Raw genomic sequence first — 288,358 nt, 5'->3', positions numbered from 1 at the left:
TCGCCTATGCAAGCAGAACGCTCTCACGCGCAGAAGAAAATTACTCTACAACCGAGAAAGAATGCCTCGCCGTGGTATGGGCAGTTACAAAATTTCGCCCTTATTTGTATGGTCGCCACTTCAAAGTTATCAGCGACCATCATTCACTCTGCTGGCTCACAAATCTGAAAGATCCTTCCGGGCGATTAGCACGTTGGAGCCTGAGACTGCAAGAGTTTGATATGACGGTCCTGCACAAGTCGGGGAAACGGCATACCGACGCTGACTGCCTGTCTCGGTCACCCATAGAATCAGCTCCTTCGACCAATGAAGAGGAAACAGCATTCCTCGGCCTTCTCGACACGTCTACCATTGCACAACAACAACGTGACGACCCTGAGTTGCTTGGTCCTGATTAATTTCTTGGACGGACGAACTCAGACAGCACCTAAAGCTTTCGCAAGGGGATTACCATCGTTTTGTTTAAGGAACAAAGTTCTATACAAAATGAACTTTCATCGAGCGGATCAAGCTATTTGCTCGTCGTTCCTACTGCTCTTCGTAGGGAAGTACTGGAAGCATGCCACAACGAGGTCACTTCTGGGCATCTAGGATACACGCGAACACTGAACAGAGTGCGACAAAGATATTATTGGCCAGGACTACCCGTTGCCGTGAAACATCACGTTCGGACCTGCTTAGATTGTCAGCGGCGCAAGTCACCTCCAACGAAACCAGCCGGTTTGCTACAACCCGTCCAAGTACCGCAAACGCCATTTAACCAGATCGGAATGGACCTCTTGGGTCCACTTCCTACCTCTACTACTGGTAACCGCTGGGTTATTGTAGCAACTGACTATCTACTCGCTACGCCGAAACAAAAGCTATCCAGAGAGGCACAGCAGCAGAGGTGGCCCGATTTTTCATAGAGAATGTTGTGCTGAGACATGGCGCACCAACCATCGTCATAACAGACCGAGGCACCGCATTCACAGCCGCGCTTTTAGATCACGTCCTGATGCTCAGTGGCACAACTCATCGAAAGACAACAGCCTACCATCCACAAACAAATGGACTAACAGAGCGTCTGAACAAAACACTCGAAGACATGCTTTCCATGTACGTGAATATAGAGCACAAAGATTGGGACGAGATTCTGCCTTATATCACGTTTGCTTATAACACGGCTAAACAAGAAACTACACGGATGACTCCATTCAGCCTTGTCCACGGACACGAAGTAAGGACGATGCTCGACGCCATGCTACCACACGAACCTGACGACATTGACATGGATGCCGAAGCGTTTACGCAACGTGCAGAAGAAGCCAGGCAGCTCGCACGCGTGCGAATACACCTGCAGCAAGAATACGATGCAGGTCGCTATAATGCCCGTCATAGGCCTGTAACGTACGACACCGGTGACAGAGTATGGGTCTGGACGCCTATACGAAAACGGGGACTATCCGAGAAGCTGCTGAGGCGATATTTCGGACCCTATAAAGTGCTCCGTCGGCTAAGTGACGTCACATACGAGGTCGTTCCAGATAGCCCTTACTGCACAAGGCGCCGCCAACACCGTTCTGAACTTGTGCACGTAGTGCGCATGAAGCCCTACGTCAGCGAGTGACTGTACGAGGGACTTTCGTTTTCACCAAGCGAACTTTATTGTCTAGCATCGAGGCGATGCTCTTTTGGAGAGAGAGAGCAAATGACGCGTACTCTATCTATAGACGTTTAAACGACGATGACAGTATATGCATTAACTGACTCTGAGTAGTAGGACAGGGTGTTCGAAGACGAAGATCTCTTTGTGCTGGTGATTCTGTACCTGCTCCGCCGTCTTGTTCAACGTGTGGTCTCTTGTTCGCGTTGACCCGTGACAATATTGTCGCGATTCAACGCGAACAAGAGACAACAACGGCGGAGCAAGACGGCAGCAGAACAGCTTGTTCAAAAAGACCACCAGAACAACAGACGTCTTCTTTGTCTTCAAGTTCCCCCTGTCCCACTACACGGTGCACGTTAAAGCACATATCGTCATCGTAGTCTAAATTTCTACATAGAGCACGCGTCATTTGCTCTCCCTCGAAAAGAGCATCGCCCCGATGCTAAACAATAAGTTCGCTTGGTGAGAACTAAAGTCCCTCGTACAGTCACTCGCTGACGTAGGGCTTCATGCGCACTACGTGCACAAGTTCAGAACGGTGTTGGCGGCGCCTTGTGCAGTGAGGGCTATCTGGAACGACCTCGTATGTGACGTCACTTAGCCGACGCAGCACTTTATAGGGTCCGAAATATCGCCTCAGAAGCTTCTCGGATAGTCCCCGTTTTCGTATAGGCGTCCAGACCCATACTCTTTCATCGGTTTCATAAGTTACAGGCCTATGATGGGCATTATAGCGACCTGCATCGTATGCTTGCTGCTGGTGTATTCGCACGCGTGCGAGCTGCCTGGCTTCTTCTGCACGTTGCGTAAACGCATCGGCATCCGTGTCAATGTCGTCAGGTTCGTGTGGTAGCATGGCGTCGAGCATCGTCCTTACTTCACGTCCGTGTACAAGGCTGAATGGAGTCATCCGTGTAGTTTCTTGTTTAGCCGTGTTATAAGCAAACGTGATATAAGGCAGAATCTCGTCCCAATCGTTGTGCTCTATATTCACGTACATGGAAAGCATGTCTTCGAGTGTTTTGTTCAGGCGCTCTGTTAGTCCGTTTGTTTGTGGATGGTAGGCTGTTGTCTTTCGGTGACTTGTGCCACTGAGCATCAGGACGTTATCTAAAAGCGCGGCTGTGAATGCGGTGCCTCGGTCTGTTATGACGATGGTTGGTGCGCCATGTCTTAGCACAACATTCTCTATGAAAAATCGGGCCACCTCTGCTGCTGTGCCTCTCTGGATAGCTTTTGTTTCGGCGTAGCGAGTGAGATAGTCAGTTGCTACAATAACCCAGCGGTTACCACTAGTAGAGGTAGGAAGCGGACCCAAGAGGTCCATTCCGATCTGGTCAAATGGTGTTTGCGGTACCTGAACGGGTTGTAGCAAACCGGCTGGTTTCGTTGGAGGTGACTTGCGCCGCTGGCACTCTAGGCAGGTCCGAACGTGATGTTTCACGGCAACAGGCAGTCCTGGCCAATAATATCTTTGTAGCACTCTGTTCAGTGTCCGCGTATATCCTAGATGCCCAGAAGTGACCTCGTTGTGGCATGCTTCCAGTACTTCACTACGAAGAGCAGTAGGAACGACGAGCAAATAGCTTGATCCGCTCGATGAGAAGTTCATTTTGTATAGGACTTTGTTCCTTAAGCAAAATGATGACAATCCTCTTGCGAAAGCTTTAGGTGCTGTCCTAGTTCGTCCGTCCAAGAAATTAATCAGGTCAAGCAACTCAGGGTCGTCACGTTGTTGTTGTGCGATGGTAGACGTGTCGAGAAGACCAAGGAATGCTGTTTCCTCTTCATCGGTCAAAGGAGCTGACTCAATGGGTGACCGAGACAGGCAGTCAGCGTCGGTATGCCGTTTCCCTGACTTGTGCAGGACCGTCATATCAAACTCTTGCAGTCTCAGGCTCCAACGTGCTAATCGCCCGGAAGGATCTTTCAGATTTGTGAGCCAGCAAAGCGAATGATGGTCGCTGATAACGTCGAAGTGGCGACCGTACAAATAAGGGCGAAATTTTGTAACCGCCCATACCACTGCGAGGCACTCTTTCTCAGTTGTAGAGTAATTTACTTCCGCGCGTGACAGCGTTCTGCTTGCATAAGCGATCACTCTTTCTGTGTCCTCCTGGCACTGCACAAGCACAGCTCCGAGACCAACATTGCTGGCATCAGTGTGAAGCATTGTCGGAGCTGTCTCGTCAAAGTGGGCAAGCACAGGGGGCGTTTGTAACCGGTTCCGCAAATCATGAAATGCAGCTTGCTGTTCGTCACCCCATACAAACGCAACGTCATCTCTCGTGAGGCGAGTTAACGGCGACGCAATGCGAGCAAAGTCTGCAATAAACCGCCGATAATATGCGCAGAGGCCGAGGAAGCGCCTGACAGCCTTTTTATCTGAAGGAACAGGGAACTGTGCGACAGCGGCAATTTTTTTAGGATCCGGGCGGACTCCCGCGTGGCTGACGACATGGCCAAGGAACTCTAGCTCCTCAAAGCAAAAGTGGCATTTCTCAGGCTTTAGGGTGAGGCCGGCGGACCGTATAGACTGCAGAACGGCTTCGAGCCGTTCAAGGTGCTCTTTAAACGTTGCGGAAAACACTATGACGTCGTCAAGATAGACTAAGCAGGTTTTCCACTTCATCCCCGAAAGCACGGTATCCATAAGCCGTTGAAAAGTAGCAGGTGCAGAGCACAAGCCGAAAGGCAAGACCTTAAATTCGTATAGTCCATCTGGCGTGACAAAAGCGGTTTTCTCACGGTCTCTCGGGTCTACTTCAATTTGCCAATACCCGCTTTTTAAGTCCATGGAGGAGAAATAACGAGCGTTTCGAAGCCTATCAAGTGAATCGTCTATGCGGGGAAGCGGATACACGTCTTTTTTTGTCACCTGATTTAGCTTTCGATAATCCACACAAAAACGTAGGCTGCCGTCCTTCTTCTTTACCAAAACTACAGGTGATGCCCAGGGGCTCTTGGAAGGCTGAATCACATCGTCTTCAAGCATTTGGTTTACCTGCTGCTGTATCGCTTCACGTTCTTTTGGGGCCACACGATAAGGGTTTTGGTGAATCGGTCTCGCTTCGTCCTCTGTGATTATGCGGTGCTTGGTTAGGGGCGTTCGACCGACTCTTGACGTCGTCGCAAAGCAGTCGTGGAACTCGGCCAGTAGCGCAAGAAGTCGTTCTCGCTCACGTTGCGGTGAGCGAGAACGTGAGCGAGAAGTAGTGTTAACGTCAAGCACAGGTGCTGGGTCTTGCGCATGCGCTTCTTCTAGTACTGAAAAGCACCCACGAACATCAGCGACATCGTCAAAATAGGCGACAGCCGTGCCCTTTGGTAGGTGCCGTCGCTCTGTGCTAAAATTGGTCAACAACAGGTTCGTGCGCCCATCGGTGACATTTACGATTCCTCGTGCAACGGCGATACCGTGAGTAAATAACAAGGGGGTTACTTGGTCTGCAACTCCTTCACAATCAAACGGTACGTCACATGCGACCGAAACAAGGACACATGACCGAGGTGGGACGATCACGTCGTTTTCGATTAGACGACAGGCGTTGCGTTTCGGCGATAAGCAGTGAATTAAATCCGGTGTCCTGTGAAACGTAACCAAGCGGTCCGGGATGTTGATTATGGCGTCGTATTCCCGTAGAAAATCCATGCCTATGATTAAATCTTTACAGCATGGTGCAAGAACGACGAAAGTTGCCACGAAGGACGAACCTCCTATGGTGACTCGCGCCGTGCAGCTACCAGCAGGCGTGAGCAGTTGGCCGCCCGCAGTCCTTATATGAGGTCCGGTCCAGGGAGTTTTTACTTTCTTAAGGCGAACGGCTAGAGCTTGACTCATTATCGAATAATCGGCACCAGTGTCGACTAGCGCTGTCACTTGCAGTCCGTCAACTGAAACAATAATATCGGCGCTCACAATTTCGTCGGTGTTAGAGTTTGTCGGCTTCACGGCGTCCTGCGGCGGGATTATTGGGGGTTTTTCATCGTCTTGTTGGCCCGCAACCATACCCCCAGAGGTCGCCGCCGTTAGTTTCCCCGGCGTGGACTGGGCGACCTTCGTCCCCGGAGGTCAGCAAAAGTACGTCCATTCGGTGCAGATGAATGAGCTGGGGACGGAGAGCGTGACCGCCGGCCAAAATCGGTCTGGTGGTTGGACTGAGAGTCGTCGTTCAGAGTGCGCGTCGCGGGTGCACCTTGAAAAGCAGCGTCGTCGCGGCGTAGCATGTGGTCGTCACTGGTGCGTCGACCGTCAGACCAGGATTGATAAGGTCGAAATGAGGCATCGCGGTACCAGCAATGACGTGAGACATGGCCGATGCCTCCGCAGTGATAGCAGAGGGGGCGCCTAGTGACAGTGCGCCATACGTCCGTTCTTCGAATTTGCGGCCGCCTCGAAGGCTCGTCTTGTGGCGGTGACCAAAATGCAGCTGACGGCGGCTGGCGGTAGGACGGGATCGGCACAACGGGCGGATGTCTCAAAGGTTCCTCTGTCGGTGATGACCATGGTGTGGCCCTCGGTGGCTGATGGTGCGACCGCATGGGCGTCATAGCTGGTTGACGTCGGACAACGTCGGCGTAACTTAGGGGGCGCTGCTCATGAACAGGATCGCCTGCCGAGAATGTGTAACTTAGGGGGCGCTGCTCGTGAACAGGATCGCTTGCCGAAAACGCTTGTCTAACTTCATCACGGACGATTTCAGCGACTGATGCCATGGGTGGGCCCACTGCCGGTGTCCAGAGCTTCTGAAGTTCTTCGCGAAGAATCTCCCGAATTAGATCACGGAGGGAGTTCTGACTGGTAACGGTCATTGCGGCGGAGTGGATAGGAGTGCTGGTGGGCAAGCGATCGTACTGCCTGCCTCTTAGATGGAGTGCGCGTTCAATACCAGTGGCTTCCTTTATAAAATCAGCCACGGTACTCGGTGCATTGCGCACAAGTCCGGCGAATAGTTCTTCTTTTACGCCACGCATAAGGTAGCGCAACTTCTTTTCCTCAGTCATGTGAGGGTCAGCTCTACGACACAGGCGGGCCATGTCCTCGGCAAACATTGCCACAGTTTCATTTGGTTTCTGGAACCGCAACTCAATTAGTTGCTGGGCACGATCCCGTCGATCAACACTCGCAAATGTCTCAGTGAGCTGATGTTGGAAATCATTCCACGTGGTGATGTTGGCTTCACGGTTCTCAAACCACGTGCGAGCACTACCGTCGAGGGAGAAATAGGCGTGGGAGAGCTTTTGTTGAACAGTCCACCCATTGACCTTGGCAACACGTTCGTACTGGTCAAGCCAGTCTTCAACGTCTTCATGCGCGCCACCATGAAAGCGATCGGGAACCAGTGGTTGCAGAAGGGTTACCTGGGACGGACTGTGAGTAGAGCTGTCTTCCGGAACTCGTGGAACCTGTGGCGGGCTGGTGGTCGCCATTGACAGAGGTAGACAGGGCTCGGAAGAGCGTTCTTGCAGGGGGTTGAGCTCGGGAGCAAGGCCTAGCAACCGCCGACTGAAGCGATGCACAGGAGTTATTGGAGATGGGCTAGATGAACGGCTTCCGGGAGGAGTCTGGATCATAAGGCGGGGTTGTGTACCCAGCACTTCCACCAGTGTCACGGGTCAACGCGAACAAGAGACCACACGTTGAACAAGACGGCGGAGCAGGTACAGAATCACCAGCACAAAGAGATCTTCGTCTTCGAACACCCTGTCCTACTACTCAGAGTCAGTTAATGCATATACTGTCATCGTCGTTTAAACGTCTATAGATAGAGTACGCGTCAATATAGTGTTTTTGCATTAGGTCGACTTTTATTCGAGCTGTTTTCCCAGTTGTTGCACAGTGAATGACAGTATCAAAGGTCCTGGTAGGATTTCACAGCTTGGCAGCTGCTGAGATGCTGTTCGGTACTGACATATAGTGGCACATATATTGTTTTTGCATTAAGTCCACTTTTAATCGAGCTGTTTTCCCACTTGTTGCACAGTGAATGACAATATCAAAGGTCCTGGTAGGCTTTCACAGCATGGCAGCTGCTGAGATGCTGTTTGGTACCGACATATAGTGGCACATAAAGTGTTTTTGCATTACGTCCACTTTTATGCGAGCTGTTTTCAAAGTTGTTGCACAGTGAATGACAATATCAAAGGTCCTGGTAGGCTTTCACAGCATGGCAGCTGCTGAAATGCTGTTCGGTACTGACATATAGTGGCACATATATTGTTTTTGCTTTATGTCCACTTTTAATCGAGCTGTTTTCCCAGTTGTTGCACAGTGAATGACAATGTCAAAAGTCCTGGTAGGCTTTCACCGCATGGCAGCTGCTGAGATGCTGTTCAGTACCGACATATAGTGGCACATATAGTGTTTTTGCATTAAGTCCACTTTTAATCGAGCTGTTTTCCCAGTTGTTGCACAGTGCATGACAATATCAAAGGTCCTGGTAGGCTTTCACAGCATGGCAGCTGCTGAGATGCTGTTCGGTACCGACATATAGTGGCACATATAGTGTTTTTGGATTAAGTCCACTTTTAATCGAGCTGTTTTCCCAGTTGTTGCACAGTGAATGACAATATCAAAGGTCCTGGTAGGCTTTCACAGCATGGCTGCTGCTGAGATGCTGTTTGGTACCGACATATAGTGGCACATATAGTGTTTTTGAATTAAGTCCACTTTTATTCGAGCTGTTTTCCCAGTTGTTGCACAGTGAATGACAATATCAAAGGTCCTGGTAGGCTTTCACTGCATGGCAGCTGCTGAGATGCTGTTCGGTACTGATATATAGTGGCACATATAGTGTTTTTGAATTAAGTCCACTTTGAATCGAGCTGTTTTCCCAGTTGTTGCACAGTGAATGACAATATCAAAGGTCCTGGTAGGCTTTCACAGCATGGCAGCTGCTGAGATGCTGTTTGGTACCGACATATAGTGGCACATATAGTGTTTTTGAATTAAGTCCACTTTTATTCGAGCTGTTTTCCCAGTTGTTGCACAGTGAATGACAATATCAAAGGTCCTGGTAGGCTTTCACTACATGGCAGCTGCTGAGATGCTGTTCGGTACCGATATATAGTGGCACATATAGTGTTTTTGCATTAAGTCCACTTTTAATCGAGCTGTTTTCCCAGTTGTCGCACAGTGAATGACAATATAAATGGTCCTGGTAGGCTTTCACTGCATGGCAGCTGCTGAGATGCTGTTCGCTACTGACATATAGTGGCACATATAGTGTTTTTGCATTAAGTCCACTTTTAATCGAGCTGTTTTCCAGTTGTCACACAGTGAATGACAATATCAAAGGTCCTGGTAGGCTTTCACTGAATGGCAGCTGCTGAGATGCTGTTCGGTACTGACATATAGTGGCACATATAGTGGCACATATAGTGTTTTTGCATTAAGTCCACTTTTAATCGAGCTGTTTTCCCAGTTGTCGAAAAGTGAATGACAATATCAAAGGTCCTGGTAGGCTTTCACTGCATGGCATCTGCTGAGATGCTGTTCGGTACTGACATATAGCGGCACATATCGTGTTTTTGCATTAAGTCCACTTTTAATCGAGCTGTTTTCCCAGTTGTTGCACAGTGAATGACAATATCAAAGGTCCTGGTACGCTTTCACAGCATGGCAGCTGCTGAGATGCTGTTTGGTACCGACATATAGTCGCACATATAGTGTTTTTGCATTAGGTCGACTTTTATTCGAGCTGTTTTCCCAGTTGTTGCACAGTGAATGACAGTATCAAAGGTCCTGGTAGGATTTCACAGCTTGGCAGCTGCTGAGATGCTGTTCGGTACTGACATATAGTGGCACATATATTGTTTTTGCATTAAGTCCACTTTTAATCGAGCTGTTTTCCCACTTGTTGCACAGTGAATGACAATATCAAAGGTCCTGGTAGGCTTTCACAGCATGGCAGCTGCTGAGATGCTGTTTGGTACCGACATATAGTGGCACATATAGTGTTTTTGCATTACGTCCACTTTTAATCGAGCTGTTTTCAAAGTTGTTGCACAGTGAATGACAATATCAAAGGTCCTGGTAGGCTTTCACAGCATGGCAGCTGCTGAAATGCTGTTCGGTACTGACATATAGTGGCACATATATTGTTTTTGCTTTATGTCCACTTTTAATCGAGCTGTTTTCCCAGTTGTTGCACAGTGAATGACAATATCAAAGGTCCTGGTAGGCTTTCACAGCATGGCAGCTGCTGAGATGCTGTTTGGTACCGACATATAGTGGAGCATATAGTGTTTTTGAATTAAGTCCATTTTTAATCGAGCTGTTTTCCCAGTTGTTGCACAGTGAATGACAATATCAAAGGTCCTGGTAGGCTTTCACTGCATGGCAGCTGCTGAGATGCTGTTCGGTACCGATATATAGTGGCACATATTGTCACGACTTCGCAGGAGACGTGGAAGCAGGCGTACAGCCCGTATACAAGTACTTTATATGAGCAGCAAACGCAACGTCGTTGTCGTCTCTGTTTTTCTACCCGCGCGCTACTTCAGCGTCGTTTCCATGGCCGGGCACATACCCGCGGCGACGATATAGCATATGGCATTTGCCCCTCCTTTGAAAGAAGCATCGTCCCAAAGCGCCAAGCGCCCAAGAAAGTGCAGTGATGGTGCAAAAGTGAGGTCATGATGCAAAATATGGCTTCATACGAAGCACGTGCACAACCTCGGGCAGATGCTGCCGGCGTTTGGAGCAGTAAGGACTGTTGGGCACAACTTCATAATTCACGTCACTGATGCAGTGTAGAACTGTGTACGGCCCGAAGTATCTTCGCAGGAGCTTCTCAGATAGCCCCCGCCGACGAATAGGAGTCCAAACCCACACCTGGTCGCCGACGTTGTACGTGACGGGTCTGTGTCAAAGATTGTAGTGTCTGGCATCGTAGTTCCGTTGCGCTTGGATGCGCAAGCGTGCAAGCTCCCTTGCTTCCTCGGCGCGTTGCGTAAACTCCTCGGCACCAGTCTCGTGATCACCACACTCGTGTGGCAGCATCGCGTCCAACAGTGTTGTTACTTCCCGGCCTTAGACGAGGCTGAAAGGTGTCACGCGTGTTGTCTCCTGGCGAGCCGTGTTGTACGCAAATGTAACATATGGTAAAATCTCGTCCCAGTTCTTGTGGTCGACGTCGATGTACATACTCATCATGTCTGCCAGAGTCTTATTCAAACGTTCTGTCAGCCCATTGGTTTGTGGGTGATAAGCGGTTGTCTTGCGGTGAGTTGTACCACTTAATCGCAACACGGTATCCAGAAGTGCGGCTGTGAAAGCAGAACCTGTGTCGGTAATGACCACTGCGGGGGCGCCATGCCTTAGGACGACGGCTTCGATGAAAAATCGTGCTGCTTCGGCTGCTGTTCCCCGCTGGAGAGCACCTGTTTCGGCGTATCGGGTAAGATAATCAGTGACGACGATTATCCATCTATTGCCGGCAGAAGACACTGGAAATGGACTTAAAAGGTCCATGCCAACTTGTGCGAATGGCGCTTGTGGTATCTGAACAGAATGCAGCAGTCCAGCAGGCTTGACGGGTGGGGATTTGCGGCGCTGGCAATCCAGGCATGTCTGGACATAACGTTTCACGACCGGCGCAAGTCTTGGCCAGTAATACTTTAGCCTAATTCTGGATAATGTGCGGGAGTAGCCCAAGTGACCAGCGGTCGGCTCGTTGTGACAGGTGTGTAGGACTTCGTTCCGTAGAGATGCGGGAACGACAAGTAGGTAGCTGCTGCCACTGGGTGAAAAGTTCTTTTTGTAGAGAACGTCGTGACGCAAGCAAAATGAAGGCAGCGCTCTGGCGAATAACCTCGGCACGCAGCTTGTTTTTCCCTCTAAGTAATCAATAAGAGGAACCAGTTCTGCATCCTCGCGTTGCAGGCGTGAAACGGCGACAGCGTCTATCATGCCTAGAAAAGCCGCGTCGTCATCGTCGTGCAATGCAGTCTCAACAGGCGACCGAGACAGGCAGTCGGCGTCGGCGTGCCGCTTCCCCGATTTGTAGACAACAGTGAAGTCGAACTCCTGGAGCCGAAGGCTCCAGCGTGCTAGCCGACCAGCTGGATCGTTTAAATTAGTCAGCCAGAAAGTGCATGGTGATCACTGACGACGGTGAAACAGCGACCGTATAGATATGGGCGAAATTTGAGGATGGCCCAGACTACCGCGAGGCACTCTTTTTCTGTAGTGGAGTAGTTAGTCTTCGTTCTGGATAGGGTCCTGCTGGCGTACGCAAGCACTTTTTCGGTGCCGTCCTGCCGCTGAAGAAGCACTGCGCCAAGGCCGACATTGCTAGCATTGGTATAGGCTCCGTACAGTCGAGTTTGCGGCTGCTCTGGCGCCATCTGGCGCAGCGACGCAACAGTGTTGGGAAGTGGGCGCCGCAGCTCGGCCGGCTCGATGAGTGTTCTTTCCCGCGCGCTACATTTAGTCTCGGCCACGGTTGAAGCCGTTTTGCTTTGTTCACCAGCCTCCTTATTTTTTTATACGTCTTGTGACGGTGCAATGGCATGCGCTTCATTGGCAAGCGTCGGAGGTGAAAAAAAAAGGCAAGTGGAACCGGTGATACTGCTGCGTAAAGGGCTGTCACAACCACGAAGGCCAGCCCAGGATAAAGTTGTACAGGTTTCCTGGCAAATCTTATGAGATCCAACGGCGAAAGAAATGGGTCGCAGCTGTGAGGAGAGTAAAGTAAGTCAGCTTCTTTGATATTTGTGACAAAGTTTTGTTCTGTAAAGCGTGCTACACATGTGCGTTTCACAGCTCGTTGTGTGATGCCAGCGGCCATGGCCAGCTGCTGAACATTTAAAAGAAATTTGTCACGACTTTGCTGATTTGACGACTGCTTGCCGTTGTCTTAGCATTCGGTATGATCAGCATAGCACTGGCATGTGCGATGAGCAATATTTTATGCCAAGGAAGCCTATTTTGAGCTGGCGAGCACTAACTCGACGATCCTCGTTTCGGCCGCTGGCGCTTGAGAGGCGCGGTTTCACATGGTGCGATTTTTCTTGTGATATACATTTGCGATGTATCATTGTAAAAGCAAAGCGCGTATGCAAGGAAAGGAATTCGCATGCGATATCGTATCTCGTGAAAGGGGCCTAATGAGCCTTGATCATTGTACATGATGAAGAACGAACATTCGCGTCATGTAAATTAAGATCGCCTAGTTAATAAATCTCGTTTATCAGCGCAGCAGGTGGCTCCGACTGGGTCCCAAACGAGTCAACGAGGATAGCATGGTCACTGCCACACGATCCAACAATCCGAATCGTTTAGCTCACTCGACATGACTGTGCTGACGTAGCAGTTTTCCCAGTTGTTGCACAGTGAATGACAATATCAAAGCTCCTGGTAGGCTTTCACTGCATGGCAGCTGATGAGATGCTGTTCCGTACCGATATATAGTGGCACATATCGTGTTTTTGCATTAAGTCCACTTTTAATCGAGCTGTTTTCCCAGTTGTTGCACAGTGAATGAAAATATCAAAGGTCCTGGTAGGCTTTCACTGCATGGCAGCTGCTGAGATGCTGTTTGGTACCGACATATAGTGGCACATATAGTGTTTTTGAATTAAGTCCAGTTTTAATCGAGCTGTTTTCCCAGTTGTTGCACAGTGAATGACAATATCAAAGGTCCTGGTAGGCTTTCACTGCATGGCAGCTGCTGAGATGCTGTTTGGTACCGATATATAGTGGCACATATAGTGTTTTTGAATTAAGTCCACTTTTAATCGAGCTGTTTTCCCAGTTGTTGCACAGTGAATGACAATATCAAAGGTCCTGGTAGGCTTTCACTGCATGGCAGCTGCTGAGATGCTGTTCGGTACCGACATAGAGTGGCACATATAGTGTTTTTGCATTAAGTCCACTTTTAATCAAGCTGTTTTCCCAGTTGTTGCACAGTGAATGAAAATATTAAAGGCCCTGGTAGGCTTTCACTGCATGGCAGCTGCTGAGATGCTGTTCGGTACCGACATAGAGTGGCACATATAGTGTTTTTGCATTAAGTGCACTTTTAATCGAGCTGTTTTCCTAGTTGTCGCACAGTGAATGACAATATTGTTACGGGGAGTATTTAATTAGCCGTGAACGGCTAGCACTTGCCTAGTCAAGACTGCACAGAGCGCACAGGTTCCAGCAGGTTTTCAGTCCGAGAAGAGAGCCTCTGACCCAGCCCCACTACAAAGTCTTTGTCTTTGCATTGCTCGTAACATTATCCCCGGCCGATGAAGCACCGTCCCGGTGCCTGTTGTGATCAAAATGGATTATCACAGTTGTAAAGTTTGAGCAGAAACATGTATGATGTCACTTTGCGGTGCGGCAGTCGATGAGGTGGATGCCATGGGAGATATCTCATAGGTGACAGGAGTCACCTGGCGCAGCACGCGGTAGGGTCCAACGTACCGCGACATTAACTTTTCGCACAGGCCGACACGACGAGATGGGAGCCAGAGAAGGACGAGAGAGCCCGGTGGAAAATCAGTATCCCGGTGTCGACGATCGTAGATGGCCTTTTGTGCGGTCTGCGATGACGTGAGCAGAGCGCGGGCTACTGTGCGCGCGACGAGCGCACGCGTGATGACATCTTGCGCATAGGAAGTCGTGGACGTGGAGGCCGGATCAGAAGGTAGCAAGGTGTCAAAGGGTAGTAAGGGATGGCGTCCAAAGAGAAGATAGAAGGGTGAGTAGCCGGCAGTTTCATGACGCGATGAGTTGTATGCAAATGTGACGAACGGGAGCGCAACGTCCCAATCATGGTGGTCATCGGAAACGTACATGGAAAGCATGTCGGTCAGTGTACGGTTTGAGCGTTTGGTGAGTCCATTAGTTTGAGGGTGATATGAGGTCGTGAAGTTGTGATGAGTAGCACATGATCGAAGTAGATCGTCAACCACACGAGACAGGAAGCAGCAACCGCGATCTGTGAGTAGGTGACGTGGAGCACCATGTTGGAGGATGACGTCGTACAGTAGGAAGTCGGCTACGTCTGTGGCGCAGCTGGTTGGCAACGCTCGAGTAATTGCAAATCGAGTGGCATAATCCGTAGCGACTGCAATCCATTTGTTGCCTTTCGTGGAAATTGGAAAGGGACCCAGCAAGTCCAGGCCCACTCGATAAAATGGCTCAGCTGGAACGTCAATTGGCTGAAGGAGACCAGCGGGTAGAGTCGCAGGTTTCTTCCGACGCTGACACAGGTCACAAGATGTTACGTAGCGGCGAACGGACCGATAAAGGCCCTTCCAGAAAAAGCGTCGTCGTATGCGATCATAAGTTCTGGAGACGCCTAAGTGCCCGGAAGTGGGGGCGTCATGAAACTGGATGAGGACGTCCCTGCGCAGATGATGCGGGACAACGAGCAGGAGTTCTGCGCCGTCGGGGTGCATGTTGCGGCGGTAAAGAACGTTATCCTGAAGCAAGAACATGTTGAGGGAAGGGTCGAGGGTGCCGGATTGCAGACGGTCAATAAGAGAGAGCAAAGATGGATCTCGACGTTGTTCGGCGGCCACATGGGTGAAGTCTGTTATCGCCAAGACATAGGTTGGTTCAACGGGATGGCGGGAGAGGCAATCGGCGTCATTGTGTAACTTGCCAGATTTGTACACTACCGAGAACGTGTACTCCTGTAATCGTAATGCCCAACGGCCGAGCCTCCTTGTGGGGTCTTTGTGAGTGTTGAAAGCCAGCAGAGCGCATGATGATCTGTTATGACCACGAACGGCCGTCCATATAGGTACGGACGGAACTTCGCGACAGCCCAGACGAGAGCTAAGCACTCCCGCTCAGTAATGGTGTAATTCTTCTCCGACTGTGACAGAAGACGACTAGCATACGTTATCACACGGTTGGCTCCGTTCTGTGTTTGGGCGAGGATAGCACCAATGCCATGGCCACTTGCGTCAGTGCGAAGTTCTGTTCTAGCAGCCGGGTCGAAATGAGCCAGCACAGGTGGTGTAGTGAGGGCAGAAATCAACGACGCAAAGGAAGACGCTTGGTTCGCGCCCCAAGAAAAGGCCGCATCCTTTTTGAGTAGGTCCATGAGGGGTCGAGCAATGCCCGCGATGTTGAGAACAAAGCGGCGAAAGTAGGAGCAGAGCCCAAGAAAGCTGCATACTTCTTGAGTGGACCGTGGAACTGGGAACTCGCGGACGGCACGGACCTTGTCAGGGTCTGGTTGGACACCAGTAGCATCGACTAAGTGTCCAAGTAATTTGATCTGGCGGCGCCCAAAGGTACACTTAGACGAATTGAGCTGGAGGCCAGCCCGGCGAAAGATGTCGAGAATGGCCGACAGACGAGAGAAGTGGCTGTCAAAGCTGGGCGAGAAAACGATGACGTCGTCCAGATAACAAAGACAGGTCGACCATTTCAGACCGCATAGAAGAGTGTCCATCATGCGTTCAAAAGTTGCAGGAGCATTACACAATCCAAAAGGCATAACCTTAAATTGGTAGAGGCCGTCGGGTGTGATGAATGCGGTCTTCTCGCGGTCGCGGTCATCGACGGCAATTTGCCAGTATCCCGAGCGGAGATCTAGCGACGAGAAATATTTGGCACCATGGAGGCAGTCGAGCGCATCATCAATTCGTGGGAGAGGATACACATCCTTCTTCGTGACCCGATTAAGATGGTGATAATCGACGCAGAACCGCCAGCTGTTGTCCTTCTTTTTCACAAGCACTACAGGGGATGCCCAAGGGCTAGAGGAAGGCTCTATAACATCTTTATCAAGCATTTTCTCTACCTCCTTTTGGATGACTTCACGCTCAGAGTGAGATACTCGGTAAGGGTGCTTGTGAATGGGGCTGGCGTCTCCAGCATCGATGCGGTGGGCCACTACATGTGTACGTCCTAGTGGACTGTTCGCAACATTAAATACGTCAAGGTATGAAAATAGGACGCCACGGAGTGCTGCACTTTGGGAAGGTAGGAGGTCGGGGGATATCATTTTGTCCAGAAGTGCTTGGGTTGGCGCCGGTATGGCAGGTTGCGTCGCGGTCTCAGCGTCAGCAGCGAATGCAGAAACAATACATTCTTCCAAAGGTGACAGTTCGGCTAGTGAAATTCCTTGCGGAAGAACATGGGTCGAAGTAGAAAAGTTGAGGACTGGAAGCAACGTTTTGTTGTTGGCAATAAGCACTACGGTATGGGGAAGTGCGATGTTGCGCGAAAGGATCAGATCTGTGAGGGGAGCGACCACATATTCACCATCAGGGACTGGGGGAAACGGTGACATAAGGACGTAGGTAGCAGCCTGCGCGGGTAGTCGTAGAAACTCCAGGGAACGTAGGCGAGCGTTACTTGATGCGGTGTCATCAGGACACAATGGCAGTTCGAGCAGCAAAATGCCAGAAGAACAATCGATGAGGGCAGAGTGGGCGCTCAAGAAGTCAATGCCAAGAATGAAATCATGTGGGCAAGCGTCGAGAACGGCGAAGAGAACTGAAGTGTGGTGGCCGGCAACAGTAATGCGGGCAGTGTACATACCAAGAACAGGTGTTCAGGTGCCGTCAGCTACTCGCACAGTAGGAGAGACGGCAGGTGTCAGCACTTTGTGTACGCGGCGTCGGAGCGTAGAACTCGTAACAGATACGTGGGCGCCAGTATCAATGAGAGCAGTAATGGGCACGCCGTCGACGAGAACACCGAGCAAATTGCTTCTTGAAGTAGGGGTCGATAGAGGTTTTGCGGTCCTTGTCGTCAATGCAGCCTCACCTCCTGGAGCTGCACTGGCTAGTTTCCCGGGTGGTGTCCAGAGGAAGCCGGAGAAGGAGAGCGACGGCGTTGAGGGGAGCGCGACTGACGACTCTGAGGTGACGGCGATCGGCTGGACCAGTGTCCTTGTGCGGCAATATCGGCGTAGGTCGATTCTGAGCGCGAAGAAAGACGGTGAGGATCACGGGCTGGGAGTTGGTCGTCAAGAAAAGAAGTGCTGTAGTATGGGCCACGATCTTGGCGGCGGTCACCGGGGAAACTTGGTCGGTAATTCCGACGATTGCGGCAGTGGCGTGAAATGTGGCCGATGCGAGAGCAAGAAAAACAGATTGGTCGATTGTCAGGCGTCCTCCACTCAGAAGGGTTGCGGTAGCGGGGTGTGAACCGGGGAGCGGAAGCGGCAGCAGCAACAATTGGGGCGGTGTGGTGTTCAGTGGGAGGACCGGAAGCGCACATGGGTGGAGGGGAGTAACTGGGGGCTTGTGGAAATACGACGCCCATATTGGCAACCTCCTGACGTACGACGGCCTGAATGAGAGATATTGTTGCCAAATGGTCGTGAGCAGGTGCCTGATAAGCGGCTGGAGCCATGGCTTCGAGCTCCTGGCTAACAATCCTGGCCAAGTTGTTAGGCGGCGAGAATGGAGGGGGCGTCACGGGATCATCGCACGAGGAGGTCGCAGCTGTATTCGGGAGTATGTGAAAGCGCTGAGTAATCACCCTGCTTTTAGCCTGTTAAAACCGCCGGCATTCAGTGATAATAAAGTCAACCGTGGTGCAGTTCTTACACATGAGGATGTTGAAGGCATTGTCAGCTATGCCTTTCAACACGTGGCCAACCTTGTCCGTCTCTGGCATGTCTTTGTCAATTGTACGGCACAAGGCTAGTACGTCTTGAATGTATGCGACGTACGACTCCCTGGACGTCTGAGCTCTGGCCGCCAGCTCGTGCTGGGCTGTCATTTGGCGCGCGGCCGATCGGCCAAACAATGCACGCATCTTCTCCTTGCATAGGTCTCAACTTGTAGGTTCTTCTTCTTGCGTGTTAAACCACACCCGAGTCGTGCCCCATAGGTAGAAAATGATGTTGGCAAGCATTAGAGTCTCATCCCACCTGTGGTGCCTGCTGACGCACTCGTACAACAGGAGCCGATCGTCGACGTCTTTGTTGTCCGTGCCGCAAAACGTGCCGGGGTCGAGGGGCTGCGAAAGGACAACGGTTGCCAGCGCCGCGGGCGCGGGCTGCGATGACTGCGTACTGTCTTCGGCCATGGAGGCGGGAGAAACGTGGCGTCCGCACCGAGGATCCAGGGCTGGGTGGAATAGAGCCCGCAACCTCCACCAAAAAGATGTTACGGAGAGTATTTAATTAGCCGTGAACGGCTAGCACTTGCCTAGTCAAGACTGCACAGAGCGCACAGGTTCCAGCAGGTTTTCAGTCTGACAAGAGAGCCTCTGACCCAGCCCCACTACAATGTCTTTGTCTTTGCCATTGCTCGTGACAATATTAAAGGTCCTGGTAGGCTTTCACTGCATGGCAGCTGCTGAGATGCTGTTTGGTACCGACATATAGTGGCACATATATTGTTTTTGCACTTTTAATCGAGCTGTTTTCCCAGTTGTTGCACAGTGAATGACAATATCAAAGGTCCTGGTAGGCTTTCACAGCATGGCAGCTGCTGAGATGCTGTTTGGTACTGACATATAGTGGCACATATATTGTTTTTGCACTTTTAATCCAGCTATTTTCCCAGTTGTTGCACAGTGAATAACAATATCAAAGGTCCTGGTAGGCTTTCACTGCATGGCAGCTGCTGAAATGCTGTTCGGTAGCGATATATAGTGGCACATATAGTGTTTTTGCATTAAGTCCACTTTTAATCAAGCTATTTCCCCAGTTGTTGCACAGTGAATGACAATATCAAAAGTCCGGTAGGCTTTCACTGCATGGCAGCTGCTGAGATGCTGTTCGGTAGCGATATATAGTGGCACATATAGTGTGTTTGCATTAAGTCCACTTTTAATCGAGCTGTTTTCCCAGTTGTTGCACAATGAATGACAATATCAAAGGTCCTGGTAGGCTTTCACAGCATGGCAGCTGCTGAGATGCTGTTCGGTACCGATATATAGTGGCACATATAGTGTTTTTGAATTAAGTCCACTTTTTTCGAGCTGTTTTCCCAGTTGTTGCACAATGAATGACAATATCAAAGGTCCTGGTAGGCTTTCACAGCATGGCAGCTGCTGAGATGCTGTTCGGTACTAACATATAGTGGCACATATATTGTTTTTGTTTTAAGTCCATTTTTAATTGCGCTGTTTTCCCAGTTGTTGCACAGTGAATGACAATATCAAAGGTCCTGGTAGGCTTTCACTGCATGGCAGCTGCTGAGATGCTGTTCGGTACCGATATATAGTGGCACATATAGTGTTTTTGAATTAAGTCCACTTTTATTCTAGCTGTTTTCCCAGTTGTTGCACAGTGAATGACAATATCAAAGGTCCTGGTAGGCTTTCACAGCATGGCAGCTGCTGAGATGCTGTTCGGTACCGATATATAGTGGTACATATAGTGTTTTTGAATTAAGTCCACTTTTTTCGAGCTGTTTTCCCAGTTGTTGCACAGTGAATGACAATATCAAAGGTCCTGGTAGGCTTTCACTGCATGGCAGCTGCTGAGATGCTGTTCGGTACCGATATATAGTGGCACATATTGTCACGACCTCGCAGGAGACGTGGAAGCAGGCGTACAGCCCATATACAAGTACTTTATATGAGCAGCAAACGCAACGTCGTTGTCGTCTCTGTTTTTCTACCCGCGCGCTACTTCAGCGTTGTTTCCATGGCCGGGCACATACCCGCGGCGATGATATAGCATATGGCATTTGCCCCTCCTTTGAAAGAAGCATCGTCCCAAAGCGCCAAGCGCCCAAGAAAGTGCAGTGATGGTGCAAAAGTGAGGTCATGATGCAAAATATGGCTTCATACGAAGCACGTGCACAACCTCGGGCAGATGCTGCCGGCGTTTGGAGCAGTAAGGACTGTCGGGCACAACTTCATAATTCACGTCACTGATGCAGTGTAGAACTGTGTACGGCCCGAAGTATCTTCGCAGGAGCTTCTCAGATAGCCCCCGCCGACGAATAGGAGTCCAAACCCACACCTGGTCGCCGACGTTGTACGTGACGGGTCTGTGTCAAAGATTGTAGTGTCTGGCATCGTAGTTCCGTTGCGCTTGGATGCGCAAGCGTGCAAGCTCCCTTGCTTCCTCGGCGCGTTGCGTAAACTCCTCGGCACCAGTCTCGTGATCACCACACTCGTGTGGCAGCATCGCGTCCAACAGTGTTGTTACTTCCCGGCCTTAGACGAGGCTGAAAGGTGTCACGCGTGTTGTCTCCTGGCGAGCCGTGTTGTACGCAAATGTAACATATGGTAAAATCTCGTCCCAGTTCTTGTGGTCGACGTCGATGTACATACTCATCATGTCTGCCAGAGTCTTATTCAAACGTTCTGTCAGCCCATTGGTTTGGGGGTGATAAGCGGTTGTCTTGCGGTGAGTTGTACCACTTAATCGCAACACGCTATCCAGAAGTGCGGCTGTGAAAGCAGAACCTGTGTCGGTAATGACCACTGCGGGGGCGCCATGCCTTAGGACGACGGCTTCGATGAAAAATCGTGCTGCTTCGGCTGCTGTTCCCCGCTGGAGAGCACCTGTTTCGGCGTATCGGGTAAGATAATCAGTGACGACGATTAACCATCTATTGCCGGCAGAAGACACTTGTGCGAATGGCGCTTGTGGTATCTGAACAGAATGCAGCAGTCCAGCAGGCTTGACGGGTGGGGTTTTGCGGCGCTGGCAATCCAGGCATGTCTGGACATAACGTTTCACGACCGGCGCAAGTCTTGGCCAGTAATACTTTAGCCTAATTCTGGATAATGTGCGGGAGTAGCCCAAGTGACCAGCGGTCGGCTCATTGTGACAGGTGTGTAGGACTTCGTTCCGTAGAGATGCGGGAACGACAAGTAGGTAGCTGCTGCCACTGGGTGAAAAGTTCTTTTTGTAGAGAACGTCGTGACGCAAGCAAAATGAAGGCAGCGCTCTGGCGAATAACCTCGGCACGCAGCTTGTTTTTCCCTCTAAGTAATCAATAAGAGGAACCAGTTCTGCATCCTCGCGTTGCAGGCGTGAAACGGTGACAGCGTCTATCATGCCTAGAAAAGCCGCGTCGTCATCGTCGTGCAATGCAGTCTCAACAGGCGACCGAGACAGGTAGTCGGCGTCGGCGTGCCGCTTCCCCGATTTGTAGACAACAGTGAAGTCGAACTCCTGGAGCCGAAGGCTCCAGCGTGCTAGCCGACCAGCTGGATCTTTTAAATTAGTCAGCCAGCAAAGTGCATGGTGATCACTGACGACGGTGAAACAGCGACCGTATAGATATGGGCGAAATTTGAGGATGGCCCAGACTACCGCGAGGCACTCTTTTTCTGTAGTGGAGTAGTTAGTCTCCGTTCTGGATAGGGTCCTGCTGGCGTACGCAAGCACTCTTTTGGTGCCGTCCTGCCGCTGAAGAAGCACTGCGCCAAAGCCGACATTGCTAGCATTGGTATTGGCTCCGTACAGTCGAGTTTGCGGCTGCTCTGGCGCCATCTGGCGCAGCGACGCAACAGTGTTGGGAAGTGGGCGCCGCAGCTCGGCCGGCTCGATGAGTGTTCTTTCCCGCGCGCTACATTTAGTCTCGGCCACGGTTGAAGCCGTTTTGCTTTGTTCACCAGCCTCCTTATTTTTTTTATACGTCTTGCGACGGTGCAATGGCATGCGCTTCATTGGCAAGCGTCGGAGGTGAAAAAAAAAGGCAAGTGGAACCGGTGATACTGCTGCGTAAAGGGATGTCACAACCACGAAGGCCAGCCCAGGATAAAGTTGTACAGGTTTCCTGGCAAATCTTATGAGATCCAACGGCGAAAGAAATGGGTCGCAGCTGTGAGGAGAGTAAAGTAAGTCAGCTTCTTTGATATTTGTGACAAAGTTTTGTTCTGTAAAGCGTGCTACACATGTGCGTTTCACAGCTCGTTGTGTGATGCAAGCGGCCATGGCCAGCTGCTGAACATTTAAAAGAAATTTGTCACGACTTTGCTGATTTGACGACTGCTTGCCGTTGTCTTAGCATTCGGTATGATCAGCATAGCACTGGCATGTGCGATGAGCAATATTTTATGCCAAGGAAGCCTATTTTGAGCTGGCGAGCACTAACTCGACGATCCTCGTTTCGGCCGCTGGCGCTTGAGAGGCGCGGTTTCACATGGTGCGATTTTTCTTGTGATATACATTTGCTATGTATCATTGTAAAAGCAAAGCGCGTATGCAAGGAAAGGAATTCGCATGCGATATCGTATCTCGTGAAAGGGGCCTAATGAGCCTTGATCATTGTACATGATGAAGAACGAACATTCGCGTCATGTAAATTAAGATCGCCTAGTTAATAAATCTCGTTTATCAGCGCAGCAGGTGGCTCCGACTGGGTCCCAAACGAGTCAACGAGGATAGCATGGTCACTGCCACACGATCCAACAATCCGAATCGTTTAGCTCACTCGACATGACTGTGCTGACGACAGCCTACGAGTGAGCGTGTAGCTGCACGCGGTCCAGATCGAGCTGTATGACAATCTAAAGTAACAGTGTGACAGGGGCATCAAACGATAGGCCGCGGCGTACAATGCGCCGGAGCGAAATGAGGCATGCATTGCCAACAGTGAGGCGTCGATTAAAAATCGGTTTCAGGGTGTCACGTTTTCAGGGTGCCAGTTTAGTGACTTCAATTTTAGTATAACAGTAAGCTTTACTCACGTGAAGGATGACGTCGTATACTTGCTTTCCCTGTTGCGAACGGCACTTCGCGTGAACGTCCACGCCGTCTTTCACACAAGCAACATGCGAAGCAGCGTAGAGCTTGTCTCTGCTGGTTAACGCTGCACCGTGAAAGTAATCGTCTATTCCTTTAATAGGCCTGATCCCCGCAAAAACTATTTGTGCCATCACAGAGGGCCACGCTTGTACTTTCACGTACACACACGCACAAAAAAAGAAAGCGGATCGCGGATATACGTGCGGCTTTCGGAGGCGTGTATACGTAGTTCCGAAATCTCGCTGTCTTCCCCCCTTCCCAGGTTCGCGCCGGCCGCCACATGCGACTCTGAGCATCGCGCCACCGCTGCTGCGCAGCAGCGCCGCCTGTTCACTGTACGGAGCCTATGAAGAATCGTCGGGGCGTCTTCATCAAAGTGTGCGAGCACAGGAGGAGTCTGCAGCCGCTGCCGTAGCTCGTCAAATGCCCGTTGCTGCTCTTCGCCCCACACGAAGGGGACATCTTCGCGGGTGATATGTGTTAATGTACACGCGATGCGCGAAAAGTCTGCAATAAACCGCCGGTAGTAGGCGCAAAGGCCCAGAAAACGTCGCACGGCCTTTTTATCAGATGGCGTCGGGAAATTAGCGACGGCAGCGATTTTATCAGGGTCAGGTCGAACACCCTCATGACTAACCACGTGACCGAGGAATTGAAGTTCCTCAAAACCAAAATGGCACTTTTCCGGTTTCAAAGTTGGGCCTGCTGAGCGTATTGCCTCAAAGACCGTCTTCAGTCTCCGTAAGTGTTCGTCGAACGTGGCGGAGAAAACAATCCCGTCGTCGAGGTACACTAGGCAGGTTTGCCATTTGAGGCCTGAGAGTACCGTGTCCATGAGTCATTGAAACGTTGCTGGCGCAGAACACAAACCGAAGGGAAGCACCTGAAATTCATAAAGTCCATCGGGTGTCACAAAAGCGGTCTTTTCACGGTCTCTGTCATCAACTTTGATTTGCCAGTAGCCGCTTTTCAAGTCCATCGACGAAAAGTAACGTGCGTTTCGTAGCCGGTCCAGTGAATCATCGATACGCGGTAGCGGATAAACGTCTTTCTTTGTGATCTGGTTGAGTTTTCGATAGTCGACGCAGAAGCGCAGACTACCGTCCTTCTTTTTCACCAATACGACAGGCGATGCCCACGGACTCTTAGATGGCCGAATAACTCCGTCCTCAAGCATCGTCTTCACTTGTTTTTGGATTGCCTCCCGCTCTTTTGGTGCTACACGATAAGGATTCTGCCGGATGGGTCTTGCGTCGTCTTCGGTGATAATACGGTGCTTGGTGAGCGGCGTCTGGCTAACTCTTGACGTTGATGCGAAGCAGCTGTTAAACTCATTGATGAGCTCAAGCAGGCTCTTGCGTTCGATGGGCGATAAAGTTCGACTGACATCAACCACAGGTGCAGGCATAGGCGCGGTGGACGCCGCGTGCTGCACTGAGAGGCAGTCTTGTATTGGGGCAATTTCGTCGAAGTAAGCAACAGCAGTGCCTTTAACAATCTGTCGACGTTCCCTGCTAAAATTCGTCAGCAGGAGTTCAGCATGTCCGTCGAGTACATTAATTACGGCCCTGGCGACGGAAACGCCGACTCAGTACTAGTGCGTTGATGTGTTCAGCGACGCCAGGCCCGGAGTGCAAGTTATCGCAGATGACAGGCACGAGGGAACAACTTCGCGGCGGCCCCGCAGGGGCGTCTGCGTAAGCAGGCGTTTGGTGTGTTGCGACACCACGGACCCGAGCACATGAGGGTTGGACCCTCCCGCGTGTAGCCGTGCGTGGCTTAGCCGTGTCTGGGGAAAGGGGGATCCTGGGGGTTGAGCTGATGCCGGGTGTTCGGACCTTTAAGGCCCCCCGGCGGAGGCAACACACCCCTTCGGCCTCTGCTTCACATAGACGGCACCCCTGGGCTGACCCACCCAGGGGAAATCGGCAGTTGCCTTTTCCTGTCCTCCTCTTAAATCTTCGTCTTTCTCTCTCACTTTCAATCTATCCTGTCTTCTTTTCACTTCCCTTTTACTTCCGTTTTCCCAGGCAGCTAGGGTTAACCTTGTGTGGATAGCCAGCCTTGGATACTCCATATTTGGTTATAGTAGTGGCGTACAGCTGGCGTTTGCAGGACCTGGCTTTTCCAGTTTCTGCAGCGTCCCCTCGTTGGGCTCCATGGTGGGTGGCTGGCGTCGCTGCCGAAAAATGCACCAATACTTATGGCTGAACCATTCCCCCCACTCCATGATCGCCGTCAGAAAAGAGGGCGCACCGAAGATGTTTTCCAATTTTTTGGACGCCAAACGCATAACTTCCCCCGCTTTCATGTTATTCATGCTCAAAAGTCGGATACATCAGTACGAACAATTTCACCTTTCCTTGTCTCAAAGTCTTTGACGGATATTTTTGGACCAGGCTATAAAGCATCCAGGATGGCAAGCGGGGATCTCCTCTTGGAGCTCCGTGATCTCAAACAGTACGAGAAACTTCCAAACCTAGTATCATTTGGAGATGCTCAAGTAACCGTAACCCAGCACCGTACCATGAATACCACCCGTGGCGTTGTATCAGATGATGACCTGTTGCAGCTGAGTGAGGCTGAACTCCTAGAGGGTTTCAGTGAGCAGAATGTAATCAATGTTAAACGAATTAAGATGAGGCGCGACGGCAAGGAAATCCAGACCAGGCACCTGATACTTACCTTTAACTCAAGTGTTCTGCCCGAATCCATCGAGGCCGGATACATCAAGCTACGGGTCAGACCCTATGTACCAAATCCTCTTCGTTGCTTCAAGTGCCAGCGTTTCGGCCACAGTTCTCAGAACTGCCGAGGCCGACAAACATGTGCTAAATGTAGTTCCGGTGACCATGCCTCTGAAACGTGCGAAAACACTCCACACTGTGTCAACTGTGATGGCGAGCATGCCGCATACTCGCGGTCATGCCCGTCTTGGAAGAAAGAGAAAGAAATAGTCACGATCAAAGTAAAAGAAAACATAACTTTCAAGGAGGCACGCAGGCGGGTATCGTACCTGCCAAAAACCAGCTTTGCCGAAGTGGCGCGTCAGGGGGCAGCGCCACATCGGCCCCCGGCGGCTGTCTGGCACACGCGCAGTGGGCCGGCGGCGACGCCATCCGCTCCCTCGGCGGGTGCAGCTAGCGCTGCTCTGCCAACTCACAAGAAGGGGCCATCGACCTCCGGGCTGGTGGCCTCGAGGGCCTCGTCTCTCGAGGCGAGGCCTTCTCGTCAAACCAACCGCTCGCAAGAGCGCGTGTCCAGCGCCTCGCAAGAGGCTATGGACACAACAACCAGCCAGACGGCGCCACTTGCGCCTAAGGAGCCGCGAGAGTCTCGCGATCGCTCCAAACAAGAAAAACACCGCATCACGGCGCCCGGAAAGGGCTCTGTGAAGTAATTCCTCTTTCTTAACACACAGCACAAAACCCACATTCAACATGGATACACAAATATTACAGTGGAATGTCCGAGGACTCCTCCACAATCTCGATGACATCAAAGAACTCCTACATAAGTATAATCCAAAGGTGCTGTGTGTCCAAGAAACACACCTCAAACACACGCAAACAGATTTTCTCCGACAATACGCCATTTTTCGTAAGGACCGCGATGACACAGTCGTGTCTTCCGGTGGTGTGGCTATTGTAGTCGACAGAGGTATTGCCTGCCGGGAACTAAAACTTCGTACGCCCCTAGAGGCAGTTGCTGTCCGAGGGGTGTTGTTCGACAAGCTGGTCACTGTCAGCTCTATATACATCCCTCCCAATTATCAACTACATAAAACCGAATTCCAAAACTACATAAATGAACTTCCGGAGCCATACATAGTTGTCGGAGATTTCAACGCACATAACACTTTGTGGGGAGACTCACGTTGCGATGCGAGAGGTCGCCTGATTGAAAATTTTCTGTTTTCTTCAGGCGCATCATTACTTAACAAGAAAGAGCCTACGTATTACAGCATTACACATAACACATATTCATCCATTGACTTAAGTATAGCATCGAGTACACTAATGCCATACCTGGAGTGGTCTGTTCTCAAGAACCCCTTTGGGAGCGACCACTTCCCAATTATGCTAGGCTTAACAGAACATGATAGATGCTCGCCACACGTTCCCCGATGGAAGGTTGACTCGGCTAACTGGGAACTTTTCCGACAAATAACATATTTAAGCCGTGATGACATTGCCCTCTTTTAACATAGACGATGCTGTGGCATATATAACAGGTTTTATCATTGACGCTGCTGAAAGGTGCATACAACAAACTAATGGACTAGCTAATAAACGTCGCCTGCCTTGGTGGAATGATGAATGCCAGAAAGCATGTAAAAAGCAAAACAAAGCCTGGGGATTGTTTCGCAACTCCCCAACAGCTGAAAACCTGATAAATTTTAAACAAGCAAAGTCACAGGGCAGAAGAACGCGTCGACGTGCAAAGAGAGAGAGTTGGGAAAGGTACATTTCCAGTATAAATTCATACACCGACGAAACAAAAGTCTGGAATAGGGTAAATAAACTAATAGGCCGGGAGTCACATCCTCTACCCTTAGTAAGTAGCCAAGGTGATAGCCTGGAAGACCAGGCGGATTGTCTAGGTGAACACTTTCAATATGTATCAAGTGAATCGCATTATACAGACACTTTCCTGAAGTTTAAAGAACGCGAAGAGCGCAGCCTCTTAACCGCAGGGGTTCTTCGAGTGAGGCTTACAATCAACCATTTAGCTTAGCCGAACTTAAAGCATCTCTCGCTTGTTGTAACAACTCGGCGCCAGGTGGCGATCGTGTCATGTACGAAATGATTAGGTACTTACACCCCGAAACACTGACAACACTCCTGTCTCTTTTTAATGCCATGTGGGCGGCTGGCTGTATTCCGTCCTCATGGAAAGAAGCCATAGTCATACCGGTTCTTAACAAGGCAAAGACCCGTCCTTAGCCAGCAGCTACAGGCCAATAGCTCTAACAAGCTGCCTGTGCAAGCTGTATGAAAAAATGATAAACCGGCGTTTAATCAGTTTCCTAGAAAATAACAAAATACTAGACCCCTTCCAGTGTGGATTCCGAGAAGGTAGGTCGACAATAGACCACCTTGTTCGCATCGAGGCAAACATCAGAGATGCGTTTATTCATAAACAGTTTTTACTTTCTGTATTTATAGATTTAGAGAAAGCGTACGACACGACATGGCGCTTCGGGATTCTGCGAGATCTCTCTGCGATGGGGGTCCGCGGTAATATGTTTAACACAGTCGAAAGCTACTTGTCTAACCGCACGTTTCGCGTAAGAGTGGGCAATGTGTTATCTAGAACGTTCACCCAGGAGGCTGGCGTGCCGCAAGGGGGTGTGCTTAGTTGCACACTCTTCATTGTAAAAATGAACTCCCTGCATACAGTGATTCCACGCAGCATGTTTTATTCTGTGTATGTCGATGACGTACAGATAGGTTTCAAATCATGTAACATCGCTATCTGTGAACGACAGGTGCAGCTTGGATTACATAAATTGTCGAAATGGGCGGATGTAAATGGGTTCAAAATAAAAGCACAGAAAAGTACATGCATACTCTTCTCAAACAAAAGAGGCGTGACACCGGTGACAAATCTCACGATCAATCGAGAGGAACTATCCATGAGCAGTGAACATAAATTTCTGGGCATAATTCTGGACTCTAAGCTTACCTTCATCCCCCATCTTAAATATCTGAAGACAAAGTGTCTGAAGACTATGAACCTTTTAAAAATTCTCTCGCACACAACATGGGGTAGTGATCGAAAATGCCTCCTAAACTTGTACAACAGTCCTTGTCCGCTCACGCCTTGATTACGGAGCTATAATTATAACTCTGCAACGCCAAGTGCATTAAAAATACTAGACCCCGTTCACCATTTAGGTATCCGCCTCGCAACCGGTGCTTTCCGAACAAGCCCGATCCAGAGCCTCTATGTAGAGTCGAACCAGTGGTCACTCCATCTGCAGCGATCATATAGCAGTTTCACGTATTTTCTGACAGTACAAGCAAACAATGAACATCCTTCTTATTCCACCATAAACGATATGACCACTGCTACACTCTTCCATAACCGACCTGCAGCGAGAAAACCGTTCTCATTACGTGTAAGGAATCTTAGTGAGCAAATGGGTGTTCCATTGCTTGAACATCGACCTATGCCTCCTGCTAAACTATTACCGCCGTGGCAGTGGCAGATCATAGAGTGTGACACATCGTTCGTAGAGGTCACGAAATACGCTCCAGAGGCACAGATTAAAATGCATTTCCTAGAGCTTCAATCCAAGTACTCGTGTACAGAGTTTTACACTGACGCTTCTAGATCACATGCCGGGGTTTCTTATGCAGCCGTCGGCCTATCTTTCTCTGAATGCGGTGTACTCCACCACAAACAAGTATCTTTACGGCTGAGGCCTATGCACTATTGTCGGCTGTGAATCATATAACGAAAACAAAACTTCAAAAAAACAGTTATATTTACAGACTCTCTAGCGTTGTGAAAGGCCCTGATGTCACTTTGCAAGCACAAAAATCCTGTACTCATTGAGCTCTATTCCGCCCTATGCAGAGCGTATGTAGCAAACCAGCATGTAATAATATGCTGGGTGCCGGGCCATAGAGGCATTGAGGGTAATGTGCAAGCAGACCAAATGGCCACATCAGCGACATCACACACTAGTAATCATACAGTAGCTGTTCCTGCAACAGACTTGAAACCTTTCTTGCGAAAGAAATTGCGAAGCCACTGGCAACGCTTGTGGGACGCTGAAACAGTAATAAACTTCACATGATTAAACCACAGTTAGGTTTCCGGCCCTCAGCAACGAAAACACGACGAATTGACGTCATATTCTGCCGTCTTAGAATAGGACACACGTACGGCACCCACAATTTTTGCTTACTGGTGATGAACCACCAACCTGTGGTAGATGTGGTGAGAGGCTGACCGTCCTCCACGTCCTGCTGGAATGTCGGGAAGCCGAACCGGAGAGAAGAAAACATTTTCCTGTGGCATACCGCTATCATATCCCTCTTCATCCCATGATGTTTATTGGTGAAGAACCACTTTTTAATGCAATGCAATCCTTGGCTTTTTGAGCGATGTTGTGCTACATGTTATTAGTCCAATAAGTTCGTAGCGCATCCTCTCTCTAGAGGATGCCGCTGTGATAGTTTTTTTATAGCACATGCCTCCAGGCCCTTGTGGTTCAAGGGCTCTGTCTAGGCAGTTGTGCTTCTTGCCAATTAGTGCATCTTAAATATTTTAAATATCGTGTCATTCTTCTCAATGCATTCTTCATTGCATAGTACACCTCATTTAGTCATTGCCATGATTTTAGTACATGTATATTTTACGCACTTTACAGCGATTATTTTTAGGCCCCTTTACAGCCACGCCTCATCTATTTCTCAGAATCATCACTCCACTGCAAACTCACAAACACTGGCATGGCGCTCTTTGGCCATACTTGGCCCTTGCGCCATTAAACACCATACATCAACTTCGCGGCGGAAGCGTGATGTCGTCGTCGGCGATACGTAAACGCGGTCGCTGGTCATCCGTGGGGTCGACGTCTTCGGAGCTCGTAGCAAATGTCACCATGCGGTCGCGGACATTAATAACTGCACCGTACTCCCTCAAGAAATCCATTCCCAAAATAAGTTCTTTACAGCACTCAAAGAGAATGACGAGGGTGGCAACGAAGGCTGAACCGGCGATTATGATTCTGGCTGTGCATTTTCCAATCGGCGTCATCAACTGGCCCCCGGCAGTTCTGATGTTGGGCCCGGTCCAGGGCGTCTTCACTTTCTTAGTCTGTCGGCTAGCTTTAGACTCATTATCGAAAAATGCGAACCAGTGTCAACGAGAGCGGCCACTTGGTGGCCGTCAATGCTAACGACAAGATCGGCGCTGACGGCGTCTGTTACATGTGGTGTGGTTGGAATCGTCGGAGTCGTAGAGTCGTCGATCGTCGGTGATGGGGGTTCTTGGGAAGCTGGACGGTTTGCAACCTCACCCCGGAGGTCACTGCCTCTAGTTTCCCCGGCGCGGGCTAGGAGACCTGCCCCTAGAGGCGTCAGGAAAATCGCGACGGGTTGGTTGGGTGTAACGAGCCGGTGATGAGGAACGCGATCGAGGCGTCGTTGAACCTTCCGGTCGAAAGTTGGAAGGATTGTCGTCGCATGTACGTGGAGCGTCAAACCGAGGGTAACTATAGTTGGTGGGAAATCTGGGAAACCCAGCTGCGGTAGTGGCAAGCTCGATAAACATGTCCTGCTTCACCGCAATGAAAGCATAGCGGCCGGCGGTCAGCGGTGCGCCACAAATCGGTTTTTCGTAGCGGATAGCCGGCAGGGAATTCTCCGTAAGACCGTGGCGCAGCGATTGGCTGTCGGCGATACGGCATTGATGGCGGCGGCTGTGACTGTCGAAGATAGGGCATTGGGGATGGCGGCGGTGGCTGCGTCGGAGTGGTCGACGGTGTCAGCAGCATCGAAGTGGCGGGAGGTGGACGACAAAGAGCTTCCGCGTATGTGCATCGTCGCGGCGCCGCTTGCCAGTCGGGCGAAGAAAAGGCCTGTCTAACTTCCTCCCGGACGACATCAGTGACAGAAGCCACCGCTGGTGCCATGGGAGCAATTCCGAGCTGCCGGATCTCCTCTCGCACAATCTCTCGGATAACTTCACGCAGAGATGTGCCGCCGCCCTCAGGTAGCAGTGAAGCAATTGTTGGCGAGTTCGCACGATCGTATTGGTGGTACCGCTGCTGTAGTGCCCGTTCGATAGCGGTAGCCTCCTTGGTAAATTCAGCCACTGTCGTCGGTGGATTCCTCACGAGTCCGGCAAACAGCTGCTCATTCACTCCCCGCAAGAGATAGCGCAACTTCTTTTCTTCGGCCATCTCAGGATCTGCTCTGTAGAAAAGGCGGGCCATATCTTCTGCAAACATGGCAACGCTCTCATTTGGCTTCTGAACACGAGATTCGAGAAGGCGCTGCGCATTGTCTTTTCTGTCACTGCTAGTGAATGTGCCTAGCAGCTGGGTGCGGAAGGCATCCCATGTGGTCAGGCTCCTCTCCCGGTTCACAACCATGTCCACGCACTGTCTCGAAGAGCAAAATAGACATAAGACAGCTTTTGCCGGGAGCTCCACTCATTATGACTGGCAACACGCTCGAACTGGTTCAGCCAATCTTGGACATCTTCAATGGCGTCACCATGGAAACTTTCTGGGACCACAGGATGCTGTAGCGTCACCTGCGATGGAGTTGCAGTGGCCATGGTGGTAGTACTTAGACGCGGTCCGGCACGATCCTGCAAGGGGTTGAACTCGGGCGTCAGGCCTAGCAGGCGGCGGCTGTACCGGTGAACCGGAGTTTCGACGAGCGAAGGCGATTCCGCGTTCGATGGATGGCTCTGCGAAGGGGTGCTAAGCATGAGGCAATCCTACCCCGCACCTCCACCAGTGTCACGAGCTCGCAGGAGACGTGGGAAGCAGGCGTACAGCCCGTATACAAGTACTTTATATGAGCAGCAAACGCAACGTCATTGTCGTCTGTTTTTCTACCCGCGCGCTACTTCAGCGTCGTTTCCATGGAGGGGCACATATCCGCGGCGACGATATAGCATGTGGCAATATAGTGTTTTGAATTAAGTCCACTTTTAATCGAGCTGTTTTCCCAGTTGTTGCACAGTGAATGACAATATCAAAGGTCCTGGTAGGCTTTCACTGCATGGTAGCTGCTGAGATGCTGTTCGGTACTGACATATAGTGGCACATATAGTGTTTTTGCATTAAGTCCACTTTTAATCGAGCTGTTTTCGCAGTTGTTGCACAGTGAATGAAAATATTAAAGGTCCTGGTAGGCTTTCACTGCATGGCAGCTGCTGAGATGCTGTTCGGTACCGATATATAGTGGCACATATAGTGTTTTTGCATTAAGTCCACTTTTAATCGAGCTGTTTTCCCAGTTGTTGCACAGTGAATGACAATATCAAAGGTCCTGGTAGGCTTTCACAGCATGGCAGCTGCTGAGATGCTGTTTGGTACCGACATATAGTGGAACATATAGTGTTTTTGAATTAAGTCCATTTTTAATCGAGCTGTTTTCCCAGTTGTTGCACAGTGAATGACAATATCAAAGGTCCTGGTAGGCTTTCACTGCATGGCAGCTGCTGAGATGCTGTTCGGTACCGATATATAGTGGCACATATTGTCCGACTTCGCAGGAGACGTGGAAGCAGGCGTACAGCCCGTATACAAGTACTTTATATGAGCAGCAAATGCAACGTCGTTGTCGTCTCTGTTTTTCTACCCGCGCGCTACTTCAGCGTCGTTTCCATGGCCGGGCACATACCCGCGGCGACGATATAGCATATGGCATTTGCCCCTCCTTTGAAAGAAGCATCGTCCCAAAGCGCCAAGCGCCCAAGAAAGTGCAGTGATGGTGCAAAAGTGAGGTCATGATGCAAAATATGGCTTCATACGAAGCACGTGCACAACCTCGGGCAGATGCTGCCGGCGTTTGGAGCAGTAAGGACTGTTGGGCACAACTTCATAATTCACGTCACTGATGCAGTGTAGAACTGTGTACGGCCCGAAGTATCTTCGCAGGAGCTTCTCAGATAGCCCCCGCCGACGAATAGGAGTCCAAACCCACACCTGGTCGCCGACGTTGTACGTGACGGGTCTGTGTCAAAGATTGTAGTGTCTGGCATCGTAGTTCCGTTGCGCTTGGATGCGCAAGCGTGCAAGCTCCCTTGCTTCCTCGGCGCGTTGCGTAAACTCCTCGGCACCAGTCTCGTGATCACCACACTCGTGTGGCAGCATCGCGTCCAACAGTGTTGTTACTTCCCGGCCTTAGACGAGGCTGAAAGGTGTCACGCGTGTTGTCTCCTGGCGAGCCGTGTTGTACGCAAATGTAACATATGGTAAAATCTCGTCCCAGTTCTTGTGGTCGACGTCGATGTACATACTCATCATGTCTGCCAGAGTCTTCAAACGTTCTGTCAGCCCATTGGTTTGGGGTGATAAGCGGTTGTCTTGCGGTGAGTTGTACCACTTAATCGCAACACGGTATCCAGAAGTGCGGCTGTGAAAGCAGAACCTCTGTCGGTAATGACCACTGCGGGGGCGCCATGCCTTAGGACGACGGCTTCGATGAAAAATCGTGCTGCTTCGGCTGCTGTTCCCGTGGAGAGCACCTGTTTCGGCGTATCGGGTAAGATAATCAGTGACGACGATTATCCATCTATTGCCGGCAGAAGACACTGGAAATGGACTTAAAAGGTCCATGCCAACTTGTGCGAATGGCGCTTGTGGTATCTGAACAGAATGCAGCAGTCCAGCAGGCTTGACGGGTGGGGATTTGCGGCGCTGGCAATCCAGGCATGTCTGGACATAACGTTTCACGACCGGCGCAAGTCTTGGCCAGTAATACTTTAGCCTAATTCTGGATAATGTGCGGGAGTAGCCCAAGTGACCAGCGGTCGGCTCGTTGTGACAGGTGTGTAGGACTTCGTTCCGTAGAGATGCGGGAACGACAAGTAGGTAGCTGCTGCCACTGGGTGAAAAGTTCTTTTGTAGAGAACGTCGTGACGCAAGCAAAATGAAGGCAGCGCTCTGGCGAATAACCTCGGCACGCAGCTTGTTTTTCCCTCTAAGTAATCAATAAGAGGAACCAGTTCTGCATCCTCGCGTTGCAGGCGTGAAACGGCGACAGCGTCTATCATGCCTAGAAAAGCCGCGTCGTCATCGTCGTGCAATGCAGTCTCAACAGGCGACCGAGACAGGCAGTCGGCGTCGGCGTGCCGCTTCCCCGATTTGTAGACAACAGTGAAGTCGAACCTGGAGCCGAAGGCTCCAGCGTGCTAGCCGACCAGCTGGATCGTTTAAATTAGTCAGCCAGAAAGTGCATGGTGATCACTGACGACGGTGAAACAGCGACCGTATAGATATGGGCGAAATTTGAGGATGGCCCAGACTACGCGAGGCACTCTTTTTCTGTAGTGGAGTAGTTAGTCTTCGTTCTGGATAGGGTCCTGCTGGCGTACGCAAGCACTCTTTCGGTGCCGTCCTGCCGCTGAAGAAGCACTGCGCCAAGGCGACATTGCTAGCATTGGTATAGGCTCCGTACAGTCGAGTTTGCGGCTGCTCTGGCGCCATCTGGCGCAGCGACGCAACAGTGTTGGGAAGTGGGCGCCGCAGCTCGGCCGGCTCGATGAGTGTTCTTTCCCGCGCGCTACATTTAGTCTCGGCCACGGTTGAAGGTTTTGCTTTGTTCACCAGCCTCCTTATTTTTTTATACGTCTTGCGACGGTGCAATGGCATGCGCTTCATTGGCAAGCGTCGGAGGTGAAAAAAAGGCAAGTGGAACCGGTGATACTGCTGCGTAAAGGGCTGTCACAACCACGAAGGCCAGCCCAGGATAAAGTTGTACAGGTTTCCTGGCAAATCTTATGAGATCCAACGGCGAAAGAAATGGGTCGCAGCTGTGAGGAGAGTAAAGTAAGTCAGCTTCTTTGATATTTGTGACAAAGTTTGTTCTGTAAAGCGTGCTACACATGTGCGTTTCACAGCTCGTTGTGTGATGCCAGCGGCCATGGCCAGCTGCTGAACATTTAAAAGAAATTGTCACGACTTTGCTGATTTGACGACTGCTTGCCGTTGTCTTAGCATTCGGTATGATCAGCATAGCACTGGCATGTGCGATGAGCATATTTTATGCCAAGGAAGCCTATTTTGAGCTGGCGAGCACTAACTCGACGATCCTCGTTTCGGCCGCTGGCGCTTGAGAGGCGGTTTCACATGGTGCGATTTTTCTTGTGATATACATTTGCTATGTCTTGTAAAAGCAAAGCGCGTATGCAAGGAAAGGAATTCGCATGCGATATCGTATCTCGTGAAAGGGGCCTAATGAGCCTTGATCATTGTACATGATGAAGAACGAACATTCGCGTCATGTAAATAAGATCGCCTAGTTAATAAATCTCGTTTATCAGCGCAGCAGGTGGCTCCGACTGGGTCCCAAACGAGTCAACGAGGATAGCATGGTCACTGCCACACGATCCAACATCCGAATCGTTAGCTCACTCGACATGACTGTGCTGACGTAGCAGTTTTCAGGTTGCACAGTGAATGACAATATCAAAGGTCCTGGTAGGTTCACTGCATGGCAGCTGATGAGAGCTGTCCGTACCGATATAGTGGCACTATCGTGTTTTTTGCAAGTCACTTTTAATCGAGCTGTTTTCCCAGTTGTTGCACAGTGAATGAAAATATCAAAGGTCCTGGTAGGCTTTCACAGCATGGCAGCTGCTGAGATGCTGTTGGTCCGACATATAGTGGCAATATAGTGTTTTGCATTAAGTCCAGTTTTAATCGAGCTGTTTTCCCAGTTGTTGCACAGTGAATGACAATATCAAAGGTCCTGGTAGGCTTTCACTGCATGGCAGCTGCTGAGATGCTGTTTGGTACCGATATATAGTGGCACATATAGTGTTTTTGAATTAAGTCCACTTTTAATCGAGCTGTTTTCCCAGTTGTTGCACAGTGAATGACAATATCAAAGGTCCTGGTAGGCTTTCACTGCATGGCAGCTGCTGAGATGCTGTTCGGTACCGACATAGGTGGCACATATAGTGTTTTTGCATTAAGTCCACTTTAATCAGCTGTTTTCCCAGGTTTGCACAGTGAATGACAATATAAAGGCCCTGGTAGGCTTTCACTGCATGGCAGCGGCTGAGATGCTGTTCGGTACCGACATAGAGTGGCACATATAGTGTTTTTGCATTAAGTGCACTTTTAATCGAGCTGTTTTCCTAGTTGTCGCACAGTGAATGACAATATTGTTACGGGGAGTATTTAATTAGCCGTGAACGGCTAGCACTTGCCTAGTCAAGACTGCACAGAGCGCACAGGTTCCAGCAGGTTTTCAGTCCGAGAAGAGAGCCTCTGACCCAGCCCCACTACAAAGTCTTTGTCTTTGCATTGCTCGTAACATTATCCCCGGCCGATGAAGCACCGTCCCGGTGCCTGTTGTGATCAAAATGGATTATCACAGTTGTAAAGTTTGAGCAGAAACATGTATGATGTCACTTTGCGGTGCGGCAGTCGATGAGGTGGATGCCATGGGAGATATCTCATAGGTGACAGGAGTCACCTGGCGCAGCACGCGGTAGGGTCCAACGTACCGCGACATTAACTTTTCGCACAGGCCGACACGACGAGATGGGAGCCAGAGAAGGACGAGAGAGCCCGGTGGAAAATCAGTATCCCGGTGTCGACGATCGTAGATGGCCTTTTGTGCGGTCTGCGATGACGTGAGCAGAGCGCGGGCTACTGTGCGCGCGACGAGCGCACGCGTGATGACATCTTGCGCATAGGAAGTCGTGGACGTGGAGGCCGGATCAGAAGGTAGCAAGGTGTCAAAGGGTAGTAAGGGATGGCGTCCAAAGAGAAGATAGAAGGGTGAGTAGCCGGCAGTTTCATGACGCGATGAGTTGTATGCAAATGTGACGAACGGGAGCGCAACGTCCCAATCATGGTGGTCATCGGAAACGTACATGGAAAGCATGTCGGTCAGTGTACGGTTTGAGCGTTTGGTGAGTCCATTAGTTTGAGGGTGATATGAGGTCGTGAAGTTGTGATGAGTAGCACATGATCGAAGTAGATCGTCAACCACACGAGACAGGAAGCAGCAACCGCGATCTGTGAGTAGGTGACGTGGAGCACCATGTTGGAGGATGACGTCGTACAGTAGGAAGTCGGCTACGTCTGTGGCGCAGCTGGTTGGCAACGCTCGAGTAATTGCAAATCGAGTGGCATAATCCGTAGCGACTGCAATCCATTTGTTGCCTTTCGTGGAAATTGGAAAGGGACCCAGCAAGTCCAGGCCCACTCGATAAAATGGCTCAGCTGGAACGTCAATTGGCTGAAGGAGACCAGCGGGTAGAGTCGCAGGTTTCTTCCGACGCTGACACAGGTCACAAGATGTTACGTAGCGGCGAACGGACCGATAAAGGCCCTTCCAGAAAAAGCGTCGTCGTATGCGATCATAAGTTCTGGAGACGCCTAAGTGCCCGGAAGTGGGGGCGTCATGAAACTGGATGAGGACGTCCCTGCGCAGATGATGCGGGACAACGAGCAGGAGTTCTGCGCCGTCGGGGTGCATGTTGCGGCGGTAAAGAACGTTATCCTGAAGCAAGAACATGTTGAGGGAAGGGTCGAGGGTGCCGGATTGCAGACGGTCAATAAGAGAGAGCAAAGATGGATCTCGACGTTGTTCGGCGGCCACATGGGTGAAGTCTGTTATCGCCAAGACATAGGTTGGTTCAACGGGATGGCGGGAGAGGCAATCGGCGTCATTGTGTAACTTGCCAGATTTGTACACTACCGAGAACGTGTACTCCTGTAATCGTAATGCCCAACGGCCGAGCCTCCTTGTGGGGTCTTTGTGAGTGTTGAAAGCCAGCAGAGCGCATGATGATCTGTTATGACCACGAACGGCCGTCCATATAGGTACGGACGGAACTTCGCGACAGCCCAGACGAGAGCTAAGCACTCCCGCTCAGTAATGGTGTAATTCTTCTCCGACTGTGACAGAAGACGACTAGCATACGTTATCACACGGTTGGCTCCGTTCTGTGTTTGGGCGAGGATAGCACCAATGCCATGGCCACTTGCGTCAGTGCGAAGTTCTGTTCTAGCAGCCGGGTCGAAATGAGCCAGCACAGGTGGTGTAGTGAGGGCAGAAATCAACGACGCAAAGGAAGACGCTTGGTTCGCGCCCCAAGAAAAGGCCGCATCCTTTTTGAGTAGGTCCATGAGGGGTCGAGCAATGCCCGCGATGTTGAGAACAAAGCGGCGAAAGTAGGAGCAGAGCCCAAGAAAGCTGCATACTTCTTGAGTGGACCGTGGAACTGGGAACTCGCGGACGGCACGGACCTTGTCAGGGTCTGGTTGGACACCAGTAGCGTCGACTAAGTGTCCAAGTAATTTGATCTGGCGGCGCCCAAAGGTACACTTAGACGAATTGAGCTGGAGGCCAGCCCGGCGAAAGATGTCGAGAATGGCCGACAGACGAGAGAAGTGGCTGTCAAAGCTGGGCGAGAAAACGATGACGTCGTCCAGATAACAAAGACAGGTCGACCATTTCAGACCGCATAGAAGAGTGTCCATCATGCGTTCAAAAGTTGCAGGAGCATTACACAATCCAAAAGGCATAACCTTAAATTGGTAGAGGCCGTCGGTGTGATGAATGCGGTCTTCTCGCGGTCGCGGTCATCGACGGCAATTTGCCAGTATCCCGAGCGGAGATCTAGCGACGAGAAATATTTGGCACCATGACGGCAGTCGAGCGCATCATCAATTCGTGGGAGAGGATACACATCCTTCTTCGTGACCCGATTAAGATGGTGATAATCGACGCAGAACCGCCAGCTGTTGTCCTTCTTTTTCACAAGCACTACAGGGGATGCCCAAGGGCTAGAGGAAGGCTCTATAACATCTTTATCAAGCATTTTCTCTACCTCCTTTTGGATGACTTCACGCTCAGAGTGAGATACTCGGTAAGGGTGCTTGTGAATGGGGCTGGCGTCTCCAGCATCGATGCGGTGGGCCACTACATGTGTACGTCCTAGTGGACTGTTCGCAACATTAAATACGTCAAGGTATGAAAATAGGACGCCACGGAGTGCTGCACTTTGGGAAGGTAGGAGGTCGGGGGATATCATTTTGTCCAGAAGTGCTTGGGTTGGCGCCGGTATGGCAGGTTGCGTCGCGGTCTCAGCGTCAGCAGCGAATGCAGAAACAATACATTCTTCCAAAGGTGACAGTTCGGCTAGTGAAATTCCTTGCGGAAGAACATGGGTCGAAGTAGAAAAGTTGAGGACTGGAAGCAACGTTTTGTTGTTGGCAATAAGCACTACGGTATGGGGAAGTGCGATGTTGCGCGAAAGGATCAGATCTGTGAGGGGAGCGACCACATATTCACCATCAGGGACTGGGGGAAACGGTGACATAAGGACGTAGGTAGCAGCCTGCGCGGGTAGTCGTAGAAACTCCAGGGAACGTAGGCGAGCGTTACTTGATGCGGTGTCATCAGGACACAATGGCAGTTCGAGCAGCAAAATGCCAGAAGAACAATCGATGAGGGCAGAGTGGGCGCTCAAGAAGTCAATGCCAAGAATGAAATCATGTGGGCAAGCGTCGAGAACGGCGAAGAGAACTGAAGTGTGGTGGCCGGCAACAGTAATGCGGGCAGTGTACATACCAAGAACAGGTGTTCAGGTGCCGTCAGCTACTCGCACAGTAGGAGAGACGGCAGGTGTCAGCACTTTGTGTACGCGGCGTCGGAGCGTAGAACTCGTAACAGATACGTGGGCGCCAGTATCAATGAGAGCAGTAATGGGCACGCCGTCGACGAGAACACCGAGCAAATTGCTTCTTGAAGTAGGGGTCGATAGAGGTTTTGCGGTCCTTGTCGTCAATGCAGCCTCACCTCCTGGAGCTGCACTGGCTAGTTTCCCGGGTGGTGTCCAGAGGAAGCCGGAGAAGGAGAGCGACGGCGTTGAGGGAGCGCGACTGACGACTCTGAGGTGACGGCGATCGGCTGGACCAGTGTTTGTGCGGCAATATCGGCGTAGGTCGATTCTGAGCGCGAAGAAAGACGGTGAGGATCACGGGCTGGGAGTTGGTCGTCAAGAAAAGAAGTGCTGTAGTATGGGCCACGATCTTGGCGGCGGTCACCGGGGAAACTTGGTCGGTAATTCCGACGATTGCGGCAGTGGCGTGAAATGTGGCCGATGCGAGAGCAAGAAAAACAGATTGGTCGATTGTCAGGCGTCCTCCACTCAGAAGGGTTGCGGTAGCGGGGTGTGAACCGGGGAGCGGAAGCGGCAGCAGCAACAATTGGGGCGGTGTGGTGTTCAGTGGGAGGACCGGAAGCGCACATGGGTGGAGGGAAGTAACTGGGGGCTTGTGGAAATACGACGCCCTATTGGCAACCTCCTGACGTACGACGGCCTGAATGAGAGATATTGTTGCCAAATGGTCGTGAGCAGGTGCCTGATAAGCGGCTGGAGCCATGGCTTCGAGCTCCTGGCTAACAATCCTGGCCAAGTTGTTAGGCGGCGAGAATGGAGGGGGCGTCACGGGATCATCGCACGAGGAGGTCGCAGCTGTATTCGGGAGTATGTGAAAGCGCTGAGTAATCCGCCTGCTTTTAGCCTGTTAAAACCGCCGGCATTCAGTGATAATAAAGTCAACCGTGGTGCAGTTCTTACACATGAGGATGTTGAAGGCATTGTCAGCTATGCCTTTCAACACGTGGCCAACCTTGTCCGTCTCTGGCATGTCTTTGTCAATTGTACAGCACAAGGCTAGTACGTCTTGAATGTATGCGACGTACGACTCCCTGGACGTCTGAGCTCTGGCCGCCAGCTCGTGCTGGGCTGTCATTTGGCGCGCGGCCGATCGGCCAAACAATGCACGCATCTTCTCCTTGCATAGGTCCCAACTTGTAGGTTCTTCTTCTTGCGTGTTAAACCACACCCGAGCCGTGCCCCATAGGTAGAAAATGATGTTGGCAAGCATTAGAGTCTCATCCCACCTGTGGTGCCTGCTGACGCACTCGTACAATAGGAGCCGATCGTCGACGTCTTTGTTGTCCGTGCCGCAAAACGTGCCGGGGTCGAGGGGCTGCGAAAGGACAACGGTTGCCAGCGCCGCGGGCGCGGGCTGCGATGACTGCGTACTGTCTTCGGCCATGGAGGCGGGAGAAACGTGGCGTCCGCACCGAGGATCCAGGGCTGGGTGGAATAGAGCCCGCAACCTCCACCAAAAAGATGTTACGGAGAGTATTTAATTAGCCGTGAACGGCTAGCACTTGCCTAGTCAAGACTGCACAGAGCGCACAGGTTCCAGCAGGTTTTCAGTCTGACAAGAGAGCCTCTGACCCAGCCCCACTACAATGTCTTTGTCTTTGCCATTGCTCGTGACAATTAAAGGTCCTGGTAGGCTTTCACTGCATGGCAGCTGCTGAGATGCTGTTTGGTACCGACATATAGTGGCACAAATAGTTTTTTGCATTAAGTCCGCTTTTAATCGAGCTGTTTTCCCAGTTGTCGCACAGTGAATGACATATCAAAGGTCCTGGTAGGCTTTCACTCATGGCAGCTGCTAAGATGCTGTTCGGTACCGATATATAGTGGCACATATAATGTTTTTGAATTAGTCCACTTTTAATCGAGCTGTTTTCCCAGTTGTTGCACAGTGAATGACAATATCAAAGGTCCTGGTAGGCTTTCACAGCATGGCAGCTGCTGAGATGCTGTTTGGTACGACATATAGTGGCACATATAGTGTTTTTGCATTAAGTCCACTTTTAATCGAGCTGTTTTCCCAGTTGTTGCACAGTGAATGACAATACAAAGTCCTGGTAGGCTTTCACAGCATGGCAGCTGCTGACATGCCGTTCGTACGATATATTGGCACATATAGTGTTTTGCATTAAGTCCACTTTTAATCGAGCTGTTTTCCCAGTTGTTGCACAGTGAATGACAATATCAAAGGTCCTGGTAGGCTTTCACTGCATGGCAGCTGCTGAGATGCTGTTCGGTACCGACATATAGTGGCACATATAGTGTTTTCGCATTAAGTCCACTTTTAATCTAGCTGTTTTCCCATTGTTGCACAGTGAATGAAATATTAAAGGTCCTGGTAGGCTTTCACTGCATGGCAGCTGCTGAGATGCTGTTCGGTACCGACATATAGTGGCACATATAGTGTTTTTTGCATTAGGTCCACTTTTTAATCGAGCTGTTTTCCCAGTTGTTGCACAGTGAATGACCATATTAAAGGTCCTGGTAGGCTTTCACTGCATGGCAGCTGCTGAGATGCTGTTCGGTACCGATATATAGTGGCACATATAGTGTTTTGAATTAAGTCCACTTTTATTCTAGCTGTTTTCCCAGTTGTTGCACAGTGAATGACAATATCAAAGGTCCTGGTAGGCTTTCACAGCATGGCAGCTGCTGAGATGCTGTTCGGTACCGATATATAGTGGTACATATAGTGTTTTTGAATTAAGTCCACTTTTTCGAGCTGTTTTCCCAGTTGTTGCACAGTGAATGACAATATCAAAGGTCCTGGTAGCTTTCACTGCATGGCAGCTGCTGAGATGCTGTTCGGTACCGATATATAGTGGCACATATTGTCACGACCTCGCAGGAGACGTGGAAGCAGGCGTACAGCCCATATACAAGTACTTATATGAGCAGCAAACGCAACGTCGTTGTCGTCTCTGTTTTTCTACCCGCGCGCTACTTCAGCGTTGTTTCCATGGCCGGGCACATACCCGCGGCGATGATATAGCATATGGCATTTGCCCCTCCTTTGAAAGAAGCATCGTCCCAAAGCGCCAAGCGCCCAAGAAAGTGCAGTGATGGTGCAAAAGTGAGGTCATGATGCAAAATATGGCTTCATACGAAGCACGTGCACAACCTCGGGCAGATGCTGCCGGCGTTTGGAGCAGTAAGGACTGTCGGGCACAACTTCATAATTCACGTCACTGATGCAGTGTAGAACTGTGACGGCCCGAAGTATCTTCGCAGGAGCTTCTCAGATAGCCCCCGCCGACGAATAGGAGTCCAAACCCACACCTGGTCGCCGACGTTGTACGGACGGGTCTGTGTTCAAAGATTGTAGTGTCCTGGCATCGTAGTTCCGTTGCGCTTGGATGCGCAAGCGTGCAAGCTCCCTTGCTTCCTCGGCGCGTTGCGTAAACTCCTCGGCACCAGTCTCGTGATCACCACACTCGTGTGGCAGCATCGCGTCCAACAGTGTTGTTACTTCCCGGCCTTAGACGAGGCTGAAAGGTGTCACGCGTGTTGTCTCCTGGCGAGCCGTGTTGTACGCAAATGTAACATATGGTAAAATCTCGTCCCAGTTCTTGTGGTCGACGTCGATGTACATACTCATCATGTCTGCCAGAGTCTTATTCAAACGTTCTGTCAGCCCATTGGTTTGTGGGTGATAAGCGGTTGTCTTGCGGTGAGTTGTACCACTTAATCGCAACACGGTATCCAGAAGTGCGGCTGTGAAAGCAGAACCTGTGTCGGTAATGACCACTGCGGGGGCGCCATGCCTTAGGACGACGGCTTCGATGAAAATCGTGCTGCTTCGGCTGCTGTTCCCCGCTGGAGAGCACCTGTTTCGGCGTATCGGGTAGATAATCAGTGACGACGATTAACCATCTATTGCCGGCAGAAGACACTGTGCGAATGGCGCTTGTGGTATCTGAACAGAATGCAGCAGTCCAGCAGGCTTGACGGGTGGGGTTTTGCGGCGCTGGCAATCCAGGCATGTCTGGACATAACGTTTCACGACGGCGCAAGTCTTGGCCAGTAATACTTTAGCCTAATTCTGGATAATGTGCGGGAGTAGCCCAAGTGACCAGCGGTCGGCTCATGTGACAGGTGTGTAGGACTTCGTTCCGTAGAGATGCGGGAACGACAAGTAGGTAGCTGCTGCCACTGGGTGAAAAGTTCTTTTTGTAGAGAACGTCGTGACGCAAGCAAAATGAAGGCAGCGCTCTGGCGAATAACCTCGGCACGCAGCTTGTTTTTCCCTCTAAGTAATCAATAAGAGGAACCAGTTCTGCATCCTCGCGTTGCAGGCGTGAAACGGTGACAGCGTCTATCATGCCTAGAAAGCCGCGTCGTCATCGTCGTGCAATGCAGTCTCAACAGGCGACCGAGACAGGTAGTCGGCGTCGGCGTGCCGCTTCCCCGATTTGTAGACAACAGTGAAGTCGAACTCCTGGAGCCGAAGGCTCCAGCGTGCTAGCCGACCAGCTGGATCTTTTAAATTAGTCAGCCAGCAAAGTGCATGGTGATCACTGACGACGGTTGAAACAGCGACCGTATAGATATGGGCGAAATTTGAGGATGGCCCAGACTACCGCGAGGCACTCTTTTTCTGTAGTGGAGTAGTTAGTCTCCGTTCTGGATAGGGTCCTGCTGGCGTACGCAAGCACTCTTTTGGTGCCGTCCTGCCGCTGAAGAAGCACTGCGCCAAAGCCGACATTGCTAGCATTGGTATTGGCTCCGTACAGTCGAGTTTGCGGCTGCTCTGGCGCCATCTGGCGCAGCGACGCAACAGTGTTGGGAAGTGGGCGCCGCAGCTCGGCCGGCTCGATGAGTGTTCTTTCCCGCGCGCTACATTTAGTCTCGGCCACGGTTGAAGCCGTTTTGCTTTGTTCACCAGCCTCCTTATTTTTTTTATACGTCTTGCGACGGTGCAATGGCATGCGCTTCATTGGCAAGCGTCGGAGGTGAAAAAAAAAGGCAAGTGGAACCGGTGATACTGCTGCGTAAAGGGATGTCACAACCACGAAGGCCAGCCCAGGATAAAGTTGTACAGGTTTCCTGGCAAATCTTATGAGATCCAACGGCGAAAGAAATGGGTCGCAGCTGTGAGGAGAGTAAAGTAAGTCAGCTTCTTTGATATTTGTGACAAAGTTTTGTTCTGTAAAGCGTGCTACACATGTGCGTTTCACAGCTCGTTGTGTGATGCAAGCGGCCATGGCCAGCTGCTGAACATTTAAAAGAAATTTGTCACGACTTTGCTGATTTGACGACTGCTTGCCGTTGTCTTAGCATTCGGTATGATCAGCATAGCACTGGCATGTGCGATGAGCAATATTTTATGCCAAGGAAGCCTATTTTGAGCTGGCGAGCACTAACTCGACGATCCTCGTTTCGGCCGCTGGCGCTTGAGAGGCGCGGTTTCACATGGTGCGATTTTTCTTGTGATATACATTTGCTATGTATCATTGTAAAAGCAAAGCGCGTATGCAAGGAAAGGAATTCGCATGCGATATCGTATCTCGTGAAAGGGGCCTAATGAGCCTTGATCATTGTACATGATGAAGAACGAACATTCGCGTCATGTAAATTAAGATCGCCTAGTTAATAAATCTCGTTTATCAGCGCAGCAGGTGGCTCCGACTGGGTCCCAAACGAGTCAACGAGGATAGCATGGTCACTGCCACACGATCCAACAATCCGAATCGTTTAGCTCACTCGACATGACTGTGCTGACGACAGCCTACGAGTGAGCGTGTAGCTGCACGCGGTCCAGATCGAGCTGTATGACAATCTAAAGTAACAGTGTGACAGGGGCATCAAACGATAGGCCGCGGCGTACAATGCGCCGGAGCGAAATGAGGCATGCATTGCCAACAGTGAGGCGTCGATTAAAAATCGGTTTCAGGGTGTCACGTTTTCAGGGTGCCAGTTTAGTGACTTCAATTTTAGTATAACAGTAAGCTTTACTCACGTGAAGGATGACGTCGTATACTTGCTTTCCCTGTTGCGAACGGCACTTCGCGTGAACGTCCACGCCGTCTTTCACACAAGCAACATGCGAAGCAGCGTAGAGCTTGTCTCTGCTGGTTAACGCTGCACCGTGAAAGTAATCGTCTATTCCTTTAATAGGCCTGATCCCCGCAAAAACTATTTGTGCCATCACAGAGGGCCACGCTTGTACTTTCACGTACACACACGCACAAAAAAGAAAGCGGATCGCGGATATACGTGCGGCTTTCGGAGGCGTGTATACGTAGTTCCGAAATCTCGCTGTCTTCCCCCCTTCCCAGGTTCGCGCCGGCCGCCACATGCGACTCTGAGCATCGCGCCACCGCTGCTGCGCAGCAGCGCCGCCTGTTCACTGTACGGAGCCTATGAAGAATCGTCGGGGCGTCTTCATCAAAGTGTGCGAGCACAGGAGGAGTCTGCAGCCGCTGCCGTAGCTCGTCAAATGCCCGTTGCTGCTCTTCGCCCCACACGAAGGGGACATCTTCGCGGGTGATATGTGTTAATGTACACGCGATGCGCGAAAAGTCTGCAATAAACCGCCGGTAGTAGGCGCAAAGGCCCAGAAAACGTCGCACGGCCTTTTTATCAGATGGCGTCGGGAAATTAGCGACGGCAGCGATTTTATCAGGGTCAGGTCGAACACCCTCATGACTAACCACGTGACCGAGGAATTGAAGTTCCTCAAAACCAAAATGGCACTTTTCCGGTTTCAAAGTTGGGCCTGCTGAGCGTATTGCCTCAAAGACCGTCTTCAGTCTCCGTAAGTGTTCGTCGAACGTGGCGGAGAAAACAATCCCGTCGTCGAGGTACACTAGGCAGGTTTGCCATTTGAGGCCTGAGAGTACCGTGTCCATGAGTCATTGAAACGTTGCTGGCGCAGAACACAAACCGAAGGGAAGCACCTGAAATTCATAAAGTCCATCGGGTGTCACAAAAGCGGTCTTTTCACGGTCTCTGTCATCAACTTTGATTTGCCAGTAGCCGCTTTTCAAGTCCATCGACGAAAAGTAACGTGCGTTTCGTAGCCGGTCCAGTGAATCATCGATACGCGGTAGCGGATAAACGTCTTTCTTTGTGATCTGGTTGAGTTTTCGATAGTCGACGCAGAAGCGCAGACTACCGTCCTTCTTTTTCACCAATACGACAGGCGATGCCCACGGACTCTTAGATGGCCGAATAACTCCGTCCTCAAGCATCGTCTTCACTTGTTTTTGGATTGCCTCCCGCTCTTTTGGTGCTACACGATAAGGATTCTGCCGGATGGGTCTTGCGTCGTCTTCGGTGATAATACGGTGCTTGGTGAGCGGCGTCTGGCTAACTCTTGACGTTGATGCGAAGCAGCTGTTAAACTCATTGATGAGCTCAAGCAGGCTCTTGCGTTCGATGGGCGATAAAGTTCGACTGACATCAACCACAGGTGCAGGCATAGGCGCGGTGGACGCCGCGTGCTGCACTGAGAGGCAGTCTTGTATTGGGGCAATTTCGTCGAAGTAAGCAACAGCAGTGCCTTTAACAATCTGTCGACGTTCCCTGCTAAAATTCGTCAGCAGGAGTTCAGCATGTCCGTCGAGTACATTAATTACGGCCCTGGCGACGGAAACGCCGACTCAGTACTAGTGCGTTGATGTGTTCAGCGACGCCAGGCCCGGAGTGCAAGTTATCGCAGATGACAGGCACGAGGGAACAACTTCGCGGCGGCCCCGCAGGGGCGTCTGCGTAAGCAGGCGTTTGGTGTGTTGCGACACCACGGACCCGAGCACATGAGGGTTGGACCCTCCCGCGTGTAGCCGTGCGTGGCTTAGCCGTGTCTGGGGAAAGGGGGATCCTGGGGGTTGAGCTGATGCCGGGTGTTCGGACCTTTAAGGCCCCCCGGCGGAGGCAACACACCCCTTCGGCCTCTGCTTCACATAGACGGCACCCCTGGGCTGACCCACCCAGGGGAAATCGGCAGTTGCCTTTTCCTGTCCTCCTCTTAAATCTTCGTCTTTCTCTCTCACTTTCAATCTATCCTGTCTTCTTTTCACTTCCCTTTTACTTCCGTTTTCCCAGGCAGCTAGGGTTAACCTTGTGTGGATAGCCAGCCTTGGATACTCCATATTTGGTTATAGTAGTGGCGTACAGCTGGCGTTTGCAGGACCTGGCTTTTCCAGTTTCTGCAGCGTCCCCTCGTTGGGCTCCATGGTGGGTGGCTGGCGTCGCTGCCGAAAAATGCACCAATACTTATGGCTGAACCATTCCCCCCACTCCATGATCGCCGTCAGAAAAGAGGGCGCACCGAAGATGTTTTCCAATTTTTTGGACGCCAAACGCATAACTTCCCCCGCTTTCATGTTATTCATGCTCAAAAGTCGGATACATCAGTACGAACAATTTCACCTTTCCTTGTCTCAAAGTCTTTGACGGATATTTTTGGACCAGGCTATAAAGCATCCAGGATGGCAAGCGGGGATCTCCTCTTGGAGCTCCGTGATCTCAAACAGTACGAGAAACTTCCAAACCTAGTATCATTTGGAGATGCTCAAGTAACCGTAACCCAGCACCGTACCATGAATACCACCCGTGGCGTTGTATCAGATGATGACCTGTTGCAGCTGAGTGAGGCTGAACTCCTAGAGGGTTTCAGTGAGCAGAATGTAATCAATGTTAAACGAATTAAGATGAGGCGCGACGGCAAGGAAATCCAGACCAGGCACCTGATACTTACCTTTAACTCAAGTGTTCTGCCCGAATCCATCGAGGCCGGATACATCAAGCTACGGGTCAGACCCTATGTACCAAATCCTCTTCGTTGCTTCAAGTGCCAGCGTTTCGGCCACAGTTCTCAGAACTGCCGAGGCCGACAAACATGTGCTAAATGTAGTTCCGGTGACCATGCCTCTGAAACGTGCGAAAACACTCCACACTGTGTCAACTGTGATGGCGAGCATGCCGCATACTCGCGGTCATGCCCGTCTTGGAAGAAAGAGAAAGAAATAGTCACGATCAAAGTAAAAGAAAACATAACTTTCAAGGAGGCACGCAGGCGGGTATCGTACCTGCCAAAAACCAGCTTTGCCGAAGTGGCGCGTCAGGGGGCAGCGCCACATCGGCCCCCGGCGGCTGTCTGGCACACGCGCAGTGGGCCGGCGGCGACGCCATCCGCTCCCTCGGCGGGTGCAGCTAGCGCTGCTCTGCCAACTCACAAGAAGGGGCCATCGACCTCCGGGCTGGTGGCCTCGAGGGCCTCGTCTCTCGAGGCGAGGCCTTCTCGTCAAACCAACCGCTCGCAAGAGCGCGTGTCCAGCGCCTCGCAAGAGGCTATGGACACAACAACCAGCCAGACGGCGCCACTTGCGCCTAAGGAGCCGCGAGAGTCTCGCGATCGCTCCAAACAAGAAAAACACCGCATCACGGCGCCCGGAAAGGGCTCTGTGAAGTAATTCCTCTTTCTTAACACACAGCACAAAACCCACATTCAACATGGATACACAAATATTACAGTGGAATGTCCGAGGACTCCTCCACAATCTCGATGACATCAAAGAACTCCTACATAAGTATAATCCAAAGGTGCTGTGTGTCCAAGAAACACACCTCAAACACACGCAAACAGATTTTCTCCGACAATACGCCATTTTTCGTAAGGACCGCGATGACACAGTCGTGTCTTCCGGTGGTGTGGCTATTGTAGTCGACAGAGGTATTGCCTGCCGGGAACTAAAACTTCGTACGCCCCTAGAGGCAGTTGCTGTCCGAGGGGTGTTGTTCGACAAGCTGGTCACTGTCAGCTCTATATACATCCCTCCCAATTATCAACTACATAAAACCGAATTCCAAAACTACATAAATGAACTTCCGGAGCCATACATAGTTGTCGGAGATTTCAACGCACATAACACTTTGTGGGGAGACTCACGTTGCGATGCGAGAGGTCGCCTGATTGAAAATTTTCTGTTTTCTTCAGGCGCATCATTACTTAACAAGAAAGAGCCTACGTATTACAGCATTACACATAACACATATTCATCCATTGACTTAAGTATAGCATCGAGTACACTAATGCCATACCTGGAGTGGTCTGTTCTCAAGAACCCCTTTGGGAGCGACCACTTCCCAATTATGCTAGGCTTAACAGAACATGATAGATGCTCGCCACACGTTCCCCGATGGAAGGTTGACTCGGCTAACTGGGAACTTTTCCGACAAATAACATATTTAAGCCGTGATGACATTGCCTCTTTTAACATAGACGATGCTGTGGCATATATAACAGGTTTTATCATTGACGCTGCTGAAAGGTGCATACAACAAACTAATGGACTAGCTAATAAACGTCGCCTGCCTTGGTGGAATGATGAATGCCAGAAAGCATGTAAAAAGCAAAACAAAGCCTGGGGATTGTTTCGCAACTCCCCAACAGCTGAAAACCTGATAAATTTTAAACAAGCAAAGTCACAGGGCAGAAGAACGCGTCGACGTGCAAAGAGAGAGAGTTGGGAAAGGTACATTTCCAGTATAAATTCATACACCGACGAAACAAAAGTCTGGAATAGGGTAAATAAACTAATAGGCCGGGAGTCACATCCTCTACCCTTAGTAAGTAGCCAAGGTGATAGCCTGGAAGACCAGGCGGATTGTCTAGGTGAACACTTTCAATATGTATCAAGTGAATCGCATTATACAGACACTTTCCTGAAGTTTAAAGAACGCGAAGAGCGGCAGCCTCTTAACCGCAGGGGTTCTTCGAGTGAGGCTTACAATCAACCATTTAGCTTAGCCGAACTTAAAGCATCTCTCGCTTGTTGTAACAACTCGGCGCCAGGTGGCGATCGTGTCATGTACGAAATGATTAGGTACTTACACCCCGAAACACTGACAACACTCCTGTCTCTTTTTAATGCCATGTGGGCGGCTGGCTGTATTCCGTCCTCATGGAAAGAAGCCATAGTCATACCGGTTCTTAAACAAGGCAAAGACCCGTCCTTAGCCAGCAGCTACAGGCCAATAGCTCTAACAAGCTGCCTGTGCAAGCTGTATGAAAAAATGATAAACCGGCGTTTAATCAGTTTCCTAGAAAATAACAAAATACTAGACCCCTTCCAGTGTGGATTCCGAGAAGGTAGGTCGACAATAGACCACCTTGTTCGCATCGAGGCAAACATCAGAGATGCGTTTATTCATAAACAGTTTTTACTTTCTGTATTTATAGATTTAGAGAAAGCGTACGACACGACATGGCGCTTCGGGATTCTGCGAGATCTCTCTGCGATGGGGGTCCGCGGTAATATGTTTAACACAGTCGAAAGCTACTTGTCTAACCGCACGTTTCGCGTAAGAGTGGGCAATGTGTTATCTAGAACGTTCACCCAGGAGGCTGGCGTGCCGCAAGGGGGTGTGCTTAGTTGCACACTCTTCATTGTAAAAATGAACTCCCTGCATACAGTGATTCCACGCAGCATGTTTTATTCTGTGTATGTCGATGACGTACAGATAGGTTTCAAATCATGTAACATCGCTATCTGTGAACGACAGGTGCAGCTTGGATTACATAAATTGTCGAAATGGGCGGATGTAAATGGGTTCAAAATAAAAGCACAGAAAAGTACATGCATACTCTTCTCAAACAAAAGAGGCGTGACACCGGTGACAAATCTCACGATCAATCGAGAGGAACTATCCATGAGCAGTGAACATAAATTTCTGGGCATAATTCTGGACTCTAAGCTTACCTTCATCCCCCATCTTAAATATCTGAAGACAAAGTGTCTGAAGACTATGAACCTTTTAAAAATTCTCTCGCACACAACATGGGGTAGTGATCGAAAATGCCTCCTAAACTTGTACAACAGTCTTGTCCGCTCACGCCTTGATTACGGAGCTATAATTTATAACTCTGCAACGCCAAGTGCATTAAAAATACTAGACCCCGTTCACCATTTAGGTATCCGCCTCGCAACCGGTGCTTTCCGAACAAGCCCGATCCAGAGCCTCTATGTAGAGTCGAACCAGTGGTCACTCCATCTGCAGCGATCATATAGCAGTTTCACGTATTTTCTGACAGTACAAGCAAACAATGAACATCCTTCTTATTCCACCATAAACGATATGACCACTGCTACACTCTTCCATAACCGACCTGCAGCGAGAAAACCGTTCTCATTACGTGTAAGGAATCTTAGTGAGCAAATGGGTGTTCCATTGCTTGAACATCGACCTATGCCTCCTGCTAAACTATTACCGCCGTGGCAGTGGCAGATCATAGAGTGTGACACATCGTTCGTAGAGGTCACGAAATACGCTCCAGAGGCACAGATTAAAATGCATTTCCTAGAGCTTCAATCCAAGTACTCGTGTACAGAGTTTTACACTGACGCTTCTAGATCACATGCCGGGGTTTCTTATGCAGCCGTCGGCCTATCTTTCTCTGAATGCGGTGTACTCCACCCACAAACAAGTATCTTTACGGCTGAGGCCTATGCACTATTGTCGGCTGTGAATCATATAACGAAAACAAAACTTCAAAAAACAGTTATATTTACAGACTCTCTAAGCGTTGTGAAAGCCCTGATGTCACTTTGCAAGCACAAAAATCCTGTACTCATTGAGCTCTATTCCGCCCTATGCAGAGCGTATGTAGCAAACCAGCATGTAATAATATGCTGGGTGCCGGGCCATAGAGGCATTGAGGGTAATGTGCAAGCAGACCAAATGGCCACATCAGCGACATCACACACTAGTAATCATACAGTAGCTGTTCCTGCAACAGACTTGAAACCTTTCTTGCGAAAGAAATTGCGAAGCCACTGGCAACGCTTGTGGGACGCTGAAACAAGTAATAAACTTCACATGATTAAACCACAGTTAGGTTTCCGGCCCTCAGCAACGAAAACACGACGAATTGACGTCATATTCTGCCGTCTTAGAATAGGACACACGTACGGCACCCACAATTTTTTGCTTACTGGTGATGAACCACCAACCTGTGGTAGATGTGGTGAGAGGCTGACCGTCCTCCACGTCCTGCTGGAATGTCGGGAAGCCGAACCGGAGAGAAGAAAACATTTTCCTGTGGCATACCGCTATCATATCCCTCTTCATCCCATGATGTTTATTGGTGAAGAACCACTTTTTAATGCCAATGCAATCCTTGGCTTTTTGAGCGATGTTGTGCTACATGTTATTAGTCCAATAAGTTCGTAGCGCATCCTCTCTCTAGAGGATGCCGCTGTGATAGTTTTTTTTATAGCACATGCCTCCAGGCCCTTGTGGTTCAAGGGCTCTGTCTAGGCAGTTGTGCTTCTTGCCAATTAGTGCATCTTAAATATTTTAAATATCGTGTCATTCTTTCTCAATGCATTCTTCATTGCATAGTACACCTCATTTAGTCATTGCCATGATTTTAGTACATGTATATTTTACGCACTTTACAGCGATTATTTTTAGGCCCCTTTACAGCCACGCCTCATCTATTTCTCAGAATTCATCACTCCACTGCAAACTCACAAACACTGGCATGGCGCTCTTTGGCCATACTTGGCCCTTGCGCCATTAAACACCATACATCAACTTCGCGGCGGAAGCGTGATGTCGTCGTCGGCGATACGTAAACGCGGTCGCTGGTCATCCGTGGGGTCGACGTCTTCGGAGCTCGTAGCAAATGTCACCATGCGGTCGCGGACATTAATAACTGCACCGTACTCCCTCAAGAAATCCATTCCCAAAATAAGTTCTTTACAGCACTCAAAGAGAATGACGAGGGTGGCAACGAAGGCTGAACCGGCGATTATGATTCTGGCTGTGCATTTTCCAATCGGCGTCATCAACTGGCCCCCGGCAGTTCTGATGTTGGGCCCGGTCCAGGGCGTCTTCACTTTCTTAGTCTGTCGGCTAGCTTTAGACTCATTATCGAAAAATGCGAACCAGTGTCAACGAGAGCGGCCACTTGGTGGCCGTCAATGCTAACGACAAGATCGGCGCTGACGGCGTCTGTTACATGTGGTGTGGTTGGAATCGTCGGAGTCGTAGAGTCGTCGATCGTCGGTGATGGGGGTTCTTGGGAAGCTGGACGGTTTGCAACCTCACCCCCGGAGGTCACTGCCTCTAGTTTCCCCGGCGCGGGCTAGGAGACCTGCCCCTAGAGGCGTCAGGAAAATCGCGACGGGTTGGTTGGGTGTAACGAGCCGGTGATGAGGAACGCGATCGAGGCGTCGTTGAACCTTCCGGTCGAAAGTTGGAAGGATTGTCGTCGCATGTACGTGGAGCGTCAAACCGAGGGTAACTATAGTTGGTGGGAAATCTGGGAAACCCAGCTGCGCGGTAGTGGCAAGCTCGATAAACATGTCCTGCTTCACCGCAATGAAAGCATAGCGGCCGGCGGTCAGCGGTGCGCCACAAATCGGTTTTTCGTAGCGGATAGCCGGCAGGGAATTCTCCGTAAGACCGTGGCGCAGCGATTGGCTGTCGGCGATACGGCATTGATGGCGGCGGCTGTGACTGTCGAAGATAGGGCATTGGGGATGGCGGCGGTGGCTGCGTCGGAGTGGTCGACGGTGTCAGCAGCATCGAAGTGGCGGGAGGTGGACGACAAAGAGCTTCCGCGTATGTGCATCGTCGCGGCGCCGCTTGCCAGTCGGGCGAAGAAAAGGCCTGTCTAACTTCCTCCCGGACGACATCAGTGACAGAAGCCACCGCTGGTGCCATGGGAGCAATTCCGAGCTGCCGGATCTCCTCTCGCACAATCTCTCGGATAACTTCACGCAGAGATGTGCCGCCGCCCTCAGGTAGCAGTGAAGCAATTGTTGGCGAGTTCGCACGATCGTATTGGTGGTACCGCTGCTGTAGTGCCCGTTCGATAGCGGTAGCCTCCTTGGTAAATTCAGCCACTGTCGTCGGTGGATTCCTCACGAGTCCGGCAAACAGCTGCTCATTCACTCCCCGCAAGAGATAGCGCAACTTCTTTTCTTCGGCCATCTCAGGATCTGCTCTGTAGAAAAGGCGGGCCATATCTTCTGCAAACATGGCAACGCTCTCATTTGGCTTCTGAACACGAGATTCGAGAAGGCGCTGCGCATTGTCTTTTCTGTCACTGCTAGTGAATGTGCCTAGCAGCTGGGTGCGGAAGGCATCCCATGTGGTCAGGCTCCTCTCCCGGTTCACAAACCATGTCCACGCACTGTCTCGAAGAGCAAAATAGACATAAGACAGCTTTTGCCGGGAGCTCCACTCATTATGACTGGCAACACGCTCGAACTGGTTCAGCCAATCTTGGACATCTTCAATGGCGTCACCATGGAAACTTTCTGGGACCACAGGATGCTGTAGCGTCACCTGCGATGGAGTTGCAGTGGCCATGGTGGTAGTACTTAGACGCGGTCCGGCACGATCCTGCAAGGGGTTGAACTCGGGCGTCAGGCCTAGCAGGCGGCGGCTGTACCGGTGAACCGGAGTTTCGACGAGCGAAGGCGATTCCGCGTTCGATGGATGGCTCTGCGAAGGGGTGCTAAGCATGAGGCAATCCTACCCCGCACCTCCACCAGTGTCACGAGCTCGCAGGAGACGTGGAAGCAGGCGTACAGCCCGTATACAAGTACTTTATATGAGCAGCAAACGCAACGTCATTGTCGTCTGTTTTTCTACCCGCGCGCTACTTCAGCGTCGTTTCCATGGAGGGGCACATATCCGCGGCGACGATATAGCATGTGGCAATATAGTGTTTTTGAATTAAGTCCACTTTTAATCGAGCTGTTTTCCCAGTTGTTGCACAGTGAATGACAATATCAAAGGTCCTGGTAGGCTTTCACTGCATGGTAGCTGCTGAGATGCTGTTCGGTACTGACATATAGTGGCACATATAGTGTTTTTGCATTAAGTCCACTTTTAATCGAGCTGTTTTCGCAGTTGTTGCACAGTGAATGAAAATATTAAAGGTCCTGGTAGGCTTTCACTGCATGGCAGCTGCTGAGATGCTGTTCGGTACCGATATATAGTGGCACATATAGTGTTTTTGCATTAAGTCCACTTTTAATCGAGCTGTTTTCCCAGTTGTTGCACAGTGAATGACAATATCAAAGGTCCTGGTAGGCTTTCACAGCATGGCAGCTGCTGAGATGCTGTTTGGTACCGACATATAGTGGAACATATAGTGTTTTTGAATTAAGTCCATTTTTAATCGAGCTGTTTTCCCAGTTGTTGCACAGTGAATGACAATATCAAAGGTCCTGGTAGGCTTTCACTGCATGGCAGCTGCTGAGATGCTGTTCGGTACCGATATATAGTGGCACATATTGTCCCGACTTCGCAGGAGACGTGGAAGCAGGCGTACAGCCCGTATACAAGTACTTTATATGAGCAGCAAATGCAACGTCGTTGTCGTCTCTGTTTTTCTACCCGCGCGCTACTTCAGCGTCGTTTCCATGGCCGGGCACATACCCGCGGCGACGATATAGCATATGGCATTTGCCCCTCCTTTGAAAGAAGCATCGTCCCAAAGCGCCAAGCGCCCAAGAAAGTGCAGTGATGGTGCAAAAGTGAGGTCATGATGCAAAATATGGCTTCATACGAAGCACGTGCACAACCTCGGGCAGATGCTGCCGGCGTTTGGAGCAGTAAGGACTGTTGGGCACAACTTCATAATTCACGTCACTGATGCAGTGTAGAACTGTGTACGGCCCGAAGTATCTTCGCAGGAGCTTCTCAGATAGCCCCCGCCGACGAATAGGAGTCCAAACCCACACCTGGTCGCCGACGTTGTACGTGACGGGTCTGTGTCAAAGATTGTAGTGTCTGGCATCGTAGTTCCGTTGCGCTTGGATGCGCAAGCGTGCAAGCTCCCTTGCTTCCTCGGCGCGTTGCGTAAACTCCTCGGCACCAGTCTCGTGATCACCACACTCGTGTGGCAGCATCGCGTCCAACAGTGTTGTTACTTCCCGGCCTTAGACGAGGCTGAAAGGTGTCACGCGTGTTGTCTCCTGGCGAGCCGTGTTGTACGCAAATGTAACATATGGTAAAATCTCGTCCCAGTTCTTGTGGTCGACGTCGATGTACATACTCATCATGTCTGCCAGAGTCTTCAAACGTTCTGTCAGCCCATTGGTTTGGGGGTGATAAGCGGTTGTCTTGCGGTGAGTTGTACCACTTAATCGCAACACGGTATCCAGAAGTGCGGCTGTGAAAGCAGAACCTCTGTCGGTAATGACCACTGCGGGGGCGCCATGCCTTAGGACGACGGCTTCGATGAAAAATCGTGCTGCTTCGGCTGCTGTTCCCCGCTGGAGAGCACCTGTTTCGGCGTATCGGGTAAGATAATCAGTGACGACGATTATCCATCTATTGCCGGCAGAAGACACTGGAAATGGACTTAAAAGGTCCATGCCAACTTGTGCGAATGGCGCTTGTGGTATCTGAACAGAATGCAGCAGTCCAGCAGGCTTGACGGGTGGGGATTTGCGGCGCTGGCAATCCAGGCATGTCTGGACATAACGTTTCACGACCGGCGCAAGTCTTGGCCAGTAATACTTTAGCCTAATTCTGGATAATGTGCGGGAGTAGCCCAAGTGACCAGCGGTCGGCTCGTTGTGACAGGTGTGTAGGACTTCGTTCCGTAGAGATGCGGGAACGACAAGTAGGTAGCTGCTGCCACTGGGTGAAAAGTTCTTTTTGTAGAGAACGTCGTGACGCAAGCAAAATGAAGGCAGCGCTCTGGCGAATAACCTCGGCACGCAGCTTGTTTTTCCCTCTAAGTAATCAATAAGAGGAACCAGTTCTGCATCCTCGCGTTGCAGGCGTGAAACGGCGACAGCGTCTATCATGCCTAGAAAAGCCGCGTCGTCATCGTCGTGCAATGCAGTCTCAACAGGCGACCGAGACAGGCAGTCGGCGTCGGCGTGCCGCTTCCCCGATTTGTAGACAACAGTGAAGTCGAACTCCTGGAGCCGAAGGCTCCAGCGTGCTAGCCGACCAGCTGGATCGTTTAAATTAGTCAGCCAGAAAGTGCATGGTGATCACTGACGACGGTGAAACAGCGACCGTATAGATATGGGCGAAATTTGAGGATGGCCCAGACTACCGCGAGGCACTCTTTTTCTGTAGTGGAGTAGTTAGTCTTCGTTCTGGATAGGGTCCTGCTGGCGTACGCAAGCACTCTTTCGGTGCCGTCCTGCCGCTGAAGAAGCACTGCGCCAAGGCCGACATTGCTAGCATTGGTATAGGCTCCGTACAGTCGAGTTTGCGGCTGCTCTGGCGCCATCTGGCGCAGCGACGCAACAGTGTTGGGAAGTGGGCGCCGCAGCTCGGCCGGCTCGATGAGTGTTCTTTCCCGCGCGCTACATTTAGTCTCGGCCACGGTTGAAGCCGTTTTGCTTTGTTCACCAGCCTCCTTATTTTTTTATACGTCTTGCGACGGTGCAATGGCATGCGCTTCATTGGCAAGCGTCGGAGGTGAAAAAAAAAGGCAAGTGGAACCGGTGATACTGCTGCGTAAAGGGCTGTCACAACCACGAAGGCCAGCCCAGGATAAAGTTGTACAGGTTTCCTGGCAAATCTTATGAGATCCAACGGCGAAAGAAATGGGTCGCAGCTGTGAGGAGAGTAAAGTAAGTCAGCTTCTTTGATATTTGTGACAAAGTTTTGTTCTGTAAAGCGTGCTACACATGTGCGTTTCACAGCTCGTTGTGTGATGCCAGCGGCCATGGCCAGCTGCTGAACATTTAAAAGAAATTTGTCACGACTTTGCTGATTTGACGACTGCTTGCCGTTGTCTTAGCATTCGGTATGATCAGCATAGCACTGGCATGTGCGATGAGCAATATTTTATGCCAAGGAAGCCTATTTTGAGCTGGCGAGCACTAACTCGACGATCCTCGTTTCGGCCGCTGGCGCTTGAGAGGCGCGGTTTCACATGGTGCGATTTTTCTTGTGATATACATTTGCTATGTATCATTGTAAAAGCAAAGCGCGTATGCAAGGAAAGGAATTCGCATGCGATATCGTATCTCGTGAAAGGGGCCTAATGAGCCTTGATCATTGTACATGATGAAGAACGAACATTCGCGTCATGTAAATTAAGATCGCCTAGTTAATAAATCTCGTTTATCAGCGCAGCAGGTGGCTCCGACTGGGTCCCAAACGAGTCAACGAGGATAGCATGGTCACTGCCACACGATCCAACAATCCGAATCGTTTAGCTCACTCGACATGACTGTGCTGACGTAGCAGTTTTCCCAGTTGTTGCACAGTGAATGACAATATCAAAGGTCCTGGTAGGCTTTCACTGCATGGCAGCTGATGAGATGCTGTTCCGTACCGATATATAGTGGCACATATCGTGTTTTTGCATTAAGTCCACTTTTAATCGAGCTGTTTTCCCAGTTGTTGCACAGTGAATGAAAATATCAAAGGTCCTGGTAGGCTTTCACAGCATGGCAGCTGCTGAGATGCTGTTTGGTACCGACATATAGTGGCACATATAGTGTTTTTGAATTAAGTCCAGTTTTAATCGAGCTGTTTTCCCAGTTGTTGCACAGTGAATGACAATATCAAAGGTCCTGGTAGGCTTTCACTGCATGGCAGCTGCTGAGATGCTGTTTGGTACCGATATATAGTGGCACATATAGTGTTTTTGAATTAAGTCCACTTTTAATCGAGCTGTTTTCCCAGTTGTTGCACAGTGAATGACAATATCAAAGGTCCTGGTAGGCTTTCACTGCATGGCAGCTGCTGAGATGCTGTTCGGTACCGACATAGAGTGGCACATATAGTGTTTTTGCATTAAGTCCACTTTTAATCAAGCTGTTTTCCCAGTTTTTGCACAGTGAATGAAAATATTAAAGGCCCTGGTAGGCTTTCACTGCATGGCAGCTGCTGAGATGCTGTTCGGTACCGACATAGAGTGGCACATATAGTGTTTTTGCATTAAGTGCACTTTTAATCGAGCTGTTTTCCTAGTTGTCGCACAGTGAATGACAATATTGTTACGGGGAGTATTTAATTAGCCGTGAACGGCTAGCACTTGCCTAGTCAAGACTGCACAGAGCGCACAGGTTCCAGCAGGTTTTCAGTCCGAGAAGAGAGCCTCTGACCCAGCCCCACTACAAAGTCTTTGTCTTTGCATTGCTCGTAACATTATCCCCGGCCGATGAAGCACCGTCCCGGTGCCTGTTGTGATCAAAATGGATTATCACAGTTGTAAAGTTTGAGCAGAAACATGTATGATGTCACTTTGCGGTGCGGCAGTCGATGAGGTGGATGCCATGGGAGATATCTCATAGGTGACAGGAGTCACCTGGCGCAGCACGCGGTAGGGTCCAACGTACCGCGACATTAACTTTTCGCACAGGCCGACACGACGAGATGGGAGCCAGAGAAGGACGAGAGAGCCCGGTGGAAAATCAGTATCCCGGTGTCGACGATCGTAGATGGCCTTTTGTGCGGTCTGCGATGACGTGAGCAGAGCGCGGGCTACTGTGCGCGCGACGAGCGCACGCGTGATGACATCTTGCGCATAGGAAGTCGTGGACGTGGAGGCCGGATCAGAAGGTAGCAAGGTGTCAAAGGGTAGTAAGGGATGGCGTCCAAAGAGAAGATAGAAGGGTGAGTAGCCGGCAGTTTCATGACGCGATGAGTTGTATGCAAATGTGACGAACGGGAGCGCAACGTCCCAATCATGGTGGTCATCGGAAACGTACATGGAAAGCATGTCGGTCAGTGTACGGTTTGAGCGTTTGGTGAGTCCATTAGTTTGAGGGTGATATGAGGTCGTGAAGTTGTGATGAGTAGCACATGATCGAAGTAGATCGTCAACCACACGAGACAGGAAGCAGCAACCGCGATCTGTGAGTAGGTGACGTGGAGCACCATGTTGGAGGATGACGTCGTACAGTAGGAAGTCGGCTACGTCTGTGGCGCAGCTGGTTGGCAACGCTCGAGTAATTGCAAATCGAGTGGCATAATCCGTAGCGACTGCAATCCATTTGTTGCCTTTCGTGGAAATTGGAAAGGGACCCAGCAAGTCCAGGCCCACTCGATAAAATGGCTCAGCTGGAACGTCAATTGGCTGAAGGAGACCAGCGGGTAGAGTCGCAGGTTTCTTCCGACGCTGACACAGGTCACAAGATGTTACGTAGCGGCGAACGGACCGATAAAGGCCCTTCCAGAAAAAGCGTCGTCGTATGCGATCATAAGTTCTGGAGACGCCTAAGTGCCCGGAAGTGGGGGCGTCATGAAACTGGATGAGGACGTCCCTGCGCAGATGATGCGGGACAACGAGCAGGAGTTCTGCGCCGTCGGGGTGCATGTTGCGGCGGTAAAGAACGTTATCCTGAAGCAAGAACATGTTGAGGGAAGGGTCGAGGGTGCCGGATTGCAGACGGTCAATAAGAGAGAGCAAAGATGGATCTCGACGTTGTTCGGCGGCCACATGGGTGAAGTCTGTTATCGCCAAGACATAGGTTGGTTCAACGGGATGGCGGGAGAGGCAATCGGCGTCATTGTGTAACTTGCCAGATTTGTACACTACCGAGAACGTGTACTCCTGTAATCGTAATGCCCAACGGCCGAGCCTCCTTGTGGGGTCTTTGTGAGTGTTGAAAGCCAGCAGAGCGCATGATGATCTGTTATGACCACGAACGGCCGTCCATATAGGTACGGACGGAACTTCGCGACAGCCCAGACGAGAGCTAAGCACTCCCGCTCAGTAATGGTGTAATTCTTCTCCGACTGTGACAGAAGACGACTAGCATACGTTATCACACGGTTGGCTCCGTTCTGTGTTTGGGCGAGGATAGCACCAATGCCATGGCCACTTGCGTCAGTGCGAAGTTCTGTTCTAGCAGCCGGGTCGAAATGAGCCAGCACAGGTGGTGTAGTGAGGGCAGAAATCAACGACGCAAAGGAAGACGCTTGGTTCGCGCCCCAAGAAAAGGCCGCATCCTTTTTGAGTAGGTCCATGAGGGGTCGAGCAATGCCCGCGATGTTGAGAACAAAGCGGCGAAAGTAGGAGCAGAGCCCAAGAAAGCTGCATACTTCTTGAGTGGACCGTGGAACTGGGAACTCGCGGACGGCACGGACCTTGTCAGGGTCTGGTTGGACACCAGTAGCGTCGACTAAGTGTCCAAGTAATTTGATCTGGCGGCGCCCAAAGGTACACTTAGACGAATTGAGCTGGAGGCCAGCCCGGCGAAAGATGTCGAGAATGGCCGACAGACGAGAGAAGTGGCTGTCAAAGCTGGGCGAGAAAACGATGACGTCGTCCAGATAACAAAGACAGGTCGACCATTTCAGACCGCATAGAAGAGTGTCCATCATGCGTTCAAAAGTTGCAGGAGCATTACACAATCCAAAAGGCATAACCTTAAATTGGTAGAGGCCGTCGGGTGTGATGAATGCGGTCTTCTCGCGGTCGCGGTCATCGACGGCAATTTGCCAGTATCCCGAGCGGAGATCTAGCGACGAGAAATATTTGGCACCATGGAGGCAGTCGAGCGCATCATCAATTCGTGGGAGAGGATACACATCCTTCTTCGTGACCCGATTAAGATGGTGATAATCGACGCAGAACCGCCAGCTGTTGTCCTTCTTTTTCACAAGCACTACAGGGGATGCCCAAGGGCTAGAGGAAGGCTCTATAACATCTTTATCAAGCATTTTCTCTACCTCCTTTTGGATGACTTCACGCTCAGAGTGAGATACTCGGTAAGGGTGCTTGTGAATGGGGCTGGCGTCTCCAGCATCGATGCGGTGGGCCACTACATGTGTACGTCCTAGTGGACTGTTCGCAACATTAAATACGTCAAGGTATGAAAATAGGACGCCACGGAGTGCTGCACTTTGGGAAGGTAGGAGGTCGGGGGATATCATTTTGTCCAGAAGTGCTTGGGTTGGCGCCGGTATGGCAGGTTGCGTCGCGGTCTCAGCGTCAGCAGCGAATGCAGAAACAATACATTCTTCCAAAGGTGACAGTTCGGCTAGTGAAATTCCTTGCGGAAGAACATGGGTCGAAGTAGAAAAGTTGAGGACTGGAAGCAACGTTTTGTTGTTGGCAATAAGCACTACGGTATGGGGAAGTGCGATGTTGCGCGAAAGGATCAGATCTGTGAGGGGAGCGACCACATATTCACCATCAGGGACTGGGGGAAACGGTGACATAAGGACGTAGGTAGCAGCCTGCGCGGGTAGTCGTAGAAACTCCAGGGAACGTAGGCGAGCGTTACTTGATGCGGTGTCATCAGGACACAATGGCAGTTCGAGCAGCAAAATGCCAGAAGAACAATCGATGAGGGCAGAGTGGGCGCTCAAGAAGTCAATGCCAAGAATGAAATCATGTGGGCAAGCGTCGAGAACGGCGAAGAGAACTGAAGTGTGGTGGCCGGCAACAGTAATGCGGGCAGTGTACATACCAAGAACAGGTGTTCAGGTGCCGTCAGCTACTCGCACAGTAGGAGAGACGGCAGGTGTCAGCACTTTGTGTACGCGGCGTCGGAGCGTAGAACTCGTAACAGATACGTGGGCGCCAGTATCAATGAGAGCAGTAATGGGCACGCCGTCGACGAGAACACCGAGCAAATTGCTTCTTGAAGTAGGGGTCGATAGAGGTTTTGCGGTCCTTGTCGTCAATGCAGCCTCACCTCCTGGAGCTGCACTGGCTAGTTTCCCGGGTGGTGTCCAGAGGAAGCCGGAGAAGGAGAGCGACGGCGTTGAGGGGAGCGCGACTGACGACTCTGAGGTGACGGCGATCGGCTGGACCAGTGTCCTTGTGCGGCAATATCGGCGTAGGTCGATTCTGAGCGCGAAGAAAGACGGTGAGGATCACGGGCTGGGAGTTGGTCGTCAAGAAAAGAAGTGCTGTAGTATGGGCCACGATCTTGGCGGCGGTCACCGGGGAAACTTGGTCGGTAATTCCGACGATTGCGGCAGTGGCGTGAAATGTGGCCGATGCGAGAGCAAGAAAAACAGATTGGTCGATTGTCAGGCGTCCTCCACTCAGAAGGGTTGCGGTAGCGGGGTGTGAACCGGGGAGCGGAAGCGGCAGCAGCAACAATTGGGGCGGTGTGGTGTTCAGTGGGAGGACCGGAAGCGCACATGGGTGGAGGGAAGTAACTGGGGGCTTGTGGAAATACGACGCCCATATTGGCAACCTCCTGACGTACGACGGCCTGAATGAGAGATATTGTTGCCAAATGGTCGTGAGCAGGTGCCTGATAAGCGGCTGGAGCCATGGCTTCGAGCTCCTGGCTAACAATCCTGGCCAAGTTGTTAGGCGGCGAGAATGGAGGGGGCGTCACGGGATCATCGCACGAGGAGGTCGCAGCTGTATTCGGGAGTATGTGAAAGCGCTGAGTAATCCGCCTGCTTTTAGCCTGTTAAAACCGCCGGCATTCAGTGATAATAAAGTCAACCGTGGTGCAGTTCTTACACATGAGGATGTTGAAGGCATTGTCAGCTATGCCTTTCAACACGTGGCCAACCTTGTCCGTCTCTGGCATGTCTTTGTCAATTGTACAGCACAAGGCTAGTACGTCTTGAATGTATGCGACGTACGACTCCCTGGACGTCTGAGCTCTGGCCGCCAGCTCGTGCTGGGCTGTCATTTGGCGCGCGGCCGATCGGCCAAACAATGCACGCATCTTCTCCTTGCATAGGTCCCAACTTGTAGGTTCTTCTTCTTGCGTGTTAAACCACACCCGAGCCGTGCCCCATAGGTAGAAAATGATGTTGGCAAGCATTAGAGTCTCATCCCACCTGTGGTGCCTGCTGACGCACTCGTACAATAGGAGCCGATCGTCGACGTCTTTGTTGTCCGTGCCGCAAAACGTGCCGGGGTCGAGGGGCTGCGAAAGGACAACGGTTGCCAGCGCCGCGGGCGCGGGCTGCGATGACTGCGTACTGTCTTCGGCCATGGAGGCGGGAGAAACGTGGCGTCCGCACCGAGGATCCAGGGCTGGGTGGAATAGAGCCCGCAACCTCCACCAAAAAGATGTTACGGAGAGTATTTAATTAGCCGTGAACGGCTAGCACTTGCCTAGTCAAGACTGCACAGAGCGCACAGGTTCCAGCAGGTTTTCAGTCTGACAAGAGAGCCTCTGACCCAGCCCCACTACAATGTCTTTGTCTTTGCCATTGCTCGTGACAATATTAAAGGTCCTGGTAGGCTTTCACTGCATGGCAGCTGCTGAGATGCTGTTTGGTACCGACATATAGTGGCACAAATAGTGTTTTTGCATTAAGTCCGCTTTTAATCGAGCTGTTTTCCCAGTTGTCGCACAGTGAATGACTATATCAAAGGTCCTGGTAGGCTTTCACTGCATGGCAGCTGCTAAGATGCTGTTCGGTACCGATATATAGTGGCACATATAATGTTTTTGAATTAAGTCCACTTTTAATCGAGCTGTTTTCCCAGTTGTTGCACAGTGAATGACAATATCAAAGCTCCTGGTAGGCTTTCACAGCATGGCAGCTGCTGAGATGCTGTTTGGTACCGACATATAGTGGCACATATAGTGTTTTTGCATTAAGTCCACTTTTAATCGAGCTGTTTTCCCAGTTGTTGCACAGTGAATGACAATACCAAAGGTCCTGGTAGGCTTTCACAGCATGGCAGCTGCTGACATGCCGTTCGGTACCGACATATAGTGGCACATATAGTGTTTTTGCATTAAGTCCACTTTTAATCGAGCTGTTTTCCCAGTTGTTGCACAGTGAATGACAATATCAAAGGTCCTGGTAGGCTTTCACTGCATGGCAGCTGCTGAGATGCTGTTCGGTACCGACATATAGTGGCACATATAGTGTTTTCGCATTAAGTCCACTTTTAATCTAGCTGTTTTCCCAGTTGTTGCACAGTGAATGAAAATATTAAAGGTCCTGGTAGGCTTTCACTGCATGGCAGCTGCTGAGATGCTGTTCGGTACCGACATATAGTGGCACATATAGTGTTTTTGCATTAGGTCCACTTTTAATCGAGCTGTTTTCCCAGTTGTTGCACAGTGAATGACCATATTAAAGGTCCTGGTAGGCTTTCACTGCATGGCAGCTGCTGAGATGCTGTTCGGTACTGACATATAGTGGCACATAGTGTTTTTGCATTAAGTCCACTTTTAATCGAGCTGTTTTCCCGGTTGTTGCACAGTGAATGACAATATCAAAGGTTCTGGTAGGCTTTCACTGCATGGCAGCTGCTGAGATGCTGTTTGGTACCGACATATAGTGGCACATATAGTGTTTTTGCATAAAGTCCACTTTTAATCGAGCTGTTTTCCCAGTTGTTGCACAGTGAATGAGCATATTAAAGTCCTGGTAGGCTTTCACTGCATGGCAGCTGCTGAGATGCTGTTCGGTACTGACATATAGTGGCACATAGTGTTTTTGAATTAAGTCCACTTTTAATCGAGCTGTTTTCCCAGTTGTTGCACAGTGAATGACAATATCAAAGGTCCTGGTAGGCTTTCACTGCATGGCAGCTGCTGAGATGCTGTTCGGTACCGACATATAGTGGCACATATAGTGTTTTTGAATTAAGTCCACTTTTAATCGCGCTGTTTTCCCAGTTGTTGCACAGTGAATGACAATATCAAAGGTCCTGGTAGGCTTTCACTGCATGGCAGCTGCTGAGATGCTGTTCGGTACTAACATATAGTCGTACATATCGTGTTTTTGCGTTAAGTCCACTGTTAATCGAGCTGTTTTCCCAGTTCTCGCACAGTGAATGACAATATCAAAGGTCCTGGTAGGCTTTCACAGCATGGCAGCTGCTGAGATGCTGTTCGGTACCGAGATATAGTGGCACATATACTGTTTTTGCATTAAGTCCACTTTTAATCGAGCTGTTTTCCCAGTTGTCGCACAGTGAATAACAATATTAAAGGTCCTGGTAGGCTTTCACTGCATGGCAGCTGCTGAGATGCTGTTCGGTACCGACATATAGTGGCACATATAGTGTTTTTGCATTAAGTCCACTTTTATTCGAGCTGTTTTCCCAGTTGTCGAGCTGTTTTCCCAGAGGACGCTCAAAGGCGAAGCTTAAGCGTCCCACAACTTGTTGTCCTGGTCATTTGTACTGTTTGTAACAATGAAGAATTTAGGCCTGTTGCAATGTTAACTCAACAGAATTTAGTAGGAAGCACAACAGATTGTAAGGCGCAGAGAATGGATTCTGCACCTCTTTCTGATGGCCCTCACGTAAACAGTTTGTAAAAGAGCTTTAACATAACTACATTGGTATTCCATTTTATGCAGTACTAGGTATATGAGTATCAGGACCCCTCCTTTCTTTAGCTTGTATGATTAAAAGAGCACAAACAGGTGCACTCGCAACCACACACGCACACATGCACGCACACGTCCCCCAAACACGCTGTTTGCTGGCTGTTGGCGCTCTTTTAATTATCCAAGATGTGTTACCAACCATCCCAACAGGAAGTCCTCTTGGAATATAACCTTTTCTGCATGATAGCCACAAACTGCAAAATTGTTTTCGATTGTGAGGGTGTTTGTTAAGCACGGCACAATTTTTAAAGAGTATGCTGAGTACAAAGCGATTTCATAGGAATTTGCAAATTGCAAATGCCTCTCAAATTATGAAAGGAAATGACGTTGACATCACTGTCATGAGATGTTGGCAGTTGCCCATATAAGGGTGAACTGTTACAGCTCAGTGTAACCAATGTCTGGTTCATAATTATTTGTACAGTGACATTCGTTGACTCAACCTAATACTGTACTATACTGAAGAAACTTTCACTGTACTAAATCAAACTTTCACTGTTTCATGTACTAAATCTATGCCATTCATGCAGATATTTGTGTTAAATATAAAAGCGGTATTTTAAGCAAGTGAGTTATCTGAACACATGCTAACAGTTGGCTGCATGTGTTGAGATAAAAGATGGTTGCGCTGCCCTGGGAACTTCTGATGCCCAAACATGGTGTGTTGGGATTTTATCAGCGGGAAAGATTGTGCGCTTAACATGTTCGTCGTTCAATGCAACACCATCAGATTGAACTAAACACGAGTACTGGTTTGCTACACAGGTGCAGCCAGTGCGACACCGCTATGTACTGAAGAGAACCTGCAGATGTTCAACCATACTTATTATAGACAACCAATTTTAAACACTGAATAATTGGTCGTTCTTGTATACAGTCACCAGCCCTCTCCTCACGACTGTGCGCATTCTTCTCCTTGCAGTAACTACGAAAATAAACGATTGAACCACATTATACATCATAGTGGTTACCATTAGCGTTTTCTAATGTCAAACTGCTAAACTAGTAGTGATGGTCTGCCATCAACGCACTGTACCACAAGTCCAGCCGGGCACAGGCCTGTGAGTCCACGTAGTGTGCCAAGTGAAGGCAGCAAAAGAGGCTTAAGCATGGTGTCGCATACTGCTGATTTGCAACCAGTTCCATGGGTCATTACAAGCTGGGTGGCAGGAGGTCATTGCAGTGCACGGACTCAAGTCACCGAGACAGAGGGAGAGGAGCATTGCAAACTTCATGCTGCCTGGCATAATGCGTGAATGACATTTCAGGGTGCCAAGGTGGCTGAATTTAATGGAACAGTCGTCCTGACTCCCGAGTAAATGTCCCATTCCCGATTTGATTCAGTCAGGACGGCCTATTATCGCGACTTTACCACTTGTTTTCCTGCCTGGTAACAAAAAATAGAGTGTAGACCGCTTATAACTTAAGTCGACGGAGTCGTGCATATATCTGCATTATAAGCGGTACCGCACTATAACCAAAACAGCGATTTTCAAGCCCTGCACGTATGCAAAATGTGTAGACCAAGCAGCCGCGCGTATCCGAGAATCGAAGCGCGTGACTGGGAGTTTTGCATCCGTTTAAATTTACGAACATTGAAAGGCTAATGTCCAAGTACCCACGATCTTCGCATGAAGCAAAGTAATAATTTTAAAAAATGTCTGTTTCGCCCGAAAAGCGAAGCATCAATTGCGATAGCAAATTGGTAGAGATCTATAAAGAGTAGGGATAGCAGTTTTATCGGCTGCATAAACTTGACACATTCGCTCACTAACTGAATTAACAAGCGTGGTGTCAACGCGCACAAGCGAACATGAATAGACTCGATGACTGCAGAAAACCACTGTCAAAACAGGGGCGTGGAGAAACGCGGCTGCCGCAGCAAGAGAAGGTGCGTGCGGTGTATTGCTCTATCGCCTCAACGAAAACTGAGTGGCGTAAGCACAGCGCATACAAAGGTAAGAGCCGTGTGGAAATGGCTTTCAAGATACGGTGCGCGACAACACCGACAGCCGGAACAGGCGTGAACGCATTTGTTGGCAGAGTAGAAGCTGCACCCCCCTCTCTCCCTCCCGTGCTATCTTCCCGCTTTGCTCCTTTCACGTGGGAGATTGCGTCGCCAGTTCCCCTTACGCCCGGTTGCAAGATACGCATTTGGTGCCGCAGCGAAGCGTCGCCCCCCCTCCCTTTCTCCCATACTCCCACGGCTTTTCGCGCGATAGAAGTCGCATTTGCCCTCCGCTGTGCGTTCGCTCTCCGTGAAGGCGCGCGTCCCCTGCGCGCTTTCACTCGCACATCGGGCGCGCGGCGACGATTTTATCGCCCTTGGACTCACGCTTCACGTCTCATGCTCCTCCTCGGTATCACCCTCGTTGATCTCCTCTCCCATCGGTGGGCGTACCTCGTTGAGAAGGGTGCTCACTACCACCCTTGTCGGCGAGATTTTCTCGCGGAAGCCGCATTATAACCGGTATTTCGTCTCACGTGGCTGCACTGTAAGCGGTATGCGTATACATGGAGTGCTATGGGAAAATTAACGGGAGTCTGAAAAGACCCTACTATATCCGGTCCTGCACTATAAGCGGTTACGTTATAAGTGGTCTATACTGTAGATACAATTTCCTTTTTATAATGCATGGCAACTTGCTTGCACATCTTTCGTCATAGGCTCTAACCGTTCACAGCACCTCTATCTTTATTGGCAGCCGTGTTAGTCGGGCACCAACTATACTGCACCTTGTTGTAAACTCCAATACGGCAGACTCGAAGGCGACAGGTCAGTCACACTCGTGCTGCACGATGCTGCAGCCCCCCCGAATGTGACTTTCCCTCGTCACTCACACTCATGCCGGGCGTGACCAACTCAGTCAGCTGACAGAGGCCCCCTTTATTCAGCACATCTCACATTTTTCGCAAGGTTGGCAACTGCCAATCTGCAATATGTCAACATACACGGTGGAGCGAAGTTCAAGCACTTCAGCCAGGTGATAGCACAGTGGTGTCATTACCAGGTGGAATGGTGAAAGCACTGTGGCACTTGTGATTTCTTTGGTGCGGAGCGTGTCTTTCCTACAGCAACTTCAGTCATCGAGAAAGCCATGTATGCCCACAGCGTCTTCCTGTAATACCGGTCAGTTGCAGAAGCGAAGAACAGCTCCTTTTGAATGCTTGCATGAAACCAGGCATAGTGCCATAAGTACATTGAAGCTTACCTGACCAACATTAGGCAACTGTGCTTGTAATCTCAATGATCTAGTTTTGTCCTCCCCTCCACGATAAGGTTCGTGCTAAACAATCTAAAAAAACTGTTTCAGTTGGGGGAAAATGATGAAAGCCTTCAATATGCAATCTAGTTTCATTCTATTTATTTCTCACTCTTTACAGGTGGGGGTGCAATGCAAAAGCTGCGCGAAAACATGTGAAGTATGCCATGCTTCACACAGTCATCACCGGCTTCTTGACCTTGGCATCAAGAGTGAGGTTGGTGCTGGAATAGCCAGTGCCGCCCTGTCAAAGTAAATAAGTAATTATTACGGCCAGTCACAAGATATTCCACACACTCTTTGAGAAAGCTCTAATACCTAGTCTGTGAGGACGTGCTTAAAGTAAACATGCCAGTTCAGGCATTAATGTTCATCAAGAAACTTAATGGTCTTAAGAATATTAGGAACTCCCCCTAGTGAACAATGTTCTTCACCTTCACTCAACAAAGGTATGCCAAATTCATAAAGTATGGAAAGGTGTTCCTAGATTTATATGGTATTAAAATGTCTTGTGGCAGTCAAAGAACATTCTCTGCATCCACATTAAACAATAAGTGACAATGCGTCAAAACATGTGCGAGGCAGCAGAGGCAAACTTTTATACATCCATAAGTCTGCAACTTTGTTGCTCACGCAAGTTTGGAATAATAATGTAGCTGTTAGTTTCTTCTCCCCAATTCATTTACCATTTATATTTCCTAATCAGCAAGAAATTATGCTTTTAAAGGCTTGCAATGGAAGATGTGACATCTTGATTTGCTTTAACAGCAAAGCTGTCTGCCTTGTCATTACAGTGGGGAAACAATCCAAAGGCCAAGGCCCTGACAAATCATTTAGACGAAATCGACATTATGTTTGAGAGCCCTGAAAAAAAAACAAAAAACATTAACACTAAACAACATCGTTTCAGAATAAGCTGAAAGTGACCATGTTGGTTCTCTCATCAGTGTTCATTTGCTTCGGGCCAATTGTGGTGAAAAAGAATAATCAATGCCAACCTACAGTTCCCATTCTTGCAATTGTATAAACGATAACTTCTTTGCGTAAAGAGTGTGCATCAAAGTTGATCGCATCATCAGACCGATCGACTTCATTTAATTAGTCGAACCCAGTTATAACGATCCCAGATATAACAATCTATTGGTTATCAGAACCCATTTCACGAAATATACGATTTTCTGACCCTACCAGTTGAAACTGTGCCCACATATAACGCACATTTTCAAAAGTGCCATAGTGTTGTAACGAACACTTAAAGCAACTCGATCACTGTAAAGCACACCAAGTTGCAAAGTGCGACTGAACTGGGCCCGAAAAGCAGTGCACTTCGCACTTTTTCTACCAAAGCGACATAAAAAAACATGACTTTGCGGCTCTTGGCACACGTTTGGTCGATGCTGCAGCCCTAACCTTTGCAATATTGTTACAGTGAGGAAAGCAGACAATGTCGACGGAGAAGAGGACGAAGCGGCAACAGCCTCTCTGTGTTCTCAGCTGCTGTCTGTCTATCTCCTGTAAATACATCTTGTAAATAGTTTATACCCGTGACATTTGGGTGAGAGGTGTGGGGTATGCGTCTTCACCACGGAGCTCCACAGCGGACGTCTTGCCCAGCCTGGGAACATGCATCCAGCGGCAGGCACCGCGTCTGCAGCTGCATTGCCGACTACGCAGACCCACTACGTTGCTCTACCTCAGCCGCAAGACCCCGGCAAGTTGAACGGCCTCAATGGTGTTGACGTTGACCAACTCATTTCCACAATTGCGCTTACTGATACTGGTGCTGCAGTTTCTGTCATGGATGAAAAGCTTTGTCGTAAGCTCCACAAGGTCACCACGCCGTTGTCTGGTTTGCTACTGCGCACCGCGAGTGCGCAGCATATAGCACCGCTTCCTCAATGCACCGCAAGGGTGGTCATTGCCAGCATTGTATATGTTGTTGAATTTTTCGTGCTGCCTTCATGTTCACATGGCATCATTCTCGGCTGGGACTTCTTGTATCACCATCGTGCCATCATCGACTGTGCTCGGGCCGAAGTGGCGCTTTTCCCGCGTTTCGATGCCCCGCTGCCTGACCCTTCTGCAAGTAAAGCCACTAAGCTCCGATACGGACATACCACCCGAAATGGCGGTTCTTGTGCCCGTATCTTGCTCCGTCGTGCCAGACGCTACGGTGCTTTTTACACCGTCACCTATTTTTCTACGTCGCAAGGCTCTACCTCTCCCGTTTGCTGTCCTGAACACTGTATCTGGATTATCCGCTATGTTTGTGTGTAACCAGTTTCAATCCCCTGTGACCTTACTGTGCGGAGAATCACTCGGACCTGTTCAGTCCCTTGACTCGCTTCACATTCTCGATACTTCCGACAACACGGCCTGAATTATGAGCTCAACGCCCTCACTTCTCCCTTGCTGTGCGAATCATCATCATCATCATTGTCGCTGCCGTCGTCGTGAGAAGTTCTTGAATCTGCCTTGGACACCGATCTGGCACCTCCGTACTACCAGCAAGTCCTCACGCTTCATCAGAATTTTCGCTCGCCGTTTGATTGCGACCAACCATCCCTGGGACGTACGGCGACCATCACTCACAGCGTCCACACTGGTTCCCATCCACCATTACGCCAGCGACCATACCGCGTGTCGGCAGCCGAGCGACAGATAATTACCGAGCAAGTCGACGATATGCTGCACCGTGGCGTCATTGGGCCTTCCCACAGTCCTTGGGCATCTCTTGTAGTATTAGCACGCAAGAAGGATGGCTCAATAAGATAACTCGTAAAGATGTCTATCAGCTGCCTCGGATGGATGACTCCCTTGACTCCCTACAAGGCGCTGAGTGCTTCTCATCTTTGGATCTTCGCTCCGGCTATTGGCAAGTGCCGATGGCTGAAGAAGACTGTGAGAAGACAGCTTTCGTCATGCCCGACAGCTTGTACGAATTACCGTAAAGCCGTTCGGGCTCTGCAACGTGCTGGCTACTTTCGAGCGTATGATGGACACCATCCTTTGTAACTACAAGTGGAAAACATGTCTGTGCTACCTTGATGATATCGTCGTGTTTTCGCCCGATTTCCCGACGCACCTCGTTCGCTTTCGTGATATACTTACCTGCCTCACCTCTGCCGGCCTCCAACTCAACATCAGAAAGTGCCGTTTTGCTGCCTGCAAGTTAACAATATTGGGACACGTTTCGAAGGACGGTGTGCTTCCTGACCCAGCCAAGCTTCGTGCAGTCGCAGAGTTTCCGATGCCCATTACTCTTAAAGCACTCCGCGCAGCTTTATAGGGCTCTGCTTTATAGCTTTATAGGGTTTATTGTGCAATTTTGCAACTATCATCGCACAGTGACCAATTTGCTTACCACTAGCAGCGGCAGCTCAGCATGGTCAACTTTGTGTGACGAAGCCTTCAAGTAACTACGTCGCCTACTTACCTTGCTGCCGATTCTTTGACACTACGATCCCACGCGCCCACAGAGCTACACCAAGTCCGATGCCAGTGGCATCGGACTTGGTGTAGTCCTAGCGCAACGGAAAGACGGCTATGACGAGTACGTCGTCCCATATGCGAGCCGCACTTTAAAGAAGGCAGAAGCCAACTACTCTGTGACAGAAAAGGAGTGCTTGGCCATTATTTGGGCTCTCGTCAAATTTCGTCCATACCTTTATGGTCGCCCTTTTGACATTGTTACCGACCACCACGCCCTTTCCTGGCTGTTCTCGTTGAAAGATCCGTCAGGTTGCCTCGGCCGCTGGGCTCTTCGCTTACAAGAATATGACATCCGTGTTGTCTATCGATTGGGCAGAAAGCACTCTGACACCGATGTGCTTTCCCGATCGCCGATACCTTCCGATGTGGCTTCAGTGTCAATGCCTTTCGCATCCATGTCGACCATCAACGTCGCTGATATGCCGGACGAGCAGCGTAAGGATCCCCTGCTTTCAACTATGCTGAATTTCCTCCACGATCCATCCGTCACACCCTCTTCTCGAACACTTCGTCACCAAGCCGCTCACTTTGCTGTCCGTGACAACGTTCTTTACCGTAGAAACTATTTGCCTGATGGTCGCAAATGGCTGCTTGTGATAACACGACACATACGTATTGACATATACGGTTATTTCCATGCTGCTCCTCATAATGGTCACGCCGGTGTTCTGAAAATGTATACTCAGCTGAGGCGGCGTTTCTACTGGCACGGCATGTATCACTTTGTGCGCCAGTGCGTGCACGCTCGCACGGCGTGCCAACGGCGTAAAATTCAACAGCACCCTCCTGGTGAGTTACAGCCGCTTCCCTGCCCGACCCAGCCATTTGATCGCGTCGGCATAGACCTATACGGGCCACTTCCCTGCAGTTCCTCGGGTAACCGATGGATAATCGTAGGTGTCGACCACTTGACGCGCTACGCCGAGACTGCCGCACTCGCGGCGGCCTGTGCACGCGAAGTTGCCTTCTTCATCTTGCGGAACTTCGTTCTTCGACATGGAGCACCACGCGAACTGCTCGGCGACCGGGGGTGTGTGTTCCTGTCCGAAGTAATACAAGCCCTTCTCGATGCATGCAGCATCGTTCACCGAAAGTCTACCGCCTACCATCCGCAAACGAACAGCTTGACAGAGAGGTTCAACCGCACACTCGGTGACATGTTGACTATGTACGTTGCCTCGGATCACAGTAACTGGGACACTGTTTTGCCGTTCGTAACGTAGGCCACACAAGCTACCACTGGCTTTCCGCCATTCTTTCTGCTATATGGCTGCGAGCCCTCGTGCACAATGGTCACGCTGCTCCCATACCGACCCGATGCTTCTGAATGTACGCCAGTGTCTGAAGCCGCCAAATACGCAGAGTACTGTAGGCAGCTCGCTCGTACAGTCACGACCGCCGCTCAAGGCCGCCAAAAGCTGCGGCATGGCAGTAACTTGCCTACACCACATTTTCCGCCTGGTTCCCTTGTTTGGTTGTGGATCCCACCTCACAGCCCTGGCCTTTCAACCAAACTTCTTGGCCCTTACCGCGTCATCGACCGTACCTGCGCTGTCAACTATGTTGTCGAGCCTGTGATGCCATCATACAACCTTAGACATCGCGGGCGTGACACGGTTCATGTCAGCCGACTTAAGCCATACTATGACCCCCTGATCCTACCTACGCCGTAAGTCGCCAGGATGGCTCATCATCTCTCCCGGGGGGCCATTGTAGTGAAGAAGAGGAAGCAGCAATCTTGTATCTGTCGCTGTGCACGCAATCAGCGTTCGTGGACTACCTCGATTGTGTGAGACGTCATTGTTGTCTAATAAATCGTCATACTACACCAGGAACAAAATCGAAGGTACTTTATTTTAGGACAAAAGTGATGTTGTATTGTAAATGCCGACAGTAGCTTAGAGTGAAGTTATTTTTACCCATTTTTAAGGGCGAGTCCATGTATAATGAACTACTGATACTCCAATCACTTTTCGCGGACCTAATTGAGTTAGTTATAAACAGGTCTGACTGTGAATGAAACACAAAATTCCGCCATGGGGTTTTTATATGCACATATGGGATAAAGCTACCCAAACGCTTTTAGAGAATACAGACCATTATGCCAGACCTTACGCTCTAGCACTTACCCTCTGCAGAGGGATAATGTCAGACTCCTTGAGCAGCTTGCCGTTGGTTGGGTCCAGCCAGTCTTTCTTCAGCAGCTTTTCCACACACTCCATCGTGACCACGTTGCCCCTGCCACAACAACAAGAATGCTTATAACCACTTCACAAAGTTGTCTTTGAAATGAACGTTACACAAGTAAAAAAGTGTGAACTGGACATTGATCAAAAAGGCACGTGTATATATTTCATTCACTTATTTCATTCATTATACCCTCAAGGCCTGTCAAGGGTCTACAGAGGGGAGTGGGTTACAGGCCATATGAGAATACACATAGGAAAAAAATGTGACATAAGAACAACGATTTGACATACATAATTCGGTAGAAATACGAGTAGAAAAAAAAGAAGCTATTACAAAACAGTACAAGATATCAAAGTAAATTGACCTGTATACCAGTATGTAATGTTGTCTAACGCATCGAGGAATTATCACTGATGGATGCAATGTTTGCGGGAAGGTGGTTGAACTCCAATGACGTCTGAGGTATGAATGACTTAGAAAATGTATTTGGGCACTGCAAGGGACGTGAACCTTATAAGAATGATCGATGTGATGGGATACGGAGTGTGGAGTGCGAATGAGCACATCATGCAGCGTTGTACGGTGAAACACTCTGTGAAATCATACCTGCCAAGTTCGAAGGAACTAAGTCAGGGAGATCTTCCGGCCTTAGGGGGGGGGGGAGGGGGGGGCATTCGGTTACAAACAACCCCCCTCCCCCTCCCGACGTATATTGTCACGTAGTAGTGACGCTGAAGTAAACAGTCGTAAAACTGTGTATGACAAAACTTATTCTTCATTGGGCGAACCTGTGCCTACAAAAGCAAGCTGCGCTCGAAGCACAACGAAAGCGGCGAACACAGTCGGCGATCGTCGAAATCGGATCAGCGGCGAAACGCGTTGGCTTTCAAATATGAGTCATCGAATGTTCCAGGTTATTCCCTGGTGCCCGCGTGTCTTCCAGAAAGTTCTAGACAATTCGCGTCGGTCATACAATGAGATAACATAAGCGTCGGTGAATACATACAACGGAAAGAAGCATAGATAACGTTCGAGAAACTTCCGATACATGCAGGCGCGTCCTGCGCCGTGCGATAACGGTTAACATTTGTGAGCCGGCGAGGAGCTGTCACCGGTGAAAGACAAAAAAGTACACGTGGCAATACCCTCCCCTTAAAAAAACATCGTCCCGATGCTACTAACGAACACGAATCCGAAAACATAAACCACGCGTAATAAAGACAATAAAAATAACAAAGCAACGAAGTACCTAAGTTCGTCAGCGGGCGTAGAAAGGCTTAAGACGCACCACGTGGATGACTTCGGGTCGTGCGTGGCACCGCTGTGACTGCGAAATGCCGTCTGGCACGACCTCATAGTCCAGTGCATCAATCCGTCGGATAATCTTATAGGGTCCGAAATAGCGCCGTAACAGTTTCTCGCTAAGTCCTCACCGGCGTATCGGAGTCCAGAGCCAAACACGGTCACCGGGCTGGTACTCGACGTAGCGTCGTCGAAGATTGTAAAGTTGGCTGTCGGTCCCCTGCTGGTTCTTGATGCGCAGGCGGGCGAGTTGTCGACCTTCTTCGGCACGCTGCAAATAGGTGGCAACGTCGAGATTTTCTTCATCGGTGACGTCCGGTAGCAAGCGTCGTTGCCGGGTTCCTTCCGTAGACCAGGTTGAACGGCGCCACGTGCGTCGTTTCTTGCACGGCCGTGTTGTATGCGAAGGTCACGTACGGAAGGATGGCATCCCACGTCTTGTGTTCGACGTCGACGTACATTGCCAGCATGTTGGCGATGGTCTTATTTAGGCGCTCGGTGAGGCCATTCGTCTGCGGGTGGTAGGCGGTGGTCCGGCGATGGCTTGTCTGGCTGTATCGCAGGATGGCTTGAGTTAGTTCTGCCGTAAAGGCCGTGCCTCTGTCGGTGATGAGGACTCCTGGAGCACCGTGACGCAGGAGAATGTTCTGAACGAAGAATCGGGCTACCTCGGCGGCACTGCCTTTGGGCAAGGCTTTTGTTTCGGCGTAGCGGGTGAGGTAGTCCGTAGCTACGACGATCCATTTATTCCCAGACGTCGACGTCGGAAAAAGCCCAAGTAAGTCCATCCCGATCTGCTGGAATGGTCGGCAAATTGATTCGATCGGCTGTAGAAGTCTGGCTGGCCTTGTCGGCGGTGTTTTGCGTCGCTGACAGTATCGGCATGTCCTTACGTAATGGGCGACGTCGGCAGAGAGGCGAGGCCAGTAGTATTTTTCTTGTATCCTCGCGAGCGTGCAGGAAAAACCGAGGTGTCCAGCCGTTGGGTCGTCATGGAGAGCTTGCAGAACCTCTGGACGCAATGCTGAGGGTACCACAAGGAGGTAGTTGGCTCGGAGAGGCGAAAAGTTCTTCTTTAGGAGAATGTCGTTTTGCAAGAAAAACGACGCCAATCCTCGCCTGAACACCTTCGGCACAGTGACGGTCTTGCCTTCCAGGTAGTCTACAAGGCTCCTTAGTTCCGGGTCGGCTCGCTGTTGTTCGGCGAATTCGTCGGCACTGATGGGTCCCAAGAAAGTGTCGTCATCCTGGTCGTCCTGTGGCGGCGGTTCGACGGGGGCGCGAGACAAGCAGTCGGCGTCAGAGTACTTTCGGCCGGACTTGTAGACGACGGTGATGTTGAATGCTTGAAGTCTCAGACTCCATCGTGCGAGGCGACCTGAAGGATCCTTCAAGTTAGCTAGCCAACACAAGGCGTGGTGGTCGCTCACAACTTTAAAGGGCCTGCCATAGAGGTAGGGGCGAAACTTTGATGTAGCCCAGATGATGGCGAGGCACTCCTTTTCTGTTGTGGAATAATTTGATGCCGCCTTTGATAGCGACCGGCTAGCGTAACTTACAACCCTTTCTAGTCCGTCAGTCCTCTACGTACACGTGGCAATATATTTTTAAGTACTGACAGGAGAACTTCCTTAGAATTTTATTTACAGATATACAAATGACCACTTGAGCTTTTGCAAGCATTTCGTTGTTGCTAATTCTCTCTTCAAAAATTCCTTAGATTTTAATTAAATTGCCAGGTCTTATGTCCCACAACCACCATCTGATTATGAGGCATGCCGTAGTGGGGAACTCCGAATTAATTTCAACCACCTGGGATTCTTTAACCCAATGGATGGCACAAGGGCGTTTTTGTATTTTGCCCCCAACTAAATGCAGCCGCCGCGGCCGAGATTTGATCCTGCGAACTCATGCTTAGCAGTGCAAAGCCAAAGACACTAAGCAACCACAGCGGGTGTTCAAAAATTTTTCAGATAATGTTCGATTGCAAGAAATTTCATTTCTTTCACCCATTTTGCAAGGATAACGTTTCCCAGCGTCTTAGACAAGCGACACATGGACGACCGGCACTGCGTCCTCGCATTTTTCCCGATGTTAAATTTCCGCTAACACTCTGCACTGTTCTGTGGTATCAACAAAATACCCAACGTTACACTTCGGCTGAGCACTACATTAAAGATACTTGAAGACACTTTTTGCGCTAGCCTGCTTTTAAAGCCATGACTGACTATGGGCCTACGCAATGCCAGAGCGGCTGACGCTGAGGAGAACGATGGAGAGTCTAGTGTTGCTAGTGGCGGAACGTGGCATTCGCTCGCTAGCTTAATGAGGCTAGGGCCACTAGGGCATCCAACAACCCCGTCAGCGTAAGGAGCGGCTCTGCGGTTAACGAAATAGCGCATGTATAGAGTTTCCCTACTACTTTCTTAACAATTTCTTGAGCGCTCAACTTCCAACTGGATTGTATTGGGTTGGATTATTTTTGCCTCTGTGGTCTGACGAAGTGCTGCACGCAGATAGAAACGGGACACAACTGCAATTTCCGGGAGATTTTCTAGTCAAGCGTACAACCGGAAGAAACGGTCCAAATCCGGGAGTCTTCCGGGTAATACGGGAGACTTGGCAGGTATGTGAAATAATAATAAACGGGAAATGTCGAACTGCAAGAGATGGAAGAGAAAGGCTAGTTTTCGTATATGTGTGTGTAGGTGCTTTTTTCGTCCATGTCCAGTTCCTGCTTTTAACATTCTTATGGATTACCGTCATGCTTAAACTGCCACTCTGGTTACAAATAAAGAAGATTTGAACAAAACACAAATAACAAGCTTTTTGGTTTATTTCAAATGCCAGCACAAACCAAAAACCATCTTTTGCAAGACTGGTTACACAGTGACTGCAATGCCAGTGTAATAATTTATGCAGATCCAAGAAATATGTTGAAATCTATATTTGCTTCACGTAAGTACTTAAAGCAATGCAAAATAACAGGACAAGACTAGAAAGCATGAACGCAGTCCCAACAAGGCAGTTCATTAAATGCCATACAAGCAAATCTGGTGCATAGCCGACACCAGGTGTACATGTCAGTTTTATTAGCGCACGGTCAATATGAGACAGCACATGGCCACTTGGATGTTAACTTGAGGAAATTGAAGACGCTGTTGAATACAATGCATCATCATTCCATTATGAGGTGTGAGCGAGCATGCGTGCACTCCACGCAGCAACGCTTGTGTTTGTAGATCTGCCAATAAACATCGTTGTGGCACTAAGCAGTCTCCTGAAGTCACCACAACAATGATGAGACCACCTTTGAACTGAAGCACTGCTGTCGGCACCTTTGTGCAAGACGGCATCGTGGCTGCGAACTATCAGTTCGAACAGTTCACTTAATATGGGGATGAAGACGTCAAGAACTTCGAACACTACTTCCACGAAATGTTTCGGAATCTTTACTGGGCACAGGCCTTACACAAGGCAGGCTTATAGCTATTCTTTCTTCTTGTTTTGGGCAACAGTATGTTTGCTTTGTTTATGTTCTTACTCTGCGTTAAGCAGATATATGTTTGCATAATAATGTATACCTTGTGCTTTTTCATTTGCGTCTTTGTAAAAGAATATTTGTCTGTATGGAAATATGTGATTGTATTTTATGTATTCCTGTAAGAAGATATAAGGTTATTTCCTTTTCTTTTTTTTGTACGGAATTTTTTTTATTTGTGTAATTTTTGTAAATTTTGTATCAATTCTGAAATGTTATAGGCTGATTTTGCTTAAGTCAGTGCTGTGAACGCTAATGGGAGGGGGCCTGCGGCTTTGTCAAGCTGTCGAAATGACAGCTTTTTCTGCACGCTCCTTCATGCCATTACGCTGTACTGATGCGAAAATAAGCATCCTTGTCATTGTCCTCTCAGCACTGTGGAAGCTAAGGATGTCCTCGACCAATTAGAGGAGAGAGAATATATCTCAAAGGTGTCTGCTAGTGGCAACCGCTGCAGTGCAGGCATGTCTACAAATTCATCTTGAAACTGCAGCGCGCACACAAGAAACGAGGACAATAAGGCGAAGGTGACAGACAGGCACTGACTCACAACTCAGTTTATGTTTGGAGGGAAAATACACACACACACACATATATATATATACCCAGTCTGACTAAAGTGAGCATGTGCAAGAGCATGTCTACAAATACTGCGCGCAGCGACATAAGGTGTTGTGATTACAGCGTTAGAACGCTGCTTTAACATACTTCGAAATACAGAGGAAAAAGAGGGTTGTGGAGACGGAGGAAGAGGGAGATGTAGAGGAAACGCTCGGCCAGCGTGTACCATCGCACGGAATGGTGGCACCATCTCGTCTTAATTACAAAGTTCACGATTGCACCACGGCCACATTCCTTCCGCTGTTCTAAGCACGTTATGCCAGCTGCTTCGTTCCTCTCGCCTAAAAGAGCAGCTTGGAACAATACTGCACGGGCAGGTCTGCAGACACCATTCTTGCGAAGGACGTAGCACTATCCAGAAGGGAACCATCCGCGGTGCTGTGGCTGTGTCAACTACACATTTGAATTTAGCCAGTGTCAAAGCAATGAATTGTTTGCACTTGAAATACATGTTCATGTCTATACGGTAGCATTGCATTGATTTCTTTTGTTCTTTGTATGTCTTCACTCGGACAAGTGTAGAACTCGACTTTCAGTATCGGAGAACCTCGATAAATATTTTATTTAAGAGCAAAGCATTATCGCGAAAAGAAAAACACAGCTGCAACCTGCAGAGCAGCTTCCAAGTCAACACCTGCCAACGAGGCCACTAGTCAAGGCAATTTAGTCGAGCAATGGGTTCCAAACTATGGCACTGCATCTCACTGTGCAATAATCTGCGCTCACAGACCACGTAGCTTTGGCTCTGCTTTGAGGAACTACCCAAACCTTACACATGGGTGGACCTTACACTAGTAAATACGATACATGTTGTTTGCCCAGTATACAGTAGAACCCCGCTGATACGTTTCTCACGGGACCGTAAAAAAAAAAAAACAAAACAAAAAAAAAAACGCAAGAGCCGGGAAGCGCAAGAACCACAATACAGAAAAATTTGAGAAATGAGCGTAGTGTTGAACTGCACAGTCTCATTTTAATTCTTACATGTTAAATAAAGTTGTAGTTTTGACCGAAAGCCGAAGCATCGATTGCGATAGAAAATTAGTGGAAAGCTATACATGGTAAGGGTAGTAGTTTTATCATACGTATAAACTTGTAAACATTTGCTTATTCGTTGCAGAAGTGAGCGAAGTGACCTTCGTGCTGTTAATCGCTTCAACACTAACTGAGCGCCGAGAACACACAGCACACACAAAGCTACGAGCCGCCGATGCACCTACACTGCCTAGACTCTGCCCCCAATGCAGATCGCTTGCAAGATACGGCCCGAGCGACTGCGCGCCGCCGCGCTGTGCGCAGTTGATGCCAGAGTACAACGCCGACCGCTATCCCTCCTTCCCCCTCGCTCCCTCGCTGGTGCCTCGAGCGCAACGAAAGAAGGTGTGCTTCCTCCCTGCTTTTCTTTCTTGCGCGCTCGAGATTTAGACGCGGTCGTTGGCTCCCCTCGCACGCTTTCACTCGCACATACAGCATACGGCGTGCGGCAACGGCATTATTGCCCTTGGACTTTAGATGGAACATCTATGCGCCAAAACCAATTATAGGGCCACAACGCATCATAGGCGCCATCTTTAGATAGCAAATACGGATCTCAAAGGCCATGCTTTTGCTGGCAGAAACTGAAAATATGTCATCGGTGTTGCCCCTTGTACTTTGGGCGGCCAATGCCATCATCAAGCCACCAAGCCAAACGACATGAAAAGTCAAAATGGCCGCTCGGGACGGCGCAGGGTGGCAGTTCGCAAAGTATGATGCGGGAATGGTCCCACACTTGCGACGCAACAGCCAGGTTACCAATGCATTGGGTTCTATGGGAGCTGTGCCGAGACCGGCCGAAAACGACGTAACAGCCGGGAAAATGCTGAACCTGGGAACGTAACAGCGGGGGTCTACTGTACTAGTGTGATTGCTGCTTCTTATCTCCCTCCAGATGGTAATGTGCGGGAATTTATAGTTTTCGGATGATACCTTATCACATGTGAATAAAACACCCGGCGAGTAAAACTTACTTATTTAGCTGAGCTGTCATGCGAACCAAGGTGCATTCTGTTGATTTTGATATCTGCAGGGACAGTAGTAACAAAATTGACTTTGAAAGTGCGCTTAGCAGCAATGGTTGCTCTAAGTTGGTCAGAAAAAATAAACGCTCACCAAAAGCAGAAAAAGGTTTTTTAAAAATAACTGACGTTTAGGGAAGCGCAGTCAAGGGCGGCAGAAAACTAGGTGGGTTGATGAAGTTGGGAAATTTGCAGGCCCAAGTTGGAATCAGCTAGCGCAAGACAGGGGTGATGATGATGATCGTTGGAGTTTATTGGCGCAAGGGCCAGATGTGGCCAAAGAGCGCCAAGGCAATGATAATGGCTTGTCAGTGGTATAAATAGTGAATTATAAGGTATGGTAAGTTGGACAACATTGGTCTTGCCTTCTAAGTACTCCACAAGGCTTGCTAACTCTGGGTCTGCTTGTTGCTGTTCAACGAAGTCGTCTGCGGTTATTGTTCCTAGGAAGGCATCAGCGTCCAGTTTGCCTTGTGGCAGCGGGTGAGTAGGTGCATACGACAGGCAGTCGGCATCTGAATGCTTCTGTCCGGATTTACAGACCACGGTAATGTAAAATTCCTGGAGTTCGAGACTCCATTGTGTTAGGCCACCTGAACGATCCTTAAAGTTTGCTAGCCAACACAAGGCATGGTGGTTGTTTACCGCTTTGAAGTGCCTGCCATATACAGTATAGACCACTTATAACGTAACCGCTTATAGTGCAGGACCGGATATAGTGTGGTCTTTTCAGACTCCCGTTAATTTTCTCGTAGTACTCCATGTATACACGTATCACTTATAGTGCAGTTGCGGGAAATTAAATACCGGTTACAGTACGGCTGCCTGGGAGTACGGAAGTCAGCGGAGACGGCGAACGCTCCCCTCAAACGGGCGCCCCAAGGAGTGCTCGAGGAAGAAAGAGAGACGAAGTGGAGGAGAAGGGCACGTGGTGCGAACGAACAGCCAGTGAGGCTGAAACCAGTATCTTGAGTGCGAGTCGTGAAATATCACGGCGCGCATGGCGAGCGAGCGCCATGAAACTGCCAACGCCGGCCAATGCTTGCTTCACAATAACGGCAGTAAACGAAACTTTTAGGCGGCACAGGCACATCACGGCAAAGGGCGCACGCGGAGACCGTGGAATGTGAGGGAGGAGGGCGGCAGCAAAGCTGATTTCGCCTCAGCAACTCCGCCGCTTCGGTGGCACCCCTTGCCCATGCTTGTAGCTCCCTCACTTTCGACTGTCACCGTGCGCGCCCGCCGCCGTGCAGGCGCCACCGCTCCAGCCGGCCCAGCGCCAGCTCCCCGAAGTTTCCTTTTCTGCCGCTATCGGGAAGCAGGCGTTTGCCGGTGTGGGCAGTTTCGTTGGCCGGCCTGGGACAGCGTCGCTGCTTCCCTCTGCGCCGTAGCCGCAGCGTGCAAGGTCAACACGTTACTAGAAAGTAGAGGAAGCATAAAGGAGAAAGAAGGGTTCACTGCCATTTTCTACACGTGGCTACGGTAGCGTGGCTGAGACGTCGGCACGTACAAGCATGTTCCGGCGCAACGCAGAATCGGCGACCTTGCCATTTGAGAGAGGGTGAAATTTCTGCCGAGTTCTTTTTTCTTTTTTCTTTGTTTCGTTTGCACGCGACATTGAGGGGTCTCTCCTAAGCTTGTACTCTATGGTGGTGCCGGAGCCATGCTGGTCGGAGGCGCCGCCGCATGATTTGGTTCGAATTAACGAGATTCGACTGTAAATTGCATGCAAACATTCCAGCAGCATTCCTCGGCTGTCGCATACGTGTGGTGGCTCGGTGCACATGTTTTGCATATGTGCGGGCCTTGAAAATTATTGCTTTGGTTATAGTGCGGTACCACTTATAGTGCGGATATTCGCAACTCCGGCGACTTACGTTATAAGCGGTCTAGACTGTATACATATAGGGCTGAAATTTCGCTGTAGCCCAAATGATCGCAAGGCACTTTTTTTCAGTAATTGAATAATTTGCTTCCACTTTCGACAGTGACCGGCTTGCGTAAGCTATTACGCTTTCAACTCCGTCCTTCCTTTGAACTAGCACGGCACCGAGGCCTATGCTACTCGTGTCGGTGTGCATTTCCATCTCGGCATCTTTGTCGAAGTGTGAAAGTACCAGTGGTGACTGCAGCATTCATTTCAGCTCCTCAAATGCGTCAACCTGTCATGTTTCCCATTTATGACGTTGGATTTCGTGAGATGGGACAATGGCTCAGCAATGCCTGAAATGTCTCTGACAATGATTTAGTGTGGAAGCTTGGCCGTGTTGGCGATTCATGGGAAAAAACACAGCGCAAAAAAGACACGAGAGAGCGCCACACACAGAGCGCAGCGTGCATGTCGCTCTCTCGTGTCCCTGTCTTTTTTGCGCTGTGTTTTTTCCAATGGCTCTGGCAAAGCACACAGGCCAAGGAGTGCGCACTGCCTTCTGCGGGTTGGGACAGACTCCAGACTTGCTGATGGCGTGGCCTAGGAACAGAAGCTCTTTGTAAACAAAATGGCATTTTTATGGCTTCAGGGTGAGTCCAGATGACTTGATCGCCTGTAATACTGTCTGAAGCCACCTCAGGTGATTGTCGAAATTTGTGGCAAAGACTACATCATCATCCAAGTAGATGAGACAAGTCTGCCACTTGAGTTCTGCCAAGACTGTGTCTATCACATGCTGGAACGTTGCAGGCACAGAGTAAAGTACGAATGGCCTGACCTTGAACTCAAAGAGGCCGTCTGGCGTGATAAATGCCGTCTTCTCTTGATCCCTCTCGTCGACTTGAATTTTCCAGTCACCAGTCTTTAGATCCACCGACAAAAAGACTTGGCATTGCAGAGCCGGTCAAATGTGTTGTCTATCCATACGTCCTTTTTGTGATTTTGTTCAAGCGATGATAATCAGCACAGAAGCGCAGTTCCATCCCAGACCACAGGAGACGCACATGAAGTGTTCGATGGCTGGATAATTTCGTCGCGCAGCACTTCATAGACTTTATGGCTTCTCATTCCCACACCGAAACGGGCTGTGACGGAGGGGCACTGCAGCGAGATGTAGCAACCCGATGATGGCAACCCGATGATGGTCGTTCACCAAGCTGTGGTCGCGGCGCATTAACAGCACTCTTATAGTCCCATTTCGTGGTATGGGCACCAGCGGTAGGCATAGCCCGCTTCTCCGCAGTGGTAGCAGAGCAGGCGGTGCTCGGGAGCGCGCCATACGTTTGTCGTCCTTGGGTAGTTGCACTGGGCGACGGGTGGGCGAGCTGGCGGTGGCGGACGACGGAACTGCGGCGTTATGGGGCTCTGGTGTGGGTGGGAAGTACTTTGATGACGGGCAACGGCGGCATAGGTAATTGCTTCCCACAAGAGATGCAGTGATTCGGCCTGCACTTCAGAAACTCCCAGTGACCATTCAAGTTCGTCCTTAACCATGTCAGTGACTACCTGTGGATGCAACGAAGGGAACATCTTGCACAGTTATTCACGCACTATGGTCCCGATGGTCTCTCGCAGGTCATCAGAGCCCAGAGCACATTTCCAGAGTCTTCTCAATCGTCGTCACCTCTGCTAAAAATTCTGCAACAGTCTTCGACGGGTTTCGGGTCAGTCCGGCGAACAGTTCTTGCTTTATGCCCCACCTTAGGAAACGGGCCTTTTTCTCCTCGAATATTACCCAGTGGGCATGACGGTCATCGCTTCTTTGAAGATGGCGACGTTCTCTTTGTGCAGCTGCATTCGGGCTTTATCCGAATGCTACATTCGGGCTTTATTCGGACTTTGCTTCTAGACAGGTTCCATGTTGTTAGAGTGGTCTCCCGATTCTCAAACCAAGCCTTCTTGGTGTCCCCCAAAGAGAAGTACACATGGTGAAGCTTGTCCTCAGAGTTGCAGTTGTTGAAGTTTGAAACCCTTTTGAGTGTCTCGAGCCAGCTTTCTGCATCATCAGACGAAGCTCCACAGAAGATAGGTGGTTCCCTGGGTTCTTGCAGTACAATGACTGCAGGTGATGCTCGGTCTGTCATGGTGGTACTTGACTTAGCTTCACACTTCCTGGTTGTCTCAGGTAGAAGCGTGTGCTCCGGGCGCAAATTTTGTAACCTGCTGCTAGCTTGATGGTCTGGGGCGGCGTTGGTCCCTCTTCACACTTTGGACTAGGCTCGTAGTTGGACGGAGGCGTCCGAGCACCTACACCAGATGTCATGTTGTAGTGACTGTGAAGAATGCAGTAGCAGTGATGTGATTGGCCGAGGCCGTTTTGGAGCAGCTTCTTGGAGCAGCCAAAGTTGCGTTTTGGAGCAGAAAAGCAAGCTTTTGGAGCATCTGAATGCATATCTCTAAGTGGAAAAATTGCCTTTGAGAGATGCAAGAGAGATTGCAGAAGGGGGGAGCCCAATAGGAAACAAGCACATTTTTACAAGAACTATTTACCTCAACATAAAGTTGTGGCGCTAAAACATGCGAATCCCATGCATGACTAAGTTATGAAGACCAAATTATATGAAGCTGTGATGACGATAGTACGACCACTACAGCATCACAATAGTATGACCACAAAACTCTCTAATCTCTACTTTAGCTTTCCAATTTGCAAGAGGCTGGGCGCTAAAATGGCGGGAACTGTAGAAGTGCACATAGAGACATAAATTTGGGGAACTCGACTACGGGTGAGCGTTAGGAGTGCGCAATGCTCGGTCGCTAAGCTACACCAGCCGAAAACAGCAAAACGGTAGCAGTGCAACGAAGAGAAACAAGCTCAGTAGCATGTGCAACAACCTGCCCCCATTTAAGAAAATTTTCTGCCACCATGCATCCCCTTGACCAAACCACAGGAAAGCCACATCGTGAAAAGGCTTTGCTGTACCAGCAGAACGCTTTTCTATATAGCAATTATTATGAAACCTCTTAGTTTTGAAAGTGCCATTTCAGCCCTGGTTGAAGCCATCCCATTTCCAGCACGTAGCAGCCCTACTCTCGCACCCATATTTTACTTCCTCCATGTGCACACATGACGTGTGATGAATGATGTCACTGGTTAGATTAGTTGTTTTTTAAAATAGCAGAAAACACCTTTTGGAGCAGCTTTGGAGCACACTGTCGAAAATGTATCAGGATGTAGCAGGATTGGCCTTTTGGAACAGCAATCACATCACTGCAGTAGCGACCACTGTGAATCAGGTAACTAACTCTTTATTAGAAGAACTTGTGCCCAGTAAAACTATAGTGCCTAGAATATACTGTAAGTATATTCTAGGCACTATAGTAAAACAAGTAACTCTCAGGCGCAACGATAGTGGCGAGCAATGTCAAAAATCTGTTCAGTGGGTCAAGCACGTCGGCTTTTATACATGACTCGTCGAAGATTCTGGCGTAATCACTGGTGCCCGTGTGCCTTCCTGAAAGTGCTACCCAGTTCGCGTTGTGCGTACACTCAGATTACACAAGGTTCGGTGACAACAGACAACGGATAGAACCCTCGATAACATTCGCGAAATTTCCGATACATGCGCAGGTGCGTCCTGCGCTGCACGATAATTTTTAACATCTGTTATCCAGTGAAAAGCGGTTACTGTAGAAAAATAAACAAGTACAGTAAAAGCTCGTTAATTCACAACTCATTAATTCAAAATTTTTGATAATTCGAAGTAGCCACTGCGGTCTGTCCAGCAATGCATTGAAAGCAATATGTAATGCATCCCGCTAATTCACACTGAAATCTGCGCCGCCACTGATAATTCAGACTCCACGCCTTCGTGGACGGAGAGTGCTAGTGCACGGGAGCACGTTGGCCACGTTGGTGTAGCCGCGTGGGTCGCACAGATCTAAAATGCATCGACGCTGCTTTGCTGACAGTCGCAGACAGCCCGTAGAGTAACATGGTAAACGACAAGAGCGGACATTCAAGCCGTTTTGCGGCCGAGCTATGGAGCTTCACCGATTCTGCTAGGTGGCAGAGCACATCAAGAAAAATGTGGCTGCGGCTGTGGCTCGCAGTGCGGCTCAACATCCGTTTGGCCACGGCCATAGAGTTTTTCACTAAACTGTAGCTCTGTGTGTGGCCATGGCAATGGCGTGATCATGCTGGCATGGTTCACGCTGTGCGAACACTCGGTCACCTCCGTAGCTGTGGCTTGCGACCGCATCGCTCCTTGGTTCTGCCAGGTGCTGCTTTGTTGCCGCTGTTTCTTGGTAAGACCCAAGTTCTCTATTCTTTTGAATGTGCATCCTTTTGTATTTCGTTGCGACAGTCGCTATTTTGTGGCCTCCATGAGTGAGCAACGATGGGCTGGATGTACAAGTACAGGGCTTTTTCTGTATGGCCTTTTATTCGTTAATGTCATGTTGACGTTGTTAATTATCGTATTAACAAAGGAAAGGAGCACTTTTGATAGCCGCGAACGTACAGAAGTGCGGGCACTCAGTCAAACGACCGTGAACTTCTAGCTGTGCGTTAGAGCGTTGTTAGTATTGTTTCACTACGGGAATGTGTAGAGATGTGAAATTTGGCGTAAATATTATTTCCGTTTTACACTTGAGAAAATGGTAACGCTTGTTGGGTTGCTTGCGCTTGCGCGAAAGAAGCTTCCGCCGGGCAAGCTTGTCAGCGTGATGTTAAGGTTAAGGAATGTATTTGCAATGTTGAGAAATTTCTTGGGTATTAACAGTGAAAGCAGAGAACCATTGCAACTCCGTTGCTATGTTAACTAATGTAATGACATTCATTCCTTTGAATATGCGTTCTGGCATCAATACTGCAGGCTTGGCATCGCAGTTTGTTTATGTGTGAGTGTCCTTCAGAGAAGTTAATTTTTTGGTTGCTCTAACTGTGCCTGAATGCTTTGGGGAATGGGCAATGTAACATGACTCATCAAAACAAGTGGTCTCAGAGCATTGAGAGAAGCCGCGACCGACAATTTCTCTTTTGTCAGGTCATGCCGTTTGGAGTACTGCTGTGTGGCAACAACCGACAGAGTTCTTCTGGCTGCCACGTGATGGCTTTTTATGCGAGTTGTAACTTGTTCCTGTCATAAGCTAGCTCTTCCTAGCAGCGTTAAGGTTTGTGCACACGTACTCTCTTTTTTCGCCATCATTCAAATCGCTTTTATACTGCATAACAAGCATTCGCGGCAAGCTTCTAACACGGCTACTTTCAAGCTATGCACCTTACAAATCCTGTTATACTTATACAACTTCCAGATTAGATCAGGTACCTTATTTTAGTCCTGTGTACCCTTACAGTTCTGTCAAGAGCTAGAACAGTAAGCGGGCACTTTTTGGTGTGACATTTAAAATAGAATTCTGCTCGGTACTTGTTCTGTCTTCAAATATCATAAATACTAAACTTTCCAGAGATAATGCCCAGGAAGACATGCAAAGCCAGACTCCCTTGCTAATCGAGATTTTTCTTTCCCCAGGGCAACGATACGGTTGCAGTATGCCGGGCGAGAGGACCTTCTTTCAAAGCCAGTTTTAGCAGTGAGCAATAGATATTGCATGTGCAGTGAACACTGCACTGGCAGTGTTCACTGCACACGCCCCACTGGCACACTGCTTCATGCACACTGGCCGAACAAAGCTGACAAAAAGTGCAGTTCCTACTGTCCCCCCCGCTGACACGTTGGCAAGTCATGATAGCCCAGGGTAACAATTGTTTAAGGTTATGAATTCTTTGTTTGCACATATTTCCACAGGAAGTAGTGCCACATGTGCCTCTCTAATAGGTTCACACACCTAACTGATTGGTCCTAAGTTTGACTATGGAACAAGCCACATTCTTCGGGGTGTTAATGCAATTACTTAACTCTCAGTATACTTACTGCTTGTCCCTCTCATGTGTATTTTGTTGTTTGACAAAAGGATGCTGGCCCCAGTGGCCTGATGAGCCACCAACCTCCTTGTCGATGTACTTATTGTCTTTTAATATTTAACCTATTGAAACCCTGTGAACCTATGCACATTGCCATTGAATGCTCTGTGATTTGGTGTACACTGCAGTGGTATTTTGTCTTGTTCAGTCCTGTCTTTGGGTCCACTTGGGATGTGTCGCCAGTGAAACCTTTAACAGCATGACCAACGATTGGCCCTGGACAATCGGGGTTGGTGACTGCAGCGCACCTTTCCTGCCCGTGGACACAGTGATGGATCGTGGCAAGTCAAGTTAACATTTGTTTTCGTATGCAGACCATTGTGCAGCATTGCATGCAGTGTCTTTAGAAAGAGTGCTAAATCATCAGTCTGCAAATGCATGTGTGTGCTTTGCACCAGTTTCATGTGTTTAGCTTTCTAACCGACTGTCCTTGTGCAGACTCCGTGGGCATGAGTAGGGTGAGGCGGTCATAGTGGCCCAGTTTGCTCCTGCATGCTTTTTGGAGGCACTGGACCACTGGAGTTTGGTCACAGTGCATGCAATAGCTTGTCTGGTGTACTTCAGCACTTTCCATTCATTTAAAAAACGTACTCGAGAAGCTCGTGGCGCCTCGTGTTTTCTTCACACTGTCCATTCTGTTCAACTCATATCCTAACTCGCCGCAGAACTTCCGTCCTTATTGACTTGGTGTGGTAATACCAGCTGTTTTGTGATGGCCAGTGATAATGTTGCATAATGGTAGGGCTACCCTAATGCAAAAGTTTTTGCAAGTAAAACCAGCGTCACTTCAAGAAGCAGCTTCAGGCACTCTCAGAATGTGGCTTTGTATCGGAAGTGAAGGTAGGGAGCACCTATCAGTCTTTGCGCTTCACGCAGCAATCGTATGCATGCCTGCCATTGAGGCAGAAAAGTTTTTGATAATGGTAACTTGGGGATTTATGTTGTCTTCAGACAGCCAGGCAGCAAACTGGTGCAGCCTCCACCCACTGCAGAGCCTATGGATTGAGTTGCAGAGCCCGCAGAAAACCTGACACATGGTGAGAAGTCGTTTCAGACCCAATGCAGAGTATTTGACTGGGATAATTGCTGAAAAAGCTGTGCTCAACAACAATAAAAACGAGTCTTGTGGAGTGTGTGGAATCTCTGCAGCATTCTCCAACTGGTTGTGTGCCTAATCTTTTTTTTCTTCTTTTTTGTAATCACTGTTGCAGAACCACATCCAAGTGACAACCACGAGAGCCGGAGTCCTACAAAGACTATGGCAAAGACTCCATGCACTGCACTTCACGGTGAGAGGTGTTTTTTTCCCGCCAGTTGCTCCTTGTCTAACTGTCCCTTCTTTTGTGACGGTATTGCAGAACTAGCTCCAAGTTGCAGCTACAATAGACAAAGTACAGGTCCCTGGGAACCATCTTGTGAGTGTAACTACCTGACTGTGTTTACTTTGAAAAGTAAATTAGAAAACGTCAGGGATATCATTATTTTATGTGCACTGTGAACTGACCTGCAGAATACCAGCTTTTCATGTTGTAAACTGTCATGGAATTCCTGTTGTGAAAGGTTTCATCTTTCTTAACAGTCAATATTTCGTGCGAGGTAACTTGACAGTCAGTGTGCAAGAAAAGAATACACTATAGACAAAGCAGCAGCTGCATCGAGGAAGTTTGAAGGCATGGTGTAATAATAATAATGCCAGTGCCTCATTCTTTTACTTTTTTTCTTTTAATTGATACACACACCCGCCGAGGTAGCTCAGTCAGCTAAGGCGTTGCGCTGCTGAGCACGAGATCGAATCCCGGCCACATTTCGATGGAGGCGAAATGCAAAAACGCCCGTGTGCTTGCGTTGTAGTGCACGTTAAAGAACCCCAGGTGGTAAAAATTAATCCGCAGCCCTCCACTACGACGTGCCTCATAATCAGAACTGGTTTTGGCACGTAAAACCCCAGAAAGAAGAAGAACGCGCAGAACTGGTGTCGACGCCGTCGCCGTTTTGCCAGCGTTCGCACCGAATGCGCACGCTGTTGGTGACTGTTGCCAGGGCCTCTGGGGGCGGCTCAGAGGTTTTCGACGAGATCAGAACGGGAAACTCGTCGAGCAGCGTCGGAAGTCTTTACCACCTTCTTGCCTCGCAACGTTTTTATATAAATACGCATTTGGTGCCGCAGCTAAACGTCACCTCCCCTCCCTCCCTCCCTTCCCCCCACGGCCTTTCGCGCGACGGAGGAAGTCGCGTTTGCTCTATATATATGGTGATTGTAAAAGAAGAAAGAGACGCTTAATTCTGCAGCCCTTCAGGGAGCATGGCACAGAACGCGCATTTGTTCTCCGCCGTGCGTTCGCTCCCCGTGAAAGTGCGCGTCCCTCGCACCTAAACTCGCACATAAAGCATGTAGCGCGCGGCGACGATTTCATCGACGTTGACGTCATACGAACCTCACGGCGACGCCGACGGCAGAAATCCTCTTTGAGTGTCCATATAATTGCTGTCGCAATAAAACATGCTGAGCTTCATTCGCTAGGTTTGCGTCGTGAAGTCGCCTGACCTTACACAAGTTCTACAATTAATTCTACGCTCCTATATTTCATCATCAAGAGCTCAGCGCTTGTCATCATGTATAATCACCGTCAAAAGCTTTTGGACGCAGGAAGCTGAAAAAATGTTTATATTTCCGAGCTTAGACACGCATCGTGGTATTCGAATTTACAGCGTATACTGGTCTGGAGTAAAGAAAAGTTTTCCATAGTTTTACTGGCTGCAGGCGTAGCTGCACTGAAAATGAACTTATTCGCAGAACCTCGGTCGCGTAAACTTTTGACGGTGACTGTACCATTGAACACCTATATTTTCTTTATTCTGCACACAATTTTTTTTTATGAATGGCCTTCCCGCCAACGTCATGCAGTGCTTACACCTGGTTAATTTTCAGGACAGCCATATCAGACATGATGTATTAAGTAGAACTGAACTTTTATGTAGTACGTCATTATTATCACCAATGAGGGGTAATAAATATGTAAACAAATAAGGGATAATAACATTGCCTATGAAATTTCACTTAAATCGTAGGACTACTTCAAAACTTCGCCTGTTCGTCTTGTGTACCTCCCTATGCTTTCTAGGAAACTAAATGGATGAAATTCAAGGTTCAAGGGTGAAATTGACATGTCCTGTGGCACCATGGAGGAACAGGGAAGGTGTGGCTTAGTGGGACCATGTGAACAGTTCAGCTGCGATTGTGCTACTCCCGCACAAAGAACAACACTTTTGTATTTTATTTACAGGCAAAGTGATAAATGGTGTCAGTGGACGCTGGCGTGATCATGACAAAACCACCGTACCGATATGGGTCATAAACGAGTCTAATAAAGGAACATTGCTGCAAACCCTCACGGTCCTTTCTCATGTTTCTTCAATTGTTCAAACACGTTAAATTTAGGGTAGGAGAATATTCTCACAGAATTGCTGAAGAATTGTGCCAGTAATTATATCATGGTGCTGCGACTGATTCAGCAATAGAGTTAGTCAAGAATAGAACAGCAGAATGCTATAGCAACTTTGGTAATTGTAGCCGAAAACAATGTCTTCTAGCACAACTTTGTGGGTATAACTCAGAAAGGGTGTGGTCTGTGATTGGAATCGTTCTCTATTTTTACACAACAGGCTACATTAACAAGTCTGGATGTCTTTTCGCATAATTTCCAATACTCCTCTTTACGAGTTAGCTACGACAGTCAATGTTAACAAACCAGAGATTCACGTAGGCCTGCGACGCATAAAATGCTTAAAGCACGAGTAATGTTGCTTAATTATGCAATTAAGCAATTTAGTCTATTCCTTTGATCCCAACGAGCACAAAACTTATCGGGAAGGAGAACAAATGACAGGCCGGCCGCTTGAGCGCCCGTGCTGTCGCTGGTCTCACTGCATGCAATTTGGCGCCTGTAAAAATCTTCCGATCGTACTTATCTGTACTGCATCGCATGCATAGAAGATGCACCATCTCATCCTTTATGTTAAGGACGATGAAACCTGTCGATTTGAAAAAATATAAACAGCTGAAAGTGAAGCTACATAGCTGAGCTGCTGCTGCCCGAGAGACGCATTAGACCAAATCTTGCAACAACAGTACAGTGTTGCCTGCGCACGCTCCGGCGGTTGTGGTACTTTCCAGATTTCAGTGACCTTAAAGTCGGCTGCAGGGGCCTACGGGAGTGTCCACTCGTCACGCTTACTATGTTACTCTATGGACAGCCGTTCAAAGCGCCGCGCGCATTGGGGGATTGTTATGCGCATGCTCCCAAGAGAACAGCCGATGGTGCGCGCGTCGAAGTATAGAGGGGACGGCATTTTGGCTGGCACAGTGCAAGTGGCGTAGCGTGACTGCCCGCAAGTCAAGGCGCATTTATAGTACGACGCTCTCGGCGCGCGGGCAGGCGTCACTTGCGGCCAGTCACGCTACGCCGCTTGCGCTGCGCCAGCTGAAATGCCGTCCCCTCTATACTTTGATGCATGCGCCATCGGCTGCTCTCTTTGGAGCATGCGCAGAACAATCCCCAACATGCGCGCCACTTTGAACATAAGCCCCTCTACATTTGGAAAAGTACCGCCATCTTCTCCACCGTCTCCTCTCCAAAAGCAGTTGTTTTTAGGGGCGAAGCACCTTAGGGCCGAGCCTTGTCCCCGGCTCGTCGTCCGTAGCTCTGGTTTGCATGGAGTCCGCTAGGGGCGCTGCGGTCGTTCCCGACGCACGCTCTCTTTCTCTCTTCAGCCATGGATGATAACGGTCACTTCTGATAACGGCGCGCCCGCGATGGATGAAAAGGCGAGAGTGGCGGCTCAGCTGCAAGCGGAGTCGAGGGCTCGCAAAGCTGCTGCAGCATGGCGACGCAGACAACAAGTGGACCCGGAGTATAGGGCGCGGGAAGCTGCAGCAAAACGGCAACGCCGGCAAGCGGACCCGGAGCTGAGGGCTCGCGAAGCTCGCGCTTGAACCGAGCATCGGCGCCACCAACCTCAGGTAGAGAACGCTTCCGGCGTTTTGCCGCCGCTTCCCGCACTCTCGCCGCCTCTGGGTCCGCTTGCCGGCGTCGCCGTGCTGCTGCACTGATCACAAGGCAGTCTTAATGAAGGGAAAACGAAGTCCGCACCTCAATACCATATACGACTAATAAAACAACATTGTATATACTGCACACATGTGTTGTTACTCATTTGCATGTTCAAGTGGGCAATGTACGGGGGATTCACTGTTACCCGAACAATGCCCTGGTGCTTTGCCCACTCATCATTCACTTCGTGGATATGCCGTGTTTTTTCTTTACTTTTTGCTTATGAAAACAAGTCGACGATGGCGCCTCCTCGCAAGTTCCCGTTGAATATTTCGGGCCGGGCGCGCACCGCCCCCGCCAGCAGCGACGGTGGCTGCGTAGAGGGACTTTCAACACGGTGCCGAGGTGGAAAAAAACTAAATATAAAGAAGCGAAAGCGCACGCTATCATCATTCAATGGGAGATACAGCAGAGAGAGAAGCAGTGTTGTTCAAAGGATGGCAGTACTATTCTGAAGGTAGAGGAGCTTTACTTTGAATGGCCGTCTGCGATCAATGGCGATGCGGCGTGGGCACCCTTTTTTTTTGCGCAATGCATTGTGGGTCGGCGCAGTCGGGACAAAGATCGCACGAATGGAGCAAGAACCATCTCAACGTTGGGCACATCGGACCGCGTTGGCCGTGTCCAGTTACATTCGCTGCACCAGTGCGTCGAACTATAGACGTCGTTCTTGCCAACGTGACATAGCGTGTGTGCACGCACGCTCACTTTGTCAGCCTACATACGCGCCTTTACCGAGTGAGTTTTTCAGACTTTCATTAGTTTGAATTTTCGTAGCATCCCCAAAGAATTCCAATTAACCAGCTTTTACTGTACATGCATCAAAAGCCACAGGAAAGTGCGTGAAGTGCCCAAATAACGCATCAACTTTTTTCGTACCGCACCCATCGTTAGCGCTCTATCGATGGTTTGAAACGCCACTTTTTGAGACCTTTCACACCGCTCATGGACATACTGCGCTATCAGACGTGAAGGAGGAGAACTATCTTTTAGTTTTCTAAGCAGTTCCTTTTTTTCCCGCGAGCCGCTGATTTTTAAACGCGCTCCGAAGTTTGACGATCGTCAAAGCAGAACGAATAAATGGCCCCCCCGCTATTAATGGTTTGAGACGCCGCTTTCGAGACCATCCGCGTCGCTCACGGACACACTAAGCCATCGCACGTGAAAGAGGAGAAGCTATATTTTTGTTTTCGAAGCAGTTCGCTTTTTTTCTTGCCAGGCGGTGATATTTAAACGCGCTCCGAAGTTTCGCGCTCGTCAAAGGAGAACGCAAAATGTCCGGCTCTGGAAACGGCACGTGCGCTTTGGGAGATCGCAGGTATCGCGATTCCGCTGCCTCTGCGGGCGTTCTCGATACGTCGAATAGCAGCAATCGGAGGAAGCCGACTTTTCGTCTGATTTTGAGTCTGAAAGACGACGACGCAAACCAGCCCGGAACGTCGGCAGCTGCAGCCCGCCCAACTGTAGTGCTTGCCATAAAATTTTTGTAGCGGAGTACCTGTTCCAATGAAAAATTTTCATTTTTTTCGGAGATAGTGCCTAATAGACGGCAATACATTTTGTACATCTCATAATATTTTCTTAGTAGATACAAGCATGCCTTTACAAACTTTGTTAAATTTTATCGCACAATCTTGATTTCAGCAATTTATATCTTTTTTATGACATACATCTCGTTAATAAAACTTTTATGCGTGAAAAGTGCATTCATTTTGCTTTCTGTTTATGCGTTACAATAAATATTGTGTGCAGTAGTTCCTTAGAAAAAAAATCTGCCGTAACATACAAAAGCATCTATCTTCCCCATGGTAGGGAAAGAGTTAAATATTCATTCCAATTATGCTTTTCTTGTTGTTACTGTCTGTTGCCTTAATGCAGTTGCGACTTACATAAAACGAGGTCCTCGGTTCCCTTTGTTCTCTTTCATTACATAATGAGGGTCTTGTCTCCGGCAGCTTTGATGCCTTGAGGTAGCGTACAAGGGTTAATTGACCGAGTTGCCCTCTCCCAAGTTCACATACAACGTGATGCCTTAAGGCAGACAGAATGTTCTAATCAGTCGCCAAGGCTGTGAGTGGTGGTACGGGCTAGCACTCCCAGGTTCAGTGCAAATACATAAATACCCATGAACGGGAAAATGGGGCAGCGGTAGCTCAATTGGCACTGCACGCGTAACGCGACGGCATGGGTTCATATCCCACCTGCAGCTTTTTCGTCTTAATAAAGAGCCCCTCTATGCACTGTCTGTTGGGTTTATGTGACACAAGGAGACCAAAGAAAAAGCACACAATGTACTCACGAGGTTCTCAGTGCTGCAACAGGTACAGAGTTGCCAAGAATGTCATGTGTCACAGCACACATGTATCGAGCCTGAAAAGTAAGCGCAACACAGCATCACAAAGGTGCACAAGAAAGCAGCTACTGTTGTTTGTAAGAACAGTTCCAGACGTCACGTGCTGGATCTTGGATTACGTCAAGGAAAGTTAATTTCTTATTAAAGAATAAAGAAACTCCAAACAAAAAAAGAAGAGCCCGACTGGCTCCTATTTATACTACATATAAACTTGGCATAATGCAGAGTTCTCTCGGGACATTAGCAAATGTAGCTGAGAGCAGCCGTGTGACACTTGGGGCTGTGTTTGATCCACACGCATTTAACATTGCACAGAGGTTTGCCATAATAGTCTGCCCATTTTAATAAGTTTGACCTTTGTGGCATTTGGAGTTAAGCCAGGGTTGTGTGCTAACTTTTGTGCCACTCATAAAACTGAATCGCATATGCTCTAGAGCGCTCAAGTATGTAATTTACTGCACAGGCCCTAATTGCCTCAAACACTGAATGTTGCCTACACATAACCCATTATGTGCCTTATTTTTGCCAAATACAAGCCTTGTGTAATTTAGTGTTCCCTCGGGACACTGGGAAACATAGCGTAAATGGCCATATAATACTTCTGAGCACTAGCTAAAACAAGTTTTTACAAGAGCTGTATTAATTCCACATGCATTTACAGGGTTCGTACAGGCTTTGAAGGCCGAAAGGCAAGGGTTTTTCAGGACTTATAAAGCCCCCCAAAAGTTTTTTCAAAGACTCATTTCAATATTAAATCTAGTACTCTTTAAAATAAAACAACCTTTTGAAACACACTGCAACAAATTTATTGAACACCAAGATAAAGAGGCACTTCCAGACTAGAATAAGGCAAGTTTATGCTAAACTAAGACAGGTGGTAACAAGAATTCATAAAAGCTCCTGAAGTGTTGAGGTTATTCTTTGGTTGATGTTCAGAAGTTCTTCTTTATTGCTATTTGCTGTTTTCCTAAGGCTATTTGACTTCCTAATGTACGCGACATCACCTGTCTCTTCTGCTTTCACAGCCAAGTTATCTGCTGAAGCTGTCGGATCAGCAACTGTTGCTTCAAGTTTTGCTTTCTTTCTCCTAAAGTCATCAATTTAATCATCAACAAGGTGCCTCTTAGACTCGCTTGCTTCAAGTTGCTCCTTCTTCTGGGCTTCCGAATACGCATGATAATGATACCTTGCAGCTGAAACGGAGGTCCTCAACTCCTTTGTTATAGGAATGTTACGGATGCCACCTGCCTTATCAACGGCGTCACATATAACGCATTGTGAGACATATGACAGGCTTTTCAGGTTTTCCACACAGACTTGCCGTTTGACACTAAATCCTCGTTCCACAGTTGCTTGGCCATGGCTGAGCACAAGCAAAACTCTCCAGAGCTCAGCGAAGGACGAATTGAAGTTCAGGAGTTCCAAGAAAGAATTGTCTAGCCTGTCAGAGCTCTTTTCAAACAATTGTGCTTCTCCATCTGCAGCATTTCTGCGTACTCAGCGAGAACTGAGTCTCGGTGATCACTCAACCTTTTTGGAGTGATGAGGGCATTCAAAACAAGTCCTGCTAGACATTGGTCTGGCTTGGTGCACATTTGCCGGGGATCCACTGAGGAGAGGCCTCAAACCAAGGGGAATGTTAAAGGACTCTTCTCAAGAACCTTCTTAGACACACTACCAAGGAACTGCTTGCATTCCATTTTAAATGCAAATGCATCTTTTGCACTGACCTCGGAATTCTTCAGAATTTGTTCAGCTGCATGACCGGTGTCAACTTTCCCAAGTGCAATGTGATTGTTCACGTCCTCAATGTTGATTTTCAACAGGCCTGTAATCCCACTTGATGCAGAGAGAACTGAACACTTGACAAACTTTGTGAGAACCTTCCTGACAAAACAAGTGGTAGGTCCACCTGATATTCCATCAGAAAAGGTTTCACAATTAGTGCAATTCCAAGGGCAAAGTTAAGTTTTGCCGGGACTAGTTGGTCACTTGAGAAATTGAGCAGGTTCTGAAAGGAGGCACATTTCGGCTGGTTCACCCAGTCTTGCAGACTCAACGTACATTTTCACACAAGGCCACAGTGAAAAGGCTCGTTCAATTACTGGAACATTTTCAACTTAGAGATGGGCAATGTACTTGAGAGGAAATGTAGTCTTGCCAGTCACCGCTGGGAAGTCTTCTCGCCTTGCTGGGAAATCTTGAAGCAATGCACTTAGACTAGACAGCAGAATGTCCACGCCCCATTTGCTGGCAGTTACACTTGCCCTGTAGGTGTTGTGAACAACGTGCAGACCGAAAGTGCCTAAATCTAGACATTGCACTTGACCGTTTTCTTGCAGGTGCTCCTGAATGACTCTGAAAAATTTCAAGTTGACATTCGGTCCCCGTCCATGGACACTTGAGGAATCTCTGCAAGTGGTAGTGGCTCCAGTGCCTTCAACAATTGATCCTCGATGTCGTCTGCCGTCGCGTGGCCATTAAAAAGGATGTGAAGTACTTTGTTGATATTTTTTATTCATGAAATACTGAGGACACGTGGTCCAAGCAGGGAGGGCGACATATGGTACATGCAATGAAAATCATATTGACAAAACAAACAGAACCACGAAATTACAAGATTAAGAAGTGGATTCAATTATACAATTCCATTCGGTTACAGTTCGAGGAAAAAAAGAAAACTTATGTGTTTGTTCTTGCAAAGTAAGGGTTAATGCATCATGTCTGTGGTGGCGTGTAGTTCTGGTCGATAACTGCGATAAATGTTCAGATGGGTCAAGGGATAAATTGTTAGTGTGAAGCAGTTTAAGGAATTCAAGTCTCTGTTTCTTCTAAGTTCGAGTGGTTCAATGTTGTTAATTTCCATAAGTTCGGTGGGGGAGTCACATCTGGCAAAATTGTTAAATATAAATCTGACCGCTTTTCTCTGAATTCTCTCAAGACTATTGATATTAGTTTTGTGTACGAATCCCAAACTATGCAAGCATATTCAAGCTTAGGTCTAATTAAGGAGATGTAGCATAGCATTTTAACGTTAGATGGGGCTTTGTGTCTCAGCAGGCATAGTTTTCTGAAGGCTGAAGCGCAAGTGTTAGTTATTTGATCATTCCATGATAGTCAAGGGTCACTCCTAGGTATTTAAAGCTTGTGACTTCATGAAGAGGTGATGGACCTAACTTATATGTGCTATAAAGCAGGGGTGATTTCGTATGAGTCATTCGCAGTAGTACGCTTTTATCTGTGTTTAGTGTCATTACCCAGCACCTGCCCCATTTATACTGCAACATAAACTAGTGTGGTCATGGAGAGAAACAATGTCTTTAAGGAGCACACAATCATCAGCAAATAATCGAATCTGTGCACCACCTTCAACCCTGTTAACAATATCATTATTATATAGAACAAAAAGAAGAGGACCGAGCACACTGCCCTGAGAACACCCGATGCGACCGGAAGGCAGCACAATTTTTCGCCATTTATCTCAATGAATTGTTTCCGGTCAGACAAATAAGCAGAAACCCAAGAGATAAACATCTGAGGAATTCCTGCATTTTCAAGTTTTAGAAGTAATTTATCATGAAGGACCATACCGAATGCCTTACGGAAGTCAAGGAAAATTATGTCTATTTGTCCGTTCTTGTCAAGGGTTGATGCTAAGGAATGAACTACAGTGACCAGCTGTGTGACAGTCGAATACCCTCTTCTGAGCCCGTGCTGAAAGTTAGTTAAAATTGAATGCTTTTCTAGATATTTGGTTATGCTTTTCGCTATATGTTTGATGAGTTTGCAGCATGATGACGTTAAAGAAATAGGACGGTAATTTTCTACAAGTCGACGGTCTCCCTTTTTATGAATTGGTGCTATTTGGGCTGTTCTCCAATCACTCAGTAATTCAGAAGCATGGAATATTATAACAAGAAACTTTGATAAGGTTACAGCAAATCTGCGGAGAAACAAGTTGAGGATATTGTCAGGCCCACTTCGACATTTTGGTTTTAGGTTCAGCACCATAGAGAGTACACCAGCATACGATATAAAATTCACATCAAACGGTTGGTACACTGGGCAGTTACATGAAGAATCACTGGGATTCAAGAAGACACTGTAAAAGAACATATAAAAGTGATGAGCAAGTTCGACCTTCTCCGTAACAATCTGTCCATTTATTTTCATTTGGGATATTGGTTTCTTCTTCTCGGCAATGCAATTCTAAAATTTACTTAAATCGTTCGTAATAAAATTAGGCAGAGATGAGTTAAAATAATAATCCTTTGATCTACGCACAGCAATTGCAAGCCATTCTTGCACTTTAGATATTAGGTTTAGCTGCGTACAGGCCTTTTTTAATCTCTGAATTTTATGTTTCATATGAATGATGTTGCGATTGATTCATGGTGTCTGCTTGTGAACTTGTTTTTTCTTATTTAATATGAATTTATCGAGGCAAAAATGACACATGTCCTTAAAGTGGGTCCGAAGTAAGTTAACATTATTTTCATCAAAATCAGACAATTTTCCAAGTAATTAATCATGCATGCGTCGTTCAAGCTAGAATAACATTTGACCAAATGGACAGATGATTTTTTAGTTTTAGCACAGGAAACAAGCTGTAAGCAAACACAAACAAGATAGTGGTCAGATAGCCCCTGCTTAATCACCACTATGAATTCACCATGAATTCAGCAAATTTCCGAGCTAAAAAACAAGGCTAGTTCTTTGAGATGCACACCAGTACTCGACGTGTAAGTAATCATTTCGGGATCCATCAAACAGAACGACATAGTAGTTGCACTTATCGCCCGATGAATGGATGATAGAAAGAATGGCCCAAAACACGCCAGGTACGTGCTCTTTTTCTCTCCACATGTGAAGGCCTTCGCTACTTTGTTATCAGGAAACATTCTCTTGAACAAATCGCTTGTGTGTGCGGATGAGCTGTACGAGTAATGACACGTGACAACCTTCAAAGCCCACAATATCTCGGCTTCTGTCACTAAATCGTGAGCCTTGCATGCGGCATCCAAGGACTGCGTTTAGACCACACGAATGGATTCGCCACTCTTGCGTGGTGTCACATTATGGAGCTACTTGCTGCGTTCTTCATGCTCCCGCTGTGCTTCCAACTCCTCTCTTCAGCACGAGACGTCAAACACTTTTCCGCATTGTCTGCATCTCACACGAAGAGAACTCGTGGGGTCGGGTGCAACCCAGTCTTTGTATTCAAGGCTAAGCCACGATTGCTCACACTTCCCAGGCATTGCGCCCACACATCCAGCGGACGCCGCAAAGCGTACTCTGAACGAGAGGTGGTTAACAAGCGGTATGAGAATGTCAATCACCAAGAAAACATGCGTGAGCGAAAAGAAAAAAAAACACAACCATACCATAGAATAAAGACCATACCAACCGACAAACGAACCAACCGGATTGCCTTGGCTTGGATCGGAAGTAGAGTGTACTAGAATACGGTCAAGTGGGACGAGCGGCTGGGGCGGCGCATGCTTTGCAGTGAGGCGCCCGACGTGGAAAAATACTGTGGCGGCGCTGCCGTCGAAGTGGATTGGGCCGCATCAAGGTCGCGCCGTTGGAAACTGCTGGCGATACAGCTCAGCAGGGTCATTCGTACTACTTCGCGCGCTGGTATTTGCATTCAGACCGATCAAATGGGGTTCATATTTGCATATGACACGTATTTATGCCTTAACAATAAATTCCTTTCCTTTCTCTTCTTTATTTATTTTTTATTATTTTCTAATGCCGCTCGGTGATTGCGAGTGCATTGCGGCCCCAGTGTCGACTTTAATTCTACTATGTTATTGTACGGTTCCCTTTGGAGAAAAAATATTTTTCTTGTTCTTCAAGCAGTATGTATCTCTCGTGTGTATTGTTGCACATATAGTGTTCTATCAGTAGGTCTTGTGAAATGCAGACAAAGCAAATGTAACATATGTAACCTTCCTGCTTGCCGCTTCAAACAAGTAAAGCATATCTGCCCCATCCGGCGCCTTGTACTTGGATTTACGGGTAGCATTGGTATAGATAAAAAAAAAAAAAAAAAGAGTAAACTGCAGTGCAACATTCCAATCAAATTTCCGCCTTTCTTGTGTAACAGAATGCGGAGTAATTGGTACGGGGTCATTTATTGCAGTCGGACCTCGAGCACCGAAAACGGTTTTAGTTAGCCATTCTATAGGCTAATCTTTGCCCGTAAGCCGTACATGGAAATTGTTTTCCAGTCGATACTTCAAAAAAGAAAAAAAAAAAAGAAGGAAAGCATGCGCGGTAGCCTAATTAGTGCCTATATCGTCGATACGGCGTTGCGCTGCTAATTCTGGAGCTCGCACGTGCAATCCAGGTCGCGGAATTCGATGGGAACGAAATGGAATAAGGCTCGTGTACTTCTATTAGGTGCGCGTTAAAGAACCCCAGGTGGCAAAAACTAAACCGGGTGCTCATAATCATATCGTGGTTTTGCCACGTAAAACCCATAAATTTGCTTGTATTAAAAAAAAGAAAAAGAAAAATGCAGGTGGCTGCGTTCTTCGGCTTATTTCTGGGCGTGTAAACAACATACATTATTCTCGAGTCTGATTTCCGAGAAAAACATGTTACGCTTATCCTATATTTCATGCGTAAATGTAATGCCGTTCCCAAATGTATGACCGCTCAACTTAGCAGCTTGTATACTATAAACGGCTGCGTTCCGTTATCTGGTGCACTATCATAACGACCATAATGCAAAAATTAAAGGAACGGCATGTCTCACATACACGTAGATATGCGCAGATCTGCTGTGTTCGTTGAAGAAGTGTGGTACCACATGGGGCACTCAGTTTTAATGGGTTGAAAACATGGTGAGACTGTCCAAAATTATTGTCTGAATCAAGTTAGCAGGTTTACAGGCTGCCCCAAAATGCAAGACTTATTAAGCATTATTAAGTATTATTAAGCAGGACTTATTAACACCCGTCCGTTAATTCTCTCAGGAACTGCGCCTCTGCGCAACAGCCACGACTCTCCAGCAGCAAAATCATTCGGAATAACAGTCCTCACTTGCATGCAGTCACTCACCTTTGTGATTTCAATAGTGCTATTATGCATTACAATCGAACGGAAGACTATTCGGCATCGTACAGTATATCAATAACACTTGCCTTACACACGCACGCACGCACGCACGCACACACATATATATATATTGTAGCGAAGAGAGACGCTATTGGGTCCATCTCTAGTCTGCCCAGACGCTAGTGGGTCCAGCGCTTTGGCTCGCAATGGCGCTCGTGCTTGAAAGCTTTGGTTTACAGGCTGCCCCAAAATGCAGGACTTATTAAGCATTATTAAGTATTATTATGCAGGACTTATTAACACCCGTCCGTTAATTCTCTCAGGAACTGCGCCTCTGCGTAACAGCCACGACTCTCCGGCACCAAAATCATTCGGAATAACAGTCCTCACTTGCATGCAGTCACTCACCTTTGTGATTTCAATAGTGCCGTTATGCGTTACAATCGAACAGAAAATACTATTCGGCATCGTACAGTATATCAATAACACTTGCCTTACACACGCACGCACACATGCACGCACGCACGCACACACACATATATATTGTAGCGAAGAGAGACGCTAGTGGGTCCATCTCTAGTCTGCCCAGACGCTAGTGGGTCCAGCGCTTTGGCTCGCAACAGCGCTCATGCTTGAAAGCTTTGGCTCGTTTGACTGCCGACGCTGCGCTGCTCCGATCTCTAATAAACCCTTTACAATTGGTGGAGCGTGCTGCGCCCTCAAAACCTGCAACCTGGAACTTCGATCCCGCACCGTACCTTCGACCATGCCTGAAGAAGCCTCCCAAGAAGTGCCTCCCCCTGCACCGGCACCTTGCTCCGGTGTGCCTCGCCACAGGGACCCTGCTATCTTCACAGGCGCAGATGACACCGACGTTGAGGATTGGCTAACGACCTACGAGCAGGTAAGCGCCCACAATAAATGGGATGAGACAGCTAAGCTCAGCAACGTGCTCTTCTACCTCGCCGGTGTGGCCAGCTTATGGTACAACAACCCTGAAACCGATTTTCGGACGTGGTCAAACTTCAAGACATCTTTTGTGGATGTTTTTGGTCGCCCTGCTGTTCGTATGCTGCACGCCGAACAGCGTTTGCGGGAACGAGCTCAGCAAGTCGGTGAATCATTCACAAGTTATATCGAAGACATCCTGGACTTATGCAAGAAAGTGAACGCGACCATGTCGGAGTCTGATAAGATCAGAAATGTTATGAAAGGCATAGAAGATGATGCCTTCAACATGCTGCTTGCCAAAAATCCTCGGACTGTGGCAGAGATCATTACACTGTGTCAAAGTTACGAGGAGCTACGCAGGCAGCGATCGTTGACCCGTCGCCCTCCATCACGCGACGAACACCTCGCTGGCTTGTCGACCATTTCTGAGCAGTCAGCGTTGATGACAGAAATGAAGGCATTCGTGCGCGAGGACATTGCACACCAGCTCTCCTTGATGTCCTTTGCACAACCGCCACCCGTACAAGAGCTGACGTCAAGTTTTGAGCCCCCGCTCCGCCGCGCCATTGCGCACGAACTCAATGAGATTATGCCTGAGCGCCACCAACATGTTCCTGTGGCCGCACCTCTCTGCTACGCTGAAGTCGTCGCCAGGCCCCAACAGATCTCTGCGGCTGCACCACTTGGCTACGCTGAAGTCGTCGCCAGGCCCCACCCCTTCCCTCAAGGTGGGCCTCTCACTTACGCCGACGTCTTCACTGTGCCCCGACCACAGCCCGCCATGCCACCATATCACCAGCCGACCCGCGCCACGCGCCCTCTTACATGGACGGGGCCCAACACAGCGAATAGGTGGCGTACAGCTGACAACCGGCCTATCTGTTTTGCGTGCGGCTACGCAGATCACGTCGCACGCTACTGTAATCGCGTGCAGTCGCCTAGCGCTACAACATACGCGCCAAATCGTATGGTCGGTTCTCCCCGCCCATATTACGACAACCCTTCGGCATTGTCACCTAAGTTCCGCCCAACGTCCAATACCCGCTGCTCACCATCTTCCCGCCGACGCTCGTTATCACCGATGCGGCCTCGTCCCGCAGCTCGGGAAGAGGAAAACTAATCGTCACAGTCCACGAGGCAAGGGCTGCGACGCCGGCGAAATGCGAAAGTCCTCAGGGTAGCCCGACGAATGTGACAGACGTGTTTGTTGATGGTGTTCACACATCTGCACTCGTGGACACCAGAGCCGCCGTATCAGTTATGGACGCCAGACTTTGTCGCTTGATTCGGAAAGTCACGATGCCCCTTACTGGACTGTCCCTCCACACAGCCGGCGCACAGCATATTCACCCGTTAGCGGATGCACAGCTCGTGTTCTCATTGAGGACATTGTATACGTGATCGAATTTATTGTAATTTCGTCATGCTGCCATGACGTTATCCTCGGCTGGGATTTTCTCTCCCGCCACAATGCCGTCATTCATTGCGCACGGGCCGAACTAGAACTGTCGCCGCACTCAGATTTGACGCTCGCCAACAATGCTTCTCTTCCGAACAAACTCCTTGTCAGACAGGACACCACCGTTCCTCCCAACTCGTCAGTGGTTGCCTCTATGTACTGCAGCAGCCTCTCCGACGCCGTCGCACTACTTTCTCCGTCTGACCGCTTTTCCACCCGAAAAGGTCTACTGCTACCTTTTGCGACGGTGAACATCACACAGGGCTCTAGTGCTATATTTATTTGTAACCCGTTCTCGTACCCTGTGTTGCTACTCCAAGGAGAATGTCTGGGCACTGTCGAAGCTATCGCAGACATACAAATTACGGACGTTCCCGAAGACCCATACTGTGCCCGTTACAGTACGCTCGGCTCGATCTCTAAGTCTGGCCCATTGCCTATAGATGTGTTCGATTCTTCTGTTGCCGATGACCTTACACCGGGCCAGCGATCACAGCTTCTGTGCCTGCTACAAGAATTTCGTGGTTCTTTCGACGTCGGGCAACCTTCCCTGGGCCGGACGTCAACTGTTACACACCACATCAATACTGGCTCCCAATCGCCATTGCGGCAACGCCAATATCGTGTGTCGGCTACAGAACGTCGCGTGATTGATGAACAAGTGGCCGATATGCTCCGCCACGAAGTGATCCGACCTTCCCACAGTCCATGGGCATCTCCCGTCATCCTTGTTACGAAGAAAGACGGTTCTGTACTGTTCTGTGTGGACTATCGGCGCCTCAACAAGATCACTCGTAAGGACGTTTACCCGCTTCCGCGAATCGACGATGCTATTGACAGCCTACAAGGAGCAGAATTTTTTACATCTCTCGATCTGCGCTCAGGGTATTGGCAAGTACCTATGGCAGATGACAATCGACCGAAGACAGCCTTTGTCACGCCCGACGGCTTATACGAATTTAACGTCATGCCGTTTGGACTTTGTAATGCGCCATCAACTTTTGAGCGTATGATGGATACCGTTCTGCGCGGCTTGAAATGGCACACGTGCTTGTGCTACCTTGATGACGACGTTGTTTTTGCTCCGGACTTCTCCACGCACCTTCAACGCCTCCAACGTGTTTGAGAAACGCCGGCCTACAACTGAATTTAAAGAAGTGCCGATTTGCAGCGCGGCAGCTGATGATACTGGGTTACGTCATTTCCAAGGATGGAATTCTCCCCGATCCAGCCAAGCTTCGTGCTGTCGCCGAATTCCCTAAACCTACGTCCATCACAGAACTGCGAAGTTTCGTAGGTTTATGTTCTTACTTCGGACGCTTCATTCAAAATTTCGCCGCCATCATATCACCTCTGACGAAGCTCCTTGGATGCACTGGACCCCTTCATTCGTGGTCGTCAGAGTGCGAGGAAGCGCTCGCAAATCTCCGTCGTTTGCTGAAGACTCCCCCAATTCTGCGCCACTACGATCCGACGGCCCCTACAGAGGTACACACAGATGCCAGCGGTGTTGGCCTCGGCGCTGTCCTTGCGCAGCGCAAACATGGCTTTCCTGAATATGTCATGGCCTACGCCAGTCGCACCCTTACGAAAGCCGATACCAATTACACTGTCACGGAAAAAGAATGTCTGGCGATGATCTGGGCTCTTACCAAGTTCCGGCCTTATTTGTATGGCCGCCCATTTGATGTCATCACCGACCACCCAGCACTATGTTGGCTGTCATCATTGAAGGATCCTTCAGGTCGTCTTGCCCGCTGGGCACTTCGACTGCGGGACTACGATATCCACGTGCTGTACCGCAACGGACGCCAACATTCTGATGCCGACGCCCTATCATGCTCTCCCTTGCCTGACGACAATACCTGCTGCTCACTATCCCAGCTAGCTGTTTCTACAATCGACCTTGAGGCTATCGCTTCCGAGCAGTGCCAGGACCCGTGGATTGCCTCGATTATAGACTTGCTTGCTGACCCATCACCACAGTCAACCACTCGTACGTTGCGTCGTCAGGCTCGCCATTTCGCGGTTCGCGACAACCTGCTTCACCGACGCAGTTATGCCGCAGACGGCCGCCAGTGGTTGTTAGTAGTTCCTCGCAGTCTGCGCTCCGAAATCTGTGCATCCTTTCACACCGATCCACAGTGCGCGCACTCGGGAGTTCTCAAAACCTACCAGTGCCTTTAACAGCGCTACTACTGGCGGGGAATGTACAAGTACGTTCAACAGTTTGTTCGCTCCTGCCCCGACTGCCAGCGCCGGAAATCTTCACCACAGCTCTCGCCGGCTGGTCTGCAGCCTCTACCCTGCCCTACCCGGCCGTTCGGGCGCGTTGGAATTGATTTGTATGGGCCACTTCCCTTGACGTTGGCTGTTAACCGCTGGGCTATTGTGGCAGTAGATCACCTCACACGATACGCCGAAACCGCCGCTCTCCCAGCAGCAACAGCGCGCGATGTTGCCTCATTCCTGCTTCGCCGAATCATCCTGCGGCATGGTCCACCCCAGGAATTGCTCAGTGATCGCGGGCGTGTCTTCCTGTCGGAAGTGGTTGAAGCCATTCTTAAAGAGTGCCACGTTATTCATCGCACCAATGGCCTCACAGAACGCTTCAACCGCACGCTCGGCGACATGCTTTCAATGTACGTCGCTTCCGACCACACGAACTGGGACGCCATTCTGCCCTTCGTCACCTACGCGTACAACACCGCTACTCAGAGCACCACTGGCTTTTCGCCCTTTTTCTTACTATACGGTCGGCACCCGTAGCATACCATCGACACAATTTTACCTTACCGGCCGGATGCATCCGAGGGCTCACCTATTTCTGCCACAGCACGGCATGCTGAAGAATGCCGTGACCTCGCACGTGCCTTTACTTCCAACGACCAAGAGTGCCAGAAGAGCACTTGCGGCGACTCCACTTCCGCGGTCACCTTGCTTCCTGGCGCGCTTGTGCGGCTCTCTGTCACGTTCACCGCCCCTGGCCTCTCATCAAAACTACTCCCGAAGTATGAAGGCCCTTACCGCGTCGAACGCGCATCTCATGTGAATTTTGTTATCGAACCAGTTCAACCGTCTTCGGACCAACGCCGTCGTGGGCGAGACATTGTCCACGTCGACCGGCTCAAGCCATACTACGATCCTGTCATCCTGAAGAGCTGTTAGGTCACCGGACGGCTCCCTTATCACTTCCAGGGTAATTGTAGCGAAGAGAGACACTAGTGGGTCCAGCTCTAGTCTGCCCAGACGTTAGTGGGTCCACCGCTTTGACTCGCAACGGTGCTCGTGCTTGAAAGCTTTGGCTCGTTTGACTGTCGACGCTGCACTGCTTCGATCTCTAATAAACACTTTACAATATATATATATATATATATATAAGATGGTTTTGCCTGCTATGAATATTATTTCTGCGAATGAGAGTTCCATTTCCAGTATTCACTAATAAGTGTGTTTGTTACTGCAAACACGTGAGCTTATTCCGGTCGGGAGATCACTTTTTCAATTCTTGCATTTAGAATATTTGTTATTTTTCCCCTGCATAAATATATATATATATCGTAAATAAATATGTGTATGTACTCTTTGATTTAATTACCTAGAAATACATTGGTCATTCTTCGCGCCACGCAGTTAATAAACCTGGTTTATTTCACTTTAATATTGTTTTCTTCGATCATTGTCCCTGATCAATATCCACCAACAAGAAGCGCGTGTAAAATGACACGATATTAATAATAAAATTTTCTTACGTAGCCTACATGGTGCGGAGATACCAGTTACTTTTAGAGGACAATGGTAAAAACAGAAGTTCACCTGGCTAAAGCTACATTTGGAACTGGCCGTCAAGAGTCATGGGCACACCGAAGCAACTAAACCATTAAAAAAATGTACTGCACAGAGGTTCTGCGAGAAAAACTGGGCGTCTGCCAGCGTCCGCGTAGCCATAACACAAATTAACCATAACATGGCCCTTATTTTTTGTTAAATTAAACAAGGTGCCCTATTTACTGCATGATTTGCAGCACGAAACACCAAAGTGCGCAAATAAAACAACAAAGGGTTAGCGAAAGAAGGACAGGCACTAGCGCTGATTAACAACTGGATTCATTGGTCAAGCACACCCAGATATATACACAAGGTGGTAGGCTTATCACACACTGTATCAGAGACACATGTCACATTGGTAGGCCAACGAACTAGTAGTAAAAAGTTGTAAAAACTCATGCATGGGAAGAATTTTAGATGGAGTAAAACCAGACTACATTAGGGTTGACATAGGTTCAAAAGTGCGAACTCCTTTTCATGTAAACCCACTGATCTTTGACTCACGCACCTGTCACCAAATTCATTAATATTGCAAAACGCGTGTTGTATTTGGTTGTTTGAATTAGGCGCGCGGGCTAGAGCACTGCACGGGCTCGGGCTTACCCGAAAGCCCGGGCCCGGCCCGGCCCACGGGCCGGGCCGGGTAGAGCAGTTTTTTCACGGGCTCGGGCCGGGCTCGGGCACGACGTGTGCTTTTTGACCCGGGCCCGGGCCGGGCTCGGGTTTTTTGACGCGGGCCCGGGCCGGGCTCGGGCTTTCTGCGAGTTATTCTCGGGCTTCTCGACTCTGAAAAACATGTATTTTTCGGTCTCGGGCCGGGTTCGGGCCGGTTTCGAGTCGGGCTCGGGCCGGGCTCGAGCTTAAGGTAAAGGGGTGGCGGGCCGGGCCGGGCGGGTAACGTAGATTATTTCCGGGCCCGGGCCGGGCCCGGGTCTCGCCATAAAAGTTTTGATCGGGCTCGGGCGGGCCGCCCAATGTAAAAACGGGCCCGGGCCGGGCCCGGGCCGCAAGAATCGGCCCGTGCAGTGCTCTAGCGCGGGCACCATCACTCGAGCAAAGAGGAGGAAGAGCGAACTGGGCTCGCACTGTGAATCCAACCGGTCAGCGCTGCAACCACTGCTGTAAATATAATCTGTAAATAGTTTCTCGTTTAATTGACTCGTCCTTCGCATAACAATATAATAGGCATCAGAAATTTTGTGTGTTCCCCAATCACGATGCCAATCCAACATTATTGCTTCTTGAAAACAATGCTCACAGCCACAACTGTTGCACTGCAAAAGTAGGTTAGATGTTCACGGCAACTCACGCCATGAACCCAGATAGCTATTCTTATCCAGTGCCTTGTTTAGTTCACCGAGGACAGAACCTCCTATGCCGCATCACAATAAGGAAAAAAGAAAATGAGTGTTCAGTAAATATGTCGAATGCTTTATTAATGAAAAATGTTAGGCGTAACATTCAGAGACGGGAAGAGAGCGGTGTGGATCAGAGAGCAAACGGGAATCGCTGATATTCTAGTTGACATTAAGAGAAACGAATTGTGCCTGGAAGGCCACGTAATGCATAGGGCAGATAACTGGTCTGCCATTAGACTTACAGAATGGGTGCCAAGGAAAAGAAGCACAGTCGAGGATGGCAGAAAATTATGTGGGGTGATGAAATTAGGAAATTTGCAGGTGCAAGTTGGAATCAGCTAGAGCTAGACAGGTGTAATTAGAGATAACTGGGAGAGGCCTTCGTCCTGCAGCAGACAAAAAAAAAAAAAGGTTGATGATGATGAAACGAGAAACATTACAATTTTTTCACACACCTGCTGCGAGTATGAAATACGACGGCCCAGGCATACTGCAACGCCAAACAGCTATCAAGGAGTGATGGTTCTAGCATTGCGGTGTGGATCAGAGAGCAAACGCCATCCACCATATACAGAACCGCACACTACCCCATTCACTCCAACAGGAGGTCGAACGAGCGGTCTCTGCACTGCAGCCTTCCACCGTATTCCTTCGCTGGGTCCCTGGGCATTCAGGGATTGATGGCAGTGAGCTGGCCCATCAGCTCGCTCGTGACGCTTCTAACCGGGCACCGTTGATCCCCTGGCCCAAGCCCTCGAAGGACGGTGGGAGACTCTCCCTGCGCCGCACCCATCAAGGAAGTCTACCTCCAACTCTGTCTCGACAAGCGCCTCTACCCTCCCCCTCATCCATCACTCACTGTGCCTGAGGCTCGCCTTCTGCGGCATGTCCAAATGAATGCATTGGTTACCCCCTTCTGTCTGTTTCTCTATCGTTATCGAGTAGACCCCAGCTGTCCCAACTGCCCCTCTACATATGCGGACCTAGCTCATTGCCTTTTCCACTGCCCCGCTGCTCAGCAATCGCATTCATATCCTCCCCCTTCCCTTTCCATCACCACCTGGCTCGATTGGTTTGGCACTGAAGGGGAAGAAGAGCAGCGTAGACTTGCCGCCCAGGCAGTTGATATACTCGGCCTGTAATATTTGGCTGAATAAATGTCTACTACTACTACTACTACTACTACTACTACTACTACTACTACTACTACTACTACTAGCATTGCGCCTCATTCGATGGACTAAGTACTGGCCTCGGTAAGCAGTAGTATATATACAGGGCAGGCAAACGAAAGTCGACCAACATGTTAAGCTGACAACTGAGGACTTGGCCGACAAATTCGAACAGAAAGCCGTTGAAACATTCTTTCCTCAGCCACTGACAGGCCCAGATCGTAGTATTTGCACCAGATCTGAGGTGCATTCTGAGATTGGTATCCACTCGCCTTTCTCCTTCGCTGAACTGCTAGTTGCACCAGGGAATGATGGTATCACATGGCTCCGGAACTTGGATCGGGATAGGAAATGACTTCAAGAAGTAAATGTGTCATGGCTCTTGGCAAAGAACCAACACTCGGTGGTTAATTCTATTATGAAGCCTGAAAAACCGGTCAATACAATTAGCAACTCGAGGCCAGTATCGCTGACATCTACAATTTGAAAGCTACTCGAACGGCTTGTTCTCACCAGACTCAATCATCAGCTTGAGGAGCGCGGGAACGGGTCACACTCTGGCCCAGACCAGACTGATTTTCACCCATGCCTGTGCACAGCAGACAGTTTGTACTTGCTCCAGTGTCACCAGCACATGACCCCACTGGCAGCAAACTCCAGACATCCTAACGGCCATGGATTCACGTAAGGTGTTCGACACAGTGAAGCACGAAGCAGTCATAGCTGCCGTTGAAGCAAATCCTGGTCAGTGGGTCGTCAAACTCGTGAAGTCATTCTTGCAGGACCGTACATTTAAAATCCGATGCTACAACCGACAAAAAACGTCTTTCACCACCAAGGTGGGCGTCCTGCGGGGTGCTTTTCTGTCGCCAGTCCTCTTCGACCTTGTCATGAGAGGGTTGACCGTCTGGCATATATGGTGTCAGATGCACCATATATGCCGACGATGGAGGACCAGTGCTGGGCAATGTAGGAGGCCTTGGACATATTGACACATTGATGTGGGGCTCCCGCACTGTGGGACGGCGCACGCAAAGGTCGGCGCCATGAAAGATGACGAAGCGCATAGGTTGCATGTTCTTCTGGCCCACCATTAAAGAGAAGCGTCTATTTTTTCGAGACTCCGTCTTCGATCTACGTTACATTTTTCTGGTGGAGGTATGGGGTACATGCTACCACTCCCAGATGGAACCCCGTCTACAAGCCCAGTACGAAGTCCGGTCGAGCTGACTCTTGTTCACGTACGGACAAGCCGTAGACTTCAAGGACTGCCACCTGAGTACGAGCCTCTACCCAACCGAGTCAGAAGGATGAGTACATCAGTTCCATCTTCTTCCTCAACCGCACCGACCGAAGTCGTCCTTAACCAGCCACTAATCCCCAAATCCTTCCATGGGGACCCCTTCGAGGATGTTGAGGAATGGCTCGATCACTCTCAGCGTGTCGCAGAATTGAACGGCTGGACTCAGGAGCGCAAGCTACGCAACGCCTACTTTGCCCTCGAGGACTATGTGTGGACATGGTTTGAGAACCGTGAGGTGGCCTTATCAACATGGGACGAATTCCGACGGCAGCTAATCAGCACATATGCCAGCCTCGATCGCAAGGAGTGAGCTGAATATGCAATTCAGGTGAGAGTACAGCGGCCGAACGAAAGCGTCGCAATGTTTGTTGAAGATATGTGCCGACTTTTCCGACGCGCGGATCTGTCCATGCCGGAAGAACATGCCGGAAGAAAAGAAGCTAAAGCACTTGATGCGCGGTGTCAAGCAAGAGTTATTCGGTGGCCTAATATGCAACTCACCAAAGACCGTTGCAGAGTTTCTCGCGGAAGCCATATCAATGGAAAAGGCACTGCAGCAGCGAACAAGGCTGTACAACTCCGACGTGTCGACCCTATCGCGTGACCCCCTTGCTGTACCGTTTGACAATACCGACGCCTTGCGGGAGCTCATTAGGCTTGTTGTTCGAGAAGAGCTCCAAAAGCTTCTGGTGGCTCCGGCATCGGTACCGCGACTCGCTCTGGCTGAGGTCGTCCGGGAGGAAATCAGGCAGGCAGTCCAAGTCCCAGAGTGAAGCGAGACACCACAGCCCGAGACACTGCAGCCACAGCCTCGCATGTCGCATGCGGAAGTTGCGCGAAGTTCGTTGTCCCCGACTTTTCACGGTATGAGCGATGTCCTGAACTTTCATGGTGTGCGCGCCGTGGAACAAGCAACTGGCAACTTCAGGCCTCACCGCATGCCATTCATGGCTGAAGCACGACCACCCCGCAAGAGCGACGTATGGCGCACTGCAGACTGGAGGCCCTTGTGTTTTCATTGCAGTGAAGCCGATGATCACCTCTACAGGGCGTGTCCTTACCGCCGAGCTGAGTTCCGTGGATTTTCACTGAATGCGCCGTGCCCGCACAATGGCGAACGCCTTCTGGAGATTGATGCCTACTTCGCGGATGCCAGGACCTCGTTTGCCCCACGATTCCGTGATACCCGGTCACCGTCACCCGCCCGACACAGGTCTTCCAGCCCTCTCTTCACGCCGAGTGCAACAAGGCGTCGCTCACCCAGCCCTGCTTCCTGGGAAAACTGAATCCAGCGACCTGCGGAGGTGAGGTTGCTGACATTGCGAACGCTGAAGATCCTCCACTACGACGACCGCAATATGACGCAATTGAGACGTAGAGAAATCAGTGCAGTTCGGTGTCAGTATCTTGCGACATACCAGTTATCATAGATGACCACGAAGTCACAGCGTTGATCGACACAGGTGCGGACACGTCTGTTATGAGCCAGAATCTTGCACGTATACTGAACAAAGTTTGACGCAATGGGCCGGAACTCAGATTCGTACTGCAGGAGGGCACCTCATAACTCCAATGCACGGCACGAGTCAACATTCGCGGTTTCACGTACATCGCCGACTTCGTCATTCTTCCTGAATGTTCAAAGGACCTTATACTCGGCATGGATTTCCTTCAGGCGAACGGTGCCATCATAGACCTGCAAGAGTCTAGAGTCAGCTTCACTACTACACAAGCCATAGCGAACAGTAATGACAACGACCGTGACATCGTGCTTCACATTGCCCACGATCACGTCACATTGCCACCCAAGAGCAGCGTGCTTACTCTTGTCCGATGCGACATGGAGGATGACGCCGAAGGAATTGCCAAGGCAAACATCCCCCTGCTTCTTGAGCGCCACATTTGCATAGCCAGAGGGCTTCTTCAGGTGCGAAAGTTCAGTCGTTTTGCTAACAAAGTTCAGCAATGTGTATCGGCATGATTAAGCGAATCTTCTACGTCGTCGCCGTGGAGGCCGGCAAAGACGGGAGGATCTCGGTGTTTGGTGTTCACCGTCCAGGTAGGCCCACCTGGCTGAGCAGAGGGGGTAGCAGCACTGGTGGATGGGTTGGTTTCTGCCATCACCATGTTAGGCGAGTGCAAATGACGACCGGACCAGAGCTCCAGGGGAATCAGCAAAGTAAGAGGACATGGGAATCCAAGCACACTCCACCACTCAGACGTCGACCGATGCGATGCCTTTATTTCCGAGCAGCCGCCCGAGGCAGAGACAAAGCACCGCACGAGACAAAAGATGATGATGAGTTGTATGTACAAATGACAACGACGATATGCAAAAATAGCGCTCACACAAGATGATGAGTCGTATGTACAGATGATGACGACGATATGCTCAATGTGTGCTCACAATATTCTTTGTGGCTAGCGCTCGGGGCATCAATGTTTATATACCCAATAATTATAACCTGAGTATGGCCACTCGTTAACCGGGTTGAAAGAATGTCCTCAAGTTTGTCAAAAAAAACAGCTGGTGGCTGTGTTTGGTGGCTGATAAATCACGCCAACGACTACAGAGAATTCGATCTGTAGAAAAAGTGATTCAATATACGTTAGGCTGCATGTGAATTCAGGTAGTATAGATAAGGAGAGTTCGTTCTTAACGAAAAAGGCAACGCTACCACCGCGAGAATTAGATGCACGTGGCTGAGATATCATTTTATATCCAGATATGGTAATTGACTTCCTTTCTCAGCCATGCTTCAGTGGCTGCAATAACGCCATAATGTTTATCATGCTGCAAAATATATGAGAGAAGAAGGTTAAGATTTATCTTATGCTGCGGGTGTTGCAGTGGAAAAGCGTTAAATTTTTTGGGGGGTTAGATTCATGAACTTCAGTCATGGTAAGCTTAGTGTACTTTATTAAGGTCCTCGACAGACCACACGTGTAGTACTCGAGAGTTTTCACTTTTACGCATTAGTATCTTTCCACCGGCTACCCATGCAAACTTCCAGTTCTTCTCTCGTTTAGCCTGTATGGCTTTTCCCAGCAAAACCTTGTTCTCAGGACACAAATGTTCATTGACGTATACGGGCGTATCTTCAAAACCAAGCATTAAACTATTGAGTCGATGCTTTTTGGCAGATCTTAAGAAGTTATCTCTGGAGGTCCTTGAGATAAATCTCACGACAATATTAGGGGGCGTGCTGCCTTTTGTGGGAACATGATGTGCAGCGTCAATGTCGTGGTCGGAGTGTTCAATGCGCAAGCATTTGGCAACCTTTTCAAGTGTGTCGCGCATGTTTTCGTTTTCCACAACAGGGACACCCTTCAATTTAACATTGTTCCTCCTAACATACTGTTTTACTTCTGTAAGTTCTTTCCTCATTTCTTTTAGTTCACTGCTTAATTTCTTGTTTTCTTTGTGGTGCTCAAGGTTTTCTTTTTTTACTTCAGTCAGTTCTTGTCAAAGCGACTTGAATTCCTCCTTAAATTCTTCAAAACTCGTATTTATAAAGCCCGTTGACATCATTACTGATGTCAGCTCAGCTTTTATGGCACTGTTCGAGGAATCAAGTTTCTTTAACTCTAACCGGAGGTCATTCATTGCTCCAGTAAATTGGTGGTCATGTCCAGTAAAAGTTTCACCACCTCCTTTATGATGTTTGGGGCTTTATCACTCAAAGCTTTTGTGAAGGTCAGCAACGCGTCAGCGTTTGTCCACGCTGCTCCTATTTCCAGCCATGATAAATGCACAGCATAAAGTTAAAATGATTACAGCAACAAGACAGTCAAAACAGCAGATGGCACCAGAGCAGACCAGCAGCCGTTACCGACAAAAGCTTCAGTTCATATATAAGTAACCATATAAGAAGCCTACCTGCAGCAAAAAGCAGGACAGCGTTAGCGAGCGTGCCCGCACAGCTGCCGGATCTGATCTGATGCCAGTATAACGGTGCTGTCTCCTCTTTTAAGACCAGTGGAAACGCCTCCCTGGCTAGGCTTGATAGGATGAAGACCACGCCATGCGTTGATGTGGTAGAACCAGCCGTCAGCGCGCGCACGTCGCGCGGAAGGCCAGGGGGGTATGGGATGGAGGGAGGGAGGGGGGGGGGGGCGACGTTGTGCTGCGGCACCAAATATGTATCTTGCAACCGTGCACAGGGTAACTGGCGACGCAATCTCCCACGAAAGGAGCAAAGCCGGAAGGCAGCGCGGGAGGGAGGAAGGGAGGGGGGGTGGCTTCTACTCTGCCAACAAATACTTTGCGCCTGTGCCGGCTGTCGGTGTTGTTACGCGCACCATATCTTGAAAGCAATCTCCACATGGCTCTGACCTTTGTACGTGCTGTGCTTACGTCGCTCAGTTTCCGTTGCAGCGATAGATGGCACGAACCTTCGCTCGCTGCGGCGGCCACGTTTCCCCACGCCCACGTTTTGACAGTGGTTAATTGTCTGCAGTCATGTTCGCTTGTGGGAGTTGACACCACGCTTATTGATTCAGTTAGTAAGCGAATGTGTCAAGTTTATGCAGCCGATAAAACTACTATCCCTACTCCTTATAGCTCTCTACTAATTTGCTATCGCAATTGATGCTTCACCTTTCGGGCGAAACTGCGACATTAAAAAAAATGTGGTTGATCCCTCTTATATAGGAATCGGTATAGAACACGAAAGTGAAACGTGTCTTCACAGAAGTAGTGTAATGTTTATTGCACATTGATATATAATGTCTATTGGTGTTTTGTGGCTAAAGCGCCCTTAGGCGTTGATGCACCCACGCTGACGCCTGGTGGCACGTCTCCTCCATCACGACTACCAACGTCGATGACCATGAGCAACCGTCGTGCATATGGAAGCTGCACTACGCTGCACACGCTAGCACAACGCGAAAGACGAAGCACGTAACTGACACACTAATACAACGCGCAAGACAAAGCACGTAACTGAATCGTCACCGAGTCAAATCAGCGCGTACAGCGCGTCGTAATTGCAGCCTCCGCGATCAACTTCAGAAACATTTTCAGAGCTAATTGCGGAGGCCACGCTCCGCTGTGCTGAGTACGGTGAACGCCACCTAGGTGGCGTTGGTAGTGCTTCTTGATGCCAGCGTCCCTTCGAATGCTGGCATCGAGGCGTCGTAGTGCTGAGACCACCGAAGCGTTCACTGTCGGTGCGCGTTAGTGTCATAATGCAGTACTTCTCTTTTCTGCTCGTAGGCGGCGGCACCGCCCCAAGCAAGAGCGCGGGTACACGGAGGAGTGTTAAGCCCAGACCACACGTACGCTTGCGGACGCGCGTAAGCTCGCGTCTACGCGCCTTGCGGTTGCCGCGCCTAGCGAGGAATGGCGGTTTGCATCCACAAATACGCGCGACAGCGCGCGCTCACTGGCCTCACTTGTTTACACCTTGGCAGACGCCACTTCGTATTTGGTTGTTGGCAGTGCTTCAAAATCCTTCGATATTTATAAACGTAATTGTTATCTTTTTGGAGCTGTTAGATCAGCACAAAAAGTGAAGAAGAAGCACTTTCTTGCATGGTATAATTCTGCTTAACTGAGAGTTGAATGTACCGCGCCGTCGCTGCGTAGCCAGGCGCGCCGACGCGAGGCAGCCGAGGCGCGCGATAACTGAGAGGAGCTGATCACCGAGATCGCGCCGGGTTTCGACGCGTACGAGCCGTGCCGCACCCTCTGCGCATGCGTGGGCACGCGGACGCGAGCTCGCGCGCGTTCGCAAGCGTACGTGTGGTCTGGGCTTTAGATATATAAGGCGCGTCTGTGTAGCTCTCTGCAAATGCGTTTGTGGCGCAATGGGTTAAACGCTCGGCGATCTATCGTCGCGGACCGAGAGGTCGTGGGTTCGATTTCCAAATTTTGCATGTTTGTGGAACTTTTTCTTCTGGTTTCTTTCTTTGTATTATGTTCTATGACGTATTTCCGTGACGGAAATACGTCAGTGAAGTCTTGGTGGACCCCGGCATAAAACACTTTCGTGTTAAAAAAATTTACTACTTTGTCTGCTTCATGCGAAGATCGTGGGTGCTTGGACATTAACCTTTCAACTTTCATAAATTTGAACAGATGCAAAACTCCCAGCAGCACGTTTCGATTCTCGAATACGCGCGACTGCTTAGTCTACATGTTTTGCATACGTGCAGGGCTTGAAAATCGTTTGGGCTATAGTGCAGTACCGCTTATAGTGCAGATATTCACGACTCCGGCGACTTACACTATAAGCGGTCTACACTGTTTCAGGTTCCGTGCAATAAATTGCTTCTCAAGCTTAAGATAATTGTAGTTCCTCTAGTCTGGATTGCTGCCTATCTGAAACACCGTACACAATTTGTAGAAGTTGATGGCACTTGTTCCTCACCTCTTCCTGTCTCCTCAGTTGTTCTTCAAGGAAGTGTACTTGGCCCCTTACTTTTTTTAGTGTATGTGAACGATATAGTTTCTGCTATTGATCCCAGTGTTACTATTAGTCTGTTTTCTCATGACTGCATGCTTTATAAACCGATCGACTCGCCTTCTTTGATCAAGCCTGCACTAAACGATGTCATGAACTGGTGCAACAAATGGGGAATGGTGCTTAATACAGAAAAAAATGGTATCCGTGCGAATAACAAGCAAGAAAATGCCACTGAAGTTTGACATTCTCTTAATAACAGGAATATTTCTAATGTTACATGTTACAAGTACTTAGGTGTTATGATTAATTCCCAGCTTAGTTGGACTGATCACATTAATTATATCACGTCATCTGCAAAACGAAACCTAGGCCTCTTGAGGCATAAACTTAAAGGAACACCAAGCAACGTTAAGAAATTGGCATATATCTCTCATCAGGCCAAAACTCGAATATGCAGAAATAGTCTGGAATCCACATACCAAAAAAGACATTTCAGAACTGCAAAAGGTGCAGAGATGTGCAGTGCGTTTCATCTACAACAAATTTTGAAGTACTGACTCTCCACCTGCTCTAATGGTAGCTTACAAAATTCAGCCCCACCACATAATGGGAAAAATTTCTCGATTAAGCTTTCTTCATTCACTTCTTCATAGGAAATTTGGAATCTCGACAGACCCTTATGTCATGCCCTCAGTTACACGGAAAAACTGCCACAAACATAATTTCACCTTAGCGTCCCCCCTACTTTGCTCTGACAAACCCATATAAATATTCATATTGACGCGAGACAGAAGAAGAAGACCGGCACCGAAGCAGAGGTCAGCATTAGACCAGCACCGAAGAAGAGGAAGTAGAGGTTGTTCCTCGCCATCTTGGTTGGTTGCTGCTACGCCTTTGTTACTCGCCTATTTTGTATATATTTGTAAATATACGTTTTTGCGCAACATTTTCTGGTAGAGGTGCCGGGGTACGCTGCCTGTTCATCCCCATCACCCAAGCACGGAACTTCGAAGTGGTCGCCGCGTTGTTCCCTCGGTGATGGCCACTGAAGCACGCACCGCGCCGGAACCTACCATGCAGCAGCCGTCCCCGCCATCTGTCATCTTATCGCTTCCGCAAGATCCGGGCACCTTCTCTGGCACAGATAACGTGGACGTTGAGGACTGGATTGCATGGTATGAGCGGGTCAGAAAACAGAACAGATGGGACGATACGCTTATGCTGGCGAATGTGATAATTTACCTGAAAGGAACCGCGCGCGTCTGGCACGAGACGCACGAACACAATCTGACCAGCTGGGACGTTTGCAAAGAAAAACTGAATGACTTGTTCGGCAAGCCCTTGGGTCGTCAACTAGCCGCTAAAAAAGAACTTGGCTCCCGTGCGCAGTCATCTACTGAATCATACATTTCGTATATTCAGGATATTCTAGCGCTTTGCCGTAAAGCTGACGGTAACATGTCTGAAGCGGACAAGATCGGACACATACTCAAAGGAATCGCCGATGACGCATTCAACCTCTTAGTATTCAGGAACTGCGCCACCGTGGATGCTATTGTGACAGAGTGTCGGCGATTCGAACAAGCTAAATCCCGCCGTATCGCCCAGCAATTCACCAGGCTCCCCAATACTGCTGCATCGTCATCATGTGAAGAACCACTACCTACGTCACAATCGCCGGTTTCTAACACTTTGACACGGATCGTTCGTCGGGAACTAGAAGCAATGTCACCAGCCCCTCTCGTGCCCGATGTCTCGACTGCCTGCCAGCCTATGGTTTCATTGATTCAGGCCGTGGTTCGACAGGAGGTCGCGAATTTGGGACTCTCCTCTGTGTGCTCTGTTCGCGTGCCACCAGTCGCACAAGTCACACCACCAGTTCCACCAGTCGCGCCGCGGAACCAGCCCTTTTACTCGCGATACCGCAATCCCGCTGAGAGGAGGACGCCGGATGATCGCCCTATATGTTTCGCGTGCTCTCGATTTGGGCATATTGCGCGACACTGCTGGAGCCGTCAGACGTCACCGACTGGCTGGAGCACCCGGCAACCTCGTCCTGAAGGCTACTCCCGTACAACATCGTCGCGCTCTCCACCGACTGACACGCCCGACGTCGACACTCGCACCAACGTGTACAGCAGGTCACCATCGCCGCGCGATCGCCGATCTCACTCACCACAAGCCCGCCGATACTCTTCGCCGCAAGCCCGCCGTTTTCCGTCGCCTGACAACTCTGGACGCTACACATCGGAAAACTAACGAGTGCAGCGCCCGGAGGTGACGCTGCATTCTCGACCCGGCCTCGAAATCCTCGTCTGACAGTTCCTACCCGCTCTAACTTGCTCAAAGTCCAACTCAACGGTGTTAGTGTTATGGCCCTTATTGACACTGGTGCACAGATCTCGGTGATGAGCTCTAGTCTTCGTGAGAAGCTGAAGAAAGTCCTGACACCCGCCATGCTACGTACAGTGAGAGTTGCCGATGGAAGCACACCTACTGTTGTTAGAACGTGTACTGCCCGCGTTACTATATCTGGCCATACAACGAGCGCTCAGTTTCTTGTGCTTGAGCAGTGCCCATAAGACGTGATCTTGGGCATTGACTTTTTGTCGACACATTCAGCCCTCGTCGACTGCGGCACCGGTGTCCTGCAACTTGAACTCCCTTCTGCCCCAGAGACTCTTCCTGCTAAACCTACGCAACTGTGTTCTTCAGAGTACGTGCGATTACCGCCCCAATCCACTACTTATGTTCTTTTGACGCCCTCTCCTGCTGTCGCTGACGGGGAATACGTTGCATCCGCTATTACTGACGTTGTCTTGGCGCACAATGTGACCCTACCCCACACGGTTGTCGAAATTGTCAACAACGAAGCTTATCTGCCTGTGCTGAACTTTGGCTTATCCGCCCGTGTTCTACCATCCGGAATTGCGCTCGCAACGCTGGCATTCCTCAGCGACTGTCAAATATCCACGCTAACATCTGAGGCGACTTTGAGTCCGACGTGCTCAGCAGGATCCACCAGCTTGCCTACCAGTGAATTCAACAAAACGATAGCCGCGGACCTTTCACCTGCGCAGGCTGATGAGCTCTGCCGTGTGTTAGCGTCATACCGGGACGTTTTTGAGTTCGACAACCGCCCACTTGGCCAGACAACGGCTGTCATGCATCGAATCGACACAGGCGACGCAAACCCTATTCATCGCCGTCCTTATCGTGTTTTTGCTTCTGAACGGGCGATTATACAAACAGAAGTCGACAAGATGGCTGCAAAAGACATTATAGAACCTTCGTCTAGCCCATGGGCATCCCCAGTTGTGCTTGTCAAGAAAAAAGACGGCACCTGGCGTTTGTGTGTCGATTACAGACACCTGAACAAGATCACTAAGAAGGACGTATATCCGTTGCCACGCATAGATGATGCCCTCGATTGCCTCCACGGAGCGAGTTATTTTTCGTCCATCGACCTGCGGTGTGGCTATTGGCAGGTTGCCGTAGATCCTATGGACCGCAAGAAGACCGCTTTTGTGACACCTGATGGGTTATACCAATTTATGGACCGCGAGAAGACCGCTTTTGTGACACCTGATGGGTTATACCAATTTAAAGTTATGCCCTTCGGCCTATGCAATGCGCCAGCCACATTTGAGCGCATGATGGATTCGCTCCTTCGTGGCTTCAAATGGTCGACCTGCTTATGTTACCTAGATAACGTTATTGTTTTCTCAACGACATTTGACAGCCATATTCAGCGCCTGTCCGCCATCCTCCAAGTGTTCCGCAGCGCCGGTCTCCAGCTTAAATCATCCAAGTGCCATTTTGGTCGCTGCAAAATAACAGTGCTCGGCCACCTTGTGAATGGTGTAGGAATCCGACCTGACCCAGAAAAAATTCGCGCCGTGAAGCATTTCCCTGCACCTTGCTCAACCAAAGACGTTCGCTCCTTCATTGGCTTATGTTCTTACTTTCGTCGCTTTGTTAAAAATTTCGCTGACATCGCCCGTCCGCTCACCGACCTTCTCAAGAAAGATACGCCTTTCGTCTGGGGCCATCTAGAAGCTCAGGCATTTTCTGCGCTTATCCGCCTTCTGACGACTTCTCCTCTGTTGGTGCACTTCGACCCATCTGCTCCTACGGAAGTTCGGACGGATGCCAGTGGATACGGAATTGGAGCCGTCCTTGCCCAGTGCCAGCATGGTCGTGACTGCGTCATAGCGTATGCCAGCCACCTGCTCTCTGCCCCAGAACGCAATTACTCAATTACCGAGCGTGAATGCCTTGCCCTTGTTTGGGCAATCTCCAAATTTCGGCCGTACCTCTTTGGCCGCCCATTCACGGTAGTCACTGACCACCATGCGCTCTGCTGGCTTTCGTCGCTGAAAGATCCTACAGGCCGTCTCGGACGCTGGGCTTTGCGATTACAAGAGTACTCGTTTTCCGTCATCCACAAGTCTGGCCCATTACATCAGGACGCGGACTGCCTGTCCCGTTATCCCGTGGATCCACCCGACAGCACCAACCCTGACATCTATGTCTGTGTCCTTTCTATATCTCAGTTAATTCATTTCGGCGATGAACAGCGGCGCGATCCGTTGTTGCGTTCCATCATCAACCGTCTCAGTTCCGGGCCCCCTGACGTGTCACTCCGGATGTTTACCTTACATAATGGAACTTTATACCACTACAGTGTATACTCCGAAGGCCCTGAACACTTGCTTGTGGTGCCCTCCCACATGCGTACTACTGTCCTCCAGCAGCTTCACGACGAACCTACAGCAGGTCATCTTGGTGTAACGCGCACTTATGATCGCGTGCGGCGTCGTTTCTTTTGGCCTGGACTTTATCGCTCCGTACAGAAGTATGTTGGCCGCTGCGAACTTTGCCAACGACACAAGAGACCACCGACGCTTCCCGCCGGCCTTCTTCAGCCTATCAATGTCCCAGTAGAGCCGTTCTTCTGCGTCGGCCTCGATTTGCTCGGTCCCTTCCCTACTTGATATCAACTTCAGGGAACAAATGGGTCGCTGTCGCGACAGACTATGCCACGCGTTACGCTATTACGCACACACTTCCAACCAGCTGTGCCACCGATATTGCCGACTTCCTCCTTCACGATGTTATTCTGCATCACGGAGCGCCGCGTCAACTGCTCACCGATCGCGGTCCTTACTTCTTGTCGCGTGTCATCGATGACCTTCTACGCTCATGTTCCACGAAACACAGTCACCACCGCCTATCACCCTCAGACAAATGGCCTCACCGAACGTCTGAATCGCACCATAACCGACATGCTGTCCATGTACGTTTCCGCCGACCACCGCGACTGGGATGCCACATTACCCTTTGTCACATTTGCCTATAATTCGTCACGCCACGATACGAAAGGTTGTTCACCGTTTTACCTTCTTTTTGGCCGGGAACTGACACTACCTATGGATACTGTACTACCAGCCGCCCCACAACAACCATCGGAGTACGCACACGATGCCATCGAAAGGGCGCACACTGCGCGTCATATCGCGCGTGACCGCCTTCAGATGTCTCAGGTGTCACAAAAGAACCGTTACGATTGCCGTCACAAGGATGTATGTTACGCTCCTGGATCCTTAGTGCTCCTCTGGTCGCCAACTCGACACGTTGGTCTCTCCGCGAAGGTTCTACCACGCTACCATGGTCCTTATCGCGTTCTGCGCCAAGTTACCGACGTGACGTACGAGATTGCACCGGCACCCCCAATGTTATCTTCTGCACCGATCAAGACTGACGTAGTTCGTGTTGCCCGGCTGAAGCCGTATCACCCGTCCGCTGATGCTGCACTCTGACCTGCCCGGATGGTGCGCGTGTTTTCGACCGGGGGGTAATGACGCGAGACAGAAGAAGAAGACCGGCACCGAAGCAGAGGTCAGCATTAGACCAGCACCGAAGCAGAGGAAGTAGAGGTTGCTCCTCGCCATCTTGGCTGGTTGCTGCTACACCTTTGTTACTCGCCTATTTTGTAAATATTTGTAAATATACGTTTTTGCGCAACAATGTTTCCTGCAAGCAATCACGGAATGGAATTCATTACCAGAAGATGTGCTTCAAAATGAAAATTTTGTAAATGCCATTGCCAACATTGTATAATTGTGTCCTATTCATGTTTTCTATATTCTGCCTGTCTGCTGTTAGTGACCAACCCTGCATTTTATTGACTGCACTACTGTTTCTTGGCGTTCCGAATATTCTATGTTTTATTTTTGCCAATCCTGCTTGAACCAATGAGGTCTGCAGTATCGTGCGAATAAAATAAATAAAAATAAAGAGCAACACGAGGGGACATTCACTGGCTGCGATGCCAAGATGTGCTGTACTAACAGTGGAAGGACAAGCGCGCTGTAAATATTGTTATGGTATGATTCCTTTAGAGGAGCATCGATGAAGACGCTGATGATCTGGCGCGCGCTGTCGGCCATATGGTTGAACGCTTGATCGCCTTGTAAATATACTGTAAATATGTTTTCCTGTTGTGTTTGCCTCTCTGTAACATCTTTGTGAAGGTGCTGGGTACATAACGAAAGACTGAGCTCCGCAGCGGCCGCCAAGTCGCCACTCTAGGCATGTCTACGGGCGATGAAACTGCGACAGCGGCGGCCGCCATGCCAACCATCGTCCTGGCTCCACCCCGTGACCTTTTCGGGCACTGCTGGCGACAACATCGACAACTGGATTCGACTCTATGAATGCGTAAGTGCACATTACAGGTGGGACCCGACTATGATGTTGGTGAATGTCATATTTTATCTAAAGGGAATGGCTAAGGCCTGGTTCGATAACAACGAAGAGGAGCTCACAAGCTGGTGCTAAACTTCGCGAGTTGTTTGGCCAACCTGCAGGCTGCCAGCGTGCTGCCAAGCAAGAACTTGCCTCGCGTGTGCAGACGCCTACCGAGTCGTACTTGATGTACATTCAGGATGTGCAGACCCTTTGCCGGAAGGTTGACGCCAAGATGGCAGAGGCCGATAAGGTCGCGCACGTGCTGAAAGGGATCGCGGACGATGCGTTTAGCCTGATCGTGTTTAAAAACTCTTCGACAGTGAAGGAGATTATTACTGAATGCCGACGCTTCGAAGATGCTAAAAGCCGACGTATCGCCCACTAATTCGCCCGCCTTCCGAACACGGCAGCGACATCAACATGTGAGGATGTTCGTATGCTGACTCAGCCTTCAACATCGGAGACCATCACCCGAATTGTTCGACGCAAAATCGAAGCCGCATCGCCCGCACATTTAACGCGAGGAGAGCCGTGATGCCCCACCTACGATATCCCTTATACAATCTGTTGTTCGTCAAGAACTGGCAAAGATGGGCCTTCAAACTATCTGCTCTGTCAACCACCCTGACAGTTACCCTTCGTCCACCTTCAACCCTCTCCAACGCCATTATCCCACTCCGAATTATCGCGATACGAATGCGTGGCGGACGTCTGAAAAGCCCATTTGCTTTTGATGTGGACGTATTGGACACATTTCATGATATTGCCGAAGTCCTTAGCCCTCGCCATCTCGACTCAGCTCCTCCAGCTTCCGCTATCCACCCCGACGTCAGCACCAGGTACCACGCCAACTTGACCAAGAAACATCTGCCTAGACCACTACTATCACTGCCCATTACAGCCGCTCGCCCTCCCCACGACGTCGACCTTCTTGGTCACCTCCACCACGCCGTTCCCTGTCCCCGTCTTACTCCCAGCGTTTTCCTTCGGGAAACTGAAGGCTGCAACTCCTGGAGGTGACGCTGCTATTCCGACCTGATCTCCAATTCCTCTGTTGACGCTCGCTACCAATTAGAACCTAATCAACGTTGAAATGGATGGCCTACCTATTGCAGCTTTGATTGACACCGGCGGCCATATTTCTGTTATTAGCTCTCACCTTCGCCAGCAGTTCAAGAAAGTTATGACACCTGCCCCATCACGTGTTGTACGTGTGGCCGACGGTGGTACGTCTCCCGTAGCTGGCCTTTGCACCGCACGTGTCAGTGTTGCCGGCCGTCAAATTTCTGTTTTGTTCACCGTCCTCGTCTGCTGTTCCAATGACGTCATCCTCGGTCTTGACTTTCGACGAAGAGGAGCTCACACTCTTCCGCCCACTCCACCCTCATCGATTGTTCCACTGGTACTGTACAGCTTGACCTACCAAGTGCAATTGATCAACCCGGACCAATCAAGAGTCGGCTCTGTTCTGCTGAGCACATTCGTTTGCCGCCGCAAGTCGTGACTTGTGTTGCTGTGACGCCCTCTCCACCTCTACCCGACGGTGACTATGTGCTCGCTCCCATCACCGCCGTTCTGTTGACGCACAGTGTTGGTTTGCATCACACTGTTATAACTACAGTATAGACCACTTATAACGTAACCGCTTATAGTGAAGGACCGGATATAGTGCGGTCTTTTCAGACTTCCGTTAATTTTCCCATAGCACTCCATGTATACACGTATCGCTTATAGTGCAGTTGCGGGAAACGAAATACCGGTTACAGTGCAGCTGCCTAGGAGTACGGAAGTCAGCGGCGACGGCGAACGCTCCCCTCAAACAGATGCCCCAAGGAGTACTCGATGAAGAAAGAGAGACGAAGTGGAGGAGAAGGGCACGTGGTGCGAACAAACAGCCAGTGAGGCTGAAACCGGAATCTTGAGTGCGAGTCGTGAAATATCACGGCGCGCATAGCGAGCGAGTGCCACGAAACTGCCAACACTGGGCAACGCTTGCATCATGATAACAGCAGTAAACCAAACTTCAGGGAGCGGGCGGCGCCGGCACATCACGGTGATGGGCGGATGCGGAGACCGTGGAATGTGAGGGAGGAGGGCGGCAGGGAAGCAGGTTTCACCTCAGCAACTCCGCCGCTTCGGTGGCTCCCCTCGCCCTCCCTCGTAGCTCCCTTACTTTCGACTGTCACCGTGCGCGCCCGCCGCCCCTCCAGCTGGCCCGGTGCCAGCTCCCCGAAGTTTCGTTTTCTGCCGTTATCGGGAAGCGGGCGTTTGCCGGCGTGGGCAGTTTCGTTGGCCGGGCTGGGACAGCGACGCTGCTTCCCTCTGCGTCGTAGCCGCAGCGTGCAAGGTCAACACGTTACTAGAAAGTAGAGGAAGCATAAAGGAGAAAGAAGGGTTCACTGCCATTTTCTACACATGGCTACGGTAGCGTGGCTGAGATGTTGGCACGTACACGCATGTTCCGGCGCAACGCAGAATCGGCGACCTTGCCATTTGAGAGAGGGTGAAATTTCCGTCGTGTTTTTTGTCTTTCTCTCTTTTTTTGTTTCGTTTACGCGCGACATTCAGGGATCTCTCCTAAGCTTTTACTCTATGGCGGCGCCGGAGCAATGCGGGTCGGAGGCGGCGCCGTGTGATTTGGTTCGAATTAACGAGATTCGACTGTAAATTGAATGCAAACATTCTAGCAGCATTCCTCGACTGTTGCATACGCTTGGTGGCTCGGTGCATATGTGCGGGCCTTGAAAATTGTTGCTTTGGTTATAGTGCGGTACACCGCTTGTAGTTCGGATATTCGCGACTCCGGCGACTTACGTTATAAGCGGTCTACACTGTATACGAGACACTCTTACTTGTCTTCCTGTGATTAATTTCGGACTGTGTTCACAAGTGTGTTCACAGGGCATTTCACTCTCTATGATGACGCCCTCCTTTGATTACGTTATCTTGACCTTGTCTCCTCCTGATGCTGGTTGCTCGCACACCACCGATATCGTGTCTTCTTCACCAAATCTGTCTCTTCCCGAGCTGAACAAAATGATCGCTCCAGATCTTTCGCCCCATCACGCCGACGTTCTCCTTCACCTCCTCTTCTCTTATAGGGACGTCTTTGACCTTTGCGACCGTCCTCTGGGTCAAACCTGTGCTGTCAAGGACTACATAAACACTGGTGATGCCCATCCGATCCACCGAGGGCCATACCGTGTCTCTCCAATGAGCGCCGCATCATACAAAAGGCGGTCGACAAGATGCTCACCAAAGATATAATTGAGCCATCCTGCAGCCCTTGGGCTTCTCCTGTGGTTCTTGTTAAAAAGGAAGATGACAGTTGGCGATTTTGCGTGGACTACCGGCATCTCAACAAGATCACCAAAAAAGACGTGTACACGCTCCCACGCATAGACGACGCTCTGGATTGCCTTCACGGCGCCAAGTATTTTTCTTCAATCGACCTTAGGCCAGGGTACTGGCAGATCGCCGCCGTTGATGACATGGCCCGTGAGAAGACCGATTTTGTTACCCATGACGGCCTTTATCAGTTTAAAGTCATGCCCTTCGGCTTATGCAATGCCCCAGCCACTTTCAAATGCATGATGGACACCCTCTTACACGGTTTTAAATGGTCCATTTGCCTGTGTTATCTTGAAGACGTCATTGTATTTTCACCGAACTTTGAAATGTATATTGTAACGTAGATCGAAGACGGAGTCTTGAAAAATAGATGCTTCTCTTTAATGCTTCTCTTTAGGCCAGCACAATATCGACCGACTTTCTTCTATCCTTTCTGTTTTTGCAAAGCCAGCCTGCAACTTAATTCATCTAAGTGCCACTTCGGACGTCAGCAACTTATCATGCTCGGTCATCTTGTCGACTCAACCGGTGTTCGCCCCGACCTTGACAAAGTTCAAGCTGTGCAGCAGTTCCCCGTTCCAACTGGCACAAAGGAAGTTAGTAGCTTTCTGGGACTGTGCTCCTACTTCCGTTGTTTTGTGAAGAATTTCGCGGAAATCGCACGCCTTCTCAGACTTTTGAAGAAAGGCGTCTCGTTTTCTTGGGGTGCTGCACAGGCTGCCGCCTTCTCTGCCCTCATCACGTCGCTCACTACACCACCTGACCTGGCTCATTTCGACAGCTCCGCTCCAACAGAACTCCGCACCGATGCCAGCGGCTACGGAATCAGCGCTGTTTTAGTCCAGCATCAGAATGGGCATGCCCGTGTTATCGCCTATGCTAGCCGTCTCTTTTGCTTAGCCGAACAGAACTACTCTATTACGGAACGGGAGTGTCTTGCTCTCCTTTGAGCGGTGGGCAAATTCCGTCCCTATTTACATGGCCAGCATTTCACCGTGACTACTGATCACCACGCACTTTGCTGGCTTTCATAGCTTAAGGATCCCACTGGGCGTCTTGGTCGCTGGGCACTCCGGCTCCAAGAATACACTTACTCTGTTTCTTATAAACCTGGCCGATTGCACCAGGATGCTGACTGTTTGTCCCGCAATTCCGTGGATCCGCCTGAAGCCTCCGATGACACGCCTGGATGTGTACTCTTGGTGTCTGCTTTAAGCCACATCAGTGATGAACAGCGCCGTGATGCCATTTTAAGTGAGCTTATTCAGAAGCTGGATTCCGCAGCGCCCGATCCTTCCCTTCGCCTCTTCGTGCTTAAAGATGGCACATTATATCGCTACAACGTCCACCCAGACGGACACGAACTTTTGCTCGTCGTTCCTACGCATCTGCGCTGGAGCGTTCTCGGCTAGCTACATGACGCCCCAACCGCTGGTCACCTTGGAGTTTCCCGGACTTACGATCACTTTCGGCGTCGCTTCTTTTGGCTCGGTCTTTACCGCTCCCTTCTTCGCTACGTAGCTGCTTGTGAACCTTGCCAACGCCGAAAGAAACCACCTAAGCCTCCTGCTGGCCTCCTTCAACACCTTGACGTCCCGGAAATCTGACCCCTTCTTCCGAGTTGGCCTTGACCTCCTCGGTTCTTTCCCAACCTCTACTTCTGGAAACAAATAGATTGCTGTTGCTACAGACCACACCACCCGCTACGCAATTACACGCGCTCTCCCTACCAGTTGGGCTACGGTCGTAGCTGATTTCCTGCTACATGATGTCATCTTACATCACGGAGCCCCTCGTCAACTCCTCACTGACCATGGCCGCTACTTTCTCTCCAGAGTTATCGATGACCTGCTTTGTTCCTGCGTGACAAAACACAAATTTACGACGGCTTACCACACGCAAACCAACTGAGCACTTCAACCGGATGCTAACTGACATGCTTTCTATGTATGTCTCATTTCATTATCAAGACTGGGATGTTGCCTTGCCCTTCGTTACAATCGTCTACAATTCCTCCCGTCATGATACTGCTGGTTTTTCCCCCTTTTATCTTCTGTTTGGCCGCGACCCAACGTTACCTTTTGACACTATCATCCCCGATGCCGTCCATTTGCCAACTCATTTCCCAAGCTGATGAGGCACGCCAAATTGCTTGCCATCGCTTTACTACATCGCAAGGCCACCAGAAGCACCGCTATGGCTCCCGTAATCGCGATGTTATCTATACTCCGGGTGTCCTTGTGCTTCTATGGACTCCAACTCGGCGTGTTAGACTCTCCGAAAAATTGCTTTCGCGGTACTCCGAACCCTACCATGTCTTACGCCGCGTAACAGACGTCACGTAGGAGATTGGTCCGCTCGAGTCTTCCTCTCCAACTGTTTCACCACCTAATGACATCGTTCACGTATTCCGCCTTAAACCTTACCACTTGCCCGGATCATAGCAAACGCCGTGACGGTGCTTGAGCAGTCGAGGGTCATGCTACGGTATGATTCCTCTAGAGGAGCATCGATGAAGAAGACGCTGATGATCTGGTGCGCGCTCTCGGCCATATGGTTGAACGCTTGATCGCCTTGTAAATATACTGTAAATATGTTTTCCTGTTGTGTTTGCCTCCCCGTAACGATATGATGAGCACAGCACATACTGCCAACAATCACGTCTATGCAACGCGAAAAGTGCAGAGGAGACTAATGGACAATGGTCTCCATAAAGAAGTCGCTTTTGATCGAAGAGTACAACAAACGCATGCTTGGTATGGACAAGTGTGACCAGCTAATTTCATGCTATACCGTGTTGATGACCATATGTCATCGCTACCATCTGCCATTGCTAATTTCTTGAGTGTCAGGTAGTGGAAGACACTGTTCTTCCACTGCATTGACACTGTTGTCGTAAACAGCTTTATTTTTTTTCCAAGCACACAGGTAACATCACCCTGAGATAGAAAAGCTGTCCAGAAAGAGTGGCTTTGACCAGCTTGCCTTCTGAATTGAGCTGGTCAGCCAGGTGCTTGGGATGAATGCCAGCTGTGTACACCCTCCACCTCCAGCGATGAAGTCGGAACACAAGCCCTAAGTTCTGGAAAAACTCCGAAATTGCAAGCTCTGCTGCAAGACACGCAAAGCAGATTTGAAGACTGCTGTCTTCTGTGAACCAAGTGGCGTGTACTTATCTTTCATGCCAACCAGGGACTGCTTTGGGGAATGGCACACCAAGCACCAACGCTAACTTATTTCTTTGAAGAAAGAACACTTTTATGCTAGACTTCCTACAATTTGTAACATGTTTTCGTAACTTAACAGGCTATAAATTGTATATTTTGGAATGTTCTTACCGAGATTACTTTCTAAGTTGTGTTCCTTTTTCAAGTAAAAAGATGTCTTTGCTTTACGAACTTTCACAATATAAAGTTTTCTTTGTTGAATTATGTAATAAATATATACCTGATAATTATGCCAATGAAAAGAGAAATCCTTTAGCTATATTTTCATTTCATATCACACAATGTAATTACGGCATTAGTATCAAGCCTGAAAAAGAAAACTGCCGTGGTAGCGAAAGCGTTAAGACGAGCTTCCGTTCCTGGGTCCCTTCATCAGCAAATCTGGAGTTCGCCCTGATCTGCAATAGACACCTGCCATCGCTAACTTCCAACAGCCCACTGACAAGAAGGGAGCGCACCAATTCCTTGGCTTGTGTGCCTATTACAGGCTCTTCATCACGAACTTTTCACGCATCCCCAAGCCATTGGCCTCTGTCATGAAATCAGACGTCGATTTCAAGGGGCAAGCAACGCAAGCCAGAGCCTTCCAAGAGGTGAAACAGTGCCTGCAGTAACCACCAGTACTCGCCCACTTCGACGAAGATGCCGACACCAAAATCCACATCGATGCAAGAAGCCTAGGCCTCGGTGCCGTCCTAGTCAAAAGAAAAAGACTGATTTGAAAGGGTCATTGCTTACGCTGGCCAGTCACTGTCGAAAGCAGAAGCCAGTTATTCGACGACGGAAAAAGAATGAGTTGCCACCATTTGGGCTACCGCGAAATTCTGTCCTTACCTATTAGGCGCGAGGCCCACCACTGGGGTTGTGGGTGCTGCAATCGTTTTTTACGTTCAAAGTTGGATCACGTGATCCCACCTAGCTCCGACCAAAGGTAGCGGATGGTGGGAACGCATTTTTAATCACGATTTCCAAATGTTTGTCCTGGAGTGGACATAAAAATAGGCTGATGACGATGATATGACGAAGACTCTTGCTTTCGTGCGATCCAGACGATCCAGAAATTTGATCCAGACCTGGCTCGATCGCGATCAAAACTTCACCATGTGACAATAATATAAGATTCGTGCCATAATAAGCAACAGATAAATATTAAATAGTGCCGCTGACAAACGTATGCTTGCCGTCACACTGGCAAAAATGTAAAATGTTATCTAGCTACAATGTCACAAAGGGAATCCTTGTCATAAAAATAACAAAGCTAAACTCTCTGAATGACGGATGCATATGGCTCTCGCGTGTATGCCTCAAATCATGTAAGAAAGCATGGATTTCATGCACCTCAAAGCGTTGGGTTGCTTCCCACAAAACAGAGAAACCACTTGCGTCATGCTCCATGGGGGTATGGGTGCTAAACAGAAATATAAATTTGCGAATGCTATTTATTATTGCGATAGCAATTATATGGACACTCAAAAGCAGATTTCTGCCGTCGGCGTCGCCGTGAGGTTCCGTATGACGTCAATGGAGATGAAATCGTGGCCGCGCGCCGCCGAACGCTGTATGTGCGAGTGAAAGGGCGCGAGGGACGCGCTCTTTCACGGGGAGTGAACGCACGGCAGAGAACAAACGCGCGTTCTGCGCCGTGCTTCCTTAAGGGCTGCAGAAGTAGGCGTCTCTTTCCTCCTTTACAATCACCATATATGTAGAGCAAACGCGCCTTCTTCAGACGCGCGAGAGGCCGTGGGGGAGGGGGAAGGAAGGGACGCGACGTTTAGCTGCGGCACCAAGTGCCTATTTATATGAGAGGCTCCAGCAACAGTCACCAACGCCGCACGCATTTTGAGCTAACGCGGGCAAAACGCCGATGGCGTCGACAACAGTTCTGCGTGTTGTTGCTACCAAAGCCGCTCACCTTACTTCGTATGACATTGCTGTGTTGCTATCGCATTCATTGCTTCGCCCTTAGGGCGAAACTGTGACATTTTTTGTTGTGTCAACAGCGGCTCGTTTGTAGATGCAAACCTACAATGAATGAAACTACAGGGTGGACACATTGCATGCCCTTGTGGTGATGCAAAACAGCGCTTTGGGGGTATGTGGCAAGAGCACAAGTGCGTGGAACACTTTGAGTCATCTTCGAGAGGATCGCAGCTAATAAAAGTTCAGTTGTTTGGGACGTGTGATGCTCACTCGTGTTGCTCTGCCGAGAGGAACATTCCAACATTGGTGACCCGGACGTGATTACCGATACTGTTGCCTGTGCTTTTACATTGCAAGGAAGATAACGAACATCGGTGCAGAGTCAGCAGCATCAGCAGCATCAAGTGCACAGCAGAGGCTCGAGCTAGGGGACTGTGCTCGGTGCGTCCTACAACCGGCTGTTGCTTCGAACCTCAATAAATCTTTATAAGTAGTGGAGGTGCGGGGTAACGTTCCACTCTACCATCCTGGAACTCTGTTCCCGGATGCTAGCCTTTGGCATGCCAGACGCTGACCAGCAGACTCTTCCATCGCCACTCGTCCCTTGTGCTGGCACCGTTTGCCAGCGGGAGCCTCCCATTTTCAGCGGAACCGACGACAACGACGTTTAATAGTGGCTGTCGTCCTACGAACGGGTGAGCGTTCACAACAAATAGAATGACTTGGACAAGCTGGCTTACGTATCATTCTATCTCGCGGGCGTGGCCAGTCTGGTTCAGAAATCAGGAGAGGAATATCCGAACGTGGTCGACATTCGAGACGTTGAGTACAGAAGTATTTGACCGACCCGCCGTCAGAAAACTCCGAGCCGAGCAGCGTTTGTGTACACGCACACAGGACACGGGTGAGATGTTAACCAGCTATATAGAAGATGTTCTCGATTTGTGCAGGCACGTGAATGCTGCCATGATGGAAGCGGAAAAAATCAAGCACGTCATGAAGGGAATCGATGATGACGCATTCCAGATCCTTCTGGCCGAGGACCCGTGCACTGTTGGTGATGTTATCAGCTTGCGCCAGCTATGATGAATTACGTAGGCAGCAAACTCTGACAAGGCAACATCCCACACCAAATGCGGCGTCACTCTGCAGCCTGACCACCGGCCCTGAACAAGCTTCCCTGATAACCCAAATCAAGGATTTAGTTCACGAAGAAGTCGCTTGACAGCTATCTCTGGTGTCTATCACTCAGGAGTCTGCCAGCACTTTGCCGTCTCCTCTCCTTAACGTGATCCATGATGAGGTTGCGGAAGCGCTGCCGGCTGTTCACCAGCAGGATGCCGTGGCTACACCGGTCACTTATGCTACGGTTGCAGCAATGGGTAGCCCGCTTCGGAGTACCATCAACAGTGACTACGGATCGCGGAGCGCAATTCGAGTCTGTCCTATCCGTGAACATCACATGGCTCCTGGGAACCTCCTGCATCAGAACAACTGCCTACCATCCCATGAGCAACGGCATGGTGGAAATGTTCCGTCAGCAGCTGAAGACGGCAACTGTGAGTCACAGTTGGGTGAAGGTACTGCGTTTTGTTCTGTCGGGAATTAGGATGGCTCTGAATGCAGATATGAGGTGCTGCTCGGCAGAACTAGTATCCGGCACAACACTTGGCCTTGCAGGGGAGTTTTGCACTGACAGCAAAGACGCAAACGTCGAGGCAAACACCGACTACCCCTTGTGACTGCAGGACATCATGAGCAAGCTACGCGCTGTAACAGCAGCTGTGCTGCTGTTTCCTCCAGCAGCACAGCTTGTCCAGGTGCACCGTGATCTCCCCTTTTGCTCTCATGTGTTTGTGAGGCACGAAGCTGTACAGCGTCCACTCCGCCCCCCGTATGATGAGCCATTCAAGGTGGTGAAACGTGGGCACAAGCACATTACGATCGACAGAGGTGGCCGTCACGACCTGGTTTCGCTGGACCGCGTAAAACCAGCACACGTGGACTGCGACAGCGAAGTACCTGCCTCATCTCGAGCTCCATCACCACAAGGACCCCCAGCAGACCAGATAAGACAGGTCCAGCAGGTCTTCAAAAGGTTCACGCGGAGTCGACGGTGTACAGCGTTGTGCATGAACCACAGTGTGCCGTATGAGTGCGCCTAATCGTGCACTCACTAGGGGGGAGGGGAGTACAGTGGCGACGCAAAACGGTGCTTTGGGCCGCATGCGTGCAGAACATCTGCGAGAGGAGCGCAGCTGATTCAGGTGTTGTTTGGGATGCGCAATGCTCACTCGTGTTGCACTACCGAGAAGCGCATTCTAACAGCCTTCTTGCAGCAAAAATACGTTTCTTTACCGCATGCACAGGCTAAAGTCGATTTGGTGCTTAGTTTCAATTCGACACAATGGTTTCTTAGATTTTACAAAAGGAGTGGACTCGGCCTTCGTGGTTTCTATGCCGGTGCCATAGCAGACGATACTAGCAATCAGGGCGGTGTCTCAGGCTTTATAAGGAAGTAAATTTTTCTTGGAACAGTTATTTAACATATCGTACAGTCAGTGACGAAGCCATAGCAGTATTTTACTGATTTCGTGAAAGTGAAATACAATTATAATTTAAAAAAAAACATGACACGAAAGCGGCTGCGGGCTGAGCAGGAGAGGGGTAGCAGAGCAATCAAACTTTGGACGACTCTTTGCAGATTACTCCGTATGGCGGCGCCACGGTATGTCCTCACCCCCAATATGGCAGGCCCTTCAAAGTCGTAAGCGACCACTATGCCTTGTGTCGGCTGGCTAACTTAAAGGACCCTTCAGGACACCTTGCACAATGGAGTCAGAGAGTCCAAGAATTTGACATCACCATCGTCTACAAATCCAGCGGAAGCACTCTGAGGCCGACTGCCTATCACGCGCCCCCACTGAACCGCTGCCAAAAGACGACGAGCATGACGACACCTTCCTAGGAACAATAGGTGCAGAAGACTTCGCTGAACAGCAACAAGCAGACCCAAAGCTAAAGAGCCTTGTCAAGTATTTGGAAGGCAACACGGACGTTGTCCCTAGGGCATTTAGGCAAGGATTGTCTTCGTTTTCGCTGCAAAAGGACCTCCTCATAAAGAACTTCTCACCAGTCTGCACCAACTACCTTCTTGTTGCTCCCTCAGCAATGCGTCCAGAAATACTCGTGACGATTCGACCGCTGGGCACCTCGAATTTTCCCGGGCACTATCGAGGATACAGAAAAGGTATTACTGGCCGCGCCAGACTGCTGACGTCGCCCGTTACGTCAAGACATGCCGAGACTGTCAGCGACGCAAGACACCACCGAAAAGGCCAGTGGAGTTACTGCAGCTGATTGAGCCTCCATGCCAATCATTTCAGCAGATTTGGATGGATTTGTTGCGATCCTTTCCGACGTCAACATCTGGAAATAAGTGGATTGTCGTGGCTACTGACTACCTTACCCGCTATGCCAAAACAAAAGCTCTGGAACATCCTGCTGCGTGTGACATGGTGCTCCAGAAGTCCTGATCGCCGACAGAGGAACGGCCTTCACTGCGGAGCTCACCCAAGCCATTTTGGAATACAGCCAGACAAGCCACAGGAGGACAACTGCCTACCACCCGCAGACGAATGGTCTTATAGAGAGGCTGAACAAGACCCTTGCCGACGTCGGTCATCAGACGTGGGATGCCATCCTTCTGCGTACGTGACCTTCGCATACAACACGGCCGTGCAAGAAACGACGCACACGGCGCCGTACAACCTGGTTTACGGAAGGAATCCGGCAACGATGCTTGACGCCATGCTACCAGACGTCACCGACGAAAACAATCTCACCTACTTGCAGCACGCCTAAGAAGATCGACAGCTCGCCCGCCTGCGCATCAAGAACCAGCAGAGGACCGACAGCCGACACTACAATCTTCGACGACGCTACGCCTAGTACCAGCCCGGCGACCGTGTTTGGGTTTAGACTCCAATATGCCGACGAGAACTTGCCAAGAAACTTTTGCGAGGCTATTTCGGACCCTACAAAATCATTCGACATATTGGCGCACTGGACTATGAGGTCGTGCCAGATGGCATTTCGCAAGCACAGTGGCCCTCACAGCCTGAAATAGTCCATGCTGTGTGCCTAAGCCCTTCTACCAGCGCTAACTAACTCTGGGACTTTGTTTCTTTATCATTTTTCTTCTCAGCACATGCTTTAGTTTCTTGTGCTCGTGTTTGTAGCATCGGGATAATGCTTTTTAAGAAGGGGGCACTGACACATGTACTTATTTATCTTTTTCTCGGGGACTGCATTTCACACACTAACAACTTGATGTTATAGCTATGCGTAAGACGGGCCTGCATGACTGGACCTTATCGATGGTTCTATCCGTTGTCTGCTGTCACTGAAGCTTGTGTAATCTAATTGTATGTGCGACGCGAATCGCGTAATACTTTCTGGAAGACACGGAGGCACCAGCGATTACTCTCGAAACTTCAATGACTCATGTATAAAAGCTGATGCGCTTGACCAGCAAATCAGATTTTTTACAATCGCCAACTGTGTTTGTTGCTACGGTTGTTCTTTGAATGTAGCCTGTTTTTGTGGACACAAGTTCTCCCAATAAAAAGCTAGTTTCATCATTCATAGTTTTGCTGCTGTTTTCTTCACCGCCACTACTACGTGACAATATTAAAAAATATGTTTGTGCTGTGCGTCTAAGAGATGGAAGGTCATTAGCTGATAGAACTTTTTCCGTGCACTGTGATGCGTGGTTTGAACAATGACATATTCTGTTGTGACTGTGCACGAAGGCACAGTCACAACATTCGTGCACAGTCACAACAGAAAACACATGCGAGTTATTGGAAGCGTTTTACATAAAAGAAAAATGTAGTACAGATGCAAGTCAGACCTTTGTTCTCTCATATAACACGGAGCATGCTTTCTTAAGATGTTCCAAGTGATCTTGCTAGTCCTGATAATCGCCTTCTGTAGTCTGCCCGAAGTGGGTGGTGCGCCTGCGCATTGGAATAGTATGTATATTGTATCTCACTGCCTTTAGAATAAAGTTGTTAGTAGCGCCTGTGATGTGTGTGTTTTCTTTCGTGACTGCCTTCACGTTACATTATGTTGTTCAGCAAACACCAACTTGCCCAACAAATTCTCCTCAAGTAGTTTGTATATTTTGGAGCGCTCCAGGAAGTTGCATCGTTACTTGGGCATTGCCAATGCACTGAGGGATGGCCACTTGCAGTTGTTTTGAGCCTCTTTGCCTGACCAGGGGTCTCTTGTGGGTGGCGGAGCTCAGAAGGGCAGATGTCATTACCGCCATTTCACTGTGAGTGGCCTTCCCTGCACAAATAAGATGCGCTTGCACGCCTGTTTGAGTGAGATGTTTTTTTTCACACTGACTTACACATGATGATATATGTTGTTTTGTGGCGCAAGGGCCAGCTATGGCCAAAGAGCGCCAAGACGTGGTGTACTGAGTGAGCAATGGTATGATCAGTGACAGTGGATAGGTGTAGGGTGGCTGTAAAGGGGCCTAAAATCCTGCGCACTAAAGGTGCGTAAAAGACAAAATACTAAGATCATGACAATGACGTGATAGAGGCGCAATGAATATAATATAGTATAAAAAAGTTGCAAGGGATACAAGGCACTACTGCCTCACAGGGACCCTTAGAAGCAAGGGCCTGGAGGAGAGTGCATTTCAAATATGCTGTCGCAGCGGCGTCCTCTGAAAGAGGATGCCACTACGAATCTCTCGGGCGAAAAACTAGCAAAATGTCGAGGTCGTTTAAAAAGGCTAAAACTGAATCGTGCGGAAATATCGGGTCATTATGTAAAAACATAGCTGGGTGAAGGGGTATATTCTCTTTATAGGCTTGAACAAAGTGCTTTTTTCTTTCAGGTTCTATTAATGGACACTGTACTAGGATGTGAAGTACAGTAAGTGCTTCCCCGCATCTAGTACAGGTTGGTGGTTCGCCTCCAGACAGCAGGTAATTATGCGTGCTGTAAGTGTGTCCTATTCTGAGCCTACAGAATAGGACATCATTTCTTCTAGATTTCGTGGTTGATGGCCAGTTTCCTAAATGGGGCTTAATTAAATGGAGCTTGTTATGAGTCTGGCCGTCCCACAAACTCTGCCAATGGACCCGAAGTCTCTTGCGTAGATATGGCTTCATATCATGAACAGTGACGGGCATAGATGTGTTGCCAGCTTTTGCCTCGATGGATGTGGCAAGCTGGTCTGCCAGTACATTTCCCTCGATGTCGCGGTGTCCTGGCACCCAGCACACCACAACATGCTGCCCAGACGCATAAATACCACATATGAATGAATAAAGCGATACTATTACGGGATTTTTGTGCCTTTTAAGAGATTTTAAAGCTTTTACTACGCTCAGCGAGTCTGTGTAAATGATTGCTTTGGGTATTTTAGAGTCCTTGATATGTTTAAGAGCCGACAGTATTGCATAAGCCTCTGCTGTAAAAATGCTCGTTTGTGGGTGCAGGGCGTCGGCATCTGAAAATGATGGGCCAACCGCTGCATAAGAGACGCCAGCATGAGACTTTGATGCATCGGTGTAAAATTCCGGACAGGAGTATTTATGCTGCAGTTCGAGGAAATGCATTCGAATGTGTGCAACCGGGGCGTGCTTCGTAACATGTAAAAATGACAAATCACAGTCGACAATCTGCCACTGCCACGGTGAGACCTGTATAGTGGGTGTCATTAGACGATGTTCAAAGAGTGGGACATCCATTTCCTCAGCCAGACTTCTCACACGCAACGAGAAGGGCTTTCTTACTGCAGGTCGGTTATGAAAGAGGTGGGAGCTGGACAAATCATTTACGGTGGAATATGAGGGATGTTCACTGTTTGCATTCACTCTAAGAAAATACATGAAAGCTGTGTAGGTCCTCTGCAAGTGGAGGGACCACTCATTGGATTCCACGTAAAGGCTTTCCACAGGGCTTGTCCTAAAGGCACCTGTAGACAATCGAATACCTAGATGGTGGATGGGGTCCAGCATCTTCAACGCGGTTGGGGTGGCTGACTGATAAATTATGGCCCCGTAGTCTAGGCGTGTTCGTATGAGGCTTTTATACAAATTTAACAGACACTTTCTGTCACTACCCCATGTAGTGCGTGACAACACTTTTAAAATATTCATTGTTTTCATGCATTTGTTTTTTAGATGTTTTAGGTGTGGTATGAATGTTAGCTTTGTGTCAAGAATTATGCCTAAGAATTTATGTTCCGTTTTTACAGGTAGACTCTGTCCTTGCAGGTGAATGTCGGGGTCGGGGTACAGTCCTCTCTTTCGAGAAAAAAGGACGCAGGTGCTCTTTTGTGGATTTAGGCAGAACCCATTCTCGTCTGCCCATTTAGCCACCCTGTTGAGACCAAGCTGAACCTGCCGCTCACAGATTGCAAGGTTGCATGATTTAAATCCAATCTGTACATCATCGACGTACGTTGAATAAAACATGTTGCGTGGGATGTATAGGCGCAAGGAATTCATTTTTATAATGAAGAGAGTGCAACTGAGCACCCCACCCTGTGGGACTCCAGTTTCCTGCACAAAAGGTCGTGATAAAGCGCTGCCAACCCGAACACGGAATGTGCGATTCAGCAGGTAACTTTCAATGACATTTAACATATTACCACGTATACCGAAGTGGGAAAGGTCTCTCAATATACCAAACCGCCATGTGGTGTCGTAGGCCTTTTCCATGTCTAGGAACACAGATAAAAAGAATTGTTTGTGAACAAAAGCTTCACGTATCTGTGCCTCAATACGTATCAGATGGTCAGTGGTGGATCGACCTTCGCGAAAACCGCACTGGTATGGGTCAAGGAGCTTGTTTGATTCTAGGAAATGTATCAGACGGCGGTTTATCATCTTCTCGAAGACCTTGCAGAGGCAGCTTGTTAGAGCTATGGGCCTGTAACTCGATACGGACGATGGATCCTTGCCCTGCTTTAGGATGGGGATCACTATGGCCTCTTTCCAGGCAGAGGGGATCTCGCCGGAGGTCCATATAGAATTATAGAGACAGAGAAGGGTTTTCTTCGTTTCAGAGGGTAGGTTTTTCAACATGTCATATAGTATACGGTCAGGGCCTGGGGCAGATTGCTTGCAACAGGTGAGTGATGCATGCAGCTCTGCTAGGGAGAAAGGTAGGTTATATGGCTCGTTCCCAGTGCTCTTTCGGTCTATTTTTTGTTTTTCTATAGCTGTTTTATATCTTATAAAGGCTGGTGAATAGTGTGAGGAACTGGACACATGTTGAAAATGTGCACCCAGATGGTTCGCTTGGTCCTCAAGGCTGTCTCCCTGCGTGTGTACCAGGGGAGGTGGATGTGTTTGTCGTCCTCTTACTCTATTGACCCTGCTCCAAACCTTGGCCTCATCCGTGTACGAGTTGATACTTGATAAAAATGTTTTCCAGCTGTCTCTCCTGGCTTGTCTGCGTGTTCTCCTACCTTGGGACTTGATTTTCTTGAAATTTACAAGGTTTTCAGCAGTAGGATAATCGCGAAGCTGCCTCCATGCTTTGTTCTGCTGCCTACGTGCATTCCGGCATTGTTCATTCCACCACGGAACACGACGTTTGCTAGAAAGTCCACTTGTTTGGGGAATACACTTAGAGGCTGCATCAATTATGAATTTAGTAAAATACTCGACGGCACCATCAATTCCGAGCGATGAAATGTCAGCCCACGAGAGTTTACTGGTAAGAGTTTGGAATTTATCCCAGACCGCTGCATCAACCTTCCACCGGGGGGCATGTGGTGGTGACTCATATTGTCTTGTTGCTCTCAGCAGTACTGGGAAATGGTCGCTCCCGTAAGGGTTTTTTATAACTTCCCATTCAAGTTCTGAAAATAGAGACGGGGAAGCTATGCTAAGATCAATAGAAGAAAAGGTTCTATTTGCGATACAGTAAAATGTAGGTTCCTTCTTATTCAGGAGACACGCACCAGAGGAAAAAAGAAATTGTTCAACAAGACGGCCTCGCGCATCGATACGAGAGTCGCCCCACAGACTGCTGTGTGCATTGAAATCGCCAAGAACAAGATAAGGTTCTGGCAATTCGTCTATAAAGGACTGAAATTCATGTTTGTGTAAGTGGTAATGTGGGGGTATGTAAAGCGAGCAAATGGTGATGAGTTTGTTCAGAAGGACAAGTCGAACTGCCACTGCTTCAAGGGGCGTTTGTAGCTGCAAACGTTGACATGCTATGCTTTTGTGAATTACAATGGCAACACCGCCTGATGATGCGAGAGCATCATCGCGATCTTTACGAAACGTAACATACTGTCGGAGAAAATTTGTATGTTTCGATTTTAAGTGCGTTTCCTGTACACACAGCACTTTTGGATTGTGTTGGTAAAGAAGTTCTTGGACATCGTCGAGGTTCCTAATAAGGCCTCTGACGTTCCATTGAATGATTTGTGTATCCATAATGAAAGTAAATTGGTGCTGTGTGGACAAAAAGGAAGTGTTGCCTTAGATTACAGAGCCGTTTGCGGCCCTGTAATTTTGGTTTTGTCTTTTCTAGAGCGGTCCAAAGAATTTGGCCGCTCTTTAGGTGCTGGTTGCACCACCTTGCTTGGGGTAGTGTCCATAGCCTCTTGTGAAGCGCTGGACACTCGCTCTAACGAGCGATGTGTACGTCGTGTAGCCTTCGCCTCGAGGGACGAAGGCTGTGGCCTCACCAGCCCGGAGGCCGATGGAACCTCCTTAGCCTCTGAGCTGCGATGGCTGCTGCCAGCGCTAGTAGAGGCCTCTGGTGTGGCCGATTTCGAGGGAGGCAGGGCAGCCTCAGCTGCTCCCACCATGGGGGCGGGTGGAAGTCGCCTCAATACGCTGCGCGTGCCTTGGGCGACCGCCGGGGTCCGTCGTGGTGCTGCCCCCTGTTGCACCACTTCGGCAAAAGAAGTTTTCATCGAAAATGCAGGTGAAAGACGCTGTCGTGCTTCCCGGAAACTGATATTTTCTTTGACTTTGATAGTAATGATCTCCTTTTCTTTCTTCCAGGCTACGCAATATCTGGAATATGCAGGGTGGCTGCCATCGCAGTTCGCGCAATGGGCCTCAGCAGTACAGTCATCAGCAGAGTGATCTTTTGTAGCACATTTCGCACAAGTTAGTCGTCCTCGGCAGCTTTGAGAGGCATGACCAAACCTCTGACACTTGTAGCAGCGTCGTGGATTTGGGATGTAGGGTCTAACACGCAGTTTGAGGTAGCCTGTTTCGATTGCATCCGGGAGTGTGCTAGAGCCAAAAGTAAGTACTATGTGTTTGGTTGGTAGTTCTTTGTTATCGCGCCTGATTTTTATGCGTTGTACATTTATAACATTTTCTTCTTTCCATCCATTCAGGAGTTCTTCATCAGTCAAATCCATGAGGTCGTCGTCTGAAACCACACCCTTGACGGTGTTCATTGTTCGGTGTGGACTAACAGATATGGTTTTATCGCCAAATGCCACCAGGTTTGTTAGTTTCTCGCACTGCATCTTGTCTTTTACTTCAATGAGAAGGTCCCCAGTTGCCATCTTGGTGGCTTTGTAGCCACTTCCAATTACCTCCGTGAGACATTTTGACACCAAGAAGGGTGAAATGTTGGTTGCTTTTTTATCAGTGCTTTCACAGTGAATCACATGATACTTTGGGAATGTGTCTCGTTTCTTCAAAAAGAATTCAAAGGTTGCATCGGTGCGCCCCCTTTTTGGGGGACGATCAGGTGAGAAGGGTTTCGAGGGTCCCATGGAATGAGTTGTTTGTTCGGTATCAATGCCAGTCACCCACCACCGAGCCCAACGAGGGGACACGGCAGAGATTGTTATGAAGCAAGCACTGCCATGCCAACTGTACATTGTTACTATAACCGCATATGTTATAATCAAGGTAGATCATAACACACAAGGTTAACCCTTGCTGCCAGGAATGTTGGAAGTAAATGGAAGAGAGAAGAAGACAGGAAAGATTGAAGGTGAGAGGGATAGGCGAAGATTGGAGAGAGAGAGACAGGAAAAGGCAACTACCGTTTTCCCCCGGGTGGGTCAGTCCGGGGGTGCCGTCTACGTGAAGCGGAGGCCAAAGAGGTGTGTTGCCTCCACCGAGGGGCCATAAAGGTCCAAGCACTCAGCATTGGCTCAACCCCCAGGATCCCCTTTTCCCCGGACACGGCTAAGCCACGCACGGTTAAGCGTGGGAGGGTCCGACCCCCATGTGCTCGGGTCCGTGGTGTCGCAACCCACCAAACGCCTGCTTACGCAGGCGCCCCTGCGGGGACTGACTTACACAAAGGACATGACTGAGAATGTGCTGGGTGCTAACAGTCTGCACGGTGAGGTGGTCTCGGCAGCTCTAGTAACTGTGACCAAACCACTTTGGTGTTATGTAGGGTTACCACCTGCCCGGTTTGGGACTGGCCGGGCCAGTTGCCAGTCTGCTAAGACCGGCCCGTCATTGACCGGTTTTTTGCTCATCATATCCCGATAATTTTTTTTCGGGGGTGGGGGGTGGGTTATAAGCGTCAGTTCAGCAATAACGGTGATAAATTTTTGGCGGTGAAAATAAATTTTCATAAATAAATATCTTGCATGGTGTTTACAACAATGGGAAGAAACAACAAATCGCACTGCAAATGCAATCCCATGCATTATAAACTATTCAAGAACACTTAAAATCTTGAATATTCACCAAATGTGTGCAGGCCCCGCCACAGTGGTCTAGTAGTTGTGGAGCAGAAATGCTGACCCGGAGGTCGTGGGATCAAATCCCAGCCGCGGAGGCTGCATTTTCGATGGAGGCAAAAATGTTGAGGCCTGTGTACTTAGAATTAGGTGCACGTTAAAGAAGTTCCCCTGGTGGTCTGAATTTCTGGAGCCCTCCACTACGGTGTGCCTCATAACCATATTGTGGTTTTGGGACGTGTCCAGTCCTCAAATCTTGGAACGTAACTTGAATGCTTCTCTTCCAGGAAACACTCACGCAAATTCCAGCACTGATCGTCGTTGTCCCTTCCGTCATCGGCCCCGACGATGCGGCAGATGAACGGTGCACGTGCGCACGTTTGGTACTTCCCTTTCCCACCTCCTTCTTGATATCCCGCTCTCCCTCTTCCAAAAAGGCGCTGAGACGTTACTCCTTTAGGGGCTTTATCCCATCCAGGTTATCCACCTGCAGCGAACATTACTGTTCGCTGCAGGTGTTGTTCGTAGTGGATTTAGGAACCGTAGTGAGGGCTGATCAGATTGAGACTTGGCGACGAATGACATTGTGGCACGCCAGGGCCATTCAAGGAAGTTCAAGGCGTGGCAGTTTGTGAAAAATGCATTAAGTTCATCATTTTCCGCTGGTTTCTGTCTGAAATGAAGGCTGTGTCTTAGGATTTCAGCACCCAATATTTTAGTTTGGCTGAAAACCTCGGCGGCAAACATTTCGTTCAGTATCCCTTTAACGCTCGTTTGACTTTAGGTGCAAACATTGTAAGGCTCGTTACGTTTATGCACTAGCTAGCAGACTAGTTGGTTCGCTCACTTCTGCGTTTGTATGTATGTGGACATTATGTCGATGTTGAAGGATGGAATAAATGTCACTGCATAACGAAGATTTGCCATGAAGTTTTTTTTTTTTTCTTTCAACACAACTTCAAGTTCCTGTTGGTCCTTGTCAGTTCCCTCATGTTTTTCTTTCAACACAACTTCAAGTTGCCCCCCCCGCTGATGGGCTGTTTTTTTTTTGTCTGGGAAAGGTGGCAACCCTAGTGTTCTGAGGTACACCAGTACGCAGTGTGCTTTTGCAAAAGGTGAGAATGAGTTGTTTAGTCAGGACTTGTGGTCCTCTTGTCTGATCTTAATCCACTGTACATTTGTAACATTATGGTCTTTGCAATCCTCAAAGAGCTCCGTTTCGGTTTTCCTGTTCTGGGGTCACTCTTTGTGTGATGTTCATGGAATACTGTCAGGTTATGGAGATTAGGGTATCATAAAGAAGAGCAAGTTCGGGAAATTTCTCATACAGGTCCTTGTCACGAACTTGGAGGAAAAGGTCACTGCTGGCCATTTTTGCAGCTTTGAATTCCGGTTCAAGTGTGTCAGCAAGACATTTTGCAACAAGGGGCAAAAAGGTTCTTTTGAGCGTTATCACTATGTATCATGTGGAAACAAGCAAAGGTTTGTCTCTGTTGAATGAAAAAACTCAAATTCATCAGTGTGTCTTCTCTTTGAAACAGTTTGGGGAAGAATGCCACAAAGCCCCTTTCTTTTCGGCAGCGATGCCCGCTGCACACTACCGAGCCCAACAAGGGGAGCCCTGATGGAAATGTAGCAGACTGTCATGGAGCGGCATATTTTCGAGAGAAAAAAGTGGTTTTTGACACCAATCAACGGCCGCCATCAACGTGGTGCACTGACTATGCGGCGTATAATTTCGATTAGTGACTGTCACGGAGCGACATATTTTTGAGAGATGTTTTGACGCTGATTATCGACACGCCGAATTACGGGCGTCAAAAGCGTCGTGGCATCACGGGGTGACATCTCGATGCGAGACGTGACACGCCGATTCCGGACACAGAAGTGTGGGTGTACGTCCGCATGGTATGCCAGGCTCGATCTTGGCCCTTGACCTTGGGAGAGAGGAGAATCTGCCGTTCTTCGTCCATGGTGAAAGGGGCGCGGCCAAGACTTTTGGGAGGAGCCGTGAATTAATTAGGAGAACTCTTCATACCGGCAGTTTCCGTACATAGGGAACTAGGGAAAGGTGAGGCTATTTAAGCGCACGTTTTGGGCCTTGCTATTTAGTCTAGAAGCTGAAGCCATGCGCTGCTGAGAAGCCGTCGGGGGGCTAATGCCGTCCAGTATCGCCTGGGCCGCCTGGCCGCGTCGGAGCTCCCAGTAACTAGTTGGCGTACGAGAAGTCAAACCAGCGTCTGCAACGAAGTTCACGGTAGTTTGCCTCAAGTTAGCTCAACCTGCTTGAGAGAGGACATCAGATCTAGACTCCTGGGAAACCTAGCTCAGCAATTCGCATCCACCTCGACAAGATCGGAGCGCCAGCATTCTTCGGGAAAGCTTTGTGCACCGACTTCATGGTTTATGGACTTGCTGCTGCTGCCCGGCCATGCGCATGACACCATTTGTTTTCTTTGGAACTTTGATTTCTTTTGAACTTTGTTTTAGTGAAATGCTGTTAAGTGTATTCTTGTGTATTTGATCCTCGCACTGTTTCAATTGTATATCTACTGTTAATTGCTCGTATTTATTAGTCTTCATCAATTTGTTATATTAAGTTCAGGTGTGTTAGTTTGTCTAGTGTGTTTTTTTATTTGTGTATATTTATCAGCCGATAAATATCTTTTTTTTTTTTTTTTACTCCCGACTCTGACTCTTTTCACTGTGCTCGCTTGCGTACGGAACGACCAACCGGCTTGTCTACCCCGTCGATCGACTTCGCGCCGACGACAAATCGGGGACAGCTGTGACACAGACACCATATCTACTATGACCTAATATTGTGACATACTCCAGGATGGATAATCTTCACCAGGTTAGCCCTAGCTGCCTGGGAAATTTAGGAAGAAAGATGACAAAAGAAAAGTTGATAGGAAGTAAGAGATCAAGAAAAGGGATAGGAAAGACGATAGGAAAGACGACCAGCTTGGGTCAGTACAGGGTGCCATCTACACAAAGCTGAAGACAAAGGCGTTTGTTGTCACCACTAAAGGGGCCCTAACCACTTTTTATCGAAGTGGAGAAAGGCATTTGAAGCTAGAATGGGCTGTTTCAGAAATACTTTGCCGCAAAAAGTACTTGAATTCATTCAGCAGAAGTGGAGTTGGCAATCAAGCACGCCCTTCACGGTGTTTCCGTTCAGTCTTAAATGCCTTCCACTGCGAAGGCTACGGCGGAGCCAGGCGTGCCCACAACGGTCTGCCTACTAAACGTCACCGTGGAGCACAGTTCAGGTTTGGCTTTAGATGTTAACGTAGACGCTTGAGATTTTGATGCCTACGACGTGCCAAACTTAAGCCAAATGTGGTTGTCCTCAGCAAACCACGGTGGCTACGGACTCGTGGCAGCACCCAATAGTGGCCACGGTATCTACGCTACGTAGCAGACCGCATGCAACTGTAGTGCGTACGCGTAGCATTTGCTTTATGCACGACAGGGCTTGAGTGCGTGCTCGCGCACACATGCAGCAGTCTGACTGTGTAGGTGGTGCGGACCGGCTTTGACCTGCACCAGCTTTACCGACGAATAGTAGCCATATCCAACTTGTGCAGTTTGAAGCACTATCAATAGCTCAATATTAAGCAAAGTCTGCCAAGGTGTTTAACCAGGAGTGGCCAGGAGTGTGCGCGGGCAAGCGTGCGTGTGGTCTGACCCAAGTTTCGCGTGGTTCGAGGCTAGCTGAGCGTTCAAAACTATAGTCGGGTACAACTTAAGAAGACAGGAGAGGCCCCGCCCAGATGACCGAAGCGCAGCAGCCCTCCGCGACTAAAGAAATAGTCCCACTGACGCGACTCGCCCCGGCTTGAAGCGCGGGCTGCCATGCTCTCTGTCAGCGGGGACACCGGCCGTCCGGCTCATGACGCAAGTCTTTAGTGCGCGCCCATTGGTGGAGGCTCGTATGCATCCGCCTTTGAGGGGGAAAATGCCGGTGCCTTCTAAAGTTGTACCCGACTATAGTCGAAATCAGCAAGACCAGACGGCTACGACACCGACAGGGAGGCTGGCGAAAGTTTAATTCCTATGCGGGCGGCCGCGGCCGAGCATGAGCAGACCATAATCAGTTATTAAATTATGGGGTTTTACGTGCCAAAACCAGTTATGATTATGAGGCACGCCGTAGTGGGGGACTCCGGAAATTTTGACCACCTGGGGTTCTTAACGTGCACCTAAATCTAAGTACACCATAATCAGCTTCTTTCATAAGTATTTAATTATGATCGAATTTTGAAAGCATGTTCTCACTTACTTCAGCTCGCTTATTAAACTTTATAGAGTAACAGTAGGAAGAAGCGCACCGATCAAAACATCCTTCTTGATTGACGTCAGCCATTGGCGAACAGCAACCACGAATGGGAATCCATTTTATTAAGAAATAAAGCATCCAGAAAAGGCTTCTGTTGAAAAGAGAGCGTTTGTGAGAAAGGTGACGTCGCACTTCGCTTGCAAGCTCCACATGCCGCACACGACTCCAAAATTTCCGAGATGTTCACAGCAGCCTATGCTGCCCGCAGACTATGTTTTTTCACCAAGCCCGAGGGGTGGTTCAGGACCCCTTTAAAGGTCCAAGCACTCAGCTTCGCCTCCACCATCAGGATCCTATTTTTCCTGGATATGCCTAAGACACACACGGCTAGGCGTGGGAGTGTCTGGCACCCATGTGGTTGGGTCCTTGGTGTTGCAACACAGCAAACACCTGCTGACACAAACACCTGCTGACACAAACACCCCTGCAGGGTTAAGAAGCTTCTGCCATTTTGGGGAGTTCAGGAGGTCAGCAATTTCAGTAGTGCTCACAAAGGACTTGACAATCCCAGCACAAACATTAGCGACAAATGAAATGTAAATAAACAGTCGACACACCGGAAAAAGCACGCATTTGTCATGTGGTCAAGATGAAATGTTGTCTTGCCTTTCTGGTGATGAGCGATGCCTTGTCATCTGGATCCACAACAGGTGTGAACTTGATTGGAATCAGGTCCTTGGCTCTGATTGGTTTTCCACTCATAGGACACAGCACAACGTTTTTCTGCAAAATGCACGTAAAAGCACAAGATCCCGAATATAAATCCCACTGTTGCCTACAACACATGTTAGTTGAACCACAGCCGCTGGAAAAATAAAAGGTGCGGCCTGCCGCGTCGGGCGCGCTGCAATGGGAGCGAACATGACAGCCGTAGTTGCATTGTCGGTCGCTCGGCTGGGCCAAACGGCGCTAGCCATCGGCGATGGAACGTGTCGGCTTGCATGCGCAACGGCGTTCCAAGCGCGTTCCTGACGCATTTGCTAGGCGATGCCAGACAACAGCCCCCAACGTGTGGCACCGCGGCGGATCACACTGTTTTCGATGCACGTAGCAGGTTGCACCTTTTTTTTATCCAGCAGTCGTGGTTGAACTGTGCAGTCCAACCGACAAGAAAATTTCAGCATGCGTTCCTAACCATTCTAAAGGGTTAAAGCTGGCTTGTTGGCCGTATACTGAAATGAGCAGATGATGCATTAATGAAAAAAACTGGTCTCCAATCAATGCTGTGAAGGTGGTTGGACAGCGAAACAAAACAACACCTAGAATGATTACCCACTGCGACGTAGCTTGAAATTATTCACATGGCGAAATTCACATGCACTTTGCCTAATCATTAGCCTAAGACGTTTCTGCGGCCTGCGACTTCGCTAGCACCACTACTTCGTACACCTACAAAGAGTGAACCAGTGAGAAGACAAATGCACTTAACCACACTTTCGCCGCGCCTTGTATGCACGCAGGAGTTTTCATTATATGTGGCCTTCCCATCAAACTGTCACCACAGAAATCGGTTACTAGGCGGGTTTTCCTTTTACATATTCAAGTGTAGTTACGTCACTCCCTGCTTCGTATGCTACAGTTTCTGCTTCCTGGCAACTGCAGCTTCTGCAACCGTAATCTTTACCAAGAAACGCTTGCGACGAATGCTTGCTTGCCTGTTCCTTCACAAGCAAGCAAAGGTTCGCCGCAAGGGTTTCCCGATATGCGTGAAGGCAAGCTTTCTGGTTATTTTCTTTCTTTCCTCAGCACAGTTGCCGCCGCCGTGGAGGCAAGTGCCATCTGATGGTGCTACTCAGCGGCATGCGCCTCCCGCTGATTTTTGCCAACGGGCACAATTTGGAGGGAGAGCTTCGCTGTAAAAATAGAGGTGCCGACGTTATAACAGGCATGCCCATGAGCTCTTCTTCAATAGCCGATTACAAGACAGACACAAGTGCACACATAACTTTCCAATATATGTGTGTGCAAGAGTGGACAACTGGTGCTAAAACTCAAGCACAATTACAGAGCTCCAATGTAGCGTCCCTGCTATAATCTGTGCAAGAGGATTAACCGCTATTGAGAACCCAGTCTGGGAAACACTGTGCACATGCCATGACAGAGAAGTGAACAGCACAAACGACAAGCGACAGTGGAAAATGACGACAACAAGCAATGACTCACAGCTAAACTTTATTTTGGAATGGTTGTCTCCATCATCATCATGCGCCTATTTATGTCCATTGCAGAGCCAAGGCCTCTCCCAGTGATCCTCAATTACTATGTCTTCTCATTTATGCATCAAATTTCCCGATTTTATCATAGCATCTAATTCTCCAACGGTCTCAGCTGCGCTTCTTTTCCCATGCCCCCCGATCTGTCACTCTAGTGGACCACCATTTATTTACGCTATGCATTACAAGGCCTGCCTGGCTTTATTTCTTCCCACATCATCTTCAGCCTCTCCCAGTAATTTCCAATTACCCCTGTCTTGCGCTAGCCGATTCCAACTCGTGCCTGCAAACTTCTTAGTTTCATCACCCCAAATAATTTTCTGCCATCCTCAATTCCGCTTCCCTTGGCACCCATTCTGTAACTCGAATGGTCCACCGGTTACCTGCCCTACGTATTACATGGCCTGCCCAGCTCCATTCTTTATTGCCCATTCTCTTTAATTAAACGGACACTTTAGGCTCATTTCCGGCCGCGTCGCCTCCGTTATGATGTTCCGTATAAAGTTCAAATGCGATAACATCACCGCATGCCATATGTGCGAGTGAAAGCGTGCAAGGGTGAGTCGGCAATGGTAGATCAATCTCGTGTGCGCAAGAGGGGAAAGCTGGCTGGAAGCGGGCCACCTTCCATCGCTCGCAAGACACCGAAGCGGGGGGGGGGGGGGGGGGGTGGTTTAATCTGGCGGCGGCTGCGTATGGCGCAGCTGCGTGAGGCCACGTGGGCTTTATTTTGAAATCGATCTGCGATGGGAACAGAGCGGGCCGAGTTCTGAAAGCTTGGTGTGCGCTGTGTTCTTACCGCTTAGTAGCTCAATCTCGTGCGCTCAAGGGAGGAAAGCTGGCTGGAAGTGCGCCGCCTTCCATCGCTCGCATGACACCGAGGCGGGGGGGTTTAATCTGGTGGCGGCTGCGTATGGCGCAGCTGCGTGAGGCCACGTGGGCTTTATTTTGAAATCGATCTGCGATGGGAACAGAGCGGGCCGAGTTCTGAAAGCTTGGTGTGCGCTGTGTTCTTACTGCTTAGTAGCTCAATCTCGTGCGCTCAAGGGAGGAAAGCTGGCTGGAAGTGCGCCGCCTTCCATCGCTCGCATGACACCGAGGCGGGGGGGTTTAATCTGGTGGCGGCTGCGTATGGCGCAGCTGCGCGAGGCCATGTGGGCTTTATTTTGAAATCGATCTGCGATGGGAACAGAGCGGGCCGAGTTCTGAAAGCTTGGTGTGCGCTGTGTTCTTACTGCTTAGTAGCTCAATCTCGTGCGCTCAAGGGAGGAAAGCTGGCTGGAAGTGCGCCGCCTTCCATCGCTCCCAAGACACCGAAGCGGGGGGGGGGGGGGTTTAATCTGGCGGCGGCTGCGTATGGCGCAGCTGCGTGAGGCCACGTGGGCTTTATTTTGAAATCGATCTGCGATGGGAACAGAGCGGGCTGAGTTCTGAAAGCTTGGTGTGCGCTGTGTTCTTACCGCTTAGTAGCTCAATCTCGTGCGCTCAAGAGAGGAAAGCTGGCTGGAAGTGCGCCGCCTTCCATCGCTCGCATGACACCGAGGCGGGGGGGTTCTACTCCGGCAGCGGCTGCGTATGGCGCAGCTGCGCGAGGCCACTTGGGCTTTATTTTGAAATCGATCTGCGATGGGAACAGAGCGGGCCGAGTTCTGAAAGCTTGGTGTGCGCTGTGTTCTTACCGCTTAGTAGCTCAATCTCGTGCGCTCAAGGGAGGAAAGCTGGCTGGAAGTGCGCCGCCTTCCCTCGCTCGCAAGACACCGAGGCGGAGGGTTCTACTCCAGCAGCGGCTGCGTAAGCACAGCTGCGCGCGGCCACGTGGGCTTTATTTTGAAATCGATCTGCGATGGGAACAGAGCGGGCCGAGTTCTGAAAGCTTGGTGTGCGCTGTGTTCTTACTGCTTAGTAGCTCAATCTCGTGCGCTCAAGGGAGGAAAGCTGGCTGGAAGTGCGCCGCCTTCCATCGCTCGCAAGACACCGAAGGGGGGGGGGGGGGGGGGGTTTAATCTGGCGGCGGCTGCATATGGCGCAGCTGCGTGAGGCCACGTGGGCTTTATTTTGAAATCGATCTGCGATGGGAACAGAGCGGGCCGAGTTCTGAAAGCTTGGTGTGTGCTGTGTTCTCACCGCTTAGTTCGCGTTGAAGCAATGTCAGCGTTTTGACAGTGTATCGCTGAAGTGGATCGTCACAGATTACGTCCTTGTGGTAGGAGGACGCCAGTTAATATTTGTGCTCGGTGTGCGGGGCCGAGAGATGAAATGCGCGGGCTTTTCCGTGCTTGTGTTCAGCGTGCGGGGCCGAAAAGCGCGGGAGTGAGCGTCGCTGGTGCGCGTGGTCGGTGCGCATGCCGGGAGAGACCATCTGGAACGACGGGGCAGCCAGGCTGACAGAATGGGAAGTGCAGCGAGATGGAGCGGACCGAACGCCGGCCCACGTCCCGGCATCCCGGTCCTGCACTGTGAACCGGGCGCCGCCCCGGCTTCTACCATCGTCGCGGGTCCTGTTGAGCTGGGCCTCGTTCCCACTCGCACGACCGCTGCCGTGCTGCCGGGCTCGGGCCACGACCCAGAGCCCCCTGGTCCTGTTCCACAAACCAGGCGCCGCCCCGGCTTCTACCATCGACGCGGGTCCTGTAGAGCTGGGCCTCGTCCCCGCTCGCACGACCGCTGCCGTGCTTCCAGGCTCGGGCTACGACCCAGAGCCCTGGTCCTGTTCTCCGAACCAGGCGCCGCACCGGCTTTCACCCACTGCTGTGCTGGGCTTCGCCCCGGCTCTCATCCCACCGCTACGGTGCCGAGCTCGGGCTATGACCCAGAGCTAACGCTCCGGACCCGGGCTACGTCCTGGAGCCATCCTGAGCTTCAACCGCCGCCCGTATACCCACCGCCGTCAGAACCAAGTCCGCCGAGCCGTCGCCACGAGGCCTGACTCCTGTTTAGGATTGTGAGTGCTCGAGCGTGACACTTATCCAGCTTATCTGTATAGTTCGTGTCTCGTATTCGTCCAATGTGCCGTTCGTGTCATAAATACATCTCTTTGTGGCTCTGGTTGCTTTCTTGTGCGTCTGGCTGACCTGCGCCCACAACATAATCATCACAGTCCTGCTTCAGTCCACTGAAACCGTTCCGCATTGCTTTGCTGGCGAAATTCGTCTCCTTCTGTGTGCACCAGCCCCGAACGCAAGTTTTGGATTCTCCGAAAGCCCTTGATGCAGCCAGATTTCCGTCTGTCTCCGCACACATCACTTTCCTTTTAAATGCATGATGAACTTGGTACTTCATGCTGATAGAGCAGGTGCTGAGAATGTGAAGACAGACGGTAGACTATTGCCTAAGCACGTGTACTGCAGCACATGGAGGAAGTTACGGTAGCTAGGCTCGACTAAAGCCCCTTGATAATTTTAAAGTGCCGCCACTCTTTGTACTCTGCTGCCAGTGCACGACCTCCTCGCCTCCTCCTTGCCCCTCGCGAGTCCCCTCCGCGGCAAACGGTCTTGCGCCTGTTTTCCTGCACGATGATTGGTCTTCCCGCCGTTGCCCTTGGAAACGAGAGAATCTTGCGTTTTGCTTTTTTGTTCGCGCCATTTTTCGCCTTGGCTCGGTTGGCTTGGCGTATAGAGAAAGTCGCACGCTAACATTGCACACTGTTTCGTGCACTGTCTGCTGGCGTTATGCCGTGCTGCTGTGCATATAACTGCAGCAAGAAGCGTGATGATGGCTATGCAGTTTTTACGATACCGCAAGGAAAGCGTGATGGCTTGCGCAAGAAGCATGGCTGCACAACATTGGCCGAGAGAACTTTCTTCCGAAAAGGAACAGTATTGTATGCGAGGTAAGGCGCCGTTCTTATTGCTCATATCAAAGCATCCCCTAATGCTGCATTTTTTCAATTCTTCCGGCCTGCTCATTAGCGTTTTCGTTGGGGCAATTTTTTACATTGCATAAAAATGGGGTTCTCAGAATGCTGAATATTCTGCTGGGACTCACCTCGCACGTCGTCAACTGTTATTCAATCGGAAATGCGGCATTATAGATTCTGCTTTCCACCCAACAAATATACCCGAAGATACAGCCTCTCGATCGCACTTTTCCTGATTGTTGGGATCCGTTGCCTGTTTTACTGAAAACCGGAATAGTAGCTTGTAGAGGAGCTATTTACAGCTTCGATGTGTGTGTACACTTAAATACAATGAATGCAGGGCCTGAAAAAAATTAGTGGGAAGTATACCCGTGGTATTGCAGGTGATGAGCGCCAGCTAGTCCACATTTTAAGGCGAGACCCTTAGTTGGATATGTTTCAAGGTAAGCATTTGAGGTACAGAAAGTAACGTGACCTAATGAAGGCCAGAAGCGAGCCAAATCATGTCCAGCCGTGTATAATAGACTAATAATGATTAGAAAAGTAAATTCATAACTGATTATTAATTGGATTAAGGTGGTTTAAGGTCGATTAAGGTTAAATGAGGAGGGCTAGGCTCGATTAGGGAGGATTAAGTTGGATTAGGGTGGTCTAGGATGGATCAAGATGTAATAAAAGAGGATTAGGGTGGATTAACGTCGATTAACATGCATGAAGGAGGATTAAGATGGATTAGGCTCAATTAAAGTGTATTAAGAAGGACTAGGGTAGATTAGGTCGAATAAGGAGGATTAGACTGGATTAAGGTCGAATAAGATGCGTGAAGGTGGATTGAGGTGAATTACAGTAGATTTTACAAGACTCGCATTCGCATCTCTTAGGCAATAGCTAGAGACACCTGGTAATCTTTTTCAGTTCTTGAATTTGCTTTGAACTGGGCTGCCATGCACACGTGAGTGGGTGACGATTATTATTTGGTTTTTTCATGGACACAGGCAATGTGCAGGAGGCGATTGCGCACCCTTGCTGTTGACTTCTAGGCGGAGGCCGGGAATTTTCGCTTTAATAGCGAATGCGTTACAATCACCTTTCTTCGGTTTTGTTCTGTGGGTAAACCTTTCCCATCGATGTAAGGCGAGCCGATGTCATTGTATCAATGCGCTTTGATTACGAATGTTGAGCAATAATGATTATGGTTATGATGGTAGCAATGCAGGGAATATTATGTAGGCAATAATGTTTCGCACTGCAGCGTATTAGCCACTTGTACTTGTATAAAGGATGTGTTATTCATCCTGCCTGAGTGATTAACTCTTCGATAAATGTTCTAGCTACGATTCACTGAAGACTAATTTGAGCCGCGCATATTACAAGAACTTGGAAAAAAAAGCTGAAGCCCAACGCAGTTCCGACAATTTTCTCCCACCGACCTGTCGTGAAGCACAGGAAGCCCCATCGACAGCGGCATGAACCTCGAACTGACAGTAGTAAGTGATTGCTGCTGCTTGCTCCTTGTGCTGCCTCTAATAATTTCAGGAATAATGATCTTGGTCGCTTAACGATGCAGCCAACGACACTATGATTCTTTATGCAGAGCCTGTCGCCACCGCATGCTTGCCCACAATCTACAATGCGTCAGCAATAGGGCCCCCCGCTAATCAAAATCAGAATTTTAACTATCCTACTACATAATTTAACGGTATGTCGGTGTTAACTATCAAAATACCTTATCAAGAGGCGTTTCTTTTGCCTAAAAATATAGAATGCCTTCTCCCATAGGTTTACCGAGTATTTTTTACGCCTCATTGACACCGACACCTAAAGAATAATCTATAAATACCTTTCCTCAGCTTCTGTTATTGTGGGCGATGAGTGGTTGCCGGCACCGCTTTATCGCACTGAAATTGCGCAACCATCCTATTCAATGCAGAAACCACAGCGCAAAAGCTACTTTGACATTGAGACAAACACATGGACGGACGATGCACTCGCCAGTAATTCATTATAAGAAGGCACGGTGAATATATTACCTGCGGTGCACATGCGCACACATGCAAGAAAAAACTGCCAAACACAGAACGATTTTGCCACAAGCAATACTAGATCAGACGCACAAAGTAAAGCAGCGTATCATGCGGCAGAAAAAATAACTGGAGTATAGAACTCGCTTCAAAGATCTTTTTACATCAGTGTGTGTCATTCATACGGCTTTAAGATGAAACTAACCTCCTCATAAACGTTGCCTTCAGCATTCTCCACGCTGTTATCACCATTTTCAAAATTTTCTACGCCACTGGGGCACGCAACTGGCCCAAGCTCATGCGCCTCCATCGAATTCTGTGGCCCGTCCGCGGAAGCCAAGGCACAATAGCGTGCCGTACGCAGCGCGCGCAGCCGGTGGTCGAGGAGAATCGAGGAGGAAAGCATGGCGGAGAGAAGAGTGTCGCTACTTTCAAATTATCAAGGGGCTTTAGGCTCGATGCGCATGCGAGGCGGCCATTTCGCAATGCCGATGGCTACATAGTAACGCGGATTCATCGCTGCCGAAAAGAAAGGGGCTTTGTGGCATTCTTCCCCAAACTGTTTCAAAGAGAAGACACACTGATGAATTTGAGTTTTTTCATTCAACAGAGACAAACCTTTGCTTGTTTCCACATGATACATAGTGATAACGCTCAAAAGAACCTTTTTGCCCCTTGTTGCAAAATGTCTTGCTGACACACTTGAACCGGAATTCAAAGCTGCAAAAATGGCCAGCAGTGACCTTTTCCTCCAAGTTCGTGACAAGGACCTGTATGAGAAATTTCCCGAACTTGCTCTTCTTTATGATACCCTAATCTCCGTAACCTGACAGTATTCCATGAACATCACACAAAGAGTGACCCCAGAACAGGAAAACCGAAACGGAGCTCTTTGAGGATTGCAAAGACCATAATGTTACAAATGTACAGTGGATTAAGATCAGACAAGAGGACCACAAGTCCTGACTAAACAACTCATTCTCACCTTTTGCAAAAGCACACTGCGTACTGGTGTACCTCAGAACACTAGGGTTGCCACCTTTCCCAGACAAAAAAAAACAGCCCATCAGCGGGGGGGGCAACTTGAAGTTGTGTTGAAAGAAAAACATGAGGGAACTGACAAGGACCAACAGGAACTTGAAGTTGTGTTGAAAGAAAAAAAAAAAAACTTCATGGCAAATCTTCGTTATGCAGTGACATTTATTCCATCCTTCAACATCGACATAATGTCCACATACATACAAACGCAGAAGTGAGCGAACCAACTAGTCTGCTAGCTAGTGCATAAACGCCACGAGCCTTACAATGTTTGCACCTAAAGTCAAACGAGCGTTAAAGGGATACTGAACGAAATGTTTGCCGCCGAGGTTTTCAGCCAAACTAAAATATTGGGTGCTGAAATCCTAAGACACAGCCTTCATTTCAGACAGAAACCAGCGGAAAATGATGAACTTAATGCCGGTGGTCGAGGAGAATCGAGGAGGAAAGCATGGCGGAGAGAAGAGTGTCGCTACTTTCAAATTATCAAGGGGCTTTAGGCTCGATGTGCATGCGAGGCGGCCATTTTGCAATGCCGATGGCTACATAGTAACGCGGATTTAGGGTCGTACTCGATTCTAACGCGCACGCAATTTTTCGACCTGCTTTATCGGAAAACAAGCGTGTGTTATATTCGAGTAAATACGGTATTTGTGGCTTGAGGGGAGCGTTTGCAATCTAGGTTGACTGCCAAACTTCCAGGCAGCCGCACTGTAACCGGTATTTCGTGTCCCGCAACTGCACTATAAGCAATACGCGTATACATAGAGCGCAATGGGAAAATTAACGGGAGTCTGAAAAGACCGTATTGACACAAGACAAAAACCGTCTTTAAATAACGCGCGCAGGTTCGTGCACCCTCGAAGAGGACAGCGGCGTATTAGAAGAACAAAGACGAAGACGTAATGGCACGTGCATTCACCGCACGCACTGGGAGATATGTGACCGTCGCCAAAAGAGGAGGAAGTGAAGCGTCGCTCGAGGAAAAGAAGGCTTCTTGATCTCCTGCTTGGAACGCTGCAGCTATTTAATTTATTTACTTGCCGGGCACAAGTTCGCCCCAAGGAGGTGCTGGGTATGATTTCCAGCCCCATTCGAGTTGAAGAAAGCAGCCCGGAGCCACGCCAACTCGGATCCAACGAGCTCACGCCTGTCCACCAGCGCACGAGCCGTCGCCTACGTGGTGAGCGACCCGAGTTTTCTCTTTTACCGGAGCCAACTAGAATAGCAGCAGCAGCCAATACCGAAATGACATCCCAGACCGCCTCAACACACGTCGTCGTTGATCAGCCGATGACGCCTAAGCCTTTCCACGGCGACACTTTTGAAGACGCCGAGGACTGGTTAGAAGGCTTTGAGCGTGTGGCGGACTACAATGGATGGAACGAAGACCGGAAGCGCCGCAACGTTTATTTCGCGTTGCAAGACTCTGCACGAACGTGGTTTGAAAACCATGAAGCTGCCCTCCGGTCGTGGGATGACTTCCGACAGGAGCTGTTGGCTACGTATTCGAGCACAGACCGCCGAGAAAGAGCTGAAGCCGCTTTGCAAGCAAGAAGCCAACGAAACAACGAAAGCGTGGCAATGTATGTTGAAGATATGTCCCGCTTATTTCGCCGGGCCGATCCGAGCATGAGCGAGGACAAGAAGCTTCGGCATCTGATGCGCGGTGTGAAGCAGGAGCTTTTTGCCGGTTTGGTTCGAAGCCCTCCAAGCACCGTTGCCGAATTCCGCGCCGAGGCGACAACTATGGAGAGGACACTCCAACAGCGAGCGAGGCTCTACAACCGCGATATGAATGTCGCATCTGTGGACACCATATCAACGGTGTTCGGGAACGGCGTCGATGTCTTACGAGAACTCGTAAGGTCTGTGGTTCGAGAAGAGCTCCAGAGGCAACAGATGAACAATGGCCCTACAGCGGTCTCTTCATTGGCAGAAGTGGTTCGTGAAGAAGTGAGACAAGCAGTCCGCGAACAGCACCCACAAGCACAGCCACAAGCGTCACCAATGGTACGGCCGACAGTATCGTACGCCGAGGTACTCAGAGGAACGCCTGGACGTACTTTCGTCACGGCACCTACCCATGTACCCGAAGGTCAGTTCACGCCACCTCCGCCTGAGACGAGATTGCGGAAGGCTGACATATGGCGCACTCCTGATCGAATCCCACTGTGCTACCACTGCGGGGAAGCTGGTCATCTCTACCGGATGTGCGAGTACCGCAGAGCGGGACTTAGGGGTTTTTCCGTAAACGCTCCTTGCCCAAGAAACGGCGAGCGCCCTTTTGAAATCCGGGAGTATTTGTCGACGCGCCAAAGCCCTCATACTTCACAGCAACACCAACCTCGGTCAACAGTACCACTGCGGTATCGATCACCGAGTCCGCGTCCATCCTCCAGCTCCCCGAGGCGAAGTTCCCAAAGCCCGCGTCGGGAAAACTAATACCGGCGACCTGTGGAGGTAAGGCCGCTGTCGACGCAAGAACAGAGCCTCCAGCGCTGACTCCGAAATCTAACGACAGACGCGAGAGCAGTTGCGGAAACAGTGACGTTACTTCCGATTTGTGTGTGGTTGTGGACGGCTACGAAATTACTGCTTTAATAGACACAGGCGCAGACCATTCAGTGATGAGTAAAGAACTTGCCAGAAGACTAAAGAAAGTGCTGACTGCTTGGAGAGGACCGCAAATTCGAACAGCCGGAGGACACCTTATCGACCCGGTGGGCAGGTGCACTTCTAGAATTGGCATACGTGGCTTCACATACGTCGCTACTTTCATTGTGCTGTCAGAATGCTCGAGGGATTTAATTATTGGAATGGACTTTTTGCAGGCGAACGGTGCAGTAATCAACTTGCAGGAATCTTGTGTGTCGTTCTCAACGAAGCACGCCATCGCTACGTTCGAGTGTGAAGAACAATTCGATGCGCTCCAGATTATAGACGACGACGTCACGATACCCCCAAGATCCAGCATAGCTGTCGCCGTAAGAAGCAACGTGTTCACCGACTATGAAGGAATAGCAGACAGTAACATTGGCCTCTTACTCGAAAAAGGGATCTGTATGGCCAGAGGTCTTGTTCGGCTGCGTGGTGGGTGTTCTAATGTCTTTGTCACTAACTTTGGAAATGAAGTCCAGCATATTGCGAAGGGAACTGTCATTGCCTGCCTTAATGATTATGTCCAGATTATGGATTTGAACCCTTCCGAGGCTGCACCACTCAAGTCTGACAACGTCGACTCCATACTCGCATCCATCAAGATCGAAGCAGCACTATCACCGATCCAGAAGCAGCAAATAGAAAGCCTTATACGAGAATTCGCCACGTGTTTCTCAACGTCATCCAAAGTCCAGAGAACATCCATCGCCAAACACCGTATCATTGTCGACGAAGCTGTCAGGCCTATTTGCCAGCATCCCTACCGAGTGGCACCGAAAGAGAGAGAGGTCATCAGAAACCAAGTTGAAGAAATGCTGAGAGACGACGTAATTCAACCGTCGACAAGCCCGTGGGCTTCGCCCGTGGTGCTAGTAAAGAAAAAGGATCAGACCTTGCGTTTCTGCGTGGATTACCGGAAGTTGAACGTCGTCACAAAGCGGGATGTTTATCCACTTCCGCGGATCGACGACACCCTTGATAGACTACGGGATGCGAAATTCTTTTCCTCTCTCGACCTCAAAAGTGGATACTGGCAGATAGAAGTGGACGAAAGAGATCGTGAGAAGACAGCGTTCGTCACACCAGACGGGTTATACGAATTCAAGGTACTTCCGTTCGGCCTCTGTTCCGCACCTGCCACATTTCAGCGGATGATGGACACTGTACTATCCGGGTTAAAGTGGCAGTCCTGTCTTGTTTATCTTGACGATGTCGTGATTTTTTCTACCACCTTTGATCAGCATGTGGAACGACTGCGGACTGTGCTCAACGCTATTAGTTCAGCAGGGCTGACGATAAAGCCACAAAAATGTCACTTCGGCTTCCATGAGCTCCTTTTCCTCGGCCATGTGATTAGTTCTGAAGGCATCCGTCCTGACCCTGAGAAAACTGCAGCAGTAGAAAAGTTTCCTAGACCAACGGATAAAAAGGCCGTGAGGCGATTTTTAGGACTTTGTGCCTATTATAGACGTTTCGTCAAAAATTTTTCGAAGATTGCCGAGCCGTTAACGCGATTGACTAAAGAAGATATACCTTTCATTTGGCTAAATGAACAAGAAGATGCATTCAATGACTTCAAGACCACCCGGTTCTTGCGCACTTTGATGAAGAAGCGGAAACAGACATCCACACGGACGCAAGCAATTTCGGGCTTGGTGCCGTCCTCGTTCAGTGGCAAAACGGAGAGGAAAGAGTGATTGCATACGCTAGCCGCACTCTTTCGAAGGCTGAAACTAACTACTCTGCTACGGAAAAGGAATGTCTCGCAGTAATATGGGCCATAGGAAAATTCCGACCATACTTATACGGTAGGCCGTTCCGAGCAATCAGCGACCATCATTCGTTGTGCTGGCTTGCAAACCTGAAGGATCCTTCTGGGTGACTTGCTAGATGGAGTCTGAGGCTGCAGGAATACGTCATAACGGTCGTGTATAGATCTGGTCGCAAGCACAGTGATGCTGATTGCTTGTCACGTGCTCCGGTCGAGTCTGCTCCTGTGGAAGATGAACACAACTTTCCGTTTCTTGGAGCCGTAACCACATCTGAGATGGCCAAACATCAACAGTCTGACGCCGAGATGCTTCTACTCATCAGGCACCTGGAAGGACACCCCGTCCATGTTCCGCGAGTTTTCAAACGGGGATTATCATCGTATGTGATGAGAAATAACGTCCTCTACAAAAGAAATTTTGAGCACAGCAGAGAGAAATTCTTACTCGTCGTTCCTTCATCCTTGCAATCCGAAATCTTGGAAGCCTGTCACGATGACCCATCCGCAGGACACCTTGGAGTGAGTAGGACATTCGCTCGAATTCATGCTAAGTACTACTGGCCAAAGCTATTGAGTTCGGTGCAGCATTATGTGAGAACGTGTCGGGATTGCCAAAGACGCAAAACGCCTCCATTAAAACCCGCAGGCCTCCTTCAACCAATAGAACCCCCAGAAGCCCCGTTCGAACAAGTAGGAATGGACTTGCTTGGTCCATTTCCGACATCGTCATCAGGGAAACGATGGATTGTAGTAGCGACTGATTACCTAACCCGATATGCCGAGACAGCCTCTCTAATCAGTGCAACAGCCATTGAAGTAGCTGAATTCTTTGTCACCAACGTGGTACTACGACATGGTGCCCCTGCAGTTATTATCACGGACCGAGGAACTGCGTTCACAGCGGATTTGACGCACTCCATTATGCAACTAACTCATACCAGCCACAGGAAAACAACTGCCTATCACCCTCAAACAAATGGGTTGACCGAGCGACTGAACAGGACGCTGACCGATATGTTGTCAATTTACGTAGACTTAGAGCACCGTACATGGGACAAGATACTACCATATGCAACATTCGCTTACAATACCGCATTGCAAGAGACCACTCAAGTGACGCCATTTCAACTTGTTTTTGGCCGAACAGTTACCACACCCTTAGATGCAATGCTGCCGGTAAACGATAGTGCAGAACAAAACCCTGAAATCGGCGAATTTATACAGAGGGCCGAAGAAGCACGCCAGCTAGCGCGACACCGCATTCAACAAAGACAGCGCATTGACGCCGACCGGTACAACTTGCGGCGAAGAGAAGTCGAGTATGCACCAGGTGACAGAGTATGGGTGTGGACTCCCGTACGGACGCGCGGCCTGTCCGAAAAGCTTCTGCGCCGTTATTTCGGCCCTTACAGAGTACTTCGCCGCATTAGTCCCTTAAACTACGAAGTTACGCCGGAAGGACAAGTGACCTCATCACGATGCCGACGTCGCACAGAAACTGTGCATGTGGTCAGAATGAAGCCATATTATGACAGGCAGTGAATGTTCTACCAAACACCTCTACTCAGTGCCATATACCATTTTAGTGCGGTCAACAGCTTGTCAACAGTTTCGCCACTTTACGCATCGGGACGATGCGTTCTTGGAGGGGGAATAATGACACAAGACAAAAACCGTCTTTAAATAACGCGCGCAGGTTCGTGCACCCTCGAAGAGGACAGCGGCGTATTAGAAGAACAAAGACGAAGACGTAATGGCACGTGCATTCACCGCACGCACTGGGAGATATGTGACCGTCGCCAAAAGAGGAGGAAGTGAAGCGTCGCTCGAGGAAAAGAAGGCTTCTTGATCTCCTGCTTGGAACGCTGCAGCTATTTAATTTATTTACTTGCCGGGCACAAGTTCGCCCCAATAAATAGTTATCTCAGAAGACCTTGTATCATTCGTTACAGTATTATATCCGGTCCTGCACTATAAGCCGTTACGTTATAAGTGGTCTATACTGTACATAAAGATCTTGCGGTATCGAAATGCGCATGCGCAGAATGTAGGCAGCCCCGTCGCCTCTCACGTACGTACGCTAAATCTGCGCCTTTGCATTGAGCACCCCACGTACATGACCGGCTCTGCGAGCTGCTCACGCAATATCTCGAAACAGCCGAGAGCAGTTTCAAGACCGGATCCGACCGTGCCAACTGTGCATGTGGTTAGTCACCGTAGTGTTGTGCTGCGTGTTTGCGCTTTTCCAAGTCCACGAGAGAACATGTAGGAATTAATGTGATGGCGGCGAATGAGCCGTGCCGTCGTTCCTACTCAGAAGGCGGCGAGCCGAGCGGAGGCTGCGACGACCAGCGTCTCAAGCTCCTGGAACAACACTGCACGTGCCGAGCTTGCGCTTCGAGCACGCGCTGCGCTTCTTTATTGTTTACTTCCTTACTTCCCGGACTCTGCTGCGATTGAGGATGGCAATACCGGGGAGTCGTTTAACATTGCTGCTTAAATTGTTATTTAATTTTCGTCTCGTTAATTCACAGGCGGAGACAAGTTAACGAACTAAATCCTGTATTACATATGGGTAGTCAGGACCCTCTGTTGTCGTTTCTGAAATAAACCTTTAGTTGCGAGGCTGTCATTACCCCTTTGCGGTCCGTTGTCGGGCACTGCCTGACAATGCAACATGGCCGTAGTGGTCTGCTGTCGGGCACCGCCCGACAAGGGTGTTCGGGGGTTAAATTTCGCGGTTTTTCTCACTGCGATTTGTGCGCATTCTTTGTATACATGATGCGCCATCTCTTGAGGGATAAATGAACTTTGTTTGTTGAAGTTAACTTTTTTGCACAATGTTCAGCATGGCTTCTCGATACTAGAGCGTTCTCACTTGCGCGCGGAACAGCACATTTGCGGGCAATAAATACGATGCGCCATTGCTTGAGGGATAAATAAACTTTGTTTGTTGAAGTTTACTTCTCTTTGCACTAGGGTGCAGCACAATGTTCAGCACGGCTTCTGGATACCAGAGCGTTCTCACTTGCGCGCACAACCGCACGTTCGCGCGGTTCGCTGAGAAGCATGACCACATTTTCACCGCGTGTGTTTTACGGTGGTGCATTTAGTGAAAGCTTGTAGGGGATTACATTTTCAATAGCTTATTTTGAGGCGCACACAGCTGCAGAATCATGGTGAGAAAGAACAGCGACACCTGCAGTACCACCGCAACCTCATCCTACAGCTGGTGGGTGATGTGAGGGCTAGAGTCAAAAAGCGGGGCCCGTCTGCGCAGAAGGAGTGCGAGGAAAGGCTAGATGGGAGGAGCCATTTCATCTACAAGCTCCCAGGCCGAAATAGCAAGGACTGTGTTGTTTGTAGGGATCAAAAAACAAACGGAGGCAGGAGAGAAACTGTGCTTTTCTGCAAAACCTGCAGTAACAACCCTGGCCTGCACCAAGGAGAATGCTTCGAGCGGTATCACACGCTGCTCAAATATCGGTAGAGGAGTTGCCTGCAGAATTCAAGAGAAAAAGTAAATATCCTATGAGTTTTTCTTCGGCAGTTTGTGGTTTTATTCGCGGCGCCACAAGCTGCAAAATAGTTTCGGACCAGGACAGCCGGAAAGCGGATAAAAGTTTCGGACCGCAAAGGGTTAAAACAAATTTTCTAAATCCCCCGATTTTTTGCGTTACATTGGTAACCTGTGACTTTAGGTCTCGATCCAATCCATAGACAAGTCGACCGAAGTCAGAACTTGTCTTTGTTTGGAATCGACGCTGTTTTCGCTATACTTGTGACTGGTTACGATGCTGCAATAACCTATGGCCTTTTGCGGTTCGACTCCCGTTCATTCGCAACGTTATGGCGACACAGCGCATGTGGTATGACAGCCACTTTGAGAGACAAGCAATTTTGATGGCCGAACAGCTGGGAAAGTCCGCCGCAGCTCGGTGTCTCGACGTCAACAAGTCGACTATTTGTGATGGCGGGAACCGCGGCAGGCCCTCTTTAAATGCGAGGCCAGTCAGAAAGGCTCTGTAACATTGGGCCTGGTGCTGACCACTAGTGAAATGGTTGTGCAGTCTTTTATGACGTACTTAAATCTCAAACAAGCTCAATGGCACGGAAGATGACTTAATTCTCGGGCGATCATTTTCGGAGACTCGGCTCGTCCCTGCACCGAACCTCTCAATGCCTCTCTTGGCGCTGCGAGCTTAGGACAGTGTCAGAAACACTTGTCGGGGATGCTTTCAGTGCCGAGTCATGCAAAATTTCGTGAAAGTCAAGCTATCTACGAAAGTGAACGCCTGAGAATACCGCCCAAGAAAAGCTCCGTCTCTTTAGACAATCATGATGAGTGAACTAGTTTCCGAATTGCGATTCCTTGAATAAAGGTACCATTTCTTTGTCCGTTCATCTCGCGTTACATTAGCGGTTTTATTCCTTTTTATTTCGCATGACCGGAATGTCGCCCCTCATGTTACATTAGGGTAAATACGGTATTGCACACCCGTTATCAGCTGGCTGCAGTGTGCTTACGTGCCAGCCTGCGTCTGCTTAGAACTTTTTTTCTTCAACGGACAGTACCACCGAGTCTTACGAAGCGGGTCGGTGCAAAATTGTGTCGTATAATCGAGGTTATTATAACATTATTTCTGTGGGGGTCTTGTCAGGACCAAACCAATTCATCGTCAAAAGTGGGTCGTCGCATGACTGGGGGACGCATAATCGGGGTTCCTCTGTAGAGGTTAAAAACATGGCACTCTATGGACAAAACGGTATAATAAGGTAAGTAATTTGCGATACAGTAAGTATAGTTATTGCAATTCATTAAATTCTAGTTGTTCCCCGTGCTTCCTTCTCGCAACAATGATTGGGTTGAAAAGGACTTACAGGCTTAGCAGTCCTGTCCTTCTTGGCACTCGGTGTCAGGCTGGGCACCCAGAAGCTGGGCAGCTGGGCGTCCTTGCCATTCACCATGTTGGACACACTGTCCTCAGAAGTGCTGCCTTGAAACCAGAGAGCCTCGCTTTACACATTCAGTAAACTACCACATCTTGCATGCCGAGTCGGGAAGCCCATATCAGCTGAAATTCCTGCAGCTGTTCTCTGTTTCTGTTTTTATGCAAAGAACTAGTCAATTCTCAATTTTTCGTGCTACATCGGGAAGCCAATCCGCTTAAATTTCTCCAGTTGTGTTTCTGTAATTATGAACTAAATCAGAACCACCGAGTGACCCTTCAGCTGATAGTTGGCGTTTGTAGGCCCGTGCGAATATTCAATACTTTCACATTTTCAATTTAATCTTGTCACGTTCTCATAACCGTGAAAACTAGGGCATTTGAGAAGGGTAGAAATTTGACCTTGTTGGTGTGACATACTGCAAGTGAAGCACAAAAAACAAGCGAGGGTGAGATACGTGGGATCTTAAAAGAAAAAAAAAAGTTATCGGTTTTAAATCCACACATGGTTGAAGGTTTCAAATAAATCATCTGTTGAAATGAGCCTCCCCTTGTGTACCGGCACCTTGTGCTTTACTTGCAGCAGGCAATTAGGCCCTGCCAAAGACCTGCAATGGGGGCCCCACCGCCAGTGTGGTTACACACTGGAGCGCCGGCTACGTAGCGCAAGCCACATTCAGTCATTATCAGAAGAGGCCAGAGATGTTGGCATGCTACCAGGAGCCGCTACCAAAGTAGACTCTACAGCAACCTCGAGAGGAAGAACCTCCCGTTTGACATTGCAAATGTTTTTGTGCCACACTGGCGCCGCTTAGTACTTTGTAGGCACAATTCTCATCTCGTGATTTACTTGCCACACTTGTGATGGCCAAAGCTGGTGAGGGAGATGGTAAGTTGTGTCTGTTCCCTTTCACGTATCTCCAGACCTTACGAGGCGTTCATTTGATCAATTTAATGTCAAGGTACCTTTGCGGGAACGTAGCCACGAACTTGCCTCGCAATCACTCCGTCTACAACTTTGGTCACCTGCAATGTTCTTGATTTAAACAACGAATACCGCAACGGTCACCCTTCCCCTTTTTTCTATTTGCATAATGGCGCAGATATTTTGCACCAAAATATTAGCCTCGCAGGTGTTTACTGTGCGGCAGTGTTGAATGCTGTTTCAGCAATAGGAGTATAAGAAGGCAAGAAACGGGGCTATCTCTTCACTTGAGAGAGCAAAGAACAACTGGACGACGAGACAAACAAACAGCGACACAGTCCTTCTTATCTCGCTTTGCGCTGCCGCTCTCCCCAGCAATGATGATGTACCAACTAGGCCAAATGCTACACTTTTAAGCTATCTTTAGTGAGCATTTGCTTAGTTCCATGCAGTCTACTGAGCCATTTGTAATTGGATGGTGTGGATTATGAAAGCAAAAACTTGACCTAACAAAAAACAACACAATGCAGGGATTGCAATGATGCAAGCCAGGGGCTGCATACATACCCACAGACAAGGAGGTAGACGCTGCGCTAACAATGGTACGCTCCTTGCAAACAAAGGACTCGGTTTTGGAACGCTCTTCTGCAAGGGCCAGCTCTTTCAGTTCCTTCTGAAAAAACCAAGACAATATCCTCAATGCCTTGCCACACAACGGTGAAACCAAATTATTAATGTTTCAGCACAATCTACAAGAATGCACACAGAGACACCAACGAAACAGGCGCTAGCTCCCAACTAACGTTTAATGCCAGATGTTCTGTATATACACAGAAAAAAAGACAAAAAGAAACAAAAAGAAAGGAGAAAACATAACGCATCACTTGATCATACCAACACGTGTGCGTTACTAAGCACCTCTTACCAGATGCCCTCAAGAAAATTTATTTCTTTGACAGATAAAAGAGACGGTGAGCAGATGCACTCATAACTATCACTTTTCGTTACTGCAGCTTCCACAATCTCGCACGTGCAATATGATCTTTGTCTCCGAACAAGACTGCAGTGTTGTCAAGATACAGAGCACACCCACAGTCACGACAGTGTAACACCAAGTGTCCTTGCTTTGTCACATTCCTGCTGTACTCCTTTAATTGACCGTTTAGCCATCGTTCCATGTGCCCTACGTACGTTCTGTCACACTATAGCGGTATTCGGTACACAACACCTTTGACACATGCGACGAGTTTTTCCTTGTGCTTTACTATGCAATCCTTTTGGCTTGCTACCGGCGATGACATCCTACACAAATTGGTCAACTTGTCTAGGGCTGACATGCCAACTTTCACGACTGTATTTCTTCTCGGACCATGCGATGCTGTGCAGATACAGAATGACGGCCACCTTCTTTCAATCAGGTGCATTTCCATACATCTGATACATCCTTGCTTCGTCTTGCGCAGAAGAACCTCTGCCACTGCAATGGTCAAGGACAGCCTGCTGAAGCTAGGTGCTGTATTTCGAAGCTTTCCGCTGCACACACGACTTCTTAAGTGCATTATGCAGGCCCATCCGAGTGATTCCCCTTTTTATCAGCTCGTTAAGATTCCCCGATCCGTTAGCAATCTGCAATTCTGAGGCAGTTGTACGCTATTTGAGGGAAGACAAAACAAAGGGATGTAGCGCCTTCAGCATTGATGTACAGGATTTATTTTACTCGATTCCCCCCACAGAGTTGTTAAAAAATGTTAAACTGTGTATTTGCAAAGATAATGATGAAGTAAAATTTAGAAATGACTGTGGAGTACCCGTGGAAAGCTTTATGGAAGTACTATTCTTTTATCTTAGGTTTACTTTTGTCGGTTGGAATGAAGCAATGTATGTGCAAAAATCTGGTATATGTATAGGTTCCAAGGTAGCCCCAATACTAAGCAACATTTTTCTAGCTCATGTAGACCAAAGTATTCACAGCGCTTTAGGAAGCTTGACAAAAATTTTCCGTTTTGTTGATGATTTTTTGGTTATTTTTGATGGGAATGAATATGGCTGCAATGTGGTTAATGTACTAAAAGTGTTTCATGAATGTGGCCTAGGCCTTAATTTTACCCATGAAATTGCTAAAGAAAACGAACTACAGTTTCTAGATTTGTCTCTGCGATTGCTATCCGACCACACATGCTGGATGTACAGCCCTACATCAAAGAAGGCCATATTACAGTACAAATCAGGACATTTGAAGATCGTAAAAAGTGGAATTGAGGTGCCTTGCCTTCGGGCTGCTTTAGAAATATCTTGTTGCCACCGAATAAAAGAAAGCTTTGCCAATCAGGTAACAAGGCGAGCTTCAGTGGGATTCCCGGAACGCATTATAATCAGAGCGGCCGAAAAAGTAATTAAAATAGTAAAGGGTGTACAACCCACAGATTCACGGAACAGGCTTAGCACGAACAAAAAGCACCTTGCGGTTGTACCTTACGTCCATTATTTTTCCCATGGGCTAAAGAATGTAGCCAGAAGGTATGACGTTGAAGTGGTTTTCAGCGCACCTAACAAGGTGCAAAAACTGTGCCAAGCTATTTCAAAAAAGTTTGACAATAGGGTAAAAAAAATGCAGCTGCGGTCTCAAAGAAGATCAACAAACTGCAGAATAGGTGTTGTGTACCGGCTTCCATTAATTTGTGGCAACATGTACATAGGACAAACCGGTCGGTGCATAAACACCCGTCTAGAAGAACCTGAACGTTCTCTCGGCAGAGTCCTTCCATGTTTTTCTCGTCACGAAACTCCGCCGTCACGCTATGGGAGAGGTTCATACGCTGCCCAAAGCTGCCGGGACGCGGCGCCACTGCGCATCGGAGGGCATCGTTCCCGTACCGAAACGCTTGCGCAGTGCGAGGCGAGCTGAGGGATCAGGTGCGTTCTGTGCACGTGCTGCGCTATTTTTCGAGTGCTGGACTATTTAGTTGAAGTGGCGGGGTGGGACAACGATGCCGAACACGTGTTGCGTGCCAGGTTGCCGTTCCAGCTACAAGGGCACGACCGAAAAGGTGTCGTTCCGTTTGCCTATTGACAAGGAGCAGCGCGAGAAATGGAAGCGGGCCATACCGCGGCAGGAAGGTGGCGGTTTTAACTTCGAATCGAAGTATACACTTGTGTGCTCGAAACATTTCGACGCCTCCGACATCGTCACTGCGTACAATTTCAACATCAACGGCGACGCCGTGTCCCTGGAGCGTGAGCAGCCGACGCTGAAGACTAACGCCGTTCCAAGGATTTTTGAAAGCCTTCCAGCGTACCACACGAAGTCCAAAGCTCGGTCCCGCTCATCGACAGTTCGACCCTCACGCAAACGACCACATGAATCGTCGGGTATGGTTGAAGTGCGCCGATCATGGAATGGTGGTATCTCTAACCAGCCATTTTTTTTAAATTGCTGTATTTGTGATGTGGCTACTTGTGTTCGTATGAGAGTTGTTTTGCCATGTGTTATGAAATGCCTATGCTTTACACTTTCTTGTTTACAGAAACAATCTTATGCATTGTGCATTTACTGCCATTCGTTTGCTGGTGTTTGTTTCCTGCCCCTTAATACATATCTCTCACGTTTGATGTTTTTTCCTTTATGCTTACTATATCAGATTATTATATATTTATGCTTATTATATCAGTGCTTTTAACAACTTCTTGCATTGTGAATGGTGGAACATTCATGACTGGACACCTCTTTGTGCTGTTTGTATTTCGCTCCACTTATTTTACATGATAAATAAATGATCATGCTTGTATGTTGTTTTTGCACCAACACGTTTTATTTCTTTTCTTAATCGAATTATAAAGCAGTTTTATTTTTTTAACACGAAAGTGTTTTATGCCGGGGTCCACCAAGACTTCACTGACGTATTTCCGTCACGGAAATACGTCATAGAACATAATACAAAGAAAGAAACCAGAAGAAAAAGTTCCACAAACATGCAAAATTTGGAAATCGAACCCACGACCTCTCGGTCCGCGACGATAGATCGCCGAGCGTTTAACCCATTGCGCCACAAATGCATTTGCAGAGAGCTACACAGACGCGCCTTATATATCTAACACTCCTCCGTGTACCCGCGCTCTTGCTCGGGGCGGTGCCGCCGCCTACGAGCAGAAAAGAGAAGTACTGCATTATGACACTAACGCGCACCGACAGTGAACCCTTCGGTGGTCTTAGCACTACGACGCCTCGATGCCAGCATTCGAAGGGACGCTGGCATCAAGAAGCACTACCAACGCCACCTAGGTGGCGTTCACCGTACTCAGCACAGCGGAGCGTGGCCTCCGCAATTAGCTCTGAAAATGTTTCTGAAGTTGATCGCGGAGGCTGCAATTACGACGCGCTGTACGCGCTGATTTGACTCGGTGACGATTCAGTTACGTGCTTTGTCTTGCGCGTTGTATTAGTGTGTCAGTTACGTGCTTCGTCTTTCGCGTTGTGCTAGCGTGTGCAGCGTAGTGCAGCTTCCATATGCACGACGGTTGCTCATGGTCATCGACGTTGGTAGTCGTGATGGAGGAGACGTGCCACCAGGCGTCAGCGTGGGTGCATCAACGCCTAAGGGCGCTTTAGCCACAAAACACCAATAGACATTATATATCAATGTGCAATAAACATTACACTACTTCTGTGAAGACACGTTTCACTTTCGTGTTCTATACCGATTCCTATATAAGAGGGATCAACCACATTTTTTTAAATTTTGGACCATGATAAGAATATCAGGAGCGGTAAGAATATCAGGACCGGACATCCTGTAAATAGTTGCGCATTACGAACCAAAATACCTAGTCTCATCGTTTTTGCGTCGAAACCACGGAGTAAGATAAACAGGAGCGCCGACTCCGCCGCCGCGCAACGCATTCGCTCGGGACAAACCGTGCAACACAAATTATACATCGCGTAGCGCCATCTGTCGAGGCGCGTGGAAAACACTTAACAGCTTGCTTCCATGTGCGCATGCGCTGAGTGGCGGAGACCGGCGGCGACGGCGGCGCAGAACGGGCAGCGCGGCACCCGCAGAGCGTGTCGTCTGCTACAAACGTGGACCCTCGGCCGTCTCAATTTGACAGCAATCAAACACAAAAAATATATGCGCACGAATAATAAAAGCGCAAATAAACACGCGGTAGCGCTTTTATGCACGCATACGAAACATTTTTAGATGTCTTTAGAGGAAACAGACGATAAATTATGCTGTACAAAAAGACACAACAGAAGTGCTTGTTTTTCACTCCTCTACATCTGTGCGGAAGCGAAGGTGCGAAATTTTCGTCTTCCTCGCTTTGTTTACCATGTCTGCAGTACGTTTATTCATGCCTGACGGAACAAGGTATCTTGATACTTGTGCGCGAAGAGACTAAGCAACAGGACAGTGTTTTGTTCCCGGCTGTAAATCTGGTTATGGCAAAGGACGCGAGAAGTTTTCGCTCTTCGTTTCGCCATCTGATCTTCAACTACTGCACCAGTGGCGTGAAAAAATTCCTGAAAGTAAGCGAGCGCTTAAAGCAATGGAAAAATATGTGTGCGACACTTCGAGAAGCAACTTATTTTTGATAGTTACTTCAGCAAAGACAAAGGCGATGTCCTACTAGATGTAAAGGAAGTGCCTCGACTTCGAAGCGGAGCCGTTTCTTCAATTTGTTTAGGGAAGCCTGGCATAGCTAAATGATGCTGAATGCCAGGAGGAACCAGAAGACGCCAATGCGGAAGGGCGAGAGGAGCCCAATTTAAATTTGTCTACAACTACACACAGTGCAGGTGCCTTTCCTTGTCCAGAGACATGCCGTAATTTAGAGAGAGAGGAAGGGAAAGAAAGGCAAGGAGGTTAGCCAGTGTAAATACCGGCTGGCTACCCTGTAAATTCTCAGCCTTGCCTTCGAGATGATTCCCCCAGTTATGCAGACACATAATCAGAGCTTCTCTTGTGAAATAATGAGCAGGAAACACTGGCAGAAATTCCTAATTATTATGTTTAATGAGAATCTGGCGATTCTGCTCAAAAGAGAACCGGGCGACACGAAAAGCACCGCGAGAAACAAAGAAGCAAGCGAAGCATCTTAGCACTTGATGCGTGCTCAGATAAAAAAGAGTGATAAACGTCAGCTTTTCCATAAAAACTTCTTTTCATTGTCGTCTGTCATTGCTTGAGACCACCCGAACTGCCATTATATCGCCTCACCATTTGCTATAGCTTTTCTTTCCGTCTTAGTTTCCGAAATTTGTTTATTTTCTGTTCCTGTGCCTTGTAAAGTTTCATGTAGGCCACCTGACAAATGCCCTGCATTTGGCCTGTATAAAATAAATTAAATAACATGATACATGACTTGTTTCTCCTGCTAATGTCACTCCGTGAACCGCAAGAGCTATGCGCGGTCCAGGCGTTAGGGCGTGCGCGGAGCAGCTGACAAGCAGGTGCCGCGAGAGAGTCCCTGCGCCTTTGCTCCTCTCCGCTACAGAGTTTTTCTTCATTCGTAGCGCCGTCTGGCGAACACGCTGTGAAGCAGGAGCCGGCGTTGCAGAATGTGTCCCTTCCAGACGAGCGGAGTCGGCGCTCCTGTCTTATCTTACTCCGTGGTCGAAACCACATACGAGCAGCTTGAATAAGTGCTGGGCTTACTAACGCTTCTAAAAGACTGCATGCTAAGGCAATTGCCTAATTACAATACAGCTAGTTTCAACTGTGCAGGTCCTAACACTTCACGTTCGCCTTAATCCGTTGCTAAAAGCCGCACTGAAGACATTTAGTAGTGAATTTTGTCTTGCATTTATCCTACCTAAATCTCATTCAGAAATGGCATCGTCTTGCACAGAAATCTGAAGTGCATGGAGCAGCTCAATTTCCTTTTCATTGTCATTAGGCATTCTACAGAAGCAGCCTTTTGCAATAACAATTTCATACTTTTGATCTCCGGATAAGATACTGCCCACAGTTTAACAGAAAGTGAACAGCTGTGCTCAGTGAACAATCTGGCGCTATGCGCAACGGACAGTTGGCGCTTACTTACGGGTGAGCGGGGGTGCAAGAGCCCATATGTTTGCATATGGTGATAAGTGGGACCACTGGCGCTTTGTGCGAATGCGCGGTGTCTAATTTCAGGCAAATATTAAACAGCGGAGCCTACCGAAGTGTTGAGGCGAACGGCGATGACAAAGAAATATGGGCCGAGACCGCCCGGCCATGCACAGCGGACGCATTTCGAAGGGGGTGAAATGGAAAACACACGTTTATTTAAATTTAGGTGCATTTTAAAGGATCCCAGGTGGTCAAAATTAATCCCGAGTCCCCCACTACGGCGTGCCTCATAATCGCAGCGCGGTTCTGGCTCAAAATCCCAGAATTGTTCTTTTTATTGCAATAGCAATTATATGGACACTCCAAAGCACATTTCTGCCGTCGGCGTCACCGTCGCCGTGAGGTTCCGTATGACGTCAACGGAGATGAAATCGTCGCTGCGTGCCTCCGAATGCTGTATCGTATATGCGAGTAAAAGGGCGCGAGGGACGCGCGATTTCATGGAGAGTGAACCCATAACGGACAACAAACGCGCGTTCTGCGCCGTGCTCCCTTAAGGGCTGTAGAAGTAGGCGTCTCTTTCCTTCTTTACAATCAGCATATATGTAGAGCAAACGCGCCTTCTTCCGACGCGCGAGAGGCCGTGGGGGAGGGGGGGGGGGGGGAGGGAAGGGAGGCGACGTTTAGCTGCGGCACCAAGTGCCTATTTATATCACAGGCTCCGACAACAGTCATCAACGCCGCACGCATTTTGTGCGAACGTGGGCAAAACGCCGACAGCGTCGACAAGTTCTGCGTGTGGCCGGTGCTGCTGCATGTCTAAGTTTATACAGCTGATAAAGCTACTATCATTACTACGTATAGCTCTCTACAAATTTGCTATCGCAATTGGCGCTTCGCCTTTCAGGTGAAACTGCGACCACTATTTTTTTTGGTCCGAGACCGCCGCAAGCTCCATGTTATGAGCGGCTTTTTTTTCGTCCCGGGCGCTCATATCATGGCAGAAGACGCAATCAGGCGGTTATTCAAGCATGTGGAATGTTAAAAATAGTTACGTGAAAGTAAACTGACGGTTGTGGAAGTTGAGAAAGCTAGAATACCGAGGTTGCCCCACACACAACCACAGCGGTATAGTGGAGTTCGCATGCCCTCGCATGCACGGTTGCGCCTCTAGCGGCGGGCGCTGGCTCTGTATGAAACTGAGGCGGCAGTTTCGTGACCAGAAAAGCATGGAAGGACTCTGCTCTCGGTAAAGAAAATCATCCACACTTGTCAAACCACTGTAATCTATGTCATTGTGATCCAGTATTTTTTGACACTGACATTTTGTTTTCAGATAACAACAAACTAACACGTGAAATAACAGAAGCATTCCATATCAAAAAGTGTGCTGAAAAATGCATAAGTCAACCATCGGTTGCAATTTCTGACAAAGAATTTGCATTTTTGAATACTGGTTGAACCTTTTTAATCTGTTTTTAATCTGTTTCAGTTTATACTGACGACTCTTGTTGCACATGCTCAGTGCAGATAGCTGGGGTAATTATGTTCTGTATTTTTCCGAAAATAAACAGTTGTGAGTAAACGCTCATGTGTCCCCCTTCACTGTGTCCTTGTCAATTGTGCACACTAAATATTTCACTACGAAATGTCTAAAGGCATCTCACATCCTTACTGCAAAGCTCACGACGACACCTTCAGCAGGACCAGCTACGAGGCCTCCCGAGTCGCCATCATTAGCCCAAGATAATCGGGCCACAATGTGTCCGAGCTTTAGCAGACTTTTCCTCGTAACTCAAGTACTACAGTCGAACCCATTTTAACAATATATCGGTCATAACAATGAGAAGCTACTGCACAGTCAACTTATGTATGTTTTCTATGGTGAAACAAGCCGCTTACTACAATGTCCCCATGCCGCATTATCGGTTATAACGATCCAGTCTGGCTACTGGGTGTCCGTGCCGAATGGGAATGGAATGCCAACTCCTTGAAAAGAAAAAAGAAAAAAAGAAATTCGAGCTGTTGCACGTAGTTTTCCGTACTTCTCCGCATCGTCAGCCTCGCGCGCCTCTCTCCCGTCGCCCTTTCACCCCTCTGAACACGAATGGGCGGCACCCATAGCTATGAAGCCGCGCCACTCTCCGAAACAAGAAAGGACCAGTAAGGTTTTGATGAGGGCTAGTTGGCACGGTCCTTTCTTTAGAACTCAAGTTTGAACAACGCAAGTAAAACAAGGACACGAAGAAACAAATACCACAAACAAGCGCTTGTTTGTGGTATTTGTTTCTTCGTGTCCTTGTTTTATTCGCGCTGTTCAGACCTTAGTGCTGGTCCTATTATGTTTCTAGTGCTTCAAACTTGACAGAAATTTGCGTGGCCAACCATCGAGTCGGGACTCTGCGTAAATAGAAAATGAAATGTTTTTTAGCATTCGTTCGCGAAGCGGGAATGCCGATACAGCACTTCACTCAATCTCAAACAAGAGCATAGTGAGCTTACATTGAGTAAATTATTTTTTCAGGTTAGTGACTTATCACGAATATTTCATTGTGCATTAGCTCGTCCGTTCACGAAGTGACGTACTTGTCGCGAATCAAGTTTCACTAAAGTGCATGCATTGGGGACGGTTGTGCTCGCTCCGAATTTGCGAGATACGACTTTAATGAAATGAATGACGCGCTTGAAGGCATATATTTTTTGCAGTTGTTGACATTTAAGCAAGATTTATAATTGGGATGTGCGCGTGGTTGTGAAAAGCATGTCTCAGATGAAGATGCGCACCGCGGCTGCGCTGTGAGAGAAGTCGCGAGGCCTTTGCCGCTGCAAACGCTAATCAGTCACGAGATGACAAGAATCGCTGCTTCCGCACTGCTTTTGTGATTGTGACAGAAACAGGATCTTGCTGATTCATTCAATAAATAAAAGCGTGTTGACGTGGAAAGTATTTTTGTTTTCTTGATACCCTCGATAATTAGACATTCGGTTATTTCGGATATTTTTTCGGGCCTGTGAAATTCGAATCTATGAGGTTTTACCATAGCAGTGCCATTCTTGAACGCCAACAGCCGCAAATTGTTACACACGATCAGAGTGCGCAGGAAGCAGAGTTAAACAGCTAAACGAGTCAACACAGCCTGATGGAGGAGGGTGGTGGGGAGGGGCAGTGGCTTCCCTAACATTGTCGCAGAACAACCCGCTTATAACACTGGAATTTTCGTGCACTTGAATATTGTTATAAGTGGGTTCGATTGTATTCCATTAGAGGTGACGAAAAAGGCTGCACACGAGTTAAATGCAGCTTCCCAAGTGTGGCAGGCGTTGTGGCCTCCTCAATAGCTGAGCACCGAGTTGTACTCACGGCATCTCTCTTCTGCTGAGCTTCGTACTCCTTGAGGAGACGTGCATTCTCCGCCTTGTGCCGGATTATGTACTCCAGGATGCACTCCTTGTCATAGAGGTAGCCTTCGGGCCTGCACCACAACAGACACCTTAGTGGCACATTCTGGTTTGTCATGCGAACACACAATATGCAGTTTTCACTTGGAGTAACACCATGTGTTCTGATTGGTTTAACGGAAAACAATGCACTGGGGTTGCCACGATCATCGGGCACATTTTTAAGATGCGATTAACCATACTAAATCGGGCAACACACACTAGGAGGATATTCACACAAAGCCATGATTGGAAGCAACCAACAATATTTGCTGCAAGTTTTTCCATTATCTCACAATTACTACCTTTATTTGACTGCGAATGAGGACAAGTAAAATTCTTGTGCTTTCCTCCATACAACTGAGTACAAATGGTTTTAAATGTTTGTGCAATAACACCCCGAGATTACAAAGTGTCTGCCTCTCCTATGCCATACAGAGTCATAAGGTGGATTTCTGAAAATAAACAGACATACCTTATCTAGTTTTAGGGCCCATTCACACTTGCAACTAGGCGAGGTCGCGCGACCTCGCCTAGTCGTTGCAAATTTGCAAAGTGTCGCAAGTAGTCGCAAATGGTCGCTTTTCTCGAAAGGCGACCGTTTCAGGCCAGTCGCTCGCAGCTCAATTTTTCAGTCGCGCGACTGCAGTCGCAGAACAGCTGAACCAATCAGATGCGAAGGAACAGGACGTCCATATACACTGACGCTTATTTTACGCAGCGATGACATTGCAAGCAGACGTAAGTGGCATGTCGCGAGTCATTCGATTTTAGCGACTCGTCAGTGGCACTTGTCAGTGTGAACATCGTTCGTCTTGAGTAGCTTTCTGGTTGCCAGTTGCAATCGGTCCCAGGACCTCGTCTAGTCGCAAGTGCGACTGGGCCCTTAATGCACTAAGTAGGCCGCAGTTTCAGCATGGGGCTCAGGTGCCACCACACACACACCTTTGTTAATCAAGGTCGATGACCATAATGCATTAATTAGCTCAATCAGTAGGTAGTGGTGCCACCATACAGCACCCTCCAGACATGGGCACGGCGCCGCAAATGCACCATTCACCATGCGTCTCGTACAGGCTTTGTTCTCGTCACTCAACACAGGCTGTTTAATGGCGTTGGTCACGCCGCTACCAGTATCAACAAGCGTGATGAAGAACATGGGACGCGACGCTTCACCACGTCATCAATGAGCCTTTATAAAAGAACCACCGTACATCGATTGTACCAGTGGGCACGGCACAAGTGCCGTGAACACACCGTTCACCAAGCGTCTACTTCTTCTCATACAGGTCAGTCACTGCGATTCAGTATGCACCGACAATCAGTTTCTTGTCATTCTGCCTTGCCCACGCAGATGTTTGTGTATCGCGTATAATTGTTTGAGCATATGTAAACTTGTTTTATGCGGTGATGTTGAGGAGAATCCAGGGCCATCGGTGAAAGTTATGTTTAAAGCTATTATGAATGGCCAACAGGTTACTGAAACAGGTTATCTGAAATCCATGAAATGAAATCACGCCTTGAAGCAACAAAAAAGGCTATTAACGGTTTTGGCATACGGTTAGTAAACCTCCAGGATAATGTGCAAACGCTGCAACTGAAGGCTTCCGCAATTGAACGTATCAGCACATCCATGAAAACTATGCAGGAGATGCTAAAATCGCAACAAATGAAACTTGTGGACCTAAAAGATTGCAGCCGTAGGTCTAACCTGGTGAGTTTCGGTATAACTGAGCAGCCAAAAGAAACAGAATTTGTTATTCGTGACAAAGTTATTAAAAACATCTTTGAAACAAAATTGGGATTGAGCTCAATAAAACTTCATACAACAATAGGACGCAACACATCAAGGAAAAAATACAGGTGAAAGGAAAGAGCGTCTTCCTTTCACCTGTATTTTTTCCTTGATGTGTTGCGTCCTATCGTTGTATGAAGAATGTACCAACTAGCCCAACATCAAGTTTTATTAAGATCTCAATAAAACTTGTTGGGCGAGTTGGTTTATACTGCGAGGAAATAAATATACTGCGCAACATTGAGTTTTGGTGGGCTTCCCACATGAGTGGCGTTCTTTACCAGCTCTGTAGAAAAGAGAAAAACAAAAGAGGAGTCTCTCAAGTATTGCTCCTAGGAGAGGATGTGGAAATCCCAGACTCATGAAGGGTCCAAAGCATAGCCACATGAACTGTTGGCATTCAACAGACATGTTACGAATATAGCACCTCAGGATGTCATGGGCTGGCTAGAGAAATTAGTGCATGTAAAGGAAATACGCTTGGTTCACTGCAAGGACGCACAACCTTTTCGTACAATTGTCAGTGAAGGAGGCAGCACCTAGTTGGCCTGCTTAAGCACTTAAACGGGCTTTGCCACCAAGAGCTCGGATGAAGTCATGTGGTATCTCTGCAGGAACACATTTCTACTGACTATTTCTTCTCTGTTGATGTAGAGGATTTATTTTATCCAGTTCCACATGGGCACTTATTGGCTTCCGTTCGTGACTGCACTGAAGTCAGGGGGGTGATTCAGAATTCCACAGACCTGTCTGTCGGTAATTTTTATATCACTCAAATTTTTCTTAGTTATACCTTTGTTTCTTCTGAGAACAAATCTTATCTGCTGAAGCAAAGGATTTCCATTGGCTAGCGGATGTTGACTGTTGTTTAAATATTGACAAGAGTTTCCTTCTCAAAGTGTTCATAGATGACTTTTCAATCCTTTCAAAGAAGTCCCCTTGATGCGCTTCGGCAATGTGGGAAGGGGGCTTGTCTTTCACCCACGAGTCTGACAACTCAGTGTAGTTTTTAGATTTATGCCTGTTCTTAAGTGATCATGTAGGTTGGCCCCAGAGCACGAAAGGCACTGTTGCCATAAATTCTATGGCAACAGGCCCTTGTCCGTGTCCCTTACTACATCCTTGTGTATATTTATTTCCTCGTATAATTGAGCTGCACATCAGTTGCTCGAATCCATAGGCCTTCCTCAATGCGACCAATTATCCTTTATTTTCAGGATCTAACGAAAAAAAAGCAGTCCTTTGAAATGCCAAAAAGCTAAAAGGGACAGGCATTCAGAATGATTACTGTGCAGACAGACTGCGAAAAAGAAAACTGCTATGGGACAAAAAGTCTTGCTTGTACATGATAAGAGCTGTATTGACAACTGATGTACACGTGGGATGACACTTCTAATTTCCGTAAACTGATAGCAAAACCGAAAAGATCGCCTCCAAACACCTAGAAATCACAACTACATCACCATCGTCTGCTCTGTTTTAACACTAGGAGTACTGTTAACAAAGTAGAAGATCTGGAAGAGTTGCTTTTGTTACATGATCATCATTTCTGCATTATCACTGAGACATGGTTACACGTTTTGATTCGCGATTATGAAATTGTTCCGCCGGGTCATCAGTTGTTCTGAAGAGATAGAGGGTCTCAATGTGAGCCGTAGCAATCGATGTAAAGCATGGTATTGACATAACGGTTACATGCCAAATCAGTGAACATGAAAGTTTAATCTTCAGCATGTCATTTCAGGGAACCACGTTTTTTCTTTGCCCTGTTTATCGACCATCGGATACTAGCCATGCATATCTGAACAAATTATAGATCATCTTCTAAAACTATCCAGTAGAAAACCGATTGTTGCTGGAGACATTAATCTGCCCTCTATTAACTGGAACAGTTTACAGTACGGATATTCTACCAGTGACAGTCTAGTAGATATTAGGTACTCTCTTAATCTTGAGCAAGTTGTAGAAGATTTCACTTGTGGAAATTCAATTCTAGACCTGTTATTTCTTACCAAAATGTTTAGCAATGGAACAGTTCTTGTGGAACCTGGAATTTCGAACCATAAATTGATATCTTTTAATTGGACTCTTTCTAAAAAAGCTGCCGAAAATAAAAAGTGTTGTTTTTTTTTGCTGTAATTGAAGATTATAATAAGGCTGATGACATGGCCATAATTGATTATTTGGACTTGCTTCTTGGCTCAGTCAGTCATGATGTTGAACGTTTGTGGCAAATTTTTCACTCGGCTAAAGATAGTATTGCATTGGTCATTTCGTTCCTACAAGAAAAATTTACAAGCGTCGCACAATGATGATGATGATGATATATGTTTTTTTGGCGCAAGGGCCAGCTATGGCCAAAGAGCGCCAAGGCATGGTGTACTGAGTGAGCAATGGTGTGAATGATAGTGGGTAGGTGTAGGGTGACTTTAAAGGGGCCTAAAATCCTGCGCACTAAAGGTGCGTAAAAGACAAAATTGATAAGATCATGACAATGACGTGATAGGGGCGCAATGAATATAATTATGTAACATAACACAGTATAAAAAGTTATAGGCGATACAAGGCACTACTGCCTCACACAGACCCTTAGAAGCAAGGGCCTGGAAGAGAGTGCATTCCAACTATGCTGTCGCAGCAGCGTCCTCTGGAAGAGGATGCTGCTACGAATCTCTCGGGCTAAGAACTTGCAAAATGTCGATGTCATTTAAAAAGGCTAAAACTGAATCGTGCTGAAATACCGGGTCATTATGTAAAAACATCGCTGGGTGAAGGGGTATATTCTCTCTATAGGCTTGAACAAAGTGTTTCTTTCTTTCAGGTTCTATTAGTGGACACTGTACTAGGATGTGAAGTACAGTAAGTGCCTCCCCACATCTAGTACAGGTCGGGGGTTTGCCTCCAGACAACAGGTAATTGTGCGTGCCATAAGTGTGTCCCATTCCGAGCCTACAGAATAGGACATCATTTCTTCTAAACTTCGTGGTCAATGGCCAGTTCCCTAAGCGAGGTTAAATTTATTATGAGTATTAGAAAGTTTGTTATGAGTCTGGGCATCCCACAAACGTTGCCAGTGGACTCGAAGTCTCTTGCGTAGGCATGGCTTCATATCGGGAACAGGGGCGGGCATAGATGTGTTTCTAGCTTTTGCGTCGATGGATGTGGCAATCTGGTCTGCCAGTACATTTCCCTCGATGTCTCGGTGTCCTGGCACCCTGCACACCACAACATGCTGCCCAGACACATATTAGATATTAATGAATAAAGCGATACTATTACTGGATTTTTGTGCCTTTTAAGAGATTTTAAAGTTTTTACTACGCTCAGCGAGTCTGTGTAGATGATTGCATTTGGAATTTTCGATTCTTTGATATGTTTAAGAGCCGACAGTATTGCATAAGCCTCTGCTGTGAAAATGCTCGTTTGGGGGTGCAGGGCGTCAGCATCTGGAAATGATGAGCCAACTGCTGCATAAGAGACGCCAGCATGAGACTTTGATGCATCGGTGTAAAATTCCGGACAGGAGTATTTATGTTGCAGTTCGAGGAAGTGCATTCGAATGTGTGCAACCGGGGTGTGCTTCGTAACATGCAAAAAGGACAAATCACAGTCTACAATCTGCCACTGCCACGGTGCGACCTGTATAGTGGGTATTATTAGACGATGTTCAAAGAGTGGGACATCCATTTCCTCAGCCAGACTTCTCACACGCAACGAGGGGCTCTCTTGCTGCAGGCCGGTTATGAAAGAGGTGGGAGCTGAACAAATCATTTGCGGTGAAATATGAGGGATGTTCACTGTTTGCGTTCACTCTAAGGAAATACATAAAAGCTGTGTAGGTCCTCTGCAAGTGGATGGACCACTCGGATTCCACGTAAAGGCTTTCTACAGGGCTTGTCCTAAAGGAACCTGTAGACAAGCGAATACCTAGATGGTGGGTGGGGTCCAGCATCTTCAACGCGGTTAGGGTGGCTGACTGATAAATTATGGCCCCGTAGTTTAGGCGTATTCCCGTATGGGGATTTTATACAAATTTAACACCCACTTTCTGTCACTACCCCATGTAGTGCGTGACAACACTTTTAAAATATTCATTGTTTTCATGCACTTGTTTTTTAGATGTTTTAGGTGTGGTATGAATGTCAATTGTGTCAAGAATTATGACCCTTTGTGTCAATGACCCTTTGTGTCAAGAATTATGCCTAAGAATTTATGTTCCGTTTTTACAGGTAGACGCTGTCCTTGCAGGTCAATGTCGGGGTCGGGGTACAGTCCTCTCTTTCTAGAAAAAAGGACGCAGGTGCTCTTTTATGGATTTAGGCAGAACCCATTCTCGTCTGCCCATTTAGCCACCTTGTTCAGACCAAGTTGAACCTGCCGCTGACAGATTGCAAGGTTGCCTGATTTAAATCCAATATGTACATCATCGACGTACGTTGAATAAAACATGTTGCGTGGGATGTATAGACGCAAGGAATTCATTTTTATAATGAAGAGAGTGCAACTCAGCACCCCACCCTGTGGCACTCCAGTTTCCTGCACAAAAGCTCGTGATAAACTATTGCAAACTCGAACACGGAATGTGCGATTCACCAGATAACTTTCAATGACACTTAACATATTACCACGTACGCCAAAGTGGGAGAGGTCTCTCAGTATTCCAAACCGCCATGTGATGTCGTAGGCCTTTTCCATGTCTAGGAATACAGATAAAAAGAATTGTTTGTGAACAAAAGCTTCACGTATCTGTGCCTCAATACGTATCAAATAGTCAATGATGGATCGACCCTCGCGAAAACTGCACTGGTATGGGTGAAGCAGCTTGTTTGATTCTAGGAAATGTATCAGACGGCGGTTTATCATTTTATCAAAAGCTTTGCAGAGGCAGCTTGTTAGAGCTATGGGCCGGTAACTCGATACAGACGATGGATCCTTGCCCTGCTTCAGGATAGGGATCACTATGGCCTCTTTCCAGGCAGAGGGGATCTCGCCAGAGGTCCAGATAGAGTTATAGAGACAGAGAAGGGTTCTCTTCGTTTCAGAGGGCAGGTTCTTCAACATTTCGTATAGTATGCGGTCAGAGCCTGGGGCAGATTGGTTGCAACACGTGAGTGATGCATGCAGCTCTGCTAGGGAGAAAGGTAGGTTATATGGCTCATTCCCGGTGCTCTTTCGGTCTAGTTTTTGTTTTTCTATTGCTGATTTGTATCTTTAAATGCTGGAGAATAATGTGATGAATTGGACACATGTTCAAAATGTGCACCCAGATGGTTCGCTTGGTCCTCCAGGCTGTCTGCCTGCCTGTGCACCAGCGGAGGCGGATGTATTTGTCGTCCTCTTACTCTATTGACCCTGTTCTAAACCTTGGCCTCATCCGTGTACGAATTGATGCTTGATAAGAATTTTTGCCAGCTGTCTCTCCTAGCTTGTCTGCGCGTTCTCCTACCTTGGGACTTGATTTTCTTGAAATAGACAAGGTTTTCAGCAGTAGGGGAATCGCGAAGCTGCCTCCATGCTTTGTTCTGCTGCCTACGTGCGTTCTGGCATTGCTCATTCCACCACGGAACATGGCGTTTGCTATAATGTCCACTTGTTTGGGGGATACACTTAGAAGCTGCATCAATTATGAAGTTAGAAAAATATTCGACGGCACCGTCTATTCCGAGCGATGAAATGTCAGCCCACGAGAGCGTACTGGTAAGTGTCTGGAATTTCTCCCAATCCGCTGCATCAACCTTCCACCGGGGAGCATGTGGTGAAGATTTGTATTGTCTTGTTGCTCTCAGCAGTATTGGGAAATGGTCGCTCCCGTAAGGGTTTTTTGTAACTTCCCATTTAAGTTGAGATAATAGAGACGGGGAAGCTATGCTAAGATCAATCAAAGGAAAGTTTGCGATACAGTAAAATGTAGGTTCCTTTTTATTCAGGAGACACGCACCAGATGAGAAAAGAAATTGTTCAACAAGACGACCTCGCGCATCGATACGAGAGTCGCCCCACAGACTGCTGTGTGCATTGAAATCGCCAAGAACAAGATACGGTTCAAGCAATTCGTCTATAAAGGACTGAAATACATGCTTGTCTAAGTGGTAATGTGGGGGTATGTAAAGCGAGCACATGGTATTGAGTTTGGTTAGAAGGACAAGTCGAACTGCCACTGCTTCAAGGGGCGTTTGTAGCTGCAAACGTTGACATGCTATGCTTTTGTAATTACAATGGCAACACCGCCTGATGATGCGAGAGCATCATCGCGATCTTTACGAAACGTAACATACTGTCCGAGAAAGTTTGTATGTTTTGATTTTAAGTGCGTTTCCTGTACACACAGCACTTTCGGATTGTGTTGGTAAAAAGTTCTTGGATATCGTCGAGGTTCCTAAGAAGGCCTCTGACGTTCCACTGCATAATTTGCGTGTCCATAGTGAAGTTTAATTGGTGCTGTGTGTACGAAAAAAAAAAAGTGTTTTAGCCTACAGAGCCGTTTGCGGCCCTATAATTTTGGTTTTGTCTTTTCTAGAGCGGTCCAAAGAGTTTGGCCGCTCTTTAGGTGCTGGCTGCACCATCTTGCTTGGAGTAGTGTCCACAGCCTCTTGCGAAGCGCTGGACACTCGCTCTAACGAGCGATGGGTACGTCGTGTAGCCTTCGCCTCGAGGGACGAAGGCTGTGGCTTCACCAGCCCGGAGGCCGATGGGTCCTCCTTAGCCTCTGAGCTGCGATGGCTGCTGCCAGCGCTAGTGGAGGCCTCTGGTGTGGCCGATTTCGAGAAGGGCAGGGCAGCCTTAGCTGCTCCCACCATGGGAGCAGGTGGCAGTCGCCTCAGTACGCTGCGCGTGCCTTGGGCGACCGCCGGGGTCCGTCGTGATGCTGCCCTCTCTTGCGCCACTTCGGCAAAAGAAGTTTTCATTGAAAATGAAGGCGAACGACGCTGTCACGCTTCCCGGAAACTGATGTTCTTTTTGACTCTGATCGTAATTATCTTTTTCTTTCTTCCAGGCTGCCATCGCAGTTTGCGCAATGGGCCTCAGCAGTATATTCATCAGCAGAGTGATCTTTTGTAGCGCATACCGCACAACTTAGTTGTCCTCGGCAGCTTTGAGAGGCATGGCCAAACCTCTGACACTGTGGTAGCAGGGTCGCGGATTTGGAATGTAAGGTCTTACACGCAGTTTAAGGTAGCCTGTTTCTATTGCATCTGGGAGTGTGCTAGAGCCAAAAGTAAGTACTATGTGTTTGGTTGGTAGTTCTTTGTTGTCGCGCCTGATTTTTATGCGTTGTACATTTATAACGTTTTCTTCTTTCTATCCATTCAGGAGTTCTTCATCAGTCAAATCCATGAGGTCGTCGTCTGAAACCATACCTTTGACTGTGTTCATTGTTCGGTGTGCGCTGACAGATATGGTTTTATCGCCAAATGCCACCAGGTTTGTTCATTTCTTGTACTGCATTTTGTCTTTTACCTCAATCAGAAGGTCACCACTTGCCGTCTTGGTGGCTTTGTAGCCACTTCCAATGACCTCCATGAGACATTTTGACACCAAGAAGGGTGAAATGTTTGTTGCTTTTTTGTCGGTGTTTTCACAGTGAATCACGTGGAAGCGTGGAAAAATTTCGGTGGCCTTTGTGAAGAAGTTGAAGGATTCATCGGTGCACACTCTTTTTATGAGAGGGCGATCAGGAAGTTTGGAATATGAGGAAGCCATACAAATTAGAGTGACTTCGGCAGCGGTGCCAGCCGCCCACCACGGAGCCCAACAAGGGGACTCGACAGGGTTGTTATGAACAAGACCTGCCAACGCCAGCTGTACACAACCACTATAACCAAATATGATATAACCAAGGTTGGCTATCTCACACAAGGTTAACCCTAGCTGCCTGGAAAATCAGAATATAAGAAGTGAGAAGGAGACAGGAAAGATTGAAAGTCAGAGAAAAAGACGAAGATTGAAGAGGAGGATAGGAAAAGGCAACTACCGATTTCCCCCAGGTGGGTCAGTTCGGGGGTGCCGTCTACGTGAAGTCAAGGCCAAAGGGGTGTGTTGCCTCCGCCGAGGGGCCTTAAAGGTCCAAACACCCGGCTTGGGCTCAACCCCCAGGATCCCCTTTTCCCCGGATACGGCTAAGCCACGTACGGTTAAACACGGGAGGGTCCGATCCTCATGTGTTTGGGTCCGTGGTGTCGAAGCGTCGCACAAATCCTTGGATCAGTACGGCTATAATACAGACAAAACGGAAAATAAAGCACCTCAGAAAGCAGCACAAAACTTCTATGTCTCAGTGCAGGGAATTCAAGTAAGATTTAATGGGAAAAGTTGAACATGCAAGAAACCTTTTCTTCAGCAAAATTTTGGCAGTATTTATTACGGCTGACCACCAAAAATTTTGGCGCCACATAAGTGAAGCTAATGAGGAGATACATAAATTAAAAGTAAATGATCGAATTATACATGAGCCAAATGAAATCACAGAATTTTTTTTATCGGTATTATCAGACTATTTTCTGAGCTAGACGAATACATCTATCAGGGATCCCTGGCGATACCGCAGAAAGCACAAGTAATTACTCGTGAAGGTGTCACTGCTATGCTTCTTAATCTAAATATTAAAAAGTCGGCAGGCTCTGACAGCATTGCAAATGCATTTCTTTGACCAAGGAGGATTTTGACCAAGACATTTAACCTGTCGATAGCTACGAGTGTCATCCCAAGTGATTGGCACATTGCACATGATAAACCCATTCACAAGAAAGGTGACCAGCTTTCTGTAAATAATTACCGCCCTGTCTCAGTCATAAGCCCTTGTTGCGAGCTGTTGGAACATGCTGTTGCATGTTACATTCAAGAGCTTCTAGCCTATTGAAAAGTGTCGTCATCACATCAGCACGATTTCAGAAAAGCTATGTTCACAGCGCACATCAGAAGCAGAACGTGGCACAGGGAAACTACGAACGGCGCCAACTATTTCCGGATCTAGTACACCAGATGCGTTAACGAGATGTCCCAACACGGTAATCTGATGGCGCCCAAATTGACATTTCGTGGAGTTCAGCTGAAGGCCGGCTCTTCGGAAGACCGCAAGAATTGCAGTGAGTCGGGGAAAGTGGCTGCTGAACGTGAGAGAAAAAACAATAACATCGTCAAGATAACAAAAACAGGTGGTCCATTTGTAGCCTCGCAGACTAGAGTCCATCATTTGTTCAAATGTCGCAGGAGCATTGCATAGGCCAAACGGCATAACGTTGAACTGATATAAGCCATCAGGTATTATGAAGACAATCTTCTCGTGGTCCATTTCATCAACAGATATTTGCCAGTAGCCGAATCGAAGATCAATGGACGAGGAGTATTTAGCTCCGTGCAAACAGTCCAAGGCGTCATCAATGCGTGGTAGTGGGTATACGTCTTTTCGGGTAATCTTGCTTAAGTGGCGATAGTCGACGCAAAAACACCAAGTACCATCTATTTTCTTCACAAGCACAACAGGCGAAGCCAAAGGACTGGCTGATGGTTCGATGACCATTTTGTGGAGCATTTTGTCCGCTTCTGATTGGATGACTCTACGTTCAGCATGCGACACAATAGGGACGCCGACAAATAGGTTTCATGTCTCCAGTGTTTATACGGTGGTGAACAACAGATGTTTGGCCTAAAGGCCTGTCGCTGAAATCAAAGATGTCACTACGATTCGAGCGGGAGACATTTATAGTGAAATATTTAGCGCACACAATTGACAAGGAGACAGTGAAGGGGGACACACGAGCGCCCCCCTTCACTGTGTCCTTGTCAATTGTGCGCGCTAAATATTTCACTATGAATTCGTACCAACTCGCCCAACTATCAGTTCTGGAGCAGGAGACGTATGGCCTGGGCCTGATCAGAGGCGAGGTCAGGTGCAGTAATTTTTGCGAAGTCATCCGTGAATGAACCAGAGCTGTGAGCTGCAATTGGAGCTAATAAACCACTCTCGGCATTCAGACTCTCCATGTCAAATTCGGAAGTACCAAAAACGCTGGCCAAGAACATGCTGGCCGGAAGCACTTCAGGGCACAGGCTGAAATTCAGAAGCGGAAGAATGTCATTATTGTTAACAGTGACCAGCATATGCGGAACAGCAACGTTCCGGTTCAAAAGCACGTCGACGATGGGGCGAAGCACATATTCACCGTCGGGAACCTGTGGTTGTGCGATCAAAGCGACGTAAATGACTGCCTCAGCTGACAGACGCACATCTTGAAGCGAGCACAGGCGCGGTGGGGCGGTGCGCAGTCGATGAAAGCAGAATGATTGGATAAAAAATCCAACCCAAGGATAACGTCGTGAGGGCAGTTGTCGATCAGAGCAAAGAGAACAGAATTAGGGCGGCCGGCTATACTTAAACGCGCAGTACACATTCCAAGAACAACCAGCATGCCACCGTCGGCCACACGAAGTACTTGTGCAGCTGCTGCAGTGAGTACCTTCTTTAAACGTCTAAATAGGCTAGCACTCATCACCGCTACGTGGGCTCCAGTGTTGAAGAGTGCTTGGACAGGTACGCACTCCTCTTGAACATCATTTACACTTCTCTTTGTGGGCACAGACAGAGGATTTGCTGCAGTAGTAGTCAATGCAGCACCTCCTCCGAGAGGTGCATTTCTTAGTTTTCCAGAAAGGTGCAGCCAAAAGCCACAGGGGACGAAAGGCAATGTGGCTGCGGCAAACGGAAAGATGGGTCACGTGCTTGCAGTGAACGAGACTGGTGTCTGTGTGGCGATGGTGAGCAACTGTACCATGTATTCCTGGCAAAGTTGTCGGCGCTGTTCGTCTCTGCGGTGTGCGTCACATGGCGGGCATTTCCATCAAAACGGCTCAGGTTAGTCAGCGTGTGAGGTGTTGAGGGACACGAGTTGCAACAGTATCGGGCGACATGCCCAATGCGGCGACAGGTGAAACATATCGGCTGGTCGTCTACAGTTCTCCGCTCAGTCGGGTTGCGATAACATGGAGAGAAGTGTCGGGGTGGAGCGAAAATAGTAGAAGAGCGTTCGTTGACTCTGGGGTTTGCGACAGCACAGACAGATTGTAGACTTTTTCAAGTTCCTGGTGAACGATGGCTTGTATGAGAGGAACTGAAAGAGGGGTAGCATCAGGGCTATGCGAACAGAAAGCTGCAGGCGCCATCGCTTCCAGTTACCGTCGAATGATTCACACCATGTCCTCTGATGGTGACGCAGGCTGCTGTGCGGGCTGATCTTCACACGACGACGTAGTGGCAGTATTGAGAAGTCTGGTGAATGGTTGCAGGACACGTCGGCTTTTGGCCTGCTCGAATTGTCGGCACTCTTTGATGATAGCATCAACTGTAGAGCAGCTTTTGCACATCAGCAGATTAAAGGTGCCATCGGCAATTCCCTTCAGCACATGCCCGACCTTCTCAGCTTCTGTCATATCGCAATCGGCTTTACGACAAAGCGCCAGCACGTCCTGGATATACGAGACAAAGTACTCCGTGGGGGATTGGGCACGGGAGGCCAGTTCCTGCTTTGCGGCAATTTTACGGCCGGCTGGTTTGCCAAACAACTCTTAACTTCTCTTTGCATAGGTCCCAGCTGGTTGCCTCCTCTTGGTGGTTTTCGTACCACACCTTTGCCGTGCCTCTTAGGTACAACAGATTAGCTAGCCTAAGCGTAGGGTCCCATCTGCTAGTCCACTCATGCATTGTACATAGCTAACCACTCTTCAATGTCAGCGCCATTGGTCCCGCAGAAAGTTCAGGGATCCTTGGGTTGCACAACCACAACCGATGGGGACAGCGACGGAGCTGGCGACAGTGACGTTGGAAGCGGCAACGACGTTGATCTCGCACGCTCACCGTCAGTCATGGTGGAGACTGTGATGCGACGTCCACTGCGGAGCTCAGTTTCCAGCCGTGTTACCCTGCACCTCTCACCAATATGTTACGGGGATGTTGGGAGTATAGCCAGTAGAGCACTGCACGGGCTGATTTTTTCAGCCCGGGCCTGGCCCAGGCCCGTTTTTACGTTGAGCTGCCCGCCCGGGCCCGATCAAAACTTTTATGGCGAGACCTGGGCCTGACCCGGGCCCGGAAATAATCTACGTTACCCGCCCGGCCCGGCCCACCACCCACCTTAGACCCGAGCCCGGCCCGAGCCTGGCCCTGAGCCTGGCTCGAAACCGGCCCGAACCCGGCCCGAGACCAAAAAATATATGTTTTTCAGAGTTGAGACGCCTGAGAATAATTCGCTGCACGTTACATGCATACCACCAAAAAGCCCGAGCCCGGCCCGGGTCCGCGTCAAAAAACCTGAACCCGGCCCGGGCCCGGGTCAAAAAGCACATGCCGTGCCCGAGCCCGGCCCGAGCCCGAGAAAAAAACTGCTCTACCCGGCCCGGCCCGGGCTTTCGGGTAAGCCCGAGCCCGTGCAGTGCTCTCATAGCCAGAACGTATTTACATTATATATACAAGCAGAGTTAATGTGGTCAAGATGGCTGACCAGCAACAACACGCAGCGACCAGCGTCTCGCGGTCTTCTTTTCTCTTCTTTTATCCTTCCGTAACAATATTCTGCTCCTCGATTTTTTGAAGGTCTTTGACAACGTGTCGCATGGTAAGCTATTGTATAAATTAGAATGCCTCGGCCTGCCTTTCTTCTTTGTCCAATCAAATACTGCATATCTTTCCAAAAGAAGCCAATTCATAGAAATAAAAAATTGCAGATCTCCTAAGCTTCCTCTTACCTCGGGAGTACCACAGGGTAGTGTTTTAGGCCCATTGTTGTTTCTTATTTATTTAAATGATCTGGTTGAAGTGGTTCCCAGTACTGTATCCATTCGGTTGTTTGCCGATGATTGTGTCGTATTTAAAGATATATCATCTGCTAATGATGACGTCTTAATACAAAACAGTATCTGTGCAATTGGATGTTGGTGCAATCGTTGGGGAATGGTTTTAAACTCAGAAAAAACAGTACTACTCCGTATTACCAGGGAAAAGCTAGTTAGTACAATTGCATATTCAATTCATAACAAACCCATTTAAGAAGTTGACAAGTTTAAATACCTTGACGTTACGCTAACAAACAAGTTCACGTGGGCGGGACATGATGATACGGAAGAGCCGCCACAGTGTGGCTGCACTGAAGAGGAGGAAGACGTGTTCCCGCTTGATATAGTGTCGCCATCTTAGCCTCCGTTGATTTCAGTGTAAATAAATTGTAAATTGCCTTTGGCATCAGCTACATGTAACATTATTTGGTGGAGCTAGACATTCCCCGTACCCGCCATAGAACTTTGCAGCGGTCGCAATGCTGACAATGTAACTTCGGCTCCGGCTGGCGGCACTTCATCTACGCAAGCCTCTACGCCTGAAGCCACGACTTACGTCACCATTTCCCCCGCTCGGGATCCTGGCTTTAGTCCTGATGTAGACAACTGGCTCCGCTTGTACGAACGTGTCAGTACCAGTCACAGGTGGGATCCGACTATTATGATTGCAAACATTCTTTTCTACCTCGACGCCACTCCACAGGCATGGTTCCAGCCTCACGAGGAGATCACGAGCTGGGATCTCTTCAAAGGGAAGCTCCGCGACCTTCTTGGCAATCCGTTTGGTTGCCAACTCAATGCAAAGAAGGCCCTTGCCAACTCAATGTGTCGTACAGACATCGACCAAGTTTTACGTGTCGTACATTCTCGAAGTCTTGGCCCTTTGTAGCAAGGCCAACCCGAACATGTTGGAGGATGAGAAGATTAGTCACGTCCTCAAAGGCATTGCTGTGACGCCTTCAATCTCCTGCTGTTTGGTGATGATGATATTTGGCGTTTTGTGGTGCAAGGACCAAATGTGGCCAAAGAGCACCAGACAATGAATGGTATGTTTGCCATGATCAGTGAGCTCCGATGATAGGATGCTATGTGGCTGTAAAGGGGCCTAAGAACAAATCGCGGTATAGAAGCGTAAAGCATATATCGAATAGAATTATGGCAGTGAGGTGTGGAATGATCTGTGGGTCGTGAATGTATGAGAAATGGTCATGGTGCTAAAATTATTGGTATAAATGTTGCACGACGCCTACCGAAGGCCTTTGTGGACAAAGACCAGGAGGTACGTGCGTTCTTTAATAAAAATGTCACAGTTTCGCCCTAAGGGCGAAGCAATGAATGCGATAGCAACACAGCAATGTCATACGAAGTAAGGTGAGCGGCTTTGGTAGCAATATGAATTGTAGTAAACATGAGCTGATTAAGTAAGCAGGTGTGCTGCGGCGTAAGTAGACCGACATGAAGAGAGACTCGATGACCACGAGAGGGCGCGTGTGAAACGGTGGTGTTGATGAGAAGCGCTTCCCGTGGGCAGCGCGCGTGCGAAGGGACACACCTGTAGCGCTGCACTGCCGATCCGGGCAGCATTACATGTGTAGCGTGCGTTGGAAAATGTGGCCCGACTATTACTAACTGAATGAACAAGCGTGGTGTGAGCAAAGCCTTTGTCCACAAGCAAACAAACAAAGATGAATACATCCCACTGAATGACTGCAGACAACGACTGTCAAAACGCTGGCAGCAAGCGCATATATACGCCCCAGCAGCGGGCGAAGGTACGTGCGGTCTATCGCTTCAACAGAAACTGAGCGGCGAACGCATAGAGCATAAAGGTCAGAGCCGTGTGGAGATAAGAGACGGTGCGGCGAGCGACGAGCGCGGTTGTTGGCAGAGGAAAAGTGCGCGCCCCCCCCCCCCCCCCCCCCCGCTCTCTCCGGCGCTGGCTTCCCGCTTCCTTGCTGGCGCGTGGGAGAGATAGGAGACCGTGCGGTCGAGCGACGAGTGCGGTTGTTGGCACAGTAGAAGTGCCCCCCCCCCCCGCTCTCCGGCGCTGGCTTCCCGCTTCGTTGCTTGCGCGTGGGAGATTGAGTGCGTTCGCTCTCCGTGATAGCGCGCGTCCCAGCACGCTTCCGCTCGGGCATACGGCGCGCGGTGAAGATTTTATCTATACGGAACCTCACGGCGACGACGCCGACGGCAGAAATCCGGTTGAAGTGTCCATATAATTGCTATCGCAATAAAATACCGCAGCAGCGGCCTCTGCAGAGAGGCCGTGCTACACGTCACCTGGATAGATAACTCGGAAATCATGTATATCCTTTAAAAACGCGAGAAGTGATTGGTAGTTAAAAAGAGGTTCATTGCCCAAAAACATACATGGATGCAATGGAATATTCTGCCGTAATGGTAACGGAAAATGTTTTTTCCTCTGAGGCTCCAGTTCACGACATTGCAGGAGGACATGAAGTACACTGAGTAGCTCACCACAGTCATCACAGATAGGCGGATCACCACCGGACAATAGGTATGCGTGTGTACTGAATGTGTGTCCTATCCTGAGTCTGCAAAGTGTAACCTGTCTGTGGCGTGTTTTCGATTCTGGCGGCCAGTGAGCGAGATGAGGCTTGATAGTATGTAGTTTGTTGCTCGTTTCTCTGTCCCACAGACGTTGCCAGTAGGCCCTGACCTTTTTCTTGATAAAGGGCTTTAGGTCCATTACAGGGACGGCTATGGGCGAAGTGGCAACGTCTGTATGAACGGATGTGGCTAGTTTGTCGGCCAACTCATTCCCTTCGATCTCGCGATGCCCTGGCACCCAGCACAGCACAATTTGCTGCTTGGATGCATACATGGTGCAAATGATGAAATAGAGAGCTATAATTACAGGGTTTCTGTGCCTACTTAGAGTTTTTAAACACTTCAGCACGCTTAAAGAATCAGTATAGATGACTGTCTTGGGTATGTGTAATTGTTTGATGTGTTTAACCGCCGCCAGGATGGCGTAGGCCTCCGCTGTAAAGATCGTTGTGTTTGGGTGGAGAACTCCGGCAGATGAAAAGGATGGACCGATCACTGCGTAAGACACGCCAGCGTGCGACTTCGAAGCGTCAGTAAAATATTCTGGACAAGAGTATTTGTGCTGCAATTCGAGGAAGTGCATACGGATATGTGCGACTGGCGCATGCTTTGTGACATCAATGAAAGACAGATCACAGTCAATCAGCTGCCACTGCCATGGCGGCAGCTCTACATGAGGGGGCATGACATCGTGCTCATGGAGCGACACATCCATTTCTTCGGCAAGACTTCTTACTCGCAGTGAGTAGGGCTTTCTCACGGAAGGGCGGTTAAGAAAGGTTTGGGCACTGGACAGATCGTTTATAGTTGTGTGGGTAGGGTGTGTATTGCTTGAGTTTACTTTAAGGAAATACACAAAGGCGTTCTCTGCAGATGAAATGACCATTCATTTGATTCAGCGTAGAGGCTTTATACGGGGCTTGTTCTGAACGCACCCGTAGAAAGGCGGATACCCAGATGGTGGACAGGGTCCAACATCTTTAAGGCACTCGGCGTCGCAGAGTGATATATAATGGAACCATAGTCTATACGGGATCAGATGAGGCTCTCAGAGATTTAATAGACATCTTGTGTCACTACCTCACGCAGTGCGAGACAACACTTTCAAGATGTTCATTGTTTTCATGCACTTGCTTCTTAGATACTTTAGATGTGGGATAAATGTTAGCTTTGTGTCTAGAATTAAGCCCAAGAATTTGTGTTCCGTTTTTACAGGTAGACCCTCACCCTGCATCTCATGTTGGGATCAGGGTGCAGACCTCTCTTTCTGGAGAAGAGGACGCATGTGGACTTTTGTGGGTTAAGCCTAAACCCATTCTCGTCTGCCCACTTACATAGTTTGTTCAAACCAAGCTGAACCTGCCGTTCACAGATTGCAAGGTTACATGAGGTGAACCCTATTTGTACATCGTCGACATATACTGAATAAAATATGTTGCGCGGGATGTACAGATGCAGAGAGTTCATTTTTATGATAAAGAGGGTGCAACTAAGCACACCACCCTGTGGTACTCCAGTTTCCTGCACATATGGTCTTGATAGGGCATTGCCCATACGAACACGGAATCTGCGGTTGGACAGATAACTTTCAATGATAATCAGCATATTGCCACGTATTCCAAAGTGTGCGAGGTCTCTCAGTATTCCGAACCGCCACGTGGTGTCGTATGCCTTTTTCATATCGAGGAAAACAGACAGGAAGAATTGCTTGTGGACAAAGGCTTCACGAATCTGAGCCTCTATGCGTATCAGATGGTCAGTGGTGGATCGGCCATCGCGAAACCCACACTGGTATGGGTCAAGCAGCTTGCTTGATTCTAAGAAATGTATCAGACGGCGGTTTATTATCTTCTCGAAGACTTTGCAGATGCAGCTTGTTAGAGCTATGGGCCAATAGCTGGATACAGACGATGGATCTTTGCCGTGCTTCAGGATAGGGATTACTATGGCCTCTTTCCAGGCAGAAGGGATCTCGCCGGAGGTCCATATAGAGTTGTACAGGCAGAGGAGGGTTTTCTTTGTTTCAGAGGACAGGTTTTTCAACATTTGTAGAGTATGCGGTCAGAGCCTGGGGCAGATTGGTTGCAACAGGTGAGTGATGCATGCAGCTCTGCTAGGGAGAAAGGTAGGTTATATGGCTCGTTCCCAGTGCTCTTTCGGTCTAGTTTTTGTTTTTCTATTGCTGCTTTGTATTTTGTAAATGCTGGAGAATAGTGTGATGAACTGGACACATGTTCAAAATGTGCACCCAGATGGTTCGCTTGGTCCTCCAGGCTGTCTTCCTGCGTGTGTACCAGGGGAGGCGGATGTGTTTGTCGTCCTCTTACTCTATTGACCCTGTTCCAAACCTTTGCCTCATCCGTGTATGAATTGATGCTTGATAAGAATGTTTGCCAGCTCTCTCTCCTGGCTTGTCTGCGCGTTCTCCTACCTTGGGACTTGATTTTCTTGAAATCGACAAGGTTTTCAGCAGTAGGAGAATCGCGAAACTGCCTCCATGCTTTGTTCTGCTGCATACGTGCGTTCCGGCATTGTTCATTCCACCACGGAACACGGCGTTTGCTAGAAAGTCCACTTGTTTGGGGAATACACTTAAGAGCTGCGTCAATTATGAAATTAGTAAAATATTTGACGGCACCGTCTATTCCGAGCGATGAAATGTCAGCCCACGAGAGCGTACTGGTAAGTGTTTGGAATTTCTTCCAGTCCGCTGCATCGACCTTCCACTGGGAGGCGTGTGGTGGAGATTCGTATTGTCTTGGTGTTCTCAGCAGTATTGGGAAATGGTCGCTCCCGTAAGAGTTTTTTTATAACTTCCCAATCAAGTTCAGGAAATATGGATGGAGAAGCTATGCTGAGATCCATAGAAGAAAAAGTTTTGTTTGCAAGACAATAATATCTAGGTTCTTTTTTGTTCAGCAGACACGCACCGGATGAGAAGAGAAAGCCTTCAATTAGACGGCCTCGCGCATCGATGCGAGAGTCACCCCACAGACCACTGTGTGCATTCAGATTCCCAAGCACAAGATAAGGTACTGGTAATTCGTCTATAAAGGACTGAAATTCATGTTTGTGTAGGTGGTAATGTGGGGTATGTAAAGCGAGCAAACGGTGACGAGTTTGTTTAGGAGAACAAGTCAAACTGCCACTGCTTCAAGTGGCGTTTGCAGCTTTAAACGTTGACACGCTATGCTTTTGTGAATTATAACGGCAACACCGCCTGAAGATGCAAGAGCATCATCGCGGTCTTTACGAAATGTAACATACTGTCGGAGAAAGTTTGCATGTTCCGATTTTAAGTGAGTTTCCTGTACACAGCACTTTTGGATTGTGTTGGTAAAGAAGTTCTTGGACATCGTCGAGGTTCCTAAGAAGACCTCTGACGTTCCATTGTATGATTTGTGTATCCATAATGAAAGTAAATTGGTGCTGAGTGTACTAGAAAAGGAAATATTGCTTTAGATTACAGAGCCCTTTCCAGGCCCCATAACTTGGGATTTGTCCTTTCTGAAGCGGTCGAGGGAGCCTCGCCGCTCCTTAGGCGTTTGGTGCGCCGTCAGGATGGGTGTAGTGTCCATTGCCTCTTGTGAGGCGCCGGACACGCGCTCTTGCGAGCGAGAAGTTTCGCGAGAAAGTCTCGCTGCAAAGGACGAGACATTTGCGCCCACCAGCCCGGAGGTCGATGGGACTGCCTTTGGGCCTGAGCTGCGCCGGCTGTTGCCAGCGCTAGCAGGGGCCGGTGAGGGTGAGGCAGCCTTGACTGCACCCACCATGGGAGCTTCTGGCAGGCCTGCGGGTTCGCTACGCGTAGCGCAGGCCGTCACCGAGGACTGTTGTGGTGCCGGAAACCCTAGGGTAACCGGGCCTGTTTGCTGGTTGGGTGGAGTAGACTTAGCTCCTTCCACCCTGGCGGCAGGAGCCACAAGCGACAGCTCACTTTGCGCGGGCTGGGCAGGTTGCAGTAGCCGCTGCGACGCTGCCCCTTGACGCGCCGCACCAGCATAAGTGATTGTGTGGAATGGTGAGCACCTTTTGCGTGCTTCCCTGAACAATATGTTTTCACGGACTTTGAGTGTTAGAATTTCTTTTTCTTTTTTCCAGCTTGGACACGACCGGGAATATGCTGGATGGTCACCATCACAATTAACGCAGTGGGGTGTGGCCTCACAAATGTCTGAGGCATGACCTTGTATTCCACACTTAGCACAGGTGAGTCGACCACGGCAGGTCTGCGAGCCATGGCCGAATCTTTGGCATTGGTAGCATAGCCTGGGATTTAGGATGTATGGTCTTATGGCTATTTTTGTGTAGCCTGTTTCAATGCTTTCTGGCAAACGCTCAGTTCAAAGGTAAGTATCAGGTGTTTCGTGGGAATTTCTTTGTTGTCCCGTCTTATAACAATGCGCTGCACATTCGTGACATTTTGCTCCTTCCATCCTTCCAGCAGTTCGGTTTCGGACAGGTCTATAAGGTCTGCTTCAAATACTACCCCCCGTACTGTGTTCATGGACCGATGCGGTGAAACGGTAACTGGGACATCACCAAAAGTAACAAGTTTGCCGAGTCTATTGTAATGTTCTTTATCGCGTAGTTCAAGGAGAAGGTCCCCGCTTGGCATTTTGGTGACCTTGTAGCCAGGGCCTAGCGTGTTGGTCAAGCTTTTTGCAACTACAAATGGGGATATGGTTCTTGCTAGTTTTTCAGTTCTTTCAGTATGTACTGCTTGGAATCGGGGGAAATTGTCTTTTGGTCTGGTGAACAAGTTCAGAATCTCATCGGTGCGTCCCCTCTTCTGAGGGAGACGATCAAGAAGTCGGGGAAAAGCGGGTGTTCCCATAGCAGTTTGGTGTACTTCGGCAGCAATGGCAGCCACCCACCACGGAGTCCAACAAGGGGACGCTGCAGCACTTAACGTGTAAGGCTGCAGGCACCAGCCGTACATTGCCGCTATGACCTTATATTGTCACGTAGTAGTGACGGTAAAGAAAACAGTCGCAAAACTGTATGACGAAACTGGTTGTTTATTGGGCGAACCTGTGCCCACAAAAGCAAGCTACACTCAAAGCACAACGATAGCAGCGTACACAGTCGGCGATCGTCGAAAATCTGATCAGCGGCGAAACGCGTCGGCTTTTATACCTGAGTCATCGAAGGTTCTAGATTAATCCCTGATGCCCGCGTGTCTTCCAGAAAGTTCTAGACAATTCGCGTCGATCACACAATCAGATAACATAAGCGTCTGTGAAAACAGGCAACGGAAAGAAGCATCGATAACGTTCTAGAAACCTCCGACACAGGCGCGTCCTGCGCCGAGCGATAACGTTTAACATTTCTTAGCCGGTGGAAAGCGGCCACCGGTGAAAGATAAACATGCATACGTGTCAATACCCTCCCCTTAAAAAGCATCGTCCCGATGCTACAAGCACGAAAGCGAAAACAAAACAATGCGTTATAAACAACAAAAAAAGAAACAATAACAAAGTAACAAAGTACCTAACGTCATCAGCGGGCGTAGAAAGGTTTAAGACGCACCACATGGATGACTTCAGGTCGTGCCCGGCGCCGCTGTGATTGCGAAATGCCGTCTGGCACGACCTCATAGTCCAGTGCGCCAATACGTCGGATTATCTTATATGGTCCGAAATAGCGACGCAACAGTTTCTCGCTAAGTCCTCGTCGGCGTATCGGAGTCCAGACCCAAACACGGTCGCCGGGCTGGTACTCGACGTTGCGTCGTCGAAGATTGTAGTGTCGGCTGTCGGTCCTCTGCTGGTTCTTGATGCGCAAGCGGGCGAGCTGTCGACCTTCTTCGGCACGCTGCAAATAGGTTGCAACGTCGAGATTTTCTTCGTCGGTGACGTCCGGTAGCATGGCGTCAAGCGTCGTTGCCGGGTTCCTTCCGTAGACCAGGTTGAACGGCGCCATGTGCGTCGTTTCTTGCATGGCCGTGTTGTATGCGAAGGTCACGTACGGAAGGATGGCATCCCACGTCTTGTGTTCGACGTCGACGTACATTGCCAGCATGTTGGCGATGGTCTTATTTAGGCGCTCGGTGAGGCCATTCGTCTGCGGGTGGTAGGCGGTGGTCCGGCGATGGCTTGTCTGGCTGTATCGCAGGATGGCTTGAGTTAGTTCTGCCGTAAAGGCCGTGCCTCTGTCGGTGATGAGGACTCCTGGAGCACCGTGACGCAGGAGAATGTTCTGAACGAAGAATCGGGCTACCTCGGCGGCACTGCCTTTGGGCAAGGCTTTTGTTTCGGCGTAGCGGGTGAGGTAGTCCGTAGCTACGACGATCCATTTATTCCCAGACGTCGACGTCGGAAAAAGCCCAAGTAAGTCCATCCCGATCTGCTGGAACGGTCGGCGAGGTGGCTCGATCGGCTGTAGAAGTCCGGCTGGCCTTGTCGGCGGTGTTTTGCGTCGCTGACAGTCTCGGCATGTCCTTACGTAATGGGCGACGTCGGCAGAGAGGCGAGGCCAGTAGTATTTTTCTTGTATCCTCGCGAGCGTGCGGGAAAAACTGAGGTGTCCAGCCGTTGGGTCGCTATGGAGAGCTTGCAGAACCTCTGGACGCAACGCTGAGGGTACCACGAGGAGGTAGTTGGCTCGGAGAGGCGAAAAGTTCTTCTTTAGAAGAATGTCGTTTTGCAAGAAAAACGACGCCAATCCTCGCCTGAACACTTTCGGCACAATGACGGTCTTGCCTTCCAGGTAGTCTACAAGGCTCCTTAGTTCCGGGTCGGCTCGCTGTTGTTCGGTGAATTCGTCGGCACTGATGGGTCCCAAGAAAGTGTCGTCATCCGGGTCGTCCTGTGGCGGCGGTTCGACGGGGGCGCGAGACAAGCAGTCGGCGTCAGAGTGCTTTCACCCGGACTTGTAAACGACGGTGATGTCGAATGCTTGAAGTCTCAGACTCCATCGTGCGAGGCGACCTGAAGGATCCTTCAAGTTAGCTAGCCAACACAAGGCGTGGTGGTCGCTCAAAACTTTAAAGGGCCTGCCATAGAGGTAGGGGTGAAACTTTGATGTAGCCCAGATGATGGCGAGGCACTCCTTTTCTGTTGTGGAATAATTTGATTCCGCCTTCGATAGCGACCGGCTAGCGTTACTTACAACCCTTTCTAGTCCGTCAGTCCTCTGCACAAGAACGGCGCCGAGTCCTACGCTGCTTGCGTCGGTGTGGACTTCGGTATCGGCGTTTTCGTCAAAATGCGCAAGTATTGGCGGCGATTGCAGGCGTCGCTTCAGTTCTTCAAATGCTTCAACTTGCGGCGTCTCCCACTTGAACTCGACGTCGGCCTTCGTGAGATACGTCAGTGGCTCAGCGATCCGTGAAAAATTCTTGACGAAGCGCCTGTAATAGGCGCACAGTCCAAGAAATCTACGCACTGCCTTCTTTTCAGTGGGCGGAGGAAAGTTGGAGATGGCCGCAGTTTTCTGAGGGTCGGGGCGCACTCCAGACTTGTTGATTACGTGGCCCAAAAACAAGAGCTCCTCATATGCGAAGCGGCACTTTTCTGGCTTTAACGTGAGTCCGGAGGTTTTGATTGCTTGAAGAACCGTTTCAAGGCGCCGCAGGTGTTCTTCGAAGCTTGAGGCAAACACAATGACGTCGTCCAAATAGACAAGGCAAGTCTGCCATTTCAAGCCTGCCAGTACTGTATCCATGACGCGTTGGAAAGTCGCAGGTGCCGAGCAAAGACCAAACGGCATGACCTTGAACTGGAACAGTCCGTCTGGTGTTATAAAGGCAGTCTTCTCCCGGTCCCTCTCGTCGACTTCGATTTGCCAGTAGCCGGTTTTGAGGTCCATCGACGAAAAATACTTTGCGTTGTAGAGTCGATCCAAGGCGTCGTCAATCCGTGAGAGGGGGTATACGTCCTTCTTCGTGATCTTGTTGAGGCGACGATAATCGACGCAGAAACGTAGGGTTCCATCCTTCTTCTTCACTAACACCACGGGGGACGCCCACAGACTCTTGGACGACTGGATGATGTCGTCACGTAGCATTTCGTCGACTTGGTGCCCTTATGGCTTCACGTTCGCGCGCCGAAACTCGGTACGGGCTCTGACAGAGTGGGCGGACATTTTCGTCGGTGATGATGCGGTGCTTGGCGACAGGGGTTTGTCGAACTTTTGACGACGACGAGAAGCTGGTCCTTGTATTGCAGGAGCAGAGCTTTTAGTTGTTCTTTCTTATGCCTGGGAGGGTTCTGATTGACGTCGAAAGTTGGCTCAGGTATTATAGTCGTCGTTGCAGGTGCACTGGAATCCGTGAAGGCGAAAGCACTGCTGGCTTGTACTATTTCGTCGATGTAGGCGACCGTGGTGCCTTTGTTAATGTGCTTGTATTCAGGGCTGAAGTTCGTGAGCATCACCCTTGCTTTCCCTGCACGTAGCTCAGCTATGCCTCTAGCGACGCAAATTTCACGGTCGAGCAGTAGGTGATGATCGCCCTCGATGATGCCCTCCATGTCTGCAGGCACTTCGGTACCGACGGAAATCATTACGCTGGAGCGAGGCGGAATGGTGACTTGTTCTTCAAGCACATTCAAGGCATGGTAACTTATGCTTGTATGCGGTGGTAGCGCGTTGTGCGTTGAAAGCGTTATCGACTTGGATCTTAAGTCGATGACTGCACCGTATTGGTTTAGAAAGTCCATGCCTAGGATGACATCCCTGGAGCAGTGCTGCAGGATTACGAAGCTCGCCGGGTAAGTGCGGTTGTTTACCGTGACTCGGGCTGTACAGATTCCAGCCGGCGTTATTAGGTGGCCTCCAGCTGTCCGGATATCAGATCCTTGCCAGGCCGTCTTCACCTTCTTTAACTTGGCGGCGAACGCGCCACTGAAGACGGAATAGTCGGCGCCAGTGTCGACGAGAGCGGTGACGTTATGACCATCGATGAGCACGTCTAAGTCGGTAGACCGTCGTCTAGCATTACGGTTAAGTCGTGGCGTCGGATCACGGCTGCGTCGGCTTGCTCCGCTGCTGCTACGTCGCGTCGGCCGGTCTTCTTGCGGCGGCGAAGTGCTGTCAAGGCTGTTGCTAGGCGGCGTGCTGATATCTCGTCGTAATGATTCGCGAATCGTCGTCGTCGGAGGAGGAGAATCTTCGGCATTGCGTCGTACAGGAACCGCACCTCCATCGGTTCCTGCCTTTAGTTTCCCCGGTAAGGCTGGGAGATCGGCCCCAGGTGGGACCGGTGTACTGACGACGATGCGGCGAGATGTAGCGGCCTGGTGATCGCGAGCATGAGGGTCGTCGGGGTTGCCACTGGGCTCCGGCGAGGTAGTCGGCAATGTCGCGCGGTCGTTCACCCCGCACTGGACGCGGCGCGTTGACGGCAAACCCTCGTAGGCCCATCTTGCGGTATGGGCATCGGCGGTAGACATGGCCAGCTTCCCCGCACTGATAGCAGAGCGGGCGGTGGTCGGGGGCGCGCCAAATGTCCGTCTTCCTCTGGTAGCTGCGCTGGGCGACGGGCGGGCGTGCTGGCGGCGGCGGTGGTGGACGTCGTAACTGCGGCGTTACGGGGCCCTGGCGCGAGCGCGGAGGGGGGCCTTGACGATGGGCGACGGCGGCGTAGGTCAGCGCTTCCGGCTGGGGTTGCGCCGATTGTGGCTGCACATCGGGAACTCCAAGTGAGCGCTGAACTTCGTCTTTGACGACGTCGGCGATAGATGCCACGTGAGGCTGCGACCTGGGAAAGAGCTTATGCAGCTCCTCGCGAACCACGAGGAGCTGCATAAGCTCGTGGACGCGGCGAAACGCGTTATCTTTTATACCTGTCATCGAAGGTTCTAGATTAATCCCTGATGCCCGCGTGTCTTCCAGAAAGCTCTAGACAATTCGCGTCGGTCACACAATCAGATAACATAAGCGTCTGTGAAAACAGGCAACGGAAAGAAGCATCGATAACGTTCTAGAAACCTCCGACACAGGCGCGTCCTGCGCCGAGCAATAACGTTTAACATTTGTTAGCCGGTGGAAAGCAGCCACCGGTGAAAGATAAACATGTATACGTGTCAATATATAAACCCAAGGGAGGGCGGCACCTACACAAGGTTAACCCAAGCCGCCTATGGAAATTGAGGAAGTAACAGAAGAGAAGAGATGACAAGACAGTGAAGACAGAAAAATAGAGCAGACAAAGATCGGAGAGGGGGACAGGAAAAGGCGACCACCGATTTCCCCTGGGTGGGTCAGTCTGGGGGTGCTGTCTACGTGAAGCGGAGGCCAAAGAGGTGTGTTGCCTCCGCCGAGGGGCCATAAAGGTCCGAACACCCGGCATCGGCTCAACCCCCAGGATCCTCTTTTCCCCGGACACGGCTAAGCCGAGCACGGCTACACACGGGAGAGGCCAACCCCCATGTGCTCGGGTCCGTGGTGTCGCAACGCACCAAACGCCTGCTGATGCAGACGCCCCTGCGGGCAATCTCCTGCTGTTTAACAACGTCACCAGCATCGATACGATCCTCAAGGAATGCCGTTGTCTCGAGCATGCTAAACGCCGCCGGGTATCCAAACATATCATGCACCTTCCCAACACAGCTGCTACCTCATCTTGTGATGACCTCTTCCACTAGCCCTCACAATATGACAACTTAACGCGCATCATTCGTCTTGAGGTCAAAGCAGCACAACCAGTGAACACTTCATTCCCGTCATCTGATCCTTCTTGATCTTGGTAAAGGCCATCGTCTGTCAAGAATTGTCCAAGGTTGGGTTTCACTCCATTCATCACGTGCGCTCCGAACCTCTTTCCTCACCCACGATCCAACCTCACTCCTCTTACTACTCTTATGGATAGCGCAACCCATCCGAATGGCGCACCATGGATGACAAGCCGATATGTTTTAAATGCCGACGCACCGGGCAAATCGCTCACCACTGCCGCAGCCGCTGGACATCTCCGACACGCTATTCTTCTGACTACCACCCGCGTCCCTCTAGTTCATCTTTTTCATTAGCTCCTTCTATGCCCAACCCTTCATCTGACCCTGCAACACCTCTGCCACGACCCCGCTACTCCCGCTCACCTTCTCCCTCCTGCCGTCGATCTCGTTCCCTTCCGTCATGCTGTCCTCCTTCTCCGACCTATTCGCAGATCCCCGGACTGAAAAACTAGACAGTGCAGCTCCTGGAAGTGGAGCTGCATTGAAGACATTGGCACGAAATCCTCGCTTGACCTTACCCGCGAACCAGAATATTTAGGACGCTTTTGTGGACAATGTTCCTGTGTGCACGCTGACTGACACCGAGGTGCATGTGTCCATTATGAGTGCTACGCTTCGCCGTAGGCTCAAGACCGCTGCGAAGCTCCATGACAGGTACGGGAACGTCCGGCTCCACCAGAGAGAGAGAAAAAAGGGAAAGGAAAGAAAGGGAGGTTAACGAGAGATTATCTCTGGTTGGCTACCCTGTACCGGGGGAGGGGTAAAGGGATTCGACAGGTGAGACAAATTAATGTTACGTGTAGCTGATGCCCAAGGCTATTTACAATATATTTACAGGGAAGCTAACGAAGGCCAAAATGGCGACGCTACATCAAGCGAGAACACGTGTCTTCCTTCTCCTCACTACAGCCACACTGTGGCGGCTGTTCCATATCAATATGAATTTGTTTTAAGTGTTTGACTGCCGAAAGGATTGCGTATGCTTCCGCTGTAAAAATACTTGTATGCGGATTTAGTGCCCCTGACACTGAAAAAGACGGTCCCAAAGCTGCGTAAGCAACACCAGTAAACGATTTGGAGGAGTCCGTATAAAATTAACTGCAGGAATACTTCACCCGACGCTCAAGAAAATGTGAATGTATATGTGCTTCAGGTGGCCATTTCGATATTTTTACAAAAGAGATATCGCACTGGATGGTCTGCCACTCCTAAGGCGGTGGAGGCCTAGTAGGATCCATTAGGACATTCTCCCGAATAGGGATGCCTGTTTTTACTGACAGTGCTTCCAATCGGAGGGACAAAGAGGCCTAGTGGTTGGGTGGTTACAGAACAGCCTGGCCGTGGACAAGTCGTGAATAATTGAGCGACTGCTGATTTTACCTTCAAGGCATAGGAGAAGCTTAAATATGTCCTTTGGAAGAATAAAGACCATATGTTAGATTCAACATACAGGCTTTGTACAGGAGTAGTCCTAAGGCACCTGTAGCAAGGCAGATGCCTAAGTGGAGAATAGGATCTAACATTTTCAAAACACTAGGCCTCGCATAATTATAGACTACTGTCTCAGAAACACTTGCAAGTACTTCTTGGCTTTCGAAAGTGCCACCGATCGTTCCAACTAAACTTGGGGAAACACAGAGTAGTTCGGTGTTCTGCACTTCACTCGACGACCTGACAAAGCCAACTAAAGCCTAGGCACCCACGATCATTCAACGACTGGATTACTAAAAATGCGCAAACCAGCCTGAGACAAGCCAATCTGGAAAATCCAATATGGCAGCGCCCATCCGTTGCTCGCATTAGTGGAGGTGCCGGCGGCCGCTACTTCAATTCACAGTGCATGCTCGTCACTAACTGCTCCCCCGCTGCTTTCCCGCATGGTTATATTAAAGGGCGTAATAAGATTATAGCGATAAGGCGTTAAAAAAGAAAGCGCTGTGCTGAGGCGGCCCCTTTCTGGGAGATTTGAGGTCGCCTCCGTACAATCGGGAGATGTGATCAAAATTCGGGAGGCTCCGAGACAATTAGGGAGAGTTGGCAGGTAAGCAAGCCTAGATTGAGTAGTACAAAAGATTATTTTCCACCACATAAGTCATAAGTGATAAAAAGAAAGGAAAAGTGCTACGTCTAGCGATGGGCACTAAGCGGCTGCTTGCAAAAACACCCCTGGAACCTTTGAATGCAAGAGAAGCAAGGCGGGCAGGCTTTTCATTCCTGTCATGTGGTCCCAAATGGTCCATTTGTAAAAATCTCCAAGTTGGTCTGCCCTGCAAGATTTTTTCAACCTGCCTTGTAATGTTTTTCCTAAAAAGGAGACATACTTCTATCAGAAGCACTGCTTACTCTGCCTCTAACCTTCTCATTCTTCGACTTCCTTCCTTCTCATCTTCCGTTGGTTGGATTGTTATAGCCTACCCGGCCTTGTTTACATCCCTCCTGGGATAGCAAGGGACCACATTTCCAATCATAGTCATTTTTGTTGCTCCATTGCTTCTTTCATAGTAGATGGTTTTAGGATTCCTTGCTGTCTGGATGTCTTTGTGACTAGGTAAGGGCCTACAAAAGGTGCCTTAGATCCTTGAATCCCTTTTCGCACAAGGACCATGGTCCCTGGTTGAATATCTGGCATAGGACTTCTGTGACGTCTATTGAAGCCTTTCTTCACTGCATTGCGGTATCAATGCTGCTGGCCTGGTGATCTTGCTTTTTCTTTAAGCCCTATAAGTTCAGGTAACCCAAGTGCAACATCGGCTGGAAGCCACTGGCTTTTTCCATAGGCTGCAAAGTGTGGACTTGTGGACTACAGCCAAGCGCATGCAGTTTGAGAAGTGTTGTGGTGGGTTGCGGCGGTTTCTAAAGTGCATCTCCACCTGCCCTTGACATTGGGATACATCAGTATGATGTTTCGAATGACCCTCTCTGCCAATGCATTCGCCTCCGAGTGGTATAGAGCAGGAAAACAGAGTTTTATTTCTTTTTTTTTATGAGCCCATTCCACAAGTTGTTTGCTGTGAAAGGCAGCACCATTATCGGCACTTTTGTGTTCTCGAACATCTTGCGTTCAACAAGATCATTGTCCCGCTTTTGCCACTGCCATTCTTGTACACTCATTAATGGCAATTAAAAAAGACTGCGTCCTTTTCACTCCCTCATTCTTTTTCTGTAGCTCAGCAAAATCAAGGTGAACCACTTGGAATGGAGTCGGAGAATACTCAAATTACCATCTTAGTTTCCACGTGCCCTGTATTTTGACATGTTGAGTTCGCATTTATGGCAAGTCCGGACATGGCTGTTAACGTCTTCCTTCAGTGTCCCACGTAAACATGCTCGATATTTTCCAGTAGGTTTTCCAGAACCTGCCGTGACCACCTGACTTGGGGCTGTCATGATAAAGTCTAAGAATATTGGGCATGTCTGATTTGGGAAGATGAAGCTTTCTGTTCTGCAGTTCCATGTCTCCAATGGCTTCCCAAAGTCCTTTATGCTCTCATGCTGGTCTTTTACCTGTAGGTGGAGCCTTGACAGCCATCTGCATCTGGGAGTTTTTTCCCAAGCCAGTGTGCGATGTCGAAGGCGAATTGCTGTACTTTGGCTATCTATCTCACAAGTCATCCTTTTGGTTGGGCTAAACTTAAAAGGTGGCTCGGTGCTTGATTATCGGTGAATAACTTTAAATGGCGCCCTTCCAAGTAGGAGTGGAAATAACGAAGAACCATAACCACAGCTAAGGCCTCTTTGGCAAATGTACAAGAAGCTGACGATGAGATGGCTCCGTCAGGCCTCTCTGGTGCAGCACCGATTCTTAAATGTGAAGCATCCTTGCAGAGTTCGAAAGGAAAGCGGCAGATGAGCACAGGATCCAATGAAATGGTTCGTACGAAGTAATTATGGGTCTCGTCACATTTCTTTGACCATACAAAGGGCACTTCCTTCTTCAACAGGACTGTCAGGCATACCGGGGAATGAAAGTTCTGAAATGACCCACTAATCCAAGAAAGACATGGAGTAAGTGCACATCATGGGGTTTCACCAGCTGGCATATATTTTGAACCGACCTTCTTTCATGCTCTTGGAGCAGCCGTCAAACATTTTTTCTACAAATACAGCATTTCTTTGGAAAAACTCAATTTTATTTGTGTTTACCTTTGCCTGGCTGAGAACAGCAAGTACTTACGTGAGGTGCTTGTCATGACCTTCTTCTGTTCGTGAATCATTCAGTATGTCGTCTATACGCACACTACAAAATAGGCCCATGAATTTTTCTAATACCTCATTCATCATTTTCTAAAACCAGCCTCCAGAATTTTTCCAAAGAGAGCCTATTATATATGTAGAACCCGAAGGGCGTCACAAAAGCAGTGAACTGTTTTCTCCTGTGCGAGGGGCACCCACTCTTTGCATAGGTCAATTCGTGAAAACCATGTACATCCACCGGTTTCATAAATGATCTCGTCAACATGGGGAATGGGAAATGAGAAAAGTTCCGTTTGCCGATTTACCAAACGATACTCAGTACAAAGACAAAATGTTCCGTCTTCTTTTGGAGCTATTGTTAAGGGCGACGCGAAAGCTGATGTCGATGGCCCGATTATCTGGGTGTCTAACATTTTCTGCAGTTATTTTAGCCATGTCTTCTCACGTGTCATGTTGTATGGCTTTCTGCTGACTGGCGCCTGATCTTGAAGAAAAAATGTCACTTTGATGGCAATTTTCATTTCATTTCATTTCATTTTAATACCTTAAAGACCCCTTGACAGGGGTATTACATAAGGGGTGGGAATACATTAGTACATAATTTGTATAATACAGAAATGAACACGCAAACAATAAAAGAACAATAGTTGGGGATGGGTACGCCTCGATGCAAAGAAGTTCAGGATGCAAAGCTGGTATATTGCTTGGTTCCATAATCGGTCTGAGCACCTGAGGAACAGCGTCCTCAAGCTCAGTTGTCACTTTATGCGGAAACACGCTTCAGGTCTAGTCGGCATAAAATAAATTCCGCTCCTCCAATGACAAAAGTGTCACTCTCAATGCTTCTCGCCTGAAACATCGCATTTATGCGAGCCCATTCCTGCATCATGACTATGAAGTTGCACTATAGTACCGACACGAACATCTTTGCTCTTTATCAAGCACTTAACTATGGTTACCAAACACTTATTAACCATGGCAACAGAAGCTCCTGTATCTATTAATGCTTTGAAGCTGTGTCTATAGATCATCAGCGCTGTGTGCAGCATATTGGATGTAATCAAATGCACAGTCCCACAAGATATTGAAATATCTTGTTGTTTACCCTCGCTTGCTTCACTCTTGGTGATATCTGTTGGAAAGTGAGCCAAGGATTGTGTCAGCTGAAGTGTTGCCGACAGCTGTTGTGTGTTCATGACTGAATGACAGTTGACTTGTTCTTGTGTGCCCCGGTATAGGCGTTGGTTCCTCCACATAAACATACTTAAATTAATACAATATGTCTTCAACTGAATCCAGCGCACTCGCTTGAACTTGTATTCACAGCTCTCGTGTCATGCCACGGAGGATTAAGGCCATGACCAATGGTGCAGGACGATCAGGATCTGCAATTTGTAATAGTATTCTCTCTTCAAAAAAGTATTCTAGCAAACTGCAAGATCGGTGTTTCTGCCTTGACCCAACGCTCTACTCACTTGGTCTCAAATGAAACTTAGGCACCATGCATTCCAAGGATCGCATGCATGGTCAATGATACCTACCACTTTGGTGCATTTCTGTCAAGTACAATCGCAAGTTTTTCACGCAACCTTTGTCATGGTTCTATGTATTATTTTCACAAGCATATTCACAAAACCTTCTCGAGATATGGCAGAGGTCGACTCACCATCGAAACAGTCCAGTTGCGCAAGCATCTTACACTTTTTGCATGAGTCCACCACCACCGTACTCAACAGTTCCATGATATGCTTCTGGTGTTCTAACAGGAGGGCATGCAAGCGTAGCCTCTCTTTCACTGTGGTTGACCTTGCTGCTTCCACTGAAGTTTGAGCAGGTAATGCTTCCTGAGCAAAAGGCCGCTGTATCAGACTGTAAAAATCCTCCTTTCCACGCTCACAGTGTGCCTCGTGACGAGCTCTGCCGGAGTTAGCTTTGTCGTTGTATTGGCGAAGTTCATCCATTTGGAAGCATTGGAATGTCCGTCAAGGCTTCCTCTTCCAAGCTGACAGCTCTCCACGCACACCTTTCCGTCAATCTCGGAAAACGTCAGTTGCTCTTTTTTGACTGCGCCAAATGTAATGTTTTTCCTAAAAAAGGAGACATACTTGTATTATAATCCACGTATTTCTCCGCAAATTTCACGAATTAATATCTCGAAACTGGTGTCATCCTGAGAATTAATGCCAAGTGGATCTGCCTTGCGAACTCCACGGCTACAATTCTTAAATTGTGATATGGGCCATCAGGTAATGAGTTAAAACTTTATTAGTGAATTTTAGTAAGTCGACTATGCATGTCAATTTATTGTGCAAGTAATGTCCGCCTCTTCGAGTAGACCAGCTCATTAACTAGAATTTGGTTATCTGCCACAGGCAACCTTAAATAAATTGTGAAAGTGCTGAGACACCGTGTATGTGTGTGTGTATATATATATATACACACATTTCGTATAATACTGTTCCGTAGCAGTATATATATGTATGTATATATATATATAGATATATATATATATATATATATTGCTACGGACCAGTATTTACGATGATAAAGAGGCCAGTGGTGTGAAGACGACGAGTGGAGGCTAGCACAGGCTGTTGCCTTTAGGCCAAGTGCAACGTTGTTGTATCGTGCAGGATACTGGAAGGAGACATTACAGACATTACTCAGTCCCTGACTGTTTATTCTATCCTCATCTTTCTCTTCAGGCCGGCTCCAAGCATGCGCCATCTAATGGCGCTGCAGTCGGCAGCGATGCCTTATACAACATATCCCCTCTTGGAAAAAAAAAAAATACAAAACACGAAGAAAAAAAAAGAAAACGGTTGTTTGTCCATTATTGTCTAATGTAGTCCTGCAGCTTCTTCGGCGTCTTCTTGTTACGGGCGCTTCTTCTCACGCGGGCTTCGCATCCCGGCAGATTAAATGAAGCTTGTTGCGTGCGCTCTGCAGCAGGTGGTTCATGGTTAAGGGGGGACGCGGCTTTCGCATCGCGAAAAATGGCTAAAAAATCGATTTTTTGAAAATCAAATTTTCAGTTTCTATAACTCTTATTCTATCTGATTCCGAAATATAATCACTGAAAACCAAGTAGAAGTGCTCTAAAAAAATTGTTGTATCAGCCAAGGTGCCGAAAAATTTCCCGGAAATCGCGAAAGAACGGCGTTTTTCAAGCCACGATATCTCCGGAACGGCGCAGCCGAGCGCCGCCATCTTGGTCTCGTTGGAAAGCGCATTTCTCCGTCTTCAAATTTGCCGCTTCAACTCGTTCCTCCATACAGAAACGAGCACACAAAAAGCCAATGATTGAAGGTCTTGCCGGAGCCACCGATTGGCCGCGCCCGCCACGTGACTCCAGCGCGGTTCGCCATTGGTCCGGTGCTCGCTCCGTGACGGCGTCGTCTGCTCCGCTTGTTGCGGTCTCCTCGCGAGCTCCGGACAGTTTCCGTAATCTCGACGAGTGTTAAAGCGGGCGCTATGCGGACATCGCAGTAGCGTGGCCGATCCCGCTTTTTGTGGACGTCTCAGACCCGCGGCTAGGCATTCCGCGCATCGGCGACGCGGACTTCGAGCTTCGGGCACGGAATCCTCGGACACGATGCTAAGCCTTTCGCGCGTAGGCGCCTCCGACTCGGCGATCAAGCACATCGCGCGCGGACTTCTCGGATCCTTGCCTAAGCATTTCGTGCATCGGCGCCTCCGATTGCGCAACTAAGCACATCGAGCGTCGACTCCTCGAGCCCGCGGCTACGCATTTCGCGCGTCGGCACATCGCTCATCGAGAGTCGACACCTCGGACGCGCGGCTAGGCACTTCGCGCGTCGGCATCGCGAGCGTCGACTCCCCGAGCCCGCGGCCAGGCATTTCGCGCGTCGGCACCTCGGACTGCGCGGCTAATCTAATCGAGCGTCGACTCCTCGAGCCCGCGGCTAGGCATTTCGCGCGTCGGCACATCGCTCATCGAGTGTCGACTCCTCGGACCCGCGGCTAGGCACTTCGCGCATCGGCACCTCGAGCGTCGACTCCTCGAGCCCGCGGCCAGGCATTTCGCGCGTCGGCACCTCGGACTGCGCGATTGAGCTCACCGAGCGTCTATTCTTTGGACCCGCGACCAGGCATTTCGCACATCGGCACCTCAGACCCGCGACTTAGAACATCGGGCGCCGACTCTATTATCGTATTGCCACGATATCTCGTACCAATACCTATCATACCACCCCTTCATAAAAAGAACCTCATCATGAGCTCTGTTCACTAGGCCACTTGGGCTGGCACAGACACCTGGCTGCAGAAGTGAGGCATCATACAAAAGTACAGGCTGGAAAGCACCTAGCAGCTGCATTGCTGCCTATCTATCAGTGGCTCTCCTAACATCCATAGCCATTGTCAATGGAAGATGATCCAAAAATTCAGTAACATGGTCGATTCTAGTCGATTCTGCCAAAAGAAAACAATGCCTCACTGACTGTACTAGAGACTGCTATCAATAAGGCAGTCTGCAGGTACAACTACTGTATATTTATGCCCACATAGTTCTGCACCTCAGTTGGTTTGAAACCCAGGCACCATGCTCTTTGTAGAGCAGCAGTAAAGAATGCCATACAAACATGAAAAACACAGAACAAAGGCACAGCAGACCAGAGGCCACATGTCCAAGAATCCCCACATCACAAAACACATCAAAGATTACAAATTTGGTGCGTTTTAGAGAACTGAAGAGAAGGGGAAACTTTGAGAGCCGTTTTCTCAAAACTGTTTTTTCGCCTTTCTGCTCAGTTTCTGGAGCTGATTTCTTCGTTACCGTTTAGCCTATTTTGATTCTGTTTTTTTTGTCATGTTCCTTGGACAACAGTGCAGGTCGAGACAGTCTCGCATTTTTATCTGGACTTTTTATAAATTTATGGTGTGGCTATTCGTTCACTCCGAAAGTGTGCTTGGTGTGAAGGTAACTTCAAGAATGACTATCTAAAAAATTTGTGTTGCGAAAAAAAAAAAGTAAGACTGTCACGACCTCCAGCACGCATTGAGCTATGCATTCAATACTCAACGAGCCTTCCATCATGTTTTTTAAGCTCCCCAGGCCCTCCAGAAAGTTCAAGAGAGAAAAATTCTGCTCAATAAAATGTTCTCAAGGTATCACTCTGAAACTTTTATGGAAGTATCAGGGAGACATTCTAAACATTTGTGCCAATTTTCATCAAAATCCATGAAGAAATCGGGAAGTTCATTTTCAAAGCCACGTCCCCCCTTAAAGCGTGCATTCTCATAGTTATCCGCGCTTGACGTGCCAGGTTGTGAAGGGTGATTTACAGCTGCAGTAGCGGAATTATCGGATGCCGGTGACCAGTTCATGACAGCAGAGGTACCGAACTTCATTTTGCTGATAGCTTCGCGGTGAACGACCGCTAACTTGGAAGCATTCCAGACACGGCCATCTTCTAACAGGTAAGAGGCGGGTCCACGCTTCTCAATAATTTTCTTGGGCGCAGAAAACTGTGGAGATAGCTTCCCATGAACTGCAGGTAATTTAACCCGGACGTAGTCACCAACGACGAAGTTGGGTTCCTTGGCACCGCGCTTTTCATCGGTGTAACGCTTCGACTTGATCTGCTTGTTCTTGATGCGCTCTCGCAACTCCTGCAGTGCCTTTGAAGGGTCCGTGCTGAAACATTTGTCAGGCAATCCCACAATGTCGAGTCTGGTTCGAGGTTGTCGTCCATGAAGAAGAACAGCGGGTGCAACACCAGTAGTCGCATGAGGCGTACAGCGATATGTTTGCAGGTAATCAAGCATTGCTGTTCTCATATCACGGCGTTCTAACAGGGCCAATTGAATGTATGACTTTAATACCCTGTTAAATCTTTCAACCAAACCATTAGCTTGCGGGTAATACACAGAAGAGTTATAATGCGTGATTCCGCGCTCTGTGAGAAATTCTTCAAAATTCGCTGAAGAAAATTGTGGTCCATGATCGGATACGATACCGCGTGGATATCCTTCTCTTGCGAAAAGTTCAAGTAGAAATTTCTTCACTGTATATGTTGTCGCATCTCGCACGAAAGCCACCTCTGGCCACTTGCTGTAATAGTCAATAACTGTGATGGCAAAACGGCAGTCGGCTGAAGCTTGCGTGAAAGGTCCCACAATGTCGATAGCGACTTTTTCCCAAGCTTTCTCGGGAAGAGTGACGGGCTGCATTGGAGCTGCAGATGTACGCGCGGATTTGTCGCATGACTGGCAAGTTACACATGTGCGCACAAGTTCTTCAATGTGATTATCCATGCATGGCCACCAATATGACTCTCTAAGACGAGCTTTGGTGCGACTAATTCCTGGGTGTGACTCATGTGCCAGATCCATAACACGGCGTGTCAAAGTTGTAGGCACGACAATCCTGTCACCCCGGCACAGAACGTCGCTAACAACAGAGAGTTCAGATCGCACGTGAAAGTATGGTAGCAGATCTTTTGACAAGGATTTCTTGTCAGGCCAAGAAGTAGTGATAAACTGCTTCACTTGAGAGATAACCTGATCGGCGGCACATGCTTCTTGAAGCTCTTGCATAGTAACTACTGGGGACAGAAGACATATAAATTCTTCTTCGGGTGCATCGCGGATGAAATTCTCTAGGGGCAGCCGGGAGAGTGCGTCAGCCACGACGTTTTCGCTACCCTTCCTGTACTCCATGGTGTAGTTGTAGCACAGCAACCGTGATGACCAGCGCGCAATCCTTAACGGACGGTGACCTGTGCCTTTCGTTGAAAGGAGCGTAACCAAAGCAGCGTGGTCTGTCCGCAAAATGAAAGGTCGGCCCCACAGGTAAACGTGCCAGTGCTCGCAGGCCCAGACGCAGGCAAGGGCCTCGCGTTCACCGACCGAGTACTTCCGTTCATGTGGTTGCAGAGTACGAGAGGCGAACGCGACAGTTTGCAGTGATGTTCCGTTATCCTGCTGCAGTACAGCACCTAATCCATATCCTGAGGCATCAGTAGTAACGTACACAGGTAACTGAGGATCAAAAAGGTGAAGAACTTCGCAAGACGTTATCAGAGTTTTCAGCTGCTCCAAGCCGCTTTGTGCTGCTGCAGTCCAAGCGAAAGGCGCATTTCCTCGAAGCAAAGCACGCATTGGCTCCACAACATCAGAAAAATGCGGGATGAACTTGGAGTAGAAGCCTGCAAGTCCCAGCAGCGAACGAAGTTCATTGATATTTGTAGGTGATGGTGCCTTGGTTATCGCCTCGATAGATGACGTCAGTGGGAATAACCCTTTGGCGCTGACAACATGGCCAAGGAAAGTCAACTCTGCGACGTCAAAAACGCATTTATGATTGAGCCTGAGACCAGCATCAGAGAGCCGTTTCAAAACCGCGCACAAATTGACCAAGTGATCCTCTCGGGAGCGTCCGTACACGATTATGTCGTCAATGTAAAATAACACGCATTTGCATCCTTTGAGGATCATATGCATCATCTTCTGAAACGCTGACGGTGCCGATGCCAGTCCGAAGCAAACCCTCTTGAAGCGGAATAGGCCATCGTGTGTTATAAACGTCGTAAGATCACGACTTTCTGGACTTAGTGGCAACTGGTGATATGCCGAAGCTAAATCTAGCTTGGAGAATCGCTGTGCTCCAGCCAAGCTGTTCAAAAGTTCCTCAGTTTGTGGCAGGGGAAAACTGTCCACCACTATAGCTTTGTTTGGCTCTCGTAGATCTACGCACATGCGAATCGAGCCATCCTTTTTTCTGGCTACAACAATTGGTGAGACCCACTCTGAAGAGTCGACGCGCTCAATGATGTCCTGAGCTTCTAATTTTTGTACTTCTGCCGAGACTTGCTCACGAATGACGAGTGGTAGTCGTCTCAGCTTGCTGGCCACTGGTTGAACAGACGCTCGAACTCTGACCTTGTGAGTGAAACCCTTGACAGTTCCTAGCTGTTTTTCAAACAAGTGCTCGAACTCAGAACGTAATTCAGGAGGTAGCACAGGAGTTTCTTGTGTCATTAGCAGACACCTGAGCGGCGGTCCTTGAATCTTCATATCCAGAGCTGCGATACCATCTAAACCAAGTATGGTTGTTCCTCCAGGCACAACGTACAGAAGAACAGAAGTGCATCGGCCGTGAAATGTGGCTGGAGCAATGAAACATCCTTTGATTGGAATTGCTGACTTAGAATAATCGAGGAGCTGGACGGATGTTGATGTCAGAGGAAATGCAGTAGCAAAATGACGTTGGTAAAGTTCTTCGGCTAGGATTGAAACCGATGATCCGGTGTCAATCAGGAACGATACGGAAACTCCTACAATTTCCAACACGGCATAAATTCCCTTCTTACGGCTCCAGATGTGACAAACACTTAAGTGATCGTCTGGGTCAGCTGTATCTTTGTCGTCTTCCGTGACATGCTGAACTTTTTTCTCAGACTTTCGGAGAGACTTGCAGACCTTTTCCAGATGGCCAATCTTTCCACATTTACGACACTTATGTGTCCTAGCTTTGCAGAGAGGGCTATTCGCAAGATGGTCTAAAGAACCACAACGATAACACTCTTGCTCTTGCAAGGCTCGACGACTTGCAGTTTGCTTCTTATAGCATGTGCACGTGCCACAGTGCTTCTCTTTGATCTCTGAAGTGTTTTCGTCATTAACGTGACGCACTTGTGCTTCGTCTCATGCAAGTTCTTTTGCTTCTCTTGTCGCTTGATCATGCTGTCTCGCAATGGTAAGAGCCCGAGAAAGCGTAAGAGACTCTTCCAGTAGAAGACGTTCGCGCAAATATTCACTGGTAGTTTTTTCTATGAGCTGGTCGCGTATCATATCGTCTGCCAAGTCACCGAAATTGCATGCTCCAACGAGACCTCGTAGCACGGTGACGTAATCGACGGCCGTCTCACCTGGGGCTTGTGCACGTCGACGGAAACGGTGACGCGCTGCAGTGACGTTGACAGAGCTCTTGTAGTGGTCTTCAAGGATCACAATGGCGCGGTCGAACTCATCTGGGCCAGGAGCCGTTAACGTCTCTCCAGCGGCGCTCGAAGCCAAAAGGCGCGGGTCGTCCTCCGACGTCAGAGTCTGGAAGATACGTTGTCCTTCCAAGCCCAAGCAGTTCAGCAGAATCGCCTTCCGACGCATGGCAGGTAGGTCGGAGGCGCCCGACGCCACCATGTAGTTCTTGAACGCTTGAATCCATTGCTCCCATGGAATGACCGGGTGTCCAGGTGAGGATAGGAAAGGGGGTGGCGGTTGTAGTCCCGAAATACTCATCGTATAGGATGATAGGCAGCAATCGAAGGCACAGATGAGGGGCAAGCCGGTAGCACATGGGCTGTTAAATCCTCGTCGCCAAATATGTTGTATCGTGCAGGATACTGGAAGGAGACATTACAGACATTACTCAGTCCCTGACTGTTTATTCTATCCTCATCTTTCTCTTCAGGCCGGCTCCAAGCACGCGCCATCTAATGGCGCTGCAGTCGGCAGCGATGCCTTATACAACAAACGTATTCAATTGTAAATATACTTGTATATAGCTTCTTGTCAGCATCTTCCTGCTTAACATCTTTGATGGAGGTGGACGTTCACTGTCCTCGCCACGGAGCTTCGCAGTGGATGCTACGTCGAGCCTTTCATCGTGGTTCCCGGAGATGACAGCTCGACTCAATCAGCTCCGACACCTGCTGCCACTCAAACGACCTACATCGCACTCGCCACTCCCCGTGATGCTGGTGTATTCACGGGAAAAGATGGGAAAGACGTTGAGGACTGGATCAGCCTGTACGAACGCGTTAGCACCAATAACCAGTGAGATCCTACTATGATGCTTGCCAACGTAGTCTTTTACCTCGGTGGCACACCTCGAGTTTGGTTTCGGACCCACGAAGATGAGTTCACCAGTTGGGATACGCTTAAACAAAGGCTGCGAGACTTGTTCAGCAACCGTTACGGCCACCAACTGGCCGCGAAGAAGGCGTTATCCAGCTGCGCGCAGACGTGAACAAACCTACATCATGTACATTCAAGATGTCCTGGCTCTGTGGCAGAGAGCTGACGCACACGACTGAGCCCGATTCACACATTGTGAAACATATCGGCGACGACGCTTTCAACTTGCTTGTCTTCAACATGGTCACGATGGACGCAGTTATCAAACAGTGGCGCCACCTAGGCCTCACATAAAGCCGACATTGAATAACAGTTTACCTGTCTACCAAGTACCGCGCACTGGAAGTGCGCGGTATCGGAATCCAGCACTTCCAACACACCTGTAGTCACGGTTTCCCTGATTCAGACAGCTGTCCACTAAGAGTTCGCCAACATGGGTCTTCACACCTCTGCTCAGCCTATCACCCCGACACCCGCCTGGATTCTTTGGTTCCACCCCATCCCACATCTTATTATCCACCCCGTTTCCAACCTGTCCAAATGGCACACTACTGACAACGCCATTTGGTTTCACTGCCGTCAAATCAGGCGCTTTTTTTGTTACTGTCACAGTCGCTTAAGCTTCCTGGCCAAGACCATCTATACTGGAAACTAACCCAAGCAGCTCTTCTTGTACCTGTAACACATGGTTTGAGAATGACACCACTTAATCTCCTGCCCCGAACTGCCCCTATTTAGGGTCACCTTTGCCCCAGCGCTGTCACTCACATTTCCCGACTCTCTATGGATGCTCCCAGCCAGAAAACTAGACGGTGCAGCGCCTAAATGATGCTGCATTGGTCCCTATGCCGCCAGATTCTCTACTGACACTGCCCATTCATATGAACCTCCTTGAAGTGCAAGTCGACAGTGTTCCGGTGTCTGCTCTTATAGACAATGGGGCGCATTTATCTGTCACGAGCGCTGACCTTCGTAACTGCCAAAAGAAAATAACACCCGCCACGACGCCTGTTATCTGTGTCGCCACGGCAGAACCGCTCTCATAATTGGTATGTGTGCTGCCTGAGTGCACTTCGCCGATCGCTTCACTATCGTTCTCTTCACTGTCATCGCACACTGTCACCACAACATCATTCTCACCCTGGACTTCCTCTCCGCGCATTCTGCTTCTATGTGCTGTTCAGGCAGTACTCTCCGCCTTGACCTGCCTGCTCTGGATCCCGCTGAACCAACCCCCAATGGAGTGTCACCGGCTGAGCGTCAAGTTATTCACCCAGAAGTTCACAAAATTTGTTGCTAAGAACATCACTGAGCCGTCGTGTAGACCATGGGCGTCACCTGTTGTCTTGTTGAAAAAGAAAGATGGTTCGTGGCGATTTAGCGTGGATTATCGGCACCTTAACACAGTTATAAAAAAGAACATGTATCCCCTACGTTGCATTGATGACATCCTTGACTGCCTCCATGGTGCTCACTATTTCTCTTCTTCTTCTATAGATCTTCGCTTCCGGGTACTGGCAGATCGCCATGAACAGTCTAGACCGTTGGGCCACCTTCGTAGCCCCTGATGGTCTTTACCAATTCAAAGTAATGTCATTCGGTCTATGTAATGCTCCAGACACATTAGAGCGCATGATGGACTCCCTTCTTCATGGTTTCAAATGGTCCACATGCCTGTGCTACTTGGTTGACGTTACAGCATCTGCCCAAACATTCGTGACGCACCTCGAGCACCTCTCAGCAGCCCTGGACGTTTTTCATCGAGCCATTGCATCATTGCATTGCATCACTCATTGCATCAAAGTGCCACTTTGGCCGTCGCCAGATTACCGCGCTTGGACACCTCGTCTCGTTGATGCAAACGAGGTGCAACCGGATTTAGGCAAAATCCATGCTGTTACGCAATTCCCTGTTTCCAAGTATGTCAAGGGTGTGCACAGCTTCACAGGTCTTTGCTCGTACTTTTGCCGATTCGTGGAAAATTTTGCGGCACTAGCACGACCACTAGCCGAGCTTTTCAAGACAAACGCCCCATTCAAGTGAGGCAATAACAAGGCCTCTGCGTTCTCGCATATAATTGACCTTCGCTGCCAACATCAGAAAACGCCTCAGGTCCTACCTGCCAGTCATTTCCAGCTCATCATCGTCCCTGTGAAACCGTTCTTCCGTGTTGGATTAGATCTCCTCGAACCCTTTCCCACATCATCCTCTGGGAACAAATTAGTAGCCGTTGCAACCACGGAGTAAGATACGACAGGAGCGCCGACTCCACTCGTCCCTCGTCTGAAAGGGACACATTCTGCAACGCTGGTTCCTGTTTAACAGCGTGTTTGCCACACGGCACTATGGATGAGGAAAAACTGTGGAGGGGGAGAGATGGGCCCAACAAACGGAAGGAGCTTTTGCGTAGCATGGGCGGGTCAAGCAAACAAAAAAAAAAAAAAAAGCTCGGGTCTTTGTTGTTGCATAGCAACGGCACCTACTTGTCTATCCGTTTGATGGTCTGCTCCGCGCATGCTCTGACGGCTGTAGCACACATAGCTCTTGCGGTTCATGGAGTGACGTTACCAGGAGAAATAGGTCGTGCATAATTTTATTTCATTTATTCTATGCACGCCAAATGCAGGGACTTTGTGAGGTGGGCTACATGGAACAATACTAGGCACAGGAACAGAAAAACGAATTATGGAAACTAAGGTGGAAAGAAAAACTAGGAAAAGGGGAAGGACAGGGGTGTAGCCAGAAATTTTATTCGGGGGGAGGAGGGCAAGCTTCTGCTTTCCTCTACTTCATGTGATCGATAATAAATATCGGTAGTTTAAGCAGACTCTACACATGTATATCCAAGACATGGGACCGCCCCCCCCCCCTCGCGTGTGCGTGTGCTTGTGATGAAATTAAGTAAAAAGTAAAGTAAGCTTAGTAAATACAGTCAGTACGTACAATGGGCGTTTGGAGCAACGGACTCTCATCGCGCCACTGAATGGACCAGTCTTCGAAAACGCATCATTGAGACGACCCGTGCGATTGGAGAAGACATCATTAATTGTTAATTTCCGTTAAGCGTAGATGCCGTCGTCCTCGTCGGGGCAAAGTGCATTTCACAACTCAAGGACGGCTATACGCGTGAAAATGCACGTGTGACCAGGCTATGCCTACTCCCATAGCAATAGCTTGTTCGCTGCGTCTTCGCACTAGACAACTTAAATACGCGCAAGAACGCATAATGCTTTTTTTTTTTTCGAAGCTTTAGTCACCCTGCGCCCTCATACGAGAGGGTTACATTTCCTGCGGCAAGTGCATGGGCCGCTGTGTCTTCCGCTGTGTGCGAGCGTGCAGCCGTCATTTGCCTTTACGTCACCAGATTCAGAATTGTACAGAATATTTCACCGCACAGCATTGATATGGCATGTGTACGCATTTTAAGTAGTGCGTGCAACTCATTTCTGCTTCACTTACGCCGGTGCAAACAGGAAGTGGCCTTGTACCTCACAGAATCTCGACTGATTGGTGTACTAGTGATGCAGGAATGAACTCCGGTCTTGTGCAGTGCATAGTGCACATAATCAATTTCTCAGGACGCGTGAACTCCGACGAGAACTGTCAGCACCTGCAACAAGAGTTTACTTACGCTGTACTGCGCACAGCAGTAATTCACGCTTGTCGGCTGTCTGTTTCGTGCATTCTGTTGCGAGTCGGTGGAATTTCACTGCTGTCATCAACCCCTTCGTGTGTACATTGCTGGTTTGGGATTCCACAACAAAACAGCAACTACCAGCCTTCCGTAATTGCTGGTTTGGGATTCAACAACACAACAGTAATTACCAGCCTTCCGTAGGGGCGCAATCGCAAACAAGAGACATTTCTCGCGCAGGCTAAGCCTACGTTCACACTTGGGAAGCGGCAAGCGGAGGTGAAGGCGCGGAAAATTTTTTCCGCGCCTGTCCAAGTTGTTCACATTTGTTTTGCTACCGCCGCGGCCGCCACTGCCGTTTTCGTAGAGATCCATCTCGTCTGCATACGTTGTCGGCGTGGTGGCGCTCATTATCGCATTATTTCGAGCGGTATGTTCATTCTTTGACACACGTACCGTCATCAAAAGTGATCATTTTACGCAACTTCGCGTGTCATCTGCGACCTTCGGTAAATTCCTCGGCGTTCCGTAATTCTCCTCACACGGGCGCAATAGCGCTGAGTCACAGGTTGGTGCCTAGGCGTGATAATATTTCTTTAATAGCTTTTATTTACAAGTTTCAAGTTCAAGTACAAGTTACAAGTTCAAGTTACAAATAACATTTCATCATTTCGTATTGTCGGCGCCTCCAGGACACCAAAGGGGCAACGGGAACACCACAGCTAAAACCCGGGCTGGCCCTTGAGTTGGGACTCGCCAAAGCCCTGCGCGTCCTACGTGAGACCTACGCTCCTAATCTATCGTCGCGACGAGAAAAGCACACCGCGACTTCTGCAACATACCGTACACGTGCGAGGAGAATTATGGAGCGCCAACGAGGAATCTGCCTAACGATTGTCTGCCGTGGAAGTGGAAGAAGAAATGGCTTTTATGCTTCTACCTACTTCTTTTCTAGAAATGTACAATGAATAAACGGAAGACACGGACACCTCGGAAACGGCGGTGGTGGGTTCGTCTGGCTTTGCAAAAGCGCGAGAAGTTGGGTCACGCCAAGGCTTCGTTGCCGCACCTCCGGTAGCGCGACATTGAATACTACCGCGAGTATTGCTGACAGTACGTTTTAGTGCCACTCTTGTCGTAGAGCAAGGGCTGGTTCTTGATTGCGTCGATCAGCATTACAGCCTACACTTTTGGGGCCTTGTTCAATTTTACGACCGGTTGTTCACATGCTAGTGTAGCTTCCAGTGAAGCAGAACGACTTTCTGCCGCGTTTCTGCTACGCCATGGCGAAAAAATCGGCCCGAGACCGATTTGGCTCGCAGCCTGTTTTTCTGCCTGTTTTGCCGCCTAGGCGGGCGGGTTTTTGCATGATTTTGCCGCTTCCGACAGCTTTGAGACCAAGTGTGAACGTAGCCTAAGATCCTGCGCGAGCGCGGCCTAACCGGCACATGAAGGGAAGCGGTGGAAATGTATACCGGAGATTTCGACCACCTGGGGTCTTTAACGTGCACCTAAATCTAAGTAAGCGGGCCTCGAACGCTTTTGCTATCATCTAAAATGCAGCTGCCACATTTGTTGCGCATTTGTTGCTTCAGAATGCGGCCGCCACATTCTCGCCCAAAACTTCACAGAGTGTCAAAGCCTTGACAAACACCGTGACAGTTTTTTCCATATGCAGACATGATTCGCTGTAAATTACCAACCCTAACGGAAGCGCCCAGGAATGAAATTGTGATAGTAGCACCGGCTTCTTGAATTATGCCAGCGCGAAGCGACGAGAACAAAGGGTGGGTAAGTGGGGGGGGGGTTGAGGTTGCGAAAAAAATTTCGGGGGGGGGGGGGGAGGTTCAACCCCCCCCCCCCCTCTGGCTACGCCCCTGGGGAAGGAGATAGAAGGCCAGTTCATGCGGTCTCAAGCAATGACACGACAGCAAAACGAAGCTTTTAATGTATAGGCGATGCTTATCGCTCTTTTTATCTGAGCACCCATCAAGTTCAAAGATGATTGCTTGCTTCTTTATTTCTCGTGATGCTTTTTGTGTCGCTTGGTTCTCTTGCTAGCAAAATTGCCACATTCTCATTAAAACATAATAATGCACAATTCCTGCTAGTGTTTTCTGCTTATGATTTCATAACAGAAGCTGAGATTATGTGTCTCCATTACCGGGGGAATCTTCTCGAAGGCAAGGCTGAGAACTTTCAGTACGGCATGTATCTGATGAGGAAAACACCTACATAGTGTGTAGTTGCAGACAAATTGAGCTCTTTCCGTACTTGCGCATCGGCGTCTTCTGGTTCCTCCTGGAATTCAGCATCATTGAGTTGCGCCAGGCTTCCTCAAAAATTGAAGGAATAGCTCCCTTTCCAAGTCAAGGCACTTTCTTTACATCTAGTAGGACATCACCTTTGTGTTCGCTGAAGTTCCTATAAAAAATTAGGTGCTTCTCGAAGTGTCGCACACATATTTTGTCCTTTGCTTCAAGCGATCGCTTACTTTCCGAAATTTTTTGTCGCCAGTGGTGCAGTAGCTGAAGATCAGATGGAACCACGAAGAGCGAAAACTTCTCACGTCCTGTGCCATACCCAGATTTACAGCCGGGAACAAAACACTGAATCGTTTCCTGTCCTGTTGCTCAGTCTCTTCATGCACAACTATGAAGATACCTCATTTCGTCAGGCATGAATAAACATACTGCAGACATGGTAAACAAAGTGTGGAACACGAAAAATCTAAACCTTCACACCCTCGCAGATGTTCAGGCGTGAAAAACAAGTATACTTGTGTTGTGTCTTTTCCTACAGCATTATTTATCATCTCTTTCCTCTAAACACATGTAAAAATGTTTCACATACGTGCAGAAAAAGTGGTACCATATGTTTATTTGCACTTTTATTACCTGTGTGCATATAGTTTTGTTTGATTGCTGTTAAATTGAGGCAGCGGCGGTACCATAGCTGAGGGCCTGCGTTTCTAGCAGACGACACGCTCTACACGTGCCACATTGCCCATTTCACGCCGCCGGCCTCCACCACTCGGCACATGCGCACATGGAAGCAAGCTGTTGAGTGGTTTCCACGCAGATGGCGCTACGCGATGAGAATAGTCGGCTGGCAGCAGAAGGGAAGGAGAAAGGATGTGCGAAAGCGTAAAGAGGAGCAGAAGGAGAGAGCAAAGGAAAGAGCTAGACCCCCGGCGTCCGCGTTGCACGGTCTGCCCCGAGCGAATGCGTTGCACAGCAGCAGAGTCGGTGCTCCTGTTTATCTTACTCCGTGGTTGCAACTGACTAAGCCACCCGGTATGCCATGATAGATAGATAGATAAACTTTAATCCAAAGATAGTTTTGTCTTGCCCCAATGGGGCATCGCTAATGGTCGGGGCCCCTAGTCCAGGGCTCCGCTGGCTCTTGCCATCTTCTGGATCAGCTTGAGCTGGTCGTCGAGGGCCGAGCTGGACAGCAGTGCCTCCCATTGCTCTGCAATGTATGCCATGACAAGGACTCTCCCAACCTGTCGTGCCAGTATACACACATGCTCTGCTAAGCTCTCCTACACCCCCTCAACCTCTACCATGTGACCGGCTTCCCACAGCTCAGGCACAAGCTTTTTCTCACTTTGACACTCCTAATGCTAATGCATAAAAAACGGTCTAGACATCACACTGATGAAGTGGCTACACAACATGAGCTCCATTTCACATAAACTAGGCTTCGCTACACTTCTCCATGTGGCATATGCCTGGAACGTATGCGGACTGGGTCTGGCCCATTCGCCAGTAAAGCCAATTCGCCAGGTCTGGCCATTCGCCAGAAAAGGCCCATGCCTTTACTGTAGCCGTCGCTGCTGAAGAGCGGTGAGAGACCCAAACGAAGAGGAAATCATAGCTGCAAAGTTAAGGGGGGACACAGGGATGAAAATTACCCTTTGAACCATTGCACAGATATTTATAAAAATTTACAGGTTTATGTACCTTCCTTTTTTAGGAATATGTTCAACATTTCACTAATACAGGTAAAAAAGGAAAGAAGTTATGTGTGTCATACAGACCAATTAGGTATGGCACCTTAGGAAAACAATAATTTCAGAAATCATGAAGACACACCGACTGTTTTTGTTAGATACTTGCTAGGGGGGTATAGTGCAGGATAAGGCCAGTCGCGTGTTTATCATTACATTTCTGTGACAAGGCCATCCCTTTGAGTCTAAGTTCAATTTTTGTTGTTGTCATAATATGTCCGATATGCAATATTTTTTTGAGTTCATAAAAATTGCGAAATTTAAAAAGCACTTAACCTTGTTCCTGACAAAATTCTAACCTAGAAATTGCTTCGAAAGCAGGTTTTGGCAAAACAGTTTGGAAATGATAGTTTTCCTAAAGGTTTTGCTTGGCCAAAAAGTGCGAACTGAGAAAAATGAGCTCAAAGATTTCAGAACACGCTATTTTATTTTAAGACCAAAAATAATTAATCAATGTGCCCTGCTCCCAACATTGTGCCCTCCTTTTCAATTCGAACCTGCTCTCTGGCAATTTCTTTTTCAGGTTTAGAGCAGTCCAACGCCCTTGTCTCTGCTCGCAGAAAAGGGCGCTGCAGCCAGAATTATGTTCGTGTTTTTTCAGCTTTTGCTTTTCAGTCTGCTGTACTCTCGATGGAAAGCCTCCTATGATTAAAATGTGCGAAAAGTAAGCATGGGCATTCACTACGTGTTCGGTTTCTTGCCCACTCTGAGGCTGCGTCTTGAATACAGCATTCGTGGATGCTCTCGACAGCAAGCGCATTCCACCGTCACGAGAAGAGAATTAATTTTCTTCTTTTCTATGGCGCAGATTGCAACCAAACTTAGTGATGAGGTTCTCTGTACGTCTAAGAATGCAAAATAAACAAAATTAGAAAATGCGCCTATCTGACGAAAGTCTCGATTTTAGCCCCACATACCTCCTTAAGCCACCCTTGCTGCAAAGTGTTGTCTTCTACTGGATCCTGAACATACTTTCACAAGCTTCTGCCAAGTGGCCATCAGTGGTGCCTCTGTAGGTGGGTGCTCTATGCGTATAGTAGTGTGTTTGATATGCTGGAGCCTCTAGCCACAGCCAGGCTGATGCGGACGATGCAGGACGCTCTTTCAATGGCGAGGGAACAATAGGTTGCATTCTTGAAGGCTGGTTGCCCCATTCGCCGAGTGGGGGCGCTTCGAGCCAACCCTACCTCTTCTCAGTTGACACCTCGCCTCAGGCCGGTAAGATTGAGTTCACTGCACGTGTTTTTGAGGCACATTCACTGGACATCAATTCAAACATTCACTGCTGCCACATTCCACCAAGGATGTATAGTGGTTTTGGGGCTTAATTTGTCGGTGCAGCTCAGCTGGCGTACACTGCCATGTGAAAGTAGCAGTGTGTTGCGCGTTTACGAGCCGTGGTGAAGCCATTGGTGCTGGCTAGTGATTCGCCGCCCGGTGGTGGGATGACACGGGAGCGGTGGTAGTCGTGCCCTTCCCACCATCTGCGGACCTCTCCGTCCAGGCATTGCTGGGCACCACTCGGGTGGTGTACCTCAGAGAGGCCGCCGAGAAGTGCTGGTCAGGCTCGTCGCAGGCATACGTGAGCAGGTGGAAAACAGCCATCAAAGCTGCGCTCCATTCTGCCCCGGACCGGTACTTGTGACCTTCGTAGTTGTCTCCCGCCTTGGCACCACCTCGAAGCCACCCCACTGCAACCAGCCATATCGAGTTGTTGGGCCAAGCATGGCGAGCGCCGAGCTCTTTGGCTGCTTGCATCCACAGAATGGGGTCATTCTGAAATCTGGGGAACTGTTCTGAGGCAGCTGGTGATGGTAAGGTTGCAGGCGGGAAACCACGGGTGGCTGAAAAGATCTAGTTCAGCTGCTGAGAACGCAGCGAGATGGCTCGCATGACGTCTGTCAAGCTGTCAGATGAGCCACCCGTTGAGGCAGGGGTGGAATCCGTGCACACTGAGGCAGCGGAAGTGGCCGCAGTACTTGCGCCAGCCCGACCAGTGGCCAAGGGAGCGTGAACGGCATTCATTAAGCCAGGGCTGGTGACAGCCGTGGTACTCGCCGGCCGCATGGCCAGGGAAGCGTGAACCCTTAGTGGCTGAGAGTGCCATGGGGCAGATGGCAAGGGACGGCCTGGGGGCAAGAGTTCCCGCCGCTGCTGACTTTAACATTTTACGATTCCAAGGTGGCAACACTGCCAGGTGGGCGTCAACGCTGTCAGCTACAACATCACCGTGACAATGGGTTGTGGAACCGGTGAGATGGCGATGACCTTTACAAGTTTTCTACTGCTCACACAGGTTGGCTCCTTTTACCCTTCGAAGGTGTCACGCTACATTTTGCCGGTTCCACCCCAAATGCTTTTATCTTACTTTTTCTGCCGGCGACGTGGTTCTGTGTTGCAAAATCATGCGCATGTCAAGAGGCATTTTTCACTTTTTCGTAGCCCGGCATTTTATCTACTTAATTTTCTGCTTTGTGGCAGTGATATTGAGCGTAACCCAGGTCCACCAACTGCTGAACAAACCCAGGAACATGGTCAAAGTGCAATACTTTCTAAGTTATTGCAGTTCACCAGAGATGTTACCGACATAAAAGCTCGGCTTCTGTCGTAAGAAACTAAGTTAAAAAAGATCGATACAATTGAAATAACCTTAGCTAACGTTAAAGATCAGCAGCGACACGATCATGATGCTTTGGAAAGCATGATTAAAAAAATGGACGACTTGGAAAGTCGTGAGAGGCGCAATAATTTGCTTTTTTATGGCTTGTCGGATTCTAATGCCAATGAGACGGCAGCCCAGTCTGAGAAACTCATTATAAGTCAGTGCACTGCGAAACTTGAATTATCTTCATTAGCTGTTGAATGTGTACACAGGCTGGGTAAATTCTGCAAAAAAAAAATTGGCCCATCATTGTTCGCTTCAATTCTTTTAAAGCCCGCCAAGCCGTGCTTGCAAAAGCATTCAAGCTCAAGGGATTGAACGTTGCTATATCTGAAGACTTTTCCCGTACTGTCCGTGATAAGCCAAAGAAATTATGAGCGTATGCCAAAAAAAATAGCAAAGAAGGCTTGAAACCAGTTCTGAAATTTGATACGCTTCACTTGGGGAGCAGGCACTTTCAATGGGACAGTAAAGCGCCGGCGTTGTACAGGAGCAATGACAAAGTACTGCTAATTCTGCGATGTCAGCATTTTGTTAGTCAACTGCCGCAGTGTAAAAAATAAATTTGATGATTTTCATTTTTTTCTTCGTACCATCCAACTGAACATTGTGTTGGGAACAGAATCTTGACTCAACTATCACAAACACTGAAGTATTTCCTGGCACGTTTCGTCGAGACCGCTGTTGCACGTGGCGGAGGGGTGTTTCTTCTTGTCCATAATAGTATCCCAATGACATTTCCCGATAGTGAATCGATTTTTTTTTTAAAGTAAGGCTGCCGATAATATCGAACTGTGGAATACGTTTTGAACTTTGTCCCATCACGAGGTATATCGAGTAGGAGAGCTCGAGACAAACCCTGGTTTAACACAGTGTTACGTGCCCTAGTTCGACGACAGCAACAAAATTATCAAAGAAACAAGGCGTTTAATTAGCCAGAGCATTTGGCCTTCCAGAAAGCAATAAAAATTGAATTTAGACAAAAGTTTGGCATCGCTAAGGACTTGTATTTTTTTTAATCTAAGAGAAACTCTTGTCAGGGATACCAAACAATTTTGGAGGTAAGTGATGCGTAATGGCAAGGACAAAGGATCGATACCTTCTTTGAAAAATTATGAAACAATTATCATGATAATGAGTAAAGTTGAAATTTTTAGCAGTTATTTTTCATCTGTGTTCTTGCCGTCAAGGCTACGAGTCACGTACTGTCTGTTTTGAACAGGGTTCGTACACAATATTTGGCTGGAAATTCAAGGACATTTCAAGGATTTCAAGGATGCAAAAAGGCAGAATTCAAGGAGTGTTAGCGTAATTTTATTTCCTCACATGACTTAGGAAAGGAGCCCTATTTTCGCATTAATTTCTCTTTCAAGAGCTGTTATCTCCGCTTCTTTTTCTTTGGCTGTTCGACGGAAACTTCGTCGCCTTTCGCCTTTCTGGTGGCTCTTCAAGGCAGATTCCCCCATCGTTGCAATGTCGACCGTCTTCTGACATAATGCGCACATTGCTCGATAAGGATCGCTTGGTTCCGGTCTCACCCAGTGACGATAGCCCGTATGTTGCAGCCACGCAGGCTGAAACTTGCACTTCCCGCCTGGCATCTTGTCAAAGTCAACACACAACGCAAACGCGAACTTCACTGAAATGGCGCGCACGAGGCCGACAAACGGCCCGACTACAGTACCTAAAAGACACATACTAGTGTGCCGAGAGCGGGTGTCGCGGTAGCACCGAGTGTGATGCCTGCCGCCGCCGGCCGCTTGGTGCGCTGCACTTCGAGACTGTGCCAGACCAAGCTGAGACATGGGCGGACTTCAGGCAAGACACGACGCGAGTCTCCCCATTTGCCCGGCGATCTGCCTCCTATGTTCTTGTCCCAACCCGCAATACGTTCGGGGTCTGCGGACGCGCTGGGTAATGAGATGAGCCGTTTCTTTCCGCGTATCTGGGAAATCGCGGTTTCGCGACCAGTTCAAAGTTTTTTTAGACAGACGAGTGCACACATAGATGCAAAAAACCCCCTCACAATAAGAAAAGACTGCAACGAAAGCGGCAGCAAGGCGAGAAATGAACTAAGCATTGCAATCGACGCGTAGCAATCAACGCATCGCAAACGAACGCGAGTCGAACACCGCAGGATTTAGCATGGTGCCGACAGGCATCGCCGTCTGGTGGCCCGCGGCGGCAGGCATCACAGCCCGCGCCACCGTCCCGCGTTGGAGACTCTCGGTGGACGGCACACTAGAGTATATTCTAGGCACTATACGCAAGCCGAGCGAGCGATATGTCTCGCATTGGATTGGATTTCCAATGCATATTAGTTGCCAGACGACGTAGGGGCTGCGAGATTTAAAACCGAAACTTCCTGATGTTGCCCTTTAGTCAACACAGCGAAAGGGCCTTAAATATCAGCATGACTTGCGGAGGTACATCGTTAATTTCCTCTAGCGGAACAAATCCCACAGGATTTTCAAGGATTACAAGGAGCCCACGGGTATTCAAGTAGTTTCAAGGGCCCTTGAACTTATACTGTCAATATCAAGGATATTCAAGGATTTCAAGGGGCTGTGCGAACCCTGTTTGAATTACCTGTTGAAATAGACCGCATGCCGGAAGTCACCTTTTGTGTCGATGGTATCCGTAAATTATAAAAAGGTGCGAACCAGGCTAACGCATGCGGCCCTGATGACATTCCTGCCGCTATCATAAGGAATTGTGCGGATGCGTTATGCTTTTATTTCGCCCGGTTGTTCCAGAAGTCCCTCAATCAAATCAACATGCCTGATGATTGGAAGTTGGTGGAGTCGTGCCCATACATAAGAGTGGTGTGCAAAACTTCGTTCAGAGCTACAGACCCGTTTCCTTATCTAGTATAACCTGCAAAATTATGGAGCATGTAATATATAGTTGCGTTATGGCCCCATTGAACCAAACATAATCTCCTAAGCCCCAGCCAACATGGTTTCTCGTGTGGTTTATCGTGCAATACACAGATGGTAAAGTTTATTCATGATTTAGCCTCGGCAATTGATAAGCCACCAGTTGTGGGCTGCGTTTTCTTAGATTTCCGTAAAGCATACGATGTAGTCGCACACAATCTCTTACTCCCCAAATTAAAAGCTTATAACTTGAATGGCAAAATAATAGCGTGGATTGCCGAATATTTGTCATTGCAGAAACAGGCTGTTGTTCTGAACGGTATATCTTCACAATATTCACCGGTTACGTCGGCAGTTCCCCAAGGCCAAGTGTTGGGACCACTTTTGTTTTTGTTGTACATTAATGATATTTCAATTGGTATAGGCACCGGGCGCGGGATGAGTTTGGACTGGTGGCGCCTTCATGCGGAGGCGCGTCGAATGTAATGGCATGTGACGGCCGGACCGAGCGCAGCAGGCGCTGCCGCTAGCCACGCCGATTTAGTATGTTCCGCCGTTGTTGTTTTTTTCTGTTTTGCGTTACCGAAACACTGCGTGAAACTAAATCTGATCAAACATGCTGTGTTTTTGCGTGCACGAACAGTTACTCAAACATGACTGAAGCTGGTTAAGGCCACTCAATTCAATCGTTTTTCATGGCGCATCGCGTTTTTCAAGCGGAAAGACTATATGGGTGGTCTGTAGGCAACAGCACGTACAGTGCTCAGCAAATGAAACGAGACACGCGAAGCGCATGGTCGCCAGCGCTTGTTGCACTTAATGTAAGCGTTGGGGACACCGAACTGATGCATCGTGGTGTACAGTGAAAGCGAGAACCTTTGTGACGCATTATGACTGCATTTGGTCCCACGGCGATCACCTAGCGCTCACCTGTGGCGTGAAAAAAAAAAAAAACGGGGGCAGCCGCGTGCTCCGAGTATTGCGCTTCAATCACTGAGCACTATATGTACAGTCAACCACAAAATTTTACCAAACACAAGATCTGAGAAAAAGCTGAATAGTTGCACAGCCTAGTATTCGCATTTACAACTTCTACTAGTATATGTGAACATCCTGATGCTTGGTTTAACCGACTACTGTTACAGGCTGCTCGGAAATTGAACGTTTTCTGAGATCCCGTAGTCCGCTAACATTTGTGGATGACTGTATGTATCCGACGCTGCTTTGCTATGGTCTAGTTGTTCTAACAATAATAAAAGAGCTGTTCGTACGCAAGAGCTTCGTGTCTCATGTGAAATGCCTGTCTTCGCTTCCGCATGTGTAGCGGCTCCGGAGCTTGGGCACCGAATCGCGAACACTATGATTTGTAGTCGTCAGTTTGCCATCTTGTGTATCAGTTTTCCTTTTATAGGGTATATTTTCCTTCCTCGTGCTTTCCAACTCTGGTTGCGTCCGGTACATGACTGCTTGCTGTGCATCGACAGCGAACGCAAACACAGCCGCGTGTTCACAATCGCCCCCACCGACGGCTCTCGTCGCGCTAAGCTGTGTGGAATGGACCATGACTAAAGATTGGGCTAGTTTATAAGACATTAAGAATGGCGAATCATTGTAGCGATAAAAACAATTACGACGAACAGAGTACGGGAACTCACTGACGAATGCACGATCGGCGAAGCAGCTCAAGAAACAGAAAAAGAGAGACACGTCTCCCCTTTTTTCCATAATTTTTGTGTTCTTCGCCTATTTCCATGATTAAATACGCGACAATGTTAACGCGCCAAGCAAAATACCATCTGGATTATAACTACTGGAGTTCCACGTCGTAGCTTGTCGCAGTGAGCTCTGTTCGCGTGGTGCATTCGCATCGCAATTTACACTCATTTCCTGCTTTATATACTATACCTGGTGCGACGAATGTGATCTGCTTCGTACAAGTGACGACTTTTCTCAAAAGTAAACACACGAAAATGCATTTTCCGCTACGTCAGCCCTTAAAGCCCGCAGCGCGAAATCACTGGAAGCACCGTGAGCGCCTTCGTCCCGTCGTCTGCTTCACATGCCAGTGCTCCAACAGCTGCCGCTCGCGGCGCCGTTCGCCAGCACATCGCCGGCGCGCCGCCCGGTACCTATACAGTCTTCATTCAGGATGTTTGCCAATGATTGTGTTGTTTATAGAGTGCTAGATACCATTTCCGATTCACAAATCCTGCAAGTTGACTTAAATACTATAGCAGACTGGTGTGTGCGTTGGGATATGTCATTAAATATAAATAAGACTGTTAACGTCACCTTCACAAGAAAACGAGCTAATCATCCGTATAGGTATAGAATTCATGATTTCACTCTAAGCATAAGCAAGGAATTTAAATATCTAGGCGTCTTTTTTTTTTACTTCTGACTTACGATGGAACAAGCATGTTTACTATATTGGAAATAAGGCAGCATCAGTTTTGGGATTCATGCGGCGCAATTTTAGTCATTTACAGAGTAACTCAAAAACGCCGCTGTATTTCAGTCATGTATATATAATACTTGAATATGGATGTGTTTGTTGGGACCCACACACATCTGAGCTTACAAATAAATTAGAAAAACTCCAGAATAGGGACGTTAGATTTGTTCTTGGTAACTATAGCCAGCAGCTTAGCATGACAGAAAGCAAACATACACTTAAATAGCAAGAGCTGAAGGGTCGTAGAAGGCATATCAGATTAAAATTTTTCCCCGACATTTATTATTCTAAAAGAGGCATAAACCGCGAACAATATATCCAGGCATCACACAACATATCTTAAGCGAGGGGACCACTGTTTGAAGGTCAGAGAATTTACTTGTAGAGGTGGCGTTTTCCGTTATTCCTTTTTTGTAAGAACTGTTAGAGATTGGAACAGTTTGCAATCGAGCATTATATGCATCACATCAAATAATGCTTTTTTCCACGCATTGAAATAATTTGTTCATGTACCTAGTTAAGTCTGTAACCTCCCTGCTGTAATGCCCTATGCAGGTAACTAATAAAACTGCAATTGAGAAATTCGATCTGGATTAGGCCCATTGAGAGTGTCCCATGTAACACCAGTATAAGGAACCTGGCTTAGATACTGAAGCTATAATTTAGTCAATCAACGGCAATGTCATCAAATTTTCAAAAAAACTTTAATGTTAAGTTATCAAGCTCCGACAAATACATTATTTATTACAGCAAAGTTCTAATGATTTTATGATTGGTTCTATCCATGATTGCAATATTTTTTGCAGGTTTTCACCTATTCTGTTTTTGCAAGGTCGTAAAGCATACTTGTAACTGCACGGTGTATCATGTACGATATGCAACAATTCCCGCTCATAAACTTGCAACCATGCGTTTCTTTGGACAACAGTGGTGAATAAAACTACATGCAGTAAGGGGTTAACACAAACAGTGGGTCTTAAAGGTTAACAACAGGCACATACTTCATTTCCGTAGAGAATGGACGAAGGCCCGGACAACAAGTGAAAGTTATTTCACAGGACAGAGTGTGTAGGGCAAGAAGCATACACCCAAGGTGCAGTTTCACCCGAAAGGCGAAGCATCAATTGCGATAGCAAATTAGTAGAGAGCTATACGGAGTAAGGATAGTAGTTTTGTCAGCTGTATAAACTTGGACATGCAGCAGCACCAGCAACGCGCAGAACTGTTGTCGATGTCGTCGGCGTTTTGCCGGCGTTCGTGACTCTTGCTGGTGCCTCTGGGGGTGACCCGGACTTTTTCGACGAGATCAGAATGGGACACTCGTCGAGCGTCGGAAATCTTACCCACCTTCTCGCCCTCGCAACGTTTTTATATAAATACGCATTTGGTGTTGCAGCTAAACGTCCCCTCCCCTCCCTCCCGTCCCCCCACAGCCTTTCGGGCGACGGAAGAAGTCGCGGTTGCTCTCTATATATGGTGTTTGTAAAGGAGGAAAGAGACGCTTAATTCTGCAGCCTTCAAGGAGCACGGCTACAGTGGCTAGATGGGTAGGTGTGCCAACCGGCCAGTCCGGAGCGTAGTTCACTGCTTCTCCGCATCATGACACAAAATTGGCGCTCGTTGTCTGCTACAGGTGGCAGGCGGCGAGCAAAAAAAAATAAAGCCTGTATTGGAATAGTTGTATGTCGTCCGTTCGTGTAAGTTTCAAAGGTGAAGAGCTCCGGGTCTCTCGTACTGTTTGCAAGTTCCTAAGCGATGTGGAATGTTCCAGATCATAAAAATGACCGGCGAGATTAGCAGCGGCATTGCTCCACCAAAGAGACTTACTGCTTCGCTCTGAACTGTAAGTCGGGCTCTAAATTTGTGAGAAAGAGTACTGAAATTTACGAATCTGGCAAGGTCTCCTGACAGAGGAAATGTTCGCCCCAGGCTGCTCAGTAGCTTGCTCAGTATCGGCGACGTTTATGAGCAAGCGGTACACCGAAAAGCGTACGTCGATGAGCTCCTCGATTGACATTAGAAATTTGCAAGCCACACAAGAGGGGCTCAGCGCCTAAAACATCGAGCACCGCTGCGCTGCTACTGGGAAAAGAAAAGTGACTCTAGGCTTATATTCTATATAGCAGGCTATGTAGCAAGGAAGTTCCTGCAAAGAACCAAGTGCTCCGATTGCTCAGGGACATTACTGAATGCAACAGAATGAGTAGGTCAGGGCTGTTGCTCCCTTCTGAAGCACTAAACAAACTGGTAGCATCGCTAGAAGACGCCTTCACGCTGTGCATCAGTTTGAGTTACGAAGGAACAGTATCGCCGACTTTGCATCCTTTCTGCAGATGAATCCTCCGAATGTGATCGGCTGTGAGCGGCACAAGAAAGGGCTCACAAACGATGTTGTGAAGTTCTATTCAATTACACGCCTTTACTTAAGAAAGTAAAGTCAAGGGCAAGAACATGGCGCGCGAAAGCAACAGGGAGAAGAAGAAGCATCTGAAGCTGAGGCGCGTGCTGTGAATAATGTTATGATGTGGTGGACCAACGTTGCGACCTTGCTGGCGCTAGGCTATTTATGTTGGTGCGTCTGCTGACTCAAGTTGCTAGAGCTTTTCTAAATATATTCATGAATCTAGCCCAAGACGTATTGCTTTCTTTTATTGCAACCAAACAGTGAACCATATGCACTTACCTACACAATTCATCCCGTAACAGATTAAATACCGTAACTGACGCAGCAATAAACACCAACAGCTGGATTTCTCGAAATTGAAACATTAGAACTGACTAAATATCACGTAAACACCCCATTTCCATACACAGTATAAAACCATTGCAGTATCGTTTTATGCATGGAAAAATGCATCCACGTCTTAAATTCAATGGGCTGGAGCGCCGCGTTTATACCAATAAATGTGACCAATTGCCAAGTTAGAAAATTGACTTCAGCATATCGTGTTTTGTGACTAGACGACAATAACACATTCTGGCTTTGCTTACACTGCTGAAAACGGTATTATATAATGCGTACTTCAAAACTAAAATCAGAGGCAGCGATACCATCAAACATGCTGCTCGTCTACAGAGCACAGCCGACGTTGCGCGCAGCTTAACCGTTATACTGTCCGCAGCGCCACTTCTGCGTTATGATGCAGAGAAATGGTGAACTACGCTCGGTCGGCACACCTACCTATCTAGCCACCGTAGCAAGGCGCAGAACGCACGTTTGCTCTGCGACATGCGTTCGTTCCCCGTGAAAGCACGCGTACCTCGCGCCCTTTTACTCGCACATACAGCGTCCGGAGCACGACAATTTCATCGCCGTTGACGTCATACGGAACCTCACGGCTACGGTGACGACAACGGCAGAAATCCGCTTTGGAGTGTCCATATAAATGCTATCACAATAAAAAGGAAAACTAGGAGTCAGGTATTTGTGCAAACACCGTATCTAAGCAGTACACAAAACGCATACATAACAGTACAGAGGTCAGCACTCATGTCTAGAACAACGCTTTAGACACGCTCGGGACTGCGCTCGAGACTGCACGAACATCTACAGTTTGAAATAGGCCCCATCTGAGCATGCACGGTGCCAATGACGCTCCTGCCTAGTATTTTCTCTCCTTGTTTATCGCCGCGGCTGCAACAACTGCTTTGGCCGGCAGAAGCGCTGTCAACAGTGTAGCGCCGACAAAAAAGAAAAACGCGCGGAATCGCCCGGCTCGGCACCCTTATACTGCAGGCTTATTCTCAGTTTACGGTATCGTCATACCGCCATTGCGTCGCACATATACCTCGCGCATCGCGCCATAGATTTTTCATAACGAATTGTGTTTCTTGCAGTCTGTTAGGAGTGAATTTTACAAACCTACTTTCATCGTTTATTGGTTGTCAGCCCGCCAACGTTAATTGCCAATTGTATGTTTCGATCGCACATACAGAAAAATGCTGCCTAGATATCCTGAACTTATGAGATTTATTGAAATCAACACATGTAGGTACCTCAAGAACGCTGTCAAATGTGAATACAACATCCATGAGTAGTAAGCAGAGGCATTTCCTTCTGCGTTTCGTGAGCGAACATTGTCAATAAGAATAAGCTTAAAGCATAGCTTGCACTGGGCGCCGAGAATGATTCGCTGCGTTTTTTGTTTGTTTGGTTGGTTGCTTGTTTGTTTTTGTTCTTGCGCTACACCGTTGACAGCACAAGGCCGGCGCACGATTGGCGCCGCGCATGATCAGATGCGGCCTATTTCAAACTGCAGATGTCGCTCGTGCAGTCTCGAGCGCGACGTTCCGTCATACTAGACATGAGTGTTGACCTCTGTACATAACAGCACATGTGATTTCAGGTACAACAATGCAGCAAACATAGAGCATGTCTGTCACTACCATGGGCCGCATTCTGAAACGTTCCTCTTCGGCGAAATTGATTTTTTCGCTTTCAGGCGCACGCTGATTGGCTGGTTGAGAAAAATTGAATGACGTCGGGCTCAACCAGCCAATTAACTCATCCAATTTTGCTAAAACAGCCAATCATCGCGCGCCTGAAAAGCGAAAAAACAAAAACAAATTTCGCCAAGTGGAACGTTTCAGAATACGGCCCCATGTTTCAAGCGGGGTGCTCATAATATTCATGCATCCAACTTGACAAGCGATCCTCAGGGACCAGCATAACCTGACGCTCCCCCGTGCCAAAGAAAAACGAGAAGCTCACGTGATGACCGGATTCCGGCACGGCTGCAACGACAAGCAGCAACAGTCGAAGTCCTTGACGGCATCCTTGCCGAGGCGCATTCGCTGTGTCCCATAGCCGCAAGTCTGTGTGTCCTTCTGTTTCTCGTGATATGTGTACACCGCTCCTGCGGTGCAGTTGCGGGCGTGCCGAGTCATTTTCAACTGCGCACTTCGATACCTGTCCTTATTCGACGGCTACCGAAAACGTTAATCAGTGTGAAAGTGCCACTTGCCAATGCACTGGCCCTACCTCGCGCGATAAGCGCGATCGCTGCCGCAACCGTAGTAAACGGTACAACCCTATGGGTACAACTACAGAACACCTACACCGTACAGCCACCATAGAATAAACCACTGCCACTGCAGGGTTGACAGGTGTTCGCAGAACAACCCGCCAAAATCTGGCTCACTAGTAGCCCAAAAGTAGACAAACGCAATCCATAAAGATAGCCCAAAATAGCCAAAGATAGAGTGACCTATAAAAAATGACCTATACAGAGTGGGTCCAACGGACGCCTTAAAAGGGCCGAGGGTGAAGCAAAAAAATAAACGCGGAAAATGTGGCGACGCTGCCATCGCCTTATTTTGAATCACGGTGTAAAATAGAAAGGTGATCCGACGGCGGCGCGAGGCGCGGCCACTTAGTGTGACTCTACGCACGCCGCTGCCGCGAGGGGCAGCACCTGTTTTGGGGGCCACTTTATTACTCGCTTTGCTGGCGCTGCTTTATTTCGATGAATATATGTCGTTCGCCTGCTTAAAACGACTCTACTTGGTTGGAGGAACGTCCCTTTATATTTCTGCCGACATTCCGATTGACTCCGACGCGGCGAGCAGTGGTAAGCGCAGCGCGCCGTCTGCTCGAGCAGACGACGCGTCTCTCTCGTGTTCGAAATGACGGTATTTTGACTGTAAGTGGCATGAAACCTTCTACCTGCTCAGGATTTGTCGTCTAAATAACGAAAAATTGCATATCTTTGGCTATTGGCGTTTAAATGCTGACGGAGGTTGTAAATTATCCACTGTTGTGCCGCTTCTCCAAGGCCTCCTGAACGCGTGCCGCCCCTAGCGGCGGCGCTCACTTCCGGTCACATGAAGTGGCCGCTCTCTCGCCCCAGCGCGGGCGCGCCGTCGGAACACCTATCTTCTTACTAGAGTGTACTAGAATACGGTCGAGTGGGACGAGCGGCTGGGGCGGCGCATGCTTTGCAGTGAGGCGCCCGACGTGGAAAAATACTGTGGCGGCGCTGCGATCGAAATGGATTGGGCCGCATCAAGGTCGCGCCGTTGGAAACTGCTGGCGATACAGCTCGGCAGGGTCAATCGCACTACTTCGCGCGCTGGTATTTGCGTTCAGACCTCTCAAATGGTGTTCATAATCGAATATGACATGTATATATGTCTTAAGCACAAATGCCTTTCTTTCTCTTCATTTTATTTTTTAATGCCGCTCGGTGATTGCCCGTGCATTGCGGCCGCAGTGTCGGCTTTCATTCTACTATGTTATTGTACGGTTCCCTTTGGAGAACAAATATTTTTCTCGTTCTTCAAGCAGCATGTATCTCTCGTGTGTATTGTTGCGCATACAGTTTTCGATCAGTAGGTCTTGCGGAACGCAAACGGAGAAACATATGTAACCTTCCTGCTTGCCGCTTGAAACAAGTAAAGCATATCTTCCCCATCCGGCACCTTGTACTCAGATTTATTTCTTCATTTGGGTTTTTTTACGTGCCAAAACCAGTTCTGATTATAAGGCACACCGTAGTGGAGGGCTCCGGATTAATTTTGACCACCTGGGGTTCATTAACGTCCACTACAACGCAAGCACACGGGCTTCTTGCATTTCGCCTCCATCGAAATGCGGCCGCCGCGGCCGCGATTCGATTCCGCGAACTCGCCCTCAGCAGCGCAACGCCTTAGCTAACTGAGCCCCCGCGGCGGGTATTCAGATTTACGGGCAGCATTGTTATTGAAAAAAAAAAAACTGCAGTGCAACATTCTATTCAAGTTTCCGCCTTACTCGCGTAACAGAATGCGGAGTAATGGGTACGGGGTCATTTATCGCGGTCGGTGTCATTCTGGCAATTCATTTCTAGTGGATGCGTTTTGCAACCTCACCGGCTACAATTCGTAAATTGCAATATGTGTCGTAAAGTAATTAACTAAGAAGTTCATTAATCAATTTTGTTAATAAGTTGAATAGGTGTTTCGATTCTCGTGCTACTAATGTCCGCCTCTTCGAATAACCCAGCTCATCAATGAGAATTGTGCTAACTGCCACAGGAGATTTTTTAAAATCCCCTAAACCTTAATTTCGAACACCCGGATATACGGCGTTGCGCTGCTAAACTGGAGCTCGCGGGTTCAATCCGTCGCGGAATTCGATGGGAACAAATGGAAAACACTCGTGTACTTCTATTGAGGTGCACGTTAAAACGCCCCAGGTGGGGAAATCCAAACCGGGTGCCTCATACTCATATCGTGGTTTTGCCACGTAAAACCCACAAATTTGTTTGAACTAAAAAAAAAAAAAAAGACAGGTGGCTGCGTTCTTCGTCTTTTTGCTAGGAGTGTAAACAAAATAAATTATTCTCGAGTCTGATTTCCAAGAAAAACATGTTACGCTTATCTATATTTCTTACATAAATGTAATGCCATTCCCAAATGTCTGTCCGCTTAACTAAGCAGCTTGTATATTATAAACGGCTGCTTTCAGTTATTCGATCGACGCACTATCATAACGACAATAATGAAGCAATTAGAGAAACGGCATACCTCACATACACGTACAGATATGTGTAGATCTGCTGCGTTCGTTCAAGAAGATAAGTGTGGTACCACATGGGGCACCCAGTTTTAATGGGTTGCAAAGATGGTGAGACTGTCAAAAAAAAAAAAGTTTTCCTTGCCTGAATCAAGTTAGCAGATTTACAGGCTGCCCCAAAACGGGACATTTATATTGAATGACAGCTTATTACACTTACTAGCAGGGTTTATTAGCAGCTTATTAGCCGGTCTTATTAACACCCCTGCGTTAATTTTCTCAGGAACTGCGCCTCTGGCAACAGCCACAACTCTCCGGCAGCACAATCATTCGGATTAACAGTCCGCACTTGCATCGGTCTCGCACCTTTGAGACTGCAATAGTGCGGTTATGCGTTACATTCGTACGGAAACGACTGTTCGGCGTCGTACAGCATATCAATAACACTTTCATATATATATATATATATATATATATATATATATATATATATATATATAGTTTTAATTGCCTGCTATGAATATTATTTCTGCGAATGAGAGTTTTATGTGCAGTATTCACTAATACGTGTGTTTCGTATGCAAACGTGCACGGTCGGGAGTTCTCACTGTACCATTTGTGCCATTCTCAATGTACCCTTTGATTTAATTACGTAGAAATACATCGGTCATTCTTCGCGCCACGCAGCTAATAAACCTGGTTTATTTCACTTTAATATTGTTTTCTTCGATCATTGTTCCTCATCAATATCCACCGAGAAGAAGCGCGCGTAAAATGACACGCTATCAATAATAAAATTTTCGTACGTAGCTTCATGTTGCAGAGATGCCAGTTGCTTTTAGAAGACAGTGTTAAAAACAATGGTTCACTTGACTGAAACTACCTTTTGTACCCGCCGTCAAGAGTCATGAGCGCACCAAAGCAACTAAAACATAAAAACAAATGTACTACACAGACGTTCTGCGAGAAAAACTGGGCGCCGCCAGCGTCCGCGTAGCGAACGCGCGCTCGCTAGCAGACGACGCGCTTGACAACGACAGCAAAACTGAAGACGACGCGTTGTATAATCCATGCCTCAAATATATATGTTTGGCAAGATGGTGTAAACATAAATTTGCAGTTGAAATAAAGCACTATTTTAAGAGCGTACTATGCGCAATCGGCCTCGGCGCCCGAAGCGAAAGTGCGTTGAATATGCCGCGGAGCGCGTCTCCGCCCCAATTCAGTTCGCTCGCAGCGCCCTCGCAAAATTTTTCCACATGCGGCGCCTCAGCGGGAGAGCGCCGTTCGGCCCACTCGACTATTATCTAGTACACTCTACTTCTTACACCGACCGTACCGTGGTACTAGACAATGGTCGAGTGGGCCGAACAGCGCTCTGCCGCTGAGGCGCCGCGTGTGGAAAAATAGTGCGAGGGCGCTGCGAGCGAACTGGATTGGGGCGAAGACGCGCTCCGCGGCATTTTCAACGTACTTTCGCTGCGGGCACCGAGGCCGATTGCTCATAGTACGCTCTTAAAATAGCGCTTTATTTCAACTGCAAATTTATGTTTACACCATTTTGCCATGCATATATAGCTGAGGCATAGATTATACAACGCGACGTCTTCAATTTTGCTGTCCTTGTCAAGCGCGTCGTCTGCTAGCGAGCGCGCGTTCGCTACGCGGACGCTGGCGGACGCCCAGTTTTTCTCGCAGAACCTCTGTGCAGTACATTTTTTAAATGGTTTAGTTGCTTCGGTGTGCCCATGACTCTTGACGGCCGGTGCCAAATGTAGTTTTAGCCAGGTGAACTGCTGCTTTTACCACTGTCTTCTAAAAGTAAATGCTATCTCCGCACCATGAAAGCTACGTAAAAAAAAATTTATTATTGATATCGTGTCATTTTACACGCGCTTCTTGTTGGTGGATATTGATCAGGGACAATGAACGAAGAAAACAATATTAGAGTGAAATAAACCAGGTTTATTAACTGCGTGGCGTGAATTACCAATGCATTTCTAGGTAATTAAGTCAAAGGGTACATAGACATATATATTTACGAGATATATTTTGACACGTATAGATGTTTATCTTTCACCGGTGGCCGCTTTCCACCGGCTAACAAATGTTAAACGTTATCGCTCGGCGCAGGACGCGCCTGTATCGGAAGTTTCTAGAACGTTATCGATGCTTCTTTCCATTGCCTGTTTTCACCGACGCTTATGTTATCTGATTGCATGACTGACGCGAATTGTCTAGAACTTTCTGGAAGACACGCGGGCATCAGGGATTAATCTAGAACCTTCGATGACTCAGGTATAAAAGCCGACGCGTTTCGCCGCTGATCAGATTTTCGACGATCGCCGACTGTGTTCGCCGCTATCGTTGTGCTTTGATGCGGGGCGTCAAAGAGCATCTATTCACTGGATTGATGCGCAACCCGCCCAAGACTGTGGCAGAATTTGTTTCGGAGGCGACAACGATCGAGAAGACGCTTGAAATGCGAGCCAGACAATACAACCGCCGTGCGCTGACAAACTACGCCGAAGCTCAAGCTCTAGGCGCCGACGACCTGCACGAGACGATCAGAGCTGTTGTACGGGAAGAACTACAGAAATTATTCCCAAGGTCGCAGCCTCAGGTGACTTCAATCGCCGACATAGTTAAAGAAGAGGTTCAGCGATCACTGGAAGTGCCAGAAGTTCCGGCATCGCCTCAACTACAGCCGCAAGCGATGACCTACGCCGCCGTCGCCCGTCGTCAAGGCGCCCCTCCGCGCTCGCGCCAGGGCCCCGTAACTCCGCAGTTCCGTCGTCCACCGCCGCCGCCGCCAGCACGCCCACCCATCGCCCAGCGCAGCTACCAGCGGAAGACGGACATTTGGCGCGCCCCCGACCACCGCCCGCTCTGCTATCACTGCGGGGAAGTCGGCCATGTCTACCGCCGATGCCCATACCGCGAGATGGGCCTACGAGGGTTCGCCGTCAACGCGCCACGTCCACAGCTTGGCGAGCGACCACGCGACATCGCTGACTACCTCGCCGGAGCCCAGTGGCAACCACGACGACCCTCACGCTCGCCGTCACCAGGACGTTACCTGTCGCCGCAGCGCCGACCATACACTGGCCCAGCGCGGGGCCGGTCCGTGAGCCCCTATCCGGGAAACTAAAGGCAGCAACCGATGGAGGTGCGGTTGCTGTACGACGCAATACCGAAGATCCTCCGCCGCCACCGACGACGACAACTCACGCATCATCACAACGAGGTACCAGCACACCGCCTAGTAAGAGCCTTGACGACAACACTTCGCCGCCGAAAGAAGACCTACCGACGCGACGTAGCAGCAGCGAAGCAAGCCGACGTAGCCGTGATCCGACGCCACGACTTAACCGCAACGCCAGACGACGGTCTACCGACTTAGACGTGGTAATCGATGGTCATAGCGTCACCGCTCTCGTCGACACTGGAGCTGACTATTCCGTCTTCAGTGGCCCGTTCGCCGCCAAGTTGAAGATGGTGAGGACGGCCTGGCAAGGACCTGATATCCGGACAGCGGGAGGCCACCTAATAACGCCGGCTGGAATCTACACAGCGCGAGTCGCGGGAGGCCACCTAATAACGCCGGCTGGAATCTGCACAGCGCGAGTCACGGTTAACAAGCGACCCGCCGTGGTTGCTCAGTGGCTATGGTGTTGGGCTGCTGAGCACGAGGTCGCGGGATCGAATCCCGGCCACGGCGGCCGCATTTCGATGGGGGTGAAATGCGAAAATACCCGTGTACTTAGATTTAGGTGCACGTTAAAGAACCCCAGGTGGTCAAAATTTCCGGAGTCCCCCACTACGGCGTGCCTCATAATCGGAAAGTGGTTTTGGCACGTAAAACCCCATAATTTAATTTTTTTTAGTCACGGTTAACAATCGCACTTACCCGGCGAGCTTCGTAATCATGCAGCACTGCTCCAGGGACGTCATCCTAGACATGGACTTTCTAAACCAACATGGTGCAGTCATTGAATTAAGGTCCAAGTTAATAACGCTTTGAACGCACAACGCGATACCACCGGATACAGACATCAGTTGCCATGCCTTGAATGTGCTAGAAGAACAAGTCACCGTTCCGCCTCGCTCCAGTGTAATGATTTCCGTCGGTGCCGAAGTGCCCGCAGATATGGAGGGCGTCATCGAGGGCGATCATCACTTACTGCTCGATCGTGAAATTTGCGTCGCTAGAGGCATAGCTAAGCTACGTGAAGGCAAAGCAAGAGTGATGCTCACGAACTTCAGCGACGAATACAAGCACATTAACAAAGGCACAACGGTCGCCTACATCGAGGAAATAGTACAAGCCGGCAGTGCTTTTGCCTTCACGGATTCTAGTGCACCTGCAACGAAGACTGTAGTACTTGAACAAACTTTCGACGTCAATCAGAACCTTCCTTGGCATAAGAAAGAACAGCTAAAAGCTCTGCTCCTGCGATACAAGGACTGCTTCTCGTCGTCGTCAAAAGTTCGACAAACCCCGGTCGCCAAGCACCGCATCATAACCGACGAATAAGTCCGCCCACTCCGTCAGAGCCCGTACCGAGTTTCGGCGCGCGAACGCGAGGCCATAAGGCAACAAGTCGACGAAATGCTACGCGACGACATCGTCCAGCCGTCCAAGAGTCCGTGGGCGTCCCCCGTGGTGTTAGTGAAGAAGAAGGATGGAACCCTACGTTTCTGCGTCGATTATCGTCGCCTCAACAAAATCACGAAGAAGGACGTATACCCTCTCCCACGGATTGACGACGCCTTGGATCGACTCTACAACGCAAAGTATTTTTCGTCGATGGACCTCAAAACCGGCTACTGGCAAATCGAAGTCGACGAGAGAGACCGGGAGAAGACTGCCTTTATAACACCAGACGGACTGTTCGAGTTCAAGGTCATGCCGTTTGGTCTTTGTTCGGCACCTGCGACTTTCCAACGGGTCATGGATACAGTACTGGCAGGCTTGAAGTGGCAGACTTGCCTCGTCTATTTGGACGACGTCGTTGTGTTTGCCTCAAGCTTCGAGGAACACCTCCGGCGCCTTGAAACAGTTCTTCAAGCTATCAAGACCTCCGGACTCGCGTTGAAGCCAGAAAAGTGCCGCTTCGCATACGAGGAGCTCTTGTTTTTGGGCCATGTCATCAACAAATCTGGAGTGTGCCCTGACCCACAGAAAACGGCGGCCATCACTGACTTTCCTCCGCCCGCCGACAAGAAGGCAGTGCGTAGATTTCTTGGCCTGTGCGCCTATTACAGGCGCTTCGTCAAGGATTTTTCACAGATCGCCGAGCCACTGACATACCTCACGAAGGCCGACGTCGAGTTCAAGTGGGAGACGCCGCAAATCGAAGCATTTGAAGAACTGAAGCGACGCCTGCAATCGCCGCCCATTCTTGCGCATTTCGACGAAAACGCCGATACCGAAGTCCACACCGACGCAAGCAGCGTAGGACTCGGCGCCGTGCTTGTGCAGCGGACTGACGGACTAGAAAGGGTTGTAAGTTACGCTAGCCGGTCGCTATCGAAGGCGGAATCAAATTATTCCACAACAGAAAAGGAGTGCCTCGCCATCATCTGGGCTACATCAAAGTTTCGCCCCTACCTCTATGGCAGGCCCTTCAAAGTTGTAAGCGACCACCACGCCTTGTGTTGGCTAGCTAACTTGAAGGATCCTTCAGGTCGCCTCGCACGATGGAGTCTGAGACTTCAAGCATTCGACATCACCGTCGTCTACAAGTCCGGCCGAAAGCACTCTGACGCCGACTGCTTGTCTCGCGCCCCCGTCGAACCGCCGCCACAGGACGACCAGGATGACGACACTTTCTTGGGACCCATCAGTGCCGACGAATTCGCCGAACAACAGCGAGCCGACCCGGAACTAAGGAGCCTTGTAGACTACCTAGAAGGCAAGACCGTCACTGTGCCGAAGGTGTTCAGGCGAGGATTGGCGTCGTTTTTCTTGCAAAACGACATTCTCCTAAAGAAGAACTTTTCGCCTCTCCGAGCCAACTACCTCCTCGTGGTACCCTCAGCGTTGCGTCCAGAGGTTCTGCAAGCTCTCCATGACGACCAAACGGCTGGACATCTCGGTTTTTCCCGCACGCTCGCGAGGATACAAGAAAAATACTACTGGCCTCGCCTCTCTGCCGACGTCGCCCATTACGTAAGGACATGCCGAGACTGTCAGCGACGCAAAACACCGCCGACAAGGCCAGCCGGACTTCTACAGCCGATCGAACCACCTCGCCGACCATTCCAGCAGATCGGGATGGACTTACTTGGGCCTTTTTCGACGTCGACGTCCGGGAATAAATGTATCGTCGCAGCTACGGACTACCTCACCCGCTACGCCGAAACAAAAGCCTTGCCCAAAGGCAGTGCCGCCGAGGTAGCCCGATTCTTCGTTGAGAACATTCTCCTGCGTCACGGTGCTCCAGAAGTCCTCATCACCGACAGAGGCACGGCCTTTACGGCAGAACTAACTCAAGCCATCCTGCGATACAGCCAGACAAGCCATCGCCGGACCACCGCCTACCACCCGCAGACGAATGGCCTCACCGAGCGCCTCAATAAGACCATCGCCGACATGCTGGGAATGTACGTCGACGTCGAACACAAGACGTGGGATGCCATCCTTCCGTACGTGAGCTTCGCATACAACACGGCCGTGCAAGAAACGACGCACATGGCGCCGTTCAACCTGATCTACGGAAGGAACCCGGCAACGACGCTTGACGCCATGCTACCGGACGTCACCGATGAGGAAAATCTAGACGTTGCCACCTATTTGCAGCGTGCCGAAGAAGGTCGACAGCTCGCCCGCCTGCGCATCAAGAACCAGCAGAGGACCGACAGCCGACACTACAATCTTCGACGACGCTACGTCGAGTACCAGCCCGGAGACCGTGTTTGGGTCTGGACTCCGATACGCCGACGAGGACTTAGCGAAAAACTCTTACGTCGCTATTTCGGACCATATAAGATCATCCGACGTATTGGCGCACTGGACTATGAGGTCGTGCTAGACGGCATTTCGCAATCACAGCGGCGCCGCGCACGACCCGAAGTCGTCCATGTGGTGCGTCTTAAGCCTTTCTACGCCCTCTGACGAACTTAGGTACTTTGTTACTTTTTTTTTTCTTTATTACGCGTGGTTTTGTTTTCGCTTTCACATTTGTTTGTAGCATCGGGACGATGCTTTTTAAGGGGAGGGTATTGACACGTATAGATGTTTATCTTTCACCGGTGGCCGCTTTCCACCGGCTAACAAATGTTAAACGTTATCGCTCGGCGCAGGACGCGCCTGTATCGGAAGTTTCTAGAACGTTATCGATGCTTCTTTCCATTGCCTGTTTTCACCGACGCTTATGTTATCTGATTGCATGACTGACGCGAATTGTCTAGAACTTTCTGGAAGACACGCGGGCATCAGGGATTAATCTAGAACCTTCGATGACTCAGGTATAAAAGCCGACGCGTTTCGCCGCTGATCAGATTTTCGACGATCGCCGACTGTGTAATTCGCCGCTATCGTTGTGCTTTGAGTGTACCTTGCTTTTGTTGGCACAGGTTCGCCCAATAAACAACCAGTTTCGTTGTACACAGTTTTACGACTGTTTTCTTCAGCGTCACTACTACGTGACAATATGTAAGGAAAAAATAACAAATATTCGAAATGCAATAACTGAAAAACTGAGAACTCCCTACCGGAATAAGCGCACGTGTTTGCAGTAACAAACACACCTTATTAATGAATACTGCAAATAAAACTCCCATTCACAGCAATAATATTCATAGCAGGCAAAACCATCTATATATATATATATATATATATATATATATATATATATTTGCGCTGTTCGATTCCCTTTAAAATTCTGTTTTAGTGTGTGTGTGTGTGTGTGTCATTGATATACTATGATATACTGTGATATACTATACCAGTGGCGCACCGACGGGGTGGGATTCGGGGGTTGTAACCCCCCCCCCCCCTGAGGCCGACTTAACCCCCCCTTTTGTTTAACCCCTTTTCTTTCCTTACGCATTTGAGTGCTGCAACTAAGATGCAAGACGTGCAGTCGTCTGCACACTCGCAAAAAGCGCATTGTTTGACAATTTCCCGTGAAGAAATCGAAATTAGTGCTGTTTAGATGGTATTGGCAAACTGTCAACCCAGCCCTGGCAGAGATCCTGGGTGCGCTACTGTACTATACGACGCCGAATAGTCATTTCCGTTCGAATGCAACGCATAAAAGCACTGTGGAAGTCTCAAATGTGAGTGAACGATGCAACTGAGCACTGTTCCGAATGATTGTGCTGCCGGAGAGTCTCGGCTGTTGCGCCGAGGCGCCGTTCCTGAGAGAATTAAAGCACGGTCGGATGTTCAGTCCTACTTAACAAGTTCCTAGCTGGCATTCAATATAAACGCACCGTTTTGGGGCAGCCTGTAAATCTGCTAACTTGATTCAGACAAGGAAACTTTGTTTGACAGTCTCACCATGTTTGCAACCCATTAAAACTGGGTGCCCCATGTGGTACGTACACATTTCTTCAACGAATGCAACAGATCTGCACATATCGCTGCGTGTATGTGTTCATTTAATTGTTTCATTATGGTCGTTATGATAGTGCACCGGATAACTGAACGCAGCCGTTTATAATATACAAGCTGCAGAGTTGAGCGGTCATACATTTGAGAACGGCATTACATTTATGCATGAAATATAGGATAAGCGTAACATGTTTTTCTCGGAAATCAGACTCGAGAATAATTTATGTTGTTTAGACTCCGAGAAATAAGCCGAAGAACGCAGCCACCTGCTTTTTTTTTTCTTTTTATTTCTTTCATATAAGCAAATTCTTCGGTTTTACGTGGCAAAACCACGATATGATTATGAGGCACCCGGTTTAGTTTTTGCCACCTGGGGTTCTTTAACGCGCACCTAAATAGAAGTACACGAGTCTTTTTCCATTTCGTTCCCATCGAATTCCGCGACCTGGATTGAACCCGCGAGCTCCAGTTTAGCAGCGCAAAGCCGTATCCACGATATAGGCACTAATTAGGCTACCGCGCAGGCTTTCTTTTTTTTTCTTTGAATTATCGACTGGAAAAAAATTCCACGTACGGCATACGGCCAAAGATTAGCATATAGAATGGCTAACTAAAACAGTTTTCGGCGCTCGAGGTCCGACTCCAATAAAAAACCCCGTCCCAATTACTCCGCATTCTGTTACGCGAGAAAGGCGGAAACTTGAGTGGAATGTTGCACTGCAGTTAACTCTTCTTTTTTTTTAAATCTATACCACTGCTTCCCGTAAATCTAAGTACAAGGCGCCGGATGGGGCAGATATGCTTTACTTGTTTGAGGCGGCAAGCAGAAAGGTTACATATATGTTGCTTCGTCTGCGTTTGGCAAGACCTACTGATAGAAAACTATATGCGCAACAATACACACGAGATATACATGCTGCTTGAAGAACAAGAAAAGTATTTTTTCTCCAAAGGGAACAGTACAATAACAAAGGAGAATGAAAGCCGACACTGCGGCCGCAATGCACGCGCAATCACCGAGCGGCATTAGAGAACAATAAAAAATAAATAAATGAGAGAAAGAAAAGGAAATTATTTTTAAGGCATAAATACATGACATATGCAATTACGAAGCCCACTTGATCGGTCTGAACGCAAATACCAGCGCGCGAAGTAGTAGGAATGACCCTGCCGAGCAGTATCGCCAGCAGTTTCAAACGGCGCGACCTTGATGCGGCCCAATCCACTTCGACCGCAGCGCCGTCCCAGTATTTTTCCACGTCGGGCGCCTCACTGCAAAGCATGCGCCGCCCCAGCCGCTCGTCCCACTCGACCATATTCTAGTACACTCTAATTCTAGTACACTGTAGCTCAGGGGCGTCCCCTCCACTCCAACAAGTTTTATTTAAACCTCCTTGGTTTTCACCAACGTTACTAGATTATCTCTTTCAGTCTGCAAACTCCGGCGCCGCGGATACACTCTACCGCCGGTAGGGTGGCTAGAAGGGGAGGTGTGATAAAGTCCCTTGATGTAGGGGCTTTAAGGTGTGAATACCGGCGGCGCTTTCCTGCAGGCGCGCGTGACCCCCTTGCGCACCGATGCCACCAGGGGAAATATGGCGCTACCGCTCGCGGCGCGGGAAGCATAGCCGCGCCGGCCTGCCGGCCTCGCCTCGCCTCCGTGCCTTCGCCGTCAGTTTTGGTCTCGTCGCCTGTTTTGTGGTGTTTCTCGCGATACATAGCGTGTTGCACAGCGTCGTCGTGGCATTGCCAATTGCCATCCTAGTATTATTCACGAGGCCTTTCATGCTAGCTAAATCTGATCACCACGGCCTTTTTTTTCCCTTAGGTTTATTGTTCGCGACTTTATTAATGGAACTGCAGTCTTGATACCACGTCACATTCCTGCCCTCTCAGAAGATGCCGTGCCCACAGTACTTCCGAACTTGCCAAAATACATTAGCAGGACTCTGACGAAAGAAAGAAAAAGAAGAGATGTCTCACACGCTCCATGGGTCCCAGGTTCCGCACGCAAACCACTCCGGTATAGGCAGTTCCGCCTACTATGACCCTGTATGCCTGGACTACATATTCGACTCTCTGAGTACGAATAAAGTATTATTATTATTATCTTACAAGAGAAGCGGCGCTTGTCTATTGACAAGACGGGGGAATGCATGCCCACCGGCAGACGTGGAGGCTGTAAATATACAGCGGGATGGAATGCCCAGTCCAGTCGCAGAAGAATTGTTCATTATCAAGCTTAAGTGACCTTTGGAACTGTGGTCACTGCAACAGTTTAAACAAAACATTGCTCGTTACTGGACTGCAGAGTTTGCATTGAACGAAATGCTGCGCCTGTTGTGTTAATCAAAATGGTAGTGTTCTTCATTGGAGAAGGACTTGCCAGCTGTAGCATCTACTTGGCTGGGCAGCTTCACAACGAAACCGTTGTGAAATCTAAAGAACAAACAGAAGGGACCTTGGGGGCCTTTTATATCTATCAGAACCATTCTACAAGCTGGTCAATTAATGCCCTTATTGAAAACAAACTCACTCGTTTGCATGCCAAAGCTGTGGCAAAGTTTATGCAGTTGATCAATTGGTGATGTGCCAAAAATTGGTTGCCTAGAGCATTCTGCTGCCCTGACAGCATCAGTTGTACGTTTTTATTGCGTAACAAGGGTTCATTTTTTGCTTAAAGGTGTCATTCAGCAGGGCACTGAGAATAGATTAAAGCACTGAAATATTGCGTGTTGTAGATCAAATTTTCCCATAGTTGTTTTCCTCACTTAATAAACGATTTTATGACCAGATCTGTGGCTGTCTGCAATCATAGTAAATTGCTTATTTAAGCGTCGAAATGACATGCTATACGTCTTCAAGCGCTGGCACAAAGTGGTTTGTACGTCGAGAAGTAATCGGGTAATGACTGCAGTTTACAGGTCGTACGTACGGCACGCATAAGGAGATTACTGCTGACATCGACGACGACGGTCGCATTTTGAGGGAGTCGAAATGCAAGGGACCTGTGTGCCGTAAGGTGTGAGTGCGCGTTAAAGAACCCGAAGTGGTCGAAATTATCCCAGAGCCCCCAGCCCCTATGATCCTGATCCGGAGGAAAAAAAAAAAAGAAAAAAAAAACCGCGTTTGAATCTATCGACGCAATGCGAACTGGGCCCGTAAAATCTCACAGGAGTAGTGATGTGGGCTGATAAAACGTTGCTTTTTTGATAACGACGTATACCATGACGCTCGCAGACGGCGCGCGATACCCGAGGCTGGCGATGCGCTCATTTCGGTTGCGTGCCTTCCCGCGCCTCGGTCAACAGCGCCGCCCTGCGGCATCGGTGCGCTGAGGGGTCACTCTTGCGCCGCCGGTATTCACACCTCCCTTCTAGCCACCCTACCGCCGGTATTCACACCTCCCCTTCTAGCCACCCTGTAGACTGGGCACTAGAGTGTACTAGACAATGGTCGAGCGGGCCGAACGGCACTCTCCCGCTGAGGCGCCGCGTGTGGAAAAATTGTGCGTGCAAGGGCGCTGCGGGCGAACTGGATTGGGGCGGAGACGCGCTCCGCGGCATATTCAACGTACTTTCGCTGCGGGCGCCGAGGCCGATTGCGCATAGTACGCTCTTAAAATAATGCTTTATTTCAACAGCAAATTTATGTTTACACCATCTTGCCAAACATATATATTTGAGGCATGGATTATACTACGCGTCGTCTCAGTTTTGCTGTTGTTGCCAAGTGCGTCGTCTGCTAGCGAGCGCGCGTTCACTACGCGGACGCTGGCGGCGCCCAGTTGTTCTCGCAGAACGTCTGTGTAGTACTTTTTTTTATGTTTTAGTTGCTTTGGTGCGCCCATGACTCTTGACGGCGGGTACCAAAGGTAGTTTTAGCCAAGTGAACCACTGTTTTTAACACTGTCTTCTAAAAGCAACTGGCATCTCTGCAACATGAAGCTACGTACGAAAATTTTATTATTGATAGCGTGTCATTTTACGCGCGCTTCTCGTCGGTGGATATTGATCAGGGACAATGATCGAAGAAAACAATAAAGTGAAATAAACCAGGTTTATTAGCTGCGTGGCGTGAAGAATGACCAATGTATTTCTACGTAATTAAATCAAAGGGTACATTGAGAATGGTACAAAGGGAACTCCCGACCGTGCACGTTTGCATACGAAACACACGCATTAGTGAATACTGCGTTTTATGTGCAGTATTCACTAATGCGTGTGTTTCGTATGCAAACGTGCACGGTCAGGAGTTCCCTTTGTATATATATATATATATATATATATATATATATATATATATATATATACAAGTGTTATTGATATGCTGTACGGCGCCGAACAGTCGTTTCCGTACGAATGTAATGCATAACAGCACTATTGCAGTCTCAAAGGTGAGTGACCGATGCAAGTGCGGACTGTTATTCCGAATTATTGTGCTGCCGGAGAGTTGTGGCTGTTGCGCAGAGGCGCAGTTCCTGAGAGAATTAACGCAGGGGTGTTAATAAGCCCGGCTAATAAGCTGCTAATAAGCACTGCTAATAAGTGCGACCCGCGAGCTGTCATTATTGACCCGCGAGCTGCATAGCTTGACCCGCGAGCTGTCATTCAATATAAATGCCCCGTTTTGGGGCAGCCTGTAAATCTGCTAACTTGATTCCGGCAAGGAAAACTTTTTTTGACAGTCTCACCATGTTTGCAACCCATTAAAACTGGGTGCCCCATGTGGTACCACACTTATCTTCTTGAACGAACGCAGCAGATCTACAGATATCTGTACGTGTATGTGAGGTATGCCGTTTCTCTAATTGCTTCATTATTGTCGTCATGATAGTGCCCCGAATAACTGAAAGCAGCCATTTATATTATACAAGCTGAGCGGATAGACATTTGGGAATGGCATTACATTTATGTATGAAATATAGGATAAGCGTAACATGTTTTGCTCGGAAATCAGACTCGAGAATAATTTATTTTGTTTACACACCTTAAAAAAGACGAAGAACGCAGCCACCTGTCTTTTTTTTATTTCAAACAAATTTGTGGGTTTTACGTGACAAAACCAGGATATGAGTATGAGGCACCCGGTTTATATTTCCCCACCTGGGATTCTTTAACTTAAATAGAAATACACCAGTGTTTTCTATTTGTTTACATTGAATTCCGCGACGGATTGAACCCGCGAGCTCCAGTTTAGCAGCGCAACGCCGTATCCACTATACCGGGTGTTCAAAATTAAGCTTTAGGGAATTTTCAAAAATCTCCTGTGGCAGTTAGCACAATTCTTATTGATGAGCTGGGTTATTCGAAGAGGCTGACATTAGTAGCACGAGAAATTAATCTATTCAACTTATTAACAAAATTGATTAATGAACTTTTTAGTTAATTACTTTACGACAGATATTGCAATTTACGAATTGTAGCCGGTGAGGTTGCAAAACGCATCCACTTGAAATGAATTTCCAGAATGAGACCAGAATGACACCGACAGCGATAAATGACCCCGTACCAATTACACCGCATTCTGTTACACGAGGAAGGCGGAAACTTGAATAGAATGTTGCGCTGCAGTTTTTTTATTGCGATAGCAAATATATGGACACTACAACCGGATTTCTGCCGTCGGCGTCGCCGTCGCCGTCGCCGTGAGGTTCCGTATAGATAAAATCTTCACCGCGCGCCGTATGCCCGAGCGGAAGCGTGCTGGGACGCGCGCTATCACGGAGAGCGAACGCACTCAATCTCCCACGCGCAAGCAAGGAAGCGGGAAGCCAGCGCCGGAGGGAGCGGGGGGGGGGGGGGGCGCACTTTTCCTCTGCCAACAACCGCGCTCGTCGCTCGTCGCACCGTCTCTTATCTCCACACGGCTCTGACCTTTATGCACTATGCGTTCGCCGCTCAGTTTCTGTTGAAGCGATAGACCGCACGTACCTTCGCCCGCTGCTGCGGCGTGTATATGCGCTTGCTGCCAGCGTTTTGACAGTCGTTGTCTGCAGTCATTCAGTGTGATCTATTTATGTTTGTTTGTGCGCGCTCACACCATGCTTGTTCATTCAGTTAGTAATAGTGGGCCACATTTTCCAACGCACGCTACACATGTAATGCTGCCCGGATCGGCAGTGTAGCGCTACAGGTGTGTCCCTTCGCACGCGGGCTGCCCACGGGAAGCGCTTCTCATCGACACCACCGTTTCACACGCGCCTTCTCGTGGTCATCGAGTCTCTCTTCATGTCGGTCTACTTACGCCGCAGCACACCTGCTTACTTAATCAGCTCATGTTTACTACAATTCATATTGCTACCAAAGCCGCTCACCTTACTTCGTATGACATTGCTGTGTTGCTATCGCATTCATTGCTTCGCCCTTAGGGCGAAACTGTGACACTTTTTTATAACAATGCTTCCCGTAAATCTGAGTACCCGCCGGGGGGCTCAGTTAGCTAAGGCGTTGGGCTGCTGAGCATGAGGTCGCGGAATCGAATCCCGGCCGCGGCGGCCGCATTTCGATGGAGGTGAAATGCAAGAAGCCCGTGTGCTTGCGTTGTAGTGACGTTAATGAACCCCAGGTGGTCAAAATTAATCCCGAGCCCTCCACTACGACGTGCCTTATAATCAGAACTGCTTTTGGCACGTAAAAAACCTTAAAAGAAGAAAGAAATATGAGTACAAGGTGTCGGATGGGGCAGATATGCTTTACTTGTTTGAAGCGGCAAGCAGGAAGGTTACATATGTTTCTCCGTTTGCGTTTCGCAACACCTACTGATGGAAAACTATATGCGGAAGAATACACACGAGAGATACACGCTGCTTGAAGAACGAGAAAAATATTTGTTCTCCAAAGGGAACCGTACAATAACATAGTAGAATGAAAGCCGGCACTGCGGCCGCAATGCACCCGTAATCACCGAGCGGCATTAAAAAATAAAATGAAGAGAAAAAAAAGCATTTATTCTTAAGGCATAAATACATGTCATATTCAATTATGAACACCATTTGAGCGGTCTGAACGCAAATACCAGCGCGCGAAGTAGTACGAATGACCCTGCCGAGCAGTATCGCCAGCAGTTTCCAGCGGCGCGACCTTGATGCGGCCCAAGCCACTTCGATCGCAGCGCCGCCACAGTATTTTTCCACGTCGGGCGCCTCACTGCAAAGCATGCGCCGCCCCAGCCGCTCGTCCCACTCGACATGCGTTTCGCCGCAGCTCGACTGGACCTGGGGCGCGATCTTGTACGCGTTCCAAAATGGAACGAAGGCGTTCCGTTCCATCGAGCCGCACACGATTGGCCAATTTGAACGTCGCGGTTGAAATTGACCAATCGTGTGCGGCTCGATGGAACGGAACGCCTCCGTTCCATTTTGGAACGCGTACAAGATCGCGCCCCTGGTGAACAATAGATGCTCTGACGTCACTTGAGATATTTCCTCTCTAGGTTGTCCCCAGAATTTTTTTTCCCCTCTGTGCTTTCCTTATGACGCTGTGAAGTACCTGGCGCGTAACGTGGACATGAGAACATGGCCGGCGTGCTTGGAGGGACATCGGAAAGATCACATGAGAGTTGAGATATACTGTAGTTGAGATCACCTGTTAACTGGGTCAACGGCTAAGTGCGTCAACCATCGCTGCGTGTTTTAGAGTAAACACTTAACTCAACGCAAGAACATCTGAGATCGCCGCAAGAAACATGTGGAGGGGTGACAAATGCGGCATGCGGTGACGTCCCTTCGTTGGAAAGTGTTTTGAGACTGAAAGAATCGCAGCGTGACGACGCTAAGTTCCCGAGTACGTGGATTTGTGGTTAGAAAACGCGAAAGGTAAACATTACGCTGTATAATGGGGTTCGTTAGTTGTCTTTCTTGTTTTTTCAGATATTCTACGAGAATGCACAAAACCGTGAGCCGAGGGTTTCGGCCGATGACTGTATACGAGGTGTTTTAAATCGTCTGTAATGTGAATAAATGTGTGGTGGGCGCTGTTAAACGTTTGCAGCTTCTCTTGAGTGAATTACTGCTGCGGTGTTGCAGACTGTGTAGCAAACCGAAATAAACTAGTACTCGTGTTTAGTTAAATCGAATGTTGTTGCATTGAATGACAAAAATGTTGAGTGCTCAATATTTCCCGCTGATAAAATCCGAACACGGTATGTCTAAGTTTGTGCAGCAGAAGTTCCCAGTGCAGCAGTGCAACCACGTTTTTGTTAATCCAAATGTTAGCATGTCTTGAGATGACTCAGATTTATAACACAGCCAGTCTTGGGGATATCTGCAGGAATAGTATAGATGTAGTATATTGGAGTCGGGTGAAAATTTGTCCAATATAGTGCAGTAATAGGTAAACAGGTGTCACAGTACAAAAGATTGTCAACCAGATAATGGTTAGACTGAGCTGTGACAGATGTTGCCCTTATATGGACAAGATCTCATGAGGGTGATCTCAACATCATTTGCTTTCAAAATTTGAGAGGCATTTGCAATATTCATTAACTAATATCACTACATAGTCAGCATACACTCTTTAATTGTGCATGCTTACACCCTCACAATCAAAAACTATTTTGCTGTTTGTGGCTACCATGCAGCAAGGGCTGCTGATACTCAATTATCTAGTACTGCAAAAAATGGAAGGTCAATTCAGTGATCTTAAAGCTCTTTTACAAACTGCTTACACGAGGGGAACAAAGAGAGGTCAGGACTTTTATTCATCACATGCAGAATCCGATCTCTGGTCTGTGCGCCCACTGAATTTTGTTGAGTAAACATCGTAAATGACTCAAGTTCTTCATGCTTACATGCAGCACAAATGATGGACAAAATTACTTATTTTAATACAGCCAATGAGCTCTTTCTCAATAGTGAAGCCCTTCTTGAAAACGTTTTCCTGCTGTACCTCAGTTAATAATGTCACATGGGTTTGATTCTTTTGAGCAACTAATGTGATCAGGATAGCTTAAACTGGAATGTTCTTCACTCTGTTTACAACAAAGGTCTTCATTTTTTCTTGGCTTGAATTATTCCACTAAAAAACTGGTGATAAATCCAACAGAAACCATGTGTCATAGACACCTGCAAGTTCCTTCCAGTGACATCAGTTCAGCTACTCTGGCAGTTCCAAGAAGTTCCAGTTGAGAAAGTGTCAGCATTTTCACATCTACTAGTTAGTTTGACCTTGTACTTGTGTAGCAATTCTTCCAGTACTGCGAGCCGCAGGCACCCAAGCTCAGACACCCTGCCTGGGTCAGCAGAGTAACCATGATCCTGTAAAATTGCTTCTGTGAGTGGTTCACTGGCTGCAGGGCTTCTCTGAGGGGCAGTGAGGTTAATTACATCGATGGAGTATGGTTTTTTTCAGAGGAGCGTACAAAGAGAATTTCGATGTGTTCCAATAGACAGCAATTTCCGCCATCAATGTCCTTGACCTCATTACGAACTATCAGACGCTTCAATGCTGCTGCAAACTGCTTTGCTGTTGGGTTGTCATTGCAGCCCCCAAATGATTTTATTGCAGCAAAAAAGTAACTCAAGGTGGTCCTGACTGAGCTTGGAAGTCGGAAGATATGCCAATAGGGCATTTTCTGTAACCAAGTGGTTGTATAGACGGTTGTCTAAGCACATCACAAAGCGAATGAAGCATGTCTTTTGGTTGGTCCCTCTCATTAGTTTACCAGCTGCAGACTCCCTAAGCGAGCAAAAGTAGGCCATAAGTTCTTTGACATACGCAGTGACAGGAGCCACATTATAAGGACACAGCGGTCCTTTCTATTCTTCTTGCCTTGGATGTCTTGAATTTAAAATGTCAAATGGATTGTTCACATGTCTGTTAAACTCTTCTGCTGGCAAGGAATTTGAACATTTAGATTTTTTTGAGCTCTGCAGTCACTAAGAGCATCTGCTACCAATTGACTAAACGTTTGAGCCAACAATGAGACTTTCATAGGCTGGTTTTTCCAGGTAATATGTGCTTGTCTAAGTTTGTTTGCCAAATGTAGGCCCTCTATGTACTAGATTTCATGCAGCTCATCAATGTGTTTCAACAATATGAACTGTTTGTTCGTATCACAATAGCCTTTTTATCAAACAGGGTGTGCCGCAGTAGCTTCAATATGTGACAGGGATCCAACATGGCAAAGAAAAGCTTTTTTGTCACTGGATGTGGAAAAGAAGCATCCAGCTCAGACAGGTCCATCTTGCAGCCAAGGCTGTACAGCAATGACAAATTCGCTGCAGCGCCATCGCAGGTCAAACTCACAATGTGTGCACCTTTTTCGTGAGTGAAGCTAGCAGCTTGCAGCACCAAATTGCGCCTCTGCTCACCAACAAGGCCATGCACTAGAAAGTAGCCAATCGGCAGCTTCCATCTGCCATTGATTGCAACAAGCATTAAAACAAATGCATCTTAGGCAACTGGAAAGCTGTCATCATTGACATCAATGTCCATGTCAACATATCCATGGAAGCTTTTCCCATCCCACACTACTTCTCTGAATGGCCATCTCATCCACAACCAGATTGCATAATGTGGAGAGCCGTGCTTTACTTTGATAGCCAATGCAGTCATTGCCTCTTTTGAAAAGTCAGCAGCCCTATCAATGGATTGATATCATTTACACAGTGTCTTTGGATGCGAGAGGCATGTGTTGAAAACAGCTCGTACATATCTGTATGCTCTAGGGGAATAAAAATGCAAAGTCAGTGCAAATGGCCTGAGCTCTGGCGAGTAAGCGGGTGACATTGCTGGTACCAGACTTATGTGGCAGTTGACGCATGAGCAAGTCTTTTTTTGCCCCACCAAGACTCTGCAATATGGCGACATCCTCATTTCCTAGAATGCGATTGTCAGATAAATCTTCTATGACATTTTCGAGATGAGCAACCTTTTGAAAAAGCTGTTGATGGGATTGCCGTAGAGTCTTCATCTTCTTCTTGGTCGCAGTTTGTAATTGTGTAACGCCATACTTCATGCCTCAGAAAGGCCTTTTCAGGTGCGTCTTCTGCTGGCTGTGGCTGCAAAATATCACGTGCTGTAACAGGTGCATGAGCGACCAACATGACACAAAGCACGTATGCAGAACAAAGTACTTAATTGTTGTGGCATACGCTCTTGTGCAAGCTATGAAGAATATAAAGCTTAATTTTAGGTCATTACAGTTCTCACGATGGTTTCCGTTTACACTTTTGTGAACTTAAAAACTGTGGGGGCATAAAACTGCCATCCACACGAGCTTGCTAGTGCCACTTAATTTTGTTTGTTTATTTATTTGCTAAATACTGCAGGCCCATCTGGGCCCAGGCAAGAAAGGTAGAAGTACAAAACAACTAACACAGAAGAAGTCAATGTAGCATAGTTCAATGAGAGATGTTTTACAGAAGCCTCTTAGTTTGAGTGGGCAAAATATACTGAGCTCATATATGACGGCTCATTGTCATATATCGAACATATAAAGAGCATAAAAAATTGTCAAAACATGTTGGTCTTCTAGTTATTGTGTCATTTGAATGGAAAAGAAAAATTGAAAAAGGATTATTGGCCGATAATTGGTGTTTAATGCAAACCCTGAGGAAACTCATACCGCTGCGGACGAATATGAATGTTTCAGTATTTAATTAGATGGTTGCCATGATCATAAATGTTAGTGTTCAAGTGCAGTTCACTGAGTGACATTTATTATTGCGATAGCAATTATATGGACACTCAAAAGCAGATTTCTGCCGTCGCCGTCGCCGTGAGGTTCCGTATGACGTCATTTGGAGATGAAATCGTCGCCGCGCGACGAACGCTGTATGTGCAAGTGAAAGGGCGCGAGGGGCGCGTCTTTCACGGGGAGTGAACGCACGGCGGAGAACAAACGCGCGTTCTGCGCCGTGCTCGCTTAAGGGCTGCAGAAGTAGGCGTCTTTTTTCTCCTTTACAATCACCATATATGTAGAGCAAACGCGCCTTCTTCAGACGCGCGAGAGGCCGTGGGGGAGGGGGAGGGAAGGGAGGCGACGTTTAGCAGCGGCACCAAGTGCCTATTTATATCAGAGGCTCCAGCAACAGTCACCAACGCCGCACGCATTTTGAGCTAACACGGGCAAAACGCCGATGGCGTCGACAACAGTTCTGCGTGTTGTTGCTACCAAAGCCGCTCACCTTACTTCGTATGACATTGCTGTGTTGCTATCGCATTCATTGCTTCACCCTTAGGGCGAAACTGTGACATTTTTTATGCTTGAGCTATTAAACAGTTGCCAGGAAAATATATGCCACTTCACTTGCAGCTACCTAAAGAAACAAGTATGTAAAAATTGTAGTGGTTGAGTATTATCCACACCATAGTATGCCTTGCTGTTCGAGGTGTCGCTGGGTTGTGTGTAGGCAGTGCTGCAGAAGCTTCACCCTTGAGCATCCTGGAGGGCCTTGGACTGGGAGACTGGACAAAATACACCAAGTGCAATGAGGAGGGACTGCTTACTGCAACATAACTTGAAATTGCTGACCGTGCAAACGAAACACCAGATGCACAGTTGAAGCTAAAACCCGGGACTAATAGCGACACCATTGGCTTCATTTAAAGTTTAAGCACAATAATGACCAGCAAGCAGGACATTGTTAGGGAGATCAGTGGCTGTGTCTATATACTGTATTTTTTATCTACTGTCCCAAAAAATGTTGATAAAGCTTACCAGCACAGTTGGCATGTTATAAATTTTATTACTGTTGTAAATGTTGGAGCCTAGCAAGGATGTTAATTATGTGCGTAATGATAGGACATGGCTGAAGTATAATTCAGAGAAGGAGTGTGTTTTCCTTATTCCAACTTTACTGAAAAAAAAGCGGTTTTTCATCTTACATAACACTGCTTTGCTGCAGTTTGTTTTATTTTCCTTATCTTGTACTTATCCTAGATTGACTAAAATGAGATTATGATGTAGCATATATGGCTTTCATTCCCTAGCACTTGCTTTTGCCAGTGTTAACAATGAAATTTGAACGCAGTATGCTTGTCACCTGTGTCAAAAAAGGGCTGTAATGTAGCCAATGATAGTTTGAACAGTTCTATCTTTCTCTTCATTCTGAGCATTACTAATGGATGCTTTAAATCTGTCGAAAACATCTTACAAGAAGCTGTATGACAGTCTCATAGGCATTTTTGAAACTTAAATAATTACTTTAAAGGTGAAATCCAAAATATCTATTAAAGGGAAACACCAGATTTTTGCAAAGCAGATCAGAACATGAATGAACCAAGGCACACATGTGAGGAAATGTCTTAAGCAAGCTCTGTGATCATTACGACAACGAAACATGCCAGGACATGTTGGATTTCGGAAGTCTCATCAGCGATGTCTGAATCAGTCAAGGACGCGCTAGCAGATGTAGCAGTACCCTCTGCTAGCACATCAATCAGACAAGCCCTCAGAGATGTCCATATCCATTGTGGCTTGAGAGAGACCTGCCTGAATACAAGAAAAGCATATTTCACTTCATGAATGGTGGGGGACATCTACCACAGTCATGAAAAAGATATGATCAAACTGGAAACATGCATTATGGCTGCATACAGCTGTGCGTCAACTTATTGGCTCAACTTGATGCTGTTATGTTCCCATGGATGTAGCTGCTTCACTTTAAGGTTGACTCATTGCTGTGGCATCGTCCTTTGCAAACGTCTGCAGTTAAATAATAACCCACCAGATATTTTTAAGGTTCAACAATAACATTTGCACAACCTTTGCAGAGTCATGCAAAAGACCTCGCATGATCTGTGCATGCTTTCCCTACACACCGCATCCCCTTGTGTAGAAAACTATCTTTGATCTAAGTGTGCTTGTAAAATACACATACAGCTAATTGAATCTCGGGGGAAATGGAGCTATAGTAACATTACAGTGCATGTTTCACACAAAAATATCAAAGATGTAGCTGTAACACATACATAATGTAATGTAATGCCCCCTCTGTAATGCCTCCAGGCCTTCAGGGTACTACTAATAAATGAATGAAAATGATGTTCACTCCTGTAATTTCAAGTAAAACTGTGTTATTTCATCTCAACTGTCATTTACCTGTTGTTTAAAATATGTCAAACAACAACATATCTTCTGAAAAAAAAAGAAAATGATATTTAGCCTCAACATGGGGAGTGATTGAACTTTGCAACATGACGTTTGAACTTTGCACTCACAAGCCGAGTTACTACGAGCAGAATATTCTCTACAAAATTATTGTTCTTGGCGACTATCGCAGAACTTGGTATGTTATGTGAAGACTAATCTTTCATGGTTTCTTCAATTAATTAGCTTTATTGCAATTTTTATTGTTTTCAGCCACAAGAAATGCATACAAAATTCAGTCAATAATAATTTTTATAGCAGGAAATGTAATTCTTCGACAATAAATAGTTTCACATCGTACCTTTTTAGGAGTGTACGCTAGCTGATAAAAGTACTTTATAAAGAGAAATAAATGTTTAACACTTAGTGGGAATTATGACAAAGTTGGAAAAAAAATGGCTTGAATAGTATTGCACCACTGTTTCGTCAGTTATAATTCCCACGAGCACGTAGTCACTAACGATCGCGAATATTGCAGTTCCATTTTCATAAATAAAAGAAACGTTCATTGTGCTTACCTATGGAAGGACAGGCCATCGCGCCGATTTTCTGTTCGATTAAGGCATCCTGGCACAAAACACTTCATCACGCAGGTGCGCCTACTGCTGACGGGAGTTCTCGCCGGTCTGCTAAGAGCACAGAACACCCATACGTAGAGGCCGAAGATTGAGCAGATCTCGAGGAACAGTGTCGACTGCGCTACCTTAACTACGGGCCGGCACGGCCCTAAATATGTTCGGAGTCTCCGGCTCGCCAGTCCATCCTTGGGCACAAGATGGGACGCATTTTTTCCCGTAGGGACAGTCGCTTCGGACCCTGTACGCTCGCTTAATCGCGTGCACATTTTGCGGGGGCGAAAGGCATCATTGTTTCCCAGAAGACGTCGTCAAACGCAACGAATCGTCGTCAGAAGGGCGGCTTGGTTGCCTTCACACGTTTGCAGGGCGAAAGGTTTCCTCGTTTCCCTGAAACCACACCGAAACGCAACCAGTCGTCCTTGAGGTGGTCCTCCCGGGTTGTTCGGCGCAATGCCGGTTAACCGACTGCTTGGTTCGCAACAGCCTTGGCGCCTGTCTGCTAATTAAGCGGCGAGACTCAACTGCTTCACACACTCGAATTCCTTCACTAACCTCGGCACGCGTTTGCCACGCCGAGTATGTGCGCATAGTATGTATGCCTTGTTAGGCGAGATATGTGTTTTTGTATAGTACAAGTGTAATTGTTACGCGAGGGATGTGTTATTGTGTAGTCCAATTGAACCTGTGTGACTTGTGTTTGTATTCGATGTATCGCGAGTCATGTGTGATTTCTGGTGGACTGATTTATGGACTTACGGACTCGTGCGTAGTGGACTTTTGTGCGCGCTTCTTTTGTATTTTCTTGAGTATTATTGCATAATATTCTTAAAGTGGGGGCCAGTGTCACAAAAGAGCGCCTAATCAAAGCGCGCGCCGCGTGTAACGCAAGCCAGTGAAAGAAACACGCCGGGCCCGCGGCAGCTTCAACAGAGAGGGAGAGCGCATATGCTTGAAACGAGCGACGCGACAAACGGCGTCTAGACGTCTAGTAGAAGCATAGACGAAGCGACGGTAACCAGAGAGAGAGCACACGTGCGCGCCGAGACACCTGCTCACCCGGCGAGTCGAGAGAGAGATTACTACTGCGTGAGCGTGCGCCAACGGGATGAGTCATCGCCCCCACCTCGACGACGCTCCGACGGCGGCGGTCGAAGGTGCGAGAAAAGACTAGAAGATTCCCAGGATTTGGCGATGCTACGGGATCACGACTCCGATAGAAAGTGCGAGAACGCTTGTGACGGCTATATAACCGCCGTGCAAGAATCAGAAGGGAGTTGAGACCGCTCCGGTAAAGAGATGTAACGTGGAGACTGACCGTCTGTGGAAGAAGGGATTCCCCGGCAAGCCAGTCGACGAGTTCATCGAGCTACTCCATTTCCGGAAGAAGTTCCTTCTTCGAGATTTGCCCCGAGCTACGCCGAGATCATCTGAAAAGACCAACACGGGTGAATACGATTGGAAACTTAGTGTTCCTATTCATTTTGTAATTTACGTGTTGGACCCTTAGTGCTTGTCGTAAATTATTTCCTTGTGTTTGTTAATACCCATCTGAATTGTTTTGTGTTGTGTATAGCCTAAGTGTGCGTGTGTGTGTAACTGCCTTGTGTGAAGAATATATTTTGTTGTGTTTTGACAACTCTGGGCTCTGACTCGGTCTTTGGACATCAACCGGCGTTCGCTGGCGCACCAGAGGGCCCATTCTTAATTGTTCTTGCTTTCGTGGGATTATTTTCGGAAGCTGATAAGTCGGCTTTGGAATTTGGTCCGGCGTGTGCGCCTCGTTCACGGGGTCTGTGACAACTACCATGCGTCGCCCACCACTGCCATCTCGGACACCACACGCCACCACAAAGATGAAAGGATTTTCATCTCTTATTGAGATTGCTGACATATATTTTTCATTTATTTAACGGAAGTTAGCAATTTTGTATTACTGAGAATGTTCTCGCGATCATGAAATCAGCCAATGAAGTTCGTCGGCCATCTGCTTTCGATCAGCTTTCGACGAAGACATTGCAGATGCGAGAGCAAGCGTCTGTTGACTGATTCTGACACGGGATTGTAAGTTGCCTGCTGCATGCAGGGAAATATTTGGCTCACATGCACACAGGAGCCCCGTTTACAGATCAGCAATGTTTTTTTTTTACTTTGTTCAAAAAGTGTTTCAGGGCCCCTTTAAGTGTGACACTGTACAAGCTTCACCAATTATAGCCCAGTGCTGAATATCTGTGAGGCATTATGCCAGCGAAATGCCGTTCACCAGCCCTAGGTGGCACAATCAAGCTATCAAAGTTGAGTCTTTTTACTTCTGCCAGAGTCCTTCAATCTTTTTCTGGTCACGAAACTCCGCCGTCACGCTATGGGAGAGGTTCATACGCTGCCCAAAGCTGCCGTGACGCGGCGCCACTGTGCTACAGAGGGCATCGTTCGCGTACCGAAACGCTTGCGCGGTGCGAAGCGAGCTGAGTGATCGGGTGCGTTCTGTGCATGTGCTGCGCTATTTTTCGAGTGCTGGACTGTTGAAGTGGCTGGGTGGGACAACGATGCCGACCAAGTATTGCGTGCCGGGGTGCCATTCCGGATACAAACGCCTCTTTGTGCTGTCTGTATTTCGCTTATTTTACATGATAAATAAATGGTCGTGCTTGTATGTTGTTTTTGCACCAACAAGTTTTGTTTCTTTTCTTAATCGAATTATATAGCTGTTTTTTTCCGACCATGATAAGAATATCAGGACTGGTTATTACAATATTTTAACATATTGTAAATAGTTGCGCATTAAGAATCAAAATACCTAGTCTCGTTGTTTCTGCGTCGAAACCACGAGCAGCGTGAATAAGTGCTGGGCTTACTGACGCTTCTAAACGACTGCTTGCCAAGGCACCTGCCTAATTACAATGCAGTTTCAACTATGCAGGACCTAACACTTAAGGTTCGCCTTAATTCGTTGCTAAAAGCCGCACCGAAGACATTTAGTAGTGAAAGTGGTCCTGCATTTATCCTACCTAAATCTCATTGAGAAATGGCATCGCTGTGCAGAGAAATCGGAAGCGCACGGAGCAGCTCAATTTCCTTTTCTTTGTCATTACGTATTCTACGGAAGCAGTCCTTTGCAATAACGATTTCATTTTTTTTGATCTCCTGATAAGATACTGGCCACAGTTTAACAGAAAGTGAACAGCTGTGCTCGACGAACAATCTGGCGCTATGCGCAACCAAGAGTAGGCGCTTACTTGCAGGGGTGCCCATATGTTTGCATCTGGTGATAAGTCGGACCACTGGCGCTTTGTTGCAAATGCGCGGTGTTTAATTTCAGGCAAATATTAAAAAGCGGAGCCTACCGAAGTGTTGAGGCGAACGGCGATGAAGAAGAAATCTGGACCGAGACTGCTCGGCAGTGCACAGCAGACCATCATCATCATCATCAGACACATTTCGACGGGGGCGAAATGCACAACACTCGTTTATTTAAATTTAGGTGCATTTTAAAGGATCCCAGGTGGTCAAAATTAATCCTGAGTCCCCCACTACGGCGTGCCTCATAATCGTATCACGGTTATGGCTCTTAAAATCCCAGCATTTTTTATTTGACTGAGACCGTCGCAAGGTCCATGTTATGAGCCCTTGTTTTTTTCGTCCCGGGGGCTCATTTCATGGCAGAAGACACGCTCAGGCAGTTATTTAAGCATGTGGAATATTAAAAATCGTTATATGAAATTGAAGCGACGGTTGAGGAAGTTGAGAAAGCTAGGATACCGAGGCTGCCCCACACAATACCACAGCGGTAGCGGTGTTCGCCTGCCCTCTCATGCATGGTTGCGCCTCTAGCGGCGGGCGCTGGCTCTATATGAAACTGAGGCGGCAGTTTCGTGACCAGGAAAAAACATGGAAGGACTCTGCTTCTGCTTATGAACCAATAGTCGCTGAGCATATACAGGGTGTCCCAACTTTTAGGAACCAAACTTTAAAAATATGCAAGTGCCATGTAGCTGGACAGAAACAAGGTAATATTGTTTGCCGTTGCTCGGAGATACGATTATTTCTCGCATTCTGCCTAATTATATAATTAGTCTTAATCAATTTCTCAAATATAATTGGACGAGAAGAGTCAATAAAATTGTAGAGCAACATAAAAAATTCCAGATACAGCTTTCTGTTGCTCAAACGTGCTACATACAAGTGTTTTCCCCAGCTTTAAAGAAACCCGCGAATGCATGAAAAGTGCATCGAATGGCAGTCTCGCGAGAATTTTCATGTATTTGCGGGCTTCCTTCACGCGTGGAAAAACACTTTTATGTAGCACGTATTGAGCAACAGAAAGCTGTATCGGGAGTTTTTAATGTTTCTTTACAATTTTCTCAGACACCTTTAATGTAATTATATATTTGAGAAGTTAATTATTTATTAGGAATAAATATGTAATCAGGCAGAATGCAAAAAATAATCTTAATATTCCCAAGCTAAGGCAAACAACATCACCTTGGTTCTGTCCATCTAGGTGGCACTTGCATATTTTAAAATCTTGGTGCACAATAGCTGGGACATCCTGAATTTGTAACAAAAAATACTGATAATTATAAATGAAGTGCAGGCGTTCTAATTGAAATTTCTGACTCTGCTACATGAACAGGATTATTCAGCTCAGATGTTTGTGACAGCCCTTCCCAGTGACTATATAGGTTTACTGTTAACATTGTTACCATGAGAGATTAGCTGCCACGGACTATTAGCATGGACATAGGGCTTGGTATAAAAAGATTTACTAGCAAGCTACAGTAATGATGCACAAGTGTGCACACATTCTGCTCGTTGATTTGATTGGGATATCCAATCAACAAAATCAATGGCCACAACTCATGCCTGTTTGCGATGCAAAATGGAAATCTCACAGTGCAGGGTAGCCTTGATGCAGGGGCGTAGCCAGGGGGGGGGGGGGGCTTATGGGGCTTCAGCCCTCCCCCTCCCCGAAATTTTTTCGTGCCGGCATGCACCGCCGACCAAAACTACCACCGACGCCGGGAATCATTCTGGTTTCTGTCTACAATGTCTCTTTCACGCTCCAAAAGACATTTCGGCTCGAACATTGCGAAGTCGGGCTGGATTTCGTGGCAACGCCCTTGCACCTGGAGTCACGTAACGCAAGGAGCCCCATCCGAGCACAAACTTTCAAGGGCTTTTCGATAGCGATCGGGCGCGTTGCGGCATCTCGCAGCGGCCGCGGAATCTGCGGAGCGCATGGATTTCAATTACGAAACTTTATGGGTATAAAGTTCTCATAAACTTTTGACGCGAAAGGTGCACTGAGATTTCCAAAGGTGTGCTTTAAAAGATTTTCAATTCTGGAACTTTATGGGATTAATGTTCTTATAAACTTGGGCCAACATGCGTGCACTGGAGCGCTCGTGTCCAAGCCGTTTCAGAAATGGAAGCATGCGCTCGCAGTCTACCACACACAAGAAAATACTAAATATCACCGTGACTGTCAGCTGGCAGCTGATAATTTTCTCCAAACATTTTCAGGAAGCGTGCCCAATGTGATCGATCAGCTGGACCAGGGCAGGCAAAGTAAAATATGAGAAAACAGAAGAAAGTAAATGGCCTATTATTGAGGAGATTCTTTTTGCGGGCGACAAGGTCTGGCTCTCCGTGGCCACAGGGACAATGGCCCTATGGATTTAAGCATAGCCCCCGCTGAAAATGCAGGTATTTTCAGAGCGCTTCTTCGCATGAGGGCTGATTGTGGAGATAAATATCTGAAGAACCATTTGGAAAGTTGCCACCGTAATGCTTCGTATTTAAGCCCAGATGCACAAAACCAAATTATAGAAATTTGTGGTGAAATTATAAAAAAAAGCCCAGTTGCAAATGCAGGCTGGTTCTCCAAACTTCCTGCGAAACGACGGACATCGCTGGAATCGAACAGCCTACTGTTTGTGCAAGGTACCTAAACAAGGATGCCAACGACATCGAAGGACTATGTTAGGTTTTAGCACCGGAATAGATGCTCTCTCTCATTGCGACTGCAGGTTCTATATAAATGTGCACAAACTGCTGCAGATTCTAGTCACCCTTTGTGGGAATGCGCGACTCTTGCGCGTCCCCTGATGTTGTTTTCCCTGCATAGCTCGCGTCTAGCGCCAGCGGTGGTCGTAGTGGTTGCGGAGCATTGTGAGATATGGCGCGAGTGTCGCGATGCTAACGCCAACGAACGGCGGGGTGACTTGGGAGAAAAAGGTCAAAGGCGCTTCCTCTTTGGGTTGGGATCGGTGAGCGACGCGGACGTCCCGCGCGTGCGCCGATCCACGCTTCGCGAGACGTCTCGCGTGGCTCGGAGCGGGGCACTGGTATGGACGAACACGGATCGTTCGAACGCGCCACCGTTCGCGTGACCGTACACGTGAACGACTAGGCGATGGTGTCATTGCATGGGGCGAACGTATTCACTCGCTATCGGGTCGCGGTGAGTCGGACTTCCTTGATTTGTCACGCGCCCATGTGAATGTTCTATTGGTTGTAATTCGGCTAGTGTGCATTAGTGTATGAAAGGTGCAATAAATGCCCTTTTGATTGTTTGCACTACTGTGTTGTCGTTCCTTTGTTCCAAGAGCATGTGTGCGACCCCACATCTGGCTGCCCAACGTGGGGCTCTTGGGGCATCGGACGATAATTTTAACAGTTTTGCTCGGTTCGAGATGTTTCAACCGAAGCGTAGTCCTAGCGTGGATTTTGATCGCTAGTGTCGGCGGTGTGCTTTCTTGAGCGAGGCGACGGTTGCTGTAGCGTGTTTGAACTTTTCAACATGCTAAGCCTTTTCGCGAGTGTTTTGAAATACACTCGTCGGTACGAGAGCCACGTGGTCTGCATCCTGGGAGAGCGAGGCCTAGCGCCCGCGGAGCATTGGCAAGCCTGAAGCGAGTGAGTACGGAAGCCTCGTGGGTGGTCCGAATTTCTTATGTAAATAGCTTCTTCTATGTCTTTGACTTCGGAAGTCGAGGCTCAGGGAGCCGGGTGGCAGCGGGCCACGGGTGCCGCTACGGGCTGACTGGTATTGCGGCCTGGCACCAGGCGCTCCCACACCATCTGGGACGGTGGGCGCCGTCAACTCGGATGCTGTGTGCACCGAGCGTGGTAGGACCACCTCACAGAGCTAACGTCTCCTCGCGGCTGCCTGTTGTGCCCATTTTGGGTGATGTTTTTTTTTTGATGCCGGTTGTTGTCAGGGTAGCGACGCATTAGGCCTAAGTCTTTACAAAGCCGCCTATCGCACGTGGAGGGACACAACCTGGTGGACCGTGGTGTTGAGGTGTCGCAGATTGCTTCCCTCATTAGTTCGCCTCGCACGAATTGAAATTACTCGTTCGACTCAAGAAAGCAAGCTTTGTTCACGTGAACTTAGCATCTGAAATGCCACCCGAAATTTTTGCTAGCCGAATTGAACATCGTACCACGTGGCCGATGCGTGTGCCGAATTCCTCTCCCTTGCACTACTTTAGTGTTTGTCGAGTGCGTTGAGTGTACGCAGCGTGAGCGGAGTCACCCCTGGTTTGCTGTCACCTGCACATCGTCTGCGCTGCTGCCCCGGACTACAATCGAGCTACCCTAGGCGATGCAGATGCCTGTGGCCAGTTCGGCGCAGCGATTTCGGCGGCCGCCTGTGTCCGGCTCGCTACCCTCGGCGGCCGGGAAAAGAGCCGGTAGTCACCAACGGCTACAGCGGCTCTCGCCGGCAGGGCGTGTCGGCGCGAGCGACGCTTGCTCGTGCCGACTTCTGCGTCGCCGTTTCCGGAGTCCTGTGCTGGAGTCGTACCATCGAATCTGCAGAGCTGGTGCTGTGACCAACGGACGCCAGCGGTGAACCCCAGAGACAATGTCGGCTCACATGTTGTGGATAACGTGTGAACATTTCCTCGGCGGCGCCACTGTCACATGTACTAACTTTTGTTCGCGACGCGCGCGTTGATAGACCTTGTGACATGTTTCGCCGGAGTATGTGTAGTGCTTTAAGGTTGGGGGGATGTGGGGATGCACGACTCTCACGCGTCTCCTGTGGCCCGGCTTCACCGCGTGGCTAAGTGCTGGCGGTGGTTGCGGCGCGTTGCGAGAGATGGCGCAAGTGTCGCGATGCTAACGCCACCGAACGGCGGGGTGACTTGGGAGAAAAAGGTCGAAGGCGCTCTCTCTTTGGGTTGGGATCGGCGGCCAAGACGCACGAACGCTTCGCGCGTGCGCCGGCCCGCTTCGCGCGACCGTCGCGCGAGGCAAAGAGCAGGACACCGGTATGGACGAACACGGATCGTTCGAGCGCGCCACCGTTCGCGTGACTGTACACGTGAACGACTAGGCGATGGTGTCATGGCATGGGGCGAACGTATTCGCTCGCTATTGGGTCGCGGTGAGTCGGACTTCCTTGATTTGTCGCGCGCCCGTGTGAATGTTGTATTGGTTGTAATTCGGCTAGGGTGCATTGGTGTATGAAAGGCGCAATGAATGCCGTTGTGATTGTTTGCACTACTGTATTGTCGTTCGTTTGTCCCAAGAGCACATGTGAGACCCCACACCTTCCAGTGACCACTGCCAGCGCAGAGAGAACATTTTTTAACCAGAGTTTACAAAAAACTGCTTGCGCTCTACAATGTCTGTAGGACGCATGGTTAGGCTGGCGCTTCTCTAAACCCACAGAGACGTCGGCATAAGCGTGTCCGAAGTCATTGACCGCTTCGCTCAACTTCCCCGCCGAGAGAAGTTTGTCCTTTACATAGCGAAGCAGCAAAAATCAATGCAAGTAAGAAGCTCTGTTCATTCAGGTCCATAAGCTCGTAATTATGAAAACGTATGACTGTTCGTTAGCTTTTAAAACCCAGAAATTTTAGCCATTTATTCTAGCAGTTAGCACATGATCAAAATTATCATGCGAATACGCAAATTACGAGGACATCAATAACCAATTTTGACCGACCTTGCTCATTGAAAGCCCGGCCCACGCGGCGTTTGCCAAAAACACACTCGGATATTGGGTAGTTCAACTTGCCGCATCATCTGTGGCTTTCGTTTGCCCTTTTCTTTCCTTTTTAGCTACCTGATTTTATTTCTTTTTTGAAACGAAGCAATACCGCCCTTTAATTTTGGGTGCAGGATAATTGTTGCCGCTGTGCAGGCAGTTAAATTACACATTTTCGTACTGATTTCTGCGTAGGGGGAAAGTTTTCATTTTTCCGGGGGGGGGGGGTGCGACCAGCTTTCCGAAACCTGCCCATATATATATTGTTACGGGGATAACGTTTATTTAGGGAGTGAGTATGGCTATATACAAGGTTTGGGACAAACAGCAGCGACGGATGCAAGACTGTCGCGCGCCTCTGGCCACTGCGTCGCCGTCGTCTTCGTCCGACCGACAGTAGCAGCCCCTTCACTGTCTCGTGGCACTACCCCCCCCCCCCCCCCCCCAAGGCGAGAGCGCCGACCCGGTGCTTGCTACGACGGACCAGAGGGTCCAGTTACGTACGGCTTAAGTCTCGCAACGTGCACGATAGCAGAGGGTGGGGGCGTAGACGGCGCTGGTGCGGTGACTGGCTCGATCTCATACGTAACGTCGGGGACTTGACGTAGCACCCTGTAAGGACCATCGTAGCGGGACAATAGCTTTTCGGAGAGACCGATGCGGCGGGACGGAGACCACAGTAGCACGAGAGCGCCTGGGGAGTAAGAAACGTCTCTGTGGCGACTATCGTACAGGGCGTTCTGGGAAGCCTGAGACACTGTGAGCCGTTCACGTGCGATCTGGCGAGCTGTGTCGGCGCGCGCTAGGCCGTCGCGAACGTACGTTGTGGTTGAGCTGACAGGAAGTAAAGTATCGAGAGGCAGAGAAGGTTCGCGTCCATACAGGAGATAAAACGGGGAGTAGCCAGTAGTGTCATGTCGGGACGAGTTGTAGGCGAAAGTAACGTACGGCAAAGTAGCGTCCCAATCGCGGTGATCGGCGGAGACGTACATTGAAAGCATATCGGTCAGAGTTCGGTTCAGGCGCTCTGTGAGTCCATTCGTTTGGGGGTGATAAGCAGTTGTGGGCTTGTGGTGGGTAGAGCAGGAACGAAGGATGTCATCGATGACGCGAGACAAAAAGTATCGGCCTTGATCGGTCAGAAGCTGTCGAGGAGCACCATGATGCAGGATGATGTCATGAAGGAGAAAGTCGGCGATATCCGTAGCGCAACTGGTTGGGAGGGCACGGGTAATGGCGTATCGCGTCGCGTAGTCGGTCGCTACGGCGACCCACTTGTTGCCTGATGTCGAGGTTGGAAAGGGACCAAGAAGGTCGAGCCCAACACGAAAGAATGGTTCGGCGGGAATGTATATAGGGTGAAGCAGACCGGCAGGTAACATAGCTAGCCTCTTGCGGCGCTGGAATTTGTCGCAGCTAGCGACATATCGTTGGACGGAGCGATAGAGACCAGGCCAGAAGAAACGGCGCCTGACGCGATCATAAGTGCGGGTGACACCAAGGTGACCAGCAGTGGGCTCATCGTGAAGCTGGCGAAGGACATCTGACTGCAGATGGGCAGGCACGACAAGGAGGCGCTCAGGGCCCTCAGGATGCATATTATGGCGGTATAAGGTGCCGTCCTGAAGGAAGAACAAGTGGAGGGAAGGGTCGGGTGTGGCGGAGTTGAGACTGTCGATGATAGACCGTAAAGCCGAGTCGCGGCGTTGTTCGTCCCGTATATTAACGAGGTCCGAGATAGACAAGACGCAGTCGTCGGTGTGTTGCTCGGAGACGTCAGGGGAATCCACGGGATGGCGTGAGAGACAGTCGGCATCTTGATGAAGCTGACCGGACTTGTGCACCACTGAAAACGACTATTCTTGGAGGCGCAGAGCCCAACGACCAGGCGTCCTGTAGGGTCTTTGAGCGAAGAAAGCCAACAGAGGGCGTGATGATCAGTTACGACGGTAAAGGTGCGGCCAAACAGGTAGGGACGAAATTTAGCGACAGCCCAGACAAGAGCAAGACACTCTCGTTCTGTGATGGAGTAATTCTTCTCCGGTGCGGACAGGAGGCGGCTAGCGTACGCAATAACACAGTCGTGGCCGCTCTGACGCTGAGCGAGGACGGCACCGATTCCATGGCTGCTGGCATCTGTGCGAAGTTCCGTCGGTGCAGTCGGATCAAAATGCGCTAAAATAGGGGAAGTCGTCAGGGCATCTATAAGCGCCGGAAAGGCAGCAGCTTGGGGTGAGCCCCATGTAAAAGCAACGTCTTTTTTGAGGAGCGCAGTAAGGGGACGCGCAATGTCGGCGAAATTACGAATAAAACGTCGGAAATAGGAGCAAAATCCTATAAAACTGCGTACGTCTTTGGCCGAACAAGGTACAGGAAAATGCTTCACGGCGCGAACTTTTTCAGGATTGGGCTGGACACCTGTCGCGTTGACGAGATGGCCAAGTACGGTTATTTCACGGCGTCCGAAACGGCATTTTGAGGCGTTGAGTTGGAGACCGGCATTGCGGAATACCTCCAGAATGGAGGAGAGGCGCTGAAGATGGCTGTCAAATGTTGGCGAAAAAACAATGACATCATCAAGGTAGCACAAGCAGGTTGACCATTTCAAGTCACGAAGAAGCGAATCCATCATGCGCTCGAATGTGGCCGGCGCATTGCAAAGGCCGAAAGGCATCACTTTAAAGTGATAGAGGCCATCGGGAGTTACGAATGCGGTTTTTTCGCGGTCCAGTGGGTCAACAGCAATCTGCCAATAACCTGAGCGAAGGTCAATAGATGAGAAATATTGGGCGCCGTGAAGACAGTCGAGTGCGTCGTCGATACGGGGCAAGGGATAGACGTCCTTTTTCGTGATCGTGTTGGTGTTGTTGTTGTGATTTTGTGTTGATAGTCAACACAAAATCGCCAAGTGTTGTCCTTTTTCTTGACCAGCACAACAGGAGCGACCCAAGGACTCGAGGACGGTTCGATGATGTTCTTGGCCGGCATTTTATCGACTTCCTTTTGGATTATGGCGCGTTCCGCAGCGGAAACGCGAAGGGCGCCGGTGAACCGGTTGAGCATCACCGGTGTGGATGGAGTGCTGAACAACTGTTGTCTGGCCTAAAGGACGATTTTCGAGATCAAAGATATCGGAATACGACAGCAAGACCCGGCGAAGATCTGCTTGCGTATGCGAAAGGTCGGCTGATATCATTTTCTCGAAATTGGCACATAACGACGAGGTGGCTGTGAGAGAGCCGGAAACAGTTCGAGGGCCGTCGACGGCTAACGCATAAATCGCGCATTCTTGCAACGACGACATGGTGGCAAGCGCGATGCCAGCAGGTAGCACGTGGGTAGAAAGACCAAAGTTCAAAAGCGGCAGGCAGGTTTTGTTGTCGCGTACGGTAACCACAGTGTGCGGGAGAACGACAGAGTGCATCAGGACCACGTCGAGAATCGGGGAAACAACGTATTCACCATCGCACACAGGAGGAGAGGGACTTAATGGGACGTACGTGGAGGCTTGCGGTGGCAGGTGGAGGAACTCGACAGAACATAAGCGGCTGGGAGTGTCCGATAGTACGTGGGCGTCGAAAGGGAGCTCCAGTTGAAGTACACCTGTGGAGCAGTCGATAAGGGCTGAGTGCGTCGAGAGAAAGTCTAGGCCGAGGATCACGTCGTGGGGACACTGCGCAAGCACGGCAAACAAACCAATGGTCTGATGGCCAGCACTGCACACTCGAGCGGTGCACATACCAAGAACGGCAGACGAGGTGCCATCAGCGACCCGTACTGTGCTCTGAATTGCGGGCGTAATCACATTGCGGAGCTGAGTACGGAGAGTAGCGCTCATTATTGAAATCTGCGCTCAGGTGTCTATGAGGGCCGTAACGGTGACGTCGTCCACTTGAATGTCCAGAAGGTTTCGGCGCGTAGGTACAGTCAACAGAGGATTTGTATATCGGGTCACTGATGCGGCGTCACCTCCGGGAGCTGCACGGCTTAGTTTTCCGGAGCGTAGGTGCCAGGCCGTGCAGGGGACGATGACCGGTATGGTCGTGGCGATCGAGATCGACGGCCTTGTGGGGACGGTGAGCGGCTAAACCTGGAGTGTGGAGCGGCGGCATCGGATCAGAGCGAGGGAAAAACCGTCGAATGTTGCCTCCAGGACGACACCAACATCCATTACTCCAGTTTGAAGGCGACGACCAGCTACTGCGGCAGTGACGGGCAATGTGTCCCACGCGAGAGCAGTTGAAACATATGGGTCGGTCGTCTGCCGTCCTCCAGTCAGCCGGGTTTCTGTATCGCGAAGGGTAGACCTGGTTCTGGGTGACATTTGCAGGGGTACGTTCGGATGTACGAATGGAACAGACGGCCGACGATAATCCCATGTTCGCGAACTCCTGGCGGACGACTGCTTTTATGAGTGACACGGTGGGCAGGTTGGCTGACTGAACGTCGGAAGAACGGCCGCAGGAGCTAGAGCTTCAAGTTCGCGGCGGACAATACGCGTTACATCTTCTGACGCTGTAGCCGGTACAGGCATCGGTGGATCTTCGCATGATGATGTGGCGGCAGTGTTAGGTAGCCGAAGGAACTGGCGTGTGATGCGGCGACTCTTCGCTTGTTCAAAGCGCTGGCATTCCTTAACTATGGCGTCGACCGTCGTACAGTCCTTACATACCAGTAGATTAAACGCGTCGTCGGCTATTCCTTTCAAAATATGCGATATCTTGTCATCTTCGGCCATTTGTGCGTCAACTTTTCGACAAAGGCCCAGGACGTCTTGTATGTACGAAATGTACGATTCAGTGGTCGTCTGGATACGAGATCCCAACTCCTTTTTAGCGGCCTGCTGTCGGTCAAATGATTTGCCGAACAACTCACGCAGCTTCGCCTTGCAAGCGTCCCAACTTGTAAGATCTTCTTCATGTGTCCGGTACCACACGCGTCCCGTCCCTTTCAGATAGAATATCGCGTTGGCTAACATAACCGTGGGGTCCCACCTGTTGGGGTTGCTGACGCGTTCGTACATGTCGATCCAGTCTTCGACATCCAAGCCATCTGTGCCAGAAAAGGTTCCCGGGTCTTGTGGGTGCAAAAGAATCACAGGAGCCGGTGGCTGCTGCACCGTCGACACTTCACTGGTCATCGCGGAGCAACCAAGACGGCTACCGCTTCGAAGTTCCGTGCTTGGTTGACGGAGCCGGCACGTTGACAGGTTTACCCAGCACTTCCACCAAAGATGTTACGGGGATAACGTTTATTTAGGGAGTGAGTATGGCTATATACAAGGTTTGGACAAACAGCAGCGACGGATGCAAGACTGTCGCGCGCCTCTGGCCACTTCGTCGCCGTCGTCTTCGTCCGACCGACAGTAGCAGCCCCTTCACTGTCTCGTGGCAATATATATATATATATATATATATATATATATATATATATATATATATATACAACAATTTTCTATTTCTAGCTTTATGGGGAACGCACTTATATCGACACTTCAGGCAAATTGTGGCGGTTGTCGTCGCCGTGCTGTTCCGCATTAAATCCACAAGCCATATACATGAGCGACCCATACCCTGTGGGTGCGGGAAAAAGCACGTCACAGTGAGCCGAAAAAGATGACGGCTTGATGGGCATTATTTCCCACGCGCTCAATATTCGGGTTAGTTGTAGGTCACGTAATCAAACGCGAATTGGAAGGAGAGAAGCGTCTTCTTCTCTAGCCCTGCCATAACTGTGAATGACTGGGCGCGGCTGACGCTTATGGGGCCCGCGTGCCGTATCTAATTGCGGGTAATCAATGGTGGGTGCAATGATAAAGGGCGACCAGGGATGGCTGATAACTTCATGCGCACTGTCTTCCTTGCCGGGCTGTCTTTCTGCGCCCCTAGTGCTGCAGAGTTAAGTAACAGAGGCCATCGCAGATCCCTCACAGAGGCCGTCAGTAGTGCACATAAAAATAGGCAGATAATGATGACGAATATAATTTTCATAGTTGCGGTGAATCGTGCGGCTGTACGAACCGTTCGCCTCCGCTGCCGGCGTTCTTCAGAATGCTTGCGTTGTGAAAGCGAGTGCTCGACCTAATCCAGTGAGGTATTTACAGGTTTGCATGGTCCGTGAAATCCGCCGTAAATCGTGGCTGTCCGGCGTGCCCGCGACCGGGCCGGTGGGCTAGACCTGCCGGTCCCGACGTGGGAATAGCCGGGTGCGCGACGAGTTCGCGTCCTCGCCGGACCTCTAATAAATGTTATTTCACTCACTGACTCACATGGTCCGTGCTTACTACGTCCAGTATGCTTACTATTTTAATTTTAGGTGAATGTTTACTGCATTTTATATGGCCACTATAACTAACGTATAGACTCGTGTAAGGGCCACACGAGCCTTTCATGGGACCGGGCCATTTGACCTCATTTTTCTAACTACAAGTATGAAATCCGCCGTAAACCTCCGAGATCACCTCCTCTCGACATCCAGTAGCGACGCGCGAAAGTATGCTGGGCGCGAAAATTCGCTGTTGAACCCAATCAGAATCAGAGCACGGAACGCGATTGCTT

At 48.8% G+C, this 288,358-nt stretch overlaps 1 protein-coding gene across 1 annotated transcript; it reads right to left on the bottom strand.

Annotated features, from left to right (window-relative positions):
• Positions 1-71,256: 71,256 nt before the first annotated feature.
• Positions 71,257-247,206, bottom strand: LOC119451004 (nitric oxide synthase-interacting protein-like). Its single transcript, XM_037714442.2, has 8 exons — positions 246,785-247,206; positions 184,406-184,517; positions 174,563-174,668; positions 173,003-173,118; positions 155,168-155,284; positions 99,641-99,711; positions 76,793-76,901; positions 71,257-71,415 (listed from the first exon to the last, which is right to left on the bottom strand). The coding sequence occupies exons 1-8, from the start codon at positions 246,958-246,960 to the stop codon at positions 71,344-71,346; spliced, it is 879 nt and encodes a 292-aa protein (XP_037570370.1). The 5' UTR covers positions 246,961-247,206; the 3' UTR covers positions 71,257-71,343.
• Positions 247,207-288,358: the final 41,152 nt, after the last annotated feature.

Source organism: Dermacentor silvarum, chromosome 4, assembly GCF_013339745.2.
Source record: "Dermacentor silvarum isolate Dsil-2018 chromosome 4, BIME_Dsil_1.4, whole genome shotgun sequence".
Taxonomy (NCBI): domain Eukaryota; kingdom Metazoa; phylum Arthropoda; class Arachnida; order Ixodida; family Ixodidae; genus Dermacentor; species Dermacentor silvarum.
This window is presented reverse-complemented; position numbering and strand designations above follow the sequence as displayed.

What these genes read in the sequence shown, in the direction of transcription:
- LOC119451004 (XM_037714442.2), bottom strand. Translation starts at nt 246,960, where the DNA reads ATGACTCGGCACGCCCGCAACTGCACCGCAGGAGCGGTGTACACATAT. An exon ending in AGGACAGGACTGCTAAGCCT is followed by an intron (nt 155,285 to 173,002) that starts GTAAGTCCTTTT and finishes TGCATTTTGCAG; the next exon opens with AAAAACGTTGTGCTGTGTCC. An exon ending in CATCGCTCATCACCAGAAAG is followed by an intron (nt 99,712 to 155,167) that starts GCAAGACAACAT and finishes CTTACTTTTCAG; the next exon opens with GCTCGATACATGTGTGCTGT.